This window comes from Eubalaena glacialis, chromosome 6 (genome assembly GCF_028564815.1).
Source record: "Eubalaena glacialis isolate mEubGla1 chromosome 6, mEubGla1.1.hap2.+ XY, whole genome shotgun sequence".
Lineage (NCBI taxonomy): Eukaryota > Metazoa > Chordata > Mammalia > Artiodactyla > Balaenidae > Eubalaena > Eubalaena glacialis.
The window spans coordinates 135635390-135923747 of NC_083721.1; the positions used below are offsets into that span (position 1 = coordinate 135635390).

Sequence of the window (288358 nt, forward strand, 5' to 3'; positions counted from 1 at the left end):
TCTGTGTTTTAGTTTTAGGATGGAACTCTTCATTCAACTCAGTTGTTAAGCGTCCTCAATTTGGAAGTAAATTTAAGTCATTCTCTGGGCCTTGCCTCTTGGACCTTATCTGATGGTAAACAGGCAGCAGCTTAAGGGAAAAGATGTTTTAGTGTGTAGGAAACAGATGGTCTTGCTGACCAAAGATTATGGCATCTCTGATTTTGGAGCCAAGATAATGACTTTTTAGTTAGCGATTACATAGCAACATGACTATTTTAAAAACTAACAAAAAGTTACAAATCACTTTATGTTGACCTAAAGTGTCCTTGGAATTTGTTTTACCCTATTCCTGATCCCAAGTATGAAGACAATGAGAAAAATTGCTATTGATACAACAACTCATCATTATTATCACTCTTCTTAGGTCTCACAGTTCCCAACACCCTCTCACAGACGTATTTAATCCTCACAACAGCCCTGAGAAGGATGGGTTAAGAATGATCATTATTTTATAGAAAAGGGAACAAATGCAAGGGAGCCTTTGCATTTCTTGCTTACAGCCCCTCTGGCCACTAAAAGGGAAGCGCTTATACCATATAGGGGGCCGTGCATTCCAAGCCGGTAGTTAAATTCCTAGTCAACAGTTTGCCAGAAACAGACTGAGTTTATCTGCAATACTTTTTGCAAATTGCTCTTCCCCAAATCCTAGTAAAGTTTAGGCATTTAGAGACATTTCATCACATAATGGACAATATGCATTAGGAAAGGGATCACAGAATTTCTGGACTGAAAAGGGTTCTGGAGCTGATTATCTAGTGACAATCCTTGGGCTTACATATGACTTCCAAGAGTGGTCTCTTGCCCGTTTCCCGTGTTCGTCCCCTGCATTGCTCCTTAGATGGGCTGTGTGTTACTAGTGTCTTTCAGTTTTGCCACCTCTCACCACCCTCCCCCACCAACAAACACACCAAATTGATCACAGCCCACTGCTATTTTATAACACAGCTCTCATTCCTGAACCACATCTGGGCCTGCATGCCGATGCCTCAGCTTGGCACTCAGGACACTGCCCAACTGGTCCCTCCCTGGGCCTCAGGTTCGGTTCTCTCTCTGGACCCCTATATGCCACCCACACCATACCGCCCCACCCCTCCAGATATCCTATACTTACTTTCCTTTTACCCTGCTCATGCTGTCTCACTTTTCTCTCTCAGGGCAAATTTCCCCACGCATAAATCTCAGATAAAGCCTCCACTCCAAAAGAGGACAGAGGACCAAGCTGAACTGCATCAGGACTGTGTGATCAGCAACTTCCAACTGTAGGAAAACCAACAAGTCAAATGGCCGCAGGGACTTTGACAGACAAGTGGTGGGGAAAAGAAAGGGATGGAGGGGCAGCCAGATTGAAAGAGACTCAAAGACACATTTAAAAAAGACAAAAAGCAAGACCAAACTCTGGTGTCTAGCGATGTACATGTGGGTGATGAACTACGAAGTCACACAAGGAAGTGTCAGACAAGTGGTCACTTTTGAAGGGAGGGGCTATGATTCTGATGGGGGCACATTTTGGGGCTTCTGGAGAGGCTGGCAAAGTTCTTGACCTGCCTGGGAGGTCAAGGGTGATTTGCCTTATAGTCATTCTTTGGAAGTGAATATTAAACTAATATTCATTAAACTAATTTGTTCACTGAGATTTTCTATACCTGTTTTAGTTTACAATAAAAAATGTTTACAAATGAAAAACAGGGGCTTCCCTGGTGGTCCAGTGGTTAAGACTCTGTGCTTCCACTGCACGGGGCATGGGTTTGATCCCTGGTCGGGGAAGTTCCACATGCTGTGAGGTGTGGCCAAAAGAAAAAAAAAAAAGTAATAACTCAAATATTAAAAAAAAAAAAAAAGAAAAACAAAGAAACTCAGTCTTCCTAGCCACATACACCTATTTGAGATTATCGCTATCTCAAGATAGTGGCTCAGAAAACAGACTATGGTGTCAAGTAAAAGTAGTTTTAATTTCTTACTCTGTTACTTACTAGTTGTGTGACTTTCAGTAAGTTGCTTTGCCTCTCTGAACCTCATGTTCTTCACCTGGAAGATGGGAATTATATCAGCAACAAGCCCATAGGTTTGCTGAGGATTAACTGAAGTTATGCACATATGACACTTTATAAAATGCTTGGCATAATGTTCAATAAAGATGAGCTGGTGGTGGTGTAATGAAATGGGAGATTGGGATTGACATATGTACACCAATATGTATAAAATGGATAATAAGAACCTGCTGCATAAAAAAATAAATAAAATTCAAAAATAAAAAAGATGGGCTTCCCTGGTGGCGCAGTGGTTGGGAGTCCGCCTGCCAATGCAGGGGACACGGGTTCGAGACCTGGTCTGGGAGGATCCCACATGCCGCGGAGCAACTGGGCCCGTGAGCCACAATTACTGAGCCTGCGTGTCTGGAGCCTGTGCTCCGCAACAAGAGAGGCCGCGATAGTGAGAGGCCCGCGCACCGCGATGAAGAGTGGCCCCCGCTTACCACAACTAGAGAAAGCCCTCGCACAGAAACGAAGACACAACACAGCCATAAATAAATAAATTAATTTAAAAAAAAAAGAACATTAAACATTCCTCTTAAAAAAATAAAAATAAAAATAAAAAAGATGAACTGTTATTGGTATTCAAACATCAGTGACTTGCAGATTTATTTAAATGGGCCTTTATTGGAAATATTCACAATATTTACGTTCTTTTAGTATTTAAAGAAAATATATTGTTGTAGTGATTTATGGTCTTCTAAAACACCTACTCCTAAATTAGCTGTTAGAATCTCTTTTAGTGAACATATTTTTATGACTAAGTATTTCCTCTTAGAAACTAAAAACCTAGTTATATGTTAAAATACTTACATGGGTGCATTACTCCATAATCTTTAAGTTGAGAGATGATAAATCTGATGGAAAATTTTGAATTAACAATTTATGATATGAGTAAGTGTCCATTCCAGCTCTTCTTACACATCAACTGTGGAATAAACTTGGTTCTTGCTTTCAAAGGCAACTTGGAGGGTTGGATATTTCCTTGTTCTTTAAGAAGTGTTTGTATATATTTTACATGTTTATATTTTCTTGTAGTCTGTGATCACACTAGAAGACCTCAGTGCTGAAATCTGTGTTATGTGAAATCTCCTCTCACTATTCTTTCCTCTTAAAAATATTGGAATTAATGTGTCACATGCATTAAACTATTTATTAACAGCCTGACCCATTCCTGAATATTGTGTGGAAAATAAATGAGATGCTATCTGTGTCTGGAAATTTAGATGTGGCTGAAATACTAATGAAGGGACTTAGGAATGAACATATATGTCAATGTAGCTGTATGAGATACTGGAAATGTGAGGCAAAGTCTGTTTACTGCTACTACTACTAAACCTGTCTTAGAAATAAAGATATACAAGGTCTTCAAAGGCAAAAATGAAACGAGAACAAATATATCTCATTAACAAAGCAGTCAATTCCCTTTATTTTTAAAATTTTATGTACACATAAGAATGATCTGTATAATGTACATTCAATATAGAAAGCTTTATATATTTGATAATGTATAGAACATTTCACAATTACACTAATCTCTTACATAACATCTTGACATCCATTTTAAAATTTTTTTGCACAACTCCTTTTTCATTCAATTTGGTAAAGCCAGTTATACATACCAATGTATGCTGTGAGCTCTCAGAAGGTTAATGATTGAGGAGAGGATACCAGCAAACAGGTGCAAGGACAAAACCTAATAGTGTTCGACGGTAGGAGAACAGCCACACAGACTCGATGCAGGAGAGGGAAATGCCCTTCTTAGGGGTGACTTAGATTTCCCAATTTCTGTAGACTGCAGTTCAACCCCACGGTCACACTAGTTCAAAAAAAATTATAAAAACTAGGAAGAAAGTTTTGTCTTTTTGATTCACAGTCTTGTAAACAGATATAAAGGAACAAAATGTGCTTACATACATCAAGAAAAAATATTCTTGTGTACCCGCTTAGGTTGATCCACAGAGTGCTTTCTTATAACGTGATACAATTAGAATCACTGACTTTTTTCCTAAATAAAAATATATTTATAGAAAAAGGAATAACACTGTCATGAAACCAGGAGAAAGGCAGTTAAGAGTTTTCTTCAACGTATCAGCTGGAGGAATGTGGACGGGGCACTGGCCTTTCAGCGTTTATTGTCTCTCAATAAAGTTTCAAGTTTGATAGCCAAGGTCGCCTGCCTCGCGGTCTACGGGAGGCGGCAGGTTAGACATGACTGAAGACGATGTCCCTGCAGTAAGGTAGCCAGCAACTCCAGGTCCTGCAAGAGAGAAAGGAAAATACACACCTTCTAAAGAGCAGAGTCATGTGAGAACACTGACCTTTATAAAAATGTCAGAACCAGGTCAAGCACCCCATCACAAGGAACTGATACAATCTATTAGGATTACCTAAGCGTACAACGAAACCTTAATAAACAGCTACACAGCACCATTTTCATGGTTTGCCTTTATTATATGACAAAGTTAAAAATCATTTCAAAATTTATGCTGGACAGTAACACTGGAAACATGGAAAAATTTCCCCTTCTCACATCTGGGAAGTTCAATCTTTCAAAAAATCTTGGACGCTGAAGGATATAGCTAATGTCAAATGAGAAAAAATGGGAACAGAGGAAAGAAACTCTGTACTTGGGTCAGTCCATTCGAAAGTCATACGTGATGAATTCCCAACAAAAAACACTTCTATCCACATTCGAGTTAACCTATTTTCATTTGGTGCAAAGAAATGCTACTTTAACAAGTAACACCAAATGAACAAGGGTTGCTACACCAAGGTCTCTGAGAAAGAAAACGCAAACTCTGGACATCGCTCATAGGTCAAAATAAGAGTGCTATGGAAAAGGTATCAATATTTTAGTTTTATATGTCTTGATTCTAACAATCTCTAGTGCACAAAAATGCCATTATCTATGCCAGCATTTATGAAGATGTGGCCTATGAGCATATATAATGGCTTTAGCCCTCTAGTTTATCATGAACTGCAGAGACATTTAATTACACCTCAGAATCACTGCACAACTGTACAGAGTACTTGCAAGAGACACCGTACTGTAGCATAATACTGCATATTGAACAATACTTTTAGCTGAAATCATAGGAAACAAGGCAAACAGCTAAGGAACATTGTAAGGGTTAGGACTAGAAAGGCAGTGGAAGCGGCATGCATTTAGCAAAATGGTTCTCTACCTGCTTCAGAGAGCTACACAGAAGTTAGCAAGCTGCCTGGCAGAGCGGATCTAAAGCCCACTCCTGAGGTGAAGGGGACTGCTGCCAGTTAGAAGGGAAGGAGAGACACCTGAGGGGAAAAAAGAAACATAAGCAGCAAGGGAAGTCATAAGGAAGTGCAAACAGCAGAGCAGTTTGATGAAGGCTAAGGTATAACAGGGACTGAAGCAGGACAAAAGGGGGACAATTCAGATTCATCTTGTTTTTAACCTCATGAGCATGTGTACTGAGGACGTGAAGAAAGCAGACACTGTGTATGCAGCACGTGGTTACACGGCGGCCAGAGACAACTCAGCTCACGTGAGGTGCCGCTTGCCACCTGGAGTGCCCGGGAACTTAGAAAACCTAGAAAAAGGATTTTCCCTTTTTTAAGGCAAGGTGGGCCTGCATCTATCAACCCCTGCTTTCCACCAATCAGGACACCAGGCCTTCCACAGGCTGCTCAGGAAAGAGCCCATACCCCCCTGACAGCAGTTCAGAGCAACAGTGCCACACGGTTACATCACTTCCCACCAACCTGCCACTCTGAACTTCAGGCAGCAGCAAGATTGCTAGGGAACGTGCCAAGGATGCAACCCTTAAGAATAAACCCCTAAACACTCCAGATTGGTACAGTTCCTGAGCACTTCTGATGTGGGCTCAACTTAGTTCACATCAAATGAATAGATTATGAGACCAAATCATGAATGCTACATATAGAGAAAGGACTAAGGATGTGGTTCTCAGACTACATGCTGAGGCACCCCGGGACAAATTCACACGGGACACCACGGGCTATTTTTAATTTGAGAGACAAATGACATCTGTTGGATACCATACAAACAACTACTCGCTAGTTGTTTGGATATAACTACTTAATAAACTTAATTATTAAGCATTTCTTTTGGCCTAGGGGTAGATAAAGAAAAAAAAAATCACTAAGATAGTAAGGCACTGTGAACTGAGAAAGTTTGGGAACCTCTGGGCTAAAATCTAAATTGTGAATGATGGGCCTAGAAGGATTATCCAGAAGAGACCAAATTCTAGCCCCACCATTTGCCTCTTTAGGAAAGACAAGTCAATTCCTGGTATTTCTCTAAATGAAGTCTGAGATGCTCTCTCCCTCACACCCCTGGCCTCTTCCAGACATGTCTGGCTTCTAGGGGCTGGAAGCTACAGTCTGCTGGGATACGACACTGTGTTCTCCAGAGAAACATGGCAGGAAAGAGTAGGGGCTGCCAGAAATGGGGCACATGGCACACTGTGTAAGGCAACTGGACTTAAGAGGGATGTGAAAACCAAGAATCCCACAGAACGGAATTGGCTGCCATGATGGAGTAGTGGAAGGAGCATGGCCTTTGGTGAAAATGAACATGGGATTCTCAGTGGGGGGAAAAAAAAGGAAGCCCTGTCTTAGCAGCAATGTCCTACAATAAACTGACACTGACCTTAGGGAATCTTTCCTAACATGGCTCCCATTGTGTAGTCTTGGACACGTGTAAAAAGAAAAACGAAAGGTAATAAAAACCAACTCTGCAAAGAACTAAGGGACCAGTTTGATGAAAGGCCCAAGAAATGCACCCTTGCTCCCTTTGATGACTTTAGGAAAACAAGTTAACTATTCCACATGCCTCTAATTAAATAGAAGTAAATAAGTATATAGTACAAAGTTCTTCATCTCCAATTCTAGCTCCTAAAAGCATCTTTGCCTTGGCCCACTTCTCTTTCTTTCCCTGTTGCTCCTTCTTTCTCTACTGATTTTCTAGGTGAGGAAATCTGAGGATTTTCACTGCTGAAATTATTTTTATAGGGCTTTGAGCTTGTCAGCACCAAGCTCTTCTAAAACAAAATAAATGGCTAAGTAACCCAAGGCCCTGCACAATGAGCAGTTACAGCTTAACTGCACCATGGGTGAAGTCCCACTGAGGCACTTTTAGATGAACATTTATCATAAAACAAAACAATATGCCAGGCTAGAGGGTCAGTCTCATCTCAATTTATCAACACTGAGTAATCCTGCCTAGGACATTTTAATTTTTACCCCAAATCCTGAACATGTGACTGAGTGACATTTGCTCAGCAGCCAGGAAGCAGAAAATTATAAATGTGATTAGTCATTCCCATCTTATTTTGAAATAGTAATTAACTTTCCTTTATCTCTCCCCATCTCCTAAACAAAATCCACTTATCGGAAGAAAAGGCTGGTGACAACTTATGTTCTCACAGCACCTTATTTCATTTGCAAATTGATTAGACAGGGGCTGGTACAAACTGAATCTTCTCAAGACTGAAGGCAGGGTGGGGTAAATTTAAAATTCCAATTCAACACAACACTGTATACATTCCATGGAGTTCCACATAACAGGATTTTATCATTATTAGAAGTACTAGCCCCTTTTATCAAACAATGACACACAATTCAACGGAAAAGCTCAAACACAAAAAAGAAAACATTTGGCAACCCAAGCGATAAATATACATCAGTTCAACCGGTAGTACTTTCACAACAAAAGAACATCCCAGACTGATGATGTGCTAAGAACTGGACAATTAGGGGGCCAACACAGCTCAGAGCTAGTCCAGATTGTCCCACGTCAACTGATGTGCCCTTGGGCTTCAACAATGACCTTCAGAATGGCCACAGTAAAACTCCAGGCCCTTTCCAGGCTGGGATTTATACCACCTACCCCTCGATGGCTTTATATGGAACTTGCTGCCCCTTGAGCTAGACCAAGGATGTGAAGAAATTTATAAACCCCAGCCTTTTTATTTCCCTAACCTTCTGCAGCCCATCAAAGCTGCTTCTCATAACTCATTCAGAAGCCACCCCAGGGATCCAAGTAAAAGGAAAGGCACAGACAGAAACCTTTTGGCTCCCTGAACTTTTCCTACAGTTATTAGGGAATCTGGGTGGGGGTGAGGACCAAGTGATTTCTAAAGGAACTCTAGGTCTCTGAAGATAAATCCTTCTCTTCTGTATTCTAACGACAGACCTTTTGACCCACAGCTGTTAGTACGTCAAGGATCACCTGCAGTCTTTTATTCCATCCAGTCAAGTCAGTGAATGCAATGAATGTGAAGTATACTCAAGAACAAAAAGAATTAGAAGAGGCCTTCCTGTCCCTGCTTGTAATCTACATCTTCCTATTCTTCAAGGTCAAATTTTAAATAAGTTTACCCTCAGCTAGAAAAAAATACGGCAGATTTTCCAATCGTACTATTCTTACATACAAAGTAATGAATATAATACCATGAAAAGGTGGTATTGTGTAAACTTTTTGGGAAAAGAGTCTAAAGAGGTAAAGTTTTTAGTGTGTCTATAAGAACATACTCCTACTTAGAAGCTACAGCTTTACCCCGAATTTGAAAGAGATATGGAAGAGACTAAGACCATATTCTAGGTATTTCTCTCCATAGAAATCATAGGGCAGGGGATGGGAAAGGTAGAAGGGAAACCCACGGCACTCTACTCTTAATGTACACACATGCACCACATGTTCATAAATTCTAGAAGTCTGATTATAAATTTTAGTGGATTAATATTAAAGAGGTCACAGTGGAGGAAAAAACAGTAATGTCACAACCACGTCTAAAATTAAAACCATGCAAAACTTTCGCCAAAGTCCCCACTTCTGAATATTCAAGATTTGGTCTTCAGGATTTATAAATTTCTATACTAGCGATCAGGATTATTAAAACAGTTACACTGGTGTGAGAAACCCTGGGTAATTAATTTTTTCTCTCAATTTACCTACATCATCTCTGGTTAGAGGAGGACGCAGGGCTGACATTTTTTAAATCACTATAATTTCAGGCAGACTGCAAGAACCACTTAATATTCCTAAGGTTAATTTCAAACTAAAAACTTTTATACCAAAGACTATATTTCATTTTCAGCATTTAGCAATAGAATTCTGTGACTTTCTTTTTAAACAGAAGCCAATATGAAACAAGTATTCCAAAATTACTATGCTAAAATAAGTCTGTAAAATGGACAAATGTCCCAAGCTTCTGCAGTGTATTATCTTCTGATCCCTAGGCAGTAAAACATCCTTTCCTTTATGGTACCCACATATTTCCTCCCACGAGAAGATAAACCCTAAATATTTAGTAAAACTTCAGATTAATCACTGGTAACTTCGAAGAAAAAATATTTCACATGTGAGTATGCATATTTGGAACTTCAACCTAGTATTCTGACAGAATGGAATGATGCTATCATATTTCTGAGTAGATATTTCTCCACTCTTTTTTTACATGTTCAAGATAAACATTTTAATACAGCCATACTCCAAATACAACATATGACACCATGGATTTACCGGATCAAAACTAAGCAGTGTCCGCGTTGCAGTCAGCACACATTCAACACCACAGCAGTTCGCATGCTGTCTGGGCTAGAACCAGAGGTCCACTGCATGCCCACAGCATCTCCAAGACAGGTAGCTAGGAACCTAGGAAAACCCTCTAAATGCCATTTTTAGTCTAGACAGGGCAAAAGAAAGGTCCAAGTGGCTTCTGCCATGTGTCTTAGGGAAGAGAACTGGGTGTGGTTTACCTGTGAGGTATCCTGCTGTTTGTGACTCAGAAATAAACAAGTCATGTTTCTGATCTTTGAAGGCACTCCAGACTGAAGAACGAGACAGGATTTCATTCACCTAGGGAAGTAGAACAAACTCTTTGAACTTAAACAAACTAAGTGCTAGATGTTGGTAGATGAAATTAAAGAGAAAAAGCAAACTTCCAAGACAAAAGAGGCCAGCTGAGGAAACAACCAAAGATGAACCAAGACCTCACATTCATCAGACACTCTATACTAGGCACATCTCATTAAGCCAAATGCGAAGAAGTCCCTAAATCAGTCTTCCCTCTAAACTTGGACTCTACTATTTGAACTTACTGACTTGTATGTAATTTGGGCATGAAGATGTTCTTGTGATAGTAACAACTGGCTGACAGTGTGGTGTGGGTTCATGAAGTATTCCTCAGGAAGAGGTTTGGGGAGGAGCTACTGCAAAACTCAAGCTACAACTTTTTTTGTTTTTAACATCTATTTATTTATTTGGCTGCATCGGGTCTTAGTTGCGACACGTGGGATCTTCATTGCGGCATTCAGGCTCTTAGTTGTGGCATTCGGGTTCTCTGACCAGGGATCAAATCCAGGCCCCCTGCATTGGGAGTGCAGAGTCTTAACTGCTGGACCTCCAGGGAAGTCCCTCAAGCTACAATTTAAAGCACTTTTTCAAACTATGGATGTGGCCTGTTAGAAGTTTAAGAAATCTATTAAGACAGTTGTGAGCAACATGCTTGAGAAAATAAAATAGATTAATATAGAAAGCATCAGAGTATCACATGTAAAATGGGCAAAATTGTCCTGTGATATATATACACACACGAGTATAAATAACATGTGTGTAAATGTGTATTGGACTAAGATGGAAGACATGTTTCTTTCTGTGACATAGATAAAATAAAAGTTTAGGAAATTCCAATGTAGAGGATATCTTTCGCATATCAAAGTTCAGATCAAATATTTATTGAGCGCCTCATATGTGGGTTGCACAGTGGACACAAAGATGAGAAAGACTTTCTCTGTCCCTAAAGTGCCTACAGTTTAGTAGGGGAGACAGACAATGCCAGATAACTTAGTGGTAAGCATTAAAGTAGAGATATACACGGGGACTGTGTGAGTCCAAAAGACTCTTTGTCCCAACCTTGGAGAGACGCAATGGTGGAAGTGATTAGTTGTGAAGGTGCTAAAGTTCCTATTTTGGAAACTATCATAATTCTTTCCTCCCCTTGGGAGTGGAAGGTGGGTGTCAAGGTTGCTCTGCTAATTCTCATCAACAGGAATCCGGAGGGGAGGGCAATTGCCGGCACGCGGTACACAGGAGTGCCTTTGCTTGGCATTCAGAACACCCACAGGTAACTTTATTCAACATATAGTTAATGACTGCAGCAGCACATGCTGTCTCTCTTCATTATCACCTTAAATAGTTCAAATGATAATACTGCTAGGAGGGACAACAGCATACAAAATGTTTCTTTAGTTGGAACATACAAACACAATGGATTCACTAAAGGAGAGGTTTAAGTCAATTTAAACCTACAGAAGAACATTAGTAGGTAGAAATAGTCCAAACATCTATGAACGGATGAATGGGTAAACAAATCGTGGCATATACACACAATGGAACATTATTCAGCCTTAAAAAGGAATGAAGTGTTGAAACACACTAAAACGCATATTAACCTTGAAAACATGCTAAGTGACAGAAGCCAGACACAAAAGGTCACATATTGTATGATTCCATTTATGTGAAATGTCCAGAATTGGTGAATTCCTAGAAAACAGAGTGGTGACTGCCAGAAGCTGAGGGGAAGAAGAAATGGGAAATAACTGCTTAATTGGTACAGAGTTTTGGGGACTAGATAAAGTGGTGGTTATACAACATTGTTAATGCACTAAATACCAGTAAATTGTTCAATTTAAAATGGTTAATTTTATGTTATGTAAATTTCACCTCAACTTAAAAAAAGAGAGCATTACTAGATAGGGCTATATAATAATACTGAATGAGGAACTCCTCAGATGCAACATTAAGAATAAAACCAATGAGGAAAATTAAATTACTGAACTGGTTTGAACTCAGCATATGCAAGCGGCTGAAACACATTAATAGAATCTAAGTTACAACAAAAAGGAAGCCAACACTTTGTAAGTGCTAATAACGGAAGGAGATGAAACTAAAATGATGTTCTGTATCTTTTAAAATGGTATTATGGGATGGTTAATGAATGCAGTTATCACTATTCCACAGTAACTCCTAGAACTGAAAGTTAATCTTAACCGGCAACTAAATGCTCAGTATTCTTCTATGCTGAAGAATGTGCAACATGCTACCACTATCCAGAGAAAGAATCCTCCCGGTGACTATTTGAGTATATAGTTTGTGTTTTATGAGGCAGCTATGCTAGTCCATCCCTGGTCTTGGGATCTGCTCCAGTTACGGTCAAGAACCACATCTGTAGGGGGAACCTGAGCTGAGGTGCATAGATCACCAATGGCCAAGACACCTGGCTTTGAAAATGCCTTGTAATCGGCAGATCAAAGTTACCTCTGTGCAGACTCACCTGTTCTCCATGCTGCAGGCTTCGAGTCATTGCCTTGAGAGCTTTAACAATCTGAGCCTTTGTGGCTGCTGGGCTGTCCAGATTTTCAAGGCCAATGCCTTCAAGTAATTTTAAGAGGTATGGGACCAAATCTGCTTTCAGGGCCTAGAAGAGAATATTAAGTATACATATGTGTGTACGTGTGTGTATGTATGTATGTGTCTGTGTGCCTATATATATATATATATATATATATATATATATATAGACACACACACAAATATATATGCTTTAAAAAATGTAAGCCATCCACTGAAGAAATAATTTCACTCCCAGAACCATATCTGGAAGAGGACACTCTGCTTTATTTTATTTTAATGCCAGATGCAGAATTTTGGGGGCGAGGGTATCTAATAATAATGACATTTTTACTTAATGAGATTTTATTCTGTTCCATCAACTATTCTAAATGCTATATGCTGATTATTTTACTTAATCCTCCCAACACCTAATGATGTAGGCACGACTATAATATTGCCGATGGAAAAATCAATGCATGGAGGGTAAAACATGTTGACAGCCACAGAGCTAGACAGTAATGGAATCTGTGTCTGGACCTATAAAGTACAGAACCTGAGCTTCAGCGAGTATACTGGTCTGCTTCCTCTAAGGACATACACTGATGGGCAACAATACTGGCAGTATATTAGGTTTTTTTCACATTTTCTTAAAACATCAACCTTTGCATTCACCATACATTTTCTATTAGCCTAATAAAAGCTAAGTAATACTCTGCTACCACACAATTTTCACTGCCCACTCTAAAATTCAAAGGAAAGAGGTGGAAGTAACCAAGTAAGTCTACCTCTTTTTTACAGATATTATTCTTGGAACAACCCTGTGAGAAGTCATAACTTTATTTTACAGATGAGGAATCTGAGTACTGTAAGGTTAAATATCATGCCTGAGGTCACACAGCCATCAAGTGGTAGAACTAACTCATGTTCTTTCCAATACAACAACCCTCCTAGCCAATTATAAGTTTGAACCTCAGAGCATCCAATTATCTCCTTGAAATGTACTCAGTACTTCTAACTTGCCTGAACAAGGAACAGGGATGGAAGTGGGGGTGGATGGAGAGAGAAGATGTGAGAGGAAAAGGGGCTGGGAAATAAGAGGGCCAGATAATAAGGATGCAGGGCCTTGTATTCAGGCTAAGGATGTCAAATGTCACTTTGTCATCTGGCAGGTAATGGGAAACCATTGAAGGATTTTTAAGTGAAGAATGAGTTACACTTTTAAGAGTTGTATTATAGAAAGATCAATTTCTCAATGGCTTTTAAATTTATTATGTTTTTTGGTTCCCTTGATGTCTGCTACATTGGTACCCACATAGTCTTCTTTTCATTAGATGGGTAGTCTCTTTGAAAAGGACTATAAAAACCTTGGCATGTTTTTTGAACATGACTTAAGAAACAAAGGAATGAATAAACAGAATGATCTTTCCAAAAAGGATAAAATAAATTTTACAAAGCAAGTTAAGGATAAATGCTTAGTAAATAACCAAAATTTAAAATTCAGACATCACAAAAGTACTTTGACATTGGAAGGATTTTTGGTAGCTGGCCCACCTTTTCTGTGTGTATATATACATGTGCCTGTGTGTGTGTGTGCGTGTGTATAAAATATAAAATTGTGCATGCACAAATTCACAAGTTACCTCTCTGCCAAGTCAGGGAAACCAAAATCAGTGCTAAATAAGTGAAAATCTATTTGTTTGGTATGTTGCCTTCCCTAAAATAAATATCTAGAAAGTCACTTACTTGTGCTACTAATTCACTCTGCTCCTTCTGAAACATTCGGTTAATTGCTTCACAGGCTAGACCAACAGTATCTGGTCTCTTCTTCATTCCATTTATCAGTGGGCCAATGGTCTCCAAAGATGCCATGGCTCGAACACACAGCTAAGTGCCCAAAAAGAGAAGGTTACTTGTAGACTAGCAATATTTTATGTAACACGGTAAATACCACAATAATATATGAAAAACCTACATTCAGTTCAAGTTTTTTTTTTTTTTTCTTTTGGGCCGCGCCACGCCAAAAATCCCTTAGTTCCCCAACCAGGGATTGATCCCATGTTCCCTGCAGTGGAAGCGCCAAGTCTTAACCACTGGACCACCAGGGAAGTCCCATCAGCTCAAGTTTAATAATGAACTAAGTCAAATTCAGTCTCCTATTAATCAGATCATTTAAACCAGTTTAAGAATTGTTACAATACCATGAGGCTCGTATGGATTAAGGCACAGGGTAGGAAGGGGATTTATACTTCAATGTACATTAGTCAGGAAGAGGGAGCACAGATAAATTCTAGAGCTATAAGCTATTAAATGGATTCATCAATACCTCGTTTTCAGACAGGGCATGAATAACTCGAATGGCACTCTTAGGAATGGCATTGTTCCTATGATTCATCGCCTGGATAACTTTGGGAAGATGGCCCAATGGTGGGACCTGATCAGCCAGCTGAGGCTGTGCATTGAAGAGACATACTGTTGCCATTGTCAAAGTTTCCAGAGTTTCTCCCTGGAGGGTATAAAACAAACAAACAAGCAAACTGTAAAATACTGATGAAGTCCTAAACATCCTTGGTAATTATTTGGTGTTACTAAGGGTCCACAAGTTCTAAGTGCTGATACTTGAAAAGTGATCCCTAAATCCTAAAAGAACAACAAACTTCCCCATCTTGACAAAGGCATGAATTTAAAGGACTTTAAGAATGTGATACATTAATCTAAGCAACCTTTCTCTGGGCATTTCTATTCCACATCTCATTTCTATTGCAGATAAGAGATGTCTATTAAGAGATCAACTCTCAAAAGATATTACTAGAAATTTTCAGATAATGTTATAGAAATGCCAATATCAGAGAACATCAATAATTCAGGAGAATGAAGAACTAGCAAAAATGTTTTCCCCAGTTCTATTAAAAATCCTACTAATTAACATGTCTGGCTGCCATAATGCACTTTCTATTGTGGAAAATGGATTGCAAAGACCTGTAACTTATACCATTATATGCAAACATATATATCCATAACATAACATGTCTTAAATAAACATGGAAGCTGGGATGCACCGAAAAAGAAAGCAATATAGAAGGAAAATGTTATACGTTTTTCTGTTTGCAAGTTTCTCCTTTCTGAGGATTTCATTTTTTAAGCAAACTATGTATGTAGTAAAAATCCTAGTAAAGAGAAAATGTGACTATAGAAAGAGACATATGTAAATATCTGACATAATGTTAATTTTTGCAAAACTAATGATAGTAACTAATGATTTCTAAGTACTCGACATTATACTAAGTACTCCACATTTATCAAAACTCATGAAAACTTCAGCCTTAGGGGCAGATGCTGTTACCTTTCTATGAGGTAACTGAGGCAGAATCAGGAGGCATTACTCCAGGCCACAGAGCTAGTCAGTGGGGGAGCTGGTACTGGGGTCCAGGACCATCTAACAACACAGATCGGGCTCTTAATCACCTCTACAGCCAGCTTGCTTAATTAATTATGTACCTCAATTATTTTCAATATATGAGTTCAAATAACAAAACCTTATATTACATCAGGGTTTATGACTTGCCAAGCCAAGACCAAGTCTACTTTCCTACTCACTCTTGCTTTCCTACTAGCCTTCGGCTTTGAGCATAGGTACAGGGTTCACCCATGTAGTTAAGACTCCCCTGTCAATTTTTTTAAGTAGGGTCATTCCTGCCATCTATGGCAAGTTAAGTGAAGAACATGCCCTAGCAGGACACACTTCCATTTAGGTTTCTACACTGCACATTTAGGTTTCTCCTTAATACCATACAATCACTGGAAATGGGACGGCAGAAACCTTTCAGAGCTACTATAATTGTTAGAAATAGCATCCTCTCAATATACATACCTCCAACTTTTACCAAGAAGTTTCACTTTTGACAAGGCATATGTGAATTTAAGGGTGGCTGCTACATTGAAAGAGGTAGCCAATTCTTAATGTATGGTCAATGAGGATGGTGTTTTAACAGAAACACTATCAACATGTTTAGCAAACTATATGAAATGTCTGGCTGACGGCTAAAGCTTACGTGAGGATTGTTCTTCTCCAGGAGCTCAGTTAACTTTTCTAGCAGTGCAATAAGAAATTCTCTAGGCTTTCTTAGAACCCAAGCTGGTTGTGCAATAAAGATTCTCAAGAAAACTCCTCCAACAGCAAGTTCACCTTCTGCTTCTGCAAACACCACAGCAAAATCTTCAGGCAACTTTAAATAGAGAAAGAATAGTCAAGTCACTTACTAATCATTAGTTGTACATTAAGCAAGAAATAAAAACCCTATTAAAGAAATCGTTATGAAATTAACTAGTCCTTAAATAGTCATTAATATAATCAAATCAAAATTATAGTAAGTTTTATTTTCTCTTAACAAAATTCAGAAAAAGTCCTTTGATTAAGTTACTTACTCTGAAAGTGAGTATTCCTACTTTTATGTTTAAAACCTTATTTTCCAGGGGAAGACCTAAGTTTCTTAATGACAAAGTGTCTAAAAGGTTGGCATTAAACTCACTCATCAGGAATTTAAAAAAAACAACAAAAATTTACAGTAAAATGTAAAATTCCTTCCTCTGAATAAAAGTATACTTTACCTTCCAGTTTACATCAGGGTTGTCTTGCTGATTTTTAAAGTGCCTTGGGGAAAAAAAAGGGGAAAGGACATCAAACTTCAGTCACAAGACACACTTTCACGCAAGTAGAGTAAGCCTTAGAGAGGTGACAGACAACGTGAGGCACGCCTGCCTGCCCGGTGACCCCACCTGAAGGCCCTAAGTTACTGCGTGTCTCTTGACTTACTCGAGCACCATTTCTCTAACTGTCATGGACACTTTATCTCTGGAGCTGTCATTCCAAATTAACTCAGGATTTTCATGAGTTCCTTCAAAAATATGGACGGCAGCTTCAGGGTTGTCTCTCATGGCATCCATAAAAACGCTTGGGAGAAATTTCATCAATGTAATTCGAACCTAGATGAGGAGGTTTGAGAAAGAAAAAAGATCTATTAGAAACATCTCAATATTTGGTCTGCTTTACATTTCTCTAAGATAGAACGTTGCTGTAATTTGTGTTATGGCTGATATGGGCCACAACTATCATCCAAAAATTCTGGACTGAGAGAACAGATAAACCTTGGTTTATGCAAAGGTAACGAGACTCACTACGACCTGCTACTACTTACCTATCCAGGTTCATTTCCTCTCTCCTCCTCAAATTTAAGAAACATTAAGAAATTCAGCACCAGTGGGGTGTGAAGTTCCCAGAGCACACCACCCTGCCAGATCCTGCCCTGCACATGCTGTTCCCTCTTCCCAGAAGGCCCTTAGCTGGCCTGTCCCTCCACCCCTCCCACACCCCACACCCTCACAAATTTTTCTCATGCTACCTTTGTGGCGTACAAGTATTTTTTAGTGCATTTATTTTGCTATACTGTGTTTTACATTATACTGTGCCTTTTTCCAGAAAGGATTTAAAAAACAGCTTAAAAAAATATATCCAACACACACATACACACAAACTGAAAATTAGTCTGAGGCATAAGGACAAAGGGAAAATGAAGGTTGGAAAGATAAGTTTTTTCTTCAGGTCCTCACATAGTTTTCCCTCCTTTGTGTCATTCAAGTCTGTGCTCAAATCTCATCTTACAGAAATCTTCCCTGGCCAAGTCTGTCTTGCTGTTGCTGTATTTTCAGCCCCTGGCACAAGCAGATACTTGAATGAATATCTCATTCAGTATATACTCTGAGTATACTCATTCAGATACTTACTTGAATGAATGAGACTAATAGGAAGTCAGTACACAAAGGAAACATCAAAAGCTCTGTATAATTGCAAGCAATATATTACAAATTTAGCCCTGAACTCCTAGCAGCCAATGAACTAAAGGAAACAGTGTCAGTTACATGATAGAGAGCATCCACAAAACAGGATGTGTGTCACTTTTCTTGGTCAAATGGATCTAAGACATAAATACAAGAGTTAAAACTATAAAACTCTTGGGAAAAAATACAGGCATAGATCTTTGTAACCTTGGATTAGATAATGGCTTCTTATATATGACATTAAAAGCACAAGCTACAACAACAACAAAGATAGTATGGACTTCATCAAAATTAAAAAAAGACACCATCAGTAAAGTGGAAAGACATCCACAAAATGGGAGAAAATATTTGCAAATCATATATATGATAAGGGACTGGTATCCAAAATATATAAAGAACACTTACAACTCAATAGTAAAAAGACAACCCAATTAAAAAATGAGCAAAGAATGTGAATAGATATTTCTCTAAAAAAGATGTATAAATGGCCACTTAAGCACATGAAAAGACATTCAACATCATTAGGCACCAGGAAAATGCAAACCAAAACCCTGAGATAACACTTCACACCCACTAGGATGACTATACTCAACAAAGATATATTGGGTGGGCCAAAAAGTGCCTTCGGTTTTTTAAGTAAAAATAAAAGACACATTTTTCATTTTCACCAAGAACTTCATCGAACAACGTATTCACTCTTTTATTCCACTACCTTCTGCCATTTTTCAGGCAACTTCATAATTCCATCTTCCCAAAACTTCTTATCTTTTTGAACAAATAACTGTTCCAGGTACCTTTTTCAGTCTTCCAGGGAATTGAAATTTTTTCCATTAAGAGAACTTTGTAAAGACTGAAATAAATGGAAATCCTAAGGTGCAATGTCTGGTGCATACGGCAGATAAATCAGAACTTCCCAGCCAAGCTGTAACAGTTTTTGCCTGGTCATCAAAGAAACATGCGGTCTTAACGTTATCCTGATGGAAGATTATGTGTTTTCTGTTGACTAATTCTGGACGCTTTTCATGGAGTGCTGCTTTCAGTTGGTCTAATTGGGAGCAGTACTTGTTGGAATTAATTGTTTGGTTTTCCAGAAGGAGCTCATAATAGAGAACTCCCTTCCAATCCCACCATATACACAACATAACCTTCTTTGGATGAAGACTGGCCTTTGGTGTGGTTGGTGGTGGTTCATTTCACTTGCCCCACGATCTCTTCCGTTCCACACTGTTGTACAGTATCCACTTTTTGTCGCCCGTCACAATTTGTTTTAAAAATGAAACGTTTTCATTACGTTTCAATAGAGAATTGCATGCGAAAATATGGTCAAGAAGGCTTTTTTTGCTTAACTTAATGTGGAATCCAAGCATCAAAGCGATTCACATGACCAAGCTGGTGCAAATGATTTTCAGTGCTTGGTTTGGATATTTGAGTATGTCAGCTATCTCCTGCGTGGTATAACATTGATTGTTCTCAATTATTGTTTCGATTTGATCGCTATCAACTTCAACTGGTCTACCTGACCATGGAGCATCGCCCAGCGAGAAATCTCCAGCACAAAACTTCACAAACCATTTTTGACACGTTCCAGCAGTCACAGCACCTTCTCCATACACTGCACAAATCTTTTTGTGCGTTTCAGTTGCATTTTTACCTTTCTTGAAATAATAAAGCATAATATGCTGAAAATGTTGCTTTTTTCTTCCATCTTCAATATTAAAATGGCTACACAAAAATTAACCAATATTAAGTCTTTTTTTAAATGCACGCTGATATGACAGCTGTCACATACAATCCAACAAAATTGTTTTGAATGAAGTTAAAGACAGCTAAGTGCTACTAGAGCCATCTTACAGAAAAAACTGAATGAACCTTTTGGCCCACCCGATATAACAAGTGTCAGAGAAGAGGTGGAGAAATCAGAATCCTCACACATCATTGGTGGGAATGTAAAATGGTGCAGCCACTGTGGAAAACAGTCTGATAATTCCTTGAAAAGTTAAAAATGGTGTTACCATATGATCCAGAAATTCTACTCTCAGAGAAATAAAATACACATCCACACAAAAACTTGTACACATGTGTTCACAGTAGCATCACTCAGAATAGCCAAAAAGTAGCAATAATCCACGTGTCCATTTTCAAATGATAAATGGAAAAACAAAATGTGGTATATGTATACAATAGAATATTATTTGGCAATAAAAAGGAAGGAAGTACTGACACATGCTACAACATGGAGGAATCTTGAAAACATTATGCTAAGTGACAGAAGCCAGACACAGAAGACACATATTATGATTCCATTTACATGAAATGCTCAGAATAGGCAAATCTATAGAGACAGAAAGTAGGTTAGTGGTTGCCAGGTGCTAGGGGGAAGGTGAATGGGAAGTGACTGCTAAAGGGAATGGGTTTTTTTCCTGGGTTGATGAAAATGTTTCTAAAATAGATTGTTGTTGCCCAAACGAATGAATTGTATACTTCATATGTGTGACTTGTATGGCATGTCAATTATATCTCAATAAAGTTGTTACCAAAAAGGAAAATAAGTTTACTGACCCCAGTTCTAGAATCTCTTGCTGCAAATCATTCAATTAAGGAGCTGACACTTGTATTTTTCCTATACAGAAAATTTAAGTGTAAATATATTCACCTTGGTAAAATTTGTCCCTCATGTATTTCAAAGGTCAAAAAATTACTGAAGACCTCAAAAATCAATCAATCAATACATATTTATTTTAAATATCTAAAACATTATTTAAAACATGTAATATTAGACATTATAATTATGTGCTACCCAACTCTAGCTTTAAGAAAACTCAATATTAAATATCCATATTCATGGACTTCCCCGGCGGTCCAGTGGTTAAGATTCTGCCTTCCAATGCAGAGGGCGTGGGTTCGATCCCTGGCCGGGGAACTAAGATCCCAAAAGCCGCGCATGGTGTGGCCAAAAAATTTTTTTAAAAAAATAAATATTCATGATTTTATGAACCCTTGTTATAGATATCCAAATGTAATCGCCCTTATCCCATCAACCCTGTTGATGACAGACTATTAACCATATTCCCAAAGTAAAACTGTTCCAGGTCCTGTGACAGATTCTCAGGAGATCAGACAAGGAAAAAAAACAACTGAATCTAGCGTGTTTTACTGATGTAAAATAACACCTAACACTCTGGAAGTGGGGGCTCAGGAGCCTTCATTTCATATCTGGGCTGGCTTCAGTGAGCATTACTTCATGTGAAACAGATTTAATAACAGAAGAAGGGGACTTTGATTACACCTGTGTCTGGATGAAATTCTATTTAGAAGTGCTGTTCTAACAGGTTCCTGCTCTGCAAATTGGACCATGGTTCCAGAGATCATCTTGTTAGCTCCAGATTCTTAATGAGAGATCTCCCTGCAGAGAGGGGAAGCAAAGGTGCCGTTACTCACGTGCTATATGGCTTTAACTAATACAGGTGTGGGGTGTATCTCCTTCACAAGCTACCTCCACAGGCCAATCCTCGAAGTGTGAAAGTCTAACCTAATGTATCGTCCGTCATAACTTAAATATACTTTTCTTCTTTCTTCAAGGGAGATGAACAGTTTTATCACCATAATTCAAATACTCTCTTAAGACTTCTCAATTCTAGTGCAGGCTTCACCGACTATAATTTTTCTCTAACTAGTAATATACAGGAATAATTTCAGGTATGTCGATCTTCCAACTTTCACATTAAGTTATTTCCTCACCATCTCAGACTTTGGTAACCCTCATGGAATCCGTTATCAAAGTTACAGAGCTTTAATAATTTCTTTCTAAGAACCCATTTTGTGCTCACCTTTGGACCTATTAGTTTATCTGCTGTCATTTTAGCAAAAAGTTCTGCTGTCTGGGCTCGAACCTGTGGATGTGTTGAATTGCAGAACATGTCTAGTAAATAAATCAAAGCTCCTGTGAAGGAAAGAAAGAATTAGTGTTTATACTCTAAATAAAAAAAAATGACTTTTCTAATCATAGAATCATAGTAGAATTCATTTTCAACCTTGTTTCAACTCAATGCAGTTTGGTTTTTTTTAAACTGTAAACCTTCCAAAGCATTCTTCTAGTTTATCAGACTATACAAAGCAGCTCAAAATAAGCTTCACCATTACTGAGCAGGACTGGATGAGAAAGCACTCCGTACATTACCTTTTGCCATTGCTTCTTTGATTATTTTTGTACTTGATGTCAAAGCATAAAGAGTTTCCAGAACAAGCTGACGACCTGCAAAGTAAAAGACATTTCAAGGAATGTATCATCACATTAGCTTACATTTACTGCTCACCAGTGCCAGGCACTGAACTAGGTGTTCTACACAGGGTATTATACTTACATCTTCACAATAACCAGCAAGACAGGAATTGTGGCCTCCTTATGAGTGAGGAAGCTGAGACCCAGATTGACCAACCCATGGATTCACAGCTAGTGAGAGGTATAGCTCACTATACCACTAAGGTATATAGAGGTTTATAGAAGTCTGACTTCCAAAATCCACACTCGTAACCACTATGCCATACTGTCTTGCTACCTCACTGTTCACTGTGCAAACAAAATCTTCTCACCTCCTGACACCCTGAGAACACTCCATTCAGGGATCTACAATTTTTATGTGGTGCTAGTGTCTTAGAGAAATAAGTAGGAAGTAGCAGTTGCAAGACACTGTTCCAATCTAAGACACAACGGCATCCTTCTGCACATAGTCTGTGCGCTTCTCACCCTAGTCATTGAAGTAGACTCGGCTAATGGACTTTACTCTTCTAAAGTCAAAATGGCAACAACAGACAGGTGACCAAAGGAGTAAAGAGTTGGCAAAGAGGGTGAAGGCTGCCAAGTATTAGGCTGAGACTAAAACAACAAAGGATGGTAGACAGACTGAGCTAAGTTAACAGGCAGGAGAACAAACACTCAAAAGGAGATTTTTAAGAGAAGCAACAGTACTTCATTGAAAACCTACCACTGTTCGAACCATAGTTTCAAAGGAAAACAAGTCTTTGGAGGGGATAGAGGAAGTCAACATTTTATGTTTTTAATGTCCCTTAGCAAACAGTTAAAGATAATTTAGTCTAAAATATAAATGATAGCAGAGTAGGCTGAGATATCTAGATGTCAGCTATTTTACCGGTAAGATTAAAATAATGACTGGACTATATAAATCCGATATGAATATAAAATAACTTTCAAGTTATGACTTCTGTAACATTCTTCACTTCATCAATCAGTTTAATTTTGCATTGTTTGAAGCCTCGTAAAGCTGTCAAAAACTAATAAAAAAGAAAAACCAACTAAGGTTGTAGGGATGATAAAAATAATCTGCGAATGACTTTTAAAAGTTGTCATTTTAAAGAGCTATTTCAAACGTTGTTTATTAAAGAAAACAAAAATATTCACTGGAAACTGAACTCCACTCAATTCACTGAACGTAACACCTAACACGTGCAAGGCACTGGGGCATAAAATGAGTGAGACAGGTTGCTGTTCTCAAGGAGGTGAACAGGTGTGAAGTCAAGATTAACATGACTTCCAAGGGGCTAGCAAAGCCGACTGAGCAATGTCTGCTGACAGTTAAGTGGCAAAGTTGGACTTAGTATCACCAATTGCCTTTGAAAAGCAATCTCAAGGTTGATCCTAGCACTTATGCTAGACGACTGTACAGTTTGTAAGGAGTCTATATTATTTCAGGCTGTATTCAAGAAATCAGGTTGGTGTATTTTAAAAAATTGATATCATTTGGTGGTAACAGTCGCTATCAGCATCAAATCAGTAAAGGACAAATAATGCAGGATTGAACTTTAAGCTAACACAAGGTGATTTTTATCTTAAGCATTTTTTCCTATCGTCCAAGATCAACTGTGTGTGTGTGTGTTTTTTTTTTAAATAAACCATGGAATATTAGTCAATTCTCAATTACTCACGTGTAGCTTATACTCAACAAATTGAAAATCCTAGATTATTTTCCTTTTGCTTTTGGATCTCTCTTACCTCTTTCAACTTCTGATATGAGAAATGCAAAATAATTAACTTATGTAAAAATATAATTAGAAAGACAAATCTAATATAAAGAATACCACTTAAAATATTCCAAAACAAAACACGGATAACACTGTGTCAGAGGTTTTGCATCATCTGTGTAACTGCTCCCCTCAATGGGTTGACCGTACTGTTGTTTCGAAAATTCCAGTGAATATACGTACTTGACGGCAAAGAATGTAGAAGAGCCAATAAATTGGACAAAACCATTGATTCAGCAATATTGTTGACACAGTCTTGGTTAGACGTCACTATATTCACAACCTGAAAATTAATCAATAGGATGTTAAGAGTTCTGGAAATAATTTCGGACCTAAACAAATTAAGTCAAATTAGTCAGACCTAAATAAACTTAAAGGCTTTACGAAAGTGAGGAAAATGTTTGGAGGACAAAATATTTAATTTTTAGGCAAGAGTTTAATTTTAAAAGATTGGCCTTATTACTCTGTTCTTTTGAGAATAAAAAATGTTAATGGTAAAGCATATATTATATACATTAGCTTTCTATTAATTTAGAGGTAAGAACTAAATATAATGATCTAAACAAATATTTCAGCACCCATCCACAATCTTGAGGCTTATAAGAAGTCTTCAATTCTACACCAGTTCATGCTCTAGAACTATTGTGTACACTGTAGTGCTTTCCAATTGTAGATATGGGGTGGCAAGTGATTAGGAAGATAATCATCTTTACTACTGGGACTTTTTCTTTTAGAGGGAGAAAGTAAATGTCTTCAGTGCCCAGCACAACAGATTAGGTCTATCTTTCCATTATAAAGAAATAGGCATGTTTTTCTTTCAAAGAGGATGACCTATTAAGTCTAACTTATTATATACATTGATCTAAAGATCATTGTCACTTAACTTGAACTATGTGGTCAGCATCTCAAAGCAAAATATCCTAGATTTAATAATGCTTATTTAAAGAGTTACAAGATACTTGAAGGAATTAAGTGGAGAAGCATGCTTTTCAATTTAAAGAACATGCTTGTTAAGGTTTTTGACCAATTTAACATCTATTATTTTATTAAACATCTTTTTTAAACCAAAATGCAATCTAAGAACACTTAATCATTCATAAGGTACTCATTAACCTGTTACTGCAGTGTTGAATTTGGTGTTCTTTATAATAGATCGTGTGTGTTATAATAGGCAGGATCATCTGAAAAAAGATCCTGGGAGCTCACTCTGGGTTGCCTGGACAAGGAGCCCCCTGTGACCAGGGTCTTCCTGCTTCTCCCAGAGGAAAAGGCTCCACCCAAACAGCTTCCTCTGGGACCAATGATTTCATTCTCCTGAAGGAGGGGCCTCCAACCACTCTTGGACCCTCAAGGCCCACAGGTTCTGGGCAGCTGCCTTTCCTAGACAGCTCCTGTAAACAGCGTAACACACCAGGTGTCTGTCTGTCACCCTCACTGGAAAGGTTGCTTTTGTACCAGACCATAAGAAGGGAGAGCAACTTAAGGGGAGGGAATACAAACCCACAGTGTGCAGCCAGCACAGTGCCCTGGTCTCAACATGTCTCTCTTTGGGGACACTGAGAGATCTGGGAAATCCTGCCTCCTTTTCTTGTTGATCTGTGGCTTCCAAGCTTCCCAAGTAAAGCCCATTCCTTAACTCACGCCACATGACACTGTACAAATGCATCCCAAGTTCTAATGCATGACAGACGACGACCACAGAGGGAAAGCACCTTGAACACTGTACAATACTTGCTCTTCAAAATGAGCATATTAATTCAAATTTTAAAAACATATTCACTTGGCTTAATAGGCAAAATGAAAAAAACCACATGCAAACTTCCATTCAACTTTAGATGATGATTAATCAAGGATCAAACCATGTATAGTAAGTTGTAGGAAAGACAATATCCTTTAGTACAAAATTCTTTTACCTCTAAAGCCAATTGCTGCACTTGACCAGCTCCATGGACTCGAAGAAGAGAAAATATTAACTTAAAGTGCCCAATGCATTCACTTTCAGAGCCTAGGAAGTAAAAATAAAATGTTTAATTTTTATTTCCAAGAGATGTTCTAAATTATCCACCTTTAGGAAACTGATATACAGTTTTGTTTACTGTCAATTATAAGTCTCTAGTAAACTTTTCTTAACGTTTGTGACACAAAGTGAGTGAAGTATCACTAAGGAGCAGTAAATCTTAAGAAGTTAAATGATATTAGACTATCTTAGGTTTGTTTTGTCTTCATTTCCATCCCCACCCCTAGTTAACCCACAGGCTAAAAATAAGAAATTTATCAAACACACAATCCAAATACAACTCAAAAATTAAAAGTGTAAGGTGGTATTTTTACTCTTTACCTCAAGACTGTAGAGCTACCCTTGTCAGCCTAATTACATTTGGGGAGAGTGTGACATGATCTGGCTTTTAATTAAGACTGAGTTAGAACCCTGCCACTTGAGAACTACACTATAAACAAGTAAGTGCCAAATCCATAGCCAGCTTTACTGCAATTCCTTTGTACCTAATATGTCAACTCCAAACAATAAGAAATGAAGTTTTCTTCAGATTTTATAATACTGCCTTTAAAAACATCCCCTTGTATATATACCATGGGAATGACTTATTTTCTTAAACAACATTTAATTATTATTGGTTATTTTATTTGAATAATGTATTACTGTAATACATAGTGAAAAGAGCAAAGAAGTACATGAAAGATAATATTAAGTGTTAATAAAAAAGATTTGAGGTCTTCATGTAACTTAAACTGAATATATATTGTTTTATGTTTTATATTCTATATTTGTTATCAAAGTTAGAATTGGAAGAAGCTTTCGGATTTTCACCCATCCATCTCCCTGAAGTCAGGCAAGAGTGATAATGTTCTTGGAAATGTCCTTCTTAAAGATGTTTTAAGAATGACAATTCTCACTTTATTATTTGTTTTTATACACCAAAAACTTCAGGCAGTTTTTCAAAAACATGGCATTGTGTTATGGACCAGAAGACACAAAAATGAGATCACCTAATAAATAAAATTTAAGCGCTTATATTGATACTTGGTATGTCAATTTATGTCATCAATGTGATATTTTACACTAGCAAGTTACTCTGCCTTTTCAACTCACTGAAAGTCATATGCTCTTAGAGATACGAATTATTCTAAGCATGGTGACCTGACCTCTCTTTCCAGCCTACTATTTAGAGGTAAAAATATTATGGAGTCAATTCCTCTTAATGTTATACAAAGTATAACATTATAACCAAGTACAATTTTTCCTGCATTTCCCTGGTAAAATTGAGAACTGGAATTTTTGGGCTCTTCCATTGTAAGGATCTTACTCATCAAGGGTATAGTCACACACCTGGATTATATTTTATAACATTTCTCAGAGCCTCCAAAGCCATTTCCACTCTTGGCAAGCGGTCTCCATGTTGCTCTGACTCCACTTTTGCAGAATGAGTGATAGCCATGAATGTGTGGAGGTACTGGGCCTGGGAGCCTATATAATCCAAGAGACTTGCAGCAAATGCTTTTGGAACCTAAGTTGAGTGGAAAAATATTTAAAAACAAGTGTGCCCTTAAAAATAACCTATAACAAAGACTCCACAGCAAAAAAAACAACAACAAAATACTTCAAGCCATGAGAGTGATTAAATTATACATACACATGAATATACCTATGGATTAAGTGGGGAGAGGGGAAGAAAGGGGACAAAACCCAATTGCATTAGGAAGTGTTTAACATTTTTGTCCAAATCCATTAGAGATTTGATATACTCCCATCAGTACCTCAGTATAATAATTCTGAGATGAGTATGTCTTCCCTTTACCAAGGTATTGATAGTATGATATGTAACTTCTATAATTTGGTTATATTTTTATATTTAAAAATTACATATATTTAGATTATAAATTCAAAGGACAGTTTTCAAAGACATTTCACAAATCACTGAACTCATTCTGCTTAGCAGTTATTTATAGAAATTATTCTGTGATAAATAGTAAATGTTACAGTTTAGTAAATTCTTTTTTTTCCCAAGAGCAAACTCTTTGTTTTAGAGAAATAGCCTCACTTCTTTCTTCCTTACAAACCAATCAACCAACAAATTCTCGTTGCCACCCCTCCAAAAAGAACTACAACAAAAATTTCCTACATGATTTCCAAGCACTATGGAAGGAAAAGAAGATCATTTGCTTCCCGAAGTGATTAGGGATCATCACAAGAGATGACCTGGTGTGACCCCAGTCATCTTCTAAAAATTCTCTTTGCTTTCCACCTCTATTTTCTTATTTTCTTCTAAAAATGGGCCAGAGACGGACTACTGTCTGGTGGTCTGATATTCAACATGATGGAATGAGTATGTAAATGGCCTTACACTTCCATGAGAGAATAGTAAAGCTGAAGGCATATATACATGATACAGTGGGGTAGCATTATGCATAAAATATCAGGAACAGCTGGGAAAGGAATAAATTCTTATTCATGAATCCACAAAATTAAATTCTTTAACATTCAAAATAAAGAGGATCATAAGTTATCAATGGTCACCCCATCACATACCCAAGTTAGTATAAAGCATTTGGCAAAAAACAGGTATTATTTCAATGTATACAGTGTGAATAAACTAGTAGCTTTCAATAACAAATGATCAAAGGTGTCAGACAAAATTAAAAGTAGAGAGCTTACCTCGAGTGGGAAAGTAGGGACTTCATTATAGACCCTAACAAAAATCTCCCCTACAATAAGTTCTTTGGCATGATCACTGTAGACAAATTCTGATCCATAGGTTTTGTCACAGTCACCCTTTTTAAAAAAGAAAACAGATTGTTAGAGGTAAATTGGAATCATTAGTGTCTGTTTTATTAATCTATCCATATTCAGTTTAATAACTTAGCAGATAAATAACTTGAAAGATCCATTCATTTTCCAGAGGGAAAAATGTGGTGGGATACACATCACAGCACTCAATGCAATTTTAAGGTTTGTAATCAGTAATATGGACTCTGGAAAAGGCATAGAATTATGTTATTTCTTAACTCAAAGATCAATATTGTAACTCATTTTAAAATTTCAAAAGATCACTGAGGTCAGCCAATGAAGTGTTCATAAGCAAGTATGACACGTGGCTCTTCTCTCTCCACTCAGCAAACATTTGGCCCAGTCAGATATAGGGTGATAGAGCTAAGAAATGAACACATTTGGACTGGTTTTAAAAAGTAATACATTAAGTGAAAAGTGCTGGAAAACAGGGTCTCTGAATAAAAAAGCAAGGTAATAGTAGAGGGGTTAACAAATCAAGAAGAATTTCCATTTAAGGACGACGAAAAAGATAGGAAAGAGGAATGGGAAAAAAATAGCTCCAAGATTTAGGTGGAAATCACTCAAAATTTAGGTTGGACTAAAATAATATGTAAAAGTGTTGTTGTAAAGTTGTAAAGGGCTAAACGAAGAGAGAATGATGTTCTCTCCTGGTGAAAGAATAGATGATATATAGAAATCTGAGACTTGTTCTCCCTAGCTCTGCAATTCTCAAAACTTCTATCAATGAAGAGCTCTGAGTGACTATCATGAAATGAATTCAAAACCAAATTTTGAATAATTCAGGACACCCAGTGATGGTTACTCTTTAATGAAGTCCAAACCCAAAAACACAACTTCTTCTAAACCATCAAGACTCAACCATCTAATGTATGTATTATCCAGGCCTTCTCCTTATCTCCCATTCTACTTACTGTCTTTTGTTTTTTTCATGGCTTAATAGCTTCTCCTCTAGAAGGTGGCAGGATAGGAGAAATTATTCAATTTTGATACCAGAAAGCAATTTTAATTTACTGGGGAAAAGAGGCTGAAGAGAACAATTAAAACAGAGCTTCTGGGCACAAAAACTGGTTAAAATAGAAGACAGCTATATGTAAGTGGTAACTAAAAACACAACAAAAAATCCTAATGTATATTAAATACAATAAGAATGCTATTATTAAGTGGGCCAAATATTAGGTAGCAAAAGCTATAAGCTTGATCAACACCCAATGGAGAAATAATGGGTTTCTGTTTCGTCAATACTAAGTTATATTTCCAGAGATTCCATTAGAGTAAGAAATTTATAAAACAGTAACATACCTTTTTAATCATGTTTTCTTGTTGGGATTCAAGAAATTCAAGTAGTTCTGCTCTTGTAGAATTGTTCCATATCAAATAGGGGCTCTCTGTGTTACTGTTAAGCATCTTCAAAATCTAGGAGAAAGAACATTACTGTTTTATAATATTTAGGAAATATATTGAAATTACCATTCATTAAAATTGTCTATGACATGCCAAGCACTGTAATAGGTGCCTTAAGTATAACAGATCTCAATAATTCTAGCAAGTTTGTTAACATTTTCCATTTTGCAGCTGAGAAAAATCAAGACTGAGAAAGATCAAATTATTTGCCCCAGGTCTCACAACCCTTAAGGGGTGAAACTGGGATTCAAATTTGAATCTGTTTGACTTCACATTCTTAACATTTGCTCTGCTTTGTGAAAACTACATACAATATTCTGTGTTAAAGCATTTTATAAACTCAGTAAATGTAAGCTTAAAAAGAATCATACCATACTGCCTTTACATACATATATTTGAAAACAAAATCTAAGTCTTTATGAAGCATACTCCTAGGAAGGGAAGTAAAATTTATGGGCAGAGACTCAGTTCCGATTTTCTTGGCCAAACCTTGTACTTCTGCAGACATAGCTTATGCTTGCTTGGCCATCCAGGGTGCTTTCCCTTTGTTTAGCTCTCCTCAATTTTAAGTGTACACATAGACATTTAACTCTCCTTTAAATGTTTTTTGTTGTTGTTTTTTGGCCGTGCCTTGTGGCTTGTAAGATATCAGTTCCCTGACTAGGGACTGAACCCGGGCCCTCGGCAGTGGAAGAGCAGAGTCCTAACCATTGGGCTACCAGGAACTCCCTAAATGTTTTAATAAGAACTTTTTACACTTTACATTTACAGAGCTCTGTGCTAGGAGGAAAGCAGTGGGTTATTACCTCCATCTTACAAAAAGAAATCCAACCCTTGTTTTCAAAACATGAACTACTAGTTAAGTAAAATGACTGAAAAAATTTATCATGAAGAAAATTTTAAAACTCTGAGAAGTGGCAGTTTAAAATAAGCATTTTATTAAATCCAGATGGAGTCCAGGCCAAAATTTTGAAGTGTTACTTTTTGCATATGTGTGTATATACTGACTTTTAGGATTTCAATGCTGAGTGTAAGTAAGTTATAGCTTATAACAAACAGCTAAAAATAGACTCTGGGTCTCCTGACTCCCAGTCCTCTGTCCATTCCAAGTTCACTCTCTTGTCCTGTTCCTTTCTGATTCAATATTATCAAGAATTATGGGGAGCTCTACAGCTGAGAAACATGAAGTTAATCTACCCTTACAGAGAGACTGGACTTGTAGAGCTGATAACATCAGCATCAAGCCACAACAACAAACCAAATTTCTTAGTTGAGAGAACAAGCATGTGAGCATTTTCAATTTTTAGGTTTCCGAGAGCAATCAACATTGTTATATTCCCCTACTATCTAAAGAATCTTGCAATATTTATCAAAAACCCAGGCTACTTCTGAAGCACATACCTCAGTAGCACTAACTACAGCAAGTTTTCTAGCAACATAGGGGGTCAGCATGCCAGCTACACTTTTCCTTATGGTTGGATTTTCTGGTGTTGCTTGTTCTTCAGGCAGATACCCTCCAAGGCGACTTAGAGCACGGACACTCAGTTTGGCAAGACTGTTGGCTACTTCCTGTTATAAAAAAATTAAGACATTAAGACATTAAAATGGATCTGTTATCTTACACAGGCAACAGTACCTTTATGGAATCAAAACAGTATGGAACATATTAAGGAACAGAAAGCAAAAAAAAAGAAACAAAAAAGTCCCCAACACTGATGTCAGAGAGTTTATGCATTACAGTTTATTCTTTTATTTATATGAAAGACCATCAGAATCTGTGTACTCATTTATACCTAATACGGTATGTTGTAGATAACTGGAAGAAGCACATTGGGGGACAGGGTGGGGAATAGGTATGGGTAGGTAGATCTGATCGCTAGAGGCACATATCACGATATGAGTAATGAATGACAGTGAACAGGAAAGGACAGACAGAAAAAAATATCTGTAAAAATCAGGTAAGTTCTCAAGTGTTTAGGGGAGCTAGCCCCAACAGCACTGTTATGATCTCCCTGTGATACACAACCATAATTTTGCAAAAATAAAGGTGACTCTGAGTAATCAAGAAAAGATTAAGTTATGTCCAGAATATGCTATTGCAAATTCCCTTCCCTCAAATCCTTCCGGGATAAGTGGTTAAGATAAAAAGTTTTGGGGCTTAAAAAGCAATAAGCTTAATAATCTTGAAAAACAGTTTATGCCTTTGAGGCTTTGAGCTAGGGCTTTGCTTTGCATTAACCTATGGTATGGGTTCAAATTCAATGTTAAAGTAGTGTTAAGGTTACCTGCTGGTTTGTTTCTTCACTTTTCTGAATACCACTCTCTTCTAGTGTGTAGTCATAATTAAACAGATAACCAAGCAGATGCCACAAAATTCCAGCTTGCAGTAAGTGTGTCTGTAGCCAGAAATCCACAGCAAAAGAGCTGACACATTCTACCCCAAGAGCTGCCACCCGTGGAATACTCTGAGAATAAGAATAATGGAATTAATTACAGGATTAAAAAAAAAGCTCCCAAGAGAAACAGGCTGTGAATGTATGTCAAGCTAGCTATCTTACTGTGTGTTTACCTCCTCTTATATTTTCAATTCCAGTTTATATCTGAATCTTATATCTTTTAAAGCCTAAAATTAAAAGTAACCCTGTGAAAAAACACAGAATTACTATTTTTAGAAAACTAATTAATTTTTAAATTGAAGTATAGTGGATTTACAATATTGTGTTAGTTTCAGGTGTAGAGCATAGAGATTTGATTTTTTTGCAGATTATATTCCATTATAGGTTATTACAAAATACTGGGTATAAATCCTTGTGTTATACAGTAGATCCTTATTATCTATTTTATGTATAGTAGTTTTATTTGTTAATCCCATAGTCCTAATTTGTCCTTCCTCACCTCCCTCTCCCTTTTCTCTTTGGTAACCATAAGTTTGTTTTCTATGTCTGAGTCTGTTTCTGTTTTGTATATACATTCATTTGTATTATTTTTTAGATTCCAAATATAAGTGATATACAGTGTTTGTCTTTCTCTGACTTATTACATTAAGCATAATAGTCTCAAGGTCCATTCATGTGCCTGCAAATGGCAGTATTTCATTCTTTTTTATGGCTGAATAACATTCTGTTGCGTGTGTGTGTGTGTTTGTGTGTGTGTATATACACATCTTAAGCCAATTGTCTGTTGATGGGCACTTGGGCTGTTTCCATGTCTTGGCTACTGTAAATAGTGCTATGAACGTTGGGTGCATGTATCTTTTCAAATTAGTGTTTTCATTTTTCCAGACATGTACCCAGGAGTGGAACTGCTGGATCATATGGTAGCTCTATTTTTAGTTTTTTTAAGGAATCTCCATGCTGTTTTCCATAGTGGCTGTACTGTACCAATTTACATTCCCGTGAACAGTGTATGAGGGTTCTCTTTTTTCCACATCCTCTCCAGCATTTATTATTTGTAGACTTTTTGGTGATAGCCAATCTCACTAATGTGAGGTGATAGCTCATTGTGGTTTTGATTTGTATCAGAATTACTATCTTTGAGGCTAGTTAGTGTCAAAGACTTGGGAATACAGTTTTCTTTGTTTCACTTCTTGTATTTTTAATTTTTAAAAATACTGATAAGGCATTAATAGCAATGCATGTGCTAATGATCTTAAGTGTATCAATGATATCTTTAGTGCAGGTGTACAGATTTACTTCTTTATACCAGAGTTTGCATTCTTATTAAACACTTCTAAGGACATCAAGTAAATATAGTTGAGGACATTATTTTCATCAGATTTCTTATTTCTAGATACCTTAGCCTGGGATCAGCACCCCAATCCTGTTCTATTCCAACACAACTGTCACTCTGCCCAGTTACCTGAGAAATCACTCTCCTTCCCAGCCACCTATCACATCACCCACAGACAACTTCCCTTGGCAGTACTAGACTGGGAGGAAACAGCAAGCTCTCAGATCCCTATAGCCTTTCCACCAGGCAATGACTCGACTCTTAAGTTTCAGGTTTTACATGGTCCTTTACTTTCATTAGATTGATTTAGTCTAGTCTTCTCTCTTGCTTCCTTGCCTCTGTTCAAATGTTCACATGAGACCAACTTCCCTCTAGATATGTCACTCTAGTCTTACTCTCTGTGGGCCAGCCCAGGAACAAAAGCCACCATTTACAGCAAGGCTTCAGTGAAAAATGTAATTTACTTGAAAATAATTTTAGGAAAACAACTTGTTTATAAATTGGGGACTGGCTACTTGACAAGAAAACCCACTGCTGATTGAATCCAGAAAGTGGTAAAGATGACCTCTACCTTGCCAAAATAGAGCACCCGACAGAGATCCCTGATGATGCCAGGCATTTCCGTGATCTTCTCTCGGCATTCTTCAAACTGAGAGGCCACACTATAGCATTTGCTTATGTGTCCACACACCTGCAGACAACACAAAAGAGAGAAGAAAAAAAAAAAGTCACATGTGCATTCCTTATTTAAGACAGTGGAAATCAAATCAGCGGAGATTCGTGAATAATGCTTAACAGTATATATGACACTCCAAAATTAAACAGAACATTTCTATTGAATTATTAGTATTTCTGGTTAAGATTCCCTATAGATGCAGGGTTGGCAAACCATGGCCGCTAAGGCTAACAGGCCAAGTCAACCATGACCTGTTCTTGTATGGCCAGAAAGCTAAGAATGGGTTTTACATTTTGAAAGAGTTGCAAAAATCACAAATAAAAATATGCAACAGACTGTACGTAACCTGAAAGCCTCAAACACTTACTCTCTAGCCCTTTATAAAAATAAATTTGCCAACCTCTGGAATAAAGTATTTTTGTCCAGAATTCTAATAATGTACTATACTTAAAAATAGGATGAAACTCAAAAGCATGTACTCGATTGTTTTATATTCTAAATTTTGCTGGCATAAACAAAAGGCCACATAAAAAGATGCATCTACAGTGATCTTAATGAACTCCTGATGGATTTTCTATTAAAGAATTCAACAGAAAAGAAGCCAATGAAAACACTAGGGATCGGAGAGGGAGGCAGAGAAGGAAATTAAGGAAGGGGATGGAAGATAATGAAACAAAAGTGGCAAAATGACAAATGTTTGAAACTGGGTAAAGGGACACAGGGATTCATTATATCATTCTCTATTTTAAGAAAAAAAAAATTAAGCCAACAGATTACGTATGATTTAGCACAGTGGTTCTTACAGTGTGATACACAGACCAACAGCATCAGTATCACTTGGGAATTTTGTTAGGAAAGCATATTTTCATGCCCCACCCCAGACATACTAAATCAGAAACTCTGTGGGCAGGGGACCTGGGAGGCAGAGCTCAGCAACCCAGGTTTTAATGAGCCCTCCAAGTGATTCTCACAGATGTTAAAGTCTGAACTACTAGTCTAGCGTAACTTTCTTGGAACCATATGTTTTAGTCTTACCTGTACAGACATGTCACTTGGTTTACTAGAATGATTCAAGACAGCCACACAGCGACTAAATGCCTCTTGTAACACCTGCAGAAAAAGAAGTCAGCCATTAACTCTCCATTTTGACTTGGAGTCTGAAAAGCCTTTTCTGGTAGGGATAAAACATTAATAACCTTTTAATATCAGAAACTTGGCAAGGAAATGTTTGCTCAATTAACATTTGTTAAATAAACAAGTAAACAAAGGACCCTGAAGTTTTTTAAGCATCCCACTATGCTATTTTGCAAGTAATATTAAGCTCACCAATTTTGAATCCAATATTCTCCAATTCACGTTATGAAATAAAGCTCCATTTATTTTAATTTTGGTATTATAATATAGAGAATAATGTTATCTGTTGCAATAAATTAAAGAAACTGTATCAACTGTATTTGTACTTTGTGAATTATTTATTGCTAAGAGACATACAGTTTGCCTAAACTAGCTTGAAGACAAGAACAAAGGTCATTCCATATTACCTCAATTCCATTCTCCCTTCTGAGCTCTTCAGCATTGAGGGCTGAGCAGTTAACAGTATGGAAAGCCAGCTCTGCAGCAGCAGGCAACAATGGTGATTCTTTTGAGAAAAGGAGGTCATCTGAAGTTTCCATTGTTATTGTCCTAATTAGCATGGGGTAGCCTGCATATTTATAAGGCTGTAAATCTGAAATAATCATGGTTTTAAGTTAATTTTGACACTACGTTCAATTATGTTACCAAGAAAAAAAAAAGATTAAAATATGCAACATCTTAAATGTTTCCTAATTCTAGTTTATAAAAAGAAATTAAACCAAGTACAAATCCCTTGGATCTTTTCAACTAGCAAACTTGTTTGGTTGACTTTTCTAAAATGTTTCCACTAGAAAAAGAGTATTTTCTGGCAGATTAAAACTGAACTTTGTGTATAGTGGTTTTGATCCTTTGCAGAATATCTGCTTTCTATGTTGTCCATGTGATCTTTATAACTTTTCACCTGATCACAGACAGCAAGACATAGCCAATGCACCAGAGATCCATACCTCTTTATAAAGAGACAGAAACATTTGATTTAAATGAGAGTGAATATTTTATATTCTGCTTTCTGAATAACAAGAGTACTTTTCTATTTTACCAGTTATCATAAAATAAATGTTTGAAAATACTGAATATAATTTGTCACTATGAATACAAAATAGAAAGTTAATTTACTATCTGTATTTGGCTAATTCCATATTTTGATAAGCAAATTTAAAAGTGAAATCTGAAATATACTGGTGCTCAATTCTTGTTCTTTTCATTCTTTTTTTTTTAAACTAACCTACGAGGCAGAAATATGTAAATTAATTGGCTTTGACTTTATAAGTATCTCTGTCATCCCACTTGAAATCAGAATAAAGCTTTTTGCCTTTTGAGGATGACAAATAATCTGCTTTAAATTAACTCATTTCTAAGATGGCTTAAAAAAAAAAAAAGCCCCTTGGAACTGGTCCCAGTAGTCCTAACACATACATACGTAAGAAGAAGAGTGAATTAATGTTAAGTTCTATCAGATCAGGACCCCCATCCCAACTTACTGAGTATAAACCCCCTTTGGGAAAAGTGGAAGACAGCCTGAAAAAACATTCTGACCTTGAAAATATACCAATGATGAGCTACAACAGCACCTTGTGGCTAATATAGATTTACCAGCCATCAAAAAACAACCAATGGTTTGAAAAAGACTTCTTTAAACTCATTCTGATTAGTGATAAATGCCATATAACTAAATGCTTTACAAATGTTTTCTGTTGAGTTCATATGCAAAAGTGAATCAATTAATCACTGTTCTCTAATGACCAAGCTGCTCAATCCCCACACTGTCCCTTCCAATACTTAAACTGGAACCCTACTTGTCTTCAATTACCCAACACTCCTGCTTATCTCAGATCCCCACTGTCCTCTCTTTTCTCCCATCATCCTATAGAGCAAATGGGTCTCCCACTTTGTGTGTAAGCCAAGTTTAGTTCCCAAGCCAATGGACACCTGCCACATTGAACCCAACTCCCACCCTCAACAGAGTCTTAAAAATTCTCAATGTGCTCCTAGCTTTCTGGCTGTTACTGTTAGGGCTACCACAAATAGCCCTGAAAACACGCTGGAGATTTCCAATAACTTGTATCCTGAAATTGAAACAGAGCAGGGCCCTATGGTCCTTGCCCCCCATGTCCTCCACCTGTGCAAAAACTTTAGCCAAAGAATAATTTTAATCAGAGAAGTGAGGAAATACAGAAACAAAGGCAAACAGTCGAAGGAGACTAAATAATAGTTTAGTCATTAAGCAAAGTCAAGGACCTTTTAGTTCCTCCTCAAAGGCTACAGATAATATTCTGAGCCATATCCTGTGAGCTGTCTTATAGATACTGAAACTCCTACCAGGTGGAAGAAGTTAACTACACTATGACCAGACTATAGCCATGACATATGCTGCCACAATTCTGAGAACTGGTCTCAAGGAAATGGGAACAAACTGACCCTGGAACTGAAGACTAACTGTACTTAAAGCAATCAAGATGACACTGGTCAGACCACCACATGACCAATTTTAAGATGACTGTCAGAGCTGACTGTACTGTTTCTGCATGTAGCCCCTTCCCTCAGCCTATAAAAGCTCTTGCCCACTGGTTTGGGGTGGGGGGAATCAGCCTTTGAACAGGCAGCTGCCCTCCCTCCACCCCACCCCCTTGGTTGCTGGCATCCAAAATAAAGCAAACGTTCCTTTCCACCAACCTTGCCTCTTTATTGACTTTTGAATGGCGAGCAACTGGATCCCACTTTTGGTTAGAAAATCACACCTATTTTATCTATAAATTTTTCAAACTGTCCCAGAGGATCAGAGGGTTTCGAAAGCTACCACAGGAAATGAGGTGTGAAGGGATATATATGATCATTTGAAAAGTTTCTGTTGCTTTTTAAAAACCAGAACACTCTTGGTGTTTTCAGCCTTTAAAAGTTTATGGATAGGTACAGTCTTATAAAAGACATTTAATGATCCTTAAATGCCAGGTCCATTTTAGATCTCATTTAATATGTTTACTGCTAAATGGCTAAAGACAAAAACTAACCAAGTACCTCCAGAGAACAGAAATGTACTTTAGGATGGAACAATGAAATCTGGTTGGAAATGTAAACTATTGAAAAACATAGGTAATAAGTGGAAGGTATAAAACAAACAACATTTTGGGTCTAACTACCAAAAACTACTCTTTTACTATATCTAAAATGCAATTCTAAGAGTCTTTTGCAATAATAATTAGAAATAGGCTGCAGAAACAAGGAGCATGGTAGAATTAGCTGGAGGGTAAATCAAAATTTGAGAATGACACATGCCTTACCTTCTTTATGACGGTTGAAGAGGATGCTCTGCGTTTTCAGAATTAAAATTATATTCTCTGGATCTGGTCCATCTGTTATTTTTGCTGATTTGGTACATAAAAATTCATAGGCTTTATTTACCTTTTCAAACATATCCTGTATGTAACCAAAGACAATTAACTTTTGTTAACATCTCAAATTACAACTTAGAACACAGATGATTTGTATTTTGCCAGTAAATTCTTTGGTTACTATTTTGTTTTGTTTTTTACATTAAGGAATTCATTCCAACTGTAATCTAGGTGGTATACCTTTTTTCCCCCCCATTTATTTATTTATTTATTTATTTTTGGCTGTGTTGGGTCTTCATTTCTGTGCGAGGGCTTTCTCTAGTTGTGGCAAGCGGGGGCCACTCTTCATCGCGGTGCGCGGGCCTCTCACTATCGCGGCCTCTCTTGTTGCGGAGCACAGGCTCCAGACGCGTAGGCTCAGTAGTTGTGGCTCACGGGCCTAGTTGCTCTGCGGCATGTGGGATCTTCCCAGACCAGGGCTCGAACCCGTGTCCCCTGCATTGGCAGGCAGATTCTCAACCACTGCGCCACCAGGGAAGCCCCTAGGTGGTATACTTTTAAGGTGAAACAATTTTTTATTCCAAATAGTTATTCAATGATCTCAGTACCATTTACTGAAAATTTTTCTTCAGTAGCTTATACCATATATGTCATATTAAACTCATACACACCAGAGATAGTTTCTGAGTTGTTATAAAAATAGTTATGATAAGAACTACTGTTTTTTGAGCACTACGGCAGGCACTGTGCTAAATGCTTTACATACATTATCTCACTTAATCCTCAAAACAGCCTTGTGAGGTGTGTACCCTTATTAACCTCATTTTTAAGATGTTAAATAGCTTGCCTAAAGTCACAAAGCCCATTGTTGACAGAGCTAAGACTCACACCCAGGTCTGACTCTATCTGTGCTCTTAAACTACTATACTATAATGCTGCTTATCTATATGTTGATCCTTGTACCAGTATAATACTATTCTACTACTGCAGTTTTATAGAGTATTTTAATATCTGGTAGTTTAAGTCTAGCAACTTAATTCTAATTTCAAAATTTCTTCCTATATTGATTGTTTTCTTTCCCAGATGAATCTGAATTGCTTTAGATTTCTCAAAAAATGTCCCAGGCTTTTGATTAAAAATCCCTTAAACATATAAAAGTGACATTTTTTCAATGCTGTCTTCCTATTCAGGAATACTGCCTGTCTCTAATAAAAAACACTAGCCCTGAATCAGTGGAAATTACTCCAAGTTTCTAGCAACAAACTATGAGTACTGTTTTTAGTGGTCCTTGTCTGATTTTATCTTTTATGAATCTCCATTGGCACTGTAGTAGGAAGCTGGAAAAGACAAGATCAGGGAATGCTGGCAGCAGATGACTTTAAGTCTGAAGCAAATTTTCTACTTTTTCATTAAGAGTGATATGAAGTTGGATGTCATTAGAAAAAAATAAATTACCCAAAGCAATCTGGGTGGCAATGGCATCACCTACAAATGAATTAAGTTCACCCACATCCTAAGTTTTAGTTATTTATGTGACCGCCCTTTAGAGTTAATTCTCAAACAGACATGGGTAAGGAAAGAGAATAAAACCCAAAAGTTACTAGTCACAGGGTAGTCCTTTTGATAAAATGAGAGAAGACCATTTATGCTGAAAACTTGGGCACGTGGGTCAGAGGTTAATTAAACATATACTGGACATATATTATGAGGCAGACACTGGCGCATAAGATGAGTGTATCTTTTCTCTGGCTGAAACAGTAATAAAGCAAAAGCAAGTCAACCCCAAAGCCCTAATTCCAAAGGCAGTACATACCCTCCCTTCTGGATTCTTATCAGGGTGGTACTTCTGTGCAAGTCTGAAGTAAGCTTTTCTAATCTTGCTCTCATCATGCCTACAAAATAGGAAAACTGTTTCATGAATTAAGTAAGGTGCAAGAAAATATTTACACAATCATCTAAAATGATATTTTAAGAACCTTACTTTTATTGTGTATGATCATATAGTAGATATCAAATTAAACCCAGTAAGATTTAAGTAAGATGATTCCTATGTGTTATCTTTACACATAAAAGATAAAACCTAAACATTCCCTATGCAAGGTGACCATATTCACTTCAAATTACAAACCCGTATTTGGGTTTTGAAGAACTAAGAATTTTAAACTAACTTTTCAAAATGTCACTTCAAACTATAATTCTAAGTTATTTTAACTATCAGCCTTGTCAAAAATGAACAAATTCAGTCTATACTTAAGAAAATGTCTTTTAAACTTTTTCTCTAACATATCTATTCTACTATAAAACTTCACTGATGATAAATTAAATCTGCATTCTTTCCTATACGTTTGTCATTTACTATCCTAGACACACTGTTGTCAAATCTCTTCCTCATGTATAACACAAACTGCAAGAAGAAGGGGGAAGATGATACTGAAAATGACTCACGGCCCCTGTCCTTGAGGGAGATTAAGCACTTCATAAGCATCATCTATTGACATTGTAGGTGGCTTCTTTTCTACTTCCTTCTTCCAGGCATCAAGGGTATCTTTTAGAAGCTTAACCTTAAAGACAGAGAATTAAAATTTATATCTATTAAAGTAAAACTATTTCAGAATATAATTTTTAAGTTACAGAATTGTTGTGCTGTATTTATTTCAACTGACATTTCTAGGCTAAACAATTAAAAGCTTTCTAAAATACAAATAAACAAAATCACCTTCTAGCACTGTTGAATGGTCAGATAGCAAGGTATTTGTTATGGGGCTATATTTTTTTTAAAGTAATATTTTATTATTTATTTATTTTAATTTTTTTTTTTTTTTAATTTTTGGCCGTGTCGGGTCTTAGTTGCTGCACACAGGATCTTCGTTGAGGCATGCTGGATCCTTTGCTGCAGCACGCAGGCTTCTCTCTAGTTGTGGTGTGCGGGTTTTTCTCTTCTCTAGTTGTGACAGGCAGTTCCAGAGCACGTGAGCTCTAGTTGAGGCGCGAGAGCTCAGTAGTTGTGGCGCCTGGGCTTAGTTGTCCCGTGGCATGTGGGATCTTAGTTCCCTGACCGGAGATTGAACTCGCGTCCCCTGCATTGTAAGGCAGATTCTTTTACCGCTGGACCACCAGGGAAGTCCCTAAAGTGATATTTTAATTCTCTGCCAATTTTTGTCTCTACTTTTAATTGTTTAAGAAACGTTCAGAAAGTACAGAAAACTTTGGAATTAGCATTCACTGTAGTAAGGGAGGAAGCAGTATATGATGGCATGCTTCTCAAGGTGATCTAACATAATTACTGGTATACTGGTATTCAAACAAACATAAGGGATAGTGAACACAAGGGAGTCTGGATAGGGGTGAGAAGAAAAGAGCTAATATTTGCTGCATGCCTATGTGCCAAGAAGGTATGTGCTTTACAGACTGCAGATTTAATTCTTGTATAAAATTTCAGTAATACATGAAAACATTGAGGTTCTGAGAGACAGCTGCATATTTCCCAGTTAATAAGTGATGGAGCTGGATTCAAACCTACGTCTGACTAAAAAGCCCACACTTTTTCGACTAGCTCATGTTGAACCTGGAACAAGCAGCAGTGTCTACCTGCCTTCACTTGGTCATTGCACTGTAAAGAGGCAGTGCCTGGTGGTACAAATGGCAATTGTTCTGAAGTCTTTTGATGGTAAGGGTAATGGTAAAAACCTACGCTATAGTAACAGACCAACAGGGGCACCCAGGCCTACTTTATTCCAGGCTTTCAGTAGGTATCCAGGGGCTCAAGCTGGATGGGTCCCAAGGGCACTGTGACAGGAGATACTACTATACAAATGTGCAAGTCACACTTACTGCCTCCAGTGTGTGCCAGGAATATGCTGTGTTTTTTTATGTGAATTCTCACTTAATCTTACCAACCACCACATGAAACAGTTGCTATTAGTAGTAGTAGTACTATTACCGTAACTGAGGCTTAGAGAAGTCAAGCGGTACACTGTTATACAGAGCCATTAATGGCCAAACTGAAACTCAACCCCAGACTGCCTAACTCCAGCATCTGTGAGCTTAATGAATCTGCTATAAAGACGAGCTCCCACCAAGCTATTATAGTATGTAATTGTATTATATACATGAAATTGAGTTTGTTTTGTTTTTGTCACAAAAGATCAAGATTGTAAAGTCCTTTTACGCTCCCTGAAAAAATTGTCTTTCAGTTTGGGATTTACCCAAATATACTGAACTACACTCAGAATTACACAGTGCTTAAGTAAGGAGGAATATTTAAGAAAGCTATTATCTTTCTTATCACAGAAAGAAGAAATACCCAGAAGTGATTAGAGGTTTTTTTTATGGTTTAAGAAGGCAAAAATTAATCTGCTGACTTACCGGGTCTTTAATTGGCCAATCTGGAAACCGGAGTGTATCACAAAGTTGTTTGAGGTAATAAATATTACAAAATAGTTCATTTTCTAGCTGTGGGTAGTTGATAACTGGGATGGGACAATATTGATAAAGTGCTCTTGTGTTACTCTGAAGACGAGGTGTGAAATCAGCAAGATGGGCAGCAATCTTCTCTATCATAAGGCGCCTACAATTAGAAAAGTCTCCAATCATTATGAAGGCATTATTTTATTCTATTTTAAAGAAAAGGTTAAGATAGGTAATCATTCAAGGTAATTACATGGATCTTCTTCAGAATAACTTAGTTATTGGCCTAAAATGAGAGCTTGTAAGAATGTTGCTCAGAGTATTCTAAACTTACTATGTAAAAACACTCCATGGATATAAACTTATTTGTAATACTATCTATAAAGAAGACCATAGAGAAAAAGGCTGACAATACCAGCCTTTCTTATTGAAAATTCAGTCATCAGAAAGTCAAATGGTATGGAATCTGCATGCATGAGGGCACAGCCACGGAATCAAGTTAGCTATCACCCCAAAGAAGCTCACTGCCTGGTCTTTATTTTAGTTAACATAGCACAACCTGGGATCTGGCCCTCAGTTAAGCAGAAAATTGATTTGCTCAGAATACAGAGAGCTACATCTTTTAGATGAGAGACTCATACTAACCAATCTCTGGAGAAAAATATTATACAGAATAACTGTAATAAACGTATTCATATTCCTATACATTTGTTCCCAATGAAAAATATGAATATTTCAATATGAAATTTGAAATTTCAATTTTCAAATTGAAAATTTTCTATTTTCTATATGAATATTCATACAGAATATATTCAAATTGATGGCTAGCATATACCAAGCCTGTAGGTCAACCTATCAGAGAAGCCAAATGATGACCAGCAGGTGGCATTGTATGAGTCAGCCAAAGAAGAATGAGTAACTGATTCAGAAGATCAACTGCCATCCAGCTAAGAAGACCAAGGGGTTCTCCAGAGAGCCAGACTTGCCACTGGAACCATTAACTGCCGAGTCTTTCCGGGACAGTGCCTGCCTGGACACTGACATCTGCTTCTGGGCCTCTCCTTTTTCTTGGTGGAAACAGGCTTTTCCTATGGCATTCTCCTGCTAAACTCCAGATTATGGTCAATATGTGCTGGCTAGGGAGCCCTCATTCTAAAATGATTGTGGGTATCTCTAGACTGATCCATTCCATGTGGGCATAGTTTTTAATTAGTGGGGTACAGTTCTATTTCCAAATACCCAGAAGGAGTGTCTTGATTTTATTCCTATATATCTCTTACGTACATATTAATTCATTGTCTAAAAGCACCAGTGGTAATAGGCTCCACCCTTATATAAAGCTTTATTAAGGTAACAGTAATTTTGTCAAATCATCTTAGAACAGAAAAAAGCTCAGGGCCTTGTCAACAGCAGTCACTTGATTTGGCACCAATGACAACTGTAGCTTTAGATTATGCAACTAGTGAAAGGAAATCTTTTCACCGAAGTCAAACCAGATGGGAAGAGGCAAAGATTCTGTGTATAAAATACAATCAGCTGGCTATTTACCTCATTTCACTGCTCCAGATTGCTTCTGGAGTATCAAATTCTCCTAGAAAAATCTCAGAAAACTTTTCAGGCTCGTAATTTTCTAAGTAACAAACCATTGCTTCTGGTAGAATGTGCCCAAGTATACTTCTCTGAAAAATATCTTGTCCTTTCGTCTTTAAAAAAAACAAAACATAATCAGAAACACTAAAGTTATCTTTCAGTTTTCTAATAAATGAATTGGGGTTAGAGAACATTTTAAGAAAGGAGAATAACTGGAACATACTGCTTTTATGCTTTTGAAATTTAGAAGGAGAAATGGCAAAATGAGAAGTGCAAGGTGTCTGGTATAAACTGGCTTGGCATGAACTCCAAGGTGGAACTACCCCATCTAGCCCTGCAGTAGCCTTAACCTCCTCATGGCTCAGGTGTCGCCAACATTATTTAGCACAATTAGCCTTTGACCATGTATAATAGCAATGAACAACACAAGGAAGACTCTGCAAAGATTTACATCAATTATTCTGTGTTACATTGTTGGCTGTAGTTCCCACCTGCACCTGCTTCTGTTTTCAAAAATAAGTCCAGAAAAATGTGGCTAGAATTTAGATGGAGTATTTCTATACAAAGTAATTATAATTAACTGTACTAAGAACTCCATATTCTCTGAGTGGCCAAATGAAGTTAGGGTAATGTTCATACTTATCATGCTGAATTTTTAAACTCATTTCTTTACCTGATGGAAAAAATTCCTAAAGACTATAAATACTTTTCTTATTTCCTTCTAGGCAAACTGAGGATGTTTTATTCTTCTAGGATCTGACAGAGAGACAGAGGGAAAAAAACCCAGACATGGTTTTACCACTTAGTGCAAAGACAAATTAGATGATGAATATTTTCAGGCTTTTTACTAATAAAAGCCATAAATTCACTATCTGTTAAACTTTGGGGTGAAGAATTGCTTCTTCTTTAGAATACTATTATTTCATAATTCCTATATCTAGAGTTCTGCTATAAACAAATACCGTTTTGTTGTAATTATTCAAAATGTTGTTAGGGAAAATGATGTATATAGTTTCTCATATTATAAAATATGGAAAAAAAAGATTACATGTGCATAACTGCACAGAAAAAAAGGAAAAAAAAATAGAATGATTAAAAGTGCCTAATGTTACATTAAGGTGGTAACAATAGGGGCAAATTTTTAAAAAACTTTATATTCTCATTTTCTATTTGTATAAAGCTATGGAAATCATACTTCCATGGGCATCATTTTAGTATTACTAGACTGTAGACAGATTACTTTCTAGGGCTTTACTGGCTGTTCTATAAAACATGCAGTTTTGGTCTTGTGTCTGTTGTCAGACTGGTGTAACATTCCTTGGTTAGTCTCTTAAACAGTGGTCTAGTTTTGGTTTATTCTGCTCTCAATAAAATTTGAAAATCAATGTTCCATGAAAAGCCTAACAAAATTTCAAACACAATTCAGTTATGTGTTTACAATAAATATCTCTGTAAAATGCAAGTATAAAGCTACATTTTGTCAGAGCTACCCGGATAAGTATTACCTTTTTTTTGGATTCCTACTTTTCCTCCCCAGTAAAATGGCAAGAATACTTGAGAGCACCTGAAAAATTAAGTAGCTTCAAAAAAGAAACTTAGCACTTCTAACATGTTGGGATATGAACAAAAAAAAGGTGGAAGTCTTACTGAATCTGAGCTGACTATATGAGACTCAGGTATATACTGAATTATTTATGAACATTACTAATGTAAATTTTACACAAAGGGAACAAATTATACTCATAGCAATGTCACGTTACAATTCATATCTACAATTTAACTATTAAGTCTAATAGGCAACATTTATTTTCATTTTAAAAATATTAGCTTGGACTTTCTATGTGCAAGGTACCACAAGGAATGCAAAAAATAAAACAATACCTGCCCTCAAGTGCTTATAAGGAAAGGAAGGAAGGAAAATTCACAGCTAAGGAAACTTTAGTGCCAAGACAGCTTCCCCAGTATTAAGTCACATATTCAGAGGATTAATCTGCCTTACCTCCTCTGACTTGAAAGCCTGTTTGGTATGTGTGTACTTCAAAAATCTAGGAAAAAAAAATTACTTATCAGGTATAGGAACTGATTTAGATTTAGTAACCTTAGTTTTCTAAGACCAGAATTTTTTTTTTTTGAAGTATAGTTGATTTATAATGTTGTGCCAGTCTCTGCTGTACAGCAAAGTGACTCATACACATATAGACATTCTTTTTTTTAATATTCTTTTCCATTATGTTTTATCATAGGATATGGAATATAGTGCCCTGTGCTATACAGTAGGACCTTGTTGTTTAAGACCAGATCTTTTATATGTAAATAAGAGCCACAAAAGGCAACTTGTAAATCCATATTCCCAAACAGTTTAATTTCTAATTAAGGCAAGAACTTAAGTGAATTAAAAAAAAATTTAAATTATGGTCATATTACAGTTAAGTAATAATATAAAAAAATTACTCAATTTTAAGAAAAAAGCAAAATGTAAAACTGTATATAATATGAATATAGTTATATTAAATCTGTATGATTAAAATACTAGATGATGATACAATTCTTATGTTAGATGTGGTAAAATGGTGTAATTCTGAATAATTTTTCCCCTATTCTTCTAACTTTCAAATTTTCAGACATATAAACAGCTCTTATAATGAAAAATTTAATAAATGCAATGATATGCTCACAAAAAATTAATTTAATAAGTCTGTCCATGTACAATTCAAGTAATTTCAAATAGATTATCACTAGAGCTCTTACCGAGCAACAGGAAGCACATTGGAACCTGTATACATCATGATAAAGAAAAATACTCCACTAAGATAAAGTCGAGGTAACTGTGGGTTATCTTGCATAATACGATATAACAAAACTGCAACCTTCTCAACAAGGATAGGGTCAAAGGTCAGCAGTAGCTAAAAAAAAGAAGAAATAAAACGTCTGGTTATTGGGCTGTAAAAAACTTGCAACATCACCATTCATCTTAGGTTTATGCATTTCATGTGCTGGGGTTACAGTTTCTCATAAGTAGTGTAACAAAATAAAAATCAGACTCAATATGCTTGTCTACCAGGTTCTAAACAGATTTGAAAATATTTTATAGCATTTAATGCAGAGATAGTAAAATATTAATAAAGAATTGATCAAAACTTATTCATAAAAAGTGCAAACATGCCTGAAGCTGCTTTGTCATGATTATAGATAAAATTATTTCCTGTGTAGGAATCTTCCTGAATGGACTTCTCTGTTAATGACAAAAGAAGAAAAAAAAAGTAGCTACCCTTTGGGTTAGTTTCAGGTCAGTTGATTTGAAATGAAGCATCCTCTGAAGACTATCTGAGAACTCAAAGAGCTGAGCAGAGAACAGCTTTCAGTGAAATAGCACTAAAAAATAGATCTACAAGTGCAGGTACAAGGCAAGAGGGTAACCAAATACCAGTATTGCCACTACCAGAAAGTACCAAGAGATGTGGTTTACAGAAATCTGAGATAGCAATACTGAAGGAACTATCTGGGATCACTGGAATGAATCTGGGCTAATAAAAAAAAGCATACAGTATTGCTATGACTAAACACCTGATAAGATAAAACTTATTAAATTTCTTTAATAAAAGTGTCATTTCAATTTCCTATAAACACTTACTTCTGAAGAATTCCCAATTTGGAGTCAAATGCTACCAGTAAAAAATTACAATAACAAGAATAAGTACTAGCTCAGATTAGGGGTCAAAGTTCTAGATTCAGTGTATGAGACTGAATAGCCATATGTCTTTAAGTAAGTAATTTAAATTTCTCTGTTTTTGGTGTCTTACCTATTCAACAAGGTATTTAGATTGTACATAGTAAAACACTACTATGATAAACTTTACAAAAGAAAAACTCAGATATGATACCACAGGATTTTCCCTAGCGTTAATGGTGTTTGTGTTTAAGACTTGACATCACTCTAACAAAAATACGGGAATTAACAGCCTAGAATATCTGAAATTGTGACTATATCAGAAAACCTAGGACATTCATTCACTGTATCTTAGATGACTCCAAAAATTCTGGAGCTGTATCAGATGGTAAAACTGGTGATTGCTCTTACAGTCAAATGATGTACAGAAATCTGTACCAAGCAATGTAGATAGATAATGTTCCTAAAAACCGCTACAACTGCCTAACTGTGCTTGGCAAGAATAAGGCCTCCCAGAATATAGAAAATTAAGTGAAAACAAAAACAGCTTCTAAGAAATGTTTTTTTGAACTCAGTACAAAAAAATATGGGAGGCATATACTGTTAAAAGCAGGTACGTTTATCAATAAATTTCTTCAATCATCCTACTTGTTCAGTTACTATTAAAAATTTTTGTTAATTAAAATAGATCTTCCCCCCAAAGTTTCATGTTACACTGACCACATTTCTTAAAATCTGTTTTTCAGTCAATCCTCCCTGGACTGAAATTCAACCTTGCTTGCATTTACTTGTTTCCTTTCAGTTTCATAAGTCTTGGGAAAATGTTTGGAGAGATAGATTATCTAGGCATGGTCCTTTCTCTACAGGAGAGAGGCCGGGATAGAAAACAAATCCCTCTCCTTGTACCACCTCACATATGCAGCTGCAGACACACATAGGCCAGGGTGGTAGTGGCTTTTATTTAAGCCTCTGAAAAGAAATGCCCACAACAGAAAAGCACACAAATGTTGAAATGCTGGTATGCTTAAGTAACAGAAGTTGGGGAAAATTCTTTTAAAAGCTGATAAGGCACTGTCATATTCAGAAGCCTTTTTCATTACCAGTGACTTTCACTATTGGTGAATGTAAAAATATACTGAGTAACTCTCCTCTCCCTTTTCACACCAATGTACAATTGAGAGATACAAATGGCACAAGTTACTGACATATTTTAAAGCCCCACCATGTGTGGTTAATATAAAAAAATTAGATTTGACAGAATAATCTATAGACAGGAGAGAAACAGTGACCTGACTTCTCTGCAACCTGACTTAGGGCTCATCTGGAGTTCAAGTAGCTTAATTCCCAAAGAGCAGAATAACAATAAGAAAGAAAGAAAAGATACTTAGTATATCCTACATAATTTCAACTCAATGCTTTGGATTAGTTGTTATCCATGAAAACATATAACTGAGAAGACTCAAATACTCTGAGGCAAGCTGACAAGACTGCTGTAACTATTTCTTATGATATAACCCACCATGTCCACATCTGTGGGATGCTGGTGTGCTTCCCAGTACCCCTAGCAACATCAACATGCACCACAAACTTGAGTATGTCACCTTTCAATTATTACAATGTTGTGATTTTTAAGAACAGATAATAAACAAAACCTTTTGAGAATAATTCTGGAGCCTGGAAGCCTCCCATGTCTAGGCTCTTGGATACACAACCTTCCACAGTATATTCAGAATATCAACTCAATTAGGAGTAAGTGAGGTAAGTATAATTCAGGCTTTTTGAAAATGGAACAGACTAGAATAAGACAAAGACTGGGGCTCACAATAAAGTTAAATAAGGGAAAATGATTCTTAAAATATTGTTCCTAGTTTATAACATAAAAGTAACTTACCTGAATAATATGTGGAAGGCAAGCATTGTCTGACAGCAGCCTTTTCACTCTAGGTAAAGGTCGAATGATGGCATTATCTTGATCCCTAGAAAAACATTTTTTTATGGTCAACATTTAATATATTTATTAAAATTTGTATGTTCAGAGCATATGACATTCTACTAGGCATGAAGCATGTTACCTTACATTTTTGTTAATGAAGACTAAGCTCTCATACAGCTGGGAACATGATTAGGTATTTTGGTTTAAATCTATTTGTCTGCTTAATATGACTTCATTTCCTTCCATAAGATTTCCTTGAAAAACAGTACCCTAGAACAGCCAGAGACTCTTATTTATTATTTAAACTTGGTGTTTTCCAACACACTGTCAGTGGATATTCCCCCCAAAGGGCATATCAAACTTTTTCAATAAATGTAAACCTTAATTTAACTACTCTCAGTATTTTCCAAATGTAGCCTCAATTTTAGTGCTACATTACTTCTAAATACTAATTGTATGTTTTTAAGCCTGATCTGAATTTTAAAGAGAACTGGAACTATAAAAGCCTCGAATGCTATAAAATTAACAATTACTCATTAAATTCCATCACAAAGTATCTTTACTATAGTAATAAAACAAGATGATATATATGCAAATTTTGACTGAAAAGTTTGAAAGACTGAAAAGTTCCATGCAAGGGTTATAATTATGACTATCATTGGATAACAAAGTCTCACCTTCACTAGTCAAGCGGGGCAAGATGTGGGCCTAGACTCATGTTCTTAAACCAGGAGAGGCTAACCTGACAGATCAGGAGCAGGCACTAGGCACTCACCACTGGTCTATGAACTACAGACTGTTCATTTCAAAACTTTCATACCTGATTCAATGAATATGACAATTGTTACTGTTGCTAGAGAGCTGCTAGTAAGCCTCAACTTTGTAACATTATTTGAAGTTTCCCAGAGAAAGTTGCTTTTTAGCTTACTTTATCAATAAAATTTGCAAATTATTTCTTTATATCTTGTTTCAAAAAGCTCCAAAATCCAAAGCAGCATTCCCCCAAAGCCACAAATAGAAAACCTTTGCTCTAAGTCACTAGAACAATCCCATGCCTTAGCAAGCACCCATGCAAATGGGGAGAACAAGATGTTTTAGAGTCCTTTTTAACTACAGAAATGTTCAATTACATTTTACCTGCTTGGAAAATATCCACACATTGTGATCAACATGTTCAATATAAGGGTAGCAAGGTCAGTTTCATTTAGTACAGCCTGTCCACTGGCTAACAGACACCACTTAAGCTGGGGTATTGCCTGAAGTGGTCGCCATCCATCCATGCCTTGAGCCCAGCATCTGGTTTTTGCATTTAACATTCCTTTGGTCCACAATTCTTGCATCTAAATGAATGGAAGGCATCATTATTACAAGCACACCAAACAAAATGAAAAGGTTTGCTAATGTTTTCTATTTTACAGAAAATACAAACTGAACTATGAAATACACATGCAAATTCACTATTAGAAAACAACAGACTTCTGTTGACAGGTCTTCAGGAACTCAAATTTGGCTGCTAATATTAGAAAATAACCATTTAGTTGGCCAAACTGCAGAGCATAAGGAACACTGGAAAGAATAAACACCTTAGGCAGAGTATAAAGCAACCAAATTATATATAAGTGGAAGGCTGGTCTTCTATAAAACTATCTTTGACTAAATTCAGACTGAGCCTGGGAAGCCAAGAATTGGAAGCCAAGTTGGCAGGACCAAACATCACCAGATGTTAATTAAGATGGAAATTGCCCTTGGACTGTATAGGCAATTTTCAATGAATTTAAGACTGTATATTAAAACTTACCTGTTCATACCATAAAGAAGTATTATAGGTTAACATAATTATTATACAAAAGTCATTAAAAACCTGAGCTCTACTTCCATAACTTTTATTTTATTTTTAATTTTTTAAATTAATTATTTTTTAATTGAAGTATAGTTGTTTATAATGCGTTAATTTCTGCTATACAGCAAAGTGATTCAGTTATACATATATACATTCTTTTTATATTCTTTTCCATTACGGTTTATCCCGGAACATTGAATATAGTTCCCTGTGCTATATAGTAGGACCTTGTTTATCCATTCTACATATACTAGTTTGCATCTGGTAACCCCAAACTCCCACTCCATCCCTCCCCCCATCCCCCCTCTCCCTTGGCAACTACAAGTCTGTTCTCTATGCCTGTGAATCTGTCTCTGTTTCATAGATAAGTTCATTTATATTATATTCTAGAGTCCACATATAAGTGATATCATATGGTATCTTTCTCTTTCTGACTTACTTCACTTAGTATGATAATCTCTAGTTGCATCCATGTTCCTGCAAATGGCATTATTTTGTTTTTTATGGCTGAGTAATATTCCATTGTATATATGTACCACATCTTCTTTATCCATTCATCTGTCGGTGGATATTTAGGTTGTTTCCATGTCTTAGCTATTGTGAATAGTGCTGCTATAAACATAGGGGTGCACATATCTAACTGAATTATAGTTTTGTCTGGATATATGCCCAGGAGTGGGATTGCTGGATCATATGGCAACTCTGTTTTTAGTTTTTTGAGGAACCTCCACACTGTTTTCCACAGTGGCTGTACCAGCTTACATTCCCACCAACAGTGTAGGAGTGTTCCCTTTTCTCCATACCCTCTCTAGCAAATGTTATTTGTAGACTTTTTAATGATGGCCATTCTGACTGGTATGAGGTGGTATCTCATTGCAGTTTTGATTTGTATTTCTCTAATAATTAGCAATGTCATAACAACAGCTTTTAAACAGTAAGATTTGAAGACATGATTTTGCGTGTGTGTGTGTCTAGAAATACAAGTCATCTAGTCCTTTATGTGGAAATAGACTGGCAGAGTCCTTGGAGCTAATGACAGTAAATCAAATCATAGATTTAAAATATTCCACGTCTCTATATGTGCTATCACGAGGACATAAAAAATGGCTAAGACTTCCATGAAAAGTTTCTCCAAAACACATACCTCATGAAATCCATATGGGCCACTCCTTTCTTTGTCTGCATTGCCAAAGTACCATTCCTTTTCACTCTCTCTTTTCATATCTGGAGCAGCTTCGATTACGTTGCTCTAAGTTTTAAAAAGATTTAGTTATTTTTCAAGGCAGAAATCTAAGGGGGCAGATGTCATAAAAAGTTACACAGTACTAATTTCTTGAGTTTATATTTCTTTAGAAATCCATCTAAAATTTTAAGTGACCTGATTTTAAGAGTTAAGGATTAGATGCCTAACCTAATAGTCCAAAAATGCTACTTCCTTATTATGCATTTGAGGTAAACAGTTTCCTAAATTCACTTGCCAGTCTAAGCTAAACTCAAAGACATCTATATTCCAGATGGTCATTAATAAATTCTCAGGACACTAAAATTTTAGTAGCAAAGGATACTGCAAATAGCTATATAATCAAACATATACCATTAACCAAAACCACAATGCTCAAAAATACTAAAGTTCTTTTGAAAGAAAAAAACTCACTCCAACTAAAAGTTTCAATAAATACCTGAGATCAAAGAGTTAAATGCTAACAGGAAAGTTTTTAGTGGTTTTAAACACTTACTTTCAATTTACTACCCTCATGACAGATAATTCTTATAATTTCATATATCAATGTTTATAAGAATCTAGGATAGAATTTTTATGTACTTAGTATATTTTATTAAAACATGATTTTAAATACCCTCATTACCATCAGCTTTCAGTTAGATTCATATAGAGAGGTATAGGAAAGTGGTTAAGAGCATAGACTTCCGAGTTCTAACTCTGGCTCTGTCCTTTATTAGGTGACCCTGGACAACATACTTAGTCTCTCTGTTCCTCACTTTCTTCATCTGTAAAATGGGAGGGCTGTTGTGGGGTTTAAAGAGTTAATATATTATGTGTACCAGAACAGTACCTGGTACACTATAATACGATACAAGCATTATGATTACTATTATTTGCACCTGATAATAGAAAACGCCATGTCCTAATATTCAAATAGCACTTTTGTACACAATTCTGCCAAAACATGACACATCTCCTCAAACAAGGAGATTAAACAAAAATTTAACATTAACACCAAAAATATCACCAATGAGCCAAGTATAGATCCCTTCTATAAGTTAGGTATCAGAAGAGGCCTTTAGGTAGAGACCTGTAGCTCTGTCCTCTTACTGGCTGGTTTCAATAAGGCCCCCAGATTCCTCAAGGCAAAGTATACTCTTAGTGGATGTCAATGCTGAATGTTCTAGTTACATAACTGATGGATTCAGTTTAAATCCTAAAGGACACATTGCCTCAAAATAAGCCACATTAGAGATGCAGTTACTTTAAAAGACAAAAGAGACATCAGAAAAATAAAACTGGATCATCATTGTCCATTTTGGTTATTTCACTTTTTGTGTGTGTGACTTAATCTCCCAGGCATTAGTACTATAATAATTATTAGAGAAGTAGATTCATGGCCAGACATCCTGACATATTTTCAGATTTGTATGATTCTTTTGATCTTAAATTTGTACTCAAAGAATGTTAAACTTATAAAATCTACATAAGCATACATACTTGCAGTGGTACTGTAGCTCGGCTTACGTGGAGATGTGCAAGGGTAAGCAAGTCCACAAGGATTCTAATTCCATTTGAATCCATGAGCTCCTTAACATTTTTCTGGAAGACAGAAACATGTTTACATAATTTAAAATCTTTCTCTCCAATAGATATTACTACCTAAAAAGGCTCTCAAAGAAGAGAATATTTGGAATCTCTTTGGAAAAACTGGCACATAACTGGTATTACTCAGTATTTCCAGGATTTTGTGTTCAAGAAAGCATAAATTTAGATAAAAATTAAAAAGGCAAAAATATATTACAGAGAGATCATATAAATAATTTTTACTTGGGCTTCCCTGGTGGTGCAGTGGTTAAGAATCTGCCTGCCAATGCAGGGGATACGGGTTCAAGCCCTGCTCCGGGAAGATCCCACATGCTGCGGAGCAACTAAGCCCATGCGCCACAACTACTGAGCCTGCGCTCTAGAGCCCGTGAGCCACAGCTACTGAGCCCACGTGCCACAACTACTGAAGCCCGCACGCCTAGAGCCCATGCTCCGCAACAAGAGAAGCCACCACAGTGAGAAGCCCGCACACTGCAACGAAGAGTAGCCCCCGCTTGCCACAACTAGAGAAAGCCCATGCACAGCAATGAAGACCCAATGCAGCCGAAAATTAATTAATTAAATTAATTAAAAAAAGAATAAAAAGAATTTTTACTTAAATATATTCTGAGCAAAACAAAATAAAATAAAAATAAACAAATTAAAGCCTGGCGGGAATAACACCCAGGATAAACTCTCTGGTTCTACAATTATCCTGCATTTTTCCAATGTCTTTTTGTTAATAAATATTCTGTACTCAGAAATAGAATCCAGTACATTAAAAAACTTTTTAAAGTTCCAGTTTGTTTTTGTAAGCAAGATAAAAACTGGTAATTTCTTAGAAGTTTGGAAGAGATTATAATTTAAATTAAATTTTCCTAGGACTTACTCATTTTATTTCATTTAAAAACATCTGCATTATTTACTAAAAGTGAGAATAAAATTAAGCAAGTCAGTGTTGGTTTCAAAAATGAATATTTGCCAAAAACTTTTCCCTTCAAGAGTTGAGAGCAAAAGCAGAAGACAAGAACCATGTCTTGATAATTAAGTCAAACTGTAATCATTTATCTTTGTTACATACATGTGACTTAACTTGGAAATAATAGCGTATTTATGCAAAATACTGTACCTTATTAAGGATCAACTTGTTAAGGAAGAGGATCAACCTATCTCGTTCAAGTTTATCTGTGCACTATTGAAATAAATGAGAATTTAGTCAGAAGTAAGTAGAAACAGAAATTAAGACATTACCATCACTGGACAAAATCAACCAACAGCCAAAAAGAAATAAAGTCATCTTGTAAACAAAGAAAATCAGAGAAAACTGTCAATTATTGCAATTCCTCGATGTTTTACATTCTCTGCAATTTTATAAACCTTATCTAATTTCCCTAGAAAGGCAGATATTTTAAGTAACAAACAGATTAATACATAGCTTTAAGAATGTACATAAAAATTGAAGTAAATGAAAGAATTGGCCCAAATGATACTCCCAAGTTAAGTAAAAATTCTAAAGAATTGGTAAGTGATGTTTCACATAAATCACATCATCATGAACACAAGAAGGAAAAAATGTTAACTGCCTAAAATACAAATGCTATGCCACAAGTACTCAGTTCACTGGAGTAAGACTGAATTAGAATTCAATAGTGAAATCTGGTGTAACAGCAAAAAATAAGGGTTTTCATCTGGTTATTTCCTGGGTGTGTTTTGTAAACTTATTCAGAACCAGTTTTCTAATCCACAAAGCATGACTGACAGTTAAGGCAATTACAGCAAGCACTGATGACCATTTTAAAAATTGGTGAAATGATTCTGTCAGTTCACTGAAATTTAAATTGTTAAATGTAAGAGGAATGTAAACACAAATGAAAGAATAAAGTGTATACAGGTAAGTAACATTCAAATTTGAGCTGCATAATGGATGAATTGATCAGTTTGTTCTTCTCCCACCTTGCTGAAAAGTTAAATGACAAACTTTATTAAATTAAAAAAAACCCAAACCCCCCCCAAAACTGTGCTAACTCAAGGTTCCCTTTCTTTATCATTGTAGTTCTAAAAAGTTTTATTTTCACACTTTGAAGTTTAGTATGCTAGCATCATTTAAGATTTTTCCAAAATGTCCATTCCAAAAGAACATTCAACTCTAAAAGTCACTATTTCTTTTACACACCTGTCCAGCTCATCCATACTTAAATTAAAGATTGGCAAATAGGTCGCTAAAGATGTTCAAAAGCAGCAAATGAAAAAAATAAACCAACATGGACAAACGCTAACCCATCAGTCATTTTCCTGTTCATCTAACTTTTATTTAAAGAAGTATAATGTAAATTACAGAAAAACTCATGTGGAAAGTTATGGCAGCAACGTGATCAAATAGAACTTAAATTTAGCTTTGAAAATTTAACATATACTCCAATGACACTATCAAATAGCAGTTACTTTTTAATGATATCCTTACCCTCTCTAACATTCCAATGATATATCTTGTATCTGTAAAAGGTCCTATTTCTTCATGACATCTGCCATAAACAATAGCAAGGGCTTGTAAACATAAACACTTCATGTTTACTTTTGGGGTGAGCAGGAAACGATGATAAAGCTCATTGAAAAATTCATATCTAGATTAAAAAAAAAGTTCACAATAGAATTAGCCATGAAACTAACAGTAAAAACAAACATAACAAGATATGAAGAGTAGCTTACGATCTCTTAATTGATCCACTGTCTTCATTCTCATCTTCCTCCAATAGTAATCTCAGGTAATAATCTCCTATTTTGATTTCCTCTGCCAAGCACTCATATTTAACCTTTATTAATAAAAGCAAATTACATTATTTTAGTTTACAATACTTGCTTTTGGCAATTTTCACATAATCACTTCTTAAATTCTTTCTGTTCAGAGTTTTTTTCTTTTCTTGATGAGACAGCCTTTAACAAAAAAATTTGTCATTTCTTAAAATATCTGGTAATTCATTAGTTAAATGTCGAGAGTCAGAATTACACACTAATTTTATGAATTTAAAATTTGCTGATAAATACTGTCACAAGACTATATGGTGTCCATGAAGACTTAAGGGAAGAAAACACTAAAAACACCATTAAAGGATAATGTGCTTCCTTCCCTTCTCGGCTGGCTACAATCAAGCAAGAAGTAAATGATCCCACACTACACACAGTTTGCCAAACTCACACAAGGCACTTCAGGTCTTCCCTGATCTCCCAACACATCAACTACATTTTATGGTACATTTTTATACAGTATTCATTCTCTCTATGTACAATTACTCCAGGTTACACACTGGAAGTGATATGTGAGGAGTAGCCCCTGATTGGGAACTGGGGTTTGTCTCAAGCAAAGATTTGCAAGCAACTGTAAAAAGGAATTTCTTGACTAGATTATCAAAACTCTTTTTCCAAAGCCTAATACAGCTGTTTTCTAAAAATATAAACTATACAAAATCAAATATATATGTATATCCTTTTCAGTTTTTTCCTGTAAGTTCTGAGTTTTAATTTGTTCAACTCCATTTATTAAGAATATAAGGTATGTGCCATGCACTGTTCTAGTCATCAGGGATACAGCATTAAGCAAACATAAAAAGTTCTGTCCTTACAGAAGTAGCAGATAAAAAAGTAAAATATATATGATAGTTGGGTGACAGTAAGTGCTATGGAGTAAAATAAAGGGGGGAGGGGGGGAAGAGAGAGAGAGAGAAAGAGAGAGAGTGTAAGTGTGTGTGTATGAAGAGGGCTATATTTTTAAACAGGGTGGCCAGGTGTGTGTGTGTGTGTGTGTGTGTGTGTGTGTGTGTATGAAGAGGGCTGTATTTTTAAACAGGGTGGCCAGGTGTGTGTGTGTGTGTGTGTGTGTGTATGAAGAGGGCTGTATTTTTAAACAAGGTGGCCAGGTGTGTGTGTGTGTGTGTGTGTGTGTGTATGAAGAGGGCTGTATTTTTAAACAGGGTGGCCAGGTGTGTGTGTGTGTGTGTGTGTGTGTGAAGAGGGCTATATTTTAAACAGGGTGGCCAGGTGTGTGTGTGTGTGTATGAAGAGGGCTGTATTTTTAAACAGGGTGGCCATGTATGTGTGTGTGTGTGTGTGTGAAGAGGGCTATATTTTTAAACAGGGTGGCCAGGTGTGTGTGTGTGTGTGTGTGTGTGTGTGGGTGTGCGTGTGTGAAGAGGGCTATATTTTTAAACAGGGTGGCCAGGTGTGTGTGTGTGTGTGTGTGCGTGTGTGAAGAGGGCTATATTTTTAAACAGGGTGGCCAGGTGTGTGTGTGTGTGTGTGTGTGTGTGTGTGTGTGTGTATGAAGAGGGCTGTATTTTTAAACAGGGTGGCCAGGTGTGTGTGTATGTGTGTTTGTGAAGAGGGCTATATTTTTAAACAGGGAGGCCAGGGAAGGCCCACTCAGATGACAACCTTCAGGAAAAGACCTGAAGGAAATGAGGCTCTCTGTAGAAAAGAGTATTTTAGGCAGAGGGAACATCAAGTAGAAAGACCTTGAATCAAGAACATGAATTTGGTGTTTTCAGGGAAGCCAGTGTGGCCACAGGCAATGGTGCAAATATTAGGAGATGAGATCAAAGAAACAATGGTTGGATTTAGGGGTTACAGATCTTGTCTTGTAAGTTATTTTAAAGACCCAGGCTTTTTACTAAGTGAGTTGGGAAGCAATAAGAGCACCAGAGAGGGCTTGGAGCAGAGAAGTGACAAGATCTACTTACATTATAACAAGATCACACTGCTACTATGTTGATAACAGATTACAGAAAGGCAATGGTGGAAGCAGGGAAACTGCTACAATCCCATAGAGAGAAGAGGGCTGGGTTCTGGGTAAATTTTGAAGGTGCACTGAATAGGACTTGCTGACAAACTGAATTTGGGGCATAAGAAAAAAAGATGATGTCAAAGGTTTTGACTAGAAAATAAGGAATAGCCATTATCTAAGATCAGAAAGACTGCAAGTGAAGTAGGTTTGAGGGAAGAACCAGAGCACAGTTTTACAGCTAAGTTCTAGAAGCTTATTAGATATCCAATTTATAGGATAAAAGTATGAAGTCTAGGAAAGAAAGTCTAAGCAGGAGATAAAAATCTTGAAGCCATCAGCAAATAAAAAACATTTAAGCCATAAGAATGGATGAGATCACTGAGGCAATAAATATAAATGAAAAGAAGCCCAAGAACTGGTCCTTCGGGGCCAACCAGCATTTAGCAGTTGGGGCAATAAGGAAAAATGAGCAAAGGGGGAGGAATAGACAGTGAAGGAGAAAATCCCAGAGAATACAGACTCCCAAAGCCAAAGTAAAGAAAGTTTTCACAAAGAGGTGGGAATGAGCAAAAACAAATCATTAACATGTTTAAGAAATGCAGTTGGGTTAAACAGCAAAGCCGGCAGGGTCACAAACATGCTCAAATTTACACCTATAATAAAAATTTACACACACACACAAGATTATCTACCACCAACATGTTTCTTGTTCTTACTTTGTCATGCTTCACATCAGTATTTTAATTAAGCAGCAAAAAAATGGCCACATTCAGAATCAAATTACCACGAAAAGTCTATTAAACAAGCTACGAGAAATAAGAACAGGCTATGTTTCAATAAAGAATTTAAAGGGGAAAAAAAGCAAGGAACAGATCTAGAATGCATAGGATCAAATTTATTGACTCCTACATGATTTTCAGATACAAAGGTGAAGTACTAAACAAAATTAATTTTTCATTTGTCTCAGGCAAAGTGAAAGTTTTCCAGTATTTCCTTCATAAAATTATGAGTGAAAGGTAAAGATATATGTCAAACAACTACAAATTAAAAAAAAAGAAAAACTCCAAAAGTAATACATACTTCAAAAAAAAACTACTATACTACAAAAATTAAAATTTACCTCAAATTCATGGTGGTTCCAGGAGATCACATTAGCACTACCAAGCTCTCTATCAATATTAAATGCTCTCATTTCAGATTCAAGACTATCTCTCAATTCTTCTCGTGTTTTGAAATTCCAAATTAAGTTTGACCTGGCATGGTCCTGACCAAACCTAGATATACATGTAATCAGAAAATAGTGGGAAGCAATAAACAGTTTTAAAAATCTATAAATCTCCCCTACTACAACTTATAATAAGCAACAAAACAGTGGAATTAATAAACTTTAGCAAGTGTAAAGAAAGAAAATAAAATCTACTGTGTAAAGTAAGTATAGTAAAAGGTTAATGGTAGAATTTTAGTCACAGGTATACAGGTGCTCATTGTAAAATTCTTTCACCTTTTCTGTATGTTTAAAAGTTTTCATTATAAAATGCTGGGGGAAAAAATGAAGCAAAACTATAAGACAAATCTGTATGGATTTTAAAACAAGGAACTGATATTTCAATTTTAATATTTATTGCTAATATAAATTCCAGTCAGAAAAGAATTATAAACAGATATCAAATTACAGGTTGGGAAGAAGAATTTCTGGATAATTGAGTATGAAATGTGTGGGATGAGCAACATTCTAGATTAGAACCTTACAAACTACCCAAGAAAAAATACTGCTAAACTGTCAAGCTCTGATTGATATTTTCAAAATACCTTCCTTTTATTCATGAAATTATTTAACTATCATAATAAATTTGAATTCAAGTCTGAACTGGGGTGGGTGGGCTTTATACCCATTCACTTTCAAACTGCAATCCTCCTAAAAAGTCTGATGCCAGAATTCCAAGGGAATTCTAGGGAGGACAACACAACTGAGGGATTCCAGAGGAAGAAAACCAAGGCATATTCTTAAGGCTGTATTATATACATACTACACTTTTAAAGTACTGTGGGAAGTTCCCAAAGCACATATTTTCCCTTATTAACCAAGGTATAATCAATAGGTCAGCTTCCAGACTGAGTATTGTGAGTTATCTCAAAAAAGTTTTTGCAAACTGCCCAAAATGTTCCAAAGTCCTTCTATGTGTGTATTAACTGTGTGTGGGGGGAGGGTGTTGAGGTGGAGGGTGCTGGGGAGGTGGTGGGAGCAGTAGATGGGGAGGAGGGGTTACCATATTAGAAAGGCTGGAAAAGTATATGAGGTCAGCTAACTTGGATACCCATTTCCCACAAGTCTCCTTATGGTTTCATCATCCAACTCTTTAAAGACTCTATTTCCAACAAGGTTGAAAGAAGTTATAATACAGTTATTTCTAAGCCATGATAAAGTGCTTTAAAGTAACCACCTCTAAGCCTTAATAAAATGCTAAAAGTACCTTTGGCTAGTCAGACTACCAACACTCTACAAAAGGTCTTAATTTTATGAAAGCATCACTAATCATACCAATCTTGTTTTTTTTTTTTAAACATCTTTATTGGAGTATAATTGCTTTACAATGGTGTGTTAGTTTCTGCTTTATAACAAAGTGAATCAGTTATACATATACACATGTTCCCATATCTCTTCCCTCTTGCGTCTCCCTCCCTCCCACCCTCCCTATCCCACCCCTCTAGGTGGTCACAAAGCACCGAGCTGATCTCCCTGTGCTATGCGGCTGCTTCCCACTAGCTATCTATTTTACATTTGGTAGTGTATATATGTCCATGCCACTCTCTCACCCTGTCACATCTTACCCCTCCCCCTCCCCATATCCTCAAGTCCATTCTCTAGTAGGTCTGTGTCTTTATTCCCGTCTTGCCACTAGGTTCTTCATGACCTTTTTTTTTTTTTTTCCTTAGATTCCATATATATGTGTTAGCATACTGTATTTGTTTTTCTCTTTCTGACTTACTTCACTCTGTATGACAGACTCTAACTCCATCCACCTCACTACAAATACCTCCATTTCATTTCTTTTTATGGCTGAGTAATATTCCATTGAATCATACCAATCTTAACAGTTATAATTCTTGACCCTGAGAGCATAAAAATACCTGTAGCATAAAGCACTAGATTCAGGCAAAAACAAAAAAACAAAAAAACAACTGTCCAAAAATTAAATTTGGCAATACCAAATTTAATTAATTGGAAAAGAGGCCTAAAGTTTACCTATAATAGAAGAGATCCCAGTTTGCTTCTATTTTTATTCTCTGTCTTCTCTTTCGAAGAACTACTGGCTTTTGATTTATATTCTGGAAAAGAAAAAAACTTCATAGTGCTCAATCTGGAGCTACCAAATAAGCTCAGTCAGAATATCATCACTTCATAAGTGATGAGAAACATTTCCTTCATCAAATTTTGGCAGAGACAAAATTAATGAAACAAAATCTATAAAACATGAATACAAAATATTAGATTATATCACAATATAATACTTTGCCAGCATATATTTCTATAGTGTAGCTGAAATATTTTCCATGTAGCCTAAAGTTATTGTTTCAAATCCAAATTTTGTTAAAGTTTACAGTGATGACTAATAAAATTTGTAACAGTCAAAAACAGGTGACTTATTTTAAACATTTACATGCAGTTAATACAAAAATCATGGCAAAACAATAAACACAAAAGATTATAGGTTATTAAATTGCTACCAAAGCCAAGAGGAGCAAGTATAAATTGAAATAGCTAACGGACAAGAAATAAGTATCTACATTCAGACACATGTGAAGTGAGACTTTAATTTACTAGACAAAGAATATCAAAGACAACTCCACATGCAGGCAGTTTAATGCATTTCACACATGTAGCAGGGACTTAAACTCACCATATTGTTTCTGTCCTGAATTTAATTGTAAAAAAGGAAAAAAAAAATTTTAAATGAAATAAAAATAAGAGAGTGAGCCTACATCTGCTATGCTATCTCTACTATACAAATTCCACAAGGATGTCACAAGTATAAATCATCTTTAAGACAGAAAAAGGCCCACCTGCTTCTCTGAGGTCTATGACTCAAATTTTAGGCAGTCATAAACCCATTTGAGAATTCAAAGAAAGCTATGGTCCTATTCCAGAGAAAGACACATACATAAGGTTTACAAATGGAGGGGAAGATTTCAAAGATTTCTTGTACGTCTATATATGGACTGGAGGTTAAGAATCTTTGCTCCGAGTAAAACGTGTAGATATTTCAGTCATGAAAATTCTAATCCTCAATGTGACAGAAGCAAAAAGTAGAAAGTATTTATAGATTAAAACATGAAAGTCTGTAACTTCATTAAGGAAGTGGCAAATCATATAAAATAAAGCAAGAAAACAGACTAGATATCACAGAAAGAAAAAAGGTAAAGTAGTAAATTTTAAAAAGTAAATGCTGTTTGAAATGTAAAACATATTGATTAATTAAGGAAATATTCCCTACAAATTTTAATTCTGTGCACTATCATGAAAACTAATGTTAGGTGACTTGAAGAAAGTATATAAATAGTTCATATTTTTAGTTTTAATGACAAACCCTTCCTTAAAACCTCTAATCAAGTACTACTTTCTTCAATTTCCCCTGCCCTCAGGACAAAAAGCTGGGAGTCTAGAGTTATGAAAATATAAACACTATACAGAAAAAGGACAACCAGCTCTCCATAAACTAAGCTGACTGATTTAGAGACTTAGGTTAAAAGCTCTAACTGGCTAAACAAATCCCTAAACTGAAAATAACATAAATAAGAAAAAAGCAATTTTATGCATTAGCCAAAGGTTATTATTAATCCAACAAAGAACATTAGCTACAAATGGAACTGACTCCCTAAACATTCTGATTATATAAGAAATGCAGTTCATTTTAAGACTAAACAGTTAATCTAGACAATGGTTAATTTTCAGACTTTAGCTAAAGCACAGGTTCATTAATTAGATATTTTGGTGTTAATATTTCTACGCATAAAATAGTCACAAAGATTATTCACTGTTTCATAAATTAATGTTGAAAACAGTGTCCTGGCAGAAATAATTGCTCAGCACTTTAGATAACACCTCATGTAAATGAAACCAACAGACTGATAAAACATTATTGATATTAAAAATACATTGTTTTCCCTCTGAATTTTTTATCTTTAAATAACAGATGCTATCCACATTTCTAGCTAAAATAGCTTTGTGTTCAAGTGTATGCTATGCTGGATAAATGTTATATATGAAATCTGATGCCAAAAACTTATTTTCAGTATAATTATACCCAACAGCTTGAAACAACTGTTATTTCAGAAATGGGTTTAACTACCTGAAGCCAAAAGCTTGTAATTTTTAACAACTGTGAAAATCATTCATTTCATATCTACAGACTTTCAAGTTTCAAATGCTATAGCAATATTATCATGACAAGACATGCACTGTCTTTTAGTATAGGTGCTTTTATTATTGACTTCCTTGTACATCAAAGCAACCCCAAAGGACAGAGAAGGGAGGTACTGTTATTCTGATTTTATGAAAGAGGAAAGTGGAATTCTGAAAACCCGTAACTTGCCATATGGGTTGGTAGTAAGTGACAGAACCAAGCTCAGATGTACGTTAACCAATTCAAAGTTCAGTATTCTCTTTACTATCCTAGACCTCTGAAAGCCTGTTTAATGATTCTTAATAGTGCATATGTCACTCATACAAATTAGCATTAATTCATTATGCTCAACTTCTAAAGAACTCAATTTTGGTATCAATTTCAGATAGACACACAAGACAATAATATTTCTGTTCTTTTGCACCTGATGCCTTATGTTTAGATATTCTGGAAATTCATAAGAAACATGTTTGTTTCAGAAAGTTACTTATATTACTCTCCTGGAATAAGAAAATAGCTACCATAAATAAAGAGATGGTTAAAGGGAAAGAATATAAGTGTGGTCAACAAAAACTGAGATCAAGTCAACTTTTACATGAAACCTTAAATCATTCTTAACCACTGCACATTCCATCCTAGATAGAAGGATGAACATTACTGGATAGGTTCTGTAGCACATACTACATGCTGAAAAATGAGACTAAAACTGTTTCAGATCTGATCTTGATTTGAGGAGCTAATAATACTGAAATTTAAGTACATATAGTAAATTTAATTTTAACAATGTAAATCTTATTTTCAAAATACTTGTCTAGCTAGCTCTCAATAAAAAAGCTAATCAAGAAGGGCAACTTTATTTGTATAGCTACAAAACAAAGTTCAGAGAAGGAAAAAGATACATATGAATTTAAAAGTCTGGAAACTGGAAGTTATGGAAGAAACTTATGTAAGAAAGAGTGGAATTTTATATTAACTAACTAAAATCCTAACCACTGACTCATAAAACTATGAATTAAGAAAAATTTATATAAAAATATAATCAGAATTAAGTGACATTTCTTCAGGTGTTCGGTCAAAAGTATCTGTACCATTTCTGTGAACAGCAACAATTGAAGTAACCTAGGATATATGGAAGTGCTAGAAATTCGGAAGAAGACTTTATTTTTACCTCTTTTTGTGCAATGCCCATTCTATCCCTCCAATGCATTAACACAAGATCCACTTTTTCTTTGGCAAATTTTTCAACTTCTTTAGCAGCTTTACCAGCTAGTCTTTGCCACTCTGGAACTTTATTAAATTTTCCATACTGATCCTATAAAATAACGTTGAATTCCATTACAGTCCTATAATTTCAAATTTATTTTAAAAATCTAATTAAAGCCAAGTTGCACTATTTTACATGATTAAATGAATACTGAAAAAAAATAGTGAAAGAACAAGGTGAAAATTTCTACAACAAATTATACATTTTGTCCAAGAAATCTTAAACTTTTCTACCTAGTTTTCAAGATGAATCCTTTTAGAAGGATGGCAAGATATGAGTGGGAGATGGGTGCAGACAGAAGTGGGGTGAAGACAGGAAAAGAATACATATAAGACATTATTATAATAGCATATCTTGAAAGATGTTAAGTAATTTTCTCAAAGATAGCCCAACATTAATAATTAAGATAGCTCTGTAAAGAAAAAAAGCCCTACATAAATTATTTTTTTCAGTGTTGGCCCTTCACCAACATTTATCAATTACATATTATGTGCAAAATATCACCTTATACATTTGAAATTAAAAAAAAAATCCATTCGTGAATGTACCAATATGCTGAGTTAGAGAAAAAAAATACAAGATTATTATTATTCATAAAATTAGATTGTGGTGATAACTGCATAACTGTAATGATTATAGAATTGGACACTAAAAACAGGTTAAAATTTTGGGGATGTAAATTTTACCTCAATAAAGCTGTTAATAATAATATTTAAAAAGAATACTACTATTTAACATGTGTTTCAGAAAAAAGTACTCTTTCATCCCGAAAAGATACTCAGGACAAGCATATTTACCATTGCTATTTTCACATTATCTCTAACATGCATCCGATCAGCATCCTTCTCAGGAACTGGATCTGAGCTGTCCAAGTAAGCCAGCAAGCCTGGTGGCTAAAAACAACAAACAAAAACAAGATATAAAATCCATTTTCAAAACAACTGCACACACACACAAAAAACCTAGCCTTCGAAACCCAAATAAATTAATACTATGATTTAGCTATTAAGCATAGCATTTATTATATGACAACTCCTTTGATAAGTATCTTTTATATTAAAAACAAACAGATAAACCCTTAACAGTATAAACAACTTATCAATGAAATTTTATTGGGCAAGAATATATACATTTCTCCAGTTATTCAACTGACTTACCAAAATGCGTTTCAACAAGTGTGTCGCAGTTACATTATCAGCTGTCCAGAGTCCCACTAAATGTCTACTCAGCTGTCTGAAAAAAGCAGACGTTGAGAAAGGTTTGCTTCTTTATCTCAGGTAGAACAAAAAGGAATTTTTAAGAACAAAATATAAGAAATAAGACTACAGTAAAAAAAAAAAAAAAAATCATTCTATCTACTCAACACTCTGTAATAACCTATATGGGAAAAGAATCTAAAAAAGAGTGGATATAGGTATATGTATAACTGATTCACTTTGCTGTATACCTGAATCTAACACAACATTGTAAATCAACTATACTCCAATAAAAAGTTTTAAAAATCATTCTGATGTTAAATACTAAAAATTAATATTTTAATTTGGAGAGATGTATGAGATAGTTAATTCAAATACTACTAACGTTTTAGTATTTTCTCCAAACTAAAATGCTTCCTTGATGAACTCACTAATTTTCAATGGACCTGAACATGAAGAAGTAGGTTCTTACCACTTTTAAAGATAGGGAAACAATTAGACTTGATAATATAATTAAGTTTGTATAACAAATCCTGCTATAGTGACCACAGCATTCTGGAATTCTTTGGAATTCTGAACATGAGCAAAAGTCAACTATGTTCTAATATATACTTTTTGACAAGGTCAGAGATAGAAAATATTTTCAGTTTTGGAGTCTGAACAAAGACTTAAAGCACTTTTGAGCTAAAAGCACATTTCGGTTCAAAGTGAAAATCTAAGATCCACGTTGAATCTATGACTTAGTCATTTATTTATCTTAATCCCCACGATGATATCTGCTACCCAGACTGGAAGCTCCTCACAAACAGGGTATATATTTTATTCACCACAGACCATTCTGTGCTTTGATAAGGATTCAACTGCCATTTGCAATAAGAATGAGCATGAAACCTGTGAGGGGAATAACCAAATAACCATCTACAGGCTTATGTATTTATATATGTTACATTCCCAGAAGAAAAATGTTCAATAGGAAAACCCAAATTGTGCTTTGTTCTGACACACACAAACACACACACACAAAACCACTACTAAAACTGTTCACTCTTATGCCTATTTGGAAGCTAACATATTGAAGTAATGACACTTGTAATTTCCTTCACTGGCATTTGGTAGGTATCATATCAATGATTCCTAAAAAGGTTTTAATTAGGGATAAGAGAGATAACATTTTATAGCAGCAATTTGTAAAAGATAAAGCAATGCAAATGAAAAGTAGTATTTCTATTATAATTTGACAGCTTTTCAATATTGTGATTGATCACAGTAGGGGACGCAATTGATTATAATAAAAAGGAACACAAGAAGCAAAGGGCTAACATAAAGGGGTTTAATAGAATTAGACATCAAATAGTTTCTAGTGTAACAAAAGATGGTGCTTAGCATTGCTAATAAGGCAGTAGACCAAGGAAATAACCTTCCTTTTATATCTTTTTATCCTTACAAGCAACACAGAAGACTACTTTTGTGACTAACATTTACAAGTAAGGGATGCAGATAGCTTCTTATAATAGTATAAACAGCAGAAAACTATTGGCAGGGCAGCATACTACAACATCCAATAACCGAACATAGGTGATAAAGAAATGAAATTTATATTTCCATAACAAAGTAAGCCTAAGTCAGCAATTTATGTTATTTCAGAAAGTCAAAAAGAACATGATTAAAACATTTATTATATATATATTTTTAACTAATATGAGTCATGAGTAATAATACGGTATGCTAAGGATATAGGAAAGGATCACATGTCGGGAATTATAAAGAAAATTAAAAGGGCTGGAATTCATACAGCCTGGAGTAAACAGATTTATGTGTTTCCTCATATTTGAAGGATTATTATAAAAAAAAAAAAGACTTGCCAAAGGGAAAATTGTTTAACTACAAGAGATTTAGGATAGGCTTAGGTTAGGCTGGTTAGATATTAAAGTTTTCTTTATTCTTAGAGTACCTAACTGACCAAAGTTATTTGAAAATTGACTAGGTGGGTCATCTACATGCAAGATGGCCAGGAGGAAATACAAGGAGAAAAACCCTGGGGACATGTGACTCTAGTTCCATAAACTACTAGGCACTCTTTTCCATGTTCCAGTCCCATGACTATGGGTATAGAGCCTGATAAGCAGAGAGTGGGGGGAAAAAAAGCAGTTTTATTTTTTTCCTCCCAAGTTATGCAGGGATAGGGACAATGATCATTTGGGTAAAATCCTTCCATAAGGAAAGGAAAAGAACTAGGTGAATCAAAAGAAAATGAAACATTTGTGCAATCCAAAGACTTCTTCTGTTTGTTTTACATAATATCTGAACCCCTTCTCTAAACAGCAAGTTAACTTATAGCAAATTAAATTTAACCTACCTATTTGTAAGCATCCTTTGATCTGAGCTTATTGTGAACATCGCAGTATGCAAATGTCGAGGTAAGGCACCTTCACTTAGGGCAAGCTCCTGCATTTTTGTAGCAATTTCTTTGTCACCTTCCTTTGGAAAAAGGGTAAGATGATCCCTAAAGCAACAATCTAAAGCAAGCTATCCTGATTTTGTAAAACTAATTTTACATCTCTAGATAAAATTATTCAGTATACAATATAATAAAAATTAAAAATGCCACTTCAATTATCCAAAAATAACATAGGCGAACAGTAGTACAAGTTACTTAAATAATATTATTTGCCTTTGGAATGAGGTTTAAATGTTCCCAGATAAATTTACCTTATGAATTAAACTTTGCTTAATATTAAAATTAGGTTCATTCCCTAAGTATATATAATATCAGCCAATGAAGGGGAGAGGTGACTCACAGAAATCAGCAATTCCTACCAAAGGCATCTGCAAACCTGGTTTGCTTTTGTTATTAAAGATATATTCATTTTCATGGTGAATACAATTCTTTATCTTTTTTAAAGAATGATGTGATGTTGAGGTAGTTCTTTCTATTCTGATGTCACCACTCTGCTTATTTAGACTCACTTTGACAAAAGGGTAGGACAGATAGAACTATTAATCAAAGGTAATCATAGAATTATGAATAGCAAGCAGTGTGATATTTAAGACAACCTGTCGAAAAGTAAAAATGCTCACGTTATTGAAAAAAAGTACAAGTAAATAGAATAACTGAATATGCAGTAAGTACGCAAATATACACACAGTATGAATACGGACATATATCATTTTGGCACAAATGAACATGTAGTATGTATATAAAATATATATAGTATGTATATGTACATATATAATTTTGAACATGGTCTAAGAGGAAATTTACCAAAATACTAATAGCAGTTGTCTCTGGATGGTAAAAATATAGGTGATTTATTTCTTTGTTTTTTTTCTGAACAACCCAATGTTTCTTAAAAGATCATATACTGCTTTCGCAATCAGAAAACAATAATTTAAGATACTTGCCAGGATTTCAGTGTAAATAAATAAAGTCTTCCTTACACAGACATTGGCTGTAGTCACTGGCTACGAATCTGATATGTGTGGCTTGCACTGAAGTCAAAGTTGGCTTTTTGGTTATACCTGCCACTCATTAAATATTTCTGAATGAATGGCAATATATTAGTGGATCAAGGTCAGGAAGATACTTTTGTATGGTCTCACGGTCCTAACTGTCCCTGGTTACTTCAAGCTCTGTACGTGAGAGATGTGGTACTTACTTTGGAAGCTAATATTGAGCATAGAACCCATTAGCTGGAGGGGGAAAATTAGCCTTTAGCTGCAATGTATACACTAAAAATGCAAATAAACTTTGATGTTCCAATCAATCTAATGTCTATATATAATTTTTTTAATAGCTGCTTAAGAGTATACTAATTCTGTGCTTATTATTTAGCTACTTGTTATATTTATGAGCTATAATGGCAGAATTTCTTGATGAAAGGAGCAAACACTCTTACATTTTAACCAAATTATTACTATGACAACGAAAGAATACAAGAATTCAAAAGTCATTAGACTGATATTGTAAACATCCAGTATGTAAGTTCACATTCATAGCCCCATCTCATCTTCCAAAAAACATATAAGGCTAAAGCAACGATCCTGGAGAAGCAATAGCTCATGTCCACCAATATTATGTCCTGATCTCTAGAGCTTAATTACATATGCAGGTTAATATAAGGAACTTTTTCTTACCATACTTATTTGATACTACTTGGCTACAAACTAACTCCATTAACAGATTTCCATATAAACTCAGTACCTAAAGTTTCAATACCATCACCACCACCATCCCCAAAAAAGAGGAAGAGAGAAAGAATGCTAACTTTTCTTTTAAAGTAAAACAAACAAATAATGGAGGACCAGAAAGATTCATTTGCTCTAAATCCACTTACTTAAGAACTTTAAATTCTTAGTTTATTATTGAGGACTGTTTCTGCAACTAGTTTAAAACTAATCTAAGGATTAGTTTTAATCAACATTCAAGTAAGTTTAACATTTCAAAATTGTTCTCTCACCTCTATTATTGCCTTCATAACCAATCCAGCTCCCTTTATAATTGCCATGGAAGGATGCTTCAAAATAGGGAGAAAAAAGTATCATAGAATAAAAGAATCTTATCCCAACATATTTAGCTGTTGCTCTTAAGAGGGATACACAATTTTATGCAAGGTATAAGCCATAAAATTAGTAAAGGCTACATCTCAAAGTCAGTTCACAGTTTGGTTTAAAAATGTTAGGTATTCTTACAATATAGCTTCACACATACTTAAAACAAAGAGTCTATAGTAGTAGAAAACAGCTGGCACTTATTTGAATATATATTCTACTTACTGGAATGATATCAAATAATTATGGTATTAAAATAATAGAAATCGACATTTATAATATAAATATAAAATATAAATATAAATATCATATACACACATGTACATAATAAATATTACAGTATTATATGAAATAAATATTTTCAATTGCTTACGAACAGCCCTGCTAAAGCTCATCTTATTATTTGGAAATTTTGTAGGGAACTTTGGGTCTACCACAGAAAAAAATGAGTTTTTCACTACTTCTAAGATGGAAAAGATGGGCAACAGAGTCAAATAGTGGTCAAAGGCTATCAACAGAGCTCTATGTGAAACACAAAGAAATTCATGGAATTAAATGTCCTTTTATGATAATGTACTTAGGCTATATTTATTTATATTACCACAGAAGCATACATGTACTATTTTAAAAACAAACTGACCCAAAAAGTGGTTCTCTCAGATTAGTTGTTATCTGATAAAAGTATAAGTTCTCACCTGAAAGAGTTTAAAAAGTGTTCTTCCATTGGATGCTACCATCTCCAAGAGCATATCAAACTGCTGCCCTTCTGTTGTCTCACTATATGGAGCACAGAGGGCAAAAGTAAGGAAGTCCAAGAGCGAACTAATAACTAGGGCACCAGTCCCATGATCCTGAAACAAAGTAACATATTGCCTTGGCTTAGGACAGAAAGCTTCACTTAAAACATAGCAGTAATGGGTTTCTTTCTGTTATTCTATATGTTAGAAGTAAACATTTAATTTCCCTACATGAGTTCCAAAGTACTCTTAACGTGAGTACTACTGGAAGCAGTACTTATTTTACTAATGTATCAATCCACAGTGCTTACCATATCTCAAAGGGAAAATAATTAAAATTCAGTCAAATTTCAAGAGAAAAACCAAGACTCTTCAAACATGTATAACTAAGGTTAATGTGTATTTGTATAAAATGCAATCTTTGACAACACTTGCAAAACTCTGGCAATTTGTTCATATTCCTTCTAGATGTTATATACTGCCCATCTCCAAAACTGTTACTAATGACTGAGGAACAAAGATTTGGCTTAGTTTTTTTTTAAGCAACTTGTTTCATAATGACATTTTTAAAGAGAGAAAAAAAGCAAAAATCTGGGATATAACTGATTTTAAGGCTTTGCAACTTATCCTTTCCAGATAAATGTATATAGTCCTAAAACAAAATATTTTATTATTAATGACCAAGCTAAACCAATACTGACCAAAAGTTGAGGGCCACAATTTAAAAACAACACAAAAAACTGTCCCTGCTGTACTTACAGAATACCTTTCAATATGTATGGTATCTCTCATTAAGACAAATTTAATTATAACTTACCACATGGGAATTAAATTTCTCTAGTAAGTTTTCCAGAAACTTCTTTGAAGAGAGAAGAGAAGCTTTGTTTAGCTGTTCTTGTCTTAAGTCATAGTCATCATGCATGGGCTATTGATTAAAAACAGTGATAATTCATAAGCAGTGGCATCACACAAAAGTCATTTATAAAGAGTACTCATTGAACACTGAAAGAACTAAAAACCACAGCCTTTAAAATTTAAGGCAGAAAGGAATCTCGTGATAAGAGGGCAGAAGTGATAATTTCTCCTGGGTCTGATGAGACTTCGTGGATGATCTGCCTAACAAGTAACTGTAGATAGTACTGCACAAGGTAATTTTGAGAGAAAAAGTCACAGATCTCCTTCTTAAAAAGCAAATGACATCCATTCTCCCTCCCCCAATTTTGTAATATAAATTTGAAATGATAAAACTTAGCATTTAAAAGTAAGTACTAAAATTAGCAGTAAATACTTCCTGTCTCAAGATGATTCTCTTTTGACTGCTGGAATAAACTAAGAGCATAAAAAGGATTCCAGCATGACAGTTAAGAGTAAAGATCAAATCCTAATTCTGCTACTGACTATAACCAAGCTTAGATACAGTTAAATTACTTTAGCTCTCTTAGTTTCATTTTCCTCAGCTATAAAGTGGGAATAACAGTACTTACCTCACTGGACTATTATGAAGTTCAATTGAGATAATTCATGTAAAATACACAGCAAACACCTAATTTTTAATGAGGTCTCAACGTGTTTACTTCACACTACTGTTATTTTATGTTCTAATTAGTCCACTAATTCTTTTTTTATTATTATTATTTTTAAATATTTATTTGTTTATTTATTTGGCTGCATCGGGTCTTAGTTGCAGCATGCGGGGTCTTAGTTGCAACATGCGGGGTCTTAGTTGCGGCATGCGGGGTCTTAGTTGCGGCATGCGGGATCTTCGTTGCTGCGTGCAGGGTCTTCATTGCGGCATGCGGGATCTCTGGTTGTGGCATGCGAACTCTTAGTTGCGGTGTGTGGGATCTAGTTCCCTGACCAGGGATCGACCCCAGACCCCCTGAATTGGGAGCACGGAGTCTTAACCACTGGATCACCAGGGAAGTCCCTCACTAATTCTTTAATGGAATTATTTGTAGTAAAGATAATAAAATCCACTTTGGGGGATAAATGCAAGGTTTTAAACAAGTGATTACTTATGTTTACTGTATACCACGAAGTCTGACTAAAAACACTTAATATAAGGAATAAAGTCTCATATACTCTACACAAAATTGAGATAAATCAGAAACTTGAAAGTTATATTGAACAGCTGCTTTTCCCCCCCAACAAGCTGTCAGCAAGTTAGATTTTTACCTCTCAAACAGCTTTCAAATGTGCCTTCTTTAGCCTATCCTACCTCAGCATCTCATGTCTTACATGATAATTTGCTCTACCCGCCTCTAACTTGACCTCTAATCTACACTCCACATACCATCCATGAGCTTTCTAAAATTCAAACATGGTATGTTATCACTCCTGTTGAAAAATCCTTCAGTTGTTCCTTACTAAAGCATACAAATCTTGCTTCTCTGTCTGATACAAAAGGCTTTTTATGGCTGTCTCTGCATACATCTCTAGCTATAACTCCTAATCCCATGTGCCCCCATACATAGGTTATGATCCAGTCATATTCAATTATTTGCTGCTTCCCAAATATGCTTTTGCACATGCTATTCCTTCCTCCTAGGAAAGTCTTCTCACAGCTAGAAAATACCTGCCTGCCTTTCAAGATTCAGATCAAGGTAATGTCTTCCAGAAAGACTGGCTTAGAATCTTTTATCTTCTCCTCATCACAAAACTAAAATTAAGTGCTGCTTTTTATGGATCCCATGGCCCCTACTACTTTATATTGTATACATATGCCTACCTTACTAGACTGTTAGCAATTTCAAGGAAGTAACTCTGCCTTAACATCTTTGTATTTCTAGTACATAGCATGGTGCCTAGTTTATAGGCTATGCTAAACAAATGTTTATTTGAATAAGTAGATGGCTATGAGAGCAAGTTAGGAAATATAGAAACACTGAATTTAATTGGTACAATGAAAATCTGGGTTTGTGGAAGTTTAAACCATCAGTCAACTTAAACAAAATCAGTTTACTTAAGAAAAACACTAGTACTTACACACATGAGGGCACAGAGCATATCAACGGCTGCGTGGATTACTCCATTGTTGCTCCTCTTGAGTGCTTTTACTACCTTCACTCCTAGACGCTCCCGAAACCTTGGGGAACAAAACAACAGCATATAGTAGCAATGCCTGAGCATTATTCTATTATTTTATTATTAAAATATAATATAAGTCATCTTAAGTTTCTATTGCATTACTATAGCAATTACATATTCTGAATCCCATCTCTGGAACATATCAGTTATCATAATAATTTTTTTCTTTCAAGGGGAAGATTATTTTTAAGCTTAATTAAAACTAAAAGGCATATAATTTCCCATTCAAATTCACTAAAACAGAGTCAGTAATATCACGGGTGAATGGATAAATAAGTCAGAAATATCATTTCCATTCACCTTCCTTTTTTATTTCTCATGAATAGAAACTACTATATCACCATATTAAAAGGTTATCGGGTTTTACTCAGATATAAAGAGGTAAATTGTTGATTATTTGCTATTTTGAGTTGTTCAAATTCTCTGAAGAAAAAAATTAAGGCAACTTACTTTGGAAGCTGAGTAAAGGCTAGAAAACCAGCTTTGGAAGCCACAAGCCTCCTCACAGCCTGGAACTGACTCTCAAGTTCTGCATTGGAAGCAACAACATCCCCCTCTTGGGACAATAATGCCGTTATGGCATTATTGATCAGTTTTTCTTTGTTTTCTGAGAAGAGACCCTAGGTAAGGAAGAATATTTCAAAAAAGTTTCCATACCAAAAGTTAATGACAATGAACATATTATGATACAATTTATCTTACATCCTGCGTTACTGCATGGAGAACTCCGCTATATGAAATATTAGCGTTGAACCTGAATACAGCATCTGCAAAGTTGCCATCTGTAAGGAGATGAAATGTTCAAAAAGATTTAGAGATTTGCATTCTATTTCTTAAATTATTGTTAAGTAGATGGATGGAAATGCAATTACATTTAAATCAATACTTACTTGGAGGTGTAGCCAAGAATCTGAGATGAAGGCTCTCTACCTCTTCATCGACAGGCATGCTGTGTAACCCCCACCGTTGACCTTTATGAGTTGATGTCATTTTTACACAAACATCTCTGTTACCAGAGGCTCTTACTCCATCCAGCAAACTTGCTAATAAGGAATCTCTAAGCAAGGTTAAAAATATAAAGCTTTTAGGATTGATAATTAAGGAAAATTTTGATGTAAAAGGCAGCATAGGCCCTTTAGCAGGTAACCTGCTCAGAGGGGCACTCTGGGTACAAGGGAAGCTAAAAAGAACAGTGGTGAGAACATTAGGAGAACATTAGGAGAGAACATTAGGAGAGAACCTGACATTCCAATACTAGCTCTTCACTTTGCTGTTACATACCATGTACGAGTTACTAAAGGAATGGATCTTTAACGTTTTCCTCTTGTTTTTTAATTTTAAGATTATTTTTAACAGTTTTGCTGAGGTATAACTTACAAATTACAAAATTCATTCAATTAAAACGTACAGTCTGGTAATTTTTAGTAAATTTGTACAGTTGTGCAATCATTATCACAAACCAGTTTTTGTACACTTCCATCACCCCAAGGCAACCATTTATCTCCTTCTGTCTCTACAGTTTTACTTTTTCAAGAAACTTCATCAAGAGAATGAAAAGACAAGCCACATTTGGGAGAAAATATTTACAAAAGACATATCTGATAAAGGACTATTACCCAAAATATACAAAGAACTCTTAAAATTCAACAATAAGAAAAACAATCCAATTAAAAAATGATCCAAAGTCCTTAACAGAGACCTCACCAAAGAAGATATACAGACAGCAAAAAAACACATAAAAGGTGCTCTACATCATATGACATCAGGAATATGCTAATTTAAACAACAAGATACCATAACACCAGTATTAGAATGGCCAAAATCTGGAACACTGACACCACCAAATGCTGATGAGGATGTGGAACAACAGGAACTCTCATTCACTGCTGGTTGGAATGCAAAATGGTTGGAATGCACAATGGTACAGCCACTTTTGGAAGACAGTTTGGCAGTTCTTACAAAACTCAACATCCTCTTACCATATGATCCAATGATTACATTCCTTTGTATTCACCTAAAGGAGTTTAAAACTTACATCCACACAAAACCTGCACACAGTTATAGCTGATTTACAATGCTGTGTCAGTTTCATTGAGTATATTTCTATTAAAGTAACTTGCTGCCATTATCCAAACAATTTAAGAGTGAAAGTGAAAGGTGCTATTTTTAAATACTTTAAAAGTGTAAGTTTCAGAAATACACTTTATTTTTCATCCTTTCATTTAAAATCAAGTCACCATTTTTATACTCTTTAGAAACTTGAAAACTAAATGAAGGACATTTTACATATGCAACAGAATAGAGTTGTCTTTTCCTAAGTTACGTAATTTTAATGTAACTTATGTAATGAAGCACTTTAATGAAGCACTTTGCCTTGCACATACTAGGATCGTAAAAGCTAGATGAATTTAAAAAAATACCTCTCTGTTGAAGAGTATTTCCGTATTTGGCCCTTTATAAATTCAATGGTAAAAAGTTGTGGGTTTTCTGAGTCACAAACCAATGCAAATACCTAAGGAAAACAAAACACAAGTTCCACGAAAGATGTTTAGTTTTACAGTATTTCATTAGAAAAACTACACACCATTTAGCTGACAAAAGTCAATATTTAAAGATGTAACTTGTTTATAGTATCAGACTTTAAGAGCCACTTAAAAGTCTCATTCAAATTTTCACACAATACCAAATAAAAAGTTTTCATTGTATACTCGGAAAATAAATTTTGCAATATTCATTGTTCTAAGATCAGTAAATATAATGAAGAATTAAATACAGATTCTTCCTGTTTCCTATTCTTTAGGCATTAAAAAATATTAAAATAGAAAGAAAATTATTCTAATTTATCAACAGGGAGAAATCTCATTTAAGCTAATATTGCTGAAACTTACTTCTCCTAAGGGCTTCAATGTTGCAATATTATAGGTTGCTGGATCACGTTCCACTAAACATGTTTCTGTAAGTGCTAGAATTCTTTTTATAGGTTCCTTCAAACAAAATTGATACATATTAAAAAATTATTGAAGAAAAATGTCAAAATCAGATGAACAAATTTTTACTTTTAACACATGGGCTTACCGAATGTCTAGGTGATATTTTTTGGACTACAAACTCTGCTAAAGATGTGATGGATTCATCAGTGCTGTATTTCCCAAAGCGAAGATTCAAATATTGCTCAAATTCTAAAGGTTCTTTTCTGATCCGCAATGAAATACCTATATAGTTGCCAGCATGATCTATTGCACTTTTGATAATTTCTTCTCTTTGTTCTGATGCAAATAAATGCTGCATAAATTTTGAAATTTAAAAAGTCAGGGTTGAAATAACTAAAATGTGACATAGTGAAATCAACTCATAGGAAAGTGACTGAAGGAGCACTTCTAGCAAAAAAAGGTAGATCTTATCAGAAGTAAATAAGCAGTGTGTTGTGGCTGAAATACTGTTATTAAATTAAAATCACAAAGTCTGAGATAGGCTTGCAAAATAATCATTGAATGGAAATTATCTCCTAACTTCTCAGAGTCTGGTTCTCATCACCGCGTGGAAAACAGCACTCTGGGGCTTCCAAAAGAGGCCCCAGGGACCCCAGCTAAGTCCAGTCAGGGTGTGGGTACTATGCGGACAGGATTCCCAGCTTCAACTAAGGTAGCTCTGACTTCCATCTGTTTTTATATAGTGGACTTTCTTGCAAGATTACCTTGAAGAATGTTTAAATGTCATTGGCCTATGAATATTACAAACCAACCTCCAGAGTGTATTACAAAGGTTAATTATATATTGCTACTTGCATTTGGTACCTGGAGGCCAGAAATGCTTAATATCCCATGAAGGGCAGGGCAGGAGAATCCCACACAAGAAAGACCTGTCCTGCCCAGAATGCCACTAACTACCCTGCTAAGAAACACTGGATCAGATCATGTTTTAAAACCTGATTTTATTCCCAGCAGCGTATCTAGTCACTATGGATGCAGAAGGTACCAGATGAAGGTTTGCTGAATGGATCTGTCATGGTCTCATATTTGTAGTGAATGTCTCATTTTAGCTAGTGTCTTTTAAAAGGCAGACAGTATGCTTAGAAAGTGGATGATTAAAATTTAAAAGTGCTTGATGCCATCAAGCAATAAAAAATGTTGGCAATTGAGGAGTGTCACAATTCTTATCTTTAATGTTTACCTTATGCATTGTAAGGCTTGGTGAATTACTGTGATTCTGTTAAGGTCTGTGAGGCCATATTCCTGAAATTAGGTATGTTTTCCACCAAGGCGTTAATCATTATAAATTTCCACCACCCAGGGAAGAGAAAAACCTTTGGACAGTACTATGACAGCAGGCTTTAAGCTGATTTAGGGTGGAATAAGGAACTAATTTTCTCTTTGGGCCTTCACCTTTTGGGTCTAGACTCAGAGGTAACAAAATGTCTACATGTACATTCCTAGATGAGGGACACTAGGATGGTACCCATCATCTGGGTAAACAGTGAAATCTAGGATGAGTAAAGGCCTATAACTCTGAAGAGTTAACGTATTTTGTAAATCAGATTGTTCACCCCATCCACCATTCTTTTTACTTCCCTTTTGCTACCCTCTAGCCTCTTGTATATCCAAAAGACTTGCCCTGGCTCTGTTACCCAGGGATGGATAATTCATCTACAGAACACTAAATCTTGAAGTAGTGTTCCCAGGACATTAAGGTAGCTACAGGAATTAAAATTCTCAAGAGAAAGGATTCTTGAGAGTAAGTTCTGCTGAGCCTCTCCATGTGGACCCTCTTAATGCTCATCTTTGAGATGTGGGGTTTAATTAAGGAAGGCAGGATGTTTCTTATAAAAAAAGATGGTCATCTTCTATAGCTCAGCTTCTACTGCCAACATACAGGGCATTCCGCAGTACCCCAAAATTTACATATAATTCAGAATTTCAAGACAAAAACAGGCAATGAATTCCAAATTTGAAGTTTCAAAGAATATTCAGATTTCAGATTACAAATAGCTGGGCGAAGGAAAGAAGACTATAAAAAAAAAGATTTTAAAATACCTTTTGAAAGAAAGTTTAGAAACCTTCAGGTAAGACATGAATAGTAATGAAAATAAAACTGTAACTACCATTTATTGAATATTAAGCCACACAATGTGCTAAGCATTTTACATAAATTATCTGATTCGATCCAAAAAACAAAAACCTATAACATACCTACTACTCTCCTCATTTTATAGAGCTGCAAATTGGGATTCAAGCTCAGGTCTCTTTGATACCAAAGCCTGCACTCATAATACATGTCATACTTCCTCCCTGAGGACTCAGAAAATTTCAAAATTAACTCTGCTTTCCTTCAAATGGTCATGTCCCTTTTAAAATGGCTTTTTAAAAACACTACTTACCAATCTACTAAATCCTCCATAAAGTATACAAAACCCTCCTTGATAATCAGAGAGATCTACAAAGCCTTCAATATTTCTATAGTCATAGGAACAGAGGACTCTGTTGGTTGCAGGATTAATTTGGTCAAAGCCTCCTGGTGTTACTTCCAAAATGACAGGTTTTCTTATATCACTCCAGTGATGCTTATAGCAGTTATATCTCTAGAGAGAAAGACAATAATACTTTTAGATTCATATTTAAGTTTACCATAAAGCACAGTTACATTTAACTTATCAGTCACTGCTGAAACAACCAAAAATTATAAATATTTAGAGCTACTATCCAAATTGTTAAAAACATTTTTATTTTAGCCATTTGGAGGTTTATGTTTATTCAATTAAGAATGTTCATGCTAACTGAAGACAGTATGTCCTTTTACAATTAACAAAGGTTTGGGTTACAATATTTTGTGAAACAATTTTAAGTCACCTTTATGCAAATCTATAAAAAATTTTTTTAGGGAAATCCTAAATAGAAATGTTATTCTTCAAGAGTTCTATTGGAGAAAAGATTTCAACTTTTGTTGATGGATTTTTAAAAATTAGATTATAATTGCTTTACAATGTTGTGTTAGTTTCTGCTGTACAACGACGTGAATCAGCTATATTTATACATATATCCCCTCCCTCTTGTATCTCCCCCCCCACCCCATCCCACCCATCTAGGTCATCACAGAGCACTGAGCTAAGGTCCCTTCTTTTAACCAAGTTAGATATAGAAAAGAGCTAAGTCACATTTCAGAGCTGTTACAGTATTCAATTTAAACACCGCAGGCTTTTCTAATCACACCATTGGAAACTTATCTTTAGAAGTTTGATCTCATTAGCAAGTAAAATTCCATTTAGAGAACATTCCTTTGTAAATTAAAGTACCTAGTATCAGAAATAATTACAATGGTCAACATCCATTTACTACCCAGTTTTACTCTTAAAAAGAAAAAAATGTTTAGTTGAGGCTGCTAACCAAAATGATGTGTATAGAATAATTTAAAATAAAGGCAAAATGAGGCAAAGAGAAAATAAGGATAACAGAATGTCAGATGTGTAACGAACATTCCCTTGTCTACCCGAAAAGACCACAAAGTTTTCTACCCATCAATATGAAGAGGAACGCATGGTCAGTTACATGATTCTTAAGGTAAAAATAAACCGGTTGCTGCTCAAGAGTACAACTATTTCTAATACCAAAATAAGAGAGAAATTCTCTTGCAGGTGTTCAGAAAAGAGAGTAAGGCATTAGATAATAAACACCTCGGCTAACACCCCAACATTAAACCCAGCAATGAGGTTCATAGGATCATACCACATCAATCCCCTCAGCATTACTGATCTATGGCATCATGCACATTACGGTTTCATAAAAAGAATTCTGCAGAAAGACAAAAAGGCCTGCATTAACCCAAGAATATATTTAGAGCCTTGATTCTGAACTAAAGGATGGAGCAGTGCCACACCTTTCCAGCAGAAGTGGGGGTAGAAGGGAGGCCACAAAAAGTGGTGCTTTTCCCAACTATGCTGGTTTACATGCCCCACAGCCCACTCGCACAGGATATTCTCCATTCCTCCAGCTGATAATCAACTGTCAAGTAAAGAGATTTGCCAAGGGAAACAAATCATTGTCCTTCAGGACTGTGGAGGCCAAGACAGTCTTGAAAGACCTTGATTTAGAGTGTGTCCAGGGGCAATGAGAGGCCTGAGGCCAAATTCAACTTATATAAAATTGCCGTCCTTCAGGCAATCTTCTAAGGATACTGTTTTCACCCCAAAATTTTGAAAAGTATTAAGTTGCTGAAGTTAACGGATATAAAGGGAAGATTATAAACAAAATCTCTAAGTATGCTTCTGGAAGCAGTTGTTTTCCAAACAGATGAGATATACAGAAAACTCACCCACTAACATAAAATAACTAAAATAAGCATACCAAATTATGATTTATATAAATCTGATTGTGGCTCATCATATATAAGAAACAAGCAGCTCACCAAATGCCATTAAGCTATTTTAAATGGCTCCTGGGCAACCAGTCAATTGCTTGAGTTGAGATCAGTGAGGCTTTTGGGATACTAAAACAAGAATAGAACATCTATATACAGGATGAGGGCTTTAAAAAAAAACAGGGGAACAGTGCTGCCAGCATATGAGAGTTCAGATCCTGCCTTCTGCCAGAAGCTAGCGTTCTGGACAGTGCTATGAGTTTACACATTACTCTACGTCCCCCCTATTTCAAGGGAGTGAAAAAAGTATCAACGCCCATTTACCGTCCCCAGAAGACTCTGATTTAGTTTAAATGCTGCTGTAAACATGACTAGAGAAGGCCTGGAAAAGTTAAATTCTAATGAGTAACCATGACTTCCTGAAAGCTGTCAGTGCACCATGCAAAGCTTCATTATTGGCCAGATCCAGTGCAAGAACATGTAATAAGACAGTTTCAATACATAAACATTCTTAAAACTTTAATACTTCTGAAATAGGAATCTCCTACACCAAACAACTACTGCATGGTCTAACAAGTATTAACAGCAGCGTGAAGCTTCTCTTGCTGTTTAGAATACTGAATAAAGACTTCGTGAATGAAGCATTGTTTTTAATGCTGAGTTCTACCGGAAGATTTTTTCCCCAACTATCAGCATTAACAGTCATAAGTCTAATTATTCATATTTGAGTTTCCTGTTAAATTACATTCATCTCTCTATCACATGATATCAGGAGACATTAAAGTTGTTTCATTTTTTTCCCCTTTAACTTTGCCATAAAGGGAACACACAGTTCATGGAAGGATTTCTAAAGCACAACATTTGAAAAAATAAAGATAGATATTAATAAATGTTAAATACTTGCCCTTCCTGTGATTTTTCCTTCTGAAAAATCAGTTCTAAATCTCTGAAAGAGAAGATATAAGCATAGTTTATAACAACAGATTGGTAAGAAAGACTCACATTTCAGTTCAGTACTTTCTATCCAAAGTTAAAATCCCAACTTGGTAACCCTGATATTAAAAAATGTTATTAGGGACTTCCCTGGTGGCACAGTGGTTAAGAATCTGCCTGCCAATGCAGTGGACACGGGTTCGAGCCCTGGTCCAGGCTGATCGCACATGCCGCGGAGCAACTAAGCCCGTGTGCCACAACTACTGAGCCCACGCGCCACAACTACTGAAGCCCGCGCGCCTAGAGCCCGTGTTCCGCAACAAGAGAAGCCACCGCACTGCAACGAAGAGTAGCCCCCACTCGCTGCAACTAGAGAAAGCCTGTGTGCAGCAACAAAGACCCAATGCAGCCAAAATAAATAAATAAATCTATTACAAAAAATGTTATTAAAGTTATAGTTTAAGGATATTCAATAAAAAGTGTGTGAAATTTTACTGAAAAACAGGATAGATTAATTAAACGTAAAACTGCTTTGTTCTGTATAATGTATTTAAAAAGACAAAAACTATCAAATATAAAGGATTAACCAGCCTGTCAGTAAAAAAAAAGTGAAAGTTTCACAGTGTCGAGTTAAGGGTCAATAAGAAAAAAATAAACATAGTGGGAACAGGGACTCAGAACATTAACATCTGTAGTTTAATGTAACTGTTTCATTAAGAAAAAGAAGAGAGAAATTTAGTGTATTAACATGAAATGGTTCTCACCAATGCTTCTGTAAGAAGTTCTGTTCTGTGTTCTGTAGAAAATTTTAATGTTTCTGACTTTTTTCCACTGCCTTTACGAAATGTGAGGTTGAACTCTGTTCCTTGTCCTTTTCCAACAGGGCTGATGTTGCAAATGTCTCCATAAGGCCACTAACAAAAAGAAAGGAATTCTTTCAACTTGTGCTATACTATGGGGAAATGCAACACTTATTTTTACTACTTTAATTTCACAATCACTGATTAACTGAGAAAATTTTACAAAATAGTATTGAGGTCTAGAAACGGTTTTGTCTTATAGTAATTCTATAAAACAAACTTTTAAAAGTTTTCAGTCATCAGAGACAATAAAGAAGTCCTATCTGTTTTCCAACTTCAATGATTGTTGACATTAATCCAAAGCAATTAAAATACATAGATGTGAAAAGAACTGGGGAATAGCATTTTATGAGTACCTACAAATGTGTTAAAAACAGCAACAAAAAGAAGAATCTGTAAAACATACTTAATTTAGAATTAAAATAAACTAGAATATATTTATGTTTACTTATCCATATTCACATTAGTCTTGCCTTTATAGACAGTAACCTTACTTTCATGACAAGTATTTTCCAACCACTGCACTTGTGACTTATGTATGCCTGTATTACAGTAACAATGCTGCCTTTAAAATTATAAAGAATTTACAAATTTTACATTAAAAAGACTGCTGTAATCAACAGTAACATATTAAAATGTTATACCCCTTAGAGCCTAGAAATAAGCACACACATGCCCCCTTTATTTATGTTTGGTCCTGAGCACTGAGCATTATATAAGCATATTAATCTTTTTCAGATTTGACACTTCTATCCTAAAGTACTGATTTCAGGCAGGGAGTCATGGGTCAGGTTTTAACCTGGCTTTTAAAATTCAAATGGAGTTCAAACACCTAATAGCTTCTAACATAATTACCTGATTTGTTACTTCTAAGGTATTGGGATTATATGTAGTAATCGCATGGGTTCCAACTGAAAAGACACGCTTATACCTACAAAGGAAGTACTTAAGTTTAGTCTTAAATAAAAGAAACATTTTATAACAAAATACATATAACACAAAAGGAACATTTCAATAAATAAATAGAAATGTGTTAACTGATTAATGTGACTAAATATATCTTCGTTTTATATTCTCACATTTTTAATGTTCTGAAATGCTACTGGTATTAAGACCCACCCATCACTCATTTTACTGTGAAACAATAAGATCCTTAAGTAGAAAAGTAAAACCTATGCAAGCAATCTTGTGCTGTTAGTATACATGAAGTTAGCAAATCACTGCCAGAGGATGCCAAAAGAATCTAAATGGGAAAATTTTATTTAAAAAAAAGACACTGTACACTACTAATTGTTTCAAAATATCCTTTCAACAAGAACATGATGCAAATGAAGGAAAAGCTATGGTCTACAACTGGTCTGTCACACTCCTATTCTGGAATCTAAATAATTTCTATTTAAGCAACTACCTATTACATTTAAGTGTTGCAATTTTATAGAAGTAGGAAGGCTACATCACAGACAAGCAATTTTCACTTCTCACTTCACTTCCTTCACTTAAAGCAACATATCTGAAGGAGAAAAACCATTTGGGTATCAGTAATCCTTTAAAAGAGAGAGCAATTCATAATGATAAAAGTGGAAACTGAATTAGAAAAATTTATTTAAAACTGAAGAATTAGCTCTTTGGAAATAAAATAATAAAATAGGTCTAAGAAAATACAAAAACAAAATCAGGAATAAAAGAATTTATAACCATAGACACAGAAGAAAAAAATGATGTGTGTAAGTCTATGCTGATAAATTTGAAAATTAAGAATAAATCAACCCCTGTATAGAAGAATTTAAGAAAGCTGCAAACAATTACACCCTGCAAAAGTACCAAGGCTCAAACAAGGAGATGAAATCTTAAAGGAACAGGTAAATCCTATGCTTCTTAAATTGTTCCAGGAAACAGACTAAGGACAGCTTCTCAATTCTTTCAGTGATACTAAAATCTGGTAAGACAATACAAAAAAGAAAAAAAATACACCAATCTATTTTTAAATAAATACTATCAATATGAATCAAATGGCATATTAAAATAGTAATACACCATGACCAAAGACAGTCATTTTAGGAAAACAGTTGAATATCAGAAAAATGTATTAATTGATCATATTTATTGAAATATCTATTTGTAGTTTAATAAGAGATTTTTAAATGATCAAAAATGGATGTTAAACACAATCAGATGCTTTTTTTATATGTATGGGAAAGACTGTGTTTTTCTGCTTTAAACTACTAATACAGTAAAAAGGCATACATTACCTTAATCCAGCAGCCACTAGCTGACTCAAGGGTCACACACTAGGAGTATTCCCATTAAGATCAAGAGAGCTCTTTCACATTTTAATTTCCCTATTATTTCTTCTAATCATTATATTATATAATAAAAATGATGAAATTTCCATTTTGGGGAAAAATGATAGATTCTATTCATCTATACCATATTGCTATATTACAAATTTTTCTCCCTAATTTCATAAGTCTACAGTGGAATGGGAAACTAAAGAATGAGAGCCCTTCCTTTTAACATAAAAACATTCATTTGCTGCTTTCTAAAGTGGGGAGAAGTTGAAGGATTGGTGAAGTGGATGAGGATTTATCTAAACAGATAAAAAGTCTCAAAGCTTCAGAGGCTTAATCAATTAATGGGAACAAAGAAAAACAAAGAAAATCTTATTAAAGCAATATTTGCCTCAGAAGATTGCACAATGAAATCAAATGTATGACAGAAATATGAATTCCCGAATTCTAACTTTCAGAATCGTCTTGAGAGTCAAACATGCCAATTTTTGTTTTTTTTTAATTTTTATTGGAGTATAGTTGATTTACAATGTTGTTAGTTGCAGGTGTACAGCAAAGTGAATCAGTTATACATATACATATATCCAATTTTTTTAAGACTCTTTTCCCATATAGGCCATTAGAGAGTATTGAGTAGAATTCCCTGTGCTATATAGTAGGTCCTTATTAGTTATCTATTTTATATATAGTAGTGTGTATATGTCAATCCCAATCTTCCAATTTATCCCTCCCCTCCTTAACCCCTGGTAAACATAAGTTTGTTTTCTACATCTTCAACTCTATTTCTGTTTTGTAAATGAGTTCATTTCAAACATGACAATTTTTATAATCCTGAAATGAAACTACAGAACTTATTTATTTTACTCTGGAAGCAAAAGCGTAAGAATTAAATGCCTGAAATGTTCCAAATGTCATCTGATGTTGTCATATTCAAAATCTTAGAGGATCTCAGTTAAGAAAATATCCTTTTCAATTCTATACTAATCTCCTCCACACAATGAAGCCCTTTCTAATTTCTAACATTTTTCTCATGTAACTTTTTCATCCTGATTAGTGCCGTGCAAAAGAACTTTCCAAAATGATGGAAACATTCTGTATCTACACTGTCCAATTAGGTAGCTCTATTGACCACTTGAAATGTGGCTAATGAGCAACTGAATTCTAAATTTTATTTAAACTTAAATAGCCATGCTTGTTTAGTGGCTACCATGTTGGAGAGAACACAATCTAGATCCTGCAGCAAAAGGATGCTGGAGTGAGGTGCCCAAAGTACTGTCATGACTGGTAAACTCAGAGCTATCTTTCAGATAAATACAGAGCTCTAAAGCCTTCCTAAGAAGAGAGTTGTAAGAAAATTCTCAGGAGAATTCCCTTCCATTCCCCTTTCTTCCCCTTCCTTTCTTCTAAGAGTTCCCCATGCCTCTCTCCTCTAGAATGGCTGCTGGACTACTCTTTAACGTTAGGGCAAATACTTCTAAGTCATTTAAAACCTTTATAAGCAGCCCTAAACCTTCAAAGAGTACCTAAAAAGCCCCTTGGAGATCAGATTTAGAGATTAAAATCTGAATGAGCTCACATGTATGGTATGTTAGTTATACCTGCAACTTAAGGTTTTTCTCTTAACTTTTACTTTCACTAAGTCACTGGTGTCTTAAGTCATAAAGAATAGACAAATACTCCATAAATTCAAGGAGGTACATGTCTTCCTTATCTTTGAAACTCTAACTCCTAGCATAGTACCCAGCACTGCATAAAGCCAGGTGCTCAATAAATGTTTATCCAATAGCTAAACAGACCAATCCATGCATTCAGATCTATGACTCTAAGCAAGAGTTTACTCTTGCTTTTAAAACACAATATAAATCAGACAGCAATTAACAGCACACCAATTTTTTTCTTCATAACCACTGTGATATCAGGAAAAGACTAAGTTCGTATCTTTAGGAAGAAAATACATTTTATTCACTATCTGCAATGAGAAATTGCCATTTTAATTTTTTTATTTTTTTAAAATAATTTTTATTGAAATATAGTTGATTTGCAATGTTGTGGGTTTTTTGTTTGTTTTTTTGGCTGCATTGGGTCTTCATTGCTGTGCGAGGCCTTTCTCTAGTGGCGGCGAGCAGGGACTACTCTTCGTTGTGGTGCGCGGGCTTCTCACTGCAGTGGCTTCTCTTGTTGTGGAGCACGGGCTCCAGGCGCGAGGGCTTCAGTTGTTGTGATGCATGGGCTCAGTAGTTGTGGTGCGCCAGCTCAGTAGTTGTGACACATGGGCTTAGTTGCTCTGCGGCATGTGGGACCTTCTGGAACCAGGGCTCGAACCCGTGTCCCCTGCATTGGCAGGCGGATCTTAACCACTGCACCACCAGGGAAGTCCACGAAATTGCCCTTTTTAAATCCTAATAATTTAATTTGCAGTTCTATGGGTCTGAGATGAATCTGTTGGCTCATTCTTAAAAATTATCATACTAAAAACAAGTTCTTACTACAAAATATACAGCTATATAAAATCAACTACAAAAGGAATAAAGACTAAAGTAGACAAAATGAGAAATATATGACAGATGATGCCATACACATGATGAAATGTGAAAGCAAACACCTTTGCCCCAATGAAATTAATATTCATTATTAATATTAATGAAATTAATATTCATTATTAATATTAATGAAATTAATATTCATTAGTAAATATATAATATTCAATATATTTACTGCACTTGTTTCCTTTTCTTCAGGAACTAAAGCTACACACATCATTAAATGCCTGTAGGGAGTAGACATTTCTTCCACTCCTTAAGTTTTCTTAACTCACAGATTTATTCTAATGTGATAGCCTATTAAGAAATGATTTACATTACCCATTAACTATAAGGTTATTTAGAATCAGGAAACTAATGATACTCAAATAAATTAAAAAGTGTTTGAGACAACTGCTTTCTGTATTGGGGCATTTTGCTCCCATAGCAACTGGTGATAAAGAACTGGGTGATAAGGACAAAAGATGTGCTAACAATAGTGCTGATAAGATAAGAAAGATCATCTGACAGCAAAGCAAGACCGCTGAAGCAAAAGCTGGGGATGTACTCCAGTTTCGGATTTTGATAAGTGATGTTCAGATTTCTTAATAGGCAGATTAAATTTATATTAACTTACATGAAAACAAACACACTCTTGTATTAATTCCTGCAAATAAAAATGTTATGCCATTCTTAAACCTTCTAGTCCTTATGAATATTGCTTTCTTCTTTTAAACAACTTTTTATATCACGATTTTTTCCCATATGGCAATTTTTGGGGGGGGGGGAGAAAAAACTAATACGTTAGATCAGATACTGCATATTAAGTATTATCATGGATTGACCCAATATTAAATGAGCACAGTGTGCTGGGTTGAATGGTATGGCAGTGAATAAGAGTCCCTTAAAGACCTAGTTTCCTCTGGGCAGACATTTTGTTTGTTATTTAGTTAACTAATTCAGACATCTGAAATAAACTTCAAAGTAGTAAGAGCTAAGATACTTGTCAGTCATTGTATGAAAGCTTATTTCGGATTTGAATTTCTTAACTAGCTTATATCAATTAGGCATGTACAACAGTATCAAGAGAAAGATATTACAAAAATATTGGCCACCATCACAATGTCATACCCTTCTGCACAGAAATTCATATTATTCAGTTCTCTCAAAATAGAGAAAATTAAACGTTACTTTTTTGTAAGGTACAGAAAAAGCTTGTGTTTATTATAAAATAATGGTTCTCAAATTTCTTGGGATAATAAAACCTTTGCATGTTACTTTTAAAGTTAAGATTCTCAATCCTTTCAGTGGACAGTCTATGCAACAGGTCTCAAATAAGCCAAACACATCTAATCAGAGCTGGAAGACAGCTTTTATGTTACCTTGTCTAGTCCTCATAACATACAGCTCGAACCCTTATAGTACCCTGAGTAAAGTTGGCTACTTTTAGTAGTTGACGACTACTGGTACGAGGGAACCAACTAACCTTCCCTAAAAGTAATTCTATTTGTTTTCCAGTACTGCAGATATTGACTGTTGTTCCTTAGTTCTAAGCCAATATATACTTCCCCACAAGTTTCACCCTCTGGTCCAAGTTCTGTCTTTCAGCTTCATATGAAGCATACCTAATTTTTCTGCCAATCAGACTTTCAGTGCGAATTCTTTCCTAGGTTGAACACCTAGGTGCCTCAACCATTTAAAAGTAAGATCTGGGGGCTTCCCTGGTGGAGCAGTGGCTAAGAATCTGCCTGCCAACGCAGCGGGCATGGGTTTGAGCCCTGGTCCGGGAAGATCCCACATGCCACGGAGCAACTCAGCCCGTGCGCCACAACTACTGAAGCCCGTGTGCCTAGAGCCTGTGCTCTGCAACAAGAAAAGTCACCACAGTGAGAAGCTCGCGCACCGCAACAAAGAGTAGCCCCTGCTGGCCGCAACTAGAGGAAGCCTGTGCACAGCAACAAAGACCCAACACAGCCAAAAATAAAATAAACAAAATAAATAAACAAATAAAAAGATTTGGACACCAATTTCTAGAAGCCTTTAGGATTCTCACAGCATCTAGAGTTTTTCCTTTTATTATTAAAAGCTTGAGAATCTAGTTACTTGAACTAAATCTTAGTCCATCAGATAACGTAACTAGGGATAACTGAAGTGCAAGGTTTCTCAGAGTTAAGAGATCAATGGTAAGCACTCTTACAGTTAAGCCCATCAGCTCTGGAGTCACACTGCCTGGGTTCAAATACTGTATAAACTGTTCACTTACTGTGTATCCTCTGATAACTTGCTTAACCTCTCTAAGCTTCAGTTTCCGCATCTGAAAGATGTGGATAATATGCATACTTAGCTCATAATGTGAGAATTAAATAATCCATGTAAAGTTCTTGTCACTTAGTGCTTATAATCAGTAAATGTTATTCTTATTGCACTTTTTCTGTTGATTGAATAATGGGGGGGAGGGTTCAACACTCCACTAGTCACTGAACTAATTATTATTAGTATCATATGTTTCAAGTATCCATGACTGCTGAATTCGTATTTAAAATACAGAACAAAACTAATTGATCATTCATCTCATTATATTACCGGGATACTCCATTCTGGTCAAACTCCACTTGAAAGATGAGTTTCACCTGAGAGGGCTCATTTACATTAGAAGTTGTATTCCTCAGAAAAGAGAAAAAAGGAATGTATAGGAAACATTCTGCGGTAACTCAGTGAGAAAATGTCCCATTTCTAATTAAAGGGCATCCCATGAAATGTAGTATTTTAAGTACTTATTTTCTGTGATGCAGGGTCCATATATTTTCCAGCTCAGATGGAGCTTTCTTTTTTTTTTTAATTTAATATGGACTATTTTGTAACTAGTTCTGTGATTTTTTTTTTTTTTAATTAACAGCTACTTTATTTATTTTTAGCTGTGTTGGGTCTTCGTTTCATGCAAGGGCTTTCTCTAGTTGCGGCAAGCGGGGGCCACTCTTCATCGTGGTGCGGGGGCCACTCTTCACCGTGGTACGCGGGCCTCTCACTATCGCGGCCCCTCCCGTTGCGGGGCACAGGCTCCAGACGCGCAGGCTCAGCAGTTGTGGCTCACGGGCCCAGTTGCTCCGCGGCATGTGGGATCTTCCCAGACTAGGGCTCGAACCCGTGTCCCCTGCATTAGCAGACAGATTCTCAACCATTGCGCCACCAGGGAAGCCCCGGAGCTGTCTTTTAAACAGGCTTTTTTAGAGCAGTTTTAGGTTCACAATAATATTAAGCAGAAGGTACAAAGATTCCCAGTATACTCCCTGTCCACACCCATGCACAGCCTCCCCCATTATCAACAAGCCCCACCAGAGTGATACATTTGTTACAACTGGTGAACCTACACTGACACATCATTATCCAACAAAATCCACAGTTTACATTAGAGTTCACTCTTGGTGCCTTACATTCTATGGTTTGGACCAAAGTATAATGACATGTATCCACCATTACAGTATCATACAGTAGTTTCGCTGTCCTAAAAATCCTCTGAGCTCTGCCTATTCATCCTTCCCTCCCTGCTAAACCTTGAAAGCCACGATCTTTTTACTGTCTCCAAAGTTTTGCCTTTTCCACAATGTCATATACTGCAGTTGGAATCATACAGCACGTAGCCTTTTCAGATTGGCTTCTTTCACTTAATATTATTATGCATTTAAGTTTCCTCCATGTCTCTTCATGACTTGATGGTTCATTTTTTTAGTGCTGAATAATACTCATTGTCTGCATGTACTACAGTTTACTCATTCACCTACTGAAAGACATCTTGGTTGTTTTCAAGTTTCGGTAATTATGAATAAAGCTGCTATCAACATCTGTGTGGACATAAGTTTTCAACTCCTTTGGGTAAACTGAGTGTAACTGCTGGATCATATGGTAAGAGAACGTTGAGTGTTGTAAGAAACCACCAAACTATTTTCCAAAGCGGCTATACCATTTTGTATTTCCACCAGCAATAAATGAGATTTCCTGTTGCTTCACATCCTCACCAGCATTTGGAGTTGTCAGTGTTCTGGATTTTGGCCATTCCAGTAGATGTGTAGTGGCATCTCTACATTTGCATGCATTTCTCTGAATTATTTGCCATCTGTATATTTTCTTTTCTTTTTCTTTGGCTGTGCCGCACAGCATGTGGGATCTTAGTTCCCCGACCAGGGATCGAACCCGTGCCCCCTGCAGTGGAAGTGTGAAGTCCTAACCACTGGACTGCCAGGGAATTCCCTGAATATTTTCTTTGGTGAGGTCTCTGTTAAGATCTTTGGCTCATTTTTTAATCATGTTGTTTGTCTTCTTATTGTTGAGTTTTAAGGGTTCTTTGTATAACAGTGCTTTATAAAATATGTCTTTTGCAAATATTTTCTCCCAGCTTGTCTTTACATTCTCTTGATAGTGTCTTTCACAAAGCAGAAGTTTTCAACTTTAATGCAGTCCAACTTATCAATTCATTTTTTTCATGGCTAATGTATTTGGTGTTGTATCTAAAAAGTCATCATCAAACCCAAGGTCATCTAGATTTTCTCCCATGTTATCTTCTTGGAGTTTTATAATTTTACATTTCACACTTAGGTCTGTGATCCATTTTGAGTTAATTTTGTGAAGGATGTAGAATCTATGCCTAGATTCATTTTGTTGCATGTGGATGTCCAGGTGTTCAAGTATCATTTGTTGAAAAGAGAAGTATCATTTGTTGGAAAGACTCTTTGCTCCTAAAACTAGCTTTTTTTTTTTTTTTTTTTTTTTTTAAACTTTTGGGTTTATTTATTTTATTTATTTATTTATTTATGGCTGTGTGTTGGGTCTTCGTTTCTGTGCGAGGGCTTTCTCTAGTTGTGGCAAGTGGGGGCCACTCTTCATCGCGGTGCGCGGGCCTCTCATTATCGCGGCCTCTCTTGTTGCAGAGCACAGGCTCCAGACGCGCAGGCTCAGTAATTGTGGCTCACGGGCCTAGTTGCTCTGTGGCATGTGGGATCTTCCCAGACCAGGGCTCGAACCCGTGTCCCCTGCATTGGCAGGCAGACTCCCAACCACTGCGCCACCAGGGAAGCCCTAAAACTAGCTTTTAATAGAGCATTGTGTGTAAAATATAAAATTCCTAGCAGATGTGATCCTATTTGCACTTGAAAGATATTCAAATACCAGACTGCTTGATAATAAGCACAAAGAGATGTACAAAGAAAACACAAAGAGAATTCAGGATGGATGCATGTGAGGTTTAGAGGCTGGCAGGGTCAAGGGCTAAAATCAACAAAGCAGGGGAAAAAAACCCCAGGTTTCCTAGAGTTATCAGAGTTGGTGAGATGTGTAAATGCCAGGCAGCTAAAGAGAAGAGTCTCTCTTCTCTTGTAGGATTCTATTCCTACATTATAAGAAAGGTATGAAAAATTCACTAGCTTCCCTTTCCCTCAACTCTTCTCTCAATTTCCTGTATCTAGTCATTACACAGGCTGTCTATGAATGTAGTGGGCATCTGCCAATGAATTTCATAGACTGATTATGATATATCCCAATGTACTGCAGTTAAAATCCTGTTCAGATACTAAAATGCTACTTTTAAATTCAGAGCATTTGCTACAATTAATGTATGCAAATATTAAAGTGATCCACAGGTAGATTTTACATGTAATTTCCATCCAGAAAAAAATTAAGTACCTAATTTTCAACATTACTGTGAAGTTTTCCATAGTGAATCTGCATTTCAGCTTTAACTGAAATGTATGCATCTTCCTTCCTATCAGAAATGACTTGCCAGGTCAAAAAGGAAACTTTGCTCTTTCATGAAAGAAAAGTGCTTTTTACTACTGAAATCTCCTCCCCCTTCCTGCTCCTTCCAGACAAAGATATAATTTAACTGTGTATTTTACAAGTGGGAAAATGACAAACACAGCAGAAAGGCTACTTTGCCAGCCAAGGGGTGAAGAGACCTTAATCATTAAAAACACGAGTAGCCGCCGCAATGTAAACATATGAAAACTATTACAGAGGTAAAATGAAATAGGTCACATGAATATCCCCAAGGGAAATATCTGGAGAGGTTATCTTTAATTTAGGTATATTAAGATAAAGAAAAATATTTGTCCATCTTTACTGTCACTATCAATAACATTTTTCTAAAATGTTGGGGTTGAGTTGGAATCTCTTAAAACTGAGGCCCTAAAACCCCAAAATCACACGCAAAATTTGTTGCATATAGATATATTTCTAGAGAGAGGGTTCAAATAGCAACTCTGAAACAACAGAAAATTTTTAATATTGACCATTTATTTTTTTCATAAGACCAATGAGAAACACTTTAAACTTAGATTAGAATTGGCTACATAAAATAGGTAATATAATAAAAGATTCAGTGCCACATAATGATGTATATAACCTAATGAAATGATTCATTATCTGGAAAATGTAGTACCTTTCAAGAAGAAGTTAAAAGTTTCAAGGTGTGTACACTAAAAGCAACAAAATACTGTTGAAAGAAATTTTAAAAGATTTCAGTGTTAAGACATCCCATGTTTGTGGATCAGAAGACTTAACATTCTTAAGGTGGCCATACTCCCCTAATTGATCTATAGATTCAATGCAATCCGTATCAAAATCCCAGTTGCCTTTTTTGTAAAATTGATACTGACTCTAAGATTCATTCGGAAATGCAAGAGACCCAGAAAAGCCAACATAATTTGAAAATAAACAAAGTTGGAACCTGAAACTTTCTAGTTTTGAAACCTAGTACAAAGCTACAGTAATTAAGACAATATGGTTCTGGGAATTCCCTGGCAGTCCAGTGGTTAGGACTCAGCACTTTCACTGCCGTGGGCCTAGGTTTGATCCCTGGTCAGGGGAACTAAAACCCCACAAGCCGTGTGGCACAGCCAAAAAAAAAAAAAAAAAAAAAAATATGGTTCTGCCATAACGGTAGGCAAGGCATATAGATCAATGGAATAGAATTGAGAATTCAGTTATAAACTTTTACAGTCAATTGATTTTTGACACGGTTGTCAAAACAGTTCAATGGGGAAAGAATAGTTTTTTCAACAAATGGTGCTGGGATAACTAGATAGCCACATGCAAAAGAATAAAGCTGGATCCCTACTTCCCACTGCACACAAAAATTAACCCAAAATCAAAATTATAAAACTCTTAGAAGAAAACATAGGAATAAATCTTTGAGACCTTGGATTAGGTAATGGCTTCTTAGATGTGACACCAAAAGCACAAATGGCAATAGAAAAAAATAGATTGGATTCATCAAAATTTCATCAAAATTAAAACCTTTGTGCTTCAAAGCATACCATCAAGAAAGTGAAAAGACAACCCACTGAACAGGAGGGTTGCAAATCATACCTCTATAAGGGAGTTGTATTCATGATACATAAAGAACTTATGCAACTCAACAACAGAAGAATAAACAACTCAATTAAAAACTGGGTAAATGATTTGAATAGACATTTCATGAAATATACACAAAATGGCCAATAAGCACATGAAAAGATACTCAACATCTTAGTCATTAGGGAAATGCAAATCAAAACCACAATGAGATACCACTTCATATGCACTAGGATGGCTAAAATGAAAAGAAAGACAATAAGAAGTGTTGGTAAGGATGTGGAGAAATTGGAATCCTCATACATTGATGGGAGGATTATAAAATGCTGCAGCCACTTTGGAAAACAGTTTGACTGTTCCTCAAAAAGTTAAACATGGAGTTACCATATAATTCTATGTAACTCCATATACTGGGTTGGCCAAAAAGTTCGTTTGGGTGTTTGGTAAGATGTTACGGAAAAACCCCAATGAACTCTGGCCAACCCAATACCATCAATTCCACTCCTAGGTGTATACCCAAGAGAGATGGAAATATAGATTCACCCATAAACTTGTATGTGTTATAACAGCACTATTCTATTCATAATAGTAAAAAAGTAGAAACACTATAAATGTCCATCAACAGATGAATGGATAAACAAAATGTGGCAATATCCATACAATAGATTTGGCAATAAAAAGAAATGAAGTACTAACACATGCTACAACGTGGATAAACCTTGAAAACATGCTAAGTGAAAGAAGATAGTCACAAAAGATCACATATTGGATGAGTCCATTTATATGTGATGTCCTAAATAAGCAATACAGAGACAAAAAAAAGATTAGTGGGTGCCAGATGCAGGGGAGAGGGGAGGAATTGCTAATATATTTAGAGGAGTATTTTTGGGGGGTGAGGAAAGTGTTCTATAAATAGTTAGTGGTGATGGTTCACAACTCTACAAATACACTAAAAAACCACAGAATTGTACACCTAAAAAGAGTGAGTTTTCTGTTAAGTAAATTATATCAATAGAGCTGCTATAAAAACAAAGCAAAAAAGTTTCAAGGTGTGAATGATGGAGGTAACGAATTATGCTCGGAGCACAGAAATAGTTCTGCTCCAAATAATTACAAAAAAGGAAAGAAAAAAAAGGATTGTTTTAAGTCACAGTCATTACTAAGAACATTAAAAGTTTTTCCAGGTGACCACAATTACTGATAAGCTCACAAAGCAAAAAGTATTACTGGAAGTTTGTTCTTTAGAATTAATTCAACAGTATGCTACAATTGTATTAAAAAACAAAAGCTATATTATGATGATTAAAGCAATTTAACTCTTGAGGAAAAAATAAAGATCATTTAAATATACAACATTTTTTAAGGCTAAAAGAACTAAAGAGACTCATACTATTCTGGATGTGCCAATATTCTAACTTTGCTCAATGAAATTAACTGAAGAAAAAAATTTCAAGACAAGTATTCCACAGGATAACAATTAAGTAGCTCATACAACTGAGCTACTAAAAGGAAACAAAATTAAACACTCAAATCTTTCAAAATTATAGTCAGTTTCTTAATGCAAACCAGAAACACTACAGAATTCAGATGTTGCACCATTCTAAGAAGTTACAACACTATTACCTAAAAAATGGAAAGTTAAGAATAAGAACTACCCCACCCTCTCTCCTCATCCTCCAGAGGAAAAAACAAAAAGAATAAGAACTAAAGTTATTGGCTTTGTGCACATGTCATGTTTTATCTGTCTGAGGCCTGATCTGGAATAATGTGGTTACCTATTTGTCAAAGTGTGGCACACTCATTTTACTTATTACTACTCAAAATGACCATAGACTAAACTTTTCTGTAATGGTCAAAAGATGCCATTCACTGAATACTCAATGTATTTAAGGTATAATTTTAAAACCTTCACATACTCCATAACAATTCATTTAATCCTTATATCAGTCTGAGGGGTAGGAATTACTATCCATTTTACAAAAGGATACATAAGCATGTACACCTTGCTTTGACCATGCAAGTTACTGAAAAATGTCATCATCCCCTCCCAAGGAAGAGACCAAACCCAATTTTTAAATTTCATTACAGGTTTAAAAAAAGATTACAAAATGCAATATTGGCATATTTTCCCTGAGAGTCAAATGGAAATGAATATGTATTGATAACACAGGCTTCTTTTTAAGCGACAGAGTTGTGAAGTTAACACTCCACTACTACATAACATCATTAATTGACAGCATTCAAGACAGTGGATAACTGGTTTATATTCCTTTTAATTCCTACCAAATTCCTTCCCAAGACAGACAGAGAAAACCAGACATATCAAAAGAAAAAAGAACAATAATTTATTCTAAATGTAGCATTTGCATTTAAAATATGTACATATGCTTTTCAGAAGAGAAGGGCTGGATGACATTATTGAGTTGTGCAGTACTATTCAAGACACTGAAAAAGTAATGTTTAAAACACTTTATAGAGGCAGAGAAAAGTAAAACCAACAGAAATACTCACTTTCCCCTCCATGAATGTTTTGTTGTGTAGAAACATGCTAAATCCTTATTTTCCCTAATTATGTTCATTTTGTGCTGAAACCTGAAAGATAAAAATATGGGTAAATTTCATAATAGTGCTATCCTTAAGGGTTTTCCCTGAATCTCCCATACCATAATTTCATAGCCTGCCATATGGCACTGATTTTAAGACACCAATTTTTCTACAAGACCATAAGGTTTTAAAGGATAGGGATGGTCTGTTCACCTCTCTATCACAGCCTTTAGCACAGCATATTGTCACAGCTCTCTTCCACTACACTGGGTTTCTTGAGGACAAGAATCACCCTCTATCAACATCTCGATTGCAGAGAACCTAATTAAAAAAAATGTTAAAGTAAATGAATCTTTAAATCTCACATTGCCAAACAATGTCTTAACACATCATGGGCACCTACAAATGTTTGCCAAGGGTCAAACCAATTCTAATAGGTTTTTGTCTATTAGACAAAACACTTAGCTAAACACTTAGCTGCTAAGTGTCAGCCATCTTGCTGTCACTGTCACTTTAAAGGGAACCTATTGTAAATAAGTAAGGTTTAATTTAATAGTCTCATTATAAAAGTAATTCAAGTACATAATACAAAAATTTTAATGTTCATAAAGTAATGCATCTTTCATCCTAGCATCCAAAGATAATCATTCTAGCTTCCCTTCTTCTAGCTAGAAAAAATAACTTTTTAAACAAAATTGAGATTGTCATTCATACCACTTAACCTGTTTTTACAGAATATTAACCTTTTTCCACAGAATTATACTTTGAGAAAATAATTTTTAAGTCACATGGTATTCCACACTAGAACAATGCTACTCAAAGTGTAGTTGCAAACATCAAGATGAGTGCAGAAATTAATTGTTTAGAAATGTTTGTTACAGTTTGGTTAGTGAACTCTCTAGTTAAACAGGACAGTTGAAGATTGTTGAACTTCCTAACAGCCACAGGCAGAGGGACCATGTTATGTGCAATATTTCAAGATTAGTTTGTTGACTATAACCTTGAGGTGTCAAAAATCCAGAATCCATTTATCTCATGAAAAAATTTCAATTTAATTTTACACAATAATTGCATAAACTGGCTACTAATGAAAGACTGATGATAAATTTTGAAAATTCTGCATCATTTGCTTCACACTGAATAAAAGTTAAAAATGAATATGGTCATTTATTTCTTTTGTCACTTGGCTATTGCTTCCTACCCTTAATAATTAGAAATGCTCTCTAAAAAATACTGTAAGGTACATACCAAAGGGTCAATAATGCAAACTGAATGGTTAGAAGTATGGTTCACTTAGCTTTCTTTACATCTTTATATGTCTAAACATTTTTTTAGTCAACAAGTATTCTTTTCATAATTAGAATAAAACCATTTTCATCCAAAAACATTTTTATAACAGCTTTTTGAGACACAATTCACACACTATAAAATTCACCCTTTTAAAAGTGTACAATTCATGGGTTTTTAGCATGTACACAGAGTTCTACAACCAACACAGTATTTTTATCACCCCAAAAAGAAACCCTGCTAGCAGCCACTCCCCAATCCCCCTCACTCCCACCACCTGGCATCCACTAATCTACTTCCTGTCACTACGCACTTGCCTATTTTGGAATCCCATACAAACAGAATCATACAATATGTGGTCTTTGTGACTGGCTTCTCTCACTTAGCGTAACATTTTCAAAGTTTATCCATGTTGTGGCATGGATCAGTTTCCTTCTATTGTATAGATGCAACACATTTTGTTTATCATCAGTTGATGGATATTTGTGTTGTTTCTACTTTTTGGCTATTATCAATCATGCTGCTATGAACAATCATTTTGTGCGAATGTTTTCATTTCTCTTGGATATATATCTGAGAGGCAAACACATTTTTAAAGATACCTCTATTTTGACATTACTTTCTTCATTCTTCTTGTTTTTCTATCAGCAAATTAGCAAGGGCCTCTGTACTCTATGTATTGTAGAATGCTCTTCCCCTAGATATCTACATGGCTAACACCTTCAGCTCCTTCAACTCTGTGTCCAAATGTCACCTTTACAATGAGGCCTAGCCTAACTATCTTGTTTTAAATTGTAATTACCCTCCTCATTCTATACTCTCTATCCTAACTCCTGCTCATATTTTCTCTAGGGTACCTTTCATAGTCTAACATGCAATTTAGTCTATTTATTATTTATCTAATCCTACTAGAATATCCAGAGAGGTATTTTTGTCTGTTATGCTCATTTTCTCTAGGCTCTCCAGAGCCTACAAGAGTACCTGACACAAAACAGGTGCTCAATGAGTATTTGAGTGAATGAATGAAATTCAGCAACCCCATGAGCAATTTTGATGGCCACTTCAAACTTGATATTCTAAAAGGTACTCCCAAATAAGGTTTTGGCAAACCTTCCGGAAAAACATCAATTCATGCTCTGAGGAATAATAAGAGAACCACAAGTAACAGCAAGTTTAGAGAAACCATTATTGTTACCAGAGAGGAAATATCTCTTAACAGTCAATGACATCTTCCTACTAGTGTGCATGGAGACAGCTAAATATAGTCCTGTCATTTGGTGTGCTGTTTTGTTTTTTCTGGATTGTGTATCTGAAATGACACAGGCAGCCAACCAAGAATTACTACACCAGCACACATGATCCCTGCCTCCTGAATCACTTGTAGTAAACGATATTGCTGAAAAGAAACTTAGGTTGGATCTCTGAAAAGGTGCCAAAAAAGTGAAAAACTATAGGTCTACAGATGATATTTTCCCCTTACATACTGTAACTGAAGATTGGAAAAATGTAAGAAAAAGGAGGACAGAAAAGGTAAATGGCTGATATTGAAGAGTGGAGTTTGGATTCCGAGTCCACAATTTCTTACATCAGAATGACTGACTGAACCAAAGGCCTATCTAGAGAAAACTGACAAGAAAGAAAATGTGTTTGAGTGAAGACTGGCTGACCTCATCAAGGGACTTTAAAAGTGAGAGAAAAAATAATGTAAGAGTTTAAAATGACAGCCACAGAGAACTTATGGCATGACCCAGGAGTAAAGATCCCTAATAAATCAAAGGGGGGGGGGGAATCTCACAATAACAAAGCAAATTTAAGAATTAAAAAAAAAAAACCCTAAAGAATGATCTCGTAAGTATCACTGGTTTGGGGGAATAGGTAACTCAAATGGATTTTTTAGGAGGGGAATTAAAACAAGTTTACATCAAGAAGACTTATCTACCACTTTTTGGAGACCTATGAACTCGGGGGTGATGAAAACACTAGACTCCAGAGAGTTCCAAGGTTAGGATAGATAAAGAGAGAGAAGATAAAACACATTAATATAAAATTAAACTACTAGAAGACATAAAGATGGCCAACAGGTATATGAAAAGATATTCAATGTCACTATCAGGGAGATGCAACTCAAAACTACAAGATACTGCCTCACACCTGTTCGATGGCTATTATCAAAAAAATAAAAGACAACAAGTTTTGGTGAAGATGTACAGAAACTAGAACCCTTGTACACTGTTGATGGGAATGTAAAATGGTGCGCTATGGAAAACAGTATGGAAGTTGCTCAGAAAAATTAAAAAATAGATTAGGGAATTCCCTGGCGGTCCAGTGGTTAGGACTCAGTGCTTTCAGTGCCATGGGCCCGGGTTTGATCCCTGGTCAGGGAAATAGGATTCCGCAAACCGCGTGGCATGGCCAAAAAAAAGAATTATCGTATGATCCAGCAATCAAACTTCTAAGTATTTATCCAAAAGAACTGAAATTAGGACCACTAAGAGACAGCGTGGTCATATTCACTGCAACATTATTTATAAAAGCCAAGATGTGTAAACAACCTAAATGTCCATCAACAGATGAATGGATAAAGAAAATGTGGTATACACACACAATGAAATATTATTCAGTCTTAAAAAAGGACATCCTGGGCTTCCCTGGTGGCACAGTGGTTAAGAATCCGCCTGCCAATGCAGGGGACACGGGTTCAAGCCCTGGTCCGGGAAGATCCCACATGCCGTGGAGCAACTAAGCCCGTGCACCACAACTACTGAGCCTGCGCTCTAGAGCCCGTGTGCCACAACTACTGAAGCTCACGTACCTAGAGCCCGAGCTCTGCAACAAGAAGCCACCACAATGAGAAGCCCACACACCGCAACGAAGAGTAGCCCCCACTCGCCTCAACTAGAGAAAGCTACGCATAGCAACTAAGACCCAGTGCAGCCAAAAATAAATAAATTTATAAAAAACAAACAAAAATTATAAAAAAAACAAAAGGACATCCTGCAATATTCAACACCACCAGTGAAACTTGAATTATGCTAACTGAAATAAGCCAGTCACAGAAGGACAAATACTGCATCATTCCACTGACACAAGTTATCTATAATAGCCCAACTCACAGAAGCAGAAGGTAGAATGGTGGTTGCCAGGGACCGGGGTGAGGGGGGAAATGGGGAGTTGCTAATTAACGGGTATAAAGTTTCAGTTATGCAAGATGAGTAAGTTCTAGAGTCTGCTGTACAGCACTGTGCCTATAGTTAACAATAATGTATTGTACACTTAAAAATCTGTCAAGAGGGTAGATCTCATGTTAAGTGTTCTTACCCTCAAAAAATTAATTTTTTTTTTTTCTTTTTGGCTGCCTTGGGTCTTCGTTGCTGCGCGTGGGCTTTCTCTAGTTGTGGCGAGCAGGAGCTACTCTTCATTCTGGTGTGCAGGCTTCTCATTGCGGTGGCTTCTCTTGTTGTGGAGCACAGGCTCTAGGCACGCGGGCTCAGTAGTTGCAGCGCACGGGCTCTAGGGCGTGTGGGCTTCAGTAGTTGCGGCTCGCAGGCTCTACAGGTCAGGCTCAGTAGTTGCGGCACACAGGCTTGCTTGCTCCGTGGCGTGTGGGATCTTCCTGAACCAGGGATCGAACCCATGTCCCCTGCACTGGCAGGCGGATTCTTAACCACTGTGCCACCAGGGAAGTCCCAAAAAATTAAATTTTAAAAATTTTTAAAGTATACCACTATCTGGCCTGTCAGAAAAAAAATACTGTATTCCTGATGCAGATTACAATGCTAACAGAAAAATATAATGTAGGATTAAAGGATTCTCTGGACATCAATACAAGTTCCTATGGCCAAAATCAGCACACTTGATAATTACCTCTCATGTTTTAGGAAGCAACAAGTGATATTGCTATTCTGCATCCAATCCTGAATGACAACAATCCAATAAAGGCTAAGGCTAGTAAAATGGAAGTGCTCTTTATGGAAGAAAATCACTCATCTACCTGAAAAGCTCACCTTCAGCCATGTTATGTTTAGGTAAGGATATACTAGAGAGATAATGAAGGCAGGAAATACTTACCTAAGTAGCCAAGTCAACCCCAGAAATGACGGGATAATTCAAAGCTAATATTAGTGCCTGCACAGCCTCAAAATGGAAATTAGTATAACGCTTTTCTATTCTGAATCCTCAGTAAAGATTATCCTAAAATTGGGGAGGGTAGGTGACCCTAACCAAAAAATTATGACATGTCCTGAAATTATGCAACTTTTATTAAGTACTCATCATGTGTTAATGATGACACCGGGCATTTACCACCCATTTATGTATCTCACTGTCCCCATAACAACACTAAGATACAGGAATGATGATCCCCATTTTATTGACAAGAAAACAGAATTAGAGAAATTAAATCACTTCTCTAAGGTCACAACAACTGGTAAGTGATTGGGCCAGGCTTTTGAACTCAACCTGCTTAACTCCACATTCTATATACTTAAGCTTAACTATAATACCTTCCTTCAAATTTAGAAAATCAAAATAAATTCATTCTGACCATGTAATTACAGATTTATCATTGACAGCACATTCCTAGATTAAGTCAGAAGTAGTTCCAGTTATTATCTTCACCTGGAAATATGATTAGGCACTTGTTGGAAACAACTTTGAAACCCACAATTTCAAGCAGTGCAACAAATTACCGTACTTAACACAGGGCAAAAGAAATAAAACAAAAAAGGTGTTGCCAATGCTGAAATACTCTACCATGTAAAAATAAATATTTTAAATGTTTCCATCTATAGATAAGCTTACATTGTTTTAAAAAAACAAAGTGTTCAAAACAAATACATGACAACAGAAATCTGCTACCAATATGTGGTTTCAGGATAATTTTTAAGGAGAATTCAACAGAATAATACTATTCTAACAAACAATGAGCTTTTAAAACCACCAGATTAATGAGATAGTTTGGGACCTACTTCCCAATGGTGTAATATTAACCTCTCCATTTTCAAGTAAATCTATTTTATATGCTCAATAAAACCTCAACCACTTTGTGATAAAGTCATTTCATCTAATGAAGGTAATTGATGTGGAAACTGCATTAACTCTTTCAGACCATGAGGATATTTCTAGAAACACAGATAACTCACTAGTGGATAATGGTAATGCACAGATATTAGAAAAATGCAGAAAAAATAAGACAAGAATATTCTGTGCTTGACTATATCATTTAAAGTGAGAGTTGGAACAACTTCAAGAGAACCATTGGAAAATGAGTAAAAGCAAGTCTAGGGGTCCCCCAAGTGCCGTGGGCAAGTGATAATTCAATCTAGGAAGACCCACTTGGAATACCTCCCTGTAGCACAGATAACTAGAGGTGCTACCGCACACACTAAACATTAACTAATGATGAGCACAAGAAGCTAGTGTTAGTAAGATACATGCTGAAGTAGTTTTAATAAGCTATCACCAAGATAAAAGTGGTGAATTTTAAAAATATTACTTATGGTCAAAGACAGACTAGTGATAACTGCCATTTACTGGCTGCATGACCTTGAACAAAAGTTTCCTAACTTCTCAGGATCACAGTTTATCTATAAAATAGGGATGACAGTACCTGTCTCAAAGGGCCATGGTGAGGACCAAGTGAGATAACTTGAATAAAGGGGTTAGTGTGATGTCTGGATCAGAATAAGCACTCAAAAATATACTTAATATTTTTGTTAGCAATCATAATAATTATTACTGTACTTTAAATATACTACCCCAGATATGCAATAGTTCTTTGGAGCATTATTATTTCATTTTCAAGATTTCCTACAGGCCCCTGTACTTTTTAAGGCATTATGGAGGGAAAGTTGTTATTAAATTACTTGATCCTAAGTCTTTTATCTATTAACTTCAGCCCTTGTACTATTCAATGTATATCACCAGTATGTCACACAGAATTTCTACCTTCAAAAATAGTGTTCTATTGATTTAATCAGTATTCATAGTTTTTAATGTGCTCATTCAAAAATAACTATACCAATATATCATATTTCTTAAACTGGATGGAGTACATCAGGGTATTATCATTATTATTATTTTATTCTTTACAATTTTTTTCCTAAAGTGTTTTTAAAATGAAAAAATATAAAAGCCAAGATAACCATGATAGATGACATTTTAAAAAATCATCTTAAGTCAACTATAAGCTTCTCTTTATTTCAACTTTATTCCTACAAAATACTATTACTTTGCAAGTCAATCTTATTTACTACATTTAAAATATCTCCCTGGGGTCTGGGCAAGATGGCGGAAGACTAAGACATGGAGATCACCTTCCTTCCCACAGATACATTAGAAATACATCTACACATGGAACTGCTCCTACAGAACACCCACTGAACGCTGGCAGAAGACGTCAGACCTCCCAAAAGGCAAGAAACTCCCCACGTACCTGGGTAGGGCAAAAGAAAAAAAAGAAATAACAGAGACAAAAGAATAGGGATGGGATCTGCACCAGTGGGAGGGAGCTGTAAAGGAGGAAAGGTTTCCACACACTAGGAAGCCCCTTCGCGGGCGGAGACTGCGGGTGGCAGAGGGGGGAAGCTTCGGAGCCACGGAGGAGAGCGCAGCCACAGGGGTGCGGAGGGCAAAGCGGAGAGATTCCCGCACAGAGGCTCGGTGCCGACCAGCACTCACCAGCCCAAAAGTCTTGTCTGCTCAGCCGCCGGGGCGGGCGGGGGCTGGGAGCTGAGGCTCGGGCTTCGGTCAGATCGCAGGGAGAGGACTGGGGTTGGCGCCGTAAACACAGCCTGAAGGGGTTAGCGCACCACAGCTGGCCGAAGAGGCAAGAGACTTTTTCTTGCCTCTTTGTTTCGCGGTGCACAAGTAGAGGGGATTCAGAGCGCCGCCAAAAGAGCTCCAGAGACGGGAGCGAGCTGCGACTATCAGCGCGGACTCCAGAGGCGGGCATGAAACACTAAGGCTGCTGCTGCCGCCACCAAGAAGCCTGTGTGCAAGCACAGGTCACTATCCACACCGCCCCTCCCGGGAACCTGCGCAGCCCGCCACTGCCAGGCTCCCGTGATCCAGGGACAACATCCCCAGGAGAACACACGGTGCGCCTCAGGGTGCTGCAACGTCACGCTGGCCTCTGCCACCGCAGGCTCGCCCCACATCCGTACCCCTCCCTCCCCCCGGCCTCAGTGAGCCAGAGCCCCCGAAGCAGCTGCTCCTTTAACCCCATCCTGTGTGAGCAAAGAACAGACACCCTCAGGCGACCTACATGCAGAGGCAGGTCCAAATCCAAAGCTGAACCCTGGGAGCTGTACGAACAAAGAAGAGAAAGGGAAATTTCTCCCAGCAGCCTCAGAAGCAGCGGATTAAAGCTCCACAAACAACCTGATGTACCTGCATCTGTTGAATACCTGAATAGACAACGAATCATCCCAAATTCAGGAGGTGGACTTTGGGAGCAGGATATATTAATTTTTCCCCTTTTCCTTTTTTTTGTGAGTGTATATGTGTATGCTTCTGGGTGAGATTTTGTCTGTATAGCTTTGCTTCCACCATTTGTCCGAGGGTTCGGTCCGTCCGTTTTTGGTTTTTTTTTTTTTTTTTACTTAAAAAATTCTTTTCTTAATAAACTTTTTCTTAATAATTTTTTCCTTATTTTTTATTTTAAAAAATTTTAAAAATTTTAAAATAATTTTTATCTTTTTATTTTAAAAAATTAAAAAATTTTTTCTTACTAAATTTTTTACTTAATAATTTTTTTCTTATTTTTTATTATAAAAAATTAATAAATGTATTTTTAAAAATTTTTTTAAAATTTTTTCTTAATAAAATTTTTTCTTAATCATGTTTTTTCTTATTTTTTGTTATAATAGCTTTATTTTATTTTATTTTATCCTCTTTCTTTCTCTCTTTCTATTTTTTCTCCCTTTTATTCTGAGCCGTGTGGATGAAAGGCTCTTGGTGCTCCAGGCAGACATCAGGGCTGTGCCTCTGAGGTGGGAGAGCCAACTTCAGGACACTGGTCCACAAGAGACCTCCCAGCTCCACGTAATACCAAACAGCGAAAATCTCTGAGAGATCTCCATCTCAACATCAAGACCCAGCTTCACTCAACAACCAGCAAGCTACAGTGCTGGACACCCTATGCCAAACAACTAGCAAGACAGGAACACAGCCCCATCCATTAGCAGAGAGGCTGACTAAAATCATAATAAGGCCACAGACACTTCAAAACACACCACCAGACGTGGACGTGCCCACGAGAAAGACAAGATCCAGCCTCATCCACCAGAACACAGGCACTACTCCTCTCCACCAGGAAGCCTACACAACCCACTGAACCAACCTTAGCCACTGGGGACAGATACCAAAAACAACAAGAACTACGAACCTGCAGCCTGCAAAAAGGAGACCCCAAACACAGTAAGATAAGCAAAATGAGAAGACAGAAAAACACACAGCAGATGAAGGAGCAAGGTAAAAACACACCAGACCTAACAAATGAAGAGGAAATAGGCAGTCTACCTGAAAAAGAATTCAGAATAATTATAGTAAACATGATCGAAAATCTTGGAAATAGAATAGACAAAAGGCAAGAAACATTTAACAAGGACCTAGAAGAACTAAAGAGGAACCAAGCAACGATGAAAAGCACAATAAATGAAATTAAAAATACTCTAGAAGGGATGAATAGCAGAACAACTGAGGCAGACCGGGTAAGTGACCTGGAATATAAAATAGTGGAAATAACTACTGCAGACCAGAATAAAGAAAAAAGAGTGAAAAGAACTGAGGACAGTCTCAGAGACCTCTGGGACAACATTAAACACACCAACATTCGAATTATAGGGGTCCCAGAAGAAGAAGAGAAAAAGAAAGGGACTGAGAAAATATTTGAAGAGATTATAGTTGAAAACTTCCCTAATATGGGAAAGGAAATAGTTAATCAAGTCCTGGAAGCACAGAGAGTCCCATACAGGATAAATCCAAGGAGAAACACACCAAGACACATATTAATCAAACTATCAAAAATTAAATATAAAGAAAACATTTTAAAAGCAGCAAGGGAAAAACAACAAATAACACACAAGGGAATCCCCATAAGGTTAACAGCTGATCTTTCAGCAGAAACTCTGCAAGCCACAATAGAGTGGCAGGATATACTTAAAGTGAGAAGGAGAAAAACCTACAACCAAGATTACTCTACCCAACAAGGATCTCATTCAGACTTGATGGAGAAATTAAAACCTTTACAGACAAGCAAAAGCTGAGAGAGTTCAGCACCACCAAACCAGCTTTACAACAAATGCTAAAGGAACTTCTCTAGGCAAGAAACACAAGAGAAGGAAAACACCTACAATAACAAACCCAAAATATTTAAGAAAATGGGCATAGGAACATACATATCAATAATTACCTTAAATGTAAATGGATTAAATGCTCCCACCAAAAGACACAGACTGGCTGAATGGATACAAAAACAAGACCCGTATATATGCTGTCTACAAGAGACCCACTTCAGACCTAGGGAAACATACAGACTGAAAGTGAGGGGATGGAAAAAGATATTCCATGCAAATGGAAATCAAAAGAAAGCTGGAGTGGCAATTTTCATATCAGACAAAATAGACTTTAAAATAAAGACTATTACAAGAGACAAAGAATGACACTATATAATGATCAAGGGATCGATCCAAGAAGAAGGTATAACAATTGTAAATATGTATGCACCCAACATAGGAGCACCTCAATACATAAGGCAAATACTAACAAACAGCCATAAAAGGGGAAATCAACAGTAATACAATCATAGTAGGGGACTTTAACACCCCACTTTCGCCAATGGACAGATCATCCAAAATGAAAATAAATAAGGAAACACAAGCTTTAAATGATACATTAAACAAGATGGACTTAATTGATATTTACAGGACATTCCACCCAAAAACAACAGAATACACATTTTTCTCAAGTGCTCATGGAACATTCTCCAGGATAGATCATATCTTGGGTCACAAATCAAGCCTTGGTAAATTTAAGAAAATTGAAATAATATCAAGTATCTTTTCCGACCACAACGCTATGAGACTAGATATCAATTACAGGAAAAGATCTGTAAAAAATACAAACACATGGAGGCTACACAATACACTACTTAATAACGAAGCGATCACTGAAGAAATCAAAGGGGAAATCAAAAAATACCTAGAAACAAATGACAATGGAGACACGACAACCCAAAACCTATGGGATGCAGCAAAAGCAGTTCTAAGAGGGAAGTTTATAGCAATAAAAGCCTACATCAAGAAACAGGAAACAACTCGAATAAACAACCTAAACTTGCACCTAAAGCAATTAGAGAAAGAAGAACAAAAAAACCCCAAAGCTAGCAGAAGGAAAGAAATCATAAAGATCAGATCAGAAATAAATGAAAAAGAAATGAAGGAAACAATAGCAAAGATCAATAAAACTAAAAGCTGGTTCTTTGAGAAGATAAACAAAATTGATAAACCATTAGCCAGACTCATCAAGAGAAAAAGGGAGAAGACTCAAATCAATAGAATCAGAAACGAAAAGGGAGAAGTAACAACTGACACTGCAGAAATACAAAGGATCATGAGAGATTACTACAAGCAACTCTATGCCAATAAAATGGACAACCTGGAAGAAATGGACAAATTCTTAGAAATGCACAACCTGCCGAGACTGAACAAGGAAGAAATAGGAAATATGAACAGACCAATCACAAGCACTGAAATTGAAACTGTGATTAAAAATCTTCCAACACACAAAAGCCCAGGACCAGATGGCTTCACAGGCGAATTCTATCAAACATTTAGAGAAGAGCTAACACCTATCCTTCTCAAACTCTTCCAAAATATTGCAGAGGGAGGAACACTCCCCAACTCATTCTATGAGGCCACCATCACCCTGATACCAAAACCAGACAAAGATGTCACAAAGAAAGAAAACTACAGGCCAATATCACTGATGAACATAGATGCAAAAATCCTCAACAAAATACTAGCAAACAGAATCCAACAGCACATTGAAAAGATTATACACCATGATCAAGTGGGGTTTATCCCAGGAATGCAAGGATTCTTCAATATACGCAAATCAATCAACGTGATACATCATATTAACAAATTGAAGGAGAAAAACCATATGATCATCTCAATAGATGCAGAGAAAGCTTCTGACAAAATTCAACACCCATTTATGATAAAAGCCCTGCAGAAAGTAGGCATAGAGGGAACTTTCCTCAACATAATAAAGGCCATATATGACAAACCCACAGCCAACATTGTCCTCAATGGTGAAAAACTGAAACCGTTTCCACTAAGATCAGGAACAAGACAAGGTTGCCCACTCTCACCACTATTATTCAACATAGTTTTGGAAGTGTTAGCCACAGCAATCAGAGAAGAAAAAGAAATAAAAGGAATCCAAATCGGAAAAGAAGAAGTAAAGCTGTCACTGTTTGCAGATGACATGATCCTATACATAAAGAATCCTAACGATGCTACCAGAAAACTACTAGAACTAATCAATGAATTTGGTAAAGTAGCAGGATACAAAATTAATGCACAGAAATCTCTTGCATTCCTATACACTAATGATGAAAAATCTGAAAGTGAAATTAACAAAACACTCCCGTTTACCATTGCAACAAAAAGAATAAAATATCTAGGAATAAACCTACCTAAGGAGACAAAAGACCTGTATGCAGACAATTATAAGACACTGAGGAAAGAAATTAAAGATGACACAAATAGATGGAGAGATATACCATGTTCTTGGATTGGAAGAATCAACATTGTGAAAATGACTCTACTACCCAAAGCAATCTACAGAGTCAATGCAATCCCTATCAAACTACCACTGGCATTTTTCACAGAACTAGAACAAAAAATTTCACAATTTGTATGGAAACACAAAAGACCCCGAATAGCCAAAGCAATCTTCAGAACAAAAAATGGAGGTGGAGGAATCAGGCTCCCTGACTTCAGACTATATTACAAAGCTACAGTAATCAAGACAGTTTGGTACTGGCACAAAAACAGAAACATAGATCAGTGGAACAGGATAGAAAGCCCAGAGATAAACCCACGCACATATGGTCACCTTATCTTTGATAAAGGAAGCAGGCATATACACTGGAGAAAGGACAGCCTCTTCAATAAGTGGTGCTGGGAAAACTGGACAGGTACATGTAAAAGTATGAAATTAGAACACTCCCTAACACCATACACAAAAATAAACTCAAAATGGATTAAAGACCTAAGTGTAAGGCCACACACTATCAAACTCTTAGAGGAAAACATAGGCAGAACACTCTAGGACATAAATCACAGCAAGATCCTTTTTGACCCAACTCCTAGAGAAATGGAAATAAAAACACAAATAAACAAATGGGACCTAATGAAACTTAAAAGCTTTTGCACAGCAAAGGAAACCATAAACAAGACCAAAACACAACCCTCAGAATGGGAGAAAATATTTGCAAATGAAGCAACTGACAAAGGATTAATCTCCAAGATTTACAAGCAGTTCATGCAGCTCAATAACAAAAAAGCAAACAACCCAATCCAAAACTGGGCAGAAGACCAAAATAGACATTTCTCCAAAGAAGATATACAGATTGCCAACAGACACATGAAAGAATGCTCAACATCATTAATCATTAGAGAAATGCAAATCAAAACTACAATGAGGTATCATCTCACACCGGTCAGAATGGCCATCATCAAAAAATCTAGAAACAATAAATGCTGGAGAGGGTGTGGAGAAAAGGGAACACTCTTGCACTGTTGGTGGGAATGTAAATTGATACAGCCACTATGGAGAACAGTATGGAGGTTCCTTAAAAAACTAAAAATAGAACTACCATACGACCCAGCAATCCCACTACTGGGCATATACCCTGAGAAAACCATAATTCAAAAAGAGTCATGTACCAAAATGTTCATTGCAGCTCTATTTACAATAGCCAGGACGTGGAAGCAACCTAAGTGTCCATCATCGGATGAATGGATAAAGAAGATGTGGCACATATATACAATGGAATATTTCTCAGCCATAAAAAGAAACGAAATGGAGGTATTTGTAGTGAGGTGGATGGAGTTAGAGTCTGTCATACAGAGTGAAGTAAGTCAGAAAGAGAAAAACAAATACAGTATGCTAACACATATATATGGAATCTAAGGAAAAAAAAAGAAAAAAAGGTCATGAAGAACCTAGTGGCAAGATGGGAATAAAGACACAGACCTACTAAAGAATGGACTTGAGGATATGGGGAGGGGGAGGGGTAAGATGTGACAGGGTGAGAGAGTGGCATGGACATATATACACTACCAAATGTAAAATAGATAGCTAGTGGGAAGCAGCCGCATAGCACAGGGAGATCAGCTCGGTGCTTTGTGACCACCTAGAGGGGTGGGATAGGGAGGGTGGGAGGGAGGGAGACGCAAGAGGGAAGAGATATGGGAACATATGTATATGTATAACTGATTCACTTTGTTATAAAGCAGAAACTAACACACCATTGTAAAACAATTATACTCCAATAAAGATGTTAAAAAATATAAAATAAAATAAATAAATAAATAAAATATCTCCCACTTAGGCATTTGGAATTTCAGCTCTTAGAAATGCTTCTTTACCTGAAACCAACCTAATGTTTTTAAATTTATGTTTGATGCCTATAAGTTACAGCTTATGAAACTGTTGGGAAAAAAGTTTCCATAAAACTCCATAAAAATAATTTAATCCCCATTCAATTATCTCCTCTGTATAGTTCTTAAATAAGCTCTAAAAGTGGTTCTAGAACTGTTGCTTATAGGCAAAAACTCATAAGCAACCATAATTCCCATTAATAGTGATGAAAAATCTGCAGAATTTCTAGCATCAAGCATAATAGCATAAGTCATTTATAGGCATATTCTATAAAAACCAACAAATTGTCCAGGTAAAAAAGTGTAAAAATTGTTGGATGAGATCTTGGTAGCAGCTGTATCATCAGCATTTGCCATCCTGCCAGTTGCTAAGGTGCTATTCAAATTAGCAAGAATTTATCTGTTCAAACTAATTACCGCTTAAATTTCATCTCCTTCCCTGCAGGACTGTCCCACTTCAAATTCTCAAAGAGCTTTTTGATGAGAAAAACTCAAGTTTACATGCCCTTTGTAACTAAATCACATTGAAAGTATCTCTAATTTTTTTTTAGTTTTATTTATTTTTGGCTGCGTTGGGTCTTTGCTGCTGCGCAGGGGCTTTTCTCTAGTTGCGGCGAGCTGGGGCTACTCTTCGTTGTGGCGCGCAGGCTCCTCTTTGCGGTTGCTTCTCTTGTTGCAGAGCATGGGCTCTAGGCGTGCAGGCTCAGTAGTTGCAGCACGCGGGCTCTAGGGCATGCAGGCTCAGTAGTTGTGGCACACGGGCTTAGCTGCTCCGCGGCATGTGGGATCTTCCCAGACCAGGGATCGAACCCATGTCCCCTGCATTGGCAGGCAGATTCTTAACCACTGCACCACCAGGGAAGTCCCTGTAATTTTGCTTCACTTAAACTCTAAAGTTGGCTTCACTTATTCTTATTCTATATCCTAATATTACACCACCAACAGAGCTTCTCTGCAACTTCTCAGTTTGTTCTTTTGAGAGAACTGTACTAAGGGTTAAAAAGTCAAATTCAAGTTAACAGGCATTTTGGCTAGATTCACCTTTTTCAATGAGCTCCCTTGCTTCATGCTTTCAAATAACACTTAACATTCTCACATTCTTTAATTTATTACTGGCAGCAAAACTGACAATCCATTTAAGATCATTTATGGATAAAATGAGAACAATCTTTTGGACGGTATGATTTTGACAAAAAATTGCAGGATTTGAGAGTCCAATGAGAGGAGACTACATCAAAATGACACTAAGAACAAAAAGCAGAATGAAGGGATTCAACACCACAAGCACCCAAGCAGATTACAGCCAGGCTATAAGAAAAAGAATTTGCACACATAGCAAAATTAAGTCTATGTGCATGGCTTGTGTTAAGTAAAAACTCAAACAGAGCACTTATTTAGCCAGGGACGAATGAGTATGCTCAGAAAAATAATACACTAGTGAATGAATGAAGGAATTGGCTTTAATCAAGGCTACTTGCCTTCAAAGCATACATTTTGCATGACCAACTGGAAATGATTTTTACACAAATATGACAACTTCCAGAGAGCAGATAAGATACTAACTTTTCAGCTTGAGTCTATAAAATGAAAGAATGAACTCTTTCATCATTAACTCTGCTCTCAAATAATAAATTAAAAACATGAGGTTGTCTTGAAATGCATCAAAAAATAAGGTGAATAGAAAGATGGATAGATAACGCGATAAATCAAGTATAGCAAGATATTAATGTGAAAATCTTGGAGGTGAATATATGGGTGCCTAATGTAAATTTCTTTCAACTTGGCTATAGGTGAAAACTTTTAAGTTGGGGGAAAACTACATTTGCCTTTATTTTCTGACCAAACTCTCCTACAAAAGAAACACTGTTTTTCTGCTACATTGTAAAACTACACCTGAAAATATGGTAGACATTCACATGATAGAAACTAATTTATGAACTTAATACTTCCTCATACATCTATATCTTACTGAAAATGCAGGGGGAAGGAGAACGACTGCTAAGGCAAGGGCTAATCCTTAGTAATGACGGAAGAGAGAATTCCTTATTACTGGCTTCTTAAAGACCTAGTTTTATTTGTAACTGGATTCAAAACCTAAGTGAATTATATCACTAGGTTAGTTCAGTTTCAAATAAAAGGTAAAAAATATAAATGGTTAACAGAACATTAATTTTTACCCACATTAAAAAGCTACAACTAGACTATCTTAGAATGTGCTGTGTATGAAAGAAAACTGATATGAACCTTAATCCTCTTTTTTAATTTTCATGTTTTAATATATAACTCAAGTATAGGCAAAAGCATTTCCTTCTAAATAAACAACAAATCAGTAATGTGTAATGTGTATGACACCTACCATACAGGGATCTTTAAACAGCTATAAAATAGATCACAGACCTTCCTCCCCACAGATACATGAGAAATACATCTACACGTGGAACTGCTCCTACAGAACACCCACTGAACGCTGGCAGAAGACGTCAGACCTCCCAAAAGGCAAGAAAATCCCCACGTACTTGGGTAGGGAAAAAGAAAAAAGAAATAACAGAGACAAAAGAATAGGGACGGGACCTGCACCAGTGGGAAGGAGCTGTGAAGGAGGAAAGGTTTCCACACACTAGGAAGCCCCTTCGCGGGCGGAGACTGCGGGTAGCAGAGGGGGGAAGCTTCAGAGCCACGGAGGACAGCGCAGCCACATTGGTGCGGAGGGCAAAGCGGAGAGATTCCCGCACAGAGGCTCGGTGCCGACCAGCACTCACCAGCCCGAGAGGCTTGTCTGCTCAGCCGCCGTGGCGGGCGGGGGCTGGGAGCTGAGGCTCGGGCTTCGGTGCTAGCCGGGAGGGAGTCCGGGAAAAAGACTGCAGCTGCCAAAGAGGCAAGAGACTTTTTCTTGCCTCTTTGTTTCGCGGCGTGCAAGGAGAAGGGATTCAAGCGCCACTTAAACGAACTCCAGAGACGGGCGCGAGCCGCGGCTGTCAGCGCGGACCCCAGAGACGGGCATGAGACACTAAGGCTGCTGCTGCCGCCACCAAAAAGCCTGTGGGCGAGCACAGGTCATTCTCCACACCGCCCCTCCCGGGAGCCTGTGCAGCCCGCCACGGCCAGGCTACCGTAATCTGGGGACAACTTCCCCGGGAGAGCGCACGGCGCGCCTCAGGCTGCTGCAACGTCACGCCGGCTTCGGCCGCCGCAGGCTTGCCCCGCCTCCTCCGTACCGCTCCCTCCCCCCAGCCTGACTGAGCCAGAGCCCACGAATCAGCTGCTCCTTTAACCCCGTTCTGTCTGGGCGGGGAACAGACGCCCTCAGGCAACCTACATGCAGAGGCGGGTCCAAATCCAAAGCTGAACCCTGGGAGCTGTACGAACAAAGAAGAGAAAGGGAAATTTCGCCCAGCAGCCTCAGAAGCAGCGGATTAAAGCTCCACAAACAACCTGATGTACCTGCATCTGTTGAATACCTGAATAGACAACGAATCATCCCAAATTCAGGAGGTGGACTTTGGGAGCAGGATATATTAACTTTTTCCCTTTTCCTTTTTTTGTGAGTGTATATGTGTATGCTTCTGGGTGAGATTTTGTCTGTATAGCTTTGCTCTCACCGTTAGTCCTAGGGTTAGGTCCGTCCGATTTTTTTTTTTTTTTTTTCTTAAAAAAAATTTTTTTCCCCTAATAAATGTTTTCTTAATAATTTTTTCCTTATTTTCTATTTTTAAAAAATTAAAAAAAAATTTTTAATAAGTTTTTTCATATTTTTTATTTTAAAAAATTAAAAAACTTTTTTTCTTAATAAATTTTTTCTTAATTTTTTTCTTATTTTTAGTATAAAAAATTAATAAATCTATTTTTAAAAATTAAAAAAAAATTTTTCTTAATAAATTTACTCTTAATAATTTTTTTTCTTATTTTTTATTATAATTGCTTTATTTTATTTTATTTTATCCTCTTTCTTTCTTTCTTTCCATTTTTTCTCCCTTTTATTCTGAGCCGTGTGGATGAAAGGCTCTTGGTGCTCCAGCCAGGCATCAGGGCTGTGCCTCTGAGGTGGGAGAGCCAACTTCAGGACACTGGTCCACAAGAGACCTCCCAGCTCCACGTAATACCAAACAGCGAAAATCTCTGAGAGATCTCCATCTCAACATCAAGACCCAGCTTCACTCAACGACCAGCAAGCTACAGTGCTGGACACCCTACGCCAAACAACTAGCAAGACAGGAACACAGCCCCATCCATCAACAGAGAGGCTGCCTAAAATCATAATAAGGCCACAGACACCCCAAAACACACCACCAGACGTGGACGAGCCCACCAGAAAGACAACATCCAGCCTCATCCACCAGAACACAGGCACTAGTTCCCTCCACCAGGAAACCTACACAACCCACTGAACCAACCTTAGCCACTGGGGACAGATACAAAAACAACGGGAACTACGAACCTGCAGCCTGTGAAAAGGAGACCCCAAACACAGTAAGATAAGCAAAATGAGAAGACAGAAAAACACACAGCAGATGAAGGAGCAGGGTCAAAACACACCAGACCTAACAAATGAAGAGGAAATAGGTAGTCTACCTGAAAAAGAATTCAGAATAATGATAGTAAGGATGATCCAAAATCTTGGAAATAGAATAGACAAAATGCAAGAAACATTTAACAAGGACGTAGAAGAACTAAAGAGGAACCAAGCAACGATGACAAGCACAATAAATGAAATTAAAAATACTCTAGATGGGATCAATAGCAGAATAACTGAGGCAGAAGAACGGATAAGTGACCTGGAAGATAAAATGGTGGAAATAACTACTGCAGACCAGAATAAAGAAAAAAGAATGAAAAGAACTGAGGACAGTCTCAGAGACCTCTGGGACAACATTAAACGCACCAACATTCGAATTATAGGGGTCCCAGAAGAAGAAGAGAAAAAGAAAGGGACTGAGAAAATATTTGAAAAGATTATAGTTGAAAACTTCCCTAATATGGGAAAGGAAATAGTTAATCAAGTCCTGGAAGCACAGAGAGTCCCATACAGGATAAATCCAAGGACAAACACACCAAGACACATATTAATCAAACTATCAAAAATTAAATATAAAGAAAACATATTAAAAGCAGCAAGGGAAAAACAACAAATAACACACAAGGGCATCCCCATAAGGTTAACAGCTGATCTTTCAGCAGAAACTCTGCAAACCAGAAGGGAGTGGCAGGATATACTTAAAGTGATGAAGGAGAAAAACCTACAACCAAGATTACTCTACCCAGCAAGGATCTCATTCAGATTTGATGGAGAAATTAAAACCTTTACAGACAAGCAAAAGCTGAGAGAGTTCAGCACCACCAAACCAGCTTTACAACAAATGCTAAAGGGCCGTCTCTAGGCAAGAAAAACAAGAGAAGGAAAACACCTACAATAACAAACCCAAAACATTTAAGAAAATGGGAATAGGAACATACATATCGATAATTACCTTAAATGTAAATGGATTAAGTGCTCCCACCAAAGGACACAGACTGGCTGAATGGATACAAAAACAAGACCCATATATATGCTGTCTACAAGAGACCCACTTCAGACCTAAAGACACATACAGACTGAAAGTGAGGGGATGGAAAAAGATATTCCATGCAAATGGAAATCAAAAGAAAGCTGGAGTAGCAATTCTCATATCAGACAAAATAGACTTTAAAATAAAGACTATTACAAGAGACAAAGAAGGACACTATATAATGATCAAGGGATCGATCCAAGAGGAAGGTATAACAATTGTAAATATTTATGCACCCAACATAGGAGCACCTCAATACATAAGGCAAATACTAACAGCCATAAAAGGGGAAATCGACAGTAACACAATCATAGTAGGGGACTTTAACACCCCACTTTCACCAATGGACAGATCATCCAAAACGAAAATAAATAAGGAAACACAAGCTTTAAATGATACATTAAACAAGATGGACTTAATTGATATTTATAGGGCATTCCACCCAAAAACAACAGAATACACATTTTTCTCAAGTGCTCATGGAACATTCTCCAGGATAGATCATATCTTGGGTCACAAATCAAGCCTTGGTAAATTTAAGAAAATTGAAATCGTATCAAGTATCTTTTCCGACCACAACGCTATGAGACTAGATATTAATTACAGGAAAAGATCTGTAAAAAATACAAACACATGGAGGCTACGCAATACACTACTTAATAACGAAGTGATCACTGAAGAAATCAAAGGGGAAATCAAAAAATACCTAGAAACAAATGACAATGGAGACACGACGATCCAAAACCTATGGGATGCAGCAAAAGCAGTTCTAAGAGGGAAGTTTATAGCAATACAAGCCTACATCAAGAAACAGGAAACATCTCGAATAAACAACCTAACCTTGCACCTAAAGCAATTAGAGAAAGAAGAACAAAAAAACCCCAAAGCTAGCAGAAGGAAAGAAATCATAAAGATCAGATCAGAAATAAATGAAAAAGAAATGAAGGAAACAATAGCAAAAATCAATGAAACTAAAAGCTGGTTCTTTGAGAAGATAAACAAAATTGATAAACCATTAGCCAGACTCATCAAGAGAAAAAAGGAGAAGACTCAAATCAATAGAATTAGAAATGAAAAAGGAGAAGTAACCACTGACACTGCAGAAATACAAACGATCATAAGAGATTACTACAAGCAACTCTATGCTAATAAAATGGACAACCTGGAAGAAATGGACAGATTCTTAGAAATGCACAACCTGCCGAGACTGAACCAGGAAGAAATAGAAAATATGAATAGACCAATCACAAGCACTGAAATTGAAACTGTGATTAAAAATCTTCCAACACACAAAAGCCCAGGACCAGATGGCTTCACAGGCGAATTCTACCACACATTTAGAGAAGAGCTAACACCTATCCTTCTCAAACTCTTCCAAAATATTGCAGAGGGAGGAACACTCCCCAACTCATTCTACGAGGCCACCATCACCCTGATACCAAAACCAGGCAAAGATGTCACAAAGAAAGAAAACTACAGGCCAATATCACTGATGAACATAGATGCAAAAATCCTCAACAAAATACTAGCAAACAGAATCCAACAGCACATTAAAAGGATCATACACCATGATCAAGTGGGGTTTATTCCAGGAATGCAAGGATTCTTCAATATACGCAAATCAATCAACGTGATACATCATATTAACAAATTGAAGGAGAAAAACCATATGATCATCTCAATAGATGCAGAGAAAGTTTTCGACAAAATTCAACACCCATTTATGATAAAAGTCCTGCAGAAAGTAGGCATAGAGGGAACTTTCCTCAACATAATAAAGGCCGTATATGACAAACCCACAGCCAACATTGTCCTCAATGGTGAAAAACTGAAACCATTTCCACTAAGATCAGGAACAAGACAAGGTTGCCCACTCTCACCACTATTATTCAACATAGTTTTGGAAGTGTTAGCCACAGCAATCAGAGACGAAAAAGAAATAAAAGGAATCCAAATCGGAAAAGAAGAAGTAAAGCTGTCACTGTTTGCAGATGACATGATACTATACGTAGAGAATCCAAAAGATGCTACCAGAAAACTACTAGAGCTAATCAATGAATTTGGTAAAGTAGCAGGATACAAAATTAATGCACAGAAATCTCTTGCATTCCTGTATACTAATGATGAAAAATCTGAAAGTGAAATTAAGAAAACACTCCCGTTTACCATTGCAACAAAAAGAATAAAATACCTAGGAATAAACCTACCTAAGGAGACAAAAGACCTGTATGCAGACAATTATAGGACACTGAGGAAAGAAATTAAAGATGATACAAATAGATGGAGAGATATACCATGTTCTTGGATTGGAAGAATCAACATTGTGAAAATGACTCTGCTACCCAAAGCAATCTACAGATTCAATGCAATCCCTATCAAACTACCACTGGCATTTTTCACAGAACTAGAACAAAAAATTTCACAATTTGTATGGAAACACAAAAGACCCCGAATAGCCAAAGCAATCTTGAGAACGAAAAATGGAGCTGGAGGAATCAGGCTCCCTGACTTCAGACTATATTACAAAGCTACAGTAATCAAGACAGTTTGGTACTGGCACAAAAACAGAAATATAGATCAATGGAACAGGATAGAAAGCCCAGAGATAAGCCCACGCACATATGGTCACCTTATCTTTGATAAAGGAGGCAAGCATATACAGTGGAGAAAAGACAGCCTCTTCAATAAGTGGTGCTGGGAAAATTGGACAGGTACATGTAAAAGTATGAAATTAGAACACTCCCTAACACCATACACAAAAATAAACTCAAAATGGATTAAAGACCTAAGTGTAAGGCCAGAAACTATCAAACTCTTAGAGGAAAACATAGGCAGAACACTGTATGACATAAGTCACAGCAAGATCCTTTTTGACCCAGGTCCTAGAGAAATGGAAATAAAAACACAAATAAACAAATGGGACCTAATGAAACTTAAAAGCTTTTGCACAGCAAAGGAAACCATAAACAAGACCAAAAGACAACCCTCAGAATGGGAGAAAATATTTGCAAATGAAGCAACTGACAAAGGATTAATCTCCAAGATTTACAAGCAGCTCATGCAGCTCAATAACAAAAAAACAAACAACCCAATCCAAAAATGGGCAGAAGACCTAAATAGACATTTCTCCAAAGAAGAGATACAGATTGCCAACAGACACATGAAAGAATGCTCAACATCATTAATCATTAGAGAAATGCAAATCAAAACTACAATGAGGTATCATCTCACACCGGTCAGAATGGCCATCATCAAAAAATCTAGAAACAATAAATGCTGGAGAGGGTGTGGAGAAAAGGGAACACTCTTGCACTGTTGGTGGGAATGTAAATTGATACAGCCACTATGGAGAACAGTATGGAGGTTCCTTAAAAAACTAAAAATAGAACTACCATATGACCCAGCAATCCCACTACTGGGCATATACCCTGAGAAAACCATAATTCAGAAAGAGTCATGTACCAAAATATTCATTGCAGCTCTGTTTACAATAGCCAGGACATGGAAGCAACCTAGGTGTCCATCATCGGATGAATGGATAAAGAAGATGTGGCACATATATACAATGGAATATTACTCAGCCATAAAAAGAAATGAAATGGAGGTGTTTGTAATGAGGTGGATGGAGTTAGAGTCTGTCATACAGAGTGAAGTAAGTCAGAAAGAGAAAAACAAATACAGTATGCTAACACATATATATGGAATCTAAGGGGGAAAAAAAAGGTCATGAAGAACCTAGTGGCAAGATGGGACTAAAGACACAGACCTACTAGAGAATGGACTTGAGGATATGGGGAGGGGGAGGGGTGAGATGTGACAGGGTGAGAGAGTGTCATGGACATATATACACTACCAAATGTAAAATAGATAGCTAGTGGGAAGCAGCCACATAGCACAGGGAGATCAGCTCGGTGCTTTGTGACCACCTAGAGGGGTGGGATAGGGAGGGTGGGAGGGAGGGAGACGCAAGAGGGAAGAGATATGGGAACATATGTATATGTATAACTGATTCACTTTGTTATAAAGCAGAAGCTAACACACCATTGTAAAGTAATTATACTTCAATAAAGATGTTTAAAAAAAAAAATTTGAAAAAACAAAAGAACAAAAAGAAAAAAAAAAGATCACAAAGTAAGGTTTTAGTACACCCTATCTTAGCTTTCTTAACTTGCTGAAGAACCCGATAACTCCAGAAATAAATGTGGTAAGAAAGCCAGTGGTAACACCAAATTTCAGGTGACAATCACATGTCCAAATAATTGCCCAGAAGTTACAATATTGAAACCTCTGAATTGTCTGCCACATTAACATAAACTTTCAAATACTTCTGCCACCATAGGGCAAAATAATCTAAGATCCCCTCATTCTCTTTACAAAAATCCATTCCTCTCCAATTAGAAACTGAATATATATTCATGAAATAAAAGGGCAAGAGAAATTCAAAAGCAACCCCTAAATCTGAAGAAACACTTAATATGATCTCAATGGGGGGAGAAGCAAGCATACATACCATAGCAGTTAATTTTGCTGGCCTTTTCTCTTCAGTGTAAATCAGATATTGAAAAAGATACCTATCTCTTCATATTTTAGATTCAATCTGAGGGAATAATTCTTATTTCTCACAAAATAGACCTCTATCTGTTGTAAAAAAAAAAATTAATGTTTTTGCCAGGAAAGATGCATGGTTATGACTCTTCCCTTTCCAAAACTTAAAAATGCCTTAAAATATTCACCTGGAGAAAAACAAACAAAAAACCAACTAAGAAATGTGTTCACTTAAGCAATTCTGTGAAATCAGTGGTACTGATCACTTACACATTTTTAGTTTGCACACATTCTTAAAACTTTCTAGACACAATTTCTATTTCATTTTATCTTTGAAGCTAACTTGGCTTATGCAAGAACAAAATGTACTAGTTCAATAAACTGTTCGTCAGCTCACAAACAGGCACTTAATAACCTTGCTCTAATATGCTAAATAGACCCTAATGGTAAAAAATGCCACGTTTTAACTTGTTTTTCTTAACAATATAGTAAACGCATAATGGGGGACTAAATTTCCTAAGCATATAACAAATATAACTTGAAGAAAGTTTTACAGTAAGCATCTTAATACCCAAACCCTGTGCTCTTTATACTAGTAAAAGACAAAGAGTTTAAGTGGCTGCAATTTCCCTTTCTTTCACCCAATACAAAATAGCAACAACACGCAGGCTTCTAGTTTGGCTCTTTCCGAAAAATCCCTATTATTCCTAACTCTGCCATAGTGCTTCACAGTTTACAGAACACTCCCAAATCTACCAGTTATCTTAAAAAAAAAAAAAAAGGAAAATTCTACTTTTAAAATTAAACCCAGTCCTATTAGTTTGGGGAGAGAAATGGCTTATCTACTCTAAGATTTGATAAACATGCAAAATATATTCTGCACAAGTCTGAGGGAGAGAGAAACCCCACAGCACTAGTAAAAGAATTTAAATTTTAATATAATTAGTACAGAATTTATTACACATTAGAGAAAGTCTCCTACAATCATAACCTTATCAATCCTTCCATTATGTTTCAAACCATACTTGGCAAAATCAGAACATTAAAATAATTTAGATTGCTTTAGGGATTTTGTTTTCAATTTGTTCATCAAAAGGTCAAATTCTTACTGATAAATTGCAAAAATGATATTACCAATTACCAATATTACCATATTTAGCATGTGCTAAATATGTGAACACTGCTTAAGCAGTGTGGCCTACTTCTAAGGGCAACTTAAGTTCTGAAACTATAAAAACCCCACTGATTTCAGACTTTATTTTAGAGATCACTCTTCCTCTTAAGTAGTCCATAAAAGTACAAGTAAAACTCAAATATGTAGGCTGCTGAATAAACTTAAGAGCATCTGAAAAGAACTACTAGCAAATTATGCTCGGCTTTATTGACTGAACCATACTTAAATGTAACTTTGCACAGGTAACTGTGTCTTAAGTTTGCAAAAATGATCACAATCATGTTGGCTTAAGTTACTTGCTACAAAGATATCCCCTAAATCAGTGATTCTCAAAGGAGTTCCCAGAACTAAGAATCACACCATATGACAAGAGACGTTACTGACTGGCATGTGCTAAGCATGTGTCAACACTGCTGAAGCAGAAAAACGTGCTGAAAACACTGATTAAAATTCTGAATTAAAGTAATGGTTGCGGGGGTGGAGGTGGGGGGGGAATGCTGATCCTTGAGACACTATGATTAGAAACACTACTAGGATTTAGTGGATGGGGCTAGATACCCCTCAATGTATAAGACAGTCCCATAGATTGAAGAATTGTCCTCAAGTGACTTTCAAATATCCAAGTGGTCATTCACATAGATAAAAGCCTATTTATAGTTAACCCCAGAATTTAGTTTTATGTTAAAATACAAATCACAAAGTATGTTTTGCAGTTTAATATGCACATAATTTTCCAGGAATGCATATATCATATAAACTGAGAGATTATACTTTGAATTCTCATGGCTTTTCAGAGTATCTATATTTTGTCTTCATTTTTTATATTTCTTACTGTTTTTTCCTTCAGTACTTTAAAGTTGTCACTCAGTTGTCTTCTTGCTTGCATGGTTTCTCTGCTGTAACTCTTACCTTTGTTCCTCTGTAATGCTTCTCTTTGGCTACTTTCAAGAGTTTCTCTTTGTCCTTTGTTTACATCAGCTTGAATTTGTTATGTCTAGGTGTGTTTTGTGTGGGTTTTTTAAGGGGCAGGTATTTATCCTGCTTGGTGTTCTCTAAGCTTCTTGCACCTGTGGTTTGATGTCTGACATTAATTTGGGGAAATTTTCTATTATTTCCTCAAATATCTTCTGCTCTGTTCTCTTCTGGGATTCCAACTATGCATATATTTATAATAAATGTTTGATATTATCCCCAAGATCTTGTTCTTTTTTTGAACTCTTTTTTTGTGTTTCAGTTGGATAATTTCTGACATCTACAAGTTCACTGATTCTTTCCTTGGTTGTGTCAAATCTATTGATGAGCCCAAAGGCATTCTGCAGCTCTTTACTATGTAATGAAACTTCTAACATTTCCTTTTGATTCTTTCTTATAGTTTCTGTCTCTCAGCTGAAATTACCCACCTGATCTTGTACATTGTCCACTTTTTGTTCATACCTTTAACATATTAATTATAGTCATTTTAAATTCCTTACCAGATAGTAGCATCTGTATTAATCAAAGAGTATTTCTGATGATTGCTCTTTCTCTTGGGAATTTTTTTTGCCTTTTGTATGACTTGTAATTTTTTGTTGAAAGCTGGACATGTATAAGACAGTAGAGATAGAGGTAAATAATTTTTGTGACAGGAAATGGGCACACCTTTTCTTTGCTAGGTCTTTAGTGCTGGGTGTTAGGAGTTGGGCTGGGTTCATGATTTTGCTGTTGCTACGGTTATCCTCAGTGTACCACAGGCTTCGAATATCTACAGAATAGCTTGTGCCTATGGTGGGGGGTGGTTTACTAAAGCAATGTCTATTTGATTCTTTGCCCTGAGCCTCTTTGCATAATCTTGTTCTTCACCTTGTAGTATTTTGCAGTTGCTTATTATTCACAGCTTCTTAGCTTGATGGCAGTGAGTTGGGGGTACAGTCTCTGTTGTTCTGATTAAGGTTTACTCTTAGACATAACACTGTGTCTCTGGATCACAGGATCTTCCTGTTTCCCCAGGCTGCAGTTTTGGGCTCAGTGCCCCTCCCCCAAGAAAAGATTCTTTCCCCCTACTTTTGTCTTCCCCCAGCTCAATGAATGCTCACCAACAGGGCCTGCTAGCAAAGACGCCCTTCCCTCCATAGATTAAGGCTTTTGTTCCATAGAAGAGACAGAGGGGAAGACTCTGAGCACAGTTTTCTTGCCCCTCCAGAAAGTTCTGCTGCTCTTCTCCTCTAGGTCAGCACCACAGCAGACACTCCCCAGAGCTCAACCCAGTCTTTTCTAGGAGTACCCAGTGAGGTTTGTAGGTAAAGAGATCGGAAGAAGGTGCACCCAGGCTTCCTTTTCTTGTCAGCTATTCTAGCTGAACACTTCTTAACAGTGTCCAGCTGTGTCTACTGAAGGTGAATGTGAGTTCATACATACTCTTTCTCTCCTTAAACTTTGGGCCAGTGGTTTGCTCTGTGGCCTCAGCTATTTAATAGGTTTCAAAAAAAAAAAAAGTCATGAATTTGAAGTTAGTCCAGTTCTTTTTTGTTCTAACAGTGGAAGCAAAGCTTCTTTTTGTCCCAGGGCCAAAGCCAGAAGGTGGTTATATTATTTATAAACTATTATTTCAGGATAGTAAAGGGGCTGTTACTAATTATTTGAAATAAAAAGTTGGCCTTTATTGGGTTTGATAAAGTTGAGAAACACTGACTTAAAGGACCGCTTTCAAAACAACTCCCCTTTAACCACTAATAAGTATTACAGTTAACATTTAGGCCTAAAACTACAGTATTAGTAGCAACAAAATTTTTGCTAGTTTATCTGCTTAGCCTTGCTTCTATTTTACCAATTTTAAGTACTTCAATCGGAGAAAAAGGGGAAAGGTATGTGCGAAGGAAACCTCAAATTCACCTGTGTAAATAGAACTGGTTGAGGAATGGAGCCAAATTAGTTAAAACATTTTATTTCAACCAGAATTTAACAGCTACTGAGAACCTGACTCCACTACCAACCTTTTTACAAATTCAGTAATAAAGCCAGTATTGTTTCTGTCCACCTAAGCAACCACCTTCCATTTATTTGTGGATAAAGTTAATTCTTACAAATAAGAATTTATGCTTTCCATAATTCCATAACTTTTCCTCTCATACCATTCATATATTTTAGACTATTTACTACTGCCACTTTAGAAAAACAGGAATATCCATTACCTCCCAGTGGAATACAAATTGTGGTATTTTCCATGAACTGAACTACAGCTTTACATTCCTATCTCTTAACCTTCTGACTCCTCTTTTCCTCCCTTAATATGTTCTACTTCCTGTTTTCAAACAAGGAGTATAATGTAATATTTCTAAACAAGTATGGACTTATGTTCCATTGTGATATTAACCGCAAAAGCCAAGTTTGAGATATAGCTGCTTAAACTGTTTCACATTACATTTAAAATGTTAACAAGATCTTATGTTATATGCTAAATTAAGTCAAACAATAAAGCACTTTCTAAAGAATAGTGAAATCAAGCCTTTTGGGGATACCCAATTACTGACAAATAATTCTCTAAATGTCCTTTTTTTTTTTTTTTAAAGGCAAGTTCTGTTTCATATTCCCATAAACTCACAGAGTACTGGTAACATAACTACAAAACCTGACAACCGTGAGTAATTTCCTTAAACTCTGCAGACAGTACTTTCAAACCTAGAAATCTACCAGATCCATCAAGCAAGAAAGAAAACACAGTAAGACAATCCTCGGGACAGGTCCTGAAGAAATATTCTGAAATTTAACTTTTTACCCAAGACACTATATTCCAAGACGCTCAAAATAACCCTACAGTATAAAGTCCTTCACAGTGAGGCAACAGCATCAGGTAGAGAGGCCCTGAGAGAAATCAAGGTCGGGTCAAAAGGAAAAGCAGAGGGGAATTGAGAAATCATTACTTCAGGAAACCATCGCCACATCTGGGGAAGATTTCTAATTTTCTCCCCTAAGCAAATGATAAAAGTAACAATCTCAAGACAAGCGTGGTTAACTTAACATCCTACAGTAAGGAGACAATTTAAGGGAATACACTCTTCTTAAGTGCACTAAGTCAAATCCGCGTTTAACAGCCACTTCACTGAGCGTTTAAGTCCTATTTCATCCACTCCAAAGGCCGCATTCAGAGGCAAAATCACAGCAGCGAAGGAAAGGCCCCTGTGAATAAGCTACCTTGCAAAAAGGAAAAGCTGTGGACGAAAACTTCATTTTGGATAAGAGAAGGACTGGAGAAGAAACCACACGGGTGCTCCCCAGTTCCTAACAAAACGAAACAAAGCTAAGCAAATAAAGTCTATGCAGGGCATGGGAGGAAGGAGGGTCGCCCACCCAAGGAAACAAGAGTTCCCGGCCTCCAGCGGGAAGACTGCTCAGACTAGGAAGCTGGAAGGGAATCCCGAGGGCGGAGCCCAGAGAGGAATAAGGGCTGTGTAGGGTAAGGATGTGCAGAGTGGAGTGGGGGACCGTGGTGGGTAGAAAACCAGAAAACGAGGCGAAAAGAGGGGTGGGGCTGAACAAGGCAGGGCCCTGGGGGACTGTCACTCAGAACCGCGGGGGGCGGGCGGGGTCGGAGGACAGGAACCAGACCAGCAATCTGGGGGGAGGGTAATCTGCTTCCCTTAACTGAAGTAAGTTGCGGCCCAGACACCACCCCTCCTTCTCCCTGCTGTTGGTCCCCCAAGTCCCCGCGGCGTGGCGAGGGGGTAAAGCAGAGCCAGAGTCCGGTGCCCGTAGTGATTTACCTTCGCGGGAGGCTGGAGAGGCTCCAGCCCGAGCTCCTCCCGCCGCCGGCTCAACGTCCAGAGTGGGATGAGGCGCCCTCCGGCCTCCTCCCCCTCACCACTTCCCCTTTCCCCCGCGGGGGCCCTGTAGCTCCGCTCCCGCGGGGTCCTGCTGTCGCGGCGGCGCTGCCTCCCCGCCCCCTCCGACCCCTCCGCCCCCTGGCCCCCCTCCGCCTCCTCCGCCTCCTCCCTCTGCCTCTCAGAGGCTCACTCTGGAGGCCGCCATCTTCGCTCAGGCTTTGAGCGACCGCGTTCCAATACGCCTGCGTCGCCCCCGCCCAGACTGTCACAAGACCCGGTCAGCTGATTTCAATTCTTCCGCTTTCTGCCCCGCCCTCTCGCATCCAGCCCTCCGCGTCTTATTCGCCCACTTTCAGTGAAATTCCGCGTTCCGCCGGCTACTCCGCCGGCTGGTCCGCCCGCCCTCCTCCCTCAATGCAGTTAGACATGCGCAGAAGGTCGAGGCCGGCAGTGGGATTTGGAGTCCATGCAGCGCGTGAAGGGAACCCGGCTCTCAGCGTGTGGCTGAGTCCCGCCAGTGGTCGTCACGCGGCACGGGTTTTGCACTCCTAATCCCCTGAGGTCTTGTTTTAAAGCATTTACCCAGTCTTGACTTCAAGTGCCATGGAGTATCCGCGAGGCAGTCTATACCCGATTTGGTGGATCGCGAGCCGGCAGTTTCACTTGCTGTTGAGACTCCCAGAAGACAGCTGAAAAGGGTTTAAATATTGGTTGGTTTGGGAAGTCACGGAGACCAAAGCTTCGGAAATACCGGCAGCCTTTTGCTGGTGGGAGTGCCAGAATAGTAATACTGATAGCTCCCTTTTATTGCTGATCACGTGTCAAGGGGTTTACTTAGTTAATCCTCAACTCTGTGAAGTAGGAATTATCTTTGTTTTGCAGATAAATTGAGGCCCCTCCCCACAGCAGTGGACCGAAGCAATCTCACTCTAGGACCTGTACCTTCGATGCGATCGCCCTGAACGTATATGGAAGCTGGGGGAGGGGAATCAGGTTAGAGAAAAGAGGTGATAGTATGTGTTACCTGTGGGTAAGGGTTTAATTAAGTTCAGTCTCTACTCTCAGACCTGAAATCTAAAGACCACAGTTCAAAAATAATTTGAAGTTAGTCCAGTTCTTTTTTGTTCTAACAGTGCAAACTTTAAAATTCTGCTGCAAGCTTCAAAACATGGGTGGTGTAGGTGGCTGGCATGAATTCATTTTTTAATGAGGGTTAAAGGTCTCTGGTAAGAGGTTTAATCCTCAGTAGAGCAATCCTGAAATAGTATAATATTTTCTTTGGCAGTCCTTTCACTGGTTGTCTCGTTTTTAGAGATGGCAATTGCAGGATGAAAAATGTAGACAATGGCTCTTCCAGATTTTGCTTCCTGACTGTTTTGACCCTTTGCCCTACCTTGAGGTAGAAAAAGACTGCATTTATCCTTACAGTAGACTTTTCCTGTATTCCATCAGTAAGATAAGGTACATCTAAGGGGTGGCACCAGGAATAACTGGGTGTGGGAAGACTGTTTCGGAACCAAACTTGGACCCGCTGGCTCCAGTGCATAGTAAAGCCAATGTACTGACACCAGGTTGTGGGGAAGGAAAGTGCAGTGTTTATTGTAGGTGTCAAATAAGGAGTGCAGGCCCCCAATGCTCAAAAGACCTGAACTCCCCTGTGGCTTTCAGGGAAAGGTTTTTAAAGGCCGGGTGAGGGAGAGGGTTGCGGAGTGTGTGATCAGCTCAGGGACGTTCTTCTGATTGTTTGGTGGTGAGGTAATCAGGAGTCAACATCATCAACCTTCTGGTTCCAGTCGATCTGGGGTCTGCATGCTTGTAGGCAGTGTACAGTTAACTTCTTCCACCTGGTGGGGGTTTCAGTATCTGCAAAACAGCTCAAAGGATATGGCTCAGAATATTATCTATAGCCCTTGAGAAGGAACTAAAGGTCCTTGACTTTGTTTAATGACTAAACTATTATTATTTTGTCTTGACCGTTTTCCTTTATTTCTGCAGCTTCTCACTTCTCTGATTAAATTTATTCTTTGAAACTGTGGGATGGCCTAGGAGGCTAAGGTTTTTTTTTCGCAAACAAGAGGCAGGCGGAGGACTTGAGGGGGCAGGGAATCTGTCCCAGGAAGGCCCCATAGGGTCCTGCTTGGTTACAACAGGACCTGAAATACAGTATAAAGGGAGGAGAAGGAAAAAGAAATAGGAGGGCTCAGTTAAGGGGCCTTCTTTGGTTTATTCCAGGGAAACAGAAATTTTTGTTTATGTAGCATTTTATAGCTTACAAAGCTTTCCAGTAATCCCAGAAGTAGATATGGGATGTATTATTTTTATTTTATAGAGGAAACAAACTGAGAGAGTCTAAGAAACTTACCCAGGGTAACCTAACTCCTAAAGGTTGAGCCGAGATTTAGCTACAGGACTTGTAACATCAAGGCCAGTGAACTATTAAACCTCCACACTACCTCTCTGTTCAATATTTGGGAAAAATAAAACCCATACTTGGAGTTAGGAAGAGCCTTAGGCATGATGAATTTCACCTCCTCCCCCGCCCTGCCCCACCCCTCCTAAATTCCACTAAAGTGGGATATTCCCTGCCTTCCAAGGCATTTTTTTCATTGCAGTTTTAGAAACCACTTTCTTTGTATTCAGCCAACTTGCCCTCTATTTCACGAGTAGTTTGTTTGTTTGTTTGTTTTTGCCTATTCCTCTTCTGTGACATCCCTTTTAAGTATTTGCCAATACAGCAAATCCTATCTACCCCGTTCTCTTCTGCTTATTATCTCTGTGCTTAACCACCCTGGCCGCAGCCTCTGTCTTCAGAAGCCATATTCCTAGTGCTTTCCACTGTTGCTTACAGGATGTGGTTTCAAGCCTTTTCACAATTCCCCTGGTTGCTGTTAATTGATTGGCACATGTTAGTATCCTCAAAACACTAGCACTATGTTTATGTATAGCTGATTCACTTTGTTATACAGCAGAAACACCATTGTAAAACAATTATACTCCAATAAAGATGTTAAAAAAAAAACCGAAAAACACTAGCACTAAGCATGAGAGTCAGGAAGGGTAGGAGGACTTGTCTCTTCTTTCCCTAGTCTTTGCCCGCCTTTTTAAAAAGAGTGACAAATACAAGGCATGACCCTCAAATTTCTCTTTCTGGATTTATCTTTTTATTCAGAATCCGAGTTTGCATTAGCTTTTCTGATACTTCCATAGTGCACACATATCAAATTTACAAATTATGTGGTATATATTTACAACATTTCACAGCTTTTTAGATATCAATAGCTTTTATCAGTGGCATACGTTAGTATACAAGACTGGAGAGGTTTAAGATTTTAGACGTAAGACAAACAGCTGCGTGTCAAGCTCCCTATTGTTGTTAAATGGACCTGCCTAATTATATCAAAGCCCAGATCCTAAATCAATCCCTAAGAACTCTGCATGATTCAGCAGGATTTGAACTGTTTCAAGTATAGTAACCACTAACCCCATACTACTGAATACTTGAAATAAAGTTAAAATACCAGATTTAATATGAAAAAATCTAAAATATTGCATTAAAATTTTTATATTGATTACATGTTGAAAAAATATTTTAGCTATATATTCAGTTAAATAAAAGACATTATTAAAATTAACTTCACTTGTTTCTTTTTTTAAAATGTAGCTACTAGAAAATGTAAAATTGTATATGTGGTTCCTGTTAAACTTCTCTTGGATGGTGCTGCTTAGAAGGTCTTGTGCAGACACATACTGTTAGAAAATACTTTCCAGTTGAGCTGGCAAGCTTGACGTTCCCACGGAATCATTTTCTATTGGACTTCATTTTTTTGTTATTCTGTTTTAGAAAATTTTATTTTATTGAAGTATAGTTGATTTACAATGCTGTGTTAATTTCTGCTGTACTCAAAGTGATTCAGTTATATGTGTGTGTGTGTATATATATTCGTTTTCATATTCTTTTCCATTATGGTTTATTACAGGATATTGAAATAGTTCCCTGTGCTATACACTAGGACCTTGTTGTTTATCCATTCTACATATAATAGTTTGCATCTGCTAATCCCAAACTCCCAATCCATCCCTTCCTCACCCCCACCCTTGACAACCACAAGTTTGTTCTCTATATCTGTGAATTTGTTTCTGTTTCGTAGATAAGTTCATTTGTGTCATATTTTAGATTCCACATATAAGTGATATCATATGGTATTTGTCTTTCTCTTTCTGACTTACTTCACTTAGTATGATCTCTAGTGGACTTCATTTTAATTTCTTACGTGGTTGTTATTGTTTGTCTCCTGTAGTTTGTCTCAAGGTTTATCTCACCACATATATTTAGATTTTGTGTTTCTCTATACCTTACTAATATATTATATAGACTTGAAATTATTGACATTTGGCAAATTGACATGAGAATTCCTTGACATATATACATATGTGTCTGTATATATGTATATAGTTTCCAGAGCAGAATTTGCCACCCTAAAATATGTCCCTTGGCATATTAATTGTTTTAAGCTGGTTATTTTCTGAGAAACAGCACGCATTAGAAGTGCTCTAAAAACCAAGTAGGACTTGCACTTTTGTAAGAAACATTACATTTGTAAGGGAAATCTCCATTTGTAAGGGCATCTCCCTCTCTGACTCTTGAAGAGGAGGATGACCAAATCTCTAGAAACTCTTATCAATGGAATAAGCGATGACTTAAATCTGTAACAAAATCATCCTTGTTTACTGTGCTTTTCCTGCAACCTCTCTTAATTGACTATCCTCATCCTCGACTTCCCTTTATCTTTAGCTGAGGATGGTATTTAAGGTAAGGGCTTCAGCCATTTTGACAGGTTACTCAGTTTTCCTAGGTCTCTCCCATGTATACATGTTATTAAACTTTGATCTTCTCCTGTTAATTTGTCTCATGTCCATTTAATTCTTAGACCATCCAGAAGAATCTAGAAAGGTAGAGGAAAATTTCTTCCTCCCCAATACTTCCAATCAATTACAGGAAATTATCTAGTTCTGACCATATTATCAGAGTTGGATAAAGAGGGAAAATGAAATACCTTTTTTGTGGTTTAACAGTTTGAAACCATTATTGAAATATTAACTGATTAAGGAAAAGGCCTTTCTGTGTCCATCTCTCAATAAAATTAACCTCAACTGCTATTTTTGCAAAAAATGGTTACTGAACTTAACTTGGGTTCACTCACCTGCTGTTCAATAAAGCCAATCTACTGACTCTGGGTTGTGGTGAAGGAAAGTATAGCCTTTATTGCAGGGTGCCAAGCAAGGAGCATGGGCAGCTAATGCTCAAAAGACCCAAACTTCCTAATGGTTTTCAGGGAAATGCTTTTAAAGGAAACATTTGTTGTAGAGCTGCAGGGTGCATCACTTTCTTCTGGTTGGTTGGTAGTGAGGTAACAGTGTGACGTTTCAGGAATCTTAATCATTGACCTGCTGGTTCCAACCAGTCTGGGGTCTACGTGCTTGTGGTCAGCATGTAGTCACCATCCTCCACCTGTATAGTGGTCTTAGTTTCTGCAGAAAAACTCAAAGATATGCATCAGATTGTTATGCATATTCCTTGGAGAGGAACTAGGACTCTGTTTTATTGCTGAACTATTGTTTAAGCGATCATTACTTTTCTTGCTTGGCTGATTTTCCTTTGTTTCTGCATTCCTTCACTTCTCTAACTGATTGGGTCTGTTCTTTGGAACTCAGGAAAGGGCTAGGAGACAAAAGCCTTTTTCTACAAACAAGAAAGGGAGGACATGGACAGGCTTTTGTACCCAGGAGGCCCCCTCAGGGTCCTGCTCAATTTCAATATGAGGATTTTCCAGTTCAGTATTCTTACTAGTTAATCCAAACCCTTCCAGTATTACCAGATATGAGAAAAATCTAGAGCCTTACATATTTTTTTCTATAGAGGGTTTTGAAGTGAACAAGTTTTCAAATCCATTGTGAAATTATTACATTCAGATGTTTTTAGCCATCAGCACTTGAAGGAAATATAAGGTGGTAAAAAGAACTGAGGCAAGCCCCTTATCCTCTGTAAAAGATAATAAACAGAAACCTCAGTTAAATAGAGTTGGGAGACCAGAAGGGGGAACTCTCTCACCCTGTGATGATAGCCAAGCTCAAGAGGAAGAAAGAGTCCTTTTTTTTCCTGGCAAGGACTCAGCCAATGAAAAGCCATGGACATGTTGCAGGAAGGGGGACCCCTTCCAGGGCCCGAGATGGGCTCTTTTCTAACACTCAGAAATGAATTGTCTGAAGAGATACACGTGCTGACAAAGCAAGAGACTCTATTGGGAAGGGGCACCTGGGTGGAGAGCAGGATGGTAAAGGAACCCAGGAGGACTGCTCTGCCATGTGACTCGCAGTCTTGGGTTTTATGGTGATGGGATTAGTTTCCTGGTTGTCTCTGGCCAATCATTCTGACTCAGGGTCCCTCCTGGTGGCACATGCATCACTCAGCCAAGATGGATTTCAGCGAGAAGGATTCTGGGAGGTTGGTAGGACGTATGACATGGAGTCTCCTCTCTCCTTTTGACCTTTCCCGAATTCTTCTGGTTGGTGGTAGCTTGTTAGTTCCACGTTCCTTGCCAGAACCTCCTGTTGAAGATAACTCATGCAAGTGGTTACTATCGGGCCTGGCCAGAGTGGGTGGTTTCAGACAGTGGTTTCCCTAACAGACACATTGTTTACTATAGCCCTCCCAACTTCTTTTTTCCCTGTATAAAAGCATTCTCCTTCCCTTGCTGTGTGGAGGACTTGCACATGGCTCACCATGGTTGCAGACCCAGAATTGCAATTCTCTACTGATCCCAAATAAGCCCGTCTTTGCTGGAGAAATATCTGGCAGTCCATTTGTTTCAGGTCAACACCTCTTTGAGCCTCAGTTCCCTTATTTGTAAACTAGGGATATTGATACCCTCCTTGAGAGACAGTAGTGAGAGTTAAGTAACATATGCGGAGCATCTGCTTACTCACCACTCAATAACTGTTAGTTTCCTCACCATATGTAGCTAATCTCAGGGTTTCCAACTGGTATGTATTATCCTTGTGCTTGAGTTTCTTTGGACTCACCATGACAATGTAAAGAGACATTTAGACTGTTATTCAGAAAAGGGGGGAAGTTTGTGTTCATTCTTGACAATGATATTTGAATATATATATCATGAAAAATTGTAAAATAGTTCATGCAAAAAAGGTGTCATTATTTCTTTGCTTCTTACAAGAGAACACAGAGTCACCTTGCTAAAGTCATATACATGAATGTTAACAATGCGAAAAATACCTAGATGCATACAGTTATTTTGTCTGTACAACATAATATTTGAGAAATAAGGAGCCAAGATTTGACCACGAAGAAGTTCTTAGAATGCCAATGGCTCATTCATACCTAAATCAAGGTGAGAAAACATCCTCTAAAGTTAACTAGGTGCAACAGAAGCTTTTACTTCCCATTAATTTTGTCAAAGTTCATTGAAACGAGAAGGAAAGGATGTATATTTGTTAATATTGGATAATAACTTATTCATATTATGTTCACCTAAGAACATAAAACTTAATTACTCAAATTCTTGCTGACTTTGACCATATAGAGATGATATGACTGCTATTTCATGTAAAACTTTATTTTTCTTGTAAGCAGCTGTAAATGAGGTGGCAGCCACCTACTTAGCATGAAGGAAAATAAAACTAATATTGGAAGTAGTATTTCAAGGTCAACTAGTTAGCTTATTAAGTTACTGATTCTCCAATCCATACTGTGGATTTGGCAAAAGATAAATAGTAAATCAATGTAAAGCAAAATAAAAGGCAACTAATAAATACAATTTGGAAAAAAGCTTACTGATACAAAAGTAACTCACATATACTAGTCATTGCAGCCACCCAATTTCAAAAAATGTTATAGTTACTTTCGGTCTATTATAGATCTGCCTGTCAGACAACCTTTGAGAGTTGAAAGAATACACTATGCTAGGAAGTAACAATAGTTTAGTTACAGCAAGTAAGGTACCAGTTTTTTCCTATTTGTATTCACTTCTGACAATGTATTCACTCACTTGGGAGCATATATTTTTTCTTTTATCTTTGCTCTCTCTTGTAAATGTTCAAATCTGAATTCTACCACTTGGTAGCTACTTAACATTTGAATCTTAATTCCTTATCAATGAGATAAAGGCAATATACATATCAACTACAGTTGTTTTGAGAAGAATCAAAATATTCTATCTAATGATAGAAATATTATTAAATATTATTTAATATTATAAACGTACATAATAGAAGAGTAAAGCTCATAAACTCTCAAAAATGGGATAAGGGAGAGGGAGATGGTCTAAATAAGCCAAATCTTCAACTTTCATAATAAGAGTAAATTAATACTATTTAAAAACCCTGAAAGAAGAGCAAAAGGAAACTAACTTTTATAGGTCATTTAGTAAGCACCACTGATGTTCCAAAAGTGTTAACTTCCACTCTTCCTTATGTAGTTTTTATTCTCTTTCTCCTTAATTCTAAAAGCAAATAATGCAACATTTGGGGCAGTGCTGGATTGCACAATAGGCAGTTTAAGCAAGTATTTAGGGCACCAGCAAAGGAAAGATGCACGCCCCCATCCCCACCCCTGCCAAATTTAAAAAGAAAAAAAAAAAACCTTGGAAAGGATTTGTTAGTCAATGTTTTATAAAAAACATCAAAATAATAACCATGGGGAAAATCAGAATTTTGTTGAGTTTTCTTGATTTTTTTCATGGGTATAAAATTGAGGACCTCTAATCTCTAATGATCTAAATCCAGCTCTGAGTTGGGGAGATTTTTTTTTTTAATCTGTGGATTTATATTTGTTTATATAACTATGTGGAAAATAGAGGAGTTGAAGATAGGCATGAGAGGTCAGAGGAGAATTACAAATGGAGGGCATTCCTGTGCATCAGGGGTTTACCATAAGCCCTGCCCTGTGCTACAACATACTGTTACCTGTTTTCTACAGATGAGGAAACTCCTCAAGTTTCAGAGAGCTTATGGGACCTGCCCAAAACCTCCCAATTAAGTAAGTACTACTTAGAATTTGAATTGGAACCCACATCTGCCTGGTTCCAAAGCCCAGGATTTTCTAAGAGTAATCAATGACTGTTTTTACTTAGGTGAAATGGTACACTTTGAGCAAATGGAATAGACAAATTAGATTTTCTTTTGGTACTTCCTCTGTATTCCTTAGGAAATTTAAGATGTTCTGCCATGACGAGAACACAAACTGTGTAGTGATTACTATTACTATCAGCAGGTGGAGGAAAAGATGCCTAAGGGAGGTCGCAGGTGGTTTTAGGAGAATTACAATATGATAAACACTGATTTCCACCAGAGAGAAAATATATATAGTAATAGTTATTTAGAAGTATGAGAGTTAAGCTTTTCCTGAGAGTTATTAACATTTCTACAGTGAGAAGTTTCCAACATATAGTCTCATCTGTAGGCTTAGTTGTATCATTTATGGTCTGATAATAGAATCTTTCAAAAGTCATATGGATAGCTTGGATTAAAGAAGTCTTTAAAAATTCACCAGATCATTACGTTTAATATCCTTCTTACCCCCCCTTTTTTTTCTATATAATCTTAGAAGACATATATTTTCTCTAATGTGGATTTCTTTAACCTATGTGACTGCATGTCAATATTGATTACTGGAAAATTATGTAACTATTAGAAAACTGTTTTTTTCTATATTTCCATATGTTAAACAATTTGAGATTTTTAACAAATATTAAAATGAAATCGTTTTTATTCCTGAATTTAAATCTCTTGTCACCAGCCAAACTGGTTCTAAAGCAACCAGGTTTTGCAAAAGTGCCCCTGATGAATAATAATAATAGTGAAACTTTCAAGTAGAACAAATAGAACAAACAAAATGTAATAAATCATTATTTCTAGCACCTTCCCAAAAAAGTTATTAATTTGTTTTAGGGTTTTCTATACTCTCTCAAATGACCAAGGAAAAGATATTCTAGTTAATTCAAAATTCTGATTAATTTTGTGCCAGTTTCAGAGAAATCTCATATCATATATCATCCTATCTTATGTCTATTGTTTATTGAGTAGTTACTTTGTGTACTGTGCTAAGGACTTTAATGCATCATCTCATTTAATTTTCATCACAGCCATGTAAAGTAAGATGCTATTATTATCGCTATTTTATAGACAAGGAGCCCAAGACTTTAGAGAAGTTATTTAGCTTTCCCAGCATCTTTTCACCAGAAAGCCACAAAGCCTTTAACGGTCTCTTGGATTTTAAAGTCCATGCTCTAAACTGCTTACACGTCATTTAACACACAAGCTCTACTAGCCATGACCACCTCCTTCCTTGCTCATTCAGAAGTTACTTCTGGTTATAATTCTACTAAAAATTTATATTAGCGATTTTTAAATGAAGGAAAGACAAATAGTGCAACTCTTTCACACTTTGTTTATAGAACATTTTCTCAGAATAGTATAGAATGCCTATGACTTGTTTTTTATTCTTATCAACATCAATTTTATAAAACTGTATTTTTTAAATTAAAATTTGACCTATAGATAAATTACCTCCTCAAAAAGATCAAGGGTCTGTAATTTCAAATTAACAGCAAATGTGATTTACCCTCATCTGCAGTTTCCCTCAGTTACAGCCCATTTGTAGCCTAAATTAGGAATAAAAGAAATGGAAAGTAAATAGTCTGTTTCTAATGAAATCAAATAAATGACAAGAGGGAAGTGAAACTGCAAAATAACCCAAAATCAACTTAAATTAAGCTGCATATGGTTGGAGTAAAGAGGGAATTTTCATATTTTTCTTTTTTAATGGTAAAATGGCAGTATTTTAGTGTCTGAGTTAATTTATCACATTATCAGTTGATTTGTGCCCAGAGTCCAAGTATACATGGTATATCAGGTACATTAAGAAATCAGGTCCTAGAAGCTGTTGGCTCTTTCCTTTGCCTCCCTCAATTTCATTCCTTAACTCATTCACCTATTCTTCCATTTGGTAAAATATGTCTTGGGAAAAGGGTAGAACCTAGTTCAACTTTGGGAACACTCGCCCAATATTTTAAGAAGTGAGCAGATGGATATACATGAACAGTAAACGGTGGTGACCCATACAAAGGATGAGCAAGGATAGGTGGTTTTATCTCCAAATATGTTTAAGTGATCTCTCTCTCTCTCTCTCTTTTTTTCTCTCTCCAGCTTTAATTTTTTCTTTTTTCTTCACTTTTTATCAGTCCCCCAATTTCACTCAAGGGGACTTTTACATAAAAAATGACAAGAAGGCATTCTGTCATCAAGGGAGTTAAAGAGGACCCCTACATAGCTCACTACTTAGTCAACATTGATCACAAAAACACCCTAATTAGTGTTGCTCAAAAGAGTCCTCATTGACTTGAGGCATTTCAGTTATGCAATTTCAGATTATTAGAGTGGTTTTTGTAGAAAAGGGCAGCCAACCATTCCTTGCTGCTGCTTTTTTCATGACTGTGGTCTTGAACCTCTCTTCTACTGCAAGTTTCCTGGAAGATGGTGACTTCAGTGCCACAAACCAGATGGGAGGGTGTGGTGACTTGAAAGTCCCAAAAGAAAGCCTGACTCCCTTTAGCTCAGAATGCAACCATCATTATTGAAAGTCATCATTTTTAACTCACAGCCCTGGGGTCACTCAACCCTCTAGCAACTTGTACTGTGAGAGCTGCTGTGAGGGCACCCCGAGACCCTAACAAGCCTCTGGATTGGAGGCTGCTTATCTGATTTTGCATCAAAACCTTGACTGTGCTTGTTAGGTAGAGTCAGTTACAGTTTTTTGGTTTGTTTGTTTGTTTTTTTTTTTGGCTGCATTGGGTCTTTGTTGCTGCGTGCGGGTTTTCTCTAGTTGCGGCGAGCGGGGGCTACTCTTCGTTGTGGTGCACGGGCTTCTCATTGAAGTGGCTTCTCTTGTTGTGGAACACAGGCTCTAGGCACATGGGCTTCAGTAGTTGCAGCACGTGGTCTCAGTAGTTGTGGCACATGGGCTTAGTTGCTCCACAGCATGTGGGATCTTCCCAGATCGAACCCGTGTCTCCTGCATTGGCAGGAGGCTTCTTAACCACTGTGCCACCAGGGAAGTCCTTCACTAACAGTTTTAAAAATCAATAAATCAAAATTCCCAAAAAAGTTATGAAGATCATAAAAGGATTTGTTGAGAATAGTTGAATGCACTCTGTTGAATGAGGTTAGAGATTTTACAAAACATTAATTTTTACCACAACACATGAAATAACTAAAAACGTATGTAGTAGGAAGCTAATAATTCCAGTCCTGCCTTCCCGAGGAGCTAATTTGATACCAGCCCAAATAACCTTCAAAGTGCTCATTTCACTTCTCTCTTATGCTCCTTTCTGTTCTCCCTTTTTCCTTTATGTGACCCAGTACATGACACGAACAGAAGCTGTCTAGGATCATTAAACCAAGCTGTTGCAGAAGCTGGGCTGTTGATTCAGCATTTGGCTGAAGAATAGAAAGCTGTACAGTGAAAGCTTTGATTCCTTTTCTGTCAGGCCAGCAAACAATAGCAACACACTGGCTTTACTGATAAAAAGAACAAAGAAAACAAACCAATACCTTTTGCTGACATTTCCATTTCTATTGCAAAAAGGGGAGGTATTTTCTCTCTTTTCCATCCTTTTCTGGCATCAGGAAGTTTTAAGACCAAGAACTTGCTCCATCTCTGAGTAAAGGCTTAAAAACAAAATCCTTAAAAGTAAATAAATCAAATAAATAGTCATCTTTCTCCCAGCTCTTCAGTTCCAACTCTGTTCTGCTCCAGACTCTCTTCTCTTCCCACTGTGTTCCACGTTGTTATCTGCTCAATACAATTACTCTCTTTATAAGCCAGACTATTTAGAGAGGAAAGATGTTTACTGCTTTGTAACCTTCCTGCTGCCATAAGCAGTGTTCTGGCTTACAGTTCAGAGCTGCCAGTGCTGAGAAAAGGCTTTCCGTGAATAAGTCACAGTGCCCTCTCACAATACAGTCTACCGTTTTCTTGCTTATGTTTTGCTAAAGTATCAATGCTGCATATTTCACAAGCCCAGTTTTCTACAGGAGAGGGAGTTTGAGTCTAAAATCAAAGGACAGAAGTCTCTCTCAGCCTTTGTACCATCTCTGGTAAACCTCCAATACTCTGGGCAAGAGATTTCCTCTAGAGAATAAGGAGGTTGTCAATTTGCTCTTTGGGTAAAATATTTTGATACTCTCCTATAAAAGAAAGACACTATCAGCATTACAATATTTTATAATTTCTGAATTATGCCTGTTCTGAGCCAGTTCTGCCCTTATTAAGAGTAGAGGGCTATTAAACAGTTTGGTTTGGACAGACTTTTTTTCTTATTGCTTGTCAGTGGGAGCTATTATTTTTTGTTTCCTTTACAGTGTTTTTCTTTTTCTTTAGTGGCTCCTTATCATCTGTTGTCCACATGCCCTCTCTTAAGAATTTCTGCTGTGATTTCCCTTCAATTGCAAGTTTCTTTAGACTTATTTTAAAAGGGAAATATAATAGTTTTCTGAAAATGCATGAGATCCAAAGAGAAAAAGGATTTTTCTTGTTAAAGAAATTACCAGCTAGGTAAATAGTAATATCACCTGTATTGAGGTTGTAAAACCTTGTCTGTCTCAAGTATTTTAGAATCATACAATCATGGAATGAATTTTTTCTTTGTACATTTCTTTAAAATGTTAACATATTTCACATATGTTCACCTCTCAGTGCTCATTAAATCTGTCTGAGGTAGGGTGAGCCAAGCATTTCAAGTACTATGTTCACAGAGTGATCAAGGAATTCATCCTGGCAGGGGTCCTGCTGAAATCAGATGAGAACTTTGATGATAAAAATCGTACTGGCTGTCTCTTGTCCTTGATGAGTGAAGAACCCAGTCATAGTGTACACTTAAGAGAGGGAAGAGAGAGAGAGGGTTAGGCAAGTTACCCAGTCTCTCTGTGCCTCAGTTTCCTCATCTTAAAATGAATAAAAGGAATACATATTTCATAGAGTTATTGTGAAGGTTTCCATGCACATCTAAAGTGCACGGAGGGGGGTCTGGGCAAGATGGCAGAAGAGTAAGACGCGGAGATCAACTTCCTCCCCACAGATACATCAGAAATACATCTACACGTGGAACTGCTCCTACAGAACACCCACTGAACGCTGGCAGAAGACGTCAGACCTCCCAAAAGGCAAGAAACTCCCCACGTACCTGGGTAGGGCAAAAGAAAAAAGAAATAATAGAGACAAAAGAATAGGGATGGGACCTGCACCAGTGGGAGGGAGCTGTGAAGGAGGAAAGGTTTCCACACACTAGGAAGCCCCTTCGCAGGTGGAGACTGCGGGTGGCAGAGGGGGGAAGCTTCGGAGCCACGGAGGAGAGCACAGCCACAGGGGTGTGGAGGGCAAAGCGGAGAGATTCCTGCACAGAGGATCGGTGCTGAGCAGCACTCACCAGCCCAAGAGGCTTGTCTGCTCACCCGCCGGGGAGGGCGGGGACTGGGAGCTGAGGCTCGGGCTTCGGTCGGGTCGGATCGCAGGGAGAGGACTGGGGTTGGCGGCGTGAACACAGCCTGAAGGGGTTAGCGCACCACAGCTGGCCAGGAGGGAGTCTGGGAAAAGGTCTGGAGCTGCAGAACAGGCAAGAGACTTTTTCTTGCCTCTCTGTTCCTGGTGCACGAGGAAAGGGGATTCAGAGCGCTGCCTAAACGAGCTCCAGAGACGGGCGCGAGCCGCGGCTATCAGCGCGGACTCCAGAGACAGGCATGGGACGCTAAGGCTGCTGCTGCAGCCACCAAGAAGCCTGTGTGCGAGCACACATCACTATACACACCTCCCCTCCCGGGAGCCTGTGCAGCCTGCCACTGCCAGCGTCCCGTGATCCAGGGACAACTTCCCCGGGAGAACACACGGCACGCATCAGGCTGCTGCAATGTCACTCCGGCCGCTGCAGGCTCGCCCCGCATCCGTACCCCTCCCTCCCCCCGGCCTCAGTGAGCCAGAGCCCCCGAAGCAGCTGCTCCTTTAACCCTTTCCTGTCTGAGCGAAGAACAGACGCCCTCAGGCGACCTACACGTAGAGGCGGGTCCAAATCCAAAGCTGAACCCTGGGAGCTGTACGAACAAAGAAGAGAAAGGGAAATTTCTTGCAGCAGCCTCAGAAGCAGCGGATTAAAGCTCCACAAACAACTTGAGGTACCTGCATCGGTGGAACACTTGAATAGACAACGAATCATCCCAAATTGAGGAGGTGGACTTTGGGAGCAGGACATATTATTTTCTCCACTTTTCCTCTTTTTGTGAGTGTGTATGTGTATGCTTCTGTGTGAGATTTTGTCTGTATAGCTTTGTTTTCATCATTTGTCCTAGGGTCTGGTCCATCCGTTTTTGTTTTTGTTTTTTTTTACGTAAAAAATTTTTTTTTCTTAATAAATTTTTTCTTAATAATTTTTTATTTTTTAATTTAATAGCTTTATTTTATCTTACTTTATTTTATTTTATTTTATCCTCTTTCTTTCTTTCTTTCTTTCTATTTTTTCTCCTTTTATTCTGAGCCGTGTGGATGAAAGGCTCTTGGTGCTCCAGCCAGGCCTCAGGGCTGTGCCTCTGAGGTGGGAGAGCCAACTTCAGGACACTGGTCCACAAGAGACCTCCTAGCGCCACGTAATACCAAATGGTGAAAATCTCTCAGAGATCTCCATCTCAACACCAAGACCCAGCTTCACTCAACGACCAGCAAGCTATAGTGTGGGACATCCTATGCCAAACAACTAGCAAGACAGGAACACAGCCCCATCCATTAGCAGAGAGGCTGCCTAAAATCATTATAAGGCCACAGACACCCCAAAACACACCACCAGACGTGGGCATGCCCACCAAAAAGACAAGATCCAGCCTCATGCACCAGAACACAGGCACTAGTCCCCTCCATCAGGAAGCCTGCACAACCCACTGAACCAACCTTAGCCACTGGGGACAGATACCAAAACCAACAGGAACTACAAACCTGCAGCCTGCAAAAAGGAGACCCCAAACACAGTAAGATAAGCAAAATGAGAAGACAGAAAAACACACAGCAGATGAAGGAGCAAGGTAAAAACACACCAGACCTAACAAATGAAGAGGAAATAGGCAGTCTACCTGAAAAAGAACTCAGAATAATGAGAGCAAAGATGATCCAAAATCGTGGAAATAGAATAGACAAAATGCAAGAAATATTTAACAAGGACATGGAAGAACTAAAGAGGAACCAAGCAATGATGAAAAACACAATAAATGAAATTAAAAATACTCTAAAAGGGATCAATAGCAGAATAACTGAGGCAGAACGGGTAAGTGACCTGGAATATAAAATAGTGGAAATAACTACTGAAGAGCAGAATAAAGAAAAAAGAATGATGAGGATTAACCAAGATGGTGGAGTAGAAGGACGTGCTCTCACTCCCTCTTGTGAGAACACCAGAATCACAACTGGCTGCTGGACAATCATCGACAGGAAGACACTGGACTTCACCAAGGAGGATACCTCACGTCCAAGGACAGAGGAGAAGCCACAGTGAGACGGTAGGGGGGCGCAATCAGAGTAAAATCAAATCCCATAACTGCTGGGTGGGTGACTCACAGACTGGCGAGCACTTATACCACAGAAGTCCACCCACTGGAGTGAACATTCTGAGCCCCACGTCAGGCTTCCCAACCTGGGGGTCCGGCAACGGGAGGAGGAATTCATAGAGAATCAGACTTTGAAGCCTAGTGGGAATTGATTGCAGGACTTCGACAGGACTGGGGGAAACAGAGAACCCACTCTTGGAGGGCGTACACAAAATAGTGTGTGCATTGGGACCCAGGGGAAGGAGCAGTGACTCTGGGGGAGACTGAACCAGACATAACTGCTGGTGTTGGGGGGTCTCCTGCAGAGGCGGGGGCTGGCTCTGTTTCACCGTGGGGACAAGGACACTGGCAGCGGAGGTTCTGGGAAGTACTCCTTGGCGTGAACCCTCCCAGAGTCTGCCATTAGCCCCACCAAAGAGCCCGGGTAGGCTCCAGTGTTGGGTTGCCTCAGGCAAAACAACCAACAGGGAGGGAACCCAGCCCCACCCAGCAACAGTCAAGTGGATTAAAGTTTTACAGAGCTCTGACCGCCACAGCAACAGTCAGCTCTACCCACCTCCAGAACCTCCCATCAAGCCTCTTAGATAGCCTCAACCACCAGAGGGCAGACAGCAGAAGCAAGAAAAACTACAGTCCTGCAGCCTGTGGAACAGAAACCAAATTTACAGAAAGATAGACAAGATGAAAAGGCAGAGGGCTATATACCAGATGAAGGAACAAGAAAAAACCCCAGAAAAACAACTAAATGAAGTGGAGATAGGCAACCTTCCAGAAAAAGAATTCAGAATAATGATAGTGAAGATGATCCAGGACCTTGGAATAAGAATGGAGGCAAAGATTGAGAAGATGCAAGAAATGATTAACAAAGACCTAGAAGAATTAAAGAACAAACAAACAGAGATGACCAATACAATAACTGAAATGAAAACTACACTAGAAGGAATCAATAGTAGAATAACTGAGGCAGAAGAACGGATAAGTGACCTGGAAGACAGAATGGTGGAATTCACTGCTGCGGAACAGACTAAAGAAAAAAGAATGAAAAGAAATGAAGACAGCCTAAGAGACCTCTGGGACAACATTAAACGCAACAACATTCGTATTATAGGGGTCCCAGAAGGAGAAGAGAGAGAGAAAGGACCAGAGAAAATATTTGAAGAGATTATAGTCGAAAACTTCCCTAACATGGGAAAGGAAATAGCCACCCAAGTCCAGGAAACGCAGAGAGTCCCATACAGGATAAACCCAAGGAGAAGCACGCCGAGACACATAGTAATCAAAGTGGCAAAAATTAAAGACAAAGAAAAATTATTGAAAGCAGCAAGGGAAAAACGACAAATAATATACAAGGGAACTCCCATAAGGTTAACAGCTGATTTCTCAGCAGAAACTCTACAAGCCAGAAGGGAGTGGCATGATATACTTAAAGTGATGAAAGGGAAGAACCTACAACCAAGATTACTCTACCCAGCAAGGATCTCATTTAGATTTGATGGAGAAATCAAAAGCTTTACAGACAAGCAAAAGCTAAGAGAATTCAGCACCACCAAACCAGCTCTACAACAAATGTTAAAGGAACTTCTCTAAGTGGGGAACACAAGAGAAGAAAAGGACCTACAAAAACAAACCCAAAACAATTAAGAAAATGGTCATAGGAACATACATATCGATAATTACCTTAAACGTGAATGGATTAAATGCTCCAGCCAAAAGACACAGGCTTGCTGAATGGATACAAAAACAAGACCCATATATATGCTGTCTACAAGAGACCCACTTTAGACCTAGGGACACATACAGACTGAAAGTGAGGGGATGGAAAAAAATATTCCATGCAAATGGAAATCAAAAGAAAGCTGGAGTAGCTATACTCATATCAGATAAAATAGACTTTAAAATAAAGAATGTTACAAGAGACAAGGAAGGACACTACATAATGATCAAGGGATCAATCCAAGAAGAAGATATAACAATTATAAATATATATGCACCCAACATAGGAGCACCTCATTACATAAGGCAATTGCTAACAGCTATAAAAGAGGAAATTGATAGTAACACAATAATAGTGGGGGACTTTAACACCTCACTTACACCAATGGACAGATCATCCAAAATGAAAATAAATAAGGAAACAGAAGCTTTAAATGACACAATAGACCAGATAGATTTAATTGATATTTATAGGACATTCCATCCAAAAACAGCAGATTACACGTTCTTCTCAAGTGCGCACGGAACATTCTCCAGGATAGATCACATCTTGGGTCACAAATCAAGCCTCAGTAAATTCAAGAAAATTGAAATCATATCAAGCATCTTTTCTGACCACAACGCTATGAGATTAGAAATGAATTACAGGGGAAAAGGCGTAAAAAACACAAACACATGGAGGCTAAACAATACGTTACTAAATAACCAAGAGATTACTGAAGAAATCAAAGAGGAAATCAAAAAATACCTAGAGACAAATGACAATGAAAACACGACAACCCAAAACCTATGGGATGCTGCAAAAGCAGTTCTAAGAGGGAAGTTTATAGCTATACAAGCCTACCTAAAGAAACAAGAAAAATCTCAAGTAAACAATCTAACCTTACACCTAAAGAAACTAGAGAAAGAAGAACAAACAAAACCCAAAGTTAGCAGAAGGAAAGAAATCATAAAGGTCAGAGCGGAAATAAATGAAATAGAAACAAAGAAAACAATAGCAAAGATCAATAAAACTAAAAGCTGGTTCTTTGAGAAGATAAACAAAATTGATAAGCCATTAGCCAGACTCATCAAGAAAAAGAGGGAGAGGACTCAAATCAATAAAATCAGAAATGAAAAAGGAGAAGTTACAACAGACACCGCAGAAATACAAAGCATCCTAAGAGACTACTACAAGCAACTTTATGCCAATAAAATGGACAACCTGGAAGAAATGGACAAATTCTTAGAAAGGTATAACCTTCCAAGACTGAACCAGGAAGAAGCAGAAAATATGAACAGACCAATCACAAGTAATGAAATTGAAACTGTGATTAAAAATCTTCCAACAAACAAAAGTCCAGGACCAGATGGCTTCACAGGTGAATTCTATCAAACATTTAGAGAAGAGCTAACACCTATCCTTCTCAAACTCTTCCAAAAAATTGCAGAGGAAGGAACACTCCCAAACTCATTCTATGAGGCCACCATCACCCTGATACCAAAACCAAAGACACTACAAAAAAAGAAAATTACAGACCAATATCACTGATGAATATAGATGCAAAAATCCTCAACAAAATACTAGCAAACAGAATCCAACAACACATTAAAAGGATCATACACCACGATCAAGTGGGATTTATCCCAGGGATGCAAGGATTCTTCAATATACGCAAATCAATCAATGTGATACACCATATTAACAAATTGAAGAATAAAAACCATATGATCATCTCAATAGATGCAGAAAAAGCTTTTGACAAAATTCAACACCCATTTATGATAAAAACTCTCCAGAAAGTGGGCATAGAGGGAACCTACCTCAACATAATAAAGGCCATATATGACAAACCCACAGCAAACATCATTCTCAACGGTGAAAAACTGAAAGCATTTCCTCTAAGATCAGGAACGAGACAAGGATGTCCACTCTCACCACTATTATTCAACATAGTTCTGGAAGTCCTAGCCACGGCAATCAGAGAAGAAAAAGAAATAAAAGGAATACAAATTGGAAAAGAAGAAGTAAAACTGTCACTGTTTGCAGATGACATGATACTATACATAGAGAATCCTAAAACTGCCACCAGAAAACTGCTAGAGCTAATTAATGAATATGGTAAAGTTGCAGGATACAAAATTAATGCACAGAAATCTCTTGCATTCCTATACACTAATGGTGAAAAATCTGAAAGAGAAATTATGGAAACACTCCCATTTACCATTGCAACAAAAAGAATAAAATACCTAGGAATAAACCTACCTAGGGAGACAAAAGACCTGTATGCAGAAAACTATAAGACACTGATGAAAGAAATTAAAGATGATACCAACAGATGGAGAGATATACCATGTTCTTGGATTGGAAGAATCAACATTGTGAAAATGACTATACTACCCAAAGCAATCTACAGATTCAATGCAATCCCTATCAAATTACCAATGGCATTTTTTACGGAACTAGAACAAATCATCTTAAAATTTGTATGGAGACACAAAAGACCCCGAATAGCCAAAGCAGTCTTGAGGGGAAAAAACGGAGCTGGAGGAATCAGACTCCCTGACTTCAGACTATACTACAAAGCTACAGTAATCAAGACAATATGGTACTGGCACAAAAACAGAAACATAGATCAATGGAACAATATAGAAAGCCCAGAGATAAACCCACGCACCTATGGTCAACTAATCTATGACAAAGGAGGCAAAGATATACGATGGAGAAAAGACAGTCTCTTCAATAAGTGGTGCTGGGAAAACTGGACAGCTACATGTAAAAGAATGAAATTAGAATACTCCCTAACACCATACACAAAAATAAACTAAAAATGGATTACAGACCTAAATGTAAGACTGGACACTATAAAACTCTTAGAGGAAAACATAGGAAGAACACTCTTTGACATAAATCACAGCAAGATCTTTTTTGATCCACCTCCTAGAGTAATGGAAATAAAAAGAAAAATAAACAAATGGGACCTAATGAAACTTCAAAGCTTTTGCACAGCAAAGGAAACCATAAACAAGACGAAAAGACAACCCTCAGAATGGGAGAAAATATTTGCAAATGAATCAACGGACAAAGGATTAATCTCCAAAATATATAAACAGCTCATTCAGCTCAATATTAAAGAAACAAACACCCCAATCCAAAAATGGGCAGAAGACCTAAATAGACATTTCTCCAAAGAAGACATACAGACGGCCACGAAGCACATGAAAAGATGCTCAACATCACTAATTATTAGAGAAATGCAAATCAAAACTACAATGAGGTATCACCTCACACCAGTTAGAATGGGCATCATCAGAAAATCTACAAACAACAAATGCTGGAGAGGGTGTGGAGAAAAGGGAACCCTCTTGCACTGTTGGTGGGAATGTAAATTGATACAGCCACTATGGAGAACAATATGGAGGTTCCTTAAAAAACTAAAAATAGAATTACCATATGACCCAGCAATCCCACTACTGGGCATATACCCAGAGAAAACCGTAATTCAAAAAGACACATGCACCCGAATGTTCATTGCAGCACTATTTACAATAGCCAGGTCATGGAAGCAACCTAAATGCCCATCAACAGACGAATGGATAAAGAAGATGTGGTACATATATACAATGGAATATTACTCAGCCCTAAAAAGGAACGAAATTGAGTCATTTGTTGAGACGTGGATGGATCTAGAGACTGTCATACAGAGTGAAGTAAGTCAGAAAGAGAAAAACAAATATCGTATATTAACGCATGTATGTGGAACCTAGAAAAATGGTACAGATGAGCCGGTTTGCAGGGCAGAAGATGAGACACAGATGTAGAGAACAGACATATGGACACCAAGGGGGGAAAACTGCGGTGGGGTGGGGATAGTGGTGTGCTGAATTGGGCGATTGGGATTGACATGTATACACTGATGTGTATAAAATGGATGACTAATAAGAACCTGCAGTATAAACAAACAAACAAAACAACTAATACTAAACTTTCATTGGGTTATTTGTATGGAAATATGTTAATATAAATGTTTCAGACATTACATGAAATTTCTAAAAATCTTATATGTTCTGGTATAATGTTATAAGTCATAAGCCTAGTTATTACTTTAAAATGTATATCTCAGAAATAACTAATTTTCTTGTCAACTGCATTATTATGAACTTTCATCAAATCTTTAACCGTGGTCATTTTTAAGTCTTTTGTCATTTACAGACAGTTCTGGGTGTACTCTGATGCTTTTGTAAATATGTTCCTATAAAAGGGTTTCATCTTCAGGAAATTCATGGAAAAGACTCTGACAAGTACAGGTTTCTGGTACCTGACTGTACTGCTGAACTGAATGAATAAGCATTTTCAGAACTCTAATGAAAAACTGAGGAGCTCATAAAAGTGCTAACAAAAGATCAAGATGAAAAAAAAAATTAATTACATGGGACTGAGTGAACTGATGAGGATGAGTATAATTTTTGTGACTTTCTGGTTGAATTTAAAAAAAGAAAAAATCCCACAAGAACTCAGAGGCAAAGAATATACAAATCAATTTTCACTGCAAAGTAAAGGAGCTGTTACAGTGGAGGATTACTGGACTGAATGTCAATATTATGACATAGTATGAGTGTGTTTCATGTTTGGTAATTGCAATCATTGTTGCTTTTGTTGTGGTCATCCATGTACAATGTTTGGTGTCAGTCTATTTATCTCTTGTAAAAATAAAATACAGTGTGTGTGAAAAAAAAAAAAAAAAAGAAAAAAGAATGAAAAGAACTGAGGACAGTATCAGAGACCTCTGGGACAACATTAAACGCACCAACATTCGAATTATAGGGGTCCCAGAAGAAGAGGAAAAGAAAGGGACAGAGAAAATATTTGAAGAGATTATAGTTGAAAACTTCCCTAATATGGGAAAGGAAATAGTTAATCAAGTCCTGGAAGCACAGAGAGTCCCATACAGCATAAATCCAAGGAGAAACACACCAAGACACATATTAATCAAACTATCAAAAATTAAATATAAAGAAAACATATTAAAAACAGCAAGGGAAAAACAACAAATAACACACAAGGGAATCCCCATAAGGTTAACAGCTGATCTTTCAGCAGAAACTCTGCAAGCCAGAAGGGAGTGGCAGGATATACTTAAAGTGAGAAGGAGAAAAACCTACAACCAAGATTACTCTACCCAACAAGGATCTCATTCAGATTTGATGGAGAAATTAAAACCTTTACAGACAAGCAAAAGCTGAGAGAGTTCAGCACCACCAAACCAGCTTTACAACAAATGCTAAAGGAACTTCTCTAGGCAAGAAACACAAGAGAAGGAAAACACCTACAATAATAAACCCCAAACATTTAAGAAAATGGGAATAGGAAAATGCATATCGATAATTACCTTAAATGTAAATGGATTAAATGCTCCCACCAAAAGACACAGACTGGCTGAATGGATACAAAAACAAGACCTGTATATATGCTGTCTACAAGAGACCCACTTCAGACCTAGGGACACATACAGGCTGAAATTGAGAGGATGGAAAATGTATTCTATGCAAATGGAAATCAAAAGAAAGCTGGAGTAGCAATTCTCATATCAGACAAAATAGACTTTAAAATAAAGACTATTACAAGAGACAAAGAAGGACACTATATAATGATCAAGGGATTGATCCAAGAAGAAGGTATAACAATTGTAAATATGTATGCACCCAACATAGGAGCACCTCAATACATAAGGCAAATACTAACAGCCATAAAAGGGGAAATCGACAGTAACACAATCATACTAGGGGACTGTATCACCCCACTTTCACCAATGGACAGATCATCCAAAATGAAAATAAATAAGGAAACACAAGCTTTAAATGATACATTAAACAAGATGGACTTAATTGACATTTATAGGACATTCCACCCCAAAACAACAGAATACACATTTTTCTCAAGTGCCCATGGAACATTCTCCAGGATAGATCATATCTTGGGTCACAAATCAAGCCTTGGTAAATTTAAGAAAATTGAAATCGTATCAAGTATCTTTTCCGACCACAACGCTATGAGACTAGATATCAATTACAGGAAAAGATCTGTAAAAAATACAAACACATGGAGACTACACAATACACTACTTAATAACGAAGTGATCACTGAAGAAATCAAAGGGAAAATCAAAAAATACCTAGAAACAAATGACAATGGAGACACAATGACCCAAAACCTATGGGATGCAGCAAAAGCAGTTCTAAGAGGGAAATTTATAGCAATACAAGCCTACCTCAAGAAACAGGAAACATCTCGAATAAACAACCTAACCTTGCACCTAGAGCAATTAGAGAAAGAAGAACAAAAAAACCCCAAAGGTAGCAGAAGGAAAGAAATCATAAAGATAAGATCAGAAATAAATGAAAAAGAAATGAAGGAAACAATAGCAAAGATCAATAAAACTAAAAGCTGGTTCTTTGAGAAGATAAACAAAATTGATAAACCATTAGCCAGACTCATCAAGAGAAAAAGGGAGAAGACTCAAATCAATAGAATCAGAAATGAAAAGGGAGAAGTAACAACTGACACTACAGAAATACAAAGGATCATGAGAGATTACTACAAGCAACTCTATGCCAATAAAATGGACAACCTGGAAGAAATGGACAAATTCTTAGAAATGCACAACCTGCTGAGACTGAACCAGGAAGAAATAGAAAATATGAACAGACCAATCACAAGCACTGAAATTGAAACTGTGATTAAAAATCTTCCAACAAACAAAAGCCCAGGACCAGGTGGCTTCACAGGCGAATTCTATCAAACATTTAGAGAAGAGCTAACACCTATCCTTCTCAAACTCTTCCAAAATATTGCAGAGGGAGGAACACTCTCCAACTCATTCTACGAGGCCACCATCACCCTGATACCAAAACCAGACACAGATGTCACAAAGAAAGAAAACTACAGGCCAATATCACTGATGAACATAGATGCAAAAATCCTCAACAAAATACTAGCAACAGAATCCAACAGCACATTAAAAGGATCATACACCATGATCAAGTGGGGTTTATTCCAGGAATGCAAGGATTCTTCAATATACGCAAATCAATCAACGTGATACACCATATTAACAAATTGAAAGAGAAGAACCATATGATCATCTCAATAGATGCAGAGAAAGCTTTTGACAAAATTCAACACCCATTTATGATAAAAGCCCTGCAGAAAGTAGGCATAGAGGGAACTTTCCTCAACATAATAAAGGCCATATATGACAAACCCACAGCCAACATTGTCCTCAATGGTGAAAAACTGAAAACATTTCCTCTAAGATCAGGAACAAGACAAGGTTGCCCACTCTCACCACTATTATTCAACATAGTTTTGGAAGTTTTAGCCACAGCAATCAGAGAAGAAAAAGAAATAAAAAGAATCCAAATCGGAAAAGAAGAAGTAAAGCTGTCACTGTTTGCAGATGACATGATCCTATACATAAAGAATCCTAATGATGCTACCAGAAAACTACTAGAACTAATCAATTAATTTGGTAAAGTAGCAGGATACAAAATTAATGTACAGAAATCTCTTGCATTCCTATACACTAATGATGAAAAATCTGAAAGTGAAATTAAGAAAACACTCCCATTTACCATTGCAACAAAAAGAATAAAATATCTAGGAATAAACCTACCTAAGGAGACAAAAGACCTGTATGCAGACAATTATAAGACACTGATGAAAGAAATTAAAGATGATACAAATAGATGGAGAGATATACCATGTTCTTGGATTGGAAGAATCAACATTGTGAAAATGACTCTACTACCCAAAGCAATCTACAGAGTCAATGCAATCCCTATCAAACTACCACTGGCATTTTTCACAGAACTAGAACAAAAAATTTCACAATTTGTATGGAAACACAAAAGACCCCGAATAGCCAAAGCAATCTTGAGAACAAAAAATGGAGGTGGAGGAATCAGGCTCCCTGACTTCAGACTATATTACAAAGCTACAGTAATCAAGACAGTTTGGTACTGGCACAAAAACAGAAACATAGATCAGTGGAACAGGATAGAAAGCCCAGAGATAAACCCACGCACATATGGTCACCTTATCTTTGATAAAGGAAGCAGGCATATACACTGGAGAAAGGACAGCCTCTTCAATAAGTGGTGCTGGGAAAACTGGACAGGTACATGTAAAAGTATGAAATTAGAACACTCCCTAACACCATACACAAAAATAAACTCAAAATGGATTAAAGACCTAAGTGTAAGGCCAGACACTATGAAACTCTTAGAGGAAAACATAGGCAGAACACTCTATGACATAAATCACAGCAAGATCCTTTCTGACCCATGTCCTAGAGAAATGGAAATAAAAACACAAATAAACAAATGGGACCTAATGAAACTTAAAAGCTTTTGCACAGCAAAGGAAACCATAAACAAGACCAAAAGACAACCCTCAGAATGGGAGAAAATATTTGCAAATGAAGCAACTGACAAAGGATTAATCTCCAAGATTTACAAGCAGCTCATGCAGCTCAATAACAAAAAAGCAAACAACCCAATCCAAAACTGGGCAGAAGACCAAAATAGACATTTCTCCAAAGAAGATATACAGATTGCCAACAAACACATGAAAGAATGCTCAACATCATTAATCATTAGAGAAATGCAAATCAAAACTACAATGAGATATCATCTCACACGGGTCAGAATAGCCATTATCAAAAATCTAGAAACAATAAATGCTGGAGAGGGTGTGGAGAAAAGGGAACACTCTTGCACTGTTGGTGGGAATGTAAATTGATACAGCCACTATGGAGAACAGTATGGAGGTTCCTTAAAAAACTAGAAATAGAATTTCCATACGACCCAGCAATCCCACTGCTGGGCATATACCCTGAGAAAACCATAATTCAAAAAGAGTCATGTACCAAAATGTTCATTGCAGCTCTATTTACAATAGCCAGGACGTGGAAGCAACCTAAGTGTCCATCATCGGATGAATGGATAAAGAAGATGTGGCACATATATCCAATGGAATATTACTCAGCCATAAAAAGAAATGAAATGGAGTTATTTGTAGTGAGGTGGATGGAGTTAGAGTCTGTCATACAGAGTGAAGTCAGAAAGAGAAAAACAAATACAGTATGCTAACACATATATATGGAATCTAAGGAAAAAAAAAAAAAGGTCATGAAGAACCTAGTGGCAAGATGGGAATAAAGACACAGACTTACTAGAGAATGGACTTGAGGATATGGGGAGGAGGAAGGGTAAGATGTGACAAAGTGAGAGAGTGGCATGGACATATATACGCTACCAAACGTAAAATAGATAGCTAGTGGGAAGCAGCCACATAGCACAGGGAGATCAGCTCTGTGCTTTGTGACCACCTAGAGGTGTGGGATAGGGAGGGCGGGAGGGAGGGAGATGCAAGAGGGAAGAGATATGGGAACATATGTATATGTATAACTGATTCACTTTGTTATAAAGCAGAAACACACCATTGTAAAGCAATTATACTCCAATAAAGATGTTAAAAAAAAATAAAGTGCATGGAAAAGTACCTAGAACATAGCAAGAGTTTAGTAAATGCTGCTGCAACTACTAGTACTACTAATGAAATTATAATTTGTTTCATTGAGGTACCAGTGAGTCTAAACTCAGATCCCTGAAAAATATGACACTTAAAAAACTGATAGGGACTTTCGTGATGGTCCAGTGGTTAAGACTCCCCACTCCCAATGCAGGGGGCCTGGGTTCGATCCCTGGTCAGGGAACTAGATCCTGCATGCCTCAACTACGAGCCTGCATGCTGCAAGTAAAAGATCCCGCATGTGGCGATGAAGATTCCATGTGCCACAACTAAGACACAGCGCAGCCAAATAAATAAATAAATATTTAAAGAAACTAATAGCATTTAAAATTTTCTTTACCTTTTTAAAATCCCAGCCATTCTAGGATTTTATAAGAATCAGAACTAGAAATCATCAACCATTCCATGATTCTCAGTATCTTATATGCATACATAAATATGTATACCTGAAAAATGGATATATATATGTATATATATAGTGTGTATATACATATGTACATATATACACACTCACATATATATATACCCATATACACATATACACATGTATGTATGTATAGTTGATTTTTACACAAATGGGCAAACCACACCTACAGTTCAGTATCTTATGTTTTTTATTAACAATATATCTTCAAGATTGGTCTATATAATTTGTCTCATTCATTGTAAAGGCTGAAAATTATTCCATTATATAGGTGAATCATAATTTAACTTCTCTCCTATTGATGGAAATGTAGGTTCTTTCCATTTTTTTGCTTTTTTGCAAACAAGGCTGGAATAAACATCCTTGGACATAGGTCATTTAAAATAAATGTGCAAGAATATCTCTTGACTTTTTTATTATTCATTTTCGTACAGTTCTTCCTCATTTTGCAGTAAATTGTAGCCTTCCTTATTGTTTAGAGTATTCCTACAGTTATTTTATTTTGTAATATGTATATGCAGTATGTTAAATATATGTAATATTTTATTATGTATTACATATGCCAAACATGTAGCAAAAATAAAGTACATAAACACATGGGTAATGTCTATAAAGATTTCCTATGAAAAGATTTCCAATTCTGATGTTGATTCTTTTAAGTTTCAACCCTGTAATCCAGGTGTTTTATCCGTTTAATGACCATGGCCTCCAGTCATGTTTTATCCTAGATCTGCAGGCTATCTTGGAGTTGGACTCATTGGCTATATCCCTTGATCATCTCCTAGTAGTATTCCATTGTATGAATGTACCACGATTTATTTGTCCTTTTACTAGTTGATGGACATTTGGATTGTTTCCAGTTTTTTTTGTTTTTTGTTTTGGCTGCGTTGGGTCTTTGTTTCTGCACGCAGGTTTTCTCTCTAGTTGTGGCCAGCAGTGGCTACTCTTCATTGTGGTGCAAGGGCTTCTATTTGCGGTGGCTTCTCTTGTTGCAGAGCACAGGCTCTAGGCATGTGGGCTTCAGTAGTTGTGGCTCACAGGCTCTAGAGTGCAGGCTCAATAGTTGTGGTGCACGGACCTAGTTGCTCCGTGGCATGTGGGATCTTCCCAGGCCGGGGATCAAATCCACATCCCCTGCATTGGCAGGCAGATTCTTAACCACTGTGCCACCAGTGAAGTCTCTTGTTTCCAGTTTTTGGTGATTTTGAATAATGTTGCTATGAACATTGATGTACAAAATTTGGGTTGGGTATCTTTTCATTTTTTTAGGGTAGATACCTAAATGTGGAATTGCTCAGTTGTATGGTAAAGTGCCAAAGATTATTTTTAAAGTCAACTTTATTATTTGCATATAATTTAATGTATTATTACATATAACAGATATAATTTATACATACTACACATAAATTATTTTGTATTTCATTTTTGTAACTTCTCTGTTATTCTGGGCACTTTAAAGGTGTGGAACCCAGGCTTAGAGACAATACTCTATAAAAGGAAGTGACCTATGATTCTGCATGTCATCATGTTCTTAGCAAAGCACATTTCTTCATGTACATTTAACTCACAGCTCATTACAGCACTTCTGCTTAAGTATCCTATTACACTTACCCACTGAAGTAGCTGTTACATCCATTTTTACACATTACCGAACCCATCACATGATTATGAACTCTAACATTGTTTCTCAGAGATTGTCTGAAAACAGGTTAGGAATTATATAATCCTTATTGTTAATAATAGCTGTTAGTTACTATTTACTGAGTGTTTACCAAGTGCCAGGTACTTTGTTAGGTGCTTTGCATGAGTCAACTCATAATAATCTTTAACCAATTCTGTGAAATAAATAATGCTATCATCCCCATTTTACAGATGAGGAAACAGATTAAAGAGATTGTCTAAGTTTCGTTAGCTAGCAAGTAATTTTTTAAAATTAATTAATTAATTTGTTTTTATTTTGTCTGTGTTGGGTCTTTGCTGCTGTGCGTGGGCTTTCTCTAGTTGCAGCAAGTGGGGGCTACTCTGGCACGTGGGCTTCAATAGTTGTGGGTCGCGGGCTCTAGAGCACAGGCTCAGTAGTTGTGGCACATGGGCTTAGTTGCTCCACGGCATGTGGGATCTTCCCGGGCCAAGGATCGAACCCGTGTCCCCTGCATTGGCAGGTGGATTCTTAACCGCTGCACCACCAGGGAAGCCCCAGCTAGCAAGTAATTTTCATTAACTACACCAAGAGCAGTGAAAAAGCTTTGAAGAGCATGACTCTTGACGAGCATGTCAGAAGAAGTCATATTTTCTACTTGTCACTATGAAATGAAATGGAAATTTGCCCATTAAGTTAATCACTATAAGTAGCTTAATTAGGTAATACAGGACTACAGTTTGGATGCTTAAAGTAATAAAATACCCAGGTATTAGACACATATTAATAGGAACACTCATGTCTCCATTAAATGTTCCTTGTTTCATTTTTTGATCAGAGTTTAGTGACATAATATGAGCAAAATGGGAGAAATTCTTTGTGGTCGAAAGCATAACTAGATATAATCACCTAATTCTTGTCCTCTTAACAATGAGCAAATACCTAAAGTCACATTAATGCAGCTTGGGCTTTTGTTGATGAGGGTTAGATCAGTGTCCCTGGGAATGTACCTCTTTGCTCAGATATACCCTGAATGAAGCAATCTGTAAAGAGATCATAGACCAGCATGGGACTGCTCCAGGTTAGCTCACCTGTATCAGGGAGTCTTTTCAAACACTATTTGCTGAGATTCTTTGATAAGATGATCCCAATTCTTGATTTTTTTTAAAAAAGATATGAATGGGAAAATGACAAAGTAAATACATCAAAATCAGTTAACATTTGCTGGTGGTACTACAAGAAATGTTTCTTAATTTCATTGTGCCCTTCTATATTTTCAAACATTTTTATCTTGAACAAAGAAAAACAGCAACAAATATTTTTTCAGAATACTGTCATTTTCTAGCCGCTGCATTCCTTAGGTAAAATTGGAGGGTGTGGGTAATGAGGGAGAAATCAACCCAAAGTCCCAGTGGTCATCAGCCAATGGTATCATTTCATTTGGGTAATTGCTAGAATCTAGGATTGACTTTGTTATCACCACAAAGAAGAAAATACTTTTTAAGGTCAAGTAGTAGGGAGAAGGAATACTGAATTATACTTTAGTTTACCCAAATCCACTGGCTTTCACAGGTGGTATCAAAAGTTTCAGTAATGTTCAGTCAGAATCAGGAACTTCCTCAGCCAGAGTGGATTAAAGAGAGGAAATGTCCACAGGTACAATTTTTTTCCTTCTCAACCAAATCAAGTATCGCCTGGGTATGTGTTAGAGCAGCACATTCTAGGCTCTTACCCTAGACCTATTAAATTAGAGTCTCTGTAGGTTGGGCCCAAAAATATGTTGTAACAAGCCTTTAAGGTGAGTCTGATGTACACTCAACTTTGAGAACTACTGGCCCACCACATGGTAGCAGTTTAGAGCATGAACTTTGGAGTCAGACTACATAGATGTGAATCTCATTTCTATCATTTACTAGCTCATTAAGAAAGCTGAATTTAGGCAAGTTATTAAACCTCTCTGTACCTCAGTTTTCTCTTCTGAAAAATGGGGCTAATAATATTCTTTTCATGTTTGTTGAGACTACAAAGCAGTTAATATTTATGAAGCCCTTGAAACAGTCTATGGCACATAATAAATACTCTGAAAGTATTTCCTATTGCTATTCTTCTAGGATTGTCAGAATATCCTACTTAATGTTACTGCAATCTACAAATCCCAGTAGGGGAGCAAACATTTATCTCACATCAAACAAGTATCATATTTATTTATGCATTCATTTATCAAACATTATTGAAAATTAACTAAGTTTAAGATATAATTTTATGTTCTGCACTTTTAAGGTACTAACTCATAATCTTAAAAGACACATTTAAGATGCATTATATTAGTCAGTAGACCAGATAATGATACTGGATCAGGATGGGAAGGATAGAAATGGTTAAAAAAAAAAAATCCTACATTAAAGGAAAGAGTATTGGTTTAAAAAAAATAGAAAATATACATAATATCCCCCATCAGTGAGGATTCCCAACTTTGTCTTATCTTCCTTCCTAATTGTAATACTATTTTCTAGGCGACAATGGTGGACTAACTAATGTGTATTCTAGTTTAGTTTTGTTTACCATGCTTATTTAAAAGGAAGTGTACAACCCAATAAAGATATATTTGTATCCTTTATTCAACTGATTTTGCCCTTTTCATTTTATTTCCACTTTACTTTGCCTGGTAATCTTGGTTAATGGGTGGAAACTTTGCCTTTATGAATCAAAAGCTATCTCAAGTATTGGGTTGTAGGTTTTTTGTTTATTTGTTTGCCATTTCTACCTATCCCACTCTGATCCAGCTACCATCATCTAGTTTCCTGACCAACATAATTAATTCTTTTTTTTTTAGCTTCTCAATTTATTATATACATTTCTCTATTGAACAAATTGATTTGCTCTAATGCAATATTCGTTGTTAGAGCTCCAGAAACACAGTATCAGAGTGTAGTATTTCACATAAAGTAGTCATACATCTATTTTCAAGTAAAATAGTTTAGACAGGCACTGGTGTATACACAACACACACACACAGACACACACAAACCCACATACATGCACATCAGAAAATATCTGGAAAGATATACATAAAATGTCAGGTGGTAGGAATATGGTATATTTTTCTTTTCTTTTCTTTTTTTTTAAGGATGTGTCTTTTCTTTTAAATTTATTCATTTATTTATGGCTGCGTTGGGTCTTTGTTGCAGTGTGTGGGCTTTCTCTAGTTGTGGTGAGCAGGGGCTACTCTTCAACATAATTAATTCTTAAACATGGCTCCTAAGGTGATGAGTTAGTACCTAGAAGTATGCAGCATAATGTCTTAAGTCTAGTGTATTTCCAATAAATATTTGATGACTGAAGATACAAATGAATGATATATGCGCTTGATATGATATGATACTCTCCTACTGGGATTATGTACATTGTTTCTGTCCTTTTACTTTTAATGTACATATATCATTATATATGAACTGAGTTTCTTATAGATGGCATAAATTTAGGTCATGTTTCTTTTTTTTTTTAATCCATTCTGACAATTCCTATCTTTAAATTAGTATGTTCAGGTCATTCACATTAATGTTATCATTGATATGTTTGGATTTAGATTGATGGTACTCCAAATCCTGGTGTTCTTCCCCAATCTGCCTGTTGCTATTTACTTTCCAGAGTCTTCAAGTAGTTGTTCTATGCATTCTGTCCAGGTTTGGTAGTTATATTCAGTGAGAGAGGAGATATGAAATGTGCTTACTCCATCTTACCTATAAGTGGAACTCTGGGAATAATTATTTTTAGAGCTTCTCTGAATCTGAGGATCAGATCCCAAGTCTCTGACTGTCATGTTAAAGTTCCTATCAGATCACAGAATCTTGAAGTTGCCATTAATCCAATATACTTAAATAAGTATTTTCCTTTAGCAATTAAAAAAAAAATCCTAAGCACTCCCAGAATGTGCTGCTCATAAAGCACTTTCCAGTTTGCTGCTGTAGCCTCAGAAGTTCCCCACAGTTCAGAGATGGTTGGGGTGAGCATCCACAATGATGCAGACTTTTCTAAGACCAAACCAAACAATCTCTAAGCTAGGAGATGGCTGATGTCACAAAATAATTATATCTATTAATATTTTCAACAAATATTATGGGTCAGGTCCTGTTCTAAGTGTTGGGGATGTAGTAGTGAACAAGAAAATGACCTTTACCTCTAGTGGGAGGTGTGGGGGAGAGGAAGAAAGTCAATAAACACATTGACAAATAAATGCATCAAATGGTGTCAGTTAACGGTAGTTCTCTGAAGAAATAAAAACAGGATAATGGTCTAGAGAGTAATGGGGCTGGGGAGAGGGGCAGAGTGGCTACTTTACCCAGGTGGCTGGGAAAGGCTCTCTAGGAAATGACATTTGAGATCATTTGGGATCTGAATGTTGATAAGGAGGGAACCTGGGAAGATTTGGGGGACAGAAGTTTCCAAGAAAAGAGAAATGCATTGCATAGGCTTGGTCTACCCTTTTCTACATTCTCTTCTTCATTTCTGACCACAGAATTTAAATACAGATGAGGAAAAGTTGTGTTATTTTTTCCTGCAGCAGCTGGAGACCATATGGAACCTCAAACTATGCATAGGTTATAAAAGCTACCCCGGAATTTGATTGATACAACACATTCCCTCAATAATATTTTTTGAAAGCCCAAGTTCTGGCCCAATATTAAGGAATTAGGAATGGTAAATTTTAGCTAGATATGATGTTTAGGATGAAGGAGGTAGACCATTGGATTGTGGATAAAAAATCCAGATTTGCAGTCTCATCCATTCATAAGAAACACCAAAACATATAATTTGCATTTTGAGTCATATTTTTAAACTATGAAAGTAAGCATGCAAAGACCACTTATAGACAGTAGATGGCAGACTGTGTCTACAAACTAGTGGGTGATTCTGTGCAACCTCACAAATATTTGGAAAAGGAGATGGGCCCCAGCTTCTTGCATACAATGATTAGACCATTCAAAGGGTATATATCAAGGATATATACAAATTTTGAGAGAATTTGGAAGTTTCTGTAGTCTGATACCACTGAAATTACTTCCTCACAGTAAATAGAGGCTCTGGGTCCTGAGAAATAATATTTTTCACTCTCTAGGTTGAAAGACAATAAGTAGTATACTCAAGCACTACAGTGGGAAAAGGCAGTAAAACCGTCAAAAATGGTACTTTCATAAATGGCATGATTTTGTGACATCAGTCATCTGCTAATCTAGAGATTTTGTTTGGTTTGGTATTAGAAATGTCTGCATCACTGTGGATGCTCACCCTAAGCATCTCTGAACTATGGGGAACTTCTGATGCTGCAGCAGCAAACTGGGAAGAGCTTTATGAGCTGCCCATTCCGGAAGTGCTCGAGAATTTTTTTTTTAATTGCTAAAGGAAAATATTTATTTAAATATGTTGATTTAATGGCAACTTTGAGATATTGTGATCTGATAGGAACTTTTTAAACAAAATTTTATTGGAGTATAGCTGATGTACAATGTTGTGTTACTTTGCTGTGTACAGCAAAGTGAATCAGTTCTACATATACATATATCCACTCTTTTTTAGATTCTTTTCCCACATAGGTCATTACAGAGTATTGAATAGAGTTCCCTGTGCTATCTATTTTATATATAGTAGTGTGTATATGTCAATCCCAATCTCCCAATTTATCCCTCCCTCCCCCCTTTCCCCCTTGGTAACCACAAGTTTGTTCTCTACTGTGACTCTATTTCTGTTTTGCAAATAAGTTTATTTTTACCATTCCTTTAGATTCCACATGTAAGTGATATCATATGATATTTGTCTTTCTCTGTCTGACTTACTTCACTCAGTATGACAATCTCTAGGTCCATCCATGTTGCTGCAAATGGCATTATTTTGTTCTTTTTTATGACTGAGTAATATTCCACTGTATGTATGTACCACATCTTCTTTATTCAATCATCTGTCGATGGACATTTAGGTTGCTTCCATGTCCTGGCTATTGTAAATAGTGCTGCAATGAACATTGGGGTCCATGTATCTTTTCGAATTATGGTTTTCTCTGGGTATATGCCCAGAAGTGGGATTGCTGGGTCATATGGTAGCTCTATTTTTAGTTTTTTAAGGAACCCCCATACTGTTCTCCATAGTGGCTGTACCAATTTACATTCCCACCAACAGTGCAAGAGGGTTCCTTTTTCTCTATACCCTCTCCAGCATTTATTGTTTGTAGATATTTTGATGATGGCCATTCTGAGTAGCATGAGGTGACACCTCATTGTAGTTTTGATTTGCATTTCTCTAATAATTAGTGATGTTGAGCATTGATAGGAACTTTAGCATGACAGTCAGAAACTTGGAATCTGATCCTCAGATTCAGAGAAGCTCTAAAAATAATTATTCCTAGAATTCCACTTATAGGTAAGATGGGGTAAGCACATTTCATATCTCCTCTCTCACTGAATATAACTACTAAACCTGGACAGAATGCATAGAACAACTACTTGAAGACTCTGGAAAGTAAATAGCAACAAGCAGATTGGGGAAGAACACCAGGATTTGGAGTACCATCAATCTAAATCCAAACATATCAAAAATAACATTAATGTGAATGATCTGAACATACTAATTTAAAAACAGGAATTGTGAAAATGCATTAAAAAAACCATGATCTAAATTTATGCCATCTATAAGAAACTCAGTTCAAATATAGTGATATGCATACATTAAAAGTAAATGGATGGAAACAATATACCATGCAGACACTAGTCAAAAGAGAGCTGAGTGGCTATATTGATATCAGATCTAGCTGACTTGAGAGAAAATAAAATTACTGAGGATAAATACTGTTAATTCACCAAGAAGTCATAACAATTCTAACTGTGTATACAACAGAGCTTCAAAATACAGTAAACAAAAACTGATGGAGCTGAAAGTAGGAGAAATCCATAATTAGAATTGGAGACATCAATACTCCTTTCTCAGTAGTAGAGATAATAGATAAAAAATCAAGAATATAGAATAACTGAACAATACTATCAACAAACTGAACCTGACATTTGAAAAACACTCCACCTAACAATAGCAGAAATACATTTTTTTCAGTTCATATGGAACATTTACCAATATAGACCATACCCAAAGTCATAAAGCAAACCTTAACAAATTTAAAAGAATTCAAAATATACAAAGTGTGTATTTCAGAACATAATGGAATTAAACTAGAAATCAGTAAAAGAAATATAGCAGAAAAATATCCAAGCACTTGAAGTTAATCAACATACTTTTAATTAATCCATGTGTCAAAAACGAAGTCTCAGGATAAATTATATAAAATATTTTGAATTAAATGAGAATGAATATAACATCAAAAATTGTGGGGTGCAACTAACATAGTGCTTAGAGGAAATTTTATAGCATTAAAATGCTATGTTAGAAAAGAAGAATGTAATCAAATCAATTGGTTGCTTTTACCTTAGAAAATAGAAAAAGAAGAGCAAACTAAACCAAAAGCAAGGTAGGAAGGAAAAATAAGAATAGAAATCATTAAAATTGAAAAACAGAAAATTAATAAAGAAAATCAAACTTAAAGCTGGTTTTGAGGTCAATAAAATTGATTAACTTCTAGCAAGACTGACAAAGAAAAACAGACAGAAGATGCAAGTTACCAATATTAGATTGAAAGAGGAGCGATCCCTATAGACTCTGTAGATGTTAAAAGGATAATATAAGGAAATACTATGAACAATTCCACACACAGAAATTCAATACCTTAGATAAAATGGACCATTTTCTTAAAAATCATAAACTATGCAAACTCAACCATGATGAAATATGTAACTTGAATTGTTCTATAAATATTAAAGAAATTAAATTTGTAGTTTAAAATCTTCCAAAAAGAAATTTCCTAGTCCAGATGCTTCCACAGGTGAATTCTAAGAATGTTTAAAGGAGAAATAGAGCACAATTCTACACTTCTGTCAAGTAAGAGAGGGAACACATTCAAGTCATTTTATGAGGCCAGAGTTACTCTGATGCCAAAAGCAGGCAAAGGCACTATAAGAAAATATAACTACAGATGAATATTTCTCATGAACATGGATGGAAAAATGTTCAACAAAAATTACCAAATTGAATTGAGGAATATATAAAAAGAATAATACAAGACACTAAGTGGAGTTTATCCCAGGATGAAAGGCTTACTCATCATTCAGAAATCAATCAATATAATCTACCATATTAACTAATGAATTAATTACTAATTAATCTAAAGAAGAAAAACTTTATGAGCATATCAATTAATGCAGGAAATTATTTGACAGAATCAAGCAACTATTCTGTATAAAAACTCCCAGCAAACTAAGAATAGAAGGGAATTTCCTCAACTTGCTAAAGAGTATCTATTTTTTTAAAAAAATCTACAGGTAGTATCATACTTAATGGTAAAATGCTTTCCCCCTAAGCTCAAGAATAAGTCACAGTTGTCCTCTCACCACTCTTATTCAACATTGTATTGGAAATTTTAGCCAGTGTGATGAGGCAAGGAAAAGAACACATACAGATTGAAAGGAAGAAACAATTATCCTGTTAGTTATCCTATTCTCAGATAACATAATTTTCTATGTAGAAAATGTCAAGCAATCTACAGAACTCCCAGAACTAATAAATGTGTGGGACAAGGTCACGACCACTCAAAAACCAATCATATTTCTATATACTAACAATGTAAACTAGAAGGCAAAATATTTTTAAAATACAACTTACAGTAGCTCAAAAGATCTAATGCTTTGGTTTCAATCTAACAAAAGATGTATAGGATCTGCCTGCTGAAAACTACAAAATGCTGATAAAACAAATGAAAGAAGGCCTAAGTAATGGAAAAATATACTGTATTCTTGAATTGCAAGACTCAACAAAGGAAAGATATAAATTCCTCCTAAATTGAACTATAGATTTAATGCAATGACAATACAAACACAAGAAAGATTTTTTTGTAGATATTAGAAAAGCTGATTCTAACATTTATATGAAAAAGCAAAAAAAAAAAAAAAAAAAAGTAAAGCAAGTTTTTAAAGGGAAGAATAAATTTGGAGCAATCCGTAGAAAAAAACATGTACGTCAATGGAAAACCATGCATTGTTTATAACATATCTTTCCACTTTATCAGATTTTGATTCTAAGGGAACTACTTTACTCTGTAAGATAGATAGGCATTCTCTTTCATCTGGTAGAGGTTCAAATGTCTTCTCTCACACTCTATGGAAAAACCAGTTTTGTTTCCATTTGTGACTCATTTCAATATTCCTTTACTCCAGTGTGCTCTTTTGACCTTCCCTTTGATTGATTTTAACATCTGTTTGGTTCCCTTATTAGCAAGTGAATTTCACATGTGTTCATTTTTATATCTGTATGAGAGTCATACTTTTACATTTTTTAATGTTTTAACATATACTACCTGATTTAAATACTCACTATAAAGCTACAGTAATTAAGACAGTGTGGTATTGTTGAAGGGATAGACACATAGATCAATTATTCATCCATAGATTAAAAAAAAAAACCTTGACCTAAACCTCATGCAATACACAAATATTAATTCAAAGTAGATCATAGAACTAAATGTAAAATGTTAAACTATAAAATTTTTAGGAGGGGCTTCCCTGGTAGCACAGTGGTTGAGAATCTGCCTGCCAATGCAGGGGACACGGGTTCGAGCCCTGGTCTGGGAAGATCCCACATGTCGCAGAGCAACTAAACCCGTGTGCCACAACTACTGAGCCTGCGCATCTGGAGCCTGTGCTCCACAACGAGAGGCCGCGATAGTGAGAGGCCCACGCACCATGATGAAGAGTGGCCCCCGTTTGCCACAACTAGAGGAAGCCCTTGCACAGAAACGAAGACCCAACACAGCCAAAAATAAATAAATAAATAAATAAGTTAAAAAAAAATTTTTTTTGGGGAAAAAAAATAAGAGATCTTGGATTTAGTGATGAATTCTTACACATGGCATCAAAAGTATGATTCTTAATGAAATAAAAAATGATAAATTGAGCTTCATCACAATACAAAACTTTTTCTTTGCAAATACACTGCTAGGAGAATGAAAATATTTACAAATTACATATTGACAAAGGACTTCTATTCAGATTATATAAAGAACTCTCAAAACTCAAAAATAAGAAAGCAAACACCTAATTAAAAATCCACCAAAGGCATGAATGGACACTTCACCAAAGAGATAAAATGGGTAGCAAATAGGCACATGAAAAACCATTCAATATCATTAGCTATTAGGGAAATGAAAATAATCAATGAGCTAGCACTACATTTCTGAGTAGTTTTTTAAGAATTGCCAAGACCACCAAGTGCTGGTGAGGATGTGAAGCAATCAGAACTCCATGGTAGGGACTTCCCTGCTGGTCCAGTGGTTAAGAATTCATGCACCCAATGCAGGGGGCCCAGGTTCGATCCCTGCTAAGGGAGCTAGATCCCACATGACACAACTAATGATCCCACATGCCACAACTAATGATCCCATCAGCCACAACTAATGATCCTGTGAGCCGCAACTAAGACCCAGTGCACCCAAATAAATAAATAAATATTTTAAAAAAATGAAAACCTCCGTGTTAATGCAAAATGGTACTGCCATTCTGGAAAACTTTTTGATAGTTTCTTATAAAATTAAACATAAACTTCACTCATGGTAACAGCTTTAACAATTGAAAACGTATATCCACACAATAACCTGTACACAAATGTTTATCATAGCTCTATTCATAATTGTCCACAATTGGAAATGACACAATTTCCTTCAGTGGGTGAGTAAGCTAAGTGTGGTACATCTATATTAAGGAATACTACTTAGCAGTAACACATAACAAACTCTTGATACACATAACAACTTGGATGAATCTCAGAAGCATGCTGAATGCAAGAAGTCGGTCTCAGAAGGTTACATACTGTGTGATTTCATTTATATGACTGTCTTGAAAAGACAAAGCTATAAAGATGAAGACCAGATTAGATGTCAGGGGTTATGATTAGGGGGAGGTAGTGACTATTAAAGGATAGCTCAGAAGCTTAGAAAATGCATTAGAAGACATTAGGGCTAATTTGACCATGATCCATTTCCCCTTTAAGTCAGTTAGGGCGGCTGGGAAGAGACTAGCAAAAACTGTGAAAGAAAGGTCTTAGTGTGAAGGGAAACGGTTCTGAAACCTCACCCCCAACTCCTACCACAACTATACTTGCACCCCAGGGGGAAAGCATCTCTGACTTTATCCCATAGATAGTCCAAACGGTGCTAAGAGAAACCCAGAAGGTGGGGGTGACAAGAAACAGAGAACCAGGGGAAGGAGATGAAAAACTCACCAACCGAAGGAATGCAAATTCAGCTGACAGGGTCTTGGTGCTCCAGCCGGGTGTCAGGCCTGAGCCTCTGAGGTGGGAGAGCCGAATTCAGGACATTGGACCACAAGAGACCTCCTGGGCCCACATACTATCAATCAGCGAGAGCTTTCCCAGAGATCTCCGTCTCAACACTAAGACCCAGCTCCACTCAACGACCAGCAAGCTCCAGTGTTGAACACCCCATGCCAAACAACTAGCAAGACAGAAACACGACCTGACCCTTTAGCAGAGAGGCTGCCTAAAATCATAATAAGGTCACAGACACCCCAAAACACACCACTGGACACAGTCTTGCCCACCAGAAAGACAAGATCCAGCCTCATCCACCATAACACAGGCACCAGTCCCCTCCACCAGGAAGCCTACACAACCCACTGAACCAACATTACCCACTGAGGGCAGACACCAAAAACAACGGGAACTACAAACCTGCAGCCTGTGAAAAGGAGACCCCAAACACAGTAAGTTAAGCAAAATGAGAAGACAGAGAAATATGAAGCAGATAAAGGAGCAAAGTAAAAACCCACCAGACCAAACAAATGAAGAGGAAATAGGCAGTCTACCTGAAAAAGAATTCAGAGTAATGATAGTAAAGATGATCCAAAATCTTGGAAATAGAATGGAGAAAATACAAGAAACATTTAACAGGGACCTAGAAGAACTAAAGAGCAAACAGACAATGGTGAATAACACAATACATGAAATTAAAAATTCTCTAGAAGGAATCAATAGCAGAATAACTGAGGCAGAAGAACGGATAAGTGACCTGGAAGATAAAATAATGGAAATCACTACCACAGAGCAGAATAAAGATAAAAGAATGAAAAGAATTGAGGACAGTCTCAGAGACCACTGGGACAATATTAAATGCACCAACATTCGAATTATAGGGGTCCCAGAAGACGAAGAGAAAAAGAAAGGGACTGAGAAAATATTTGAAGAGATTATAGTTGAAAACTTCCCTAATGTGGGAAAGAAAATAGTCAACCAAGTCCAGGGAGTGCAGAGAGTCCCATACAGGATAAATCCAAGGAGAAACACGCCAAGACACATATTAATCAAACTATCAAAAATTAAATACAGAGAAAAAGTATTAAAAGCAGCAAGGGAAAAACAACAAATAACATACAAGGGAATCCCCATAAGGTTAAGAGCTGAAATTTCAGCAGAAACTCTGCAAGCCAGAAAGGAGTGGCAGAACATATTTAAAGTGATGAAAGGGAAAAGCCTACAACCAAGATTACTCTACCCAGCAAGGATCTGATTCAGAATTGACAGAGAAATTAAAACCTTTAGAGACAAGCAAAAGCTAAGAGAATTCAGCACCACCAAACCAGCCTTACAATAAATACTAAAGGAATTCTCTAGGCAGGAAACACAAGAAAAGGAAAAGACCTACTATAACAAAGCCAAAACAATTAAGAAAATGGTAACAGAAACATACACATCAATAATTACCTTAAATGTAAATGGATTAAATGCTCCCACCAAAAGACACAGACTGGCTGAATGGACACAAAAACAAGACCCATATATAAGCTGTCTACAAGAGACCCACTTCAGACTTAGGGATACATACAAACTGAAAGTGAGGGAATGGAAAAAGATATTCCATGCAAATGGAAATCAAAAGAAAGCTGGAGTAGCAATTCTCATATCAGGCAAAATAGACTTTAAAATAATGACTATTACAAGAGACAAAGAAAGACACTACATAATGATCAAGGGATCAATCCAAGAAGAAGATATAACAATTGTAAATATTTATGCACGCAGCATAAGAGCACTTCCATACATAAGGCAAATGCTAACAGCCATAAAAGGGGAAATCGACAGTAACACAATAATAGTAGGGGACTTAAAAACCCCACTTTCACCAAAGGACAGATCATCCAAAATGAAGAAAAAAAGGAAACACAAGCTTTAAATGATACAATAAACAAGATGGACTTAATTGATATTTATAGGACATTCCACCCTAAAACAACAGAATAGACTTTCTTCTCAAGTGCTCATGGAACATTCTCCAGGATAGATCATATCTTGAGTCACAAATCAAGCCTTGGTAAATTTAAGAAAACTGAAATCGTATCAAGTATTTTTTCTGACCACAATGCTATGAAACTAGATACCAATTACAGGGAAAAAACTGTAAAGAATACAGACACATGGAGGCTAAAAAATACACTTCTTGATAACCAAGAGGTCACTGAAGAAATCAAAGAGGAAATCAAAAAATACCTAGAAACAAATGATAATGAAAACACAGTGACCCAAAACCTATGGGATGCAGCAAAAGCAGTTCTAAGAGGGAAGTTTATAGCAATACAATCCTACTTCAAGAAACATGAAACATCTCAAATAAACAACAAAACCTTACACCTAAAGCAATTAGAGAAAGAAGAAAAAAGCCCCAAAGTTAGCAGAAAGAAAGAAATCATAACGATCAGATCAGAAATAAATGAAAATGGAATGAAGGACACAATAGTAAACATCAATAAAACAAAAAGCTGGTTCTATGAGACGATAAGCAGTATTGATAAACCATTAGCCAGACTCATCAAGCAAAAAGGGAGAAGACTCAAATCTATAGAATTAGAAATTAAAAAGAAGTAACAACTGACACTGCAGAAATACAAGGATCATGAGAGATTACTACAAGCAACTATATGCCAATAAAATGGACAACCTGGAGGAAATGGACAAATTCTTGGAAAAGCACAACCTTCAAGACTAAACCAGGAAGAAATAAGAAATATAAACAGACCAATCACAAGCACTGAAAATGAAACTGTGATTAAAAATCTTCCAACACACAAAAGCCCAGGAACAGATGGCTTCACAGGTGAATTCTATCAAACATTTACAGAAGAGTTAACACCTATCCTTCTCAAACTCTTCCAAAATATAGTAGAGGGAGGAACACTCACAAACTCATTCTAAAAGACCACCATCACCCTGATACCAAAACCAGACAAAGATGTCACAAGAAACGAAAACTACAGACCAATATCACTGATAAACATAGATGCAAAAATCCTCAACCAAATACTAGCAAAGAGAATCCAGCAGCACATTTAAAAGATCATACACAATGATCAAGTGGGGTTTATCCCAGGAATGCAAGGATTCTTCAATATACACAAATCAATCAGTGTGATACACCATATTAACAAATTGAAGGATAAAACCCATATGATCATCTCAATAGATTCAGAGAGAGCTTTTGACAAAATTCAACACCGTTTCTGATAAAAACCGTCCAGAAAGTAGGCATAGAGGGAACTTACCTCAACATAATAAAGGCCATATATGACAAACCCACAGGCAACGTTGTTCTCAATGGTGAAAAACTGAAAGCATTTCCACTAAGATCAGGAACAAGACAAGGTTGCCCATTCTCACCACTATTATTCAACATAGTTTTGGAAGTTTTAGACAGAGCAATCAGAGAAGAAAAGGAAATAAAAGGAATCCAAATCGGAAAAGAAGTAAAACTGTCACGTTTGCAGATGACATGATACTATACATAGAGAATCCTAAAGGTGCTACCAGAAAACTACTAGAGCTAATCAATGAATTTGGTAAAGTAGCAGGATACAAAATTAATGCACAGAAATCTCTTGCATTCCTACACACTAATGATGAAAAATCTGAAATAGAAATTAAGGAAACACTCCCATTTACCATTGCAACAAAAAGAATAAAATACCTAGGAATAAACCTACCTAAGGAGACAAAAGACCTGTATGCAGAAAACTATAAGACACTGATGAAAGAAATTAAAGATGATACAAACAGATGGAGAGATATACCATGTTCTTGGATTGGAAGAATCAACATTGTGAAAATGACTATACTACCCAAAGCAATCTACAGATTCAGTGCAATCCTTATCAAAATACCAATGGCATTTTTCACAGAACTAGAACAAAAAATTTCACAATTTGTATGGAAATGCAAAAGACCCCGAATAGCCAAAGCAATCTTGAGAAAGAAAACCGGAGCTGGAGCAATCAGACTCCCTGACCTCAGACTATACTACAAGGCTACAGTAACCAAGACAGTATGGTACTGACACAAAAACAGAAGTATAGATTAGTGGAACAGGATAGGAGGTCAGAGATAAACCCACACACCTATGGTCATGTAATCTATCACAAAGGAGGCTTGAATGTACAATGGAGCAAAAACAGTCTCTTCAATAAATGGTGCTGGAAAACTGGACAGCTACATGTAAAAGAATGAAATTAGAACATTCTCTAACATCATACACAAAAGTAAACTCAAAAGGGATTAAAGATCTAAATGTAAGACTGGATACTATAAAACTCTTAGAGGAAAACATAGGCAGAACACTCTCTGACATCAATCACAGCAAGATCCTTTTTGACCCAGCCCCTAGAGAAATGGAAATAAAAACACAAATAAACAAATGGGACCTAATGAAACTTAAAAGCTTTTGCACAGCAAAAGAAACCATAAACTAGATGAAAAGACAACCCTCAGAATGAGAGAAAATATTTGCAAATGAAGCAACTGACAAAGGATTAATCTCCAAAATATACAAGCAGCTCATGCAGCTCAATATCAGAAAAACAAACAACCCAATCCAAAACTGGGCAGAAGACCTGAATAGACATTTCTCCAAAGAAGATATACAGATTGCCAACAAACACATGAAAGGATACTCAACATCACTAATTATTAGAGTAATGCAAATCAAAACTACAATGAGGTATCACCTCCCACTGGTCAGAATGGCCATCATCAAAAAATCTACAAACAATAAATACTGTAGAGGGTGTGGAGAAAAGGGAACCCTATTGCACTGTTGGTGGGAATGTAAATTGATACAGCCACTATGGAGAACAGTATGGAGGTTCCTCAAAAAACTAGAAATAGAACTACCATACGACCCAGCAATCCCACTACTGGGCATATACCCTGAGAAAACCATAATTCAAAAAGAGTCATGTACCACAGTGTTCATTGCAGCACTATTTACAATAGCCAGGACATGGAAGCAACCTAAGTGTCCATCGACAGATGAATGAATAAAGAAGATGTGGCACATATATACAATGGTATATTACTCAGCCATAAAAAGAAACGAAATTGAGTTATTTGTAGTGAGGTGGGTGGACCTAGAGTCTGTCATACAGAGTGAAGTAAGTCAGAAATAGAAAAACAAATACCGTATGCTAACGCAAATATATGGAATCTAAAAAAAAAAAAAAAGGTTCTGTAGAACCTATGGGCAGGACAGGAATAAAGACGCAGACGTAGAGAATAGACTTGAGGACACAGGGAGGGGGAAGGGTAAGCTGGGACGAAGTGAGAAAGTGGTATTGACATATATACACTACCAAATGTAAAATAGATAGTGGGAAGCAGCCGCATAGCACAGGGAGATCAGCTCCGTGCTTTGTGTCCACCTAGAGGGGTGGGATAGAGAGGGTTGGAGGGAGATGCAAGAGGGAGAGGGTATGGGGATATATGTATACGTATAGCTGATTCACTTTGTTATACAGCAGAAGCTGTCACAACATTGTAAAGCAATTATACTCCAATAAAGATGTTAAAAAAAAAAAAAGAGATAACTCAAGTGATTTTTTTGGGGTCTGGAACAATTTTGTATCCTGATTTTGGTGGTGGATACATGGACTTATACATGTGTTAAAATCTATATGACTGTATACCAAAGGAAAAGGGCAATAACATTAAAAAATAACATAAATAATATGTTATTATAATATATAATTATATATTATAATATTATTATAATATTAGTCTCAATAATAATGTCCTTTCCCTTCGAGAAGTCCTTAAACAAGAGGAGGAAGTTGGCCAATCAAAAATTGTGCAGAAGACCTAAATAGACTTCTCTCCAAAGAAGACATACAGGTGGCCACTAGGCACATGAAAAGAGGCTAAACATTGCTAATTATTAGAGAAATGGAAATCAAAACTACAATGAGGTCTTGCTTGAATTCAGCTCCAATGAGTACTTTCACATCAATTTAATTACCCACTTATTGGGTCATATTTTGTATTTGGGCATTTGATCCAGCTTAAAAATCAAAGTCTAAAATCTCAGTTACTGACTAAATCGATCCTTCTAGCTCTTTCCTGCCCAAACTCCATTTAGCCTCATAAAAACCTCTGGTACCCTTGATCTCCCCATTTCCCTTTTGAGTTGGCTCTACACTCTTCCCACTTCTCTTCTTTGCTTGTCCAGCTTAAAGTTCATGATTAATCATTTGACTTTTTAAAACACCAGCCCCTCTTTTTATTTCTTTCATATTTTAAAATGTTTCTTGGGTGGACTTCTTCTTCCCTTGACCAGTGACCTTCAGTTCTGTCCAGTCCCCTTCCCTTTTCCTTTTTACATTCTTCATTTTTATTTCCTTATGCCCCATTAATTCATCTCCCACTGATTCTTTTTATCCTGCCAAGTCAATGAAATTGCTTTCAGGAGGGTCGTTAAGGTTGGTTCAACTCCAAAATTTAATGCACACAAAATTTCTTAATTTCCTAAATAGTTCTGCTGCATTTCAAACTGTAGATCATTCAAAAGGTTTCCATTCAGAAGAGATTTGTATTTTCTTTTTTGTGCATTGTGCTTTGCTAGTTTTTCTTTTGGATTTTTGGCCACCTTCTTCTAATTTCTAAGAGCTACTTAACTGTAAATGGAAGGTAAAAAGCCCACTATCATAAATGTTGCCATTTTCCCTTCAGATTTGTCATTTGTTAACTTTGTTTATGCCATTTTGTTCTGTGCTCTAATTTTTAATACATATGTAGTTTTATTTATTAATCTCATAAATTATCATTTCTAATTTTAAAAAGCTTTTAAAAAGCTTGAAATTCAGCTTTTCCTATTCCAAAATTGTACATACATATGTACACATACATACATTTATCTGTATAATCTTACATGTTTTCTTGGTATACTCTATATGATTTCATTTAGAAATATAAAATATTATTTATCTGAAAATTATTTTCGGTTGAAGTTCAGGTATATTCTTTCTAAATAGCTAGACAGACAGGGAGGCATAACTCTCCCAGACTTCAGACAATACTACAAAGCTACAGTAATCAAAACAGCCTGGTATTGGCACAAAAACAGACATAAGGATCAATGGAACAGAGTAGAGAGCCCAGAAATAAACCCACACACCTACAGTCAGTTAATCTTCAACAAAGGATGCAAGAATATACAATGGAGAAAAAGTCTCTTCAGCAAGTGATGTTGGGAAAGCTGGACTACTGCATATAAATCAATGAGGTTAGAATACTCCCTCATGCCATACACAGAAATAATTTCAAAATGGCTTAAAGAGCTAAATATAAGACAGGACACCATAAAATTCCTAGGCAAAACATTCTCTGACATAAATTGTAACAATGTTTTCTTAGGTCAGTATCCCAAAGCCAAAGAAATAAAAGGAAAAATAAACTAATGGAACCTAATCAAATTTATAAGCTTTGGCACAGCAAAGGAAACCATAAACAAAATGAAATGGCAACCTACAAACTGGGAGAAAATATTTACAAACTATGGGACCGACAAGGGATTAATTTCTAAAATATAGAAACAGCTCATACAACTCAATAACAATAAAAACAAAAAACCCAATAAAAAAATGGGCAGAAAACCTAAATAGACATCTCTCCAAAGAAGACATACAGATGGACAACAGGCATGTGAAAAGATGCTCCACATCGCTAATTATTAGAGAAATGCAAATCAATACAATGAGGTATACCGTCACACCAGTCGAAATGGCCGTCATTAAAAAGTCCACAAACAATAAATGCTGGAGAGGGTGTGTAGAAGAGGGAACCCTTCTACACTGTTGGTGGGAATATAAGTTGGTGCAGAGACCATGGAGAACAGTATGGAGGTTCCTTAAAAAACTAAAAATAGAACTACCATATGATCCAGCAACCACACTCCTGGGCATACATCTGGAGAAGACTCTAATTCAAATAATAATGCACCCCAATGTTCATAGCAGGACTATTTATAATAGCCAAGACACGGAAGCAACCTAAATGTCCAAGGAAAGATGAATGGATAAAGAAGATGTGAGAGAGATATATATATACATACACACACACACACTGGAATACTACTAAGCCATAAAAAAGAATGAAATAATGTCATTTGCAGCAACATGGATGGACCTAGAGATTATCACACTAAATGAAGTAAGTTTGACAGAGAAAAGCAAATATTATATGATATCACTTACATGTGGAATCTAAAATATGACACAAATGAGCTTATTTACAAAACAGAAACAGACTCACAGGCATAGAAAACAAATTGATGATTATCAAAAGGGAAAGGAAGGGGGGATAAATTAGGAGTTTCAAATTAGTAGATACAAACCACTATGCATAAAATAGATAAAAAACAAGGTCTTACTATATAGCACAGGGAACTATATTCAATATCTTATAATATAATAACCTATAATGACAAAGAATATGAAAAAGAATATATATATATATATATATATATATATATAAACCTATCACTTTGGTGTGCACTGGAAATTAACAAAACATTGTAAATCAACTCTACTTCAGTAAAAGGAAATGTTTGGGCTTCCCTTGTGGCTCAGTGGTTAAGAATCCGCCTGCCAATGCAGGGTACACGGGTTCAATCCCTGGTCCAGGAAGATCCCACATGCCAGGGAGCAACTAAGCCCATGCACCACAACTACTGAAGCCCGCACGCCTAGAGCCTGTGCTCCACAACAAGAGAAGCCACCACAATGAGAAGCCTGCACACCACAATGAAGAGTAGCCCACACTCGCTGCAACTAGAGAAAGCCCATGCACAGCAACAAAGACCCAACCCAGACAAAAATAATAAAATAATAATAATAATAATAAAAATTAAAAAAATCATTGCTCTTAAAAAAACCAAAAGGGAATGTTTGTGGTAAATAGCTAGCCATTTACTTTTTTTTCTTCCTACTTTTTTCTTTTTAAATGATTTTTTATTGGAGTATAGTTGATTTACAATGTTGTGTTAGTTTCTGCTGTACAGCAAAGTGAATCAGTTATACATATACATATATCCACTCTTTTTTAGATTATTTACCCATATAGGTCATTACAGAGTATTCAGTAGAGTTCCCTGTGCTATACACTATGTTCCTATTAGGTATCTATTTTATATATAGTAGTGTGTATATGTCAATCCCAATCTCCCAATTTATCTCCCCTCCCCCCTTTCCCCTTGGTAACCACAAGTTTGTTCTCTACATCTATGACTCTATTTCTGTTGTGCAAATAAGTTCATTTGTACCATTCCTTTAGATTCCACATATAAGTGATATCATATATATGTCTTTCTTTGTCTGACTTACTTCACTCAGTATGACAATCTCTAGGTCCACCCATGTGACTGCAGTATGACAATCTCTAGGTCCATCCATGTCACTGCAAATGGCATTATTTTGTTCTTTTTTATGACTGAGTAATATTCCATTGTATATATGTACCACATCTTCTTTATCCATTCATCTGTCGATGGGCATTTAGGTTGGTTCCATGATGTGGCTATTGTAAATAGTGCTGCAATGAATATTGGGGTGCATGTGTCTTTTTGAAATATGGTTTTCTCTGGGTATATGCCCAGTAGTGGGATTGCTGGGTCATATGGTAATTCTATTTTTAGTTTTTTAAGGAACCTCCTTACTGTTCTCCATAGTGGCTATAGCAATTTACATTCTCCCTTTTCTTCAGACCCTCTTCAGCATTTATAGTTTATAGACTTTTTTATGATGGCCATTCTGACTGGTGTGAGGTGATATCTCATTGTAATTTTGATTTGCATTTTTCTAATAATTAGTGATGTTGATCATCTTTTCATGTGCTTTTTGACCATCTGAATGTCTTCTTTGGAGAAATGTCTACTTTATATCTTCTTTCCATTTTTTGATTGGGTTGTTTGTTTTTTTGATATTGAACTGTGTGAGCTGTTTGTATATTTTGTTTTTGGTTTTTTAAAATTAATTTTTATTGGAGTATAGTTGCTTTACAATGTGGGGTTAGGTCCTGCTGTACAACAAAGTGAATCAGCTATATGCATTTTGCCTGTTTTGGATTTCCTTCCCATTTAGGTCACCGTAGAGCATTAGGTAGAGTTCTCTGTGCTGTACAGTAGGTTCTCATTAGTTATCTCAAACTCTTCCAAAAAATTGTAGAGGGAGGAACACTCCCAAGCTCATTCTACGAGGCCACCATCACCCTGATACCAAAACCAGACAAAGGTATGAGGAAAAAAAGAAAATTATAGGCAATATCACTGATGAACATAGAGGCAAAAATGCTTAATAAAATGTTTGTATATTTTGGAGATTAATCCCTTGTGGGTCGCTTCATTTGCAAACATTTTCTCCTAATCTGTGGGTTGTTTTTTTGTTTAGTTTATGGTTTCCTTTGCTGTGCAAAAGCTTTTAAGTTTCATTAGGTCCCATTTGTTTATTTTTGTTTTCATTTTCATTACTCTAGGAGGTGGTTCAAAAAAGATCTTGCTGTGATTGATGTCAGAGAGTGTTCTGCCTATGTTTTCCTCTAAGAGTTTTATAGTATCCAGTCTTACATTTAGATCTCTAATCCATTTTAAGTTTACTTTTGTGTATGGTGGTAGAGAATGTTCTAATTTCATTCTTTTACATGTAGCTGTCCAGTTTTCCCAGCACCACTTATTGAAGAGACTGTCTTTGCTCCATTGTATATTCTGACCTCCTTTGTGATAGATTAGGTGGCCATAGGTGTGTGGGTTTATCTCTGGACTTTCTATCCTGTTCCATTGATTTATATTTCTGTTTTTGTGCCAGTACCATAAAGTTTTGATTAGTGTAGCCTTTGTAGTATAGTCTGAGGTCAGGGAGCCTGATTCCTCCAGCTCCGGTTTTCTTTCTCAAGATTGCTTTGGCTATTTGGGGTCTTTAGTGTTTCCATACAAATCGTAAAATTTTTTGTTCTTATTCTGTGAAAAATGCTATTGGTAATTTGGTAGGGATTGCATTGAATGTGTAGTATAGTCATTTTTACAATGTTGATTCTTCCAATCCAAGAACATGGTATATCTCTCCATCTGTTTGTGTCATCTTTGATTTCTTTCACCAGTATCTTACAGTTTTCTGAGTACAGGTCTTTTGCCTCCTTAGGTAGGTTTATTCCTAGGTATTTTATTCATTTTGATGTGATGATAAGTGGGATTGTTTCCTTAACTCCTCTTTGTGATCTTTCGTTGTTAGTGTATAGGAATGCAAGAGATTTCTGTGCATTAATTTTGTATCCTCAACTTTACCAAATTCATTGATGAGCTCTAATAGTTTTCTGGTAGCATCTTTAGGATTTTCTATGTATAGTATCATATCACCTGCAAACAGTGACAGTTTTCGTCTTTTCCAATTTGGATTCCTTTTATTTCTTTTTCTTCTCTGATTGCCGTGGCTAGGACTTCCAAAACTATGTTGAACAAAAGTGGCAAGAGTGGACATCCTTGTCTTGTTCCTGATCTTAGAGGAAATGCTTTCAGTTTTGCACCATTGAGAATGATGTTTGCTGTGGGTTTGTCATATATGCCCTTTATCAGGTTCAGGTATGTTACTTCTATGCCCACTTTCTGGAGAGTTTTTATCATAAATGGGTGTTGAATTTTGTCACAAACTTTTTCTGCATCTATTGTGATGATCATATGGTTTTTATTCTTCAGTTTGTTGATGTGGTGTATCACACTGATTTGTTTGCTGATATTGAAAAATCCTTGCATCCCTGCGATAAATCCCACTTGATCATGGTGTATGATCCTTTTAATGTATTGTTGGGTTCAAATTGCTAGTATTTTGTTGAGGATTTTTGCATCTATGTTTATCAGTGATATTGGCCTGTAGTTTCCTTTTTTTGTGATATCTTTGTCTGGTTTTGGTATCAGGGTGTTGGCGGCCTTATAGAATGAGCTTGTGAGTGTTCCTTCCTCTGCAACTTTTTGGAAGAGTTTCAGAAGGATAGGCATTAACTCTTCTCTAAATGTTTGATACAATTTGCCTGTGAAGCCATCTGGTCCTGGACTTTTGTTTGTTGGAAGTTTTAAAATCACAGTTTCAGTTTCATTACTTGTGATTGTTCTGTTCATATTTTCTATTTCTTCCTGGTTCAGTCTTGGAAGGTTGTAGCTTTCTAAGAATTTTTCCTTTCCTTCTAGTTGTCCATTTTATTGGCATATAATTGCTTATAGTAATCTCTTATGATCCTTTGTATTTCTGTGGTGTCCATTGTAACTTCTCCTGTTTTTTCATTTCTAATTTTATTGACTTGGGTCCGCTCCCTTTTTTTCTTGATGAGTCTGGCTAAAGCTTTATCAATTTTGTTTACCTTCTCAAACAACAAGTTTTTAGTTTCATTGATCTTTGCTATTTTTTTTTCATCTCTATTTCATCTATTGCTGCTCTTTATGATTTCTTTCCTTCTATTAACTTTAGGTTCTGTTTGTTATTCTTTCTCTAGTTGCTTTAGGTGTAAGGTCAGGTTTTTTTATTTGAGAGTTTTCTTGTTTCTTGAGGTAAGATTGTATTGCTACAAGCTTCTATCTTAGAACTACTTTTGCTGCATCCCATAGGTTTTGGATCATTGTGTTTTCTTTCTTTTTTTAAAAAATTTTTAAATTTTATTTTATTTATGTTTTTATATAACAGGTTCTTATTAGTCATCAATTTTATACACATCAGTGTATACATGTCAATCCCAATCGCCCAATTCATCACTCCCCCACCCCCACCCCCCATAGCTTTCCCCCCCTTGGTGTCCATACGAATGTTCTCTACATCTGTGTCTCAATTTCTGCCCTTCACACCAGTTCATCTGTATCATTTTTCTAGGTTCCACATGTATGCATTAATATATGATATTTGTTTTTCTCTTTCTGACTTCCTTCACTCTGTATGACAGTCTCTAGATCCATCCACGTCTCAACAAAAGACCCAATTTCGTTCCTTTTCATGGCTGAGTAATATTCCATTGTATACATGTACCAGATCTTCTTTATCCATTCGTCTGTCGATGGGCATTTAGGTTGCTTCCATGACCTGGCTATTGTAAACACTGGTGCAAAGAACATTGGGGTGCATGTGTCTTTTTGAATTATGGTTTTCTCTGGGTATATGCCCAGTAGTGGGATTGCTGGATCATATGGTAATTCTATTTTTAGTTTTTTAAGGAACCTCCATACTGTTCTCCATAGTGGCTGCATTAATTTACATACCCACCAACAGGGCCAGAGGGTTCCCTTTTCTCCACAGCCTCTCCAGCATTTGATGTTTGTAGATTTTCTGATGATGCCCATTCTAACTGGTGTGAGGTGATACCTCATTGTAGTTTTGATTTGCATTTCTCTAATAATTAGTGATGTTGAGCAGCTTTTCATGTGTTTCTTGACCATCTGTGTGTCTTCTTTGGAGAAATGTCTATTTAGGTCTTCTGCCCATTTTTGGATTGGGTTGTTTGTTTTTTTAATATTGAGCTGCATGAGCTGTTTATATATTTTGGAGATTAATCCTTTGTCTGTTGATTCATTTGCAAATATTTTCTCCCATTCTGAGGGTTGTCTTTTCATCTTTTGTATGGTTTCCTTTGCTGTGCAAAAGCTTTGAAGTTTCATTAGGTCCCATTTGTTTATTTTTCTTTTTATTTCCATTACTCTAGGAGGTGGATCAAAAAAGATCTTGCTGTGATTTATGTCAAAGAGTCTTCTTCCTATGTTTTCCTCTAAGAGTTTTATAGTGTCCGGTCTTACACTGAGGTCTCTAATCCATTTTTAGTTTATTTTTGTGTATGGTGTTAGGGAGTGTTCTAATTTCATTCTCTTATATGTAGCTCTCCAGTTTTCCCAGCACCACTTATTGAAGAGACTGTATTTCTCCATTGTATATCCTTGCCTCCTTGGTCATAGATTAGTTGACCATAGCTGTGTGCATTTATCTCTGGGCTTTCTATCTTGTTCCAGTGATCTATGTTTCTGTTTTTGTACCAATACCATATTGTCTTGATTACTATAGCTTTGTGGTATAGTCTGAAGTCAGGGGGTCTGATTCCTCCAGGTCCATTTTTTTTCCCTCAAGACTGCTTTGGCTATTCGGGGTCTTTTGTGTCTCCATACAAATTTTAAGATTTTTTGCTCTAGTTCTGTAAAAACATTCCATTGGTAATTTGATAGGGAATGCATTGAATCTGTAGATTGCTTTGGGTAGTAGAGTCATTTTCACAATATTGATTCTTCCAATCCAAGAACATGGTATATCTCTCCATCTGTTGGTATCATCTTTAATTTCTTTCATCAGTGTCTTATAGTTTTCTGAGTACAGGTCTTTTGTCTCCCTAGGTAGGTTTATTCCTAGGTATTTTATTCTTTTTGTTCCAGTGGTAAACAGGAGTGTTTCCTTAATTTCTGTTTCAGATTTTTCATCATTAGTGTATAGGAATGCAAGAGATTTCTGTGCATTAATTTTGTATCCTGCAACTTTACCAAATTCATTGACTAGCTCTAGTAGTTTTCTGGTGGCATCTTCAGGATTCTCTATGTATAGTATCATGTCATCTGCAAACAGTGACAGCTTTACTTCTTCTTTTCCAATTTGTATTCCTTTAATTTCTTTTTCTTCTCTGATTGCCGTGGTAGGTCTTCCAAAACTATGTTGAATAATAGTGGTGAGAGTGGACATCCTTGTCTTTTTCCTGATCTTAGAGGAAATGCTTTGAGTTTTTCACCATTGAGAATGATGTTTGCTATGGGTTTGTCGTATATGGCCTTTATTATGTTGATGTAGGTTCCCTCTATGCTCACTTCCTGGAGAGTTTTTATCATAAATGGGTGTTGAATTTTGTCAAAGGTTTTTCTGCATCTATTGAGATGATCATATGGTTTTTCTTCGTCAATTTGTTAATATGGTGCATCACATTGATTAATTTGCATATATTGAAGAATCCTTGCATCCCTGGGATAAATCCCACTTGATCATGGTGTATGATCCTTTTAATGTGTTGTTGGATACTGTTTGTTAGTATTTTGTTAAGTATTTTTTCATCTATATTCATCAGTGATATTGGTCTGTATTTTCTTTTTTTGTAGTATCTTTGTCTGCTTTTGATATCACGGTGATGGTGGCCTCATAGAATGAGTTTGGGAGTGTTCCTTCCTCTGCAATTTTTTGCAAGAGTTTGAGAAGGATGGGTGTTAGCTCTTCTCTAAATGTTTGATAGAATTCACCTGTGAAGCCATCTGGTCCTGGACTTTTGTTTGTTGGAAGATTATTAATCACAGTTTCAATTTCATTACTTGTGATTGGTCTGTTCGTATTTTCTATTTCTTCCTGGTTCAGTCTTGAAAGGTTATACCTTTAGAAAAATTTGTCCATTTCTTCAAAGCTGTCCATTTTATTGGCATAGAGTTGCTTGTAGTAGTCTCTTAGGGTGCTTTGTATTTCTGCAGTGTCTGTTATAACTTCCCCTTTTTCATTTCTAATTTTATTGATTTGAGTCCTCTCCCTCTTTTTCTTGATGAGTCTGGCTAATGGTTTATCAATTTTGTTTATCTTTCTCAAGGAACCAGCTTTTAGTTTTATTGATCTTTGCTATTGTTTTCTTTGTTTCTATTTCATTTATTTCTGCTCTGATCTTTATGATTTCTTTCCTTCTGCTAACTTTGGGTTTTGTTTGTTCTTCTTTCTCTCATTCCTTTAGGTGTAAGGTTAGATTGTTTATTTGGGATTTTTCTTGTTTCTTGAGGTACGCTTGTATAGCTATAAACTTCCCTCTTAAAACTGCTTTTGCTGCATCCCATAGGCTTTGGATCGTCGTGTTTCATTGGCATTTGTCTCTAGGTATTTTTTGATTTCCTCTTTGATATCTTCAGTGATCTCTTGGTTATTTAGTAACATATTGTTTAGCCTCCATATGTTCATGTTTTTAATGTTTTTTCCCCAGTAATTCATTTCTAATCTCATAGAGTTGTGGTCAGAAAAGATGCTTCATAGGATTTCAATTTTCTTAAAATTACTGAGGCTTGATTTGTGACCCAAGATGTGATCTATCCTGGAGAATGTTTTGTGTGCACTTGAGAAGAAAGTGTAATCTGCTGTTTTTGGATGGAATGTCCTATAAATATCAATGAAATCTATCTGGTCTATTGTGTCATTTATAAATTGTGTTACCTTATTAATTTTTGGTTTGGATGATCTGTCCATTGGTGTAAGTGAGGTGTTAAAGTCCCCCACTATTATTGTGTTACTGTCGATTTCCTATTTTAGAGCTGTTAACAGTTGCCTTATGTACTGAGGTGCTCCTATGTTGGGTGCATATATATTTATAATTGTTATATCTTCTTCTTGAATTGATCCCTTGATCATTATGTAGTGTCCTTCCTTGTCTCTTTTAACATTCTTTATTTTTATGTCTATTTTATCTGATATTAGTATTGCTACTCCAGCTTTCTTTTGATTTCCATTTGCATAGAATATCTTTTTCCATCCCCTCACTTTCAGTCTGTATGTGTCCCTAGATCTGAAGTGGGTCTCTTGTAGACAGCATATATATGGATCTTGTTTTTGTATCCATTCAGCGAGCCTCTGTCTTTTGGTTGGAGCATTTAATCCATTCACTTTTAAGGTAATTATCGATATGTATGTTCCTATGACCATTTTCTTAATTGTTTTGAGTTTGTTTTTGTAGGTCCTTTTCTTCTCTTGTGTCTCCCACTTAAAGAAGTTCCTTTAGCATTTGTTGTTGAGCTAGTTTGGTGGTGCTGAATTCTCTTAGCTTTTGCTTGTCTGTAAAGCTTTTGATTTCTCCATAGAATCTGAATGAGATCTTATCTGGGTAGAGTAATCTTGGTTGTAGGTTCTTCCCTTTCATCACTTTAAGTTTATCATGCCACTCCCTTCTGGCTTGTAGAGTTTCTGCTGAGAAATCAGCTGTTAACCTTATAGGAGTTCCCTTGTATGTTATTTGTCATATTTCCCTTGCTGCTCTCAATAATTTTTCTTTGTCTTTAATTTTTGCCAATTTGATTGCTATGTGTCTCAGTGTGTTTCTCCTTGGGTTTATCCTGTATGGGACTCTCTGTGCTTCCTGGACTTGGGTGGCTATTTCCTTTCCCATGTTAGGGATGTTTTCGGCTATAGTGTCTTCAAATATTTTCTCTGGTCCTTTCTCTCTCTCTTCTCCTTCTGGGACCCTTATAATGCGAATGTTGTTGCATTTAATGTTGTCCCAAAGGTCTCTTAGGCTATCTCCATTTCTTTTCATTCTTCTTTCTTTATTCTGTTCCACAGCAGTGAATTCCACCATTCTGCTTTTCAGGTCACTTATCCGTTCTTCTGCCTCAGTTATTCTGCTATTGATTCCTTCTAGTGTAGTTTTCATTTCCATTATTGTATTGTTCATCTATGTTTGTTTGTTCTTTAATTCTTCTAGGTCTTTGTTAAACATTTCTTGCATCTTCTCGATGTTTGCCTCCATTCTTTTTCCGAGGTCCTGGATCGTCTTCACTATCATTTTTCTGAATTCTTTTTCTGGAAGGTTACCTATCTCCACTTCATTTAGTTGTTTTTCTGGGCTTTTACCTTGTTCCTTCATGTGGTACATAGCCCTCTGCCTTTTCGTCTTGTCTATCTTTCTATGAATGTGGTTTTTGTTCCACAGGCTGCAGGATTGTAGTTTTTCTTGCTTCTACTGTCTGCCCTCTGGTGGATGAGGCTATCTAAGAGGCTTGTGCACGTTTCCTGATGGGAGGGACTGGTGGTGGGTAGAGCTGACTATTTCTCTGGTGGGCAGAGCTCAGTAAAACTTTAATCTGCTTGGCTGCTGATTGGTGGGGCTGGGTTCCCTCCCTGTTGGTTGTTTGGCCTGAGGCAACCCAACACTGGAGACTACCTGGGCTCTTTGGTGGGGCTAATGGCGGACTCTGGGAGGGCTTACGCCAAGGAGTACTTCACAGAACTTCTGCTGCCAGTGTCCTTGTCCCCATAGTGAACCACAGCCAACCCCCACCTCTGCAGGAGACCCTCCAACACTAGCATGTAGGTCTGGCTCAGTCTCCCCTGAGGTCACTTCTCCTTCTCCTGGGTCCCGATGCGCACACTACTTTGTGTGTGCCCTCCAAGAGTGGAGTCTCTGTTTCCCCCAGTCCTGTCGAAGTCCTGCAATCAATTCCCACTAGCCTTCAAGGTCTGATTCTCTAGGAATTCCTCCTCCCGTTGCCAGACCCCCAGGTTGGGAAACCTGACGTGGGGCTCAGAACCTTCACTCCAGTGGGTGGATTTCTGTGGTATAAGTGTTCTCCAGTCTGTGAGTCACCCACCCAGCAGTTATGGGATTTGATTTTACTGTGATTGTGCCCCTCCTGCCTTCTCACTGTGTCTTCTCCTTTGTCTTTGGATGTGGGGTATGTTTTTTGGTGAGTTCCAGTGTCTTCTTGTTGATGATTGCCCAGCAGCTAGTTGTGATTCTGGTGTTCTCACAAGAGGGAGTGAGAGCACGTCCTTCTACTCCACCATCTTGGTTCAGGGCCCCTAGCAATTATTATTATTCCTTTACTCATTTTTTACTGGACTAAACTTCCTTCAACATTGGTGAGGTCACTGTCTTCTGAAGTAGCACATTCTTTCTTTGGGAATGCTCTCACTCTTAGAAGGGTCTTAGTCTTCTGGATTTAAACCTCTCATTGTGTTTTCATTGTCATTTGTCTTTAGGTATTTTTTGATTTCTTCTTTGATTTCTTCAGTGATCCATTGGTCGTTTAGTAACATATTGTTTAGCCTCCATGTATTTATGGGGTTTTTTTTACAGTTCTTTCCTGTAATTGTTTTCTAATCTCATAGCATTGTGGTCAGAAAAGATGCTTGATATGATTTCAATTTTCTTAACTTTACCAAGGCTTGATTTGTGGCATAAGATGTGATGTATCCTGCAGAATGTTCCATGTGCCCTTGAGAAGGAAGTGTATTCTGCTGCTTTTGGATAGAATGTCCTATAGATATCAATTAAGTCTATCTGGTCTAATGTGTCATTTAAGGCTTGTGTTTCCTTATTAATTTTCTGTCTGGATGATCTGTCTATTGGTGTAAGTTGGGTGTTAAAGCCCCCCACTATTATTGTATTACTGTTGATTTCCCCTTTTATGACAGTTAGCATTTGCCTTATATATTGAGGTGCTCCTATGTTGGGTGCATATATATTTACAATTGTTATATCTTCTTCCTGCATTGATCCCTTGATCATTATGTAGTATCCTTCCTTGTCACTTGTAACAGTATTTATTTTAACACCTATTTTGTCTGATATGAGTATTGCTACTCCAGTTTTCTTTTGATTTCCATTTGCATGGAATATCTTTTTCTATTCCCTCACTTTCAGTCTGTATGTGTCCCTAGGTCTAAAGTGGGTCTCTTGTAGACAGCGTATATATGGGCCTTGTTTTTGTATCCATTCTGCCCATCTGTGTCTTTTGGTTGGAGCATTTAATCCATTCATATTGAAGGTAATTATCGATATGTACGTTCCTATTACCATTTTCTTAATTTCTTTGGGTTTGTTTCTGTAGGCCTTTCTTCTTCCCTTCCTCTTTTGTTCTCTTCTCTTGTGGTTTGATGAACATCTTTTTTTTTTTTTCGATGAACATCTTTAACGTTGTGTTTGGCTTGCTTTTTCTTTTGTATGTGTGTATCTGTTGTAGTTTTTTGGTTTGCTGTTCCCATGAGGTTTTGATATAGCTGTCTATATATGTACAAGGTTGTTTTAAGTTGCTGGTCTCTTTCCCACGTAGTGAAGTTCCTTTAGCATTTGTTGTAAAGCTGATTTGGTGTTGCTGAATTCTTTTAGCTTTTGCTTGTCTAAAACTTTTGATTTCTCTGTCAAATCTATATGAGAGCCTTACTGGGTAGAGTATTCTTGGTTGCAGGTTTTTCCCTTTCATCACTTGAAATATATCAATCACTCCCTTTTGGCCTGCAGACTTTCTGCTGAAAAATCATCTGATAATCTTATGGGGATTCTGTTGTATGTTATTTGTTGCGTTTCCCTTGTGGCTTTTAATATTTTTTCTTTGTCTTTAATTTGTGTCAGTTTGATTAATATGTGTTTTGGTGTGTTCCTCCTTGGATTCAGCCTGTATGGGACTCTACATTTCCTGGACTTGAGTGAGTGTTTCCTTTCTCATGTTAGGGAAGTTTTTGGCTATAATATCTTCAAATGTTTTCTCAGGCCCTTTCTTTTTCTCTTCTCCTCCTGGGACCCCTATAATGCAAATGTTGGTGTGTTTACTGTTGTCCCAGAGTTCTCTGAGGCTGTCTTCATTTCTTTTCATTCTTTTTTTTTATTCTGTTCTGCAGCAGTGATTTCCACCATTCTGTCTTCCGGGACACTTATCCATTCTTCTGCCTCAGATATTCTGCTGTTGATTCCTTCTAGTGTATTTTTCATTTCAGCTATTGTATTCTTCATCTCTGTTTGTTTGTTCTTTAAATCTTCTAGCTCCTTGTTAAACATTTCTTGTATCTTCTCAATCTGTGCTCCAATCTTTTTCTGAGATTTTGGATCATTTTTACTATCATTACTCGGATTGTTTTTCAGGTACATTGCCTGTCTCCTCTTCATTTAGTGTTCTTATGGGTTTTTATCTTGTTCTTGTGGGGTTTTATCTTGTTCCTTAGTATTTCTCTATTATCTCATTTTGTCTAACTTTCTGTGCTTCTGATATTCTTTCCACAGGCTGCAGGATCGTAGTTCCTCTTGCTTTGGGTGTCTGCCCCCTCGTAGTTGAGGTTGGTCCAGGGGTTTGTGCAGGCTTCCTGGTGGGAGGGACTGGTGCCTGCCATCTGGTGTGTGGACCTGAGCCTTGTCCCTCTGATGGGCAGGGCCCTGTCAAAGAGTGTGTTTTGAGGTGGCTGTGAGCTCAGTATGACTTTAGGCAGCCTGTCTTCTGATTGGTGTGGCTGTGTTCCTATCTCGTTGTTTGGCCTGAGGCTTTCCAGCACTGGGGCCTACAGGTTGTTGGGTGGAGTCAGGTCTTGGTGCTGAAATGGGGACCTCTGGGAGAGCTCATGCTGATCAATATTCCCTGGGGCTTCTGCTACCAGTGTCCTTGAGCCCACAGTGAACTATAGTCCACCTTCTCCTCCCCAGGAGATCCACCAAGACTCCTATGTAGGTGTCGCCCAGGTTCCTATGGAGGTACTTCTTTGTGCTGGGTCCCAGTTCATGTGAGGCCTTGTGTGCACCCTCCAGGAGTGGAGTCTCTGTTTCCCCTAGCCCTGTGGAGCTCCTGCACTCAAGCCCTGCTGGGCTTCAAGGCTAAATTCTCTGGGGGTTCTTCTTCCCAATGCCAGACCCTTAGACTATCTTGGAGGGCTATTTTTATGTGGGAACATCCCTGTATAGCCTGAGTAGGTTTAATATTTTTTGGTGCAAGGGCTATTTTTAGTACAGATGTCTGCCACCTCTTTCCTCAGTGTATGCTGGTCATTATCCCCTTGTTAGGAGGTGTAACTGATGTTATGGTGACCAGAGCCTGCACTGGATATTGAACAGGGCCTCCCCTTTGCTCTGTGGTTGTCACTGCCCTGACAGAGGTGGGTTCTGTTCCTTAGTTGTCATAGTATAGGCCCCAAGATCTGTTTCTTAGCTGTGTTTCTGATCTGTGGTGCAAGGTAGGCAGGATTGGAGCACTCCCACTGGGAGGGAAGCCACTCAGTATTCCTCCTCTGGAGCTGTTCACCTGTGGGTGTGCTCTGTCGTATCACCTTTCACCCATTGTGTGAGCTCTCAGATTACACTACTTTTGGCTCCACTCTTGGCCTCACCTTAACTATGGGTATGCTGGCAATTGGCCCTGGTGTCTCTCAGACATCGTTTTCACCATGCCACCAGCATAGATCCACTAAAGTCAGGTCCCAGGATTGCAGTAATCATGGATTTGGACCTGTTGTGGGCGCTATGTGGGCAGCTCAGACTCTGGCCTGGCCTAACTCCCATATGTATGTGCCCACGAAGTCTACAGCTGCTAAAGCTAGACCTGTCTTGGCTGGGAGCATTCGTTGTCCATTCAGATGTTCTGTAGGTGCTGAGTTTACAAAGCCAGTCACAGGAGTGTCAATTTGCAGTTTGTGCAGCTGTGAGGAGAGATGTCAGCTTTTCTTCCTTAGCTACATGGTCCCTGGGGCTCAGCTGTGGTTTCAGCCCCACTTCTGCATGTGGGCCACCAACAGGGGTCTGATCCAGAGGCTGCCCTGTAGCACATGAGTCCACCCAGCGAGGAGGCGGCATGGAGGTGGTGGCAGCCGGGGTCACGAGAGTGCTCCCCATGGTGGGGACTGGGTACAGAGGAGGAGGTGGTGGCCACAGGGGTGATAGGAGCCCTGGTGGGGATGGGTCCCATGGGAGAGCTGGTGGCTGCAGGAGCGAGAAACTAGCCATTTTCTTAACCATATCTCTTATTCACTGAAACCAACTTTACCATATATTAATTTTCTATATGCATGTGTGCATGTTTCTGGAATTTATATTCTTTCCCCTCATTGATCTGTCTATTCATGAACTATACAAAACTGATCTAATTCCTGAAGAGCTATAAAAATCACCAAGTTAATATATGTACCTATTTTATGCTGTTAGTAGATATATTATTATTTTTAGAAATAATATAGAAAAATCTTTTATTTTCTTAGTCATTCACAAAATATCTTTTGTATCTCTTTGACTTTCCATGAAGTAAGAAGCAATATATGATAGAAAGTTAGATGCTTCTCTGTGCCTCTCTTTTCCTTATATTGGGAAATTAGATGAATTAATTCATGTTTATCTCTTAGAGTGGGCATATAGTAAGTACCTAGTGTTAGCTATTATTTTTTAAAATGAGTAAATTAGGACTCCTATACTTCTCTCTATCTCTTTTTCCACTCTTCTATCTGCATGCCCCTCTGCCAACTTTTGTGAGGTTTTATCATCTCTTCTGTAACCATAATTAATCCTTTCATGGTGTGTCCATTGGTTGAGTCTAAAATTGAAAATATCAATACACATTGTTTCCATTATTGTGATTGTGTTAATATTGATTTCAAAGTGTCTTTATTTTAATTTAATTTTTAATCATGTGTCTTCATCAAGTCACTAATATTATCTATCTTCCTAAATATATTCTATTCATGGTAAGGGATGCAATGTAATTATTGAAGATACGTTTCCCAGAACCCTCTGAATTTTTATTTCAATCTGGACCAGGTGCTCTCTGGGATGGATGCCAACCTGTCATCCTGACTTCCTGTCACTCTAGTCCTGGATTGGAGCCAGTTATCTTGGATCTCCAGTCTTTACCTTTCTTGAATTTTACTCTTGTTTTGGCTAAAGAATATCTTCAAAAGTGATTCTCTTAAAAGGATGCATGAGGAATAAGACTGCTGAATTTTTACAAGTCTGAAAGTGACTTAATTTTCCCTCTCATTTGATTGACATGTTTACTGGATATATAATATTAAGTTCATAATTATTTTTTTCTCAGAATTGAAGCTATAGCATCAGGGATTCTTTTTTTGTTGTTTATAAGCAATGTGAATTTATTTAAATACTTTGGAAACACCCCCCTGCCCCTGCAAATGATGCCTGCACCTAAAAGTTACATTAAAATGACCCAAAATATTTTAAAATAATAGATTTGAAGGTCATTTGTAGTTTTTCCCTCTGAACAAGAGTTCATTCAGCTGGATAGTAAGTTACAAACCATATCAAATCATGTTAAGGCAGATGATGAATCTGGTTGCATTTGTTATGACTCCCAGGAGCAAGTGATATTGTGGGAGTTGGGCGTTCTTCCTCCCAGCTGTGTGGTCAGTTGGCCCAGGAAAGGGCAGTCCTGGAGGCAGCAGGTAGAGAGCCAGGCCCTGCCTGTCTTGTCACTGTTAATTCTCAGTCAGTGCTCTGTGACTGAAGTGGACATGGAACCCTGGCCCTTGTTGGCATCACTGATGCACACCCACTGCCAGTTGACTGACTCCTTCCACAGGGTCACTTTATTGTCTCTACCTGAGACAGCCAGGATGTTGGCTGTGATGGACAAGCTCACATGCCATACAACATCATTGAACTTGTGCAACAGTTTGGGAGACCATGTATTGCCTGTGGCATCGTCACAGGTACAAATGAACACTCGACCATCCTGGGAGCAGCTGGCAATGGTGCTGGTAGGCAGGCCAATGGAGCTGGCCCAGGCCATGTCTCAAACCCAGTCACTGTGTGCTTTCAACTTCTGCTCTTCCTTCCACTGGCCGTTCTCCTCCTCCTTCCACAATTTGATGAGGTTGTCACAGCCGCCTGATGCAAATTTCTTGATGTAGTTGGACTTCTGCCCAGATAGCTGGTCTATGAAGCTTCCAGGCATGACAGCAGGGGCCCAGCTCACTGCTTTGAAGCCAGCAGTGTGAGCATTATTGATCTTCTTCACTTCCCACTGGCTCAACCTGGTATAGGTCAGTAGGGAGATGGCCCCATCGAAGCTCCCACAGGCCAGGATCAGGCCCCTGATACCCAACTGAATGTGCTGTAAAAATATCTGTGATTTCTATTGGTAACAAAATCACAGGTATTGCTATAACTACTGTAGTTTGTGCCTACATTCAGAATGGATAGAAATGCTAAAGTTTAGAGATTAGAGAAAATAAAAATATGATTTATTTCCTTCCAAGTTCACAGACCTCCTAAATTTTATCCATGGACTTTTATTGATGAACCTGTGAGTTAGAGTAAAAGCTTTTTGAGGTGTGGAAGACTGTATGTTCCAAAGATGACAGCAATAATATCTCCCACCCCCTCATGCTCTTTCGCTATATGACCTTGATACTCTCCCATCAGCAGGTAGAATATTTTTCCACCCCCTTGAATCTGGGTGAGCCCATGACACTTTTGAACAACAGCGTTTTTTTTTTTTTTTTTTTAACAGTGTATGTTAGAAGTGATGCTATACCAGTCTGAGCATAACTCTTAACTGACCTGTCAACTTCTGCTTCCTTCCTCATAGAAGCAAGACACCATGTAAGATGTGCAGTTATCCTAGATCGCCATGCTGCTAAAAGCCCAAGCTATATAAAGAGGCCCTGGAGGATAAAATACCATGTGGAGGAAAAAGATGACCAAGGAACACAAGTGTCAGACCCCCAAGTGAAGAAGCCATCTTGGAAGTGGATTCTTTAGTTCTTGCCACCCTACTTGCAGCCACATGGATCAGAGGTGAACTGCCCCTCCAGGCTCTTCCAGGATTCCTGACCCATAAAATTGTGGGCAAAATAAATTGCCTGTTTTAAGCCACTGAATTTTGGGGTAGTTAGTTTGGCAGTGATAGGTAATGGGCAATCATGTATCCTTCACATTGATTAGCAAACTGACAGGCATAAATGAGGGGCTCAGGAATGGTTGACAAATTGAGACTTGCGTGGCATTTTGGTATCAGTAGGAACCACAGGGAATAACATAATGTGATGAAAGTATATTGTCTAATAGGTGGCCTATGGCTTGAAGGTACCTCAACCTGCTTTCCAAGACCTCAGATTAGCCAAATCCTTCCCAAATGCTGACTCCTCGATTGGTCTCCAAAGGTTACAGTCTCTTCAGGGAAGAGTATATATAGGATGATTAAAGAGTACATAATGAAAATGCACGTTAGAATGGTGTAGTTGTACTGGAATCAATCTCTGTGCATCTGAAAACTTGGTCTGGGTTTGGAAACAGACCTCAAGGGGCACTATTGTATCATAGCTATGAGCACAGTCTCTGAAGTCAGTGTGTCATGGTGGAAATCTTGGTCAGCCGTAGAGCCTGCTCTGTGACTAGGACATGCAAGTCTTTCTGTGTCTCAGTTTACACATCTGTAAAATGTATATAAAATGGTATCCTCCTCATAGGTGTATAGTGAGATTTAAATGAGTTAATACATTTGGTTGGCACATATAGCTCCCACTGAAGACCAAATGGACCTCTCTTGAATACTTTCAGTGACTCTTGAATTATTTAGGTGGTTCCTAAAATACATATGTGCCACATGTGATTTTTAGATAGTGCACATATCAACTTTTTATGATAGCGGTAGTCTATATTTAGTTTAATTTATATTAGCAAATTTATAGCCAGCATTTCTGAGTTCATATATAAGATAGGATAACATTATAAAATATATTAAGCCATAAATAGTATAGCTAAGGCCCAAATGGTAAAGATGAAACTGAAATGCTTGAAATTGGCATGTGGGAGCTGCAAATCTGGGAGTCTGCAAAGGAGAGAGGAACAGAGAAATGAAGTCATTTATTCATGTGCAATGAACCAGCATCAAATGCCATCAATTCTTTGCCTCAGTCTATTTTATTTCACATTTGACCACTCTATAATGGGCAACACTATTTAAAATCTAGATCTGCCTTCCAAAAGAGCAATGTATCTTTAATGGGGCAAGCTGTAATATTTTCATTTCAACATGTTTCCCTGGAAAAGATCGTTAATTGTGGTCTACAGAACACTGGTCTACAAAATTATTGTGTTAACTTGGTAAAAGTAAGTTTTCATTAGATTGACTAATTTTATTGTCATGAGCTCTGGTGTTTGGAAACTTGTCCCTATCTTTTTTCTGGTTTCAAGGTTGAAACACTGTTTGAGGAGCTTATAGTGGACTTTTAATACTATTTAGTTATGGGACTTACCTGGTGGCCCAGTAGTTAAGACTCTGTGCTTCCACTGCAGGGGACATGGGTTTGATCCCTGGTTGGGGAACTAAGATCCCACATGCAGTGTGGCAAAAAAAAAAAAAAAAAAAAAAAAAAAAAAAAATATATATATATATATATATATATATATATATATATATACACACACATATAATATATACACATATACTATTCAGTTATGATCACATGATTTGGCAGTATCTTTTCAGCACAAAAATGAGGGGGAGATCTGGCAGCTCTGTTGGAGGTTTCAGCACAAATTTTTTTGCTAGGTGGAACTAAGGGAAAGCATGAATCATTAAAATATGTCTGATTACTATCAATATATTAGATTGTTAACCTGGATATCTTAGCTCCAAAATGTCATTCATATAATTATGAGAGTATCAAATCTTATCTTCATATCCTATTGTATTGCATCTACATAAAAGCCACAGTCTTAAGGTCATATCTGTGTAATTGTGGCAGGTTAGATTTAATCAAGATGTTTTAATCAAGATATTTTGTGAGTATAGAGCTACTTTCCAAATCTTTCAGTGACTTTGAAGTGGCAAAATAGGAATGTTATTTGCCTGAATAAAGTATATTAAAAATAGAAAAACCAACTCAGTTTCATTGAGAGGTATCAAGTTTGAAATTATCAAAAAAAATGGCATTCTACTTGGATGGGACTCATATTATCTTAGCAGTCATTTTTCTTCAAAGGCATTAACATCACAAGTGAGACACAGTTTGGATAGAAAAAACAACAACAAAATAAAATAAGAATGAGTTGTGATTTTCTAACAGAGAATCTTACCAAAGTACTTTTCCTCAAAGGAAGGCAGTGTGGTGACAGCTTGAGTTCAGAGCCCATTCTTGTCACCTTCCAGCTCTGTGACTGTAGGCAGATTATTTAGCCTCAGTTTCCTCATCTGTAAAATGGGAATGATGTTACCATTAGTACCTGCCTCACAGGACTAGCACATAATAAGTGCCATATAAGTTTTGTTAAATGAACAAAGTATGCAAAATTTGTTGACCATTGGAATGTTTCACCAATTGCTTTAATGAAATTAGGGTGTCCCAAGTTCACAGATTCCCACCCATGTGGTAATTTTTCTCATTATAATGAAGAGTAATTTCTTAGAAGTTATCTATTTATATGAAAAATGTTTAAATTATGAAAATAAGTTTCTTAATATGTCATGTTTTCAAACTTCATTGCATTAAAAGCATTATAAACTCTTTTCTCATCTCAATCTGTTCCTATCAATCTTTCAGAAAACCGAGGGAGGTAATTTTGTGCATTATGAATGACCTGAACTGAATGTCACTCTCAAGAGTCCAGGAAGATTATCTGTAGAAAAGAGAAGGAAGATGAACAAAGTGGCTGTTTTAGTAATTTGGATAAGTTAGCCAGGATTCATATGTTTTGAGAAAGACCTGTTCATGATCTTCTGCTGGCTTGTGGGAGAAAGAATGCACATTTGCCACCTGGAAAAGCTGCTTCCTAGTCTGATCTCATGGGGATGGCCAAACCCTGCTTGAAATCATCCAGTTACTGAAGGGCACCTGTTCACCAGCAGCCTGTTCAACTGGGGACACATTGCCATGTTTGCTTCATTGAGGTCAATGAAACCTGGGCAAAAGGGGGGTAATTTACTTCTATAATTATAAGAAAGAAGTTGAGATATAGCAGGAGACTGAAGAAAGTTGGAAAGATATCTATTTGCCATCTACATTCAATATTATTCTACTTGAAATTATTCTACTTTATCATTGATAAGATAACAAATCTTATGAAAACCAATTCTTTGCTTGTTTTTTTCTTTCTGCAATATTTACCTTCACATTGAATTGATAATAACTTAAGCTGGTTCCACTATCTTTACATTTTAATGACTTTTATTTCCCTATATTCTATTACAGTTGACCTTGTGCTATAATCTAGTTGTTTTGATTCTTTTGGAGAATACTGAGAATATTGTGTTCTTTCAGAAAGAAATCCTCAGTCAAAGTAACAGTTTTAATAAGATCTCAAGTTTTCTTGCTGTTTCACTAAATGAAATGTTCATCATTTTAATAATAGTTGTCATATCAAGATGTGGTATATACAAAGATTGAAAAAAAACACTTTCAAGAGTATACAGAGAACTAATAAGAAATGACATCTCATTTTTTTCACTTTGTAAAACTCAAAATAATAATGTTTTTAGCTGGGAATGAAAAATTCCTGTCTTTTTCATTCACTATTTTCTTTAACAAATGCTGATATGGTGTTTACTATGTGCCAGGCACTGTTCCTGGCACTTTACAAATATTACTCCATTTATTCCTATGATAATGCTCTGAGGTAGGTACTATATTATTATTATTCACATTTTACAAATGAGGAAACTGAGTCATGGAGACGTTAAATAACTTGCCCAGGATCACATGGCTAGTAAGTGGCATAGCTGGGATTTGAACCCATGCAATTTGACTCCATCACCCTATTCTCTTGTGTTCTCCATGTTTGACCCAATGAGGCAAATATAGGGATAATGGCGTTGAATAAAATTCCCCATCAGTCACTTCATTAAGAATAGTAATTTCTAACACATAAGTCCTTGGCAAAAATTTGTTTTAAAAGACTTGGCCTCTCTTCTATAAAATGCTAAAATAATTTAATTATGGGTAGATCAGACATATATGTGAGAAGCCACTGCTAAAACAAGAGGAAAAAATAAAAAATAAAAATACATTTTCAAAGATTGAAGGAGACGGACTTCCCTAGTAGAGCAGTGGTTAAGAATCTGCCTGCCAATGCAGGGGACACTGGTTTGAGCCCTGGTCCGGGAAGATCCCATATGCCGTGGAGCAACTAAGCCCGTGTGCCAGTTACTGAGCCTGCGCTCTAGAGCCCGAGAGCCACAACTAGTGAGACTGTGTGCCACAACTACTGAAGCCTGCGTGCCTAGAGCCCGTGCTCCACAACAAGAGAAGCCACCACAATGAGACACCCGTGCACCGCAATGAAGAGTATCCCCTGCTCACCGCAACTAGAGAAAGCCCGTGCGCAGCAACGAAGACCCAATGCAGCCAAAAATAAATAAATAAATAAATTTATTTTTAAAAAAAGAAAAGATTGAGGGAGAGATATACAAGTTTTATTTTCCCCCATTCATTTAATTTATTTCAAGTATGATTTACTTTGCATAACATTTGTGAGAGGGATGGAAGATAGGAAGAAGCGGTGACAAGTAGTTTTGGAAGATGTAACAACAAAAAGTTACATATTAAAGCTTTACATTCTCTGTGGTATGCTAAAAGTTACTATTTGTCCCAGGTTTTTCAGAGAAGTTACTGTTTCAACTTATTTTATTATGTTGTAAGTTTATTTTTCTTTGGCCCTGGAAAAAAAATGATCATTGTAAGCATGCTTCTATTCACTTAATAATAAAATGAGCTGTTTTGGGAACCACAAATTGTGAATGGTTGATCTCTTTGAGAAGCCATCACTCTTTGTTCTCGAAACCACCATTTTAACAGGCCTTAACTATTTTATTGCCTTTGTTCTTCAGGTGAGAATTATTAAAACTGCACAAATGTATGGACACCAAGGGGGGAAGGGGGGTGGGATGAACTGGGAGATTTGGGTTGACTTTTGGCATGGTTTAGAGAGTCAAATGTGAATCAGCTGGATGTATATTCTTAAACAAGGCCAGACATGAATCTTAAAATATTGTGCAAAATTAACTGGAAGGAGGTGAGACCATGTGGTTTAGAACCAGAAATGTGGTGCTGAAGGGCACATTTGGTGGGAACTATAGAGAGGAAGGGCCAAATCCTTGAGGCACTCTGAAAGAAAATAATATAAATTAGTGAAAAATGAATAACCCAGTTAAAGAAATTATTTAACTGTGAGCCCTGTAAAGGCAGGGTCTGAAATTCAGTACTGCACTCTGCATGTCAAATAATAACCTTTTCTTGAGCTGAGATTCCCTTTGAAAAATATGATGGAAACTAGGGACCCTACTTCAGGCTAAGAGCAGGCAGTTAACACGTTTGTGAGATTAAGTTAAATTGTGAACATAAGTGTTATGTCTGTTTTTGTTTTCTTCCCCTTCACTGAATGGCTTGACTATCTTTCTTAACTTTGACAGACACAATTACAGACCCTTTGCTAGAAAACCAAATGTTGGGTTTTCTGTTTAGGGGGGAAAAAAGACCTATTGTACTTAATTTCCCTTCCTCCCAATATTTTACTGAAATAATAGGAAAGATGTGAAAATAAGAATTGACTCATAATATTCAGACAGCAAATCAGATATTTTGAGAAATTCTTCAATGATAAGCAGATGTGATTGAACTGATAAAGAAGTCAAAACAAGGAAATTGTGGTCAGACCTACTAGAGATGAACGTGGTTCTTTCCGAGGGAGCCACAGAGAAGACTGAAGTTTGGTTCATCACATAGAGTATCAGGGAACTGTGGAGTACTTGTCAGGGTAACTAATTAAAGAACTGCATTCCCTATCAGCTGCTGATCCTACTCCTTCCTCCATATATACAGAGTGGCTGCCTTCAAGATAAAATCTTGGGAGGTACTCTTTGTGGAAAGTGGGCGCTCTTTTGGGAGAACTGCTGTGCTCTGAGGGAGAAATAGAGCAGACATTGAGGTAACTCAGGACTTTCATCACAGACATGGAGGGAAAAATTTTAAAAGTTAAGGTCATTCCACCCAAGAGATATATACACAGAAACACTCACCCTAGCCAAGAGTAAAGCCTTTTTATTTTTTGATATGTCCCTAGATGACATACCACTTCCCTGCCCACAAACATTACTGGGCCCCTGATGCTATAACTTACCCTTACGCAGAATCTCAAATAAGCACTTCCCATTCAAGTGAGAACACCCACTTCTGATAATGGTTATGTACCTCCTGTCCACAGAAAACTAAACTTTGGGCAAAATATAAAATACAAATAATTAAAGGTAGTTAGGAGCAATCAAAAACAGGCAGAACTCTAATAAAGATGTAAAAAAAAAAAAGGTAATCAGAAAAAAAAAAAAGCAGGCAGATACTGGAGGGGATCAGCCCTTGGAAAAAGAGCATAGCACTAGAATAGTTTTAGTTTTTATGGCATTTAGCCTGATGGCAGGTTTCAGTCTGTGCCAGGGGCAGAGGGTGCAGATGAATGGCTAAAATGCAGGGGAAAAAATCCATAGTCTTACTGGCTTGAAGTACCGAAGGACAGAATTTGGGGGCATCCATAGTCTCTGAAAAGCGAGAAGAAAACCTCCCAAAAATTGAAAGCCAGAGAGGGAAAACTCCAAACTGTATGTACAAACTCTGCCTCAGCTCTGTAGCTGACTCCACATCTTGAACTAACCATACATAGGAAAGACTCCATGCAGCCTCACTTAGGCTAAAAGAGTTGAGCTGAGATTTTAGTTGCTATCCATTGCAGGGGAGATAGTTTGCAGCTTGAATTCAGCCAATTTAACTAACTGCTTAAGAAATACCCACAACTTTCTAGAGGAACATACTAGAATCCAGATCCTCTATAACATATCATTTACAATGTTTAAAACACAATCCAAAATTATTCTATATACAAAGAAACAGGAAAATGTAACCCAAAAAGGCAATGAATTAAGACTGGTCATGAGAGAACCGAGATGGTGCAATTAGCAAAAGAGAATTTTAAAGCAGTTATTAAAGATGTTTGTTGGGAAAATAGATATACAAAACTAGGAAACCAACACCAGCCATCCCTACTAATCTACAAAGTTCTTCATTTGTGGATTACGATTCACAAGAATTTGAGACAAACCTGGAGCATGAAGGAGAAGGTCCAAGATTAATAAATTCAAACAACTGAGCCCAGAGAAAACAGAGATAATTTAGGGAGCAGAGGAGAACTTGAAAAAATTCTAAGTAGCATTCTTAAAGACATTCAAGAATAGATTGCATTCCTAAAATAAGAAGGGGCCACAATGAAAACTGAACAATCAATGAATAGGGAAGAATTCTTGGAAATAAAAAACAAATAATTGTTGCTGAAGACCAAGTTGGTGTTCTGGAAAATGAAATTTCTCAGAATGTAGAAAAATAAGACAAAAATCTGGAAAAAGTGAGAGAAAATTGAGGCATGGAGAATACCAAGAAATTCAAGTTCTACACAGAGTTTCCTTGATATCAGACTTCTTGTCAGCAGGCCTGTATGCTAGAAGACAACAGAATACTGAATTCAAATTCTGAGGGAAATGATTTTTCAATAGGAAAATTTATACCCAGCTGACTGATAGGTAAGTGGGAGGGCATAATATAGACATATTAGAACCAGAAAACTTAGAGCCCATGCACCCTTAAAAAAAAAAAAAAAAGGCAAACAAACTTCAAGGAGGGGAAAAAAGAATACAAGAAAGAGGACTCCATGGGTTATAAGAGCAGTGAAAGATGTAAAATTTTCATAAAATAAAAGCAATTCATAAAATTCATGCTAATCGCTAGGAGAACTAAAACCAGACATTGTTGACAACATTGCCTCTGATGATTAGAAGTGGATAGGAAGACCTTTTACTTTGTATTTTATACTCTTCTTTATTTTCTGCATTTATTTTTGTTTTGGATACAATTACTTGTAATAAAAATTTAATAAAACTTTAAAAAGTCACCCCCTTCCTTTGCAATATAGCAGTACTTATTTTCTACATGTGTTGTCAAATTCCTTCTTAAAACATTTAATAAGAAGAGAAATTAGTGTGCATGTTTGCATTAAACCTACTTAAGAGTTAAAGAAGAGATTTATTTATACCTTCTGATTGAGTCCTATTTCTTAAGAATCATCCTATATCATACTACTTCTAGTCTAATTTTTCCCATTATCCAGTCTTCTTTAATCTATGTCTTTGTCACCCCTTGTAAGTTTTTGCTCTTTGAAGGCAAAAGGCTGATTGGAATTTGACTTCTTATTTTTCTCTGGACATTTGTGCCAGAGAATACGACTATCCTTTGCAGAACAGTTTCCTTCCAGCTGAATGAGAAGCCCGCACCAGGAAGACCTGGTGTTCATTCATCAGTCAGTCTGGCAGCTGTCCCTGGGTCACTGTGAGTTCATACCCTTCTCCAGGCAGGCTCAAAAGGCGGGGTGATGCCCACAAGGTGAAAACCTGTCTTTTGAATGCTGCATCACTGAGAAATGCTGCATCACAGGGGATTGGCCTGGCATGCCCGCCCTTATTCAGCCATCGGTTCAGATGTTTCCACAGGAGTCTCTCTGTCAGCAGGGCCTGTGGCGGATGAGGATAAATAGCAGCACGATTAGGACACCAGACACCAGGCAAAAGACAATGGTAAGCAGGTCATGGAAGCAACCTAAATGCCCATTGACAGATGAATGGATAAAGAAGTTGTGGTACATATATACAATGGAATATTACTCAGCCATAAAAAGGAACAAAATTGAGTCATTTGTTGAGACGTGGATGGATCTAGAGACTGTCATACAGAGTGAAGTAAGTCAGAAAGAGAAAAACAAATATCGTATATTAACGCATGTATGTGGAACCTAGAAAAATGGTACAGATGAGCCGGTTTACAGGGCAGAAGTTGAGACACAGATGTAGAGAACAGACATATGGACACCAAGGGGGGAAAACTGCGGTGGGGTGGGGATGGTGGTGTGCTGAATTGGGCGATTGGGATTGACATCTATACACGATGTGTATAAAATTGATGACTAATAAGAACCTGCAGTATAAAAAAAACAAACAAAACAACTAATACTAAACTTTCATTGGGTTATTTGTATGGAAATATGTTAATATAAATGTTTCAGACATTACATGAAATTTGTAAAAATCTTATATGTTCTGGTATAATGTTATAAGTCATAATTCTAGTTATTACTTTAAAATGTATATCTCAGAAATAACTAAATTTCCTTGTCAATTGCATTATTATGAACTTTCATCAAATCTTTAACTGTGGTCATTTTTAAGTCTTTTGTCATTTACAGACAGTTCTGGGTGTACTCTGATGCTTTTGCAAATATGTTCCTATAAAAGGGTTTCATCTTCAAGGAATTCATGGAAAAGACTCTGACAAGTACAGGTTTCTGGTAACTGACTGTACTGCTGAACTGAATGAATAAGCATTTTCAGAACTCTAATGAAAAACTGATGAACTCATAAAAGGGCTAACAAAAGATCAAGATGAAAAAAGAAATTAATTACATGGGACTGAGTGAACTGATGAGGATGATTATAATTTTTGTGACTTTCTGTTTGAATTTAAAAAAAAATCCCACAAGGACTCAGAGGCAAAGAATATACAAATCAATTTTCACTGCAAAGTAAAGGAGCTGTTACAGTGGAGGATTACTGGACTGAATGTCAATATTATGACATAGTATGAGTGTGTTTCGTGTTTGGTAATTGCAATCATTGTTGCTTTTGTTGTGGTCATCCATGTACAATGCTTGGTGTCAGTCTATTTATCTCTTGTAAAAATAAAATACAGTGTGTGTGTGTGAAAAACAAAAACAAGAAAAAAAAGACAATGGCAAGGATGATCCTTACAACTGTGGGAAAATAGGAAGAACATTATTGTAAAATAATGGATTAGGAAAACATGAAGATAATAAAATTAACTGATTAGGAAAATATGAAGATCACATATCAGTGCTGATTTCTGCCTTAATGTAAAATTTCAGTGGCATTTCTGAAACAGCCATGAAATCAGCATAGTGTGGTGAAAAGAGCACTGGACTAAGAAATAGGAAATGACCTAGGTTCCAGTTCCAGCATGACTTTTGACCTTTAGGCCTCAACTCTTCCACTATAAAGTAAAGGTAATTGACTGAAGTATTTCTGGGGTCCTCTTTCAGCAATAACTTCATGTATTTTTCTACAGTTAAAATTATCGGGCCTCCCTTGTGGCTCGGTGGTTAGGAATCCGCCTGCCAATGCAGGGGACATGGGTTCGAGCCCTGGTCCGGGAAGATCCCAAATGTCACGGAGCAACAAAGCCCGTGTGCCACAACTACTGAGTCTGCACTCTAGAGCCCGTGAGCCACAACTACTGAGCCTATGTGCCACAACTACTGAAGCCCACATGCCTAGAGGCCGTGCTCCACAACAAGAGAAGCCACCACAATGAGAAACTTCTGCGCGGCAATGAAGAGTAGCCCCCGATCACCGCAACTAGAGAAAGCCCACACGCAGCAATGAAGACCTGATGCAAACAAAAATAAATAAGTAAATTTATTTTAAAAAATTATCAATTGTTCATGGTGTCAGGGTCAAAGAGAATTATGAATACTCTACTGCCATCATTAATTGGGTCTAAAATAAATGGAATATCAATTTTTACTCTTAGAATTTAATTTTCAGTAAATATCTTTTAGAGAAGAAACCTGAGCACATGTTGACTATGGTAAGCATTTTTAGGATAACTGTGTACTATTGCTATTTAGTACCTTTATTTACACATATCCCTTTGATAGCTGACCAGTCATGAAGCAGATATATGGGGTTGTTTTTTATGAGATGCTATTCATTATTTCATCTGGAAAGCTACTTCTTCCACCCAGCACACACCTTAGTCCACTATAGTATATACATCATAAACATCAGCTTGCACCATCTCTAAATGTATGTCTGATTTTCATTGTAAAAATATGGGATTGCTAGTTGGTTTAGGCAATAGGAGAGGAAACATATTTCTAATCCTGGCAGCCCTGTCTACAGAACCCTAGTGCTCCATGGAACACAGTTGAAAATCACATATTTAGCCTAACCTTATCATTGTAGAGATGAAAAAAATGAGAAGAAGAGAGATTAGATAATTTGGCTAAGATGAAGCAGATAATTGCATTTGGGTTGAAATACATGAAGTCTTATAAGTCTCATGAGTTTAAAACCATCTATTCACTAATGACTTCCAAATTTAAATCTTCCCCAAACTCAAGGCTCAGATATCCAACTGTTTATTCAACTCATTCCCTGGGACATCTAATAGGCATTTCAATCTCAACAAGTCCAAAACCGAGCTTCTAGTCCCCTTGCTCCCCACCAACCTCCCCTGCCAAATCTGTTCTTCCCACAGCCTCCCCCATCTCAGTTGATGGAAACTTCCTACTTCTAGAATCTCAGCCCCCAAATCTTGGAGTCTCCCTTGATTTCTCCCTTTCTCTCACATTCTATACCTAATCTGTCAGGAAATCCTGTTGGTTCTACCAAAAACTATATCCAGAAACCAATGATTCAGCCACCAGTCTGGTTTGAACCACCATCATCTTTTTTTTTTTTTTTAAAGTTTTTTTTTTTGATGTGGACCATTTTTAAAGTCTTTATTGAATTTGTTACAATATTGCTTCTGTTTTATGTTTCGGTTTTTTGGCCACAAGTCATGTGGGATCTTAGCTCCCTGACCTGGGATCGAACCCACACCTCCTGCATTGGAACGTGAAGTCTTAACCACTGGACCACCAGGGAAATTCCTAACCACCATCATCTTTTGATGGGATCAGTACCATACCCTCCGACTTGCTCCTAGCTTCTATCCTTTCTCCCTACAATCTATTTTCAACACAGTAGCCAAATGGCTTCAAGTCAAATCATGCCACTCTTCTACTTAAAAAAGTCTGCAATGAATGCTCATCTCACTCAGAATGAAAGACAAAATCCTGATAACAGTTTACGAGGCTCTATATCATCATGCCTTATTAACCTCTTGGATTTCCTCTCCTATACTCTCCTTTCACTTACTCTCTTTTGGCCACACAGGCCTTCTTGTTCCTCAAACATGCCAGGCACTCTCCCCCTTACCACCTTTGCTATAGTTGTTACCATTGCCTAGATGCTCTTCTCACAAATCCCTGAACCAGGTAACTCCATCACCTTCCTTGCTCAAATCTTGTCTTCTCAACGAGGGCTTTCTATTTAAAAATGCAACCTATATGTCCTCTCCCCGCACCCATCCCCACTTGGCACTTGTGATCCTCACCTTCCAAAATACTTTTTATTATGTTTATTATTTATTATCCATCTCTCCTTCCCTCTAACAGAATGTATGCTTCATGAGGGGAGGAACATTTGTCTTTTTTGTTCATGAGCATACCCCAAGCACTTAGAACAGTACCTCGCACATAGAAGGAGCGCAGTAAATATTTGTGGAAAGAATTAATGATCTAGAACTTATAGGTTCTCAATTCTTAGTTCAGTGTTTTTCTCATGATGTCAGGATGCCTCTTGGTACTGTGCGAAGGTGAATATTAATCAAATTAGAACTTGGTGGACCAGTGCCATTAGCACTGCAGATGGAGTTAATGTAAAGTTGGAGGGAACTAAACAGAATTGAGGAAGAAAGGAAAGGACTAAATGAAAATGAGGGAAGAAGGCAAGAGACAAATGATTCTTTAAAATTAATGTCCATGGATGACTTTCTGTATTTGGAAATTTATTTTCAATTTTTTTTTGTCCATGTTGTCATATGCTTTCCCAATCTTTTCTCTTCCTTTGTTCCTTCCTAGATATGCAGTGAGCACACAACATATGGCAGGCCAGCTCTGTGTTGGGTTCTGGGGTTTCATGATCCCTGCTCTTTTTTTTTTTAACATCTTTATTGGAGTATAATTGCTTTACAATGGTGTGTTAGTTTCTGCTTTATAACAAAGTGAATCAGTTATACATATACATATGTTCCCATATCTCTTCCCTCTTGCATCTCCCTCCCTCCCACCCTCCCTATCCCACCCCTCTAGGTGGTCACAAAGCACAGAGCTGATCTCCCTGTGCTATGCGGTTGCTTCCCACTAGCTATCTATTTTACGTTTGGTAGCGTATATATGTCCATGACACTCTCTCACTTTCTCAGAGCTTACCCTTCCCCCTCCCCATATCCTCAAGTCCATTCTCTAGTAGGTCTGTGTCTTTATTCCCATCTTGCCACTAGGTTCTTCATGACCTTTTTTTTTTCCTCTTAGATTCCATATATATGTGTTAGCATACTGTATTTCTTTTTCTCTTTCTGACTTACTTCACTCTGTATGACAGACTCTAACTCCATCCACCTCACTACAAATAACTCCATTTCATTTCTTTTTATGGCTGAGTAATATTCCATTGTATATATGTGCCACATCTTCTCTATCCATTCATCCGATGATGGACATTTAGGTTGCTTCCATGTCCTGGCTATTGTAAATAGAGCTGCAATGAACATTTTGGTACATGACTCTTTTTGAATTATGGTTTTCTCAGGGTATATGCCCAGCAGTGGGATTGCTGGGTCGTATGGAAGTTCTATTTTTAGTTTTTTAAGGAACCTCCATACTGTTCTCCATAGTGGCTGTATCAATTTACATTCCCACCAACAGTGCAAGAGTGTTCCCTTTTCTCCACACCCTCTCCAGCATTTATTGTTTCTAGATTTTTGATGATGGCCATTCTGACCGGTATGAGATGATAACTCATTGTAGTTTTGATTTGCATTTCTCTAATGATTAATGATGTTGAGCATTCTTTCATATGTTTGTTGGCAATCTGTATATCTTCTTTGGAGAAATGTCTATTTTGGTCTTCTGCCCAGTTTTGGATTGGGTTGTTTGCTTTTTTGTTATTGAGCTGCATGAGCTGCTTGTAAATCTTGGAGATTAATCCTTTGTCCGTTGCTTCATTTGCAAATATTTTCTCCCATTCTGAGGGTTGTCTTTTGGTCTTGTTTATGGTTTCCTTTGCTGTGCAAAAGCTTTTAAGTTTCATTAGGTCCCATTTCTTTATTTGTGTTTTTATTTCCATTTCTCTAGGAGCTGGGTCAAAAAGGATCTTGCTGTGATTTATGTCATACAGCATTCTGCCTATGTTTTCCTCTAAGAGTTTGATAGTGTCTGGCCTTACATTTAGGTCTTTAATCCATTTTGAGTTTATTTTTGTGTATGGTGTTAGGGAGTGTTCTAATTTCATACTTTTACATGTACCTGTCCAGTTTTCCCAGCACCACTTATTGAAGAGGCTGTCTTTTCTCCACTGTATATGCTTGCCTCCTTTATCAAAGATAAGGTGACCATATGTGCATGGGTTTATCTCTGGGCTTTCTACCCTGTTCCATTGATCTATGTTTCTGTTTTTGTGCCAGTACCATACTGATACTGTCTTGATTACTGTAGCTTTGTAGTATAGTCTGAAGTCAGGGAGCCTGATTCCTCCAGCTCCATTTTTCGTTCTCAAGATTGCTTTGACTATTCAGGGTCTTTTGTGTTTCCATACAAATTGTGAAATTTTTTGTTCTTGTTCTGTGAAAAATGCCAGTGGTAGTTTGATAGGGAATGCATTGAATCTGTAGATTGCTTTGGGTAGTAGAGTCTTTTTCACAATGTTGATTCTTCCAATCCAAGAACATGGTACATCTCTCCATCTATTTGTATCACCTTTAATTTCTTTCATCAGTGTCTTATAATTTTCTGCATACATGTCTCTTGTCTCCTTGGTAGGTTTATTCCTAGATATTTTATTCTTTTTGTTGCAATGGTAAATGGGAGTGTTTCCTTAAATTCATTTCCAGATTTTTCATCATTAGTATATAGGAATGCAAGAGATTTCTGTGCATTAATTTTGTATCCTGCTACTTTACCAAATTCATTGATTAGTTCTAGTAGTTTTCTGGTAGCATCGTTAGGATTCTCTACGTATAGTATCATGTCATCTGCAAACAATTACAGCTTTACTTCTTCTTTTCCAATTTGGATTCCTTTTATTTCTTTTTCTTCTCTGATTGTTGTGGCTAAAACTTCCAAAACTATGTTGAATAATAGTGGTGAGAGTGGGCCACCTTGTCTTCTTCCTGATCTTAGTGGAAATGGTTTCAGTTTTTCACCATTGAGGACGATGTTGGCTGTGGGTTTGTCATATATGGCCTTTATTATGTTGAGGAAAGTTCCCTCTATGCCTACTTTCTGCAGGGCTTTTATCATAAATAGGTATTGAATTTTGTCAAAAGCTTGCTCTGCATCTATTGGGATCATCATATGGTTTTTCTCCTTCCATTTGTTAATATGGTGTATCACGTTGATTGATTTGCTTATATTGAAGAATCCTTGCATTCCTGGAATAAACCCCACTTGATCATGGTGTATGATCCTTTTAATGTGCTGTTGGATTCTGTTTGCTAGTATTTTGTTGAGGATTTTTGCATCTATGTTCATCAGTGATATTGACCTGTAGTTTTCTTTCTTTGTGACATCTTTGTCTGGTTTTGGTATCAGGGTGATGGTGGCCTCGTAGAATGAGTTGGGGAGTGTTCCTCCCTCTGCAATATTTTGGAAGAGTTTGAGAAGGATAGGTGTTAGCTCTTCTCTAAATGTTTGATAGAATTCGCCTGTGAAGCCATCTGGTCCTGGGCTTTTGTGTGTTGGAAGATTTTTAATCACAGTTTCAATTTCAGTGCTTGTGATTGGTCTGTTCATATTTTCTATTTCTCCCTGGTTCAGTCCCGGCAGGTTGTGCATTTCTAAGCATTTGTCCGTTTCTTCCAGGTTGTCCATTTTATTGGCACAGAGTTGCTTGTAGTAATCTCTCATGATCCTTTGTATTTCTGCAGTGTCAGTTGTTACTTCTTTTTCATTTCTAATTCTATTGATTTGAGTCTTCTCCCTTTTTTTCTTGATGAGTCTGGCTAATGGTTTATCAATTTTGTTTATTTTCTCAAAGAACCAGCTTTTAGTTTTATTGATCTTTGCTATTGTTTCCTTCATTTCTTTTTCATTTATTTCTGATCTTATCTTTATGATTTCTTTCCTTCTGCTAACTTTGGGGTATTTTTGTTCTTTTTCTCTAATTGCTTTAGGTGCAAGGTTAGGTTGTTTATTTGAGATGTTTCCTGTTTCTTGAGGTAGGCTTGTAATGCTATAAACTTCCCTCTTAGAACTGCTTTTGCTGCATCCCATAGGTTTTGGGTCGTCGTGTCTCCATTGTCATTTGTTTCTAGGTATTTTGTGATTTCCCTTTTGATTTCTTCAGTGATCATTTCGTTATTAAGTAGTGTATTGTGTAGCCTCCATGTGTTTGTAGTTTTTACAGATCTTTTCCTGTGATTGATATCTAGTCTCATAGTATTGTGGTCAGAAAAGATACTTGATATGATTTCAATTTTCTTAAATTTACCAAGGCTTGATTTGTGACCCAAGATATGATCTATCCTGGAGAATGTTCCATGAGCACTTGAGAAAAATGTGTATTCTGTTGTTTTTGGGTGGAATGTCCTATAAATATTAATTAAGTCCATCTTGTTTAATGTACCATTTAAAGCTTGTGTTTCCTTATTTATTTTCATTTTGGATGATCTGTCCATTGGTGAAAGTGGGGTGATACAGTCCCCTAGTATGATTGTGTTACTGTCGATTTCCCCTTTTATGGCTGTTAGTATTTGCCTTATGTATTGAGGTGTTCCCATGTTGGGTGCATAAATATTTACAATTGTTCTATCTTCTTCTTGAATTGATCCCTTGATCATTATATAGTGTCCTTCTTTGTCTCTTGTAATAGTCTTTATTTTAAAGTCTATTTTGTCTGATATGAGAATTGCTACTCTAGCTTTCTTTTGATTTCCATTTGCATGGAATATCTTTTTCCATCCCCTCACTTTCAGTCTGTATGTGTCCCTAGGTCTGAAGTGGGTCTCTTGTAGACAGCATATATATGGGTCTTGTTTTTGTATCCATTCAGCCAGTCTGTGTCTTTTGGTGGGAGCATTTAATCCATTTACATCTAAGGTAATTATCGATATGTATGTTTCTATTCCCATTTTCTTAAATGTTTTGGGTTTGTTATTGTAGGTGTTTTTCTACTCTTGTGTTTCTTGCCTAGAGAAGTTCCTTTAGCATTGTTGTAAAGCTGGTTTGGTGGTGCTGAACTCTCTCAGCTTTTGCTTGTCTGTAAAGGTTTTAATTTCTCCATCAAATCTGAATGAGATCCTTGTTGGGTAGAGTAATCTTGGTTGTAGGCTTTCCTCCTTCATCACTTTAAATATGTTCTGCCACTCCCTTCTGGCTTGCAGAGTTTCTGCTGAAAGATCAGCTGTTAACCTTATGGGGATTCCCTTGTGTGTTATTTTTCCCTTGCTGCTTTTAATATGTTTTCTTTATATTTAATTTTTGGTAGTTTGATTAATATGTGTCTTGGTGTGTTTCTCCTTGGATTTATCCTGTATGGGACTCTCTGTGCTTCCAGGACTTGATTAACTATTTCCTTTCCCATATTAGGGAAGTTTTCAACTATAATCCCTTCAAATATTTTCTCAGTCCCTTTCTTTTTCTCTTCTTCTTCTGGGACCCCTATAATTCGAATGTTGGTGTGTTTAATGTTGTGCCAGAGGTCTCTGAGACAGTCCTCAGTTCTTTTCATTCTTTTTTCTTTATTCTGCTCTGCAGTAGTTATTTCCACTATTTTATCTTCCAAGTCACTTATCCGTTCTTCTGCCTCAGTTATTCTGCTATTGATCCCTTCTAGAGTATTTTTAATTTCATTTACTGTGTTTTTCATCTTTGCTTGGTTCCTCTTTAGTTCTTCTAGGTCCTTGTTAAATGTTTCTTGCCTTTTGTCTATTCTATTTCCAAGATTTTCGATCATGTTTACTATCATTAGTCTGAATTCTTTTTCAGGTAGACTGCCTATTTCCTCTTCATTTGTTTGGTCTGGTGTGTTTTTACCTTGCTCCTTCATCTGCTGTGTGTTTTTCTGTTTTCTCATTTTGCTTATCTTACTGTGTTTGGGGTCTCCTTTTTGCAGGCTGCAGGTTCGTAGTTCATGTTGGTTTTGGTATCTGTCCCCAGTGGCTAAGGTTGGTTCAGTGGGTTGTGTATGCTTCCTGGTGGAGGGGACTAGTGCCTGTGTTCTGGTGGATGAGGCTGGATCTTGTCTTTCTTGTGGCCATGTCCACGTCTGGTGGTGTGTTTTGGGGTGTCTGTGGCCTTATTATGATTTTAGGCAGCCTCTCTGCTAATGGATGGGGCTGTGCTCCTGTCTTGCTAGTTGTTTGGTATAGGGTGTCCAGCACTGTAGCTTGCTGGTCGTTGAGTGAAGCTGGGTCTTGGTGTTGAGACGGAGATCTCTGGGAGATTTTCGCTGTTTGGTATTACGTGGAGCTGGGAGGTCTCCTGTGGATCAGTGTCTTGAAGTTGGCTCTCCCACCTCAGAGGCACAGCCCTGATGCCTGGCTGGAGCACCAAGAGCCTTTCATCCACACGGCTCAGAATAAAAGGGAGAAAAAAGAAAAAAAAAAAAGAAAGACGATAAAATAAAATAAAGATAAAATAAAATAAAGTTATTAAAATAAAAAAATAAAAATAATTATTAAGAAAAAAAAATTTTAAAGTTAAAAGAAAAAACCTGACGGACAGAATCCTAGGACAAATGGTGAAAGCAAAGCTATACAGACAAAATCTCACACAGAAGCATACACATACACACTCACAAAAAGAGGAAAAGGGGAAAAAATAATAAATCTTGCTCCCAAAGTCCACCTCCTCAATTTGGGATGATTCATTGTCTATTCAGGTATTCCACCGATTCAGGTACATTAAGTTGTTTGTGGAGCTTTAATCCGCTGCTTCTGAGGCTGCTGCGAGAAATTTCCCTTTCTCTTCTTTGTTCGCACAGCTCCCGGGTTCCAGCTTTGGATTTGGACCCGCCTCTGCGTGTAGGTCTCCTGAGGGCGTCTGTTCTTCGCTTACACAGGACGGGGTTAAAGGAGCAGCTGCTTTGGGGGCTCTGGCTCACTCAGGCCGGGGGGAGGGAGGGGTACGGATGCGGGGCGAGCCTGCGGCAGCAGAGGCCAGCGTGACGTTGCAGCAGCCTGAGGCGTGCCGTGTGTTCTCCCAGGGACGTTGTCCCTCGATCACTGGACCCTGGCAGTGGCGGGCTGTGCAGGTTCCCGGGAGGGGCGGTGTGGATAGTGACCTGTGCTTGCACACAGGCTTCTTGGTGGCAGCAGCAGCAGCCTTACTGTCTCATGCCCGTCTCTGGGGTGCGCGCTGATAGCCGCGGCTCGCGCCCGTCTCTGGAGCTCGTTTAGGCGGCGCTCTGAATCCCCTTTCCTCGTGCACCAGGAACAAAGAGGCAAGAAAAAGTCTCTTGCCTCTTCGGCAGCTGCAGACTTTTTCCCGGACTCCCTCCTGGCTAGCCGTGGTGCACTAGCCCCTTCAGGCTGTGTTCACGCCGCCAACCCCAGTCCTCTCCCTGCGATCCGACCGAAACCCGAGCCTCAGCTCCCAGCCCCCGCCCACCCCGGCGGGTGAGCAGACAAGCCTGTCGGGCTGGTGAGTGCTGCTCGGCGCCGAGCCTCTGTGCGGGAATCTCTCCGCTTTGCCCTCCGCACCCCTGTTGCTGTGCTCTCCTCCGTGGCTCCGAGGCTTCCCCCCTCTGCCACTCGCAGTCTCTGCCCTCGAAGGGGCTTCCTAGTGTGTGGAAACCTTTCCTCTTTCACAGCTCCCTCGACTGGTGCAGGTCCTGTCCCTATTCTTTTGTCTCTTTTTTTTCTTTTTTCTTTTGCCCTACCCAGGTACATGGGGAGTTTCTTGCCTTTTGGGAGGTCTGACGTCTTCTGCCAGCGTTCAGTGGGTGTTCTATAGGAGCAGTTCCACGTGTAGATGTATTTCTGATATATCTGTGGGGAGGAAGGTGATCTCCACGTCTTACTCTTCCGCCATCTTCTCCCGGTACCCATGATCCCTGCTCTTGAGGAGATCAATATCTAATGTGAGAACCAGATAGATAATTATGAGATGATGTGATAAATAGTAAAATAGAGGTGTAAAAGATATGCCATTGGATGGAACAGAGAGAAAGTTGAAATGAACAAAAAGTGTTCTATTTGGAAGAGAGTTTGGAAAGTCTTCTGAGAAAATGATAAGATTTGAGCTGGCCTTTGAGGTAATAAAATTTTGTCATGAGACAGAATGAATTGCATGAAAGTGTCTTTGGGAAATAATGAGCAATTACCTGTGCCTGGAATATAGGTTGTGACGAGGTGAGACCAGATATGTAGGTTGAGGTTCGGGTTTTAGAAGGTCTGGTTTATCATGCAGCAAATGGAAATCATCAGCAATTATTACACATGGAAGTGACATGGCCCAGCAAAACTGGAAAAAGAAAAGATGGTGGAGATATTCTTGGCCTGATAGCTATTAAAATGCCTTTGACAAGATAATGAGGGCTCAGCACTGGAAGTGCGGCCCTGAGAATGCAGATGAGGGAATTCAAGAGATACTGCTAAAGTAGAATTGAAAGGCTTTGTCATGGACTAAATATACTGGTAAAGGAGACGTTGTGGTCAAGGCCACCCCATGGGTTCCAGGTTGGGTGAATGAGAAGATGATTAGGCTGTGAAGTGAGATTGAAAGCACATTAGAAAGGATCCATTTGGAGTAGAGGAGATAATAAAATTTGTTTCAAATGTAGGATTGAGATGGGTTATTATCCTGGTAGAGATGATCAGTAGGCAGCTGGAAAAAAAACAGGTCTAGAATTCTATATATAGATATGAAAATAAGGATTAGAGAAGTAGAAGATAGAGTCCTGGGTAATACTGACACATGGTGACTGGAATGAGGAAACAAGGGACACCATCTTTTAGGGGGTTGGTGGAAGTTACCAATCCAACAAAAACTCAACAAAATTCTGAGAACAAAAAGACTCAGAAGAGGTTTTTTTCTCTCTCTCTTTCCTTCTCCTTCATGCTTATTTTTTAAAATTATATGCTCCCTTGTACTGTAAAAGATTTTGTGAGTTTGATAGAGGAATGTCCTGGAATCTGAGAAAAGAGAGTGATTAATTGTATCTTACTTCAAAGAGGTCTAATGTGGGTAATGACTGACAAGATGTCCTACTACATGGGGACACATGAAAGCTGCTGAAGGCAGTGTGAATTGGTACTACTTTTTGGAAAACTATTTTGGCAATATGTGTCAAAATCCTCTTCCTGGTGCCATTAATCCCCAAGTCCTGTCTACTCTACTTCTTTTCTCCCTTTGAATATTTTTGCTTTTCTCCTTCACTTTTACCAATTTTTTTGGATTATTTCAACAGCTTCCTAACTGTTCTTCCCTCATCCACTTTTCTTCAATCCATTCTCCCCACTGGACCCAAAGAGGTCTGTCTAAAACAAGAGGCCAGTCACATCATCTGTCCGCTGCCTAAAATCTTTTAATGACCAGAACTACTCAACTTGACCTACGAGACACTTAATGCCTGCCTCTTTAGCATCTTTGCACTCTCACTAGACATACTTTTTCCAGTACCTAAAATGCCCCATGCTGTCTTTAGCCTCTTGGCCTTTATGTATTTTCCCTGTTTGTCTATAACATTCTCCTCTCTCCTCATTTCCACTCACCTAGTTAATTCCTTGTCTCCTTCAGCTTTTTGTTTAAACGTCTCCCACTTTGAAAAGACTTTTCTGACCCCTTAGAATTAGGCTAATTGCCTCTGCTATATGTTTTTATAGTTACCTGTGTGTTCTTCATTATAGTACTCACCATGCTGGATTGTTTGAGCTTGTCAAATCCTCTGTCTCTCTGTCTTCCTTGCCTGCCTCCCCACATCTGTATCAAGGTCTACAAGTCACATGGGGAGACTTTTCTGGTCTTGCTGCTGTTTCCTTATCAAACTTAATGCCTGCTACTTAGGCACATATCAAGTACATAATAGGTACTGAATAAATATCTATTTTTTACTAAATGTTCATATACTTTGACCCACTAATCCTATTTTGAGGTATTTGTCCTAAGGGAATAGTTCACAAGACAGCATGGATGGAAAGGGAAGAGGATATAGTGGAAATATGGTGTTGGAGAGTGTTATAGGCTTGAATCTCGACCCTACCACTCATGGTTCTTTTGTGAGGTTCAATTTTCTTCCCTATAAAATGGGGATGTGTGATTTTGACAGGAAAAGGGAAAGAGGCCACTGAATTAGGCATGGATGACTTTCAAAAGGGAAGTTTCAAAAAAGAGATGAAGGAAGGACGAATATCATTTTACAGAATAGTTCAGGAGTGAGAAGGAGAGGAGGAAATAGAGTTGGAAAATGTAAATTTTTAGTTTGAGAAAATTGGGATTGAAGAGAATGAGCTGGAGCAGGCACTTGAAGGTGCTCTTGATGAGAAATTTGAACATTTTCTTAGCAGAGGGGTCAGAGCCAGAGCAGAGGAAGAAAATGAAGCTAACTATGAGATTCATCGAGGTCCAAGGAGACTGTAGAGGTGGGATCATATGCCTGAGGAGAGGAATTAAGTTATTCAAGGAGGAGCATGTTTTCCTGAGGGACAGCAGGAAAGGCAGGTGAAAGCTACTGAGATATTTTGAGGCAGGGACAGGAGAACTGAAAGAGTTTTCAGTGGATTATTTTGATCTTCTCAGGACACCTCATGAGAATTAAAGAAGCCAAGATGGAATTAGAAGTTTGGGAAAATCAACAAGACCTTCCTGTAGAAAACAGGGAAAGAGTCCAGTAAGGGTGAATACATTTATCATGCTGTGTTGAAAGATCCAGCTGAGGTTGGACTAGAAATGTCCACATTCATAGTTTGAAATGATGATAATTGGTTTCATTCAGCTCCACTCAGCAGATCAGAATGCAGAAGCTGTGTGGTTGATTTGATCTAGGGGTGGGTATCGGTGAAGCAGTCAGGGTATGGGGAAGGCCATTATTATGACTGTCAGAATTGCCTAGGTTGAGGGCAGGAGTGGGGGTGATGAGTGAGTTGGGGTTTACCAAAGCAAGTTACCAATGTCACTAATGAATGATGAGACATCTCCTGGGAAATTCATGATAGTAACAAGGATGTGAAAAAGGTATAGTAATCAGATGACCTCATCTCTGAGGAAGGAAGCGTGCTGGAAGGGATATCATTGAACAGGGGTTTTAAATAGAAATGGGGGAACAGGAGAATGCCAAAGTGACTATGCTGGAAACAGAGGCCAAAGACACAGACACGGTGGTATAAATATACAGATATATAGTCAGTGAGTGGGTCTTTACAGTGCAGTTACATTCAAGGCTCATTCATAGCTTCTCTCCCCCATTTATTGAACAACTGAGATCCAGGCTTCTGACATCTGGGCCCAGCCATGAGGAAATCAGGCTAGGTATGGAGGGTGGAACATTTGTTCAATTAGCAAATATTGATTAAAGGTACCAGGTTCTCAGTATTGCCTACTGGCTGAAGATTCAAGGAGGAAAAATGTATGGCTCCTGCCTGTAAGAAGTTCATGGTTAAATCTTGGTCATGTGTTTACGTGCTATAGATTCTCAGCTTTACAAAGATTATGAGGGGAAACTGGAACTTCCTACCAGTAAATCTCTTTCCTACCAAATAACTGGAGTTGGAGATTGAGGTAGGGTTGGGAGAATGCAAGTGAAGAAAGTCCAACTGTGTTAGTAAAATTTTGGAATTAAAGAAGCATTTTCTTAAAAAAGAATTTTATTATTTTCCAGTAACATAGTATGAAACTTAGACTTGTGAATTTCCCAGCAAAGGCTCTGGTTAATTTAATTGATATGAGAATGAAGTTAATTGGGCCTACCAGCGCTAGGTGAAAACACTGCTCATAGGTATAAGGAGAATTTCATGGATGGAAATACCCTAAGGAGTAGGGTTGTCAGGCATTTTGTATATACAAGATATGTCCTGTTAATGGTTTTGTACTGCTTCCTCTACTGGCTTTCTCAGGGCACTATTAGTGTCTCAAATTCAGCTTTTTTTCAATAAATTATAAAAATTCAGCAGTTAGAGCTATTTATCAAATTTATCTGGGCATCCTGTACTTTTATTTGCTATATTTGGTGGCCCTACTAAAGAGTCATTCAACCACTACCACCTTCCATTCTTCAGCCTGCTCTGTAGAGTCTCTGCCAAGGCAAGTGAGCATCCACCCCAATGGACATTTCTGGTCCCAGGGATTGCCCAACATTGAACACAATCTGTCTTCCTGAAATGTTTACCTGCTGCCCCTCACATCACTCTTTGAGACCATATAGAACAAATCGAATCCTTTTTTCCTTAAAGAAGTTCAAATATTGAATTCACTTTGTTGGAGACCACTTCGTGTTACAAACGTTCTATGAACTAAAACCAGTGGTGTGCTGGTAAACTGGATTTAAAAAAAAACCCAAAACAAAAACCAAAACTCTAATTTGTGGCATATGCTGTTTTCTGTGGTGAAAATACTCCTATATGACACCATGACCAATTTCAAACTGCCAAAGTGAAGTCATTGATCTCAGAGTTGGGAAGTGATACATACTTTCTACACTTGAGATCTGTATGAGCTAGTTCCAGCACACCAATCCCTAAGTTTTCTTTTTATTAACATATTTTGCTGCTTAATTATATTTCACTCTATTTGGATATTGGATTGTTGATTTTGGTCTTTTGAGGAAAAGAATTCTACAAACATACTGCAGGTAGATTTGATAAGAAGAGGTGACAGATGGCTGTGGAGAATGAAGGAGAGAGTGATAACCAGATAACTCCCAGGTTACTGGGTATTGCTGCTAATCGAGATAGAAAGAGTAGGTTCAGGGAGGAAAGGTAACTAATTTATACCATCATGAGCAAATATTTATTGAGCACTAATCCATGCGAGGCACAGGCACTTCTGGGTGCTGAGAACCAATACAAGAGAGAATACCACAAATAAAAATCCTTGCTCCTGTGGAGATGACATTTTATCTCATTAAAATTGGCCCCTTGAAGGAAACCTGTGGAAATCTCTTTGGACCCTGAATCTTCTGCCAAGTAACTCCCCTATCCTTTCCAGCTTCAAGCCACTAGTACATTTGATAAAGGCCTTTTGAGCACCTTGTACCACACCACTAGAAGAAACCTCCATCCAAATTGATTCCATATGCTGTCAACCCTTGTAGGAAGCCTTCCCTGACGCTTCTTACTTCCTCCTTCCCTCCAAATCCAGGTAACTCTATTCCCATAGCAACCCCTGGAGTCATTAGACATAACCTTGTAATATGTATCTCTTTACTTCCCCACTACATTGTAAATTTCCAGAGGTTGTTTTCTTAGCCAGTTCCATCTTAAATAGATGAAGCAGAGCCATCCATCAGCTTAGCCTTTATCTGAAGTAGCAAAGTCCAAACTAAATACATTTTTAATTTAGAACATTCATTTAAACCAAAGTCATTTTACTTTACATTAATATTTTCCCTCTTGTTACATTAAAATAAAACCCCAAATAAAAATAGAGCCCCTAAAATCTGTCCTTCAGGAATTTAATTCTACGTAAACACACACACACTTTTTAAAAAAAAACATTATAAAAGTAGTGCTTTTGAACTTCCTAAAACGACTTTATTCATTATTTTTCATTTGGCTTACATGCATGGAGGAGAAATGATAATTAAATGATGGCCCCAAGGCCAAATATTTACTTGGAAAAGAAAGAACACAAATAAACACATCAATTGATGTCATATGTCAGTCATCGCATGACCAACTAGGAGAGAGAATGGCTTTGCTCTAGACTCTGGCATCCAGTAGAAATCATCTCTAGAAACTGTTTCATCTTTATTCATGCTGGTAATGTAGCATGGTGTTCTCTAGGTGTGTTGCATCTGCACATGGCAAATCTACAGGACTCTAAAGGGTGTTATTTGTATATGATTTCTTCGTTTATAGTAAGTGGTTTCAGCAGGACCTGTGAGTTTGCTTAGGTTTTCTGAAGATACCAGAATCGAAGCCTTATACATTCCTTTTGTCCTCAGAACAGATATCACACCCACACTTTCAACATTCCAATAAGTTTTTTCCTGGGAGGTATTCAGAACATTCTTACATTTCTAATTTTGTTCCAGTTTGATACATGTTCCCCGAATTGCAATTCTTTGATCCCAAGTAAATGTTTTCTGCTTCATTACTGCCTCCTGGGTTTATGTAGGTTGACAAGGTGTATGACAAGTAGGGGCAGGGCCAGGTGAAGAGGTAGGAGTTGCCTGAAGTCTCTGAAACATACAATTATTGCCCAAAACCTACTTCCCTCAAAGATGGGGTTGAGACCAGTTTATATTCTCAAAGCACCATCCGTCTGGAGAAAGGGTGTTCTGCCCTCTCTGCAGAGCTCCGTGTGCACCCTAATCCATAGCGTCCTCAGTACCTTCATGGTTGCTCATGGCACACTCTGTGGACCAGTCTTGGGGGATCACAGGGGCAACCAGCTCAGCAAACTTTGTCAGAGGGCAGCTGGGGGTGCAGCCAGGCAGCGTGAGGGGATGTGGTTCATGCTGCGTCTCATTCCGATAGTACATCTCTATGAAGTACTCCCTGGTGGAGGAAGGTAGAGGAACAGGAGGAAAGACTTCTGTTAGTTCTGTGTTGTTGAACTGTCATTGAATTTCTTTCTACTTAGCCTGTACCATGTCAGCTGAAGGACTAGTGGAAGAATTTATGGGAACGAGTAAATATTAGCCAATTTAGCTGTGGGAAGAGGGGGACTGGGACAGGTGGGCCAGATTGGGAGGGTGGAAATGGGAGGGCTGGTTTGTTAGATGACCAGGGGCATGCGAGGCAGGGATCAGGATGCTTAGTCAGAGAAGGAGCTGAGGGGCAATGGTTGGGGGAGCTGGGGGTGATTTGGTGAACCTTCAAGTAAGAAGTGGGGCGCAGGTGGGATGTTGGGTTTTCTTTCTCCTATTCTCTCTCTTTCATGCTTCACATTTGCTCTTTCCTTTTCTTTTTCCTCTCTCAATATTTCTTTCAGTCTTCCCCCTGAATGAATGTATCTTCCCTCTCCTTAACCAGGCCAGAAACATGGAACTGAATAATATATAACATATGTGCTTGAATATACAGCAAGACTTATAAAAATGATACCTCAGAAAGAGGGGGTGGATGTGTTTTCAAGTCCTTACATTTGCTCATGTTGAGGAGGGATCTCTCACCACTTTATTTAAAAAAAACAATACACTGTTTAGGGAAGGACCACTGGCCCAAACCAACCTTGTAAAGCTAGTACAAGCTGCCTATGGAAGTCATTTGCCAAAGAGACAGGAGAGAAATTCAAGTATAGTAACCTCACAACTGCAACTTTTGGATGTTGTTATAAACAAGCCTTTCAAATAAATCACTTTAAGAAACCATATAAACAGTAGTAACCACAAATATTCATTTATATGTTTCTAAAAACTTCCCTAATATTATATGAATGAGCACTTATATCTTGGAATAACTTTTTCAGTGACAGTATCCTTTATCTCATGATAATATGGCAAAGATGACTAATAGTCCATCAAAATTCATGATTCTCTTTACATAGAATAAAGTTACAGCTGAGAAGTGAGTACACTTCCCAGACTCCCTTGCACTCAGGAGGGACCAAGTGACTAATTTTAGCTAGTATCGTAGAATGTAAGTAGAAGTGACATATGCCCCTTCGGGGCTGAGGTGCTTGCTAAGCAGATTCTCTTCTCCACCCTCTCATTCTTTCCTACAAGCTCTCTGCAGGTGAGCACAGCACTCTTGAAGACTGTAGGTCAAAAAGATGGAATCCTGGGTCCCCAAATCACCATGTGTGAATCACACCATGGATGAGTCACTTCCTATTGGCCAGGAACATCTGCATTGGACTGTTAGATGAATGAGAAAGAAATCTCCATTGAGTTAAGCTTTTGAGATTTGAGGTTCATCTGTACAGCAGCCAAAACTACCCTTATTAATTAATATATTTGGAAAACATTTTTAGGGGACTCAAAATTGGCTCTGGTGGTAAAGACACAAGGTTCATACAAAGAGTTTGAATAAAAGTGTTTCATAAAATATGAAAGTGAGAAGAAGCACTATTTAACTTAGTGAATTATTTTATATAGTATATGATTTTAAGTTTATGTACCTAACCAAAACTGGAATAGTTTTAGAATATATTTAGCTATCTTACCTACAACCTTAAAAGTTTATATGTTTAAGGTGAATAAAAATCTAAAAATTCTCTTTTTCTATCTCTTTATTTTCTCATAGGGATAAAATGGGATCACCTTACATGGAGGATCCCCTAATTTGCAGGTATATACATATGCCTATATTTGTTAACTTGGATTCTCCTTGTTCCTAATCTATAAGCAAGCAAGTTTAACTTTCAATACTCCTCTGGAGTGTTAAAAAAATCTTAATATAACAACAAACTTGACTTCTGCCTGTGAGTGACAGTTGGTTACTTTTTTTTTCTGTTGTTCAGTGTCTCTTAGTTGAAAAATACCCCACACTTAATTCATAATATGGATTTATTCAAGGTGGTGAGAGAGCGATTCAGTGGGACAAAATGCTGCAGTGACCTAAATAAAAGCAGGCTCAGGACTACCGGGTACAGAAATCAGAGAGGAGGGAGGCTTGAGGAGAGTGGGTAGTTTCTTTTGTCTTATCCCGAAGATACAGTGCCTACTCCTAGAGCTGATCCTGGAATTTTCACTGGATTTATTAACTCTGTGCCTGAAGCCAGTATTGACAGAGCACTTGTTGTCCACAGTCTTCTCATTCCCATTTTCGGCTCTGTTTGGATTTTCTCCATGTTATGGGTATTGTCTCTCCATTCTGACTCTAGATATTTGAGAGCAAAACTTGCTAAGACCACATTTCAGTTCTATTTCATTGTGCTTGGCACCCAGTTAGAGGTTCAACAAAGGATGAACTTACCTTTCCCTAACTGTGCAGAACTCACTTTCTTTGTAAGCAGTGAAGATGTTGGTAGAGAATAGGCCTCTGTGTTGCTATTTTCCTACTCTACAAATTCAGGTGGCCAGAAACCTATAGCCAGGACTACAATTTGCAAAAAGAAATGCAGGGTGCCTTGTTTAAAAATTATTAAGAATTTCAGAATGGTGACACTGGATCATTAAACCAAGCACGGGCTCTTCTGAGCACAGGGACCTGTGTAATTGCAGTCAAGATCGTCCTGACTGTGGCTATTGTGAATGCCATAAGGGGAGAGCAAAATGCACCTCCCTAGCTAACCCTGAAACAAAAATTTGGGGTCCCTGCCCTAACTTAGCCCCTGCCTTGTTCTTATTCCATCAATAATATTCAAGAGGTCTTTTCCTCCCAACGAGAATGCCAGTGTCACAGCAGATACAAATTTTTGGTATGATCTTGGCTATAGTGACCAACTCTTCCTGGTTTGCCCGGGGCTTTCCTGGTTTTAACAATGAAACTTACATGTTCTGGGAACCTCTCCAGTTCTGGGTAAATTAGGATACTTGGTCTCTCTAAACTTGGTCTTTCTAGTGGGCTTGAGCCAAACCTTGGTCAGCTGGGGAGGGCCACACCAGATTGCAAAGTGGTGAACATTGAGCAGAGGTTGTACTTTAAGAATCCTACCTGATGGATATGAATTGCCAGAAGCTGCATGGATATGTTTGACATCTTTAATAGAAAGGACATTATTTATAACCATCAACAAACTTAATTTTTCTCTTGGCATCTTCTACCAGCCTGTGTTTTCCAAGAGAACAGTGTAATGTCCTCATCCTTCTTAGAATACCTTAATCTTTTTTTAAAAAATGTAATTTCTGTCACTTAGGGTGGTTCTTTCAAATTTTTCATCTACTGTGTCTGTACATTATTTCCCAATAAAAGTCATCATGAAAACAAAGAAAAAGGAAGTCATGACTAAGCAAAGATAGTGTTACTCACCACCATTCTTCCCTCTGAATATAAAACCAAACCAACCAGATAGACAGACAAAACAACTCTTAAGTCAATAACAACAATAATGATAACAAAACCTGGGGTCCAGTGATATTAATTTTGAAAAACACCTCTTAGACACTTACCCCTTCTCAAAGTACAATTCCATCAAGTGGCAGGATGCATGGGGAGGAAGGATTCCGTTGTAAACATCTAGCGCCATCTGTAGGGCACTCACAGTAGTGTCATGCTACAGAGATTTGAAACAAACATTTTTGATCTTTATCTCTGGTTCAAATTTACAGTCAACAGATGTGTATCAAGCATTTGTAGAGCACCATGATGGTTTCTGATTCAACTAAATTTCCCATACCTCCAATGACTTAAGAAGTAGAGAGGGAAAGGACAAATTTTGATTGTGCATCTACTGGGTGCTAGGCAGTGAGATTTACATACATATAATTATTTCCTTTCAAAAGATGAAGAAACTGAAATCCAAAGAAATTAAGTTACTTGGGTGGAATTCCCTGGCTGTCTGGTGGTTAGGATTGTGCACTTTCACTGCTGAGGGCCCGGGTTCAATCCCTGGTAGGGGAACTAAGATCCCACAGGCCTCGTGGCATGTCCAAAAAAAAAAGAAGAAAAAAAAAAGAAATTTAGTAACTTGCTTTATGTCATATATCTCCAAAGCGAAAGAAAGTAAAATCTGAGCCAAGTCTTCTGATTTTGTCCTATGCCTTCCCCAGTAGAACATCTCTCTGTTTTAGCCTGTTTCATTGATTTTCATTAAATCTTAAAATAATTTGGCACACATTAATGCTAGATTATATTTTTTTTACAGATTAGCATCATCTGTGATTTTAAAGTTGGGGAAGAATAGATGAAGTTACAAATGTTTAGACAGAATAAAATGTAAGGAAGTAGAGTGTGTAGCTTAAAAAGAATTGTTAAAGGTTTATCTCGGAATAGCTGGAAGGCATAGGAGACTGGTTTTCAGCCCCAGTTTTGCCACCTATTAGCTATCTAATCTTAAGAAATCCTCAATTTTCATATCTACAAAATGGGCATAACATTTGGTTTCCTAAACTCTATGGCAGCATATACATACTCAAAGGAGTTAGAACTGATTTACTAGAGAAAAAGAAAAAAAAGGAGTGACAGATTTATGACTTGCCAAAAGTCACACAAGTTAGAACTGGAAACCACATTAGAAACTAGAAACCCTGAAAGAATCAATTAATTTCAGGCCTACCTTTATCAAAGAAGCACTGCATTCTGTTTCCTCCATGAGCTCGTTCTCTAGTCTATACCATTTAGAACCCCAGATGATAAACTCCCTGTATCTTTAATAACCTCTTCCATCTTCTTGCAGAATGAAACCATGGCTTTCTCCAGCCAGACCACATCTGAGAAATCCTCTGTCCCGCAGAAGTGGATGGGAGACCGACTTAGCCCTCTATGTCCTGTTTCCCTGCTCATCCCAGACTCCAGGGACACCCATTTCAGTGCATAGTACATCTCTAGAATTCTCCCCCGACAATGTCTCTTTCCCTGGCTCCTGCTCTGAGATGGATGTCTTCTCCAAGATCTCTCTTTTTCCTTTCTGCACCCAACTGTAGCTCTGACTTCAAGTTGTAGCTTTCCTTCCCTTTCCTTCTTTTTTTTTTTTTAAATGTATTTATTTATTTTTGGCTGTGTTGGGTCTTCGTTTCTGTGCGAGGGCTTTCTCTAGTCGTGGTGAGTGGGGGCCACTCTTCATCGTGGTGCGCGGGCCTCTCACTGTCGCGGCCTCTCTTGTTGCAGAGCACAGGCTCCAGATGCGCAGGCTCAGTAGTTGTGGCTCATGGGCCTAGTTGCTCTGTGGCATGTGGGATCTTCCCAGGCCAGGGCTCGAACCCGTGTCCCCTGCATTGGCAGGCAGACTCTCAACCACTGCACCACCAGGGAAGCCCCCCTTTCCTTCTTATATCCCCTTTACTATCTGAAGTTTCCTCTTGGATGCAGCTGGCATTTCAAACCCAACTGCCTAATGGTACATTCACCTGACCCATGACCACCTCTATTAATGGTTCCACCCTCCTTCCAGTCATTGAGGCTTGAAACATCACCTTCATCTGTGGCTTACCTTCCAGACCATTGCCCTCCGCCCACATTCCAATTCATCACCAAGTCTTGTACACTCAGCTTTCCTTGTAATTCTCCTATCACTTTCCCTCTCCTGTTCCTGTTCTGGTTTTAGTTTGGAACAGAAGTGATGTTTCCCTTCTCTGAGGCACCAAAGCACTGGCTTATATGACACTGCGATTCTGCTTTGCATGGTATTTATGTGCTTACCTTTCTTCTTGTCAGTATTGAACTGTAAATTCCTTGAGAGCCAGAATTATGTATTTAATTTTAAAGAATTTGAACAGGGAAATGATGATGAAGAAGATGAGGGCCCCTCCTGAAAGAGTTCACACGCTTAAATAAACAGATGCTGAATGGGAACAAAATACTTACTGCAGAATACATAATGAGTTTTCTGTGGTTCAATGGCTGAGTTGCACTCTTCATGTGATAGAGGATTTCTTTAACCAGGACACCTTAAAGGAGATAGATCAACAATTGAGCTGAACCAAATATGGGCTTATATTTTAGTTCATAAGCTTTTTGCTCATACATACAGAGATTCTCTCTGCCAGGATTCTTAAGACTTAAGAAGAGAGGGCAAGAACTCATTTTGGTGGAGCATCTGCTGTGTGCTAATAGTGTGATTTGTATACATTATTTCACTGAATCCTGACTTCTATCCCCATTCATAAGTGAGGAAGCTGAGGCTCAGAGCCATTAAGTGACTCACTCAGCTGGGGAAGGAGAGCTGGATTGGCATGTTAGGACTCTAGTATACCGGATTTTGTTAAAACTCAAGTTAGGAGGTTGATGAACTTGGAATTTCAGACAGCTTTTTACAGATAGTTGTTAGCCATTGCTCTTGTCCAGGGCAGGTCTGAAATGACAGGGCATTTCATCCCTCTGGCAGCCACACCTGTGAGAGGCCAGGGGAGAAAGCAGCTCTCTGGATGTCTGCAAGGGTGCAGACTGTCTTCTGTGGACCATTGCTCCAGGTTACTCTGGGTGTCACTACTAGGGGGGCAACCAGCACTTTTAGTTTTCATCTGAGGGCTCCATCTGTCATCAGTAGAGGAAAGCTTTTGCTCTTTGCATCTGTTGCTCCTGAGGTGGTAAAAGGCAGACAGACACAGCAGAGTCTCCATCTCATCAGCAGACACTGAGGCTGAGGGTACCTCATGGTGCAGGTGCTGTCCTGAGGACGTGCTGCCTCAGGGGCTTCCACACCATCCACCAAGGACTCCTTGTGTCTCTGTTGGTCATCTCTCTACAGTGCATGTGGTGTCCTCACTTAAGGATGACTAGTTTTCTTTTGTATTGAGCAGGGCATTGATGTTAACAGACTGATTATGATCCCAGACTCTGTGGTCCACTCAGCAAAACACGCACTGAGCAGCTACGATGGGTGAATCAGACATGGTCCCTGTCCTCAAAAAGCTCATAAAACAGTGAGAAGAGACTGTCTATTGGTCTGTGTACCAATAAGCACAATAAAAGAGGGAGGTGATCTGCTCATTCCGTGGATGCTGAGGCTTCCTTGACTAGGAATAGAGGAAGCTAGAGGCTACACCTCCCACAGGTCTGCATCTTTCTGCTTCAGGGAAAGTTGCCCTCTGGGAGCCCTTCAGAGCTTAGGCTTGATCTTCAGGCCATGATGGAACTAAACTCTGTGGCCGAGTTTCTGGGAGTCATGACAGCCACCTTCAATCAGCAACTTGTCCCTTGTCAGCAGGTGCCTTTGCAGCAGCTTTCAGTGTTGATGATGGAATAGATCAACTCTTGGTTCTGGGGTGCTTGTGCAACTTGTCCCAGGAGAAAATAAGGGTAACTATCATAATCATCCACAGGCTCTGGCATGCCAATAGTCATGTTTTATAGGAGGGGAAACTGAGGCTCAGAGAGGTTCAGCAACTTGTCCAAGATCATACAACTTAAGTAGAGGGGCTGAGTTTCACTGAACCCAGCATGTCCAGCTTCAAAACCTTGGTCTTAATTATTAGGCCTCACTGTAGCTAGCTTCTAAGTTCCCTGGTGCATCATTTATTAAATCTGCATACACTAGACAAAATACTACTGATTTGAAGACATAAACTTCACTTCTCTCACTATTGAGCTATATCAGGAGTTGGCAAACTTGTTCTATAAAGAGCCAGTAGTACATGCTTTAGGCTCTGTGGGCCAGGTGCTCTGTCACAGCCATTCATTCTCAAGTGGAAGCACAAAAGCAGCCAAAGATACTACCTAAATGCATGAGTGTGGCTGAGTTTCAATAGCATTTTATTTACAAATAATAGGCAGCAGGCTGGATTTGGCCTGCAGGCTGTAGCCTGCTGACATCTGATCTACAGCAAGAAGCAGTTTCCATTAACACAAACAGGACCAGCCGTATATTCCTAAATTAGCCTTAGGAATTAGCCTAGAGATTTTCTTGTGTGTATGGGGGTGTGTTGTGGGGGAAGGCAATGGGAGGAGGATATTACTGAACAGTGTCACCCTTTAAACCAAGTGATGGAACAGAAGTTTTGGCAAAGGTAAGAAGATGCTGGTCAAAGTCCTGATGTCCCCTTGTGACTCTGTCTCCCAGACTGTACATGCTTTCTCTGCAGGGTTGGGTTCAGGTGTTTCATAACAAGCGTGTAGTTGACAAATCTCTCTTGCCTTGCCAGATCTGAACAATACGCTGAGCTTGTGTCTTGGCAGGAATCACTAAGGAAACAATTTCCTGGTTTATCAATAGCACTGGGCTTCCCCTAGAAAATAGGACAGGTGTGTGCATATGAGTGCCAGTCCTTATAGAGTCCAAGACCCAGAGACCACCTTAGGGAAGGACGCTGATAGACAAATCTAGTTTAATGCACTCATCAGACGGGGAAACTGAGACCCAGAGAGGGGAAGTGACTTCCCCAAAATGCAATCTCTAGTAGTCAAAGGAAAAAAGTAAAGGAAATATGAAGCAAGCTGCTGGGAAAAACCCCATCTTATATTCAGATACGGACCCCTGCATTTATTAACAGATTCTAGTCAACCCCTATCTGGCTTTCCCTGCCCTTTTCTTCATCACCTCCTACATCTCGAGAAGTGCTTCTGAAACTTTATTGTGCATGTGAGGTATCTAGGGATTTCATTAAAATGCAGATTCAGATTCAGCTGGTCTGGGGTGGGGCCTGGGATTCTGCATTTCTTTCTAGGGGCTTGGCGATGCTGACATTGCTGGTCCATGGACTGCATCTTTAGTAGTGAGGGGATGAATTCCTGAGCCCATCATGACTAGGTTGGGGAAATGAAGAGTCTTGTCTCTACCATCTGATGCATTTGGCCACCATACTGCTGGTTCCCGCTGGTTAAGGAATGAGATCTGGTGCTTATGTGGCCAACGAGGCCCAACTTTCACCCTCTGTATCCTTTGTTGTTTGGTACGTAGGATTGAGTTGCATCTTGGGCTCTGTTCCTACACACAGTCTGTGTCCTGCCTGCTAATTTTTCCTAAGACACCAGATTCCATCTATGACTCATCTCTGGATGCTCTCCCATCCCCAGGGTCTGGGTCTTGTGGTTCATGTCCTCAGCACAGAGTGAGGACTTGTACATTCTCATCAAGTCTCTCTCTGTACCGTGCAACCAGGGCTCTGTAACAGCAGGTCTGCAACACTATCACATCATTCATGACAACTGCCCTAAATTATTTGTCCCAAGCTACTTTGTTCACCTAATATGAAATTACTCCCAACCATCCTGACTTCATACCTCATTAGCTGTTCTGGTTACAGCTTACTTCACTCTTTATATGAGATTTTGTAGCTATAATTGACTCCTCTCCTGGTTGGTGACTTGAATTCTTTCTCTAGCTCTGTAGCCCTGAGTGAACATCCTCCAAGTCTCGTCCAACCCCTAGGATGCTTTGTCTCTGTATTCTCCTGGGGGTCTGCTGAACCTGTCCAACCTCATGATGAATAGTGTCTGGCAATTGTTGGAGTCCTGATGTGATTGTACTGTTTTCTTCAAAGTCTCTAGAGTATATGACTCAGAACATCTCCTGTGACTTAAAATTTCTTCATTGTTATGACAGCCTGGCATAATAGACTTCTTCTTTCTCTCCATCTTTAGTTTTAATGTCTACATTAACAACACCTAAACCTGTCATATCCTCAGGGGTCTTGGCCTGCCACTCAGCTGCCTTCAGAGCCTCAGCATTTATCCCCATCCTGCCTGATCTTGGCTTCTTTTTTCCACCCACCTATCCTGATTACAAGGGCTGGGCTCCTTCATTATGATTGGATGTCCTGTTCTACAAAGGGCCAAATCCAGCTGAGAAGAGGCATCACTGAAAAGCAAACATCTCTCAACACCAATGGAAAAATTTAAGCTGTGTCATAAGCTTGTCAGTTGCAATAGGGATTAATCTACAGGGCATAATTAGCCTGCAAATTAAACTGTATTAACTTTAACAGTGGCTACCACGAAGGGATTTAGGAAAACAGGCCACTTTTGCTATACCTCCCACTTGAAAAATTCACCCTACAGGTCACCAGACACAACTGATTTTCATGTGGCTCAGATATAAAATCCATGATTCTTTGATCTGGAAAGGATGAAAAGTATCATTTAGCTTTGCCCAAAGCTTCTGTTTTCCAGATGGGAAAACTAAGGCCCAGAGTGGGTAATATTAATGATCATAAAAACACATAATGTTTGATAGTATATTATGTATCAGGTACTATTTGTGGTAAGCCTTTGGAATACATACATTCATTTTAATCCTTACTACGTAAGAAGTGGGTATTATTATTATCCCCAATTTGCAGAATGGAAACTGGTACAGGGGTGATTACGTGTCTAATTCAAGGTCACATAACTGATTAACAGTGGGACCAGGACTCAGACCCAGATCACTTAACCACAAGTCCAATATGCTTCTCTCATTTTTAAAATACTTACCCCCCTGCAGTCTAGATTTCTCTTTCTGCTTGTGAATTCCATAGAGGGACAGGAGGGACAATTCTGATATTTTTTTCAACTTAGTCATGCTGTCCTCTGTGGCCCAGGAGGGTAAAGTGAAATTGTGAACACGCTGTAGCAAAGAAAAAGGAAGAAAATGTATATTTTTATTTCTGACTGTCCTCTTTATTGACTTTTTAATCCCCCTTCCCCCACAAAAAGTACTGGGTCCAGCCTTTCTTGGGAGGGAAGGAGAGTTCATGAAAGAGGAGACCAAAGTGAAGTAGCCTACAGAAGAATTAAGTGAGAGAGAAGTAAAAAAAAAAAAAAAAGTAATGTGGCCACAACTTGGAATAGCTCAGATCAAACTGTAGTAAGGAAAAAAAACCCCAAGACTTGAACCAAAAAGTGGGTTCTTGTTTTTATTGAAGACTCTTTTATAAGACCAACAAATCTTCCTTGAAACAGATGCTAATGATAAAGTGAAAATATTGGGAATGTTGCGTGTGCTTGGGTCAATGAACTCTAACATGGAGGGGTGCAAACTGTGTCATTTGCTATCAAGACGGAACTATGAAAGTAATTGTCATCCCCAGACACTCACAATGACCTCAAAATCAGAAGTGTATAGGAGTCATGTGGCTGGTCAGAATTTTGCCCCAAGATTCAGTAAACTGGCTGGGAAAACAAGATTATAGAGTTTTCCTTTGGCCAGCAGGTGGAGAATGGTGATTGAGAAAAACATCATAAAGTCCTGAAAAAATAGTAATTTATCTAGCTAAAAAGGTTATTTCACATGCATTGTATAGCAAAAGAGAAATTCTTTCCTGATAAACCAATTTTAATAGCCTGGCTTAAAGTTGGCTTGCTTATTTCTATATCCAGAAATCAGGTAATTTTTTTTCTTCTTCTTTCTGTACAACAGTATTGCTTTATTCATTAAAGTCTATTTAATGAAATGGAGCCCAGCGTTCCTGAGTGACTGAAACATAAGTAAGTGGTAAGGCACAGAAAAAGCAATTTTGCCTAAATTTTCTTTTTTTTTTTTTTTAAGATTTTTTTTTTTTTGATGTGAACCAGTTTTAAAGTCTTTATTGAATTTGTTACAATATTGCTTCTGTTTTATGTTTTGGTTTTTTGGCTGCGAGTCTTGTGGGATCTTACTTCTCCAACCAGGGATTGAACCCACACCTCCTGCATTGGAAGGCAAAGTCTTAACCACTGGACCACCAGGGAAGTCACTGCTTATAATTTTCTAAAGGGTGAATACATAAATAAGAGAGAGAAGAAGTCAGAATTTTTAAGTTAATATAAAGAAGTCTTGACTTATGTTTCAATGTCAAAGGAAGTATAAATAATACATCTGTATAAAAGCAAAAGAAAATGTATTCATCTGTTTCAAAATAGGCATGTCATAAAATCAGATTGTAAGTTAATCTTTGATATTTTTTCTTTTACCTCACAAAATAAAGGGTCGTAGACTTTACTCCAAATTCCAAAAAGGTCCTGGTTATGGTATCCTGTGAATTTTGGCAAGATTTCTATAAAATCCTGAAACACACACAGAGGGAAAAAATTTTTACAACAGGGTCTCTCGACTTGGGCATTATTGATATTTGGGCTGGATACTTCTTTGCTGTGGGGCTGCCCTGTGCACTGTAGGATGCTCAGCAGCATCCCTGGCCTCTACCCACTAGATGCCACATCATCCTAAGTCCTCAGTTGCAACAACCCAAAATGTCTCCAGACATTGACAAAGGGTCCCTGTGAGTCAAATTTGCCCCCATTGAGAACTGCTTTTCTTCACATGAAAGTGCATCAGTAATACTGGCTATGATAATGCCAACCCAAAGATTTTTACAAATGCTAATTGATCATTTCTTATTATTACATTAAAAATGTGGGCACCTGCTGGCTTACTGCCACATGTTCCTGGTTTGTCCTGGAATCAGACTGAAGTGCACTGCCTCAAATTCATCTTGGAAGTAGGTGAAGTATAACTCACATGTAAATGAGTGGAAGGTGAGAAGGGAAAGCATGTCTCAGACCAAAGCACCCCAGGAAAACACAACAGAAACTGGGTCTGGTATCTGGCTATAGATGTGGGATTTGGATGGGATGCAAACATTTCTCTAGGTTCTGTATTATTTTTGGATTGTCATGGTAATGAGACCCATTGGTCAGCTGTCTGCCTGATGAATTGGTAGCAATTTCTGGGAAGCCTTTGGAAGATACTGTTTGTCTGATGAATAAATTTTCTAGGAAAATATAATTTGCTAATATTAACCCAAATGGATTTCCATAAAATAAACAGAAATAATTATTAACGAGCCCACAACCTCCCCCAACAAAACAAAACAAAACAAAAGCTCCAGAGCCAGATAATTTTATTGGGAAATTCTACCAAGCTTTGTGCTATTTTAACTGACCTGGAGCATAAAAAAAGAAAGAAAACTTCCAAAAAATTTGTATAAGCATTGATACTGACAAAGACTGACCAGAAAAGAAAACTATTGTCCAAAGTTACTTTGAATATCAATGCAAAAAGTCTAGGTAAAATATTAACAGATAATTCAATATCATACTAAAAAAAGGGGGCTTGAATCTAGACATGTAAAGATAGTTCAATAATAGTAAATCTATGAATATAATTAATCTTAGTAATTGATCCAAGAGAAAAATAACTTGATTTTACTAAAAATGTTGAAAAGACCTTTCAAAAAATTAAATATCAATATTGACAAAAACACTCAAGAAAATAAGAAAGATAGCTAATTCCTTAACTTGATAAAAATATATCTATTTGGTCCAAAAGCCAGAATGCTTAATAGGGAAATACTTCTAAAATCAGGAATAAGACAAGGATACCCACTACCAATACTATTATGTAATACTGGACTGTAAGTACTGGCCAGTACAAATAGGCAAAAGAAATCAGAGGTATAAATATTGGAAAAGTAGATGTAAGCCATGATTTTTTGCAGATATTATAAGCCTGGAACAAACTTAACAAAAAATATAAAGACCTATATGAAGAAAATCTTAAAACAATCTTGAAGATAAGAACAAATAGGAAAATGTATCATGTTCTTGGAAAGGAAGACTCAACAAATTTGCAACAAAGTTGCAAATTCTCCCTAAGTTAATTTATACATTTACTATAACCCCAACAGAAATACTGAAAAGTTAAATGAAAGCATACCCATGAAAACTCAGAAAAAGTAGAGAATGAGGGAGAGAATATGTAATATGCTTTAAATATCAAAGCATATAAAATTCGTAATAATTATAACAGTGTGGTTTTGGCTAATAAAATGAAAGAATAATTAAAAAGAATAAAAATTCTAGAAATAGACCTTACACATATGGGAATTTTAATATGTAACAGCTCAAATTAGTGGGGAAAAGATGAACTACTCAATAAACAGTGATAGAGCAATTAGGTAATCTTCTGGAAAAAACTTCAGCAGGATACATACCTCACACCTAACACCAGTATAAACTGTAAATGGGTCCAATATGTAAATGTAAAAATGAAGCTATAGTAGAATTAGAAGAAAGCATTGCAGACTTCCTTTATTACCCAGGAGTGGCGAAGGGTTTTCTAAATATGACTACAAATATACAAACCATAGATGGCTATATCTGCACACTTACAACCATGTGGCAAAAACGCGGTAAACAAGTCAATAGGCAAACAATAAAAAGAGGGCCATTTGTATCTCAGAAAAAAAAAAAAGTTACGAGAGAGAAAGCTCCTAAAACTTTATAAAAAGAAGAAAACCAATAACCCAAAAGAAAAATGGTCAAGAGATATGAACAGAATAGGAAATACAAATGGCTTTTAACTAGACGAAGATACCCAAAGCTCACTCATCGTAAGAGAAAAGTACTACAGCACAGTGTTCTATAATAGTGATGATACTGGTCTTTCTTGTCTCATTCCTGATTTTGGAGGGGATGCCTCTAGTGATACCATCTTTCACTTACAGATTGGCAAATATCCTCATAGTTGTCTACACACTGTTGGGAAGGCTGTGGAGAAACAGGCACTCTTATGTATTTCTGATGGGAGTAGAAATTGGTATAACCTCATTGAAGGGTAATTTGATAATATTCAAATTGTCCCAGAATTTCCACTATTTCTGCATACCACTAAATAACACTTTTTTTTTTAACCTTATAAGGATGCAGCCTCTTTTGGAATTCCTCTGATTTCAAAGTCTTCCTCTCAAGTTCTTGAAAACGAGAGCAGTTCCTGAAAGGCAGGTATAGCAACTGAGGAAAAAGAGAAATCATAAATCTTTTATTAGTCAAAAGAACTAAAGAAGCTGCAGCCATTAGGTATAAAGTGACCTGAGTAAAAGATTCAAATGTGTTTTGAGCTGAATGGAATTCTAAAATTGAGGAAAAAGAGATAAATGATCTGCAGGTCTTAAATAGTAGGATATATACCCAGAACTCAAAAGCTTTCTTTTTCATTTCATGAACTTGCCTAAATAGAACTGTGCTATTGGTAAATATTCACACTTCCCGGGTTTCCCTGTGAAATGATAACAATAATCTTGCTTCCTTCCAGACCGCTTTCATTTCTAGCACTAGATGCACATCTATGTGCATGCATGTGTGCACACACACACACACACACAAACACAAGTATAGAGAAATGAATTAGAGGTTCCAGAAAGAATCTTTAGAGATCGATTAACCATTCACTGAAATATGTGCTTGCAAATTTGCAGACTGTTAAAATAAGGGAACATAATAAACACATAGAAAAATATATGTGAAAACCTATTATAAGGACAAAATGATCATCCAAAAATGAGTTTAAATTTGACAATCTTTTGTAGTTTTAATTATAATCTATAGGCTGGTGACTCCCAAGTTCATTTTGTTGCTCTTACTTTCCATCTGAGCTAGTCCTGTATTTTCAGCCTTTGGTGGATATCACCAGTTGGATGTTCTCTTCATCCTCAAATTTGACATGTACAAACCTGAACTCCACTTCTTCATTTTTTAACCATTTCCTTTTTGTAATCTCTCTACTTTTGCCAATGACGAAATTTATCATCCTGCTTCATAGACTAATTACTTTTGCCTGTCTACTTTCAAAACACAGTTGACCTTGAACAATGCAGAGGTTAGGGCTGTTAACACACACACAGTTGAAAATCTGAGTGTAACTTCACAGTCTGTATCCACTGTTCCGCATCTGGGGGAGTCGACCAACTGGGGATCATGTAGTACTGTAGTACAAATTTATTGAAAAAATTCACATATAAGTGGACCCGTGTAGTTGAAACCCTCGTTGATCAAGAGACAACTGTATATCCAAAATAGATCCCTTTTCTTTACCTTCATTGTCCCCTCCCAGTCCAGACCACCATAATCTGTGTTTCAACTACTGTAAGAGCTTCCTATGTGATCAGTTTGCATCACACAGCAACTACACTAATCCTTTTTATTTTATTTTTGTAAATGCTAGTATCAATATTTTAAAACCATCAATCAGATCATGCCATTCTGTAGTTTATAACTTTCACTGGCTTTCCATTTTACTTGGAATAAAATCCAAACTCAGGCGCTAGTGACCTTTTTGTCCTGCTTTCCTACCGCTGCCCCCTCACTCACTCCTCTCCAGCAACACTGGGGGCCTCCTTGCTGTCCCCTGAACACACAGGCTGGGGGGTCTCTGTGTTCCCTACCTGAGACACTCCCCCCACTTCAGCTCTTCTAGACATCCTGCCCAGCCACTATCACATTACCTTGTTTTATTGCCTTCAAGGAACTCACTGCCATTTGAAATTATTGTATTTATTTTCTTCTTTATCATCCTATCATTCCTGTAAAATATAAACTCGAGGATATCCAGGGTCTTGTCTATCTTGTTCACTGCTGTGTTTTCAAAGCCTAGAACAGGGCCTGGCATATTAGTACCTACTCAAAAACCATTTTTTTTTTTTTTTTTTTTTTTTTTAATTTTATTTATTTATTTATGGCTGTGTTGGGTCTTCGTTTCTGTGCGAGGGCTTTCTCTAGTTGTGGCAAGCGGGGGCCACTCTTCATCGCGGTGCGCGGGCCTCTCACTGTCGCGGCCTCTCTTGTTGCGGAGCACAGGCTCCAGACGCGCAGGCTCAGTAATTGTGGCTCACGGGCCCAGTTGCTCCGCGGCATGTGGGATCTTCCCAGACCAGGGCTCGAACCCGTGTCCCCTGCATTGGCAGGCAGATTCTCAACCACTGCGCCACCAGGGAAGCCCCCATTTTTTTTTTATAAGTTGCTTCCTTGTCACCTTCCTCTGTGTCACCTTGTCTTACCTCGCCTTCTTTCCCCTAATGTCTTTACCATCTAATTTCAGGCCTTCACTTCCTCACTCCTGCATGACTTCAACAGTTGTTTTCAGAGGGCTCAGTATCTTCCCTCCAAGCCACTGTCAGACAAATGCCCCAAAGCACTGCTCATGTGTGTGTGCACAGTACTGAGGGAGGTACACAGTTTTTTCTACGTCCCCTGCTTTACATCTAAATTTCCCTGCCTGGCTTTCACAATTTTCCATAGGAGAAATGACACTGTTGAGGGAAAAAGCACAGGACTGTTCATTTAAAGGTCTAGGTTTTAATGAATTACTTAACCTTTCTAGACTTTAGTTTTCTCATCCTACATATTGAAAGAATCAGGCTGAAAATGGAATAACCACCTAAATGTCTGTCCAGAATTTTGCGGGTTACAAAGTCATTGCCTTTTCTTAACTGAGTTGGTTTTCACAAATCCCTGTGAAGAATTTAGGTGGGTACTGTTGTTCCCATTTTACAGAAAAGGAAACTGAGGTGCAGGGAAGTTACTCAAGGTCAAGTATCTGAAGTGGTAGGTGGCTCTCAGACTCAGGTTTTCCCAGCTTTAAATTCAGCCCTCCTACATTACGCTGCCTTTGTCTCAAGATTCCTTCTGGCTATTAAATTTGGATTCTCTAACCTGTGCCCAACACACTTATTCAGTCTTATTTTCATTCTTTCTAAATATGAACTCTGGACACAGAAGGGCAAGCACTCTACCTTGACTCAAAGCTAAGCTTTTGGGCTGCCTTGCTCTCCTTTCCTACCCTCCTCCAAGATCTGGTTCAAGTTCTCACTCTGTCTATGAAGGCCTGAATGACTGCCCTTTGGTAGCTCTGAGTATGTCTTATTCTCTGAATTCCTCCAGCATGTGCAGCTTGTTCTTGAAATCATTGCCCACCACTTGCATTGTATTCTACACACTTCACAAGTGTGAATCTTTTTCCATCAAATGGATTATAAATTAGGGAAGAAAACTGGCCTCATATTTCCCTTCTTTTTCTGTATAGCAGTTAGCAAAGTTCTAGGAATAACTTTGGTTGATTGATTGATTTTGTTAAATTTCCTAGTTGATGTTAGAGAGAATTGTTTTCATCTTAGTGAGTAGTAGCAGGAAGCCACAGGTAGACAATCTTGCTTGTTTCTTTCTCCCTCTTCCTCACTCTCCCTGTTTTTCTTCCTCTTCTAATAGCACCTGCATTCTCTTTACTATGTAATTTAATCATTATCTTTCAAGATTAAAGGTTAAACAGCTACCCTGGTCTATATTGGCTAAATTTGGTGCTTCCATCCAGTCTTTATCTTTGTAGAAAAGGCTGTGGTAAAAGTGAAATTTTTTCTTTTTGGAAGAAAATATTCACAAGCTCCTAAGAACACTGATAATCATAATGATTCCCTTCTGATTCTGTGATGGAAAAAGGCATAAATAAATCATCCTGTCTTTTCAGGAAACAGCAGAAAATTTGACTGGAGTAGATTTACCTAGAGTGAGGTTGACAGGGTTAAGCTGTTTCTACAAAGCACTTGGGAAAAATTCTTAAGTCACCAGTTTCAGCAATTAAGTCAGATTTCTTGGTAACCCACCCCAGAGCTCTCTGAGCAACATTCTAAGTCTGGTAGTCATGCTAAGCCTCAGTCATAAAGAGAGGAGATGGTCATGTTATAATGTGACTGCAGGGGAGTTAGGAAGGGTTTCTTGTCCCAAACTATTTCCTTCACACAGTCCTAAATTCCACATCTGGAAGATTAGTTAGATTTATTTATTACTATTTAAAAAAATAGCAATTCCTCTGAAAAGATAAAAGAGTTCTTGGTCAGTCCCACCTAGTGTAAATAAATTTGAGAATTTCTCTCAAACAACCTCATTTAGGCAACTTGGTTTATGGTACTTGTTCTCAGACTTGGCTGTCCACTAGAATCATCTAGGGAGATTTTTAAAAAGTACTGATGCCTGGGTCCCACCTTCAGAGATTCTGATTTACTATGGCATGTGCCCTGGGCATCAGGATTTTAAAAAATTTCCAGGTGATTCTAACAGGCAGCTAACTTTGAGAACCACTAGTTTACACTAAAGGAAACTGCTCTGGAATGAGATCAGCCTGGTTCTAGTCTCAGTAGTGATGTTTATCAGCTGTGTGACTTTGGATCTATTTTGTTTGACTTCTCTGAGCATTTTTTTCCCTGGCTGGAAAAGGACAATAATGTTGTCCATTCAAGGTTTTTATGAAAGGTAAATATGATGACACATATAACGTGTTGGGCACTAATTATGTAATCAGATCTTTCTTTTTTACCCTGCCTAGGAATGGGGATTGCCAAAATTTGAAAGACTTGCAAAACAAAGTGGATAATAAAGTTCTAAAGAGAAATTCTGTTCCTACTCCCTCCTGTTAGGACTTTCTATGTCCTTTGCACCTTTATTTAGGAAAGAATTAAGACTGCACAGCCCATGAAGTGTCCAGACTCCCAACTCCACAAGTCCTGAGCAGCCTTCCTTTCTTCTTCCAGAACCAATGAAATCCCCCTGTTTTCCATAATACTGACCCGATCTTCAGAAACAGGGACTGTGTGCACCGGGATGGGCTGCCAGGGTAGGCTGGGATTCCAGACGCTGATACCTTCTGGGGGAAATAGGGCTGCAAGGCTTGTCATAGCACTCATCAAAGTCCGGTCAATATCCGTGCTTCGAACATAAACCTAGAGTGGGAAAATCAAAGCAGAATCCAATTGAGAGGAGCTGTGGTTTTTTTCCTATGGAGCTAATAGTGTATTTGAGAAAGGGCAGGACACCTACACCAAAATATTAGCAGACATTGTGGTAGCATCATGACCATAATACCTATTATGGAAGAGACAGTATTATGAGCATGCCATGGCATAAAGCAACCTGGTATGCCAACAGCTGAATTGGCAAAAGAGACCAATCAAGTGGTGGCTACTTGCCAAGCCTAAGTATTTACCGTAGGAGTCCATGTTGAACTTACTTATATTCATACTTTTTTTTTTAAGGAGTACATTTGTAAACAAGACATCTGACTTTTATAAGTTCTTTGAGAAACAGGGAACTTTTACAAATACATTATGCTAAATTATTTCAAGGGGCAAAGTTCCCACTATTAGCTTCCCAGCTTACCTGTTCGTGTCTATAGGACTTGTTCAAGAATTTTTCGTATCGTTTCCTTATATATTGTCCAAGTTCATAATGCTGCTCCATGCCCAGCTATGGGAACAAATAAAAGCAAAAATTAGTGAAAGTAAGTTCTGTGAAGCTATGTGTCTCATCTCTCCTCATTGATTATGTAGAGTGAACAATGGTGTACTTTAATAGTTACACAATAACAACACATTTTTAAATGAAAACAGGAAAAGAGAGCTGTAATCTTTCATCATGACTCCCTGAGAAAACTCAATTCATTGTCATTAACACTTAACATAGAGCCTTATACAGTTAATAACTGGTGATTGATCTAAGTAAATGGTTCATCTCTGGTGCGGTAGAGCATTCAATGGTTCATTTTTGTGGCAGAGAATTTCAAGGGCTGGTTACCATGTGGAAGAAATTCAACTATCTGATAAGAGGTTGGACTTGATGAATCTAAAGATCACTTTCAACCTCTGGGTGCAATGATTTATTATCTGCACAGTTCATTTATGTCTGGTTCATGAAAAACTAGAGCCTGTTACTCAAAGTGTGGTCTGTGGATCAGCAATATTAGCATCACTTGGGAGTATGTTAGAAACCAAATTCTTGGGTCCCACCCTTGACCTACTAAATCAGAATCATTGGGGGTGGAGCTCAGGAATCTGTTTTTAACAAGCTCATTAAGATTCTGTTGGCAATTAATCGTTGAGAAGCATTGCCTTAGCTCATTGAGCCTCAAGCATTACTTTGCATCAGAAGCAAAATTACCTAGGGTGCTTGTTGAAATGCAGATTCCTCAGCATTTCCCCCCAGAGATTCCAGCTCATTGGATCCTGGGTGTAGCCCTGGAACCTGCATTTTAACAAGTGCCCTGAGTGATTCAGATCCATGTAGTAGAGCACCATGCTTTTGGAAACATTGCATTCTAGTCTGTCTCTAATCCAGAGTCTCGCCAGAGCTTCAGGAGTCAGAAAAGATGTGATCACTGTGGCTTCTGCTTGGTCCCACTCCCTCATTTGCTTCTCACTCCTGGCTACCCTTCTAGATGGGAAAAGAGGTAGGAAAAGAATAATGTGTGCTTTGAGGTTTGTGAGTTTCCTGAATGACCTGGATAGCTGAAGAAGCAGGTACTTTGGGTATAATTTGTTGTTCTAACTTAAAGCTAACTTTTAAGGAAGTAGTCATCTTCTATAGAGCAGTGGTTTTCAAACACTAGCATGCACAGAATCACCTGGAGAGCTCATTAAAAACAAAGATTCCCAGGAGTCAACCCCAGAGTTTCTACTTCAGTGGGTAGGGCCAGAGAATTTACATATCTAACAAGTCTCCAGGTGATGGTGATGTTACTCATCCAGGGACCACACTTTGAGAACCACTGAACTCAGAACAATTGCTTTGTCACTACACAGATTGGAAGTACCCAGTTAAGGGCAGGAATTTGAGCTCTAGAACCTTGCTACTTCAAAGTGGCCATGTATCAGCACCATGGGCATCATTTAAGAGTATGTTAGAAATGCAGAATCTCAGACCATGTCAGACCCAATGAATTAGAATCTGCATTTTGACAAGATCCTCAAATGATTCATTTGCACTTGGAAGGCTGAGCAACACTGCTTTAGGAGAAACTGGTGGCTAGTCAAGAGAATACCAGAAGAAGAATCCAGATCCCACAGTCTGGAAGAATCTTTTGGTTTTACTGGAACTTTGCGAGGGAACAGGAGTCTCGACAGAGCCATAAGCATTACGAAGCAGCCCTGAGTTTTTATAACCCTTCTCTTTTTCAGGGAGCCAGAAGCAATGTAGTCTATGGTGGGAAGAGCTCTGACCTGGGAGCTGGAAGATACTGGCCTCAAATAGCCTCTTTGCATTTTCTCCTCATTGAGACTATTAAGTTAGGGCAGTAATTCTCAGCCTTGGCTACACATTAGAGTCAACTGATCAACCAAGGAGTTTCTAAAACTCCCAATGTCCAGGCTGCACCCTAGATCGATTAAATAAGAACCTCCCAGGCAGACAACAATATTTTGTAAAGCTCTCCGAGTAGCTCCAATGTTTAGCCAAGATCAAAACCCATTAAAGTTGGAGGTATCCAACTCTAAACATTCTATGACATTTTCTTAATATGTTTAAACAATATTTTGGTCGGGACAGAAGCAACGCACGTGGCCCTGTGGCTCCAAACAGAAGGGTAATCCACTCTTACAGGTGAAGGGGGCCAGGCACTGGAACATGACCACAGATGCTTTTGTTCCCCAGTTCACCTTCTTGGGTGCTCTTTAGGAAGTAGGGCTCCCTGTGTTTGACCACTTTTAAGGAAGGTTGAATCCCAATACATCCATCTGACCAAAAATCAATTTCGGCAACAACACTTCCAAAGGAATCATGTTTTCCCAACTCTGCTGATTCAGGATTATTTTCTACTTTCTCAGGTGAAGCCTGAGAAACTGGCTTGTAAGCAATTCTTGGCTCTCTTCAGCACCTTTAAGCTCATGTATTCTGTTGTCCATGCACGACTCTTATGCTTTAATGAAGCCAACAGGGTAAAAAAGATCAAAACAGGCAATTCTATACAATTTTCCTACAGTTACTAGTCACTAGGGGTGACTTGATCATGATCAGAAATTGTTGAGGCTAATCGTTAGTGCTTCTCTTTCCACAATCAAAACACATTTTACACTTTTTAGATCCCAGGTAACTGTGCAAAACACTTTCCCAGATATGAGTAAAGTAGTTATATGGTTTCAATATGTAACAATCCCACAGAGTTTCCCTTGAGACTCATCAGTAACTTGTTGGTGAAATCCAACCAACCTGAGTGAGTTGGCCAAATCCTTGTGGCCATGAGGATTCCTTAATGGGGTCGTTAGGAAATGTTTCGATGGGACTTCGGTCTCCATGCCTAAAAACCTGAAAATAGATTGAGGTAGTAATGTTACAAACTTAACTTAGGTGTTTTGCCTCTGCTCATAATGATAGATTTTTCTTCTAAACCTCTGGTTCTCCACCTTGTCTATTCATTGGAATCACCTGGAGAGTTAAAAAAATTCTGAGGACTGGATCCCACGTTTTGTGATTCTAGTTTAATTAGTTTGGGATGCAGTCAGGGCATTAGGATTTTAAAGACCTCCCCAAGTAAATCTCAGGTTAAGAACTGCTGTTCTAAGTTCACTAACACGTTCTAAAGGCTCATCATCTTGTTATTCACATTACATGAAACACAGGAAAACTGTTAGTGAACTGTTATTGTTTCAGGTAATGTGAATAACAAGATGATGAGCCATTAGTAGTCAGGCGACCCACACATGGAGACTGGTTTACACATCAGATAGGGCAAGAAGGAATACAAAGCTAAACAAGATCACTTTATTGTAGACAAACTCTGATGAGAAGTATTCCTTCCTTAATTATGATTACAGTAATAATAGTGTTAACTTTTTAACATATAATAATAGTGGCTTTTAAATGCTACATACAATTTGTGACCATCTTGAGCCAATGATTTATTAGTTTTTAGGAGATTAGGGATAAAGGACTTGCCAGTGGAAGATTAGAAAATCTAATTTTCAACAGTTTAAGAACATCCTACTGGATTTGTATGCATGTCATCGTGCTTTTTTTTTTTAACACTTTTATTAGAGTATAATTGTTTTACAATGCTGTGTTAGTTTCTGCTTTATAACAAAGTGAATCAGCTATACATATACATATATCCCCATATCTCCTCACTCTTGGATCTCCTTCCCACCCTCCCTATCCCACCCCTCTAGGTGGTCACAAAGCACCAATCTGATCTCCCTGTGCTATGCGGCTGCTTCCCACTAGCTTTCGGTTTTACATTTGGTAGTGTATGTATGTCCATGCCACTCACTCACTTGGTCCCAGCTTACCCTTCCCCCTCCCCATGTCTCAAGTCCATTCTCTACATCTGTGTCTTTATTCATGTCCTGTCCCTAGGTTCTTCAGAACCATTTTTTTTCTTTAGATTCCATATATATGTGTTAACATATGGTATTTGTTTTTCTCTTTCTGACTTACTTCACTCTGTATGACAGACTCTAGGTCCATCCACCTCACTACAAATAACTCAGTTTCATTTATTTTTATGGCTGAGTAATATTCCATTGTATATATGTGCCACATCTTCTTTATCCATTCATCCATCGATGGACACTTAGGTTGCTTCCATGTCTTGGCTATTGTAAATAGAGCTTCAATGAACATTGTGGTACATGACTCTTTTTGAATTATGGTTTTCTCAGTGTATATGCCCAGTAGTGGGATTGCCGGCTTACATGGTAGTTCTATTTTGTTTTTTAAGGAACCTCCATACTGTTCTCCATAGTGGCTGTATCAATTTACATTCCCACCAACAGTGCAAGAGGGTGCCCTTTTCTCCACACACTCTACAGCATTTATTGTTTGTAGATTTTTTGATGATGGCCATTTCTGACTGGTGTGAAGTGATACCTCATTGTAGTTTTGATTTGCATTGCTCTAATGATTAGTGATGTTGAGCATCCTTTCATGTGTTTGTTGGCAATTTGTATCTTCTTTGGAGAAGTGTCTGTTTAGGTCTTCTGCCCATTTTTGGATTGGGTTTTTTGTTCTTTTGATATTGAGCTGCATGAGCTGCTTGTAAATTTTGGAAATTAATCCTTTGTGAGTTGCTTCATTTGCAAATATTTTCTCCCATTCTGAGGGTTGTCTTTTCATCTTGTTTATGGTTTCCTTTGCTGTACAAAAGCTTTTAAGTTTCATTAGGTCCCATTTGTTTATTTTTGTTTTTATTTCCATTTCTCTAGGAGGTGGGTCAAAAAGGATCTTGCTGTGATTAATGTCATAGAGTGTTCTGCATATGTTTTCCTCTTAAGAGTTTTATCATGTCTGGCCTTACATTTTGGTCTTTAATCAATTTGAGTTTATCCCAGGAAGGCAAGGATTCTTCAATATATGCAAATCAATCAACATGATAGACCATATTAACAAACTGAAGGAGAAAAACCATATGATCATCTCAATAGATGCAGAAAAAGCTTTTGACAAAATTCACACCCATTTATGATAAAAACCCTCCAGAAAGTAGGCACAGAGCGAACTTACCTCAACATAATAAAGGCCATATATGACAAATCCACAGCCAACTTTGTTCTCAATGGTGAAAAACTGAAACCATTTCCTCTAAGATCAGGAACTAGACAAGGTTGTCCACTCTTACCACTATTATTCAACATAGTTTTGGAAGTTTTTGCCACAGCAATCAGAGAAGAAAAAGAAATAAATGGAATCCAAATCAGAAAAGAAGAAGTAAAGCTGTCACTGTTTGCAGATGACATGATACTATACATAGAGAATCCTAAATATGCTACCAGAAAACTACTAGAACTAATCAATGAATTTGGTAAAGTAGCAGGATACAAAATTAATGCACAGAAATCTCTTGCATTCCTATACACTAATGATGAAAAATCTGAAAGAGAAATTAAGGAGACACTCCCATTTACCATTGCAACAAAAAGAATAAAATACCTAGGAATAAACCTACATAAGGAGACAAAAGACCTGTATGTCGAAAACTATAAGACACTAATGAAAGAAATGAAAGATGTTACAAACAGATGGAGAGATATACTGTGTTCTTGGTTTGGAAGAATCAACATTGTGAAAATGGCTATACTACCCAAAGCAATTTACAGATTCAGTGCAATCCCTATCAAACTACCAATGGCATTTTTCACAGAACTAGAACAAAAAATTTCACAATTTGTATGGAAACACAAAGGACCCCGAATAGCCAAAGCAATCTTGAGAAAGAAAAACAGAGCTGGAGCAATCAGGCTCCTGGACTTCAGACTATACTGCAAAGTTACAGTAATCAAGACAGTATGGTACTGGCACAAAAACAGAAATATAGATAAATGGAACAGGATAGAAAGCCCAGAGTTAAACCCATGTACATATGGTCACCTTATTTTTGATAAAGGAGGCAAGGATATACAATGGAGAAAGGCAGTCTCTTCAATAAGTGGTGCTGGGGAAACTGGACAGCTACATGTAAAAGAATGAAATTAGAACACTCCCTAACACCATACACAGAAACAAACATTGTGCTTTTTTGATTGCACATTTTACTCTTTGGGGAGAGTCGTCTATACTTTTGCAACCTTGGTTCTTTGATTCTACTATGCTTTCTGAATAGAATACCAAACCAAACACAAAGCTATTTTATAAGCAAAAGATAAGGAAAGAAAAACTTAATAAATACAAGATGAAGTCTGCACTGATGTCAGCAAATATTTTTAATACAGAGGAGGGCTGCATAACGACTCGAATTCTCTGAAATTTCCTGCACTTGTCACTCTTACTACCTGGCTAGAGTGCTCCATTGGAAAGAAAGCCAAGAGCCTACTCTTTTTAAATCCTGTAAAATAGTTCAGCAGACACAGAAGTGTCCTTAGAACAATCTCAGCCTTTAGTCATCTTTGAGATGGGATTCCAGGAAAATGAGGGAGGCTTCTAAAACTTGGATGGTGTCTCTGGTGTCTGAATAAAACTTATCTTTTGGCCCCCTGAACTGGTGAGAAATTGAAATCTCAGTAGAACAGGCTATGGCAAACAGAGGGACAATGGTGTGGTGAATCTTAAGAAACTATTTTGGTCAGGTAAGGAATTATTGTCATGAATGGTCACCTCATGGCTGGAAGAAAGGCTGCATACTCTCTGATGAGCATCTACAGTTACTAGCCACTAGGGGTGACTTGATCAGAAATTGTCAAGGCTAATCATTAGTGCTTCTCTTTCTACAATCAAAACACTTTTTACACTTTTCGGATCCCAGATCTGAGTAACTAAAGTTATTATATGGTTTCATTGAATTATAAACCTCACATCATTTAGTTTCCAGGGTTTCTCAACCTCAGCACTGTTGACATTTTGGCTGTGGGGGGCTGTCCTGTGCATTGTAGGATGTTTAGCAGCATCCCAGGCCTTTGCCCCCTAGATGCCAGTAGCATTCCCCAGTTGTGACAATCAAAAAGTCTCCAGACATTGCCAAATGTCCCGTATGGGGCAAAACCACCCCTAGTTGAGAGCCACTGAGTTAGGCAAAGAGAAGTTGGATGAGAGACATTGTAGTAAAATAATTTACAACACTTCCTACCAGCCTATAACCACAATAACCCCTCAATACTTTTTGAAAGCTTGCTTTGTCCCCTAGAAGCTGTGCTAAGTGCTTCTCATACATTTAATCCTCTTATCAATTATACAAAGCAGTTACTATCATTATCTTCATTTCACAAGCCAGGAAACTGACTTTAGTTAAGTGACCTGCCCAAGGTCACACAGTGTGTAAGTGGTAGAGCAGAGGTGCAAATACAGGCTGTGTGAGTCCAACACCAGCTTCTGAACCCATGCAGAGGCTCGCTTCTCTCTGCTCAAACATACCCCTCAGTGTCCCACCAGTGGACGATCTGGGATCTGGGGCTTTTTTATGAACTGAGATTGGAAGCTGTGTGTGTGTGTGTGTGTGTGTGTGTGTGTGGCGGGGGGAGGGTTATGTTGCATCAGGGGAAACCAAAACCTTGATGTAAGAAACATCCCCAAACATTATTTAAAAGATAAAACTGAGGTTATGCAACTAAATGACAGCATGGCCTGGGGAGAAAAACAAGTGCAGTCCCCTTAGAGGAATGTTTTAAAGAGCAGAGCTGGAACAAAACCATGGGACATGGGTGTGGTAGCCCCCAAGCTGTAAGCTTAATCAGCTTTCTGCTTTCTAGCCCCCAAGCTGTAAGCTTAATCAGCTTTCTGCTTATTGGAGAACTGCTTGTCTCTTTCTTGGTATGCACTCCTAACTCTGTGGTTTTGAGCGTAAAAAAGGAAAATGGCTGGAGGCCAGTTTCGTTCCAGGAGCCTGCTCTGGATCTAAAGAGCCCCTGGTTGTTCCCCAGAAGAAGGACGTGCTGCCCTAAAGGGAAAGTCTGTATCTCCAAAGAATGGCCCATAAGGCATGCTGACACATAGACAGGTGGCGACAGGATTATGTGGAAAACAAGGTTTACTGATTTATTGCCTTCTTTCTGTTCCTTAACTAACCTATATATATGATTATGCTCTTTGAATAAACTTGCCTTGCAACCATCAGTTGTCTTGGCCCTTCTGATCCCATACTGGTGCTTTTCAGTTCCTTACCCCTCACCGCCAGGAACTCTCAGCTTTCTGCAGCCGGTCTGCGGCAAGTGGCGCCTGAACAGGGACCTGAGTGCGTGAGGCATTTTGGAAGATTTCAGGTAAGTAGAACTCTCGAGTGAGATAGTGTGGCCACAAAAAGAAAAGAATTTTAATCTTAGGACGGTAACTCGAGAAAGAGTCAGAAGTAAAATAATATGGGACAAAAGGGCTCTAAGGAGCGTGATTTATTTGCTCAGGTTCTGCTTTCAATGTTAAAAGCTCATGGAATTAAGGTAACTACCTCACAACTTCTGGAATTTTTGCAATTAGTATATGATGCTTGTCCTTGGTTTCCTGAAGGAGGATCGGTGGACTTAGCAATTTGGAATCGTGTAAGAGATGAGTTATCCAAATATCATGAAGCACATGGACCATCTTCTGTTGCAGTTTCCACCTTTAGCTTATGGAATTTAATAAGAGATTGCTTTAATCCAATTTATGATTCAGTTTCAAAATTAACAGCAAAATCTGCAGAACATATTGCTGCAGTAGCTACTGCTCCTCCTTTGCCACCGAGAGTAAAGACTGTTAATTCACTTGATGATGATGATTTTTCTTTTGATCTAGCGGATAAAAAAACTAAATATGAGGCCAAAAAATATCCTGATAAAAATATTCTTCCACGGTTACAGCAATTACATGTCTCTGTCCCTATCCCTTCTAAGCTTAGTCCTTTACAACAAGCAGTATGGGGAACTCTTAATAGAGGGGAGGATCCTTTGTTCTGCTGCCCGGTGGTAGAACGACCCAATCCTCAAAATCCACAACAAAATAATCGGGAATATCAGCCTCTCTCTTTTAAGGTTTTAAAAGATTTAAAGACAGCTTATGCGCAATATGGGCCTATAGCCCCTTTCACTGTTACTATGTTGGATACTATTGCAACAGAGGCTTTGCCTCCGGCAGACTGGAAATCTATTGCTCGTGCTTGTCTCACTGGTGGCGATTATTTACTTTGGAAATCAGAATATTATGAAAAGGCTGCAGAGCAAGCAAAAAGAAATACTGCACATAATGTGCCAGTAAGTTATGAAATGTTAATTGGAGAAGGCCAATATCAATCTTTACAGGATCAATTGGCTTTTCCTTTTGTGGCCTATGCCCAGATTAATCATATAGCTCTCCATGCGTGGAAACATTTACCTGCCTCTGCTAGGACTGAAGACCTTGCAAAAATAAGGCAAGGGGCAAATGAACCTTATGATGATTTTGTGGATAGATTATTACAGGCAATTAATAGAATTATTTCTGATGGTCCTTCTGGAACAATTATTGTCAAGCAATTGGCTTTCGAGAATGCTAATAATATTTGTCAAGCAGCTATACGTCCATGGAAAAAGAAAGGAAATTTAGAGGATTATATCCGAGTTTGTTCTGATATTGGGTCATCTTACTTACAGGGAGCAACTATAGCTGCAGCCCTAACTAAGGCCGGATTTGGGCCAAATGCTAAAAACAAGAACTATTTTAAATGTGGGAAACCAGGCCATTTTGCAAAAAGTTGTACTGCTGATAATTCTGGTATGCCTGTCGCAAATTCAGTATCTCAAACTAAACCTCCTCCTCCCACAGTTTGTCCCCGATACCAAAGAGGATGGCATTGAGCTAAAGAATGTCATTCCATGACTCATAAAGATGGAACTCCCTTGTCGGGAAACTTCCAGAGGGGCCTGCTCCGGCCCCATCAAACAATTGGAGCAATGTCAATAATCCCCCCACAACCTGCTCCACCATCTCCAGCCCAGCCCTTTGTTCCTCAGGGAATGGAATCTCTGCCCTTCAAAGGGCCACGCCAAACAGTGCAGGACTGGACCTCTGTGCCTCCACCCAATTCTTATTAACCTCTGATATGGGACCACAGGCTCTTCCTACGGGAACTTTTGGGCCTCTTCCCCAGGGAACAATTGGTATAATCCTTGGAAGAAGCAATATGTCTATGAAAGGCTTAACTGTTATTCCTGGGGTGATTGATGCTGATTATGAGGGGGAATTAAAAGTTATGGTTCAAACATCAAAAGAATCTTTTCTTATCACACCCGGTATGTGAATAGCTCAGCTTTTATTAATTCCATACATACCAGAAGGAAAAATTTTACAACATAACAAAAGAGGAACTGGGGCTTTCGGTTCCTCTGATGCAGTTTATTGGATTCAACAAATTGGTAGGGAAAGACCACAATTGATATTAAAAATAAATGGAAGGCCTTTCTCTGGGTTATTGGATACTGGTGCTGACGTTTCTGTTATTTCATTTATACATTGGCCAAAAAATTGGCCCATACACCAAACAATTACACAGTTACAAGGTATTGGTCAATCTAATTCTCCACAACAAAGTTCGCAATACTTGCATTGGCAGGATGCTAAAGATAATCAAGGAATATTTAAACCTTAAGTATTGCCCAGATTGCCAGTTAACCTTTGGGGAAGAGATATATTACAACAAATGGGAATCTTGTTGCTTAGTCCCAACCCTACTGTTACTAATATGTTATTAAATCAAGGATATGATCCTAGGAATGGATTAGGAAAAAATCAACAGGGAGATAAATTACCCTTACAAATTGATAATAAATGGGATAAAACAAGCTTGGGTTTTTTCTAGGGGCCTTGGATTCTCCTCCACCACATGCTGACCCTATAACTTGGACTTCTGATAATCCTGTCTGGGTGGACCAATGGCCCCTCACTAAGGAGAAATTAATGGCTGCCCATAATATAATTAATGAACAGCTTGCTTTGGGCAGACTAGAAAAGTCCAATAGCCCTTAGAATACTCCTATATTTGTTATTAAGAAAAAATCAAGAAAATATCATTTATTGCAAGATTTACGTGCTGTTAATCAAACTATGGTAATTATGGGAGCTCTGCAACCAGGTTTGCCTTCTCCTGCAGCCATACCTAAAAATTATACGATTATTATTATTGATCTTAAGGATTGTTTTTTTACTATTCCTCTTTTTCCAGCTGATAAGTTGCGATTTGCTTTTAGTTTACCCTCTTTAAATTTTATAGAACCTATACAACGCTATCAATGGAAAATGTTGCCTCAGCGTATGGCTAATAGTCCTACTTTATGTCAACAGTTTGTAACTCAAGTTATTTCACCTGTTCGTAAACAGTTCCCTCAGATATATTTTATTCATTATATGGATGATTTATTACTTGCCTATTCTGATAAACATATTCTACTTAAGGCCTATAATTCCCTTCAAAGTCATTTATCTCGATCAGGGTTAATCATTGCTGCTGATAAAGTACAGATGAACCCACCTTTCTCATATCTTGGTAAGTATATCACAAATTATAATATTACACCTCAAAAGATAGAAATAAGGACTGACATTCTTAAAACTTTGAATGATTTTCAAAAGTTATTAGGAGATATTAATTGCCTGCGACCTTCATTAAAATTAACTACAGGTCAATTACAACCTCTTTTTAATATCCTAAAAGGAAGTCCTGATCCTTCTTCCCCTCGCATTTTAACTTCTGATGCTCAACAAGCACTCAAGCTTGTAAACAAAGTGATACAATCTGCTCAGCTAACTAGAATTGAGCCTTCTTTACCTATAATGTTAATAATCTGTGCTACATCACATACCCCTACTGCCTTGTTATGGCAAGAAATAGAAATTCTTGAATGGATTCATATGAAAAATACGCCTAATAAAGTCATTACACCCTATTATGAGTTAGTAGCAACCCTTATTCAATTAGGTCGCAGAAAAAATATCCAGTTGGTTGGATATGAGCCAAATTCAATTATTATACCTTATACTGCTTATCAATATTCTTGGCTTTTGTTTGCCTCTGATTTTTGGGCTCTTGCTTTTGCTGGATATTCAGGAACTATTGATAATCATTACCCTTCTAATAAGCTTCTTCATTTTGCCACTCAACATCTCTTTGTTTTTCCTAAAACTATTAGTTCAACTCCTATTCTCAATGCCCCAAATGTTTTTACTGATGGTTCTGCCAATGGTGTTGCTGTGGTTATTTCTGATGACTTACTTCATAAAGAACAAACAGGTCATACCTCGGCCCAACGAGTTGAACTGCATGCAATTTCCTTAGCTTTTCAAATCTTTTCACATTGTTCTTTTAATCTTTATACGGATAGCCATTATTTGGTTACTATTTTACGTAACATAAAAACCGCTATTATTGAAAATACAGTCGATTCTCAATTGTTTCAAACTTTCCATCAATTACAAAAGGTTATTCGTCAGCATGACTTTCCTGTAGCCATATTACATATTCAAGCCCATTCAGGCCTCCCTGGCCCATTGTCTTTGGGAAATCAATTGGTTGACAAAAATACGAAGACTATAGCCTTAAGTTTATCTCAACCTCAAGATCTTGCTACACAATCACATAATTTACATCATCAATCTGCTGCTATGCTTCAAAAACAGTTTTCTATTTCCAGAGAAACAGCTTGATACATTGTTAAGTCTTGCTCTAAATGCTTACCCCACCTTCCTGTTCCACAATTTGGAGTCAATCCTCGGGGTTTACTCCCTCATCATCTTTGGCAAATGGATGTTACTCATATACCCTCTTTTGGTAAGTTACAATTTGTTCATGTAACTGTTGATACTTACTCTAATTTTATATGTGCTACGCCTTTGGCTGGGGAATCTACTAAATATGTAATTACTCATTTGTTTCATTGTTTTGCATCTATGGGAATTCCTAAAGCTTTAAAAACAGACAATGCCCCAGGATATACGAGTAAAGCTTTTGCTAATTTTTGTGCAACTTTCCATATTTCACATAAAACAGGCATTCCATACAATTCTCAGGGCCAAGATATTGTAGAACGTGCCAACCAACAATTAAAAATTACATTACAAAAAATAAAAAAGGAAAAATATGATAGATCCCCTCAAATTATGTTAAATCATGCTTTATTTATTTTAAATTTTTTAACTTTGGATGCATTTGGCCCCACGCCTTATGAACGATTGTTTACAGGTCTTTCTGGAACCCCTCCGGAAAAGGCGCTTGTTAAACGGAAAGATCCTATGACTAATCTTTGGCATGGACCAGACCCTGTTTTAGTATGGGGACGGGGCCATGTTTGTGTTTTTCCTAGGGAAGCAAACTCTCCTCGGTGGCTCCCGGAGCGCTTGGTTCGACATTACCATGCCAATGAACGCCCTGACTCGAAGAATGCGTCGCCTGAGGCTCTCGCAATCGGACGCAACACAGTCCAACCGGTTCCCCCGACGGATGAGGAGAATACGGCGACGGAATAGGAGACAACTTGTCAGGGAGGCGAGAGGAGATCAGAGTCAGATTACTTGGTATCAGTTGCAATGCTTAGTGTTTCAGGCACAAAGAATTATGGAAGAAAGCGCTCATCCTCGTTCTCCTCTCACCTTTTTTTTTAGCCATGATAGCTATATTGGCAGCCCCACCGATAGAGGCTAAATCCTATTGGGCTTATGTACCCGATCCTCCTCTGTTACAACCTGTTACATGGTCTGAAGCTGACCTCCCGATTTTTTATAATGATTCTACTTTTGGAAGAGTGCTGGGAAATTTGCCTATTACTAATACTTCTGTTAATTATTCTAATTGGTTCAATACTCCCCCTGTTTGTTTAAGTCCTATGAGTGCCAATTCGGGTTGTGTTAAGGCTGTTGCTTTAGAACATGCTATTTCTTATCAAACCACGGTGAATTCTCAGTTCTCTACTCGCTTACATAAAAACTATAAAGCTGTGGGATCTAATATTTGTCTTCCCTGTAAGCAAACAGTTTCTAAACAAGGAGATTTATCCACCTTTGTATTTTGGTATAAGGATAATATTCCCCTTCACATGAATGCTAGAGTAACTAAGTTTGCTTCTAATACTCCGTTGGATCATTCTCTATGCATATATCGCTTGAGGATTAAAGATACTGGACATTATTTGTGTGTTGAAATTACTATGGGCAATCAAGGGACTTTGTTAGCTGGACATCAGATTACTGTCGTAAAGACTGTCGAAGGACTACGATTCCCTGCTTTTATGGCTTCTGAATTCCCCCAGTCTGATTTTCCTGTTTGTAATGATACTTGGACTAAAGCCTCTGTTTGGTGTACCTTGGATTATGATAATGGCACTATATTAGTTTCTTCTGTCCCTGTTAATAATAACAGCCTTGTTTTTTATAAGCAATGGGAATTTTGGAAACTTGCCTTATCCTTTTCTTATAGACCGGTGATTACTTGTGTCGCTCCTCCTTATGCCTTGTTGATTGGAGATTTAATTGTAGAATATACTATGAATCCTATAGGTTATAATATTACTTGTGTTAACTGTATCTTTAGTAGTTGTGTTTTGCCCGTTAAAGGAACCGCATCTGTTATGATTATGAAACAACCTTCTTATATAATGTTACCTGTAAATTTGTCTGAACCATGGTATCATAATACTGGCATGCAAGCCTGGCTGGAATTGACTGAAGCGTTAAAACGACCAAAGAGATTTATTGGCGTTCTGATATGTGCAATTCTTGCTTTGGCAGCTTTAACTGCTACTGTGGTTACTGCTGGGGTTGCTCTTTCACAGACCATTCACCAAGCTCATTATGTTAATCAATTATCTAAAAATACTAGTGTAGCGTTAACCCTACAAAGTCATATTGATACCCAACTAAAGACGGAAGTAGATGAATTAAAAAATGTTTTAATAGGATTAGGGGATCAAGTTATGGCTTTAAAGCTAAAAATGCGTTTGATTTGTCATGCCAAATATACTTGGATCTGTGTAACTTGCATCTATATAATGATTCACAATGGGATTGGGAGAAGGTTAAAATGCATATATTAAGTGTATGGATTGATGGACACATTAGCCTTGATATTCAAAAGTTAAATGCCAAAATACAAGCCATTCAAGAAGCCCACCTGGACGAAGATGGACCCCAAAATTTGATTCAAGGACTATTAGATCAACTGCAATGGTTAAATCCGATGCAATGGATTCATGGAGGGCTTTCGGGCCTGATATCAATTGGTGTGCTACTTTTACTGGTGATTAGTTTATTGCCCTGTATTATCAGATTTGTAACAGGGCGCCTTGCTGTCTTGCGTCAGGATGTTCATGGCTTAAAGCTACATTATCAAGCTTTAAAAAATAATAAAAAAGGGGGAAATGTGGTAGCCCCCAAGCTGTAAGCTTAATCAGCTTTCTGCTTATTGGAGAACTGCTTGTCTCTTTCTTGGTATGCACTCCTGACTCTGTGGTTTTGAGCGTAAAAAAGGAAAATGGCTGGAGGCCAGTTTCATTCCAGGAGCCTGCTCTGGATCTAAAGAGCCCCTGGTTGTTCCCCAGAAGAAGGACGTGCTGCCCTAAAGGGAAAGTCTGTATCTCCAAAGAATGGCCCATAAGGCATGCTGACACATAGACAGGTGGCGACAGGATTATGTGGAAAACAAGGTTTACTGATTTATTGCCTTCTTTCTGTTCCTTAACTAACCTATATATATGATTATGCTCTTTGAATAAACTTGCCTTGCAACCATCAGTTGTCTTGGCCCTTCTGATCCCATACTGGTGCTTTTCAGTTCCTTACCCCTCACCGCCAGGAACTCTCAGCTTTCTGCAGCCGGTCTGCGGCACATGGGCAAACTTTCCTGCTCTGTTTTTACAGGTCAGGAATAATTGTACTTCCCTACATTTCCATAGGTTTTCAGGGTTTCTGAGGTAGTGGCTCAAACATGCTATGAACTCTATGGAAGGGGTGTTCCACAGAAACACTTAATAAACCATCTCCCACCTCCAGTGCTAGAAATCAAAATGTGTGTATGTGTGCTCACGCACCTGTGCCTTCAAGCACACGTAGGTAGCATTCTTGAGCTTCTGAAATCTCTCCAGTTTAGCTGGAGCTTTTGGACTATGCCCAGGCATTTTTTTAAGTCTGTGCAGGACAATCTTCTTAACTGCTTTCCTGCCATATTTATAACCTCTGTTCTCAGTCCAGCAATCACACTCCAACAAATCCTTTAGAAATCTAAGACTATATTATTAGCAGTAGGACTATTTGCAGTACTGGTGGTAATTGCAAAAGGAAGACATCCAAGATAATAACAACCGCTTATGTCTGTGCTACCCTCCATGGTTTTGTACAACCTGCCATCTCTTTTAATTCTTACAACTCTGTGAGGACAGGTCAGCACTATTGCTACACTGAAAAAATAAGGAAACTGAGGCTCAAAGAGATGGAGTTAGCCGTGCAGATCTCCTGCTTCCCATGATTGCTAGCCCATTGTTTTCCCCACCACGTCACATTCACTTCACCCTTTTAAATCACAGGTAACTATTTAGAAAGAACCACGGTTTGGTACCCATGTGACTGATCCTGCTCCATCGAGCCTGCTAACCAGATTTGGTGCACTGTGTAGGATGTGGAGACCCTGATGACTGGAGGACATGATGTCCAGTCCCCCTTCCCTGCCAGCAGTCAAGTTCTCTTTTTAAAATGTCAATCAGAATAGTCTCTTGATTGTTTAGAACTCTCTAATGTCCTCTCATTCTATTACATTTTTTTTTTTTTGCAGAAAATTAGAAAGATATAAAAAAATCGAGATTTTTATAATGAGCCCCTATGAGTTCACCATTTGTTCCAAAAATGATCAACTCATGTGTGGCCAGTCTTGTTTAATTTATTCCCTCTCACTGTCAGACATTATATCATTTCCCATTACTCTTTGCATAAAATCCAAAGTCCTTACAATGGCTCACTAGACCCTACCCGATATAGCCCTGCCCACCGCCATGTTCTCCCCTTACATTCTTGCTAAGCACACTTAGCCAAAGGACCCTCTGCTGTTCTATCCAATATATTGTGTGTTCCAGCCTCAGGGCCTTCATGTTCTATATGCCTGGGACGTCCTGCTTCTGCATCTCCTGGCACTTTCACTCGGTCACTGAATTCAGGTTTGTCCTGAAAAGGCAACCTCTGCAGAGAGGCCTCTCTTGACCACCTAGTATCAAGTAATGCCTGCTATATCTCTTTCTCATCACGTGGTTTCATTTTTTCCTTGATATTTTCTTGTTTTTTTAAAATTGTGTGTGTGCATGTGCTTTTAAGTATCTGGCTTCCTCTCCCCATAAACTTCTTGAAAGCAGAATCTTTGCTGTCATGGACACCGCTTTATCCCCAAAACAGTGTCAGACACACAGTAAGTACACACACAATGTGCTTTGTTTTAATGAATGAATGAATCTTGGGTTGGGTCCAGCTACCTCTAGGTACATAATGGCTTTCTTTCCAATCTTCTCATTTCACAAGGGCTTTGAGTTTTCATCCCTACTTATTATCAAGGTGTGCTGTGTGTGCTCTTTTTTTCCTCCTTTATTTCACTCTCTTATCTTTCCTCTTATGCCCTGCATTTGTGACTTTGCTTCTAGAACAATGAGTCTGCCTCTAGATTAGATGAGAGTCCAATAAACCATCATGTCGTCCAGGTTTGGAATTCAAGACACATCACACAACTTTGGGATGATTCTGGAAATTCTAAAAGGGACCCTCGCTCATGGCATTAAACTCCACTCCTTATTTTGTTAGGTATGCTCATGAAAAATCTCTTGATGCACAAACATTGCCATGAATCAAAGTTTATTTTATTTTCTTCTTTTAGGAACTGAGAAATAACTCTGTTAGTAAAGAGAATTAAAAAGTGAAAGAGTTCGGGTAGAAATGAGTGAGTCAAGTAAATGAATGCCACTTCAGAGGTAAGAAGGGAAGCCGACTAGCTGTGAAAGGACTCAGGGTAGGAATATGCCCTGCACTCACCATGAGGAAGGCCGAAAGGCCTGGCATGCTAATGAGAGGTATCCAGGGCATAGGAGAATACAGAGGCCTACAGGAGAGGGGAGGGATGAAACTATGTGTTATATTGAGTGGAACTGCATGACGTCTCAGAAAAGCTCTGGGCTTGAGTCGGTTAGACCTGAGTTCAACACCTTGCCAGGTGATCCTGGGAAAATGATTTAACTTAAACTTTTGCATGTCTCGACTTCCCTCGCTGTAAAATGAGAAAATCACTATTTCCTATGCAGGAGGATCACAAGAATTAAATGTGTAATATATGCAAAGCCATCATCATAGTACTGAACACATAGGATGCACTCAGTACATGAGACTTGTTATTATGTGTGTTACTATTATTTTGGTTGTTGTTGTTATAAATATTATTCAGGCCTTAACTTAGCTACTTGCTGTATTCCTTTCCTGCTGGCAACAGTGGGCAGCATATTAGGGCAAATAAGAACTACCAGTTGAGCAAAGGGAAATATTTCTCCTTCAGGAAATATTGACATCTCTCCCCCACTTTTAGTTCCCTGACTGAAAAGAAAAACTAATTCTTCCTTTGGATTTAGGGCACTTTGAAAGCTTTCAAGAGCCCATGGTGGCAAGCTGGCTGACTGAAATGACATGAGCCCAATATAATGTCCCTGATCTGTTCACCACATTGAAAATTTGCAAAATGCATTGGCATAAAAGTGGGAGAAGCCTGTGTAAGTAAACTGAAGTGACCCCCTACTTGTCCCAGCACCAACCCTCAGTGCACAGTGGTCTGTCCAGCAAATGTCTCTGAAAGACCTGTAGGTCCCCATGGATGGCTTCGCTGCTCTTTGGCCCTGGCGATTAGGGAGCCACAGTGCAGGGGAGAGAGATTGAAGGGCTGTTTGTGAGCTGAGGCAAGAACCCTGGTTTTTGTTTTCCAGGGGAGAGTTTTATCTGGTACATCTTTTATAAGCCAGTCCACAAGTTGGAGATGTGCCACCAGAGAGTTACAGCACCCAGTATACCACAGCTCCTTTCCATTACTGTTATGTAATAACAAGACAATGTCACATGCCTTACTGGGTCATTTGGAGGATTCAAAATACAAAATGCAAAGAGCCTGGCATCTAGTGGATGCTTACAGTATGGTAGCTGTAACTGTAATTCTTATTTTAATAGAAGTGAAAAAGAGGTTTATAGGACTTGAGAAGTTTCTGTCTGTGTTCAAAGGTACTGTTCAAACAACAATGAAGATGAAGGCAAATAAAAGGGCAATCAGTAATCTATTCTAGCCAAAAGTTAAGAAGAACCAGTAAATCAGCTGATTAGTAAGTCAAACAATGGTTGAAATGAGTAAAATCTGTTTAACTTCTTGTCACGTTTTAAATATATATATTTTTCCAGTTTTTATTGTGCCAGGGGCCCAAAGCTGGGAAGAAAACTGATCAATTTTAAACGAAAAAAGACATGAAAATACTTCATCCTTTGAGAATAAAAGAAATAAACATTAAAAAATTGACATTTTAATTAACTGGTTATGTGAACATTATAAAAGATACACGAGATAATTGTGTGACTGTTTATAGTCAACACAACACAATGGTTACAATGTTTTAGGCATTTACCAGATAGGCTTCTAAGTACTTTTGTGTATTAAATCAGTTAAGCCTCACAATAACTCCATGAAGCACTATTATCCCCATTTTTACTGATGAGGAAACTGAGACACAGGTAGGTTAAGTTACTCATCCAAAGTCACACAGCTTGGAAAAGGTTGAGCTGGTATTCAAACCCCGGTGGCCTGATTCATGAGCCTGTACTTTTAACCACTGTGCTGTATGGTATTGTGTAATACATAATATTATAAATTTCTTTGGTGTTTATATCCCTTATTTCGTTTCTTCTTCTTCTTTTTTTTTTTTTTTTGCTGGTGCCATGTGCCTTGCGGGATCCTAGTTCCTCAACCAGGGATTGAACCCTAGGGCCCCAGCAGAGAAAGTACTGAGTACTAACCACTGGACCGCCAGGGAATTCCCTCTCATATTTTTTTAAAGAAGTTCAAATGTTTAATGCCTTTCACGTACCCTATCTCATGGCTTCATCATTTTTCCAACAACCAAAATTAGAAAACAGGGTCATTTTGACTTCTTTCTCTTCCTTAATATCCACAGTCAACCCACAGGGATTCTTCTGCCCTCACAATTTTTAAAAGAAACTCTTTTTTTCTTTTCCAATTCTACTGCTTTCTGGTCCAACTCAGGTCTTCACTGTGCTTTTCCTGACCTGTGGTATTATCCCCTCTCTATTCTCCCCTTCAGCTTCTCCCCTCCTCAAGCCGTACTTTCACACAGATGTGTGTCTCACCCAAGACAAAAATACATTAGAATTCACAGGTGGGGGAGACTTGAGTACAAACAAGGTAAGCTGTTAGCCTGTGGTTCTAGAGGACATGATAACTATCTAATACCTTAAGTTTTCTTTGCTGAAAAATAATGAAGGGTCATCTAGAACCTTAAGGACATTAAGTAAAATAAGCCAGTCACAAAAAGACAAGTACTGTATGATTCCAATTACACAAGGTATGTGAAGTAGTCAAATTCATAGAGTCAGGAAGTAGAATGGTGATTGTGGGGGCTGAGGGGGAGGAGGCTGGGGAATTGCTGTTTAATAGTTACGAAGTTCCAGTTTTGCAAGATGAAGGGAATTCTGGAGATGGATAGTTTTAATGGTAGCACAACAATGTGAATACACCTAATGCAATCGAACTGTACACTTAAAATGGTTAAAGTGGAAAATTTTATGTCCTGTGTATTTTACCACAATTTAAAAAATGAATAATTAAGGCTCACCTAGATTTTATCCAAAAAGTTGGAAAGTTTCTGTTTTAGACTGGTGACTAACAGCAGCACCTTACATTTGTATCGTGGTTCACACTTACATATGTATATCATGCCATTTGAACCTAAAGACAACTTTGTGAAATAGAAATTATAGTTATGATCATTATCCCCAACTTTAAGTTTAGGAAATTTGAGGCTCAGATGGATTAAGTGACCTGTTCTCAGTCCTACACCTGGTAAATGATGCTAGAACTTGAATTAATGAAAGTTCAATATTTTCCTAGGTATGGCTTTGAACTTTTATTTTAGCACATAACATTAGAAAACTGGTAACAGTATTAGACTGCCAGCCTGAGCAGTAAATTGTCAATCTTTTGCTTTCCTAGGAGGATTGAGGAAGAACCCAGAAGGTCTGCCATCCCTGGAAGTGTGTGGTGGCCAGAACCATTTGAGTTTACCTAACCACAGTATGGAAGTTACCCATCCCAGTATAGAGATGATGTGCTGAAGATTTGGAGGCTATTTCCATCAAGGATATTCTATTACTTGAGCAGAAATTTTGCATGGTTAACCACGAAGAATGAGACTTTGTGACTTATCATCCCTTTCTTTGTAAAACCCAGGTAGAATGAGAAGGAATTGTTCTCTTTGAGATCACCTGAACTTGTGGTTTTTCCTGGCTTAGGGGAGAGAGAATGCTTTAAAATGGCATTTCCCTATTTATGGATGGAATAATGATGTATGGGATTACTTTTTAAAAGTCCATTAGGAGTGCATCAGCATATAGATGAAACAAGGTTGGCCATGAGTGATAATTACTGAACCTGGTTGATGGGTACCTTGAGACTCACCATACTTATTATTCTCTTTATAAATTATAAAACAGCAATTCTCTAAGGGTTTTCTATGAGACATTATGGAAAAAAAGAGGAGGTGTATTCTGTAGTCAAAATTTAGGAAATATAATTTACTAGATCCTTTCCTTGAAAGCCACAGTACATATTAGAATATTAAAGACTCTGAAAAGTTCTGCATTTAAGAGACCTTTAAAAACGTTTTAACCCATGTTTTCTTCTCCAATCTGATCTGAATATTGAAACACCTGTTAACAACTTGTCAAACTAGCATTCCAATGGATGTACATTGGTGAACCTGTTTCAAAAGAGCATGTGGTGACTGTTCATGAGAGAGAACAAGAACTGGACAGTTTCCTGCTCTTTCTACCAAGAACAGTTTTTCAGAACTGGGGAAGATTTGTGTTTTTTTGTATCACAGTAGAAAAGCAAGGAAACCATTTGCTGACTATGAGTGAAACCAATACACTGGATGGAGAAGCCTCAGCTTCATGTGCTGGGTTAGGCACACACAGCAGGAACAGAATGTGTCTAGTGATTAAGGGAAGGCTTCTGGGATCATACAGCCTGGGTTCAAATCCTAGCTGTGTGACCATGAGCAAGTTGCTTAATCTCTTTGTGCCTCAATTCCTTCATCTATAAAACAGGGTTAATAGGGTTAATAAGGTTTTTACAAAAACATTATAGAATGGTTTCCAGATTTAGCAAACAAAAATGCAGCACGCCCAAATATTGCATGGAAACATATGCATACTAAAAAATTATTTGCTGTTTATCTGAAGTTCAAATTTAACTGGGCATCCTGTGTTTTCTGGTAACCCTATTTTATAGGGTTGTTGGGAGGATAATGTAACATAATCCACTGAAATTTCAGAACAGTGCCTGGCACATAGTAAGCATTTAATTAACTATTGGTTATTGTCATTAATATTATCACTTTAATCAGAGGTACATTTCTTTTATTCTTGTTCTCCTAATAATTTTCTAGGGAATTTCCTGGGTATATAATTGAACCATTTATAGTCAGATATTCTCTGTAATCAGTAAAAAGAAGACAGTGGTATCTTCCGGCAAAGAAAGATGTATTAAGTTGCCCTTAATCTACCACTAATGGAAGAAAGTTGAGGTAGGAAAAATTGTTAACATTAGTCATGTGTGGTAATTGTTAAATTTTTTAGTTCCTAGAGAGTTACCTTTGTAAGGTTTTTCTTAGGTATTAACTTAGTATTAACTTGTAGTCCCTGAACACATGCTAACTGAGAGTGGAGAGGGAGAAAGGAAACCCACAACAGTTTGGTAGCCAAGGGAAGTCAGTCTGAGCTGTTGTAAAACATGGAGGAGAGATGGACCAGATGCAGTTAGCTGAGAGTTCACTGTAATATCCCAAAGAGGATTACCCCTCAACCAGCTTGTCATGGTGTTGACAGTACAATTCCTGCAGAGTCCCTACACTTGCTTAATGCACATGTTTGCAAGGAACACACTGATATAAGTAAAAGTCTAACTCACATGGATTTCCCTATATAAAGTACACAGTGTTCTACAGCTTTTTTTTTTTTTCAACACAGAAGTCTGACAGCTGGTGAATCATTCATAAATAAATTGATAATATATTTCTCTGGTCTCTCTCTCTCTCTCATTGTTGACTCATGACTTAGTAAAGATTTATTGGACTAAAAATCATGATTTGCATAAACATATGGTTATGAAATTTTTCTTTAGAAGGTAAAGAAAGGAGTCTGAGTACAGCAAGCTGAGAAAAATAAGAACTTCATGTTTAATTTTTAAGTAAAAGTTGACTTTCCTTGAAATTATAAAAATAAATTTTGGATATTCTTTCGGAAAGAAAATGTACTTATTAGCATACTTTCACTCTATCAAATGAAAAAATGTGATGAAGAAAAAGAGATCAAGAAAGCCTGCAAATTGCAAGGAGAGGGTCAGAGGCAGAGACAGACAGTGAGTGAAACAGAAAAAAGAGAAATAGAGAAACAGAGAGAATCAAAGACCACGACAGAAAGTGAGAGATATAAAGGAATTAATTCCAAGACAGTAGAGTAGTAAATCCCCTTTACTTTGTAAACTCTCTCCCTATCTATTTTTTAAGGCGATGCTAACAGTATATTTTCCTTCCTTGACAATATACAGTAGCTGCCCCATCCCCCCTTTCCTAACTTGTCACACATACCATGGGTGGGGAAAAACATGATTTTAATGGTCAACCAAATCTATGTTTCAGGAAGTCATCCTACAACTCGAGTTTAGTTTTACTTTTATGCTTCAAAGACTGCTTATAAATATATCAGGAAAAAGGGAAGGGGCTACTTAATTCAGAAAATGATGGTTTTTTGGCTTGGCAACAAATAATCATTAAATTGAATGAAGCCAGTTTAGCTTCTGGTGCTAAACAGACCTAAAGGAGGTGTCTCCTGGCCTTGAGTAGCTATCAAAAGGAATCTACATTCAAGGCAGTTGTAAAGTAAGTGAATAGGTAAATAACATTGGCGAAGTAAAAACCAAACCAAACAGGCTTTTGTCAGGACATGTTCACTCTTCATTATGAGGAACTTGCAAAACTTGCTTTCTGAGTTTGGTCTTCAGGAGACTACATTAGGGTAAAATGAAACCTGACACTTGGTTTTCAGCCCCTGCTGCTAACAGTTTTAAGGGAAAAGCAATGAGGAAAGTCTACTCACCAATGTCACAAACCTCAGCTCCTTGGCTCCCACACCTCGGTTCAGCCAGAAGGAAAGCAGAAGCAGGAGGCTAAGGTGAAGGCTTGCTGCCCTGGCCACAAGGAGGGTGGCAGCTCTCATGCTGGGGTGAGCTGCTTCTGGCTGGAGTTGGGATGTGCTGCTTCCAGGGCAAAAGCCATTAGAGGGGAAGCTATTTAACCAAGGGATTGAAAGGGAAGTGGGAGGAGCCAAGCCTCATGAATAGTAAAATCTCCAGGTGGCTTGAGGTGGAGTTTGACCTGTGTCTGGTCAGATCATTTTTGGGCTGGGTGTTAGAGCTTATGGTCTTCTGGATTAAATCAGAAGGCCCAGAAAGGGGAGAGCTGTTGCTCAAGGTCACAGAGCACATTACTAGATATTTCTTTTTTACTTTATCTTTATCCTTTGCTTAGATGGGGTGTGATACAATGTTTGTTTTGTGGCTGTCACTTGGGAAAGGGATAGACCCTAACTTTGGAAACCTCAGGCCAGTGATTCCTAATTTTTTTGGCAATCCAGAATTATAGGGAGAGAAGTATGAAAGGAACTGCAGATACCAATATATTTTGGGTGTATTCTCCAGGCCAAACATGGCTTCCTTTTCTAAAGCTCTCATGTAGCCTATTTTTAAGTAGAAGAGAAGTAAGAGCAACTTTATTTTGAGAATTTTTAGTCACACTTTAAGATATTTGGGGCTCATCTGAGGTATCTCAAAATTAGGATTAGAATTACTTTACCTAACCTGACACAGTTTACAAACAACAACAACCACACACTAACCTACAGCTCTGTACTATTAGTCACCAACTCTGGCCGGGAGTCTTACAGTCTGGGCAAGTCACACCCTTGCTTCTCCAGCTGTGATCTAATCAAGGATGCTAAAAAAGAGGATAATCCGGACTGAGGGAATTTAGATTTCCATTTTTCCCTACCTGTCAGCCCCATATAGGCTAAAACAGGATTTTTTGTGCAAAGCTGCCTGTCGGGATGCTCCCACCTCATCAGAGGAGGGAACAACCCATTCTCTGGTACATTGCACTTGGGAGACCTCTGTTGTTATGTGATCACAGGGTGCCCTAGAATGTGGTACATGGGAGAGCTGTTGCTTTTTCGAGTGTGGGGAAATATGTGTGGAGAAGGAATGCATGTATGGTTGGGGTTTGACATTTAAGGGGACTTGTGACTCTCTCTTTACCATCACATTCTCCACCTGCCAGTCCCCACTGTCATTTTTAATGGGTGAGATATTGAGGAGATGAGTGCAGGGAAAAGGGGATGAAAACTAAGAGGTTGTCCAAGGCAGAGATGAAGTCACCACTTGGATTCCTGTTACATGTACCAGGCAACCTGAGAAAGGAAGCTCCAACACCTACTTACTATCCACACAGGCTTAGTTCTGAACCATGTGCTTTAAATTGTGTCAGATACTTGATTCTGTGCAATGTCTTATTTTCTCAAGAATCAGCCAGCTCCTTGTTCTCCTATCTTCTTCCTTGTCTCACCCTTCGATTGATACCTGGCACTATTCTGGCTATAGCTTTAGTGCTTCCTGATAATGGCTCTAACCTATCTGTGCCATCTTGTGCTAGGTTGGATAAGCCATACTTCTGACCCAGACCCTACTTTTTCTGTGTCACCTCTTCTGGACTTCTTTTAGCCTTCCAAGTAAGAACAACAATAACAGCAACAGCTTTTTATAGAGAGAACCAGAAAAAGGTTACTTGAATTGAATACATCTCAACTCAAACTTAAGTCAAGTTGGAATAAGTGAATGGCTTTTACTTCTACTCTATTTCAGTCATCATCCTAACTTCTACTTTGATCAACAAATTATAAAGGGAGCCAGAGATCATAAATGTAGTTCTGAATACCATGAAGTTGAGTCTGAAAAGTCCTCTAAATTCAGATGGATCTCATTTTAGAATCTTCTTTGGTCTCTTGAACCTTGAACTCATAAGGCCTTTGTAAAGACCTAAAATGTCATCTGGAATAGATATATGAATATGATATTATGGAAAGTGAGACTTGAAAAAATAGTGGGGTGTCTTTATTGACATCCCAATGAACATGGCAATCATTTTAGTGTCAATAAGTAGCAGAACTTACTAGCGAAATCACTTTTGTTCCTTGTGGTACTTCTTTCGTCATATGTAAAGTGTTCAACCTCTAACTGGCCCAGTGTTAGGAAGTTCCATAAGCGAAGCAAGTTGGGCTCATCAGAAAGCAAACTTCCAGGTGGAGATTTGCATGGGGGAAACTTAGGGAGTGCTCTCAGGATCAAAAACAGTAGGCGGAGGAGAAATAAACAGGGCTGGGAAGAGAGAGAAGGCCTCAGCTGATGCTGCTAGGAATTCTGAAGCTGCGATGGCCTTTTGGAATTGTCCTGAATTGGGGAAAGTAGCCAGGCCTTTAACCCCTGCATTAGCCAGTCATGGGAGGCAGGCTGTTTCTGGCAGGGAGTGTGACTGTGGGTTAAAATGACTCTCTTCGGGAGGAGATTCAAGATGGCGGAAGAGTAAGATGTGGAGATCAATTTCCTCCCCACAAATACATCAGAAATACATCTACATGTGTAACAACCCCTACAGAACACCTACTGAATGCTGGCATAAGACCTCAGACCTCCCAAAAGGCAAGAAACTCCCCACGTACCTGAGTAGGGCAAAAAAAAAAGAAAAAACTGAGACAAAAAATAGGGACGGGACCTGCACCAGTGGGAGGGAGCTGTGAAGGAGGAAAGGTTTCCACACACTAGGAAGCCCCTTCACTGGCGGAGACGGGGTTGGGGGGAGGAAGCTTCCGAGCCACGGAGGAGAGCGCAGCAACAGGGGTGCAGAGGGCAAAGCGGAGAGATTCCCGCACAGAGGATCGGTGCCGACCAGCACTCACCAGCCCGAGAGGCTTGTCTGCTTACCCGCCGGGGTGGGCGGGGGCTGGGAGCTGAGGCTCGGGCTTCAGTCGGATTGCAGGGAGAGGACTGGGGTTGGCTGCGTGAACACAGCCTGAAGGGGCTAGTGCGCCACAGCTAGCCGGGAGGGAGTCCGGGGAAAAGCCTGGAACTGCCTAAGAGGCAAGAGACGTTTTCTTGCCTCTTTGTTTCGCGTTGCACGAGGAGAGGGGATTAAGAGCACCGCCTAAACGAGCTCCAGAGACTGGCCCGAGCCGCGGCTATCAGCCAGGTCCCCAAAGACAGGCATGAGACACTAAGGGCTGCTGCTGCAGCCACCAAGAAGCCTGTGTGCAAGCACAGGTCACTATCCACACCTCCCCTCCTGGGAGCCAGTGCAGCCCGCCACTGCCAGGGTCCCGTGATCCAGGGACAACTTCCCTGGGAGAACACACGGTGCGCCTCAGGCTGTTGAAACGTCACGCCTGGCCTCTGCCGCCACAGGTTTGCCCCGCATTCAGTGCCCCTCCCTCCCTCACCCCGCCAGAATGAGCCAGAGCCCCCTAATCAGCTGCTCCTTTAACCCCATCCTGTGTGGACCAGAACAGACACCCTCAAGTGACCTACACGCAGACGCAGGGCCAAATCCAAAACTGAACTCCAGAAGCTGAGCGAACAAAGAAGAGAAAGGGAAATCTCTCCCAGCAGTCTCAGCAGCAGCAGATTAAATCTCCACAATCAACTTCATGTATCCTGCATCTGTGGAATACCTGAAGAGGCAACGAATCATCCCCAATTGAAGCGGTGGACTTTGGGAACAATGATATATATATATTATTTTTTCCTTTTTCTCTTTTTGTGACTGTGTATGTGTATGCTTCTGTGTGAGATTTTGTCTGTATAGGTTTGCTTTTACCATTTGTCCTAGGCTTATGTCTGTCTGTTTTTTGTTTTAGTATAGTTTTTAGCACTTGTTATCATTGGTGGATTTGTTTTTTGGTTTGGTAGCTCTCTTCTTCCTTTCTGTTTTTTTATTACTTCAAATTTTATTTATTTTTAATAATTATTTTTTATTTTAATAACATTATTTTATTTTATTTTTTCTTTCATTCTTTCTTTTTTTCTCTCTTTTATTCTGAGCAGTGTGGATGACAGGCTCTTGGTGCTCTGGCCAGGCATCAAGCCTGTGCCTCTGAGGTGGGAGAGCCGAGTTCAGAACATTGGTCCACCAGAGACCTGCAAGCTCCACGTAATATCAAATGACGAAAATCTCCCAGAGATCTCCATCTGAATGCCAAGACCCAGCTTCACTCAACAACCAGCAAGCTACAGTGCTGGACACCCTATGCCAAATGACTAGCAAGACAGGAACACAAACCCACCCATTAGCAGAGAGGTTACCGAAAATTATAATAAGGTCACAGACACCACAAAACACACCACTGGACATGGTCCTGCACATCAGAAAGACAAGATCCAACTTCATCCACCAGAACACAAGCACTAGTCCCCTCCACCAGGAAGCCTACACAAACCACTGAATCAACCTTAGCCTCTGGGGGCAGACACCAAAAACAACGGGAACTACGAACCTGCACCCTGTGAAAAGGAGACACCAGACACAGTAAGTTAAGCAAAATGAGAAGACATAGAAACACAGAGCAGATGAAAGAGCAAGGTAAACACCCACCAGACCAAACGAATGAAGAGGAAATAGGCAGTCTACCTGAAAAACAATTCAGAGTAATGATAGTAAAGATGATCCAAAATTTGGAAATAGAATGGAGAAAAATACAAGAAACTTTTAACAACGACCTAGAAGAACTAAAGTGAAAACAAACAATGATGAATAACAAAACAAATGAAATTAAAAATTCTCTAGAAGGAATCAATAGCAGAATAACCAAGGCAGAAGAATGGATAAGTGACCTGGAAGATAAAAGAGTGGAAATAACTACTGCAGAGCAGAATAAAGGAAAAAAAAATGAAAAGAATTGAGGACAGTTTCAGAGACTTCTGGGACAACATTAAATGCACCAACATTCGAATTATAGGGGTCCCAGAAGAAGAAGAGAAAAAGAAAGGGACTGAGAAAATATTTGAAGAGATTATAGTTGAAAACTTCCCTAATATGGGAAAGGAAATAGTTAATCAAGTCCTGGAAGCACAGAGAGTCCCATACAGGATAAATCCAAGGAGAAACATGCCAAGACACATATTAATCAAACTATCAAAAATTAAATATAAAGAAAACATATTAAAAGCAGCAAGGGAAAAACAACAAATAACACACAAGGGAATCCCCATAAGGTTAACAGCTGATCTTTCAGCAGAAACTCTGCAAGTCAGAAGGGAGTGGCAGGACATATTTGAAGTGATGAAGGAGAAAAACCTACAACAGAGATTACTCTACCCAACAAGGATCTCATTCAGATTTGATGGAGAAATTAAAACCTTTACAGACAAGCAAAAGCTGAGAGAGTTCAGCACCACCAAACCAGCTTCACAACAAATGCTAAAGGAACTTCTCTAGGCAAGAAACACAAGAGAAGGAAAACACCTGCAATAACAAACCCAAAACATTTAAGAAAATGGGAATAGGAACATACATATCGATAATTACCTTAAATGTAAATGGATTAAATGCTCCCACCAAAAGACACAGACTGGCTGAATGGATACAAAAACAAGACCCATATATATGCTGTCTACAAGAGACCCACTTCAGACCTAAAGACACATACAGACTGAAAGTGAGGGGATGGAAAAAGATATTCCATGCAAATTGAAATCAAAAGAAAGCTGGAGTAGCAATTCTCATATCAGACAAAATAGACTTTAAAATAAAGACTATTACAAGAGACAAAGAAGGACACTACATAATGATCAAGGGATCGATCCAAGAAGAAGATATAACAATTGTAAATATTTATGCACCCAACATAGGAGCACCTCAATACATAAGGCAAATACTAACAAACAGCCATAAAAGGGGAAATCAACAGTAATACAATCATAGTAGGGGACTTTAACACCCCACTTTCACCAATGGACAGATCATCCAAAATGAAAATAAATAAGGAAACACAAGCTTTAAATGATACATTAAACAAGATGGACTTAATTGATATTTACAGGACATTCCACCCAAAAACAACAGAATACACATTTTTCTCAGGTGCGCATGGGACATTCTCCAGGATAGATCATATCTTGGGTCACAAATCAAACCTTGGTAAATTTAAGAAAATTGAAATCATATCAAGTATCTTTTCTGACCACAATACTATGAGACTAGATATCAATTACAGGAAAAAATCTGTAAAAAATACAAACACATGGAGGCTACACAATACACTACTTAATAACGAAGTGATCACTGAAGAAATCAAAGGGGAAATCACAAAATACCTAGAAACAAATGACAATGGAGACACGACGACCCAAAACCTATGGGATGCAGCAAAAGCAGTTCTAAGAGGGAAGTTTATAGCAATACAATCCTACCTTAAGAAACAGGAAACATCTCAAATAAACAACCTAACCTTGCACCTAAAGCAGTTAGAGAAAGAAGAACAAAAAAACCCCAAGGGTAGCAGAAGGAAAGAAATCATAAAGATCAGATCAGAAATAAATGAAAAAAAGATGAAGGAAACTATAGCAAAGATCAATAAAACTAAAAGCTGGTTCTTTGAGAAGATAAACAAAATTGATAAACCGATAACCAGACTCATCAAGAAAAAAAGGGAGAAGACTCAAATCAATAGAATTAGAAATGAAAAAGGAGAAGTAACAACTGACACTGCAGAAATACAAAGGATCATGAGAGAGTACTACAAGCAACTCTATGCCAATAAAATGGACAACCTGGAAGAAATGGACAAATGCTTAGAAATACACAACCTACCGAGACTGAACCAGGAAGAAATAGAAAATATGAACAAACCAATCACAAGCACTGAAATTGAAACTGTGATTAAAAATCTTCCAACAAACAAAAGCCCAGGACCAGATAGCTTCACAGGTGAATTCTATCAAACATTTAGAGAAGAGCTAACACCTATCCTTCTCAAACTCTTCCAAAATATTGCAGAGGGAGGAACACTCCCCAACTCATTCTACGAGGCCACCATCACCCTGATACCAAAAGCAGACAAAGATGTCACAAAGAAAGAAAACTACAGGCCAATATCACTGATGAACATAGATGCAAAAATCCTCAACATAATACTAGCAAACAGAATCCAACAGCACATTAAAAGCATCATACACCATGATCAAGTGGGGTTTATTCCAGGAATGCAAGGATTCTTCAATATAAGCAAATCAATCAACGTGATACACCATATTAAAAAATGGAAGGAGAAAAACCATATGATCATCTCAATAGATGCAGAAAAAGCTTTCGACAAAATTCACCACTGATTTATGATAAAAGCCCTGCAGAAAGTAGGCATAGAGGGAACTTTCCTCAACATAATAAAGGCCATATATGATAAACCCACAGCTAACATCATCCTCAATGGTGAAAAACTGAAACCATTTCCACTAAGATCAGGAACAAGACAAGGTTGCCCACTCTCAGCACTATTATTCAACATAGTTTTGGAAGTTTTGACCACAGCAATCAGAGAAGAACAAGAAATAAAAGGAATCCACGTCGGAAAAGAAGAAGTAAAGCTGTCATTGTTTGTAGATGACATGATACTATACGTAGAGAATCCTAAAGATGCTACCAGAAAACTACTAGAGCTAATCAATGAATTTGGTAAAGTAGCAGGATACAAAAGTAATGCACAGAAGTCTCTTGCATTCCTATACACTAATGATGAAAAATCTGAAAAAGAACTTAAGGAAACACTCCCATTTACCATTGCAACAAAAAGAATAAAATATCTAGGAATAAACCTACCAAGGAGACAAGAGACGTGTATGCAGAAAATTATAAGACACTGATGAAAGAAATTAAAGATGATACAAATAGATGGAGAGATGTACCATGTTCTTGGATTAGAAGAATCAACATTGTGAAAAAGACTCTACTACCCAAAGCAATCTACAGATTCAATGCAATCCCTATCAAACTACCACTGACATTTTTCATGGAACTAGAACAAAAAATTTCACAATTTTTATGGAAACACAAAAGACCCCGAATAGTCAAAGCAGTCTTGAGAAAGAAAAACGGAGCTGGAAGAATCAGACTCCCTGACTTCAGACTATACTACAAAGCCACAGTAGTCAAGACAGTATGGTACTGGCACAAAAACAGAAATGTATATCAATGGAACAGGATAGAAAGCCCAGAGATAAACCCACACACATATGGTCACCTTATCTTTGATAAAGGAGGCAAGAATATACAGTGGAGAAAAGACAGCCTCTTCAATAAGTGGTGCTGGGAAAACTGGACATTTACATGTAAAAGAATGAAATTAGAACACTTCCTAACACCATACACAAAAATAAACTCAAAATGGATTAAAGACCTAAATGTCAGGCCAGACACCATCAAACTCTTAGAGGAAAACATAGGCAGAACACTCTATGACATTAATCACAGCAAGATCCTTTTTGACCCACCTCCTAGAGAAATGAAAACAAAAACAAAAATAAACAAATGGGACCTAATGAAACTTAAAAGCTTTTACAGAGCAGCAAAGGAAACCATAAAAAAGATGAAAAGACAACCCTCAGAATGGGAGAAAATATTTGCAAATGAAGCAACTGACAAAGGATTAATCTCCAAAACATACAAGCAACTCATGCAGCTCAATATCAAAAAACAAACAACCCAATCCAAAATGGGCAGAAGACCTAAATAGACGTTTCTCCAAAGAAGATATACAGATGGCCAACAAACACATGAAAGAATGCTCAACATCATTAATCATTAGAGAAATGCAAATCAAAACTACAATGATATATCATCACATACAGGTCAGAATGGTCATCATCAAAAAATCTACAAACAATAAATGCTGGAGAGGGTGTGGAGAAAAGGGAACCCTCTTGCACTGTTGGTGGGAATGTAAATTGATACAGCCACTATGGAGAACAGTATGGAGGTTCCTTAAAAAACTAAAACTAGAACTACAATGTGACCCAACAATCCCGCTACTGGGCATATACTCTGAGAAAACCATAATCCAAAAAGAGTCATGTACCACAATGTTCATTGCAGCTCTATTTACAATAGCCAGGACATGGAAGCAACCTAAGTGTCCATCGACAGATGAATGGATAAAGAAGATGTGGCACATATATACAATGGAATATTACTCAGCCATAAAAGGAAACGAAATTGAGCTATTTGTACTGAGGTGGATGGACTTAGAGTCTGTCATACAGAATGAAGTAAGTCAGAAAGACAAAAACAAATACTGTATGCTAACACATATATATGGCATCTAAAAAAGAAAAAAAGGTCATGAAGAACCTAGGGGCAGGACGGGAATAAAGACGCAGACCTACTAGAGAATGGACTTGAGCCCACGGGGAGGGGGAAGGGTAAGCTGGGACAAAGTGAGAGCGTGGCATGGACATATATACACTACGAAATGTAAAACCGATAGCTAGTGGGAAGCAGCCGCATAGCCCAGGGAGATCAGCTCTGTGCTTTGTGACCACCTGGAGGGGTGGGATAGGGAGGGTGGGAGGGAGGGATGTGCAAGAGCAAAGAGATATGGGGATATATGTATATGTATAGCTGATTCACTTTGTTATAAAGCAGAAACTAACACACCTTTGTAAAGCAATTATACTCCAATAAAGATTACAAAAAAAAAAAAAAGTTATCAATGTGCAAATTTCAGAGACTAAAAAAAAAAAAAAACTCTCTTCTCCAGTGGCAGTTCTCAAAGGAATTGACAGCTGAGTGATGTCAGACAACAAATTCCCGAGAGCTGGGGGGAATTAACTCTTTAGCTCATGAAGGGAGATCTGGATGGTGTAACATAGAATCCATGACAATGAACAAATATTTATAGGAAAAAAAAACACGATCCTTGGTAGATAAAGGGCTATAAAAGCACTAAGTGAGCCTCTGATAGCAAGAGTCTGGGTTGGAATTGAGATCCATCAATAGGTATGTTAGTTGTTCCCCGGTAGGACTGCTGTGTTTAAACTCTCTGATTTGCTACATCCTTACAGTTCTATTATTTGGCTCTCAGTGCCTTATGGACTGTTGGGTATGCAATAATATTGATTGATGATATTGATATAAAGCAAATTTTTGTAATGGAGCCTTGTTAAAATGTTAGCTGATTTGAGGCAAAATTTTATATAAGATTTGTTTAGAGTAAAAGTTCTCCACCCCTCAACTGATCATTTTGTGGTCTTGTGTGTGTATATGTCTGTTGGCCCTTGGCATAAAATAACTATTTTATTGTTTAATATTTAGACAAATATCCTCTCATATAACCAATGACTATGTCTTTGGAATGCTACCAAAGTGAGGTGTAACTTTAGAGATCATCAGAACTTCTTTTCTGTATTCCACAAACTAGCCTGCATATGAATCACCTTAATAAAATACGAATTCCTGGGGTTCACTCCCAGAAATTCTGGTTCAGTAGGTTCAGACAAGGTTAGCAACAGTACCCTGCCAGATGTTATTAGATCCTTAGGCAAAAGGAAAAAAATCAGTCATACTGATCATGTCTTTATTTAAACGGTTGATATTTTTTAAACTCTAGATTGTTTTACATTAACTTATTTTTAAAAAATATTGTGTTAAAATATTACTTATCTTGATTACAGAGATTTTTGCACCCCTTAAATTATGTGCCCAAAGTGAGTGCCTCACTGTCACCCTGGTTCCCTGATGTGACTTTAAGAACTGGAAGATGAGAGAAAATTTTTTTCTTTTGAAATTAAATGATCTGACTTTCCCTTATTCTCTCTACAAGGAAGTGAAGGTTTGGGTGAGATGAGACCCGGTTTAGAGGACTATACTGAGGTGCTGAGAACTGAAAGGAACCAAGTACCATTAGACAGAACAAAGCTAATGCTTCCACTCCTTGGACTGTAATGACCTAGCCTCCCTCATAAGCCTTCCCCCTTGTAATAAAGCTGCTTTTCTCACATTTAGGACTAACTAACCTGAGAGAACAGAGCTGACAGTGACTCACAAAAGAGAAAGAAGAACAGGGATAGAGTCCAGTCTTTCTGAAACTGTCACCCAGAAAGGAGTCTCAATTGTTCAGGTTCCGGCAGGAAAGATAGGGCATACGTGTTTTGTCACAGTCCACCTTGCATGTGCAATATTGTAATTTACAGGAAAAATATGTATTTGGTGATCTGAATGACCAAATCTATATTTCCTCTATATATTTGATCTTCATCCACAGTTCTTGGATTACAGCTCCCCAAACCCTTGGAATTTCCTGAGGGATAAGAACAGTGGGATAATATTTGGTCTCTTGTCCTCAGTTCCTGAAACTGTTTCAGGGAAGGTGACTTTTGGATCCTACCCAAAGGTATATATACATATATACCACATCTTCTTTATCCATTCAACTATTGATGGACATTTAGATTGCTTCCATATCTTGGGTATTGTAAATAATGCTGCAGTGAAATAGATATGCATTCCTTTAATATCTGCTTATAATAAATCAGCAATCTAGTGAGTAAAAGGGTTTTCCTGAGTTCTGTGAGCCATTCTAGCAAATTAATCAAACCCGAGGAGGGAATTTTCAAAACTTCCAATTTGTAGCTGGTTGGTCAGAAGTACAGGTAACAACCTGGTCTTGGAACTTGCATCTGAAGTAGAGAGTGGTCTGGTGGGACCGAGCCCTTTACCTGCAGAATCTGATTCTGTCTCTGGGTAGATAGTATCAGAATTGAATTGAATTGTAGGATACCCTACTGGCATCCAAGAATTGCTTGTTGGTGTGGGGAAGTCTCCACATGCATACAGGTTGCAACTGGGTCAAGAACTTTAGTTAGCTTGTCCCCTCAAAGTTCTCATTACTGGAATAACCAGGCAAATATTGTTCTATCGCTGTCTCACCTTTAATATAGCCTTACAGACTGAACACTATATTTGTCCTATTATATTTCAAAGGTAAAGAACTCACAACTTACAAAAATATTACCCTATTTTGTACGCATGTATATTGAGGAAAAACTGAATGAACATCCATGACATTTTGATGGTGATTATTTTTCTGGGTGATATGATTAAAGTGGTTTAGTTTTCTTCTTTCTCCTTTTCCCTACTTTCCAAATTTATTACAATGAACAGATATTTCTATTAAAATCAGAAAAGAAAATATTAAATGTCTTATATTTACTATGTGCTATTTCTCACTTGATTATTGGGTACCCTCAGATTTATAAAAGGTGGACATGAAAAGTAATTCAGTTTATAGCATAGTTCACCTGCCTATTCCTATTCTATGCCCAAGTCCTAAACTACTGAAGACAGAAAATTTCCTTTTTCCAGCCTCAATTTCTGCCCCTGTCTCCCTTGTCTGTCTTCTCATGTCTTGTATTAAAGAAATTCCACAACTTCTTGTAGTATCATGAAAACCCCAGAATAACACAATACCCATTTAGAAAGTCCTCAGTTTGCCCTTAGAATTTTCTAAATCAAATCAGGTCACTGGCCTATGAAAAATCTTCTATTGGCTTCCTGCTACACTTAGAATAAAATCCCAAATCCCTCCACGGGCTACAAAGGCTCCTCTTGATCTCACTCCTGCTTCCTCTTCAACTCATCCCTATCACTTGCTCTCCCCTTGCTCACTCCATTTTAGTCACACTGACTTCATTGTTCCTCAGACAAACCACACAGGCTTCCACTTCACACACTTTGCATTTTACAGCTCCCTCTCTGTGCTAATATCTTCCCTCCGATGGGCTGATTCTCTCACTTTACTTTTTTAGATGGGCCTTCCTTGACCGCTGCAATTAAACTAGCAGCTTCCTAGCAGTCTGTATCATACCACCCTGTTTTATTTCTGTTATATCACTTTTTATATCTGACATTATGTTGTATATTTATTTGTTTATTGTCTATCTCTTCTATTAGAATTTTAACCTGCATGAGAGCAGAGGCGTTTACTGCTGTGCCCCATTGGACAGAACAATACCTGGTATGTGGTGGGGGTTCATTAAGTATTTGTTGTGAATGAAATAATCTTTACTAATCAACTCCTTTACCTAAAAAAAAAAAAAAAAAAATTCCTAACACATTTTGAAACTCTTTTATAGTATCTATAAACTGCTTTTCCGTTTATTCCTTTACAAGAAGGATGGGAACAACTAATATACCTATTGATGGATCTCAACTCCAACCCAGACTCTTGCTAGACATTTTTACATCTTGGATGACTTGCTTTGGATAAGTAAAGTCGTGTCAATCTTTATCTCATGATTCTGATGCTTTCAAAGCTTTGTGATTTCCTAAGTTCTCTTCTCCAGCATTTGTCTACTGACCTTAGGCTCCCTGCTAATTTCTGTCAATTGGAATGTGTTTGGGAGGAATCAGCTGAAGGAGAGACATTTTTGAATCCCATGCTTGATCTGAAAATTAATATAATTTCTTCATTTTATGTGATAATGTCTGTGTTTTATTTTACTTATTTATTTCTTTTAGATCAACATCTTACCCTTTGTAATATACTCACAAATGTATACACAAATTTCATGTTTACAAGTACGAAAGGCAAAGGAACCTCAAAGAATCAAAGTAACTGTGTCATCAGGTACATTCAATAGTGTTCATACTGTTGTCCCCTGTCTGTGTTTATTTTAATACAAATAATATTTTAAATTACTTATGGGGCACACACTCCATGATGATGTTACCACCACCCCTCCGTCCTGTCACACACACACACACACACACACGCACATGAATACAGGTCCCAGGATAAATATACCCTCCCTCGGGAAGTGTGGCATTAATCATCCTCAAAGGGTAGTACTACAAGAAAACATGAGGACACTTTCTGATGCTTGATGGGGAAAGCTTTGTCATAGGCAGTAGGGTGGGAGTTCTATCATAGTGAGGTTGAGAGTAGGCTTCCTAAAACATTCTAAATATATCTAGTTTGCCCCATTTCATCCTTCTTCACTTCTCAATAAATTTATTAAATTTACTCAAATAAATTTGAGTAACGTGAAGTTCATACTCTACCTAACATTGTTCATAAGAAATGATGTTGAACACAGAAATATTCTTTTTTTTTTAAACATCTTTATTGAAGTATAATTGCTTTACAATGGTGTGTTACTTTCTGCTTTATAACAAAGTGAATCAGTTATACATATACATATGTTCCCATATCTCTTCCCTCTTGCATCTCCCTCCCTCCCACCCTCCCTATTCCACCCCTCTAGGTGGTCACAAAGCACCGAGCTGATCTCCCTGTGCTATGCGGCTGCTTCCCACTAGCTATCTATTTTACATTTGGTAGTGTATATATGTCCATGACACTCTCTCACCCTGTCACATCTCACCCCTCCCCCTCCCCATATCCTCAAGTCCATTCTCTAGTAGGTCTGTGTCTTTATTCCCATCTTGCCACTAGGTTCTTCATGACCTTTTTTTTTCCCCTTAGATTCCATATATATGTGTTAGCATACTGTATTTCTTTTTCTCTTTCTGACTTACTTCACTCTGTATGACAGACTCTAACTCCATCCACCTCATTACAAATACCTCCATTTCATTTATTTTTATGGCTGAGTAATATTCCATTGTATATATGTGCCACATCTTCTTTATCCATTCATCTGAGGATGGACACCTAGGTTGCTTCCAATATTATTCTTTGCATAAAACATTCAAGCACCTTGGTAACATGACATAATTTTGGATATCATATACATGTAGGAAATAAAAAGATTTTTATAGTCCCAATTTTGGATGACAAAGTAAATTCTTCAAGGAAATTACTGTAGTAATGTAAAGATAATAGTCTATTGGACCAGATTATAAAGCCATAAGGTTGTTTCAATCAGGAAAGTCTTGTGATTCAAAGGAAAGCTATAGAAATCCTCATTCATTGACCTTGTATTTTCATTGTCAAAAAGGCTGACAGAAGACGAGTGTCCTTGTAGCTGAAGGATTTTAAATTTAGTTCTGCCAGGGAGATCAGCTTGGTGCTTTGTGATGGCCTAGAGGGGTGGGATAGGGAGGTTGGGAGGGAGGCACAAGAGGGAGGGGATACCGGGATATGTATACGTATAGCCGATTCACTTTGTGATACAGCAGAAACTAACACATCATTGTAAAGCAATTATACTTCAAAAAAGATGTTAAAAAATAAATAAATAAATAAAAATAAATTTAGTGCTGCTACTGGCATTAAGGAAAAGTAATGTAAAGGGTCATAAAGTGTATTCCAAAATGTCACTTGCTCAAAAATACCATTTATCTGTATTAAAAATACCTTAGCACAAACTATTCTGTATAAAATAAGTTACAAGCATATATTATACAACACAGAGAATATATCAATATTTTATAATAACTATCCATGGAGTATAACATTTAAAAATTGTGAATCACTATACCATACATCTGTAACATATAATATTTTACATCAACTATACTTCAATTAAAAAAATGTTTTTTAAAAAAGATGTATTCTAAAATGAAAAATAAAAAATACCTTAACTTAGAGAAGTTCTATCAAAAAATATATATTTGATTAATGTGTTTGGTACCATATTACAAAACAATGATTCACAACAAATGATTGCCAAGTCCACCTCTTCCTAAAGATCCCACTGGGACATAGTTTCTATGTTCAATCCTAAATCATAAGCCTTTTTGTTCAAATCTATTGAACCCAACCCAAGACAGGATATTTTTGCCTGTATCATTTTGTTCAGATGAAGAATTACTATAAAACAGTGGTTCTCAAAGTGTGGGATGGTGGCTCTGAGCTCTTTCAGTGAGTCCCTAAGATCCTTTCAGAAGATTTCTGAGATCTATTCTGAGGGTCCATGGTGTCAAAACTATTTTTATAACAATCCTAAGATATTATTTTCCTTTTCACTCTCATTCTTTCATGAGTATCCATTGGAGTTGTCCAAAGGATACATGACATGTGATGACATCATTGCCCTTATGGCAAGTTGAATGTGTGCCTGTGTATTCTTCTGTTTTTTTGTTGTTTTTTTTTTAAACTTTGTTTCATGGCCTAGGCCTTAGTTTTTTTGTTTTTTGTGTTTTTTAAATTAATTAATTTATTTTTTATTTCTATTTTTCCTGAGTTGGTTCTTTGTTTCTGTGAGCGGGCTTCTCATTGCAGTGGCTTCTCTTATTACAGAGTATGGGCTCTAGGCACATGGGCTTCAGTAGTTGTGGCATGCAGGCTCAGTAGTTGTGGCACACAAGCTCTAGAGCACAGGCTCAGTAGTTGTGGCACACGGGCTTAGTCGCTCTGCGGCATGTGGGATCTTCCCAGGCCGAGGCTCGAACCCATGTCCCCTGCATTGGCAGGTGGATTCTTAACCACTGCACCACCAGGGAAGCCCTATTCTTGTGTTTTAAAATATTCTCAGTGTTAATTTTGAATACAGTAAATATCAATAGATATAACTCACAAAAACAAAAGCTGTTAAGGATTTTAATTATTTTTAAGAGTGTAAAGGGGTCCTGAGACCAAATACTTGTGAACTGTTTCTACAGGCAAGTTAGTGATTAAAAATGTGTTGACGATCTACTATGAACAGGCCCTGGAACACCGAGTTTGAGTGGACTGAATCCCTTCCTAAGGAGTATCCTATCTTGTGGGCAAAAGCAAACACTTATAATGTGTTGAACCCAGTGAAACAAGCACAGAATATTTATGATTGCTAAGAAGAGGAACATTGACTTTTTCATTTGTTAACCTGGTATTTAGGTCCACAGGAAAGACATGAAAGAAGGAGAAAACATGCTACCTTCTGGGGAACTGCAAGGAGTTGGATCAGGACATTTTGAGGGTGAATAATCTGTCTAAAACTTAACTTGTAGCTTCAGCTACTTTCATAAATTAGGTGATTACTATTGGACCACATTCAAAATAATCCACTGAATGGTGTGTTGTGAAGGTTTAACAACTGCTCTGAAAAAAAATTCTGATTTGTAGCATTTGCTAAATTCCTTGGTGTAAATATTCACACCACAGCCAATTTCAAGCTACCAACATGATGTCACTAACCACGGAGTTGGGAAGAGATGAGCACACCATTATATACCATTATAGAGTATTTCCATCGTACATAATACACTTACCATAAGTATCAATCACCTCAAGAGAACAGATAATACAATGTGGTAAAATAATTCGGAAGTGATGAATTTTGAGTATTTATTATCTTTGTATTGTATTATAATTTATTTAATATTACATATATAGTTTAATTACTATTATTTATTTTTAGGGAGAGAGAGAGGGAAAGACAGAGACACACAGAGAGGGGCAGAGCCAGAGAGAGAAAGAGAGAGAGAGAAGAGAGAGGGGGGAATAGAGAAGAGAGGAGAAAGAAGGAAGGAGAGAGAGAGGCAGAGAGAGAAAAGAGAAGGAAAGAGGGAGGGAGAGAGACAGAGAGAATATATAGTTTAATTTTGAATAATGACTGTGTTTAGCAAACAGCTTGTGAAATTCCTGAAAATTTAACAATTGGTTCTTGCAAACCAGTGTAAGTTGGCTCTAACATACCACTGAATTCACCGTCTCATTAGCTGTATTGTTGATTATGGTGTCACTACAATTTCCTCATTCTGGAGGGGGAGGAATATGGGACATCCTGACTGAGAGGCAAGTGGGGGATGGTAAAACTCAAGTGATGGGTATAGTTATGGGAAGGTGTGGATGGCAGACAGGGTGGGTGGGGGGCAGTTGTGCAAGGGTTCCAACAGAAGTGTAAAGAATGGAAATTCTGAAGTCAAGGTCAGAGAATGAACACTAGATATTAGACATAGGAGTTCCTTAGAGGGACGGAGAGCATTCATATTTATGGGGTGCCTACTGTATGCTCTGAATGCTGCCTGGCACATCTGATCTCAAGTAATCACCACAACATGGCAGAAATGCAGATAGCTAAAAAGTACAGTGTAATACTTTGAACTCAGGTCTATCTAACTTCAAAATCTTCATTTCATCAAGCAAAGATAGAAAACTTACATGAGAGTAGAATAGGGGTATATGGAAGCAGAAACTAAGGAGACAAATACTGAGGTCAGAGTGTGAAAGCAAGATCACAATGTGCTGGACTGGAGAAGGCTAGCTCTGGACAAGGCAGTCTTCCAGCAGCCTGAGGCGGCTTCCTAAGAGGAATGTCTGTGATCTTTGAAAGACAGAACATACTCTTGTGATGAAAGAGGATTCTTCTCTCCTTTTTTAGGAAATGCCCAGACCTTTGTGCACTTATAGCCAGCAACATGAGAATCAGTGTGGTAGTTAAAGGAATGTTTTATAAGCAAAATGTAGGAATCCAGAGTTAAGAACATCTAATTTGTGACTATCCATAAAAAGCCCCAAAAAGGGAGGAAGAGGAAAAGCCCCAGGGCGATGGTGTTCAGCTCTGCTTTATTCCACTACAGTTGCTACTGGTGGCCTTCTGCAGCTTCTCTCTGTCCTGCCTTCAACAGAGGGTCTCAGCTGCCTGCCAAGCACAAACAGCTTGTTGCCCTGAAATCATAAAGCATGGGTCCTCCAGGAACCTCCCTTTTTCCATTCTGCTTGTGTCTCAGGCTCTCTTTCCTACATTGGCCCTCAGATAGCAAGAGGGCTGTTGGACTGGCCCTGCACCTGGTCAATATGTTGGTTAGGTCCTCTGGAAAGCAGATGCCAAGACAGAGTTGGAAGCACAAGCTCTTTACTGCAGATAATGCCTGTTAAAGAGGAAAGGGAGAAGGAGTAAGCAGGGAGAGACTTCAGACCATGATGCAGGTCCAATACTTGGGAAAAGGAGAAGTAGATGGAAGGAGCATTTGGTAGAAAGAGCCTCAGACTGTGGGGTAACCCTGAGAAAGTCTCAGTCTGCAAAATGGAGACTTCAGTACAATAGGGGAATCCTGAAATTCAGTATACCACCTTACTCAGTCATTGTCTGGGGGCTGCCAGAGAAGAATGTGGCCTCAAATGAAACATTACAGTGGATCCCAAAGGCATGGCAACTGAAGGCTGTTAGCTAACTGCATTCCTTGGAGCTTACTG

The 288358-nt window shown here is 37.6% G+C and overlaps 2 protein-coding genes and 1 pseudogene across 6 annotated transcripts; all 3 read right to left on the reverse strand.

Annotated features, from left to right (window-relative positions):
* Nucleotides 1–3499: 3499 nt before the first annotated feature.
* On the reverse strand, nucleotides 3500–132189 carry DNAJC13 (DnaJ heat shock protein family (Hsp40) member C13). 5 transcript variants are annotated; one of them, XM_061194670.1, is made up of 56 exons: nucleotides 132102–132181; nucleotides 100469–100549; nucleotides 86665–86740; nucleotides 85714–85863; nucleotides 84921–84962; nucleotides 82044–82244; nucleotides 79745–79951; nucleotides 79558–79653; nucleotides 79090–79181; nucleotides 77560–77726; nucleotides 77372–77451; nucleotides 77120–77289; nucleotides 76568–76667; nucleotides 74400–74507; nucleotides 73541–73696; nucleotides 72755–72811; nucleotides 70654–70775; nucleotides 68259–68334; nucleotides 67899–67994; nucleotides 67006–67149; nucleotides 63680–63762; nucleotides 61556–61709; nucleotides 58368–58471; nucleotides 58123–58282; nucleotides 56791–56853; nucleotides 55575–55676; nucleotides 53997–54101; nucleotides 52150–52352; nucleotides 50971–51055; nucleotides 48161–48315; nucleotides 47412–47457; nucleotides 45371–45525; nucleotides 43781–43982; nucleotides 41861–41976; nucleotides 41229–41307; nucleotides 39365–39500; nucleotides 36494–36678; nucleotides 35988–36062; nucleotides 34848–34967; nucleotides 32833–33012; nucleotides 31949–32116; nucleotides 30446–30559; nucleotides 29012–29128; nucleotides 27686–27863; nucleotides 26253–26344; nucleotides 24523–24622; nucleotides 22481–22555; nucleotides 22131–22243; nucleotides 17282–17451; nucleotides 17077–17119; nucleotides 16521–16694; nucleotides 14795–14974; nucleotides 14215–14355; nucleotides 12413–12556; nucleotides 9837–9936; nucleotides 3500–4332 (listed from the first exon to the last, which is right to left on the reverse strand). In XM_061194670.1, the coding sequence occupies exons 1-56, from the start codon at nucleotides 132122–132124 to the stop codon at nucleotides 4226–4228; spliced, it is 6768 nt and encodes a 2255-aa protein (XP_061050653.1). In that variant the 5' UTR covers nucleotides 132125–132181; the 3' UTR covers nucleotides 3500–4225. The 5 variants fall into 5 exon arrangements, with proteins under 5 accessions (XP_061050653.1, XP_061050654.1, XP_061050655.1 ...); XM_061194671.1 differs by lacking the exon at nucleotides 132102–132181 and adding an exon at nucleotides 131460–131621; XM_061194672.1 differs by lacking the exon at nucleotides 132102–132181 and adding an exon at nucleotides 105107–105414.
* A 64722-nt stretch (nucleotides 132190–196911) lies between these two features.
* Nucleotides 196912–200564, reverse strand: LOC133093061 (protein SEC13 homolog; annotated as a pseudogene).
* A 23500-nt stretch (nucleotides 200565–224064) lies between these two features.
* ACP3 (acid phosphatase 3) lies at nucleotides 224065–269454 on the reverse strand. Its single transcript, XM_061193683.1, has 10 exons — nucleotides 269285–269454; nucleotides 247691–247786; nucleotides 244871–244957; nucleotides 244282–244434; nucleotides 239582–239680; nucleotides 236861–236953; nucleotides 235403–235535; nucleotides 230858–230940; nucleotides 228505–228608; nucleotides 224065–225007 (listed from the first exon to the last, which is right to left on the reverse strand). Exons 1-10 carry the CDS (start codon nucleotides 269402–269404, stop codon nucleotides 224818–224820), a joined length of 1158 nt encoding a protein of 385 aa, XP_061049666.1. The 5' UTR covers nucleotides 269405–269454; the 3' UTR covers nucleotides 224065–224817.
* Nucleotides 269455–288358: the final 18904 nt, after the last annotated feature.

Bases quoted from the DNA above. Each gene is read 5' to 3' on its own strand.
- DNAJC13 (XM_061194670.1), bottom strand. From the start codon at position 132,124: ATGGCACTTGAAGTCAAGACTGG. The intron at 30,560-31,948 runs GTATGTGCTTCA...TCTTTCTCCTAG, and splicing joins CTGTAGTTAGTGCTACTGAG to ATTTTGAAGATGCTTAACAG. The intron at 9,937-12,412 runs GTGAGTCTGCAC...CTACTTCCCTAG, and splicing joins GCCTGCAGCATGGAGAACAG to GTGAATGAAATCCTGTCTCG.
- ACP3 (XM_061193683.1), bottom strand. From the start codon at position 269,404: ATGAGAGCTGCCACCCTCCTTGTGGCCAGGGCAGCAAGCCTTCACCTT. The intron at 244,958-247,690 runs GTTGGTTGGATT...TTGTTCCCATAG, and splicing joins GATTTGGCCAACTCACTCAG to CTGGGCATGGAGCAGCATTA. The intron at 225,008-228,504 runs GTAAGTGTCTAA...TTCCTCCACCAG, and splicing joins GAATTGTACTTTGAGAAGGG to GGAGTACTTCATAGAGATGT.